Source organism: Zalophus californianus, chromosome 7, assembly GCF_009762305.2.
Source record: "Zalophus californianus isolate mZalCal1 chromosome 7, mZalCal1.pri.v2, whole genome shotgun sequence".
NCBI classification, from domain to species: domain Eukaryota; kingdom Metazoa; phylum Chordata; class Mammalia; order Carnivora; family Otariidae; genus Zalophus; species Zalophus californianus.
In genome coordinates this window covers 127,374,581-127,661,575 of record NC_045601.1, presented here as the reverse complement: position 1 = coordinate 127,661,575, position 286,995 = coordinate 127,374,581, and the positions used below count along the sequence as shown (strand labels likewise).

Genomic DNA, 286,995 nt, shown 5'->3' with positions numbered 1-286,995 from the left:
TTGTCAAGGTCACCATCAACTCCATCAAGCCAAATCCAATGATTGGCCCTGAGTTCATATTATTCTACCTCAGTAGTTGACACAATTGATTACTCCCTCCTTCTAGAAACACTTTCTTCACTTGGCTCTCTGATCGCCATATATTCCCGGTTTGCCTTCCACCTCTCCAGATATTCCTCTTCTTTCCAGCCTCTAATTTTGTATGTGCCTCAGGGTCAGACCTCCAACCTAGTCTCTTCCCAACAGCCATGACTTTAACCAGCCCCAATTTCTATCTCCAGCCCTGACTCTTCCCCTCACACATTCAAAAATCTGCCTGAGAAGCTTATCTACTTAGATAGCTAACAGGTATCCAACTTCAGTGTCTAAACAGAACTCTTGATTCCCCTTCTTCCCACACTGTTCCTCCCCTAGTCTTCCAAATCTCTGTATGAGGCCCCACTGTTTATCCAGTTGCTTGATTCTTGTGTCACACACCCCATCTGTTAGCCAAGTTGGCTTTGCCTTCATAATATATCCCAAATCTAACCACCAGTTTTTACCAACTCACTGCTGCAATTCTACTCTAAGCCACTATTGGGTTTTTCAACTAGACTGCTGCTTCTTAACCAGTCTCCTTGCATTTGCTCTTGCTCCCCACCCGTTCATTTCCCTCACTGCAGTCATGTGTCTTTTAGAAAGCACGGATCAGATCACTGTCATTCACCTGCTTACAACTAATGGCAGTCTCTCCCACTCAACAAAATCCACACCCCTTGGCATGGCCTATGAGGTCCTGTCTATGTCACGTTTATCTCCTGCCCTTGTGCACATTGCTTAATTTCATCTAGTTACACTAGCTTTCTTGCTGTTCTTCAAACATACCGAAGCTCGTTTCCACCTAGGAGCCTCTGCCTGACATGCTTTGTCCCTATATCCAATCAAGACTCCCTCCCTCACTTTCTTTAGTTCTCTGTTCAAACATCACCTCTCAGAGAGGCCTTCCCTGACCACTCAACCTAAAATAGCACCCTCACATTTGTATTTAAAGTCCCCCGACTAAAATATAACCTCCATGAGGGGCAGGACCCTTGTCTGTCTTACCCATTCTGTATTCTCAGTGCCTGACTTATGGGACTTATTGGATGGATGGATGGATGGATGGATGGATGGATGGATGGATGGATAGGTAGATGGGTGGATGGATGGATGGTTGGGTAGATGGGTGGATGGATGGATGAGTGGATGGATGGATGGGTGGATGGATGGATAGATGGGTGGATGGATGGATGGTTGGGTAGATGGGTGGATGGATGGATGAGTGGATGGATGGATGGGTGGATGGATGGATGGGTGGATGGATGGATGGATGGATGGATGGATGGATGGGTAGATGGGTGGATGGATGGATGGTTGGGTAGATGGGTGGATGGATGGATGAGTGGATGGATGGATGGGTGGATGGATGGATGGGTGGATGGATGGATGGATGGATGGATGGTTGGGTAGATGGGTGGATGGATGGATGAGTGGATGGATGGATGGGTGGATGGATGGATGGATGGATGGATGGATGGATGGATGGATGGATGGGTAGATGGGTGGATGGATGGATGGTTGGGTAGATGGGTGGATGGATGGATGAGTGGATGGATGGATGGGTGGATGGATGGATAGATGGGTGGGTAGATGGATGGATGGGAGGCTATGCTGTAGTCTAACACTCCACCTAGATTTCTTCATACCTGATTTTTTAAGGTGTAATATGAAAGAACTGAGGGATTTCTTTATAGCTTACTTCTACATTTGGTAACGGATTATTTAAAAACCTTTAAAGATAATACATCCTTAAATTTTTGAATGATAATGCCAGGCATAGATATTTCATAGAAATGGCTTTCTCTTTACCTACATATCCTAGCTATAGTAATATATTGTTCAAGGGGAAAATGAATTCTCTACAGCAACTATTGGAAACTAATGTTGAATCATAATAGAGACTAACTAGAAAATTTTCAGTACTTCTCATTTCATTAACAAACCATCCAAATAATAACCTCTATTAAGAGGAGATCTGACCATTGTAACATACATAACTGAATCAGACAGAAGTGTTTGAGAACCACGAGAGGTGGGATAGCTGAGGTGGTGAGCGTATTCACTGTGAGTTCGGTTCCACCTCTGCTACTCATTAATTAGGTAACCATGGGCAGGTTACTTAGCTGTTCTGTGCCTCAGTTTCCTCATCTGTAACATAGGGGTGGTAAAAGTACTAAAACTTATAAGTTTGTTCTGAGGAGTATATGAGCTAACTTATGTAATATATTTACAACATTGCCTGACGTATGAGCGCCATATTTAATGTTTGTTTTTTAACAGTTGTATCATCATCATCGATTCTAGATGTCCATTTGGGAATTTATTCTTTGCAACCCATCCATAAAAAGGTTGATAGGTCATGATTGTAAATAGTTTAAGTTTCTTAAAGTGAAGTCCATAGCAGTTCCCCTTGGAGCCCTTAGCTGGATTAGACTGCTTTCTATGATCTTAAAATACATATTAGAGCCAAAGAAATGCTAGTTTTGTAAATCCTTAGATGGCACACCCATACAGCTGGTACCACAAATGATGTCACATTTCAGGAAGATCGGCTAATATATTCCATGGAATCAAAGGTACTTCTCAGGATGAAGTGTTTTACTTCTAGTTCCCAGGCTGGTCTTTGATTCAGACCCAAATTAGAGAAAAACCTAGCCTTTCAAACAGGTCTTTGCTGAACCGATTTTGACAGCACTTAATTGACCAGAGTTATTTATTACCACATTTAGTAATTTTGGTGAAATTTCTCATTTCTCAGAACAAGTTTTGCTTACACCCTTTCAAAAGAATGTTTTTGGTATGTGGGTAGGTTGTCTGGGGCCAGCCTCTTATCTAGAGCCCAGATTCAAAAAGTCTGAGTTCAGCGAAGTGACTTAGTCCGCGTGCTTTTGTTTTGTTTTGTTTAATAAGCATGTATGGATCTTGCTAAAACACAGTGCTGCCCCCATCCAAGAACAATGCCGCACACATCATTTCCTGAAATAATGGAGTTGGAAGGCAATTATCTACTCACAAAACAGGCTGAAACAACAGTTCCTGATATTCTTCTCAAATACTTGAACTTCCCAAGGAATCCGGAAAAAATAATTCCATGAGCCGGTGTTGTGAATGAAGGTATGACATTTCAGTTTCCTCCACTGGAATCCAGTGACCAGCAGTAATGAATTACTACCCACTTGGCATTACTCAGAGGGGCTCTGGCCGGGTAAGTTGTTTGTCTTTGCTTTGGGAACACTGCTCACTGCCTTATAGCCTCTTGTGAGATGGTGGCCTTGGGTCCTTTTTTGTCCACTTCTGGGAACCATCCCAGAGATTACCTGCAGCTTCTGGAACTATACTTACTTATGGCATTGTTTTTCTTTTACTCCCGAAGAGAATTTGGGGCTTCTGTTTCAGGCTTTCCGATAAGAAATGTGCACTTTCTAGAGAGCATGAATATCCATTTCATCAAAACATGTTTTTGAGTAGTGTGAGAGCTTCTTTTGAACCCTGTGGGTCCTTTATGTTCAGTGCAGCTTGGTAGATATTCATAATAAGAGCTGTCTTCTCTGTGATCCTTAACAATCTGGACATCACAGAGGTAGCTGAATCATGTTCATGGCAAACAAGAGAAGTGAAGACTTCTAATATTTAGACATTGCCTTCTGGAATTCTCATCTGAAGGAAAACTGGCACAATAAATGATTTCATTATGGGTTTTCTTCTTTGTGTCCTGAGAAAAAATTGGGGACAGTCATGGACTTTGAGCCTATATAGTTTGGACTATGCCAACTATATATCTTTGGAAACTTCCAGAAGATTGCCCGTTTGAAATTGCATCTGAATATTGGACTTTGTGTTGACATATCCTCCCTACGAAATAAGAGGTATAACATATTGTGTGTAAGTGTTGCAGGGAGTGACAGCAGAATGAAGAGAAACTCGAGACACTGTCACATTACTTAGGGAGGTTGCATAAGCTGTCTCCGGAAGTTTTTCACAGTAGGGTAGACTGTTTTCAGTCTGGCCTGTTTAGGTATTCATAAATCTTCTCCCTGTCTGGAAGCGTGGGTATTGATTTAGTGTCTTTTCATTATGATACATCAGAATCAAATTGTTGGTCATGTTCTGTAGTGAAATATGTAACTTTTAGAAGTGTAGTGTGAAATTTTGCATTTAAAATGATTTCTGATTGTGTTAGAAATTGACCAGTTCTTCGGAAACAGTGGAAATAGCTATATTGAGGTTTTCTTCCTTTAAGGTATCATTCCATCTAGCCTGGCCCTTACTTGGCCAGCCAATGTAGTTGGCAGCTTCATCTAGCTCCTCCTGATGGCCATATGTCCACATTTGAGAATTCCTTACCACTTGACAGTCTTTTGACTCCCACTGACCCTTTACAAATTGAGAAACTGTAGATGGAAATGGTCAATTTTTTAAAAAATTAAAAAGGTAATAGATAAAATTAAGACCATCTAAAGAAGAGTCCATGACAACAGCAAAAAGCAAAAGTAGGGCCTGTGCTATCACACGGGACTGGATGGAAAGCAGCCCATGTGTGATTCTGGGATTGTGGCTAAAGTAGCCTCTCTGGGTGGAAGAGCACCAGGCATGAGGTCTTGGCACTTTGTTCCTTCTGTGGAGTGTGCTGGGGCCAGGTTTTGGTGGTCTTCAGTCTAATTTAAGAACTTAGAATGAACTGTGTCTGGAGCCTTAAATCAGTTGTCTTTGTTGTTTTGGCTGTGGTCTGTATCAGTGGAATCATTTTTGGCTTCTTATCTTGGCTCAGTCCCAGGAATGGCTTAACACAATAGTTAGCCAACTCTACAAATTCCAGTTACTTTAATGGTCTTTATAATTACCTCAGAGGGAAATCACCAGCTATGAATAATTAACACGTCTATAAAGCACTTAAATCCTAATTGCTGCCATACATATTTAAGGATGGGTGCTATTAATGTTTTCTCGTACCGACCTTGTTTCCTCAGTAATATAGCAATTCAGTAAGATATAGTATAGCTTTTCAGATACCAGGAGTTTCTTAGCCTTTAACAACCAGATACATAACAGGCTATAAGCAAAGAAGGAAAGTTAAGTTAGAGTTTGTTCCTCATTTTCAACTCATTGTTACCCAGGCTGGATAAATGATAAATTATGAATCTGTATTTACCATAATACCTTTTTATAAGCATTTGCTAAGATAGAATGCAATTGTTCTAAAGCAAGGTCTGTCCTAGACTGTATCCAGGGGGCTGCATTGCTGATCCAACCAACATTTATCTGGTTCTTATGATATATTTTGCAAAGTACAGGGGATATAAATGAAGTTTAATATGTAGCTACTGTCTATATAATATTTTAGGTAGAGAAGCAAAGACTAACCTAAATGAAATAGTTGGAACACAATTTAAAACTGAATTTTAGAACTCTTGGATTGCACAGGAAGAAGAAGTCACCGTAGGCTGAAATAGTTCATTCTTTCTTCCAAGGAAGCTTCATGGGAGAGGCAGAATGTGAAAGATAAGTGAAATATAATTGGACAGAAAAGAAAAGGGACAGAAACATTTTTGGAGCCCCTTGACTGTCAGACTCTTTGATAGTAGCTTCATAATACATAATCTCATTAATCTAGCAGGGTAGACATTTATATCCCTGTTTACACTGGAGAGTATTAAGGACTGGACAGGTTAAGTAACTTGCTCCAGCTTATATAGCTAGTGAGCTGCTGATCAGTAATGGTTAAGACCAGGGGCTCTGAGTTCCAGGCACTTTGGGATTTAAATCCCAGCTCCTCTGCTAACTGGCTGTGCTTAATTTCTTAGTGCTTCAGTTTTTTCACCTATAAACTGGGGGGAGATAAGAATAGCTGCCCCATAGGTTTAATGTGATGAATAAACTATTTAACGAGACAAAGAATTTAGCCATTTCTGAGGTACTGTAACGAATCAATAAATGTTTATATATATGTAGAGAGAGAGAGAGCAAGCATTTTATCTGCTAAAGAAAAGTGAAGTCCCCTTCATGCCTGAAGTAGGGTTGGGGTGACGAAGGAAGGAAAAAGAGATTGGATAAATCATATGGAAGTGAATTATATAGGACCTTAGGAGCTAGATGCCATAGGGACCAGAAGAGCCAGCTCGTTTAGACGGGAGAATGGCATGGTGAGAGTGTTGCTTTAAACAGTGTATGGGGTAGGGGTGGGGGGTGCTGGAAGTCTACTTGGGAAGCTGCCAAGTAAAGCATGAGGGAATGTGGTCCTGCTTGGGGGGAAGTAACAGAAAGCCAAAAGAAAGGACACCTATGGGAGCTACTGTCCCTGGTGGCACCTCCTCACTCAGGTGACAGCAGGACTGCTGGGCTCTCGGTGCTGTCCTTGCTGCTCTCAGGTGCCGCGCATTACTCATGCCGCCCCACCAGGGCTTCTCGGCTCTAGACCTTGAACTACCAAAGCTTCAGTCAGCTTTAGCCAAAGATGACCCTGTCTTGAGCAAAAGAGAAAACTCAATAATGTTTTATTCTAGATAAATCACAAAGTAAAATGAATGAGAGGCACCCCTGGGTGGCTCAGTCGGTTAAGCGATTGATTCCTGATTTCTGCTCAGGTCATGATCTCAGGGTCCTGGGATCGAGCCCCATGTTGGGCTCTGAGCTCAGCGGGGAGTCTGCTTGGGATTCTCTCTCCCTCTCTCTCTCTCTCTCTCTGCCCTTCCTCTGGCTCATGCTCGCACTAAATAAATAAATAAATAAATAAATAGCTCATGCTCGCACTAAATAAATAAATAAATAAAATCTTTAAAAAATATGAATGAGAAAAAGTTTGTTACAGAGTTTCTTAATAGTTCTTGGCTTCAGCAAGCCCCACATACTATTTTAATGCCTACCTATCATTTACTAAAGATTTAGTAAATCAAATCAACACTTCTCAAGCTGACTTCACGTTTTGAATTTTATATCCTATGTTCCCCGTTTTTTACACTTCTATCCAGTGACATATCTCCAATACAATAATGCCTCAATCTTCTTTCTTAGCAATATAAGACCAGCTCGGTCTTATAGCTAGCTACAAAGGTTAATATCTGAAGATTAAAAAAAAGGAGGGGGGGACATGTATTAGCTGAATGGTCCCTGAGCAAATCCTTTGTTATTAAACTAAAAACTGTCATCCATAGGTCTTGCTGATCTATCAGAGGAGCCTGAGTCTGGTAAATGATTAATAATTATTGTATGTTCAGCCAGAAGCTGGAATTAAAACCTACAAGAATTGTAATAATAACAAGAATATGATTAATTTAAAAAAGTGTGTAGAAATGCTTAAGAATACGGAATTAGAACCAGGCAGCCCGGGGGTCAAGTCCTGACCTTACTCCTCACCAGCTGAATAAATCTCACACATTACTTTATCCTCAGCCTCAGCTTCCCTCATCTGGGGCCTCCCAGGGCTAGATGGGGTAATATTTGTATAAAACAATATCTGGCATGTAAGTGGTGCTTGGGTGGCTCGGTCGGTTGTGTCTGACTCTTGGTTTCTGCTCAGGTCATGATCTCAGGGTCCTGGGATTGAGTCCCGCGTGGGGCTCTGTGCTCAGCGGGGAGTCTGCTTGAGATCCCTTCCCTCTGCCTCTCCTCCCACCAGTAAATAATAAAATAAATCTTAAAAACAAAACAAAACAAAACAATATCTGGCACTTTAACAATGCTCAGTGAATGTTTCTTTGTTTTGTTTTTGCTCAGTAAATGTTAGTCCTTAAAGTGGATCCTGCATTACGGAAAAAACCTTGCTCACCTATTTATTTTATTTGAACTTGTCAGTCCTGTGCAGTAGCAGGAAAGGTGTTACTATTCTCATGTGATGTCGAAAACTGAAGTTCAAAGAGAGGCAAAGTAACTTAACTGAAGTTCATTAACGGCAAACCCAGACTCAAACTCTGGTGCTCTCTCCTCTGGGTTTTTCAGCTGTGCAAGGAGCCCTGGCTTTCACGGATTTAAGAGCCAGTCCCTGATAGCAGCAGTTTCCAAGTGCCAGTCCGGGGACAAGCGAGAATACGTCACAGAGTTTTCCTGTCTGCACCATTCAGATTCTTGGGCCAGATGATTGGCGTGAGAAAATGAGGGTCAGTGTAGGGAGTTTTAAACAGACTTAATCGTATTCAACTTCAAGGACTCTGCCTTTTACTCTAGGGCTACATCTTTCCTGCTTTTTGATGTTCAAATATTCTTACAAAATGATGGCAGAATGTGAGTTATTTTTTGTTAACCTCTCTGCCTGGTGTCACAGAACTTAAACAAAACCACCTTGGGCCACAAATTTTGTTTTCTAATATGTGGAATTTAAGAAACACAACAGATGAACATAGGAGAAGGGAAGGAAAAAATAAAATAAGATAAAAACAGGGAGGGAGGCAAACCATGAGAGATGCTGAACTGAGGGTTGCTGGAGTGGGGGATGGGGTCGCTGGGTGATAGGCATTAAGGAGGGCATGTGATGTAGTGAGCACTGGATGTTACATGCAACTGATGAATCACTAAATTCTACCCCTGAAACTAGTAATACACTATATGTTAACTAAATTGAATTTAAATTAAAAAAAAAACTAATCCAAAATTTGAGAAGCAATTCTAACTCTAGCGTGATTTCATTGTTTTATGTCTTAATAGTTTTAAGTTCATAGTGTTATTTAGTATGTCCACATTAGGCCATAAAACCAGGCCCTTGGATTTGTGTGCAGTTTTACTTCTATGTCTTTCTCTTTTTTTAATATCTAGGTTACTGATTCTTAGCCTTTTTGGCAGAAATTGGACATTTTAGGAATCTAATGAAAATTCTGGATTTTTCTCACTTCCATCCCTAAAAAAGCACATACACAATTATTGGTATAAATTGAGCAGTTCACAAACTTGGTGATATTAAAACCTAGGAACCTCTAGGTGGCTCTGGTTGTTTGTTCATGTAACCCATTTTGTGTGTTTCATCTTACTTCTTTTTCCCTGTCAGGTATTATGGCTTACACAGGTGAGATTGGTTTTACAAGGGTAGAAGGTTCAGTGTCAGGACTCAGTGTTTATTTGGAGGTTCCTACACCGTGTGTGGTTTTTCAGGTAGAACTAGCATTTGATGGAAGATTGTGGGAAACAAGGACTCTTATGTAGAGTTGGTAAGAATAGAAATTAACATAACATCTTTAGAAGGCAATCTGGAAATATCTATCAACATTTAAAATACAGATACTTGGGTGCCTGGGTGGCTCAGTTGGTTAAGCAACTGCCTTCAGCTCAGGTCATGATCCTGGAGTCCCTGGATCGAGTCCCACATCGGGCTCCCTGCTCAGCAGGGAGTCTGCTTCTCCCTCTGACCCTCCCCCCTCTCATGTGCTCTCTCTCTCAAATAAATAAAATCTTAAAAAAAAAAATACAGATACTTGTGTTTGTATGTTAAGGCATGTATACAGAGATCTTTGTTGGGGCTTTTCATATATGAGCAAATGATTAGAAACACATAAATATCCATCAGTTTGGAACTAGTTAAATAAATTATGGTATATTCATATTAGCATACAATGTAGCCATGAAAAAGGATGAAGTAGCACTATGACAAAATGGAATGATCTCCAAGATATGTGAAAATGCATTTTTAAAAAAGGAAAAGCACACATCTGTGAATTTGGATATCTCTGGAGTATACTGTAGCAGCTGTTGATAATACTGCCTTGGAGGTGGGGACTGGGAAGCCAAGGGTCTGCAACAGGAGAGATACTTGCTTTTTTGGTTTATTGCAGTGCCTAAATGACTTTATTTTTTATTTATTTTTTTTCCTAAATGACTTTAATTATATCCTTGTATTACTTACTCAGTTTTTTTTAAAGGTAGCTTAAAAAATTAATTCCTTTTTTTAAGGTACCTTTAAAAAATTGAATTAATTTTTAAAATTACTATGCAGTATGAGAAAAAGAGGTTAGAGTATATTTAGGTTAAATTGCCTAAATGAAAAGGGATGGAGGGGCACCTGGGTGGCTCAGTCGGTTAAGTGTCTGACTCTTGGTTTTGGCTCAGGTCACAATCTCAGGTTGGTGAGATTGAGCATCATTGGGTCAGGCTCCAAGCTCAGCAGGGAGTCTGCTGGAGAGTCTCTCCCTCTGCCCCTCCCCCCACTCATGTGCTCTCCCTCTCAAATACATATGTCAATCTTAAAAAAAAAAGAGATGATGCAAAATAAACAGACTTTTCTTTTGGCCTCATTCTCTAATGTGGGAACGAGAGGGCACCTGATAGTGTTAAGAATTGGTAAATGAATAAATCAAAGGAAATAGCTGTTCACACAGCATGTGGCCAGGCTAAGGAATTTACCACCACAGGCAGTTATGGAGTCAAATATTGTGGCTGGAGCTTTTTTTTTTTTTTTTTTTTGGAAGTCTGGTCACTTCTGTCCAGTCATAACATTTGTAGTTATGCAAGAAAAGATAAGGATAATCAAATCTGATGGTGCAGGATGTAAGCTGATCGTTGGAAAGGAAGGAATTTCTCCCCAGCCTCCCTTCTTTTTTGGCTTCTCCCAATGCCTCAGAATAACATCACACAATTAGCTGGGTTCACTTTGAAGAATTGACAGTACTTCCTCTGAATCATTAGGTATTATCCATGGCCAAGGGAAGGATTCTAGGCCTGACAGGGCAGCAAAGCTCATAATTTCTTTTGCACCCAGAGTGATGGCCCCTTGAGTTCAGAGGTAAGCATTTTGGCAGGGCAGCCCCCCTGCTGCTCAGTTGCTCCTGCCATTCCCGGGGAAAGAACATATTCAAAGGGAAAGAACAGGGTTTCGCTTCTTCTCCTGTGGAGCTGGCAATCTCCTGTAAACAACAAACACGAGGTTGTTGAGGGAGGGACTGAATAGATATTCAGGAAATAATTCATGCTTTTTTCTCTTTCTCTTTCCTTCATCTGCTACAACTTGTAATGAATCCCTCCACCAGGGGGTAGACAGAAGACATAAACTAGGGCTTACCCATCTCCTTTCGCCCCAGTTACAGGTCTGCTGTTGTTACTGCTCATGTTTATCCACATGACTCAAGAAACACTGCACCCTTCTGTGTACCTCTGTCTTATGTTTAAAGATTAACAGTAGAATGGACCCAGTGGACTTGGATTTGAGCAAGTAAATGGAGTGTAGAAAAGCATACCATGTCAATGGGAGCAAGAGGAGTTAGACTTAACAAGATCCATTGCAGAATGACTCCATTCTGTCCCTCCCATGTGATCAGGCCATTTAAGTGTCTAATCACATGAAATAAGAGGACCCTCTTATTAAATGGGATTTTTCTCATATTATGGAATCCAGTAGTAGGCAACAGGGTGTTTGTTAAACGTGCAGGACGAATGTGCCTCCTTATTTCAGTGCTTTGCTTTGATGGGCCTTTTCCATCAACCAGCAGCTGGATGAGCTGGAGACAACAGAGTTAGTGACCCCTGGCCCATCTGGTAGCTGGACACAGGGGGACAATATCTTGCATATCCCACAGACATGCTTTGAACAGTGGGTCATCCAAACATCCAAAGCCAGGAGTAAGTGTATCTCCATCATTATTGTGTGACTTAATAACACGCTAGGAAGTTCTAACTGAACTTAAAAAAAAAACCCTCTCATTACATATAATTATAATTTGTTTTTTTTGCTATCCAGACCCATTGGCACTTGCAACCTTTTCAGGAGACCCATTGCATTTACTTTCCGTGGCGATGGAAAGGTGCTGTATCTCCACTATCCAGTGGAGTGGCTGTTAGCCACATAAGACTCTTTTTTTATTGTTATGTTAATCACCATACATTACATCATTAGTTTTTGATGTAGTGTTCCATGATTCATTGTTTGTGCGTAACACCCAGTGCTCCACGCAGAACGTGCCCTCCTTAATACCCATCACCAGGCTAACCCATCCCCCAGCCCCCTCCCCTCTAGAACCCTCAGTTTGTTTTTCAGAGTCCATCGTCTCTCATGGTTTGTCTCCCCTGCCGACTTACTCCCCTTCATTCTTCCCCTCCTGCTATCTTCTTTTTCTTTTTTCTTAACATATGTTGCATTATTTGTTTCAGAAGTACAGATCTGTAATTCAACAGTCTTGCACAATTCACAGTGCTCACCATAGCACATACCCTCCCCAATGTCTATCACCCAGCCACCCCATCCCTCCCACCCCCCACCACTCCAGTAACACTCAGTTTGTTTCCTGAGATTAAGAATTCCTCATATCAGTGAGGTCATATGATACATGTCTTTCTCTGATTGACTTATTTCACTCAGCATAACACCCTCCAGTTCCATCCACGTCATTGCAAATGGCAAGATCTCATTCCTTTTGATGGCTGCGTAATATTCCATTGTGTATATATACCACATCTTTATCCATTCATCTGTCGATGGACATCTTGGCTCTTTCCAGTTTGGCTATTGTGGACATTGCTACTATAAACATTGGGGTGCACGTACCCCTTCGGGTCCCTACATTTGTATCTTTGTGGTAAATACCCAGTAGTGCAATTTCTGGATCGTAGGGTAGCTCTATTTTCAACTGTTTGAGGAACCTCCATACTGTTTTCCAGAGTGGTTGCACCAACTTGCATTCCCACCAACAGTGTAGGAGGGTTCCCCTTTCTCCACATCCCTGCCAACATCTGTCGTTTCCTGACTTGTTAATTTTAGCCATTCTGACGGGTGTGAGGTGGTATCTCATTGAGGTTTTGATTTGGATTTCCCTGATGCCAAGCAATGTTGAGCACTTTTTCATGTGTCTGTTGGCCATTTGGATGTCTTCTTTGGAAAAATGTCTGTTCATGTCTTCTGCCCATTTCTTGATTGGATTATTTGTTCTTTGGGTGTTGAGTTGGATAAGTTCTTTATAGATTTTGGATACTAGCCCTTTCTCTGATATGTCATTTGCAAATATTTTCTCGCATTCTGTCTGTTGTCTTTTGGTTTTGTGGACTGTTTCTTTTGCTGTGCAAAAGCTTTTTATCTTGATGAAATCCCGATAGTTCATTTTTGCCCTTGCTTCCCTTGCCTTTGGCAATGTTTCTAGGAAGAAGTTGCTGTGGCTGAGGTCAAAGAGGTTGCTGCCTGTGTTCTTCTTTAGGATTTTGATGGACTCCTGTCTCACGCTTAGGTCTTTCAACCATTTGGAGTCTATTATTGTGTGTGGTGTAAGGAAATGGTCCAGTTTCATTCTTCTGCATGTGGCTGTCCAATTTTCCCAACACCATTTGCTGAAGAGACTGTCTTTTTTCCATTGGACATTCTTTCCTGCTTTGTCAAAGATGAGTTGACCATAGAGTTGAGGGTCCATTTCTGGGCTCTGTATTCTGTTCCATTGATCTATGTGTCTGTTTTTCTGCCAGTACCATACTGTCTTGTTGATGACAGCTTTGTAATAGAGCTGGAAGTCTGGAATTGTGATGCCGCCAGCTTTGCTTTTCTTTTTCAATATTCCTCTGGATATTTGGGGTCTCTTCTGGTTCCATACCAATTTTAGGATTATTTGTCCCATTTCTTTGAAAAAAGTGGTTGGTATTTTGATGGGGATTGCATTGAATGTGTAGATTGCTCTAGGTAGCTTTGACATCTTCACAATGTTTGTTCTTCCAATCCATGATGGAAGAACGGAAGAAATGGAACATTTTTCCATTTCTTTGTGTCTTCTTCAATTTCTTTCATGAGTATTTTATAGTTTTCTGAGTACAGATCCTTTGCCTCTTTGGTTAAATTTATTCCTAGGTATCTTATGGTTTTGGGTGCAATTGTAAATGGGAGAACGGAAGAAATGGAACATTTTTCCATTTCTTTGTGTCTTCTTCAATTTCTTTCATGAGTATTTTATAGTTTTCTGAGTACAGATCCTTTGCCTCTTTGGTTAAATTTATTCCTAGGTATATTATGGTTTTGGGTGCAATTGTAAATGGGATCGACTCCTTGATTTGTCTCTCTTCTGTCTTGTTGTTGGTGTATAGGAATGCCACTGATTTCTGTGCATTGATTTTATAGCCTGCTACTTGACTGAATTCCTGTATGAGTTCTAGCAGTTTTGGGGTGGAGTCTTTTGGGTTTTCCACATACAGTATCATATCTGCAAAGAGTGAGAGTTTGACTTCCTCTTTGCTGATTTGGATGCCTTTGATTTCTTTTTGTTGTCTGATTGCTGTGGCTAGGACTTCTAATACTATGTTGAATAGCAGTGGTGATAATGGACATCCCTGCCGTGTTCCTGACCTTAGGGGAAAAGCTCTCAACTTTTTCCCATTGAGAATGATATTCGCTGTAGGTTTTTCATAGATGGCTTTTATGATATTGAGGTATATACCCTCTATCCCTATACTCTGAAGAGTTTTGATCAAGAAAGGATGCTGTCCTTTGTCAAATGCTTTTTCTGCATCTATTGAGAGGATCATATGATTCTTTTTCTTTCTTTTGTTAATGTATTGTATCACGTTGATTGATTTGCAGATGTTGAACCAACCTTGCAGCCCAGGGATAAATCCCACTTGGTCATGGTGAATAATCCTTTTAATGTACTGTTGGATCCTATTGGTTAGTATTTTGGTGAGAATTTTTGCATCCATGTTCATCAAGGATATTGGTCTGTAATTCTCCTTTTTGATGGGGTCTTTGTCTGGTTTTGGGATCAAGGCAATGGTGGCCTCATAAAATGAGTTTGGAAGTTTTCCTTCCATTTCTATTTTTTGGAACAGTTTCAGGAGAATAGGTATTAATTCTTCTTTAAATGTCTGATAGAATTCCCCTGGGAAGCCATCTGGCCCTGGGCTTTTGTTTGTTGGGAGATTTTTGATGACTGCTTCAGTTTCCTTAGTGGTTATAGGTCTGTTCAGGTTTTCTATTTCTTCCTGGTTCAATTTTGGTAGTTGATACATCTCTAGGAATGCACCCATTTCTTCCAGGTTATCTAATTTGCTGGCATAGAGTTGCTCATAATATGTTCTTATAATTGTTTGTATTTCTTTGGTGTTGGTTGTGATCTCTCCTCTTTCATTCATGATTTTGTGGATTTGGGTCATTTCTCTTTTCTTTTTGATCAGTCTGGCCAGGGCTTTATCAATCTTGTTAATTCTTTCAAAGAACCAGCTCCTAGTTTCGTTGATCTGTTCTACTGTTCTTTTGGTTTCTAGTTCATTGATTTCTGCTCTGATCTTTCTTATTTCTCTTCTCCTGCTGGGTTCAGGCTTTATTTGCCCTTCTTTCTCCAGCTCCTTTAGGTGTAGGGTTAGGTGTATTTGAGACCTTTCTTGTTTCTTGAGAAAGGCTTGTATTGCTATATACTTTCCTTTCAGGACTGCCTTTGCTGCATCCCAAAGATTTTGAACAGTTGTGTTTTCATTTTCATTGGTTTCCATGAATTTTTTAAAATTCTTCTTTAATTTCCTGGTTGACCCATTCATTCTTTAGTAGGATGCTCTTTAGCCTCCATGTGTTTGAGTTCTTTCCGACTTTCCTCTTGTGATTGAGTTCTAGTTTCAAAGCATTGTGGTCTGAAAATACGCAGGGAATGATCCCAATGTTTTGGTACCGGTTGAGACCTGATTTATGACCTAGGATGATATCTATTCTGGAGAATGTTCCATGGGCACTAGAGAAGAATGTGTATTCCGTTGCTTTGGGATGGAATGTTCTGAATATGTCTGTGAAGTCCATTTGTTCCAGTGTGTCATTTAAAGTCTTTATTTCCTTTATGATCTTTTGCTTAGATGATCTGTCCATTTCAGTGAGGGGGGTGTTAAAGTCCCCCACTATTATTATATTGTTGTCAAAGTGTTTCTTTGCTTTTGTTATTAATTGCCTTATATAACTGGCTGCTCCCACGTTAGGGGCATAGATATTTACAATTGTTAGATCTTCTTGTTGGATAGACCCTTTAAGTAGGATATAGTGTCCTTCCTCATCTCTTATTACAGTCTTTGGTTTAAAATCTAATTTGTCTGATATAAGAATTGCCACCCCAACTTTCTTTTGGTGTCCATTAGCATGGTAAATGATTTTTCACCACCTTGCTTTCAATCTGGGGTGTCTTTGCGTCTAAAATGAGTCTCTTGCAGACAGCATATTGATGGGTCTTGTTTTTTAATCCAATCTGATAGCCTGTGTCTTTTGATTGGGGCATTTAGCCCATTTACATTCAGGGTAACTATTGAAAGGTATGAATTTAGTGCCATTGTATTGCCTGTAAGGTGACTGTTACTGTGTATTGTCTGTGTTCCTTTCTGATCTATGCTGCTTTTAGGCTCTCTCTTTGCTTAGAGGACCCTTTCAATATTTCTTGTAGGGCTCGTTTCGTGTTTGCAAATTCCTTTAGTTTTTGTTTGTCCTGGAAGCTTTTTATCTCTCCTTCAATTTTCAGTGACAGCCTAGCTGGATATAGTATTCTTGGCTGCATATTTTTCTCGTTTAGTGCTCTGAAGATCTCATGCCAGTCCTTTCTAGACTTGCCAGGTCTCTGTGGATAGGTCTGTTGCCAATCTAATATTTCTACCATTGTAGGTTATATATCTCTTCTCCCGGGCTGCTTTCAGGGTTTTCTCTTTGTCTCTGAGACTCATACGTTTTACTATTAGATGTTGGGGTGTTGACCTATTTTTATTGATTTTGAGAGGGGTTCTCTATGCCTCCTGGATTTTGATGCCTGTTTCCTTCCTCACATTAGGGAAGTTCTCTGCTATTATTTGCTCCAATATACCTTCTGCCCCTCTCTCTCTTTCTTCTTCTTCCAGGATCCCAATTATTCTAATATTGTTTCATCTTATCGTATCGCTTATCTCTCGAATTCTGCCCTTGTGATCCTGTAGTTGTTTCTCTCTCTTTTTCTCAGCCTTTTTATTTTCCGTCATTTGGTCTTCTATATCGCTGATTCTCTCTTCTGCCTCATTTATCCTAGCAGTTAGTGCCCCCATTTTTTATTGTACCTCATTAATAGCCTTTTTGATTTCGACTTGGTTAGATTTTAGTTCTTTTATTTCTCCAGAAAGGGTTTCTCTAATAACTTCCACGCTTTTTTCAAGCCCAGCTACTATCTTTAAAGTCGTGATTCTGAACTCTAGGTCCGACATCGTACTAATGTCCGTATGGAGTAGGTCCCCGGCAGACGGTACTACCTCTTGTTCTTTTTGCTGAGGTGATTTTTTCGTCGTCATTTTGTCCAGAGGAGAAGAGATGAATGAAAGAACAAAATGCTAACAGGTTAACAACGTCCTCAGCAAATATACTCTATACAAATCAGGAAAGACCTGAAACCAGGGGAAAAGAAAGGGAAAGAAAGAGAAAAGAACGAGGAAAAAAAAACAAAAAGAAAAAGATAAAAACAAAAACAGAACAATACAAAAAAACCCGAATATGATCAAATATGATCAGGCTAGTGCATAGATCAGTGCCACACACTAAATTTTGGGCGTATTTTGGTCTGTTAGAAAAAAGTGCCTCCTAAAATTTTAAAGGAAGAAAGACATATATGTACAAAATAAGCGTTGATACAATGAAGGGATGGAAGATGACTGTAAAGATGAAAATTATAAAAGATTTTATAAAAGGAATTGATAAGATAAGAAGTTGTTTGAAAAAAGAAAGAAGAAGATTTAAAAAAAAAAGAAAAAAAAAGGGAGAGAATGTGATCAGGCAGGAGACTAGAACAAAGCCATACACTAGTGATTTAGGGTATATTTTGATCTGTTAGAAGAAACTGTATCTCAAAATTTTAAAGAGAGAACAACTTATATATATATGTCAAAAATAAGGGAAACTACTATGAAGGGATAAAATATGACTCTAAAAATGAAAAATAAAAAATGTTTTTTTTAAAAAAGGGATTGATAAGATGTTGGTTGAAAAAGGGAAAAAGAAAAATTAAAAAAGTTAAAAAATTAACTTTGAAAAACTAATGAATCATGGTAAAAAAGCCATGAATTCTATGTGCAGTATTCCCCTAGTGCTGGAGTTCTCCCGTTCTCCTTGATCGGTAAACTTGGTCTTGGCTTGCTGGCTGTTCGTGCTGATCTTCTGGGGGAGGGGCCTGTTGCCATGGTTCCCAAATGTCTTTGCGGGAGGCGGAATTGCCCCGCCCTTGTCGGTCTGGGCTAAGCAATCTGCTTGGGTTTGCTCTCAGGAGCTTTTGTTCCCTGCAAGCTCTCGGTACAGCTTTGGACGACCAGGGTGAAAATGGTGGCCTCCCAATCTGCTCCCAGAGGAGCTGAGAACTCGGGGCCCCGCTCCTCAGCACGCCCCCAGAGAGAAGCAGTCACTCCCATCTCCCCGGTCTCTGGCCGCACTCCGTGCTCACCCGGCCTGTGACCGAGTGTTTCTATCTCTGGCACCCGACCCCATGTGGAGTCTCCAAACCCAGCAGATCCCTGCGGTGCGTTCCCGCGCCGCTTCTCCCAGGGGAGGAAGGGGAGTCTCTCCGGCTCTGCCGCTTGTTGGGTCCCTGCTGGAGGAGCAGTGGCCCGACTGGGCCACAGATCACAGTTTATGGCCACCCCGAGCTGAGAGCCCGCGCCTCGGCTCCGTCTCTGCAGCTGGCTTCCCTGCTCTGATACCTGGGAGCTCTGCCTCACTCAGGCACCCCCGGTCTTACTGTGACCCCGAGGGTCCTGAGACCACACTGTCCCGCGAGGGTTCCACCCCCCGCTTAGCCACTGGAGCGACGTCCCTCAGCGGAGCCAACTTCTAAAAGTTCCAATTTTGTGCTCCGTGGCTCTATCACTTGCCAGAAGCGGCCGACGGAGGCCCCCTCCCCCATGAATATCGCCTTGGATTCACTTCTCCGCACGTCCTGCCTTCCAGTAAGTGGTCGCTTCTCTGTTCAGAGAGTTGTTGCTACTCTCCTCTTCGATCTCCTTTTGAGTTCGTAGGTGTTCAGAATGGTTTGATCCCTATCCAGCTGAATTCCTGAGACCAGACGATATCCAGGTCTCCTACTCCTCTGCCATCTTGCTCCGCCCCCTGGCACATAAGACTCTTGAGCACGTAGGTTGTGGCTAGTGGGAATGAAGAACTGAATGTTAATACAATTCAACTTTAATTAATTTAATAACGCCATCTGAACTTCAGCACTCCTGACGTCCCCATCCCATGTTAACATTAACATCCCAGGAAGTGACATAGCCATTTTCTTCCTTTCTGGGCAGAGTGTTGGCTCCCTTTTCTGTCATTAGGATTTAAAAGCAATACCAAGATGTCATTTTGCTGTTTTCACACAGTTTTAGCAGAAGCAATACAGTCCCATCACTGTGGAAAGGCTCTGCTTGTTACTCAGAGTCCGTCAAGAGGCCTGCCCTTCAACATAACACCTGAATAGCGATCTCAGTGAAGAACCTTGGTGAGGCCTCTTTTTCTAAGTGGAATAACCATGAGTGAAAAATCTAGGAATCTAATGTTTGCATAACCAAGAGCAACACGGGGTACTAGGAAATTCCATCAGTAAGCCAAGCAACTTCTTGGCAGCAGGGACCATGTCTTTTATCTGTTTCCTTAGTTCCTAGTATAAGTTTTAATAAGTGTTTCTCAAATGAGTGAAATAGTATGTGAAGGGATAAATTAATATGGCTCAGAAACAATGCTGGTAAAGGAACATATCTTTATTAGCAGATATGTTACCGAAACACCCAGGACAACTCATAATAATCTGGACTTACAGGACAACTAATATAAAGACACTGCAAACCCATCTATGACTAGTGTGAGTTCTGTACAGAATAAATGGTATCCCACACTTATGAAATCTGTGAATCCAGAAAAACTTTCCATTTTCCACAACATTTTTACTTTTGTATGGATTTAGTTTTTACGACGGCCTTTCCGGCTTGACTTGCTTTCCACCCTTGCATTGAGAGATGTGGCATAGTCGGCAGCCTCCCCTCCCTCACTCCTGCCCCATTTTACCATCGTCATGGTCTAGTGTGTGAAAACACTTTGTAAACTAAAGCACTGAAGAGAACAGGAGCCTCACTTTTCTACTTTAAGATGCTTTCACAGGATAACCTCAACTTTTCCTTGTCCCCTGTCTGCTTTCTTCATTGTTCTCATGCAGACAATCAATCAGTTTCTTTCTTTGATAACTCATTCCAGCCGTTAAGGCTTTTTTTTTTTAAGTTGTATCTGGTAACTTGTATGTCCTACCATCTCAACTGCTGTAGCCTCATTTCCTTCTTTGTAACAAAGCATACTTGAAACCCCAACTCGTGGGGCGCCTGGGTGGCTCAGTTGGTCTGCCTTCGGCTCAGGTCATGATCTCAGGGTCCTGGAATTGAATCCCATGTCGGGCTCCCTGCTCAGCCGGGAGTCTGCTTCTCCCTCTCCCTCTCTTCCCCCAACTCCTCGCTTGTGCTCTCTCTCTCTCTTTCTCTCTCTCTCAAAAAAATAAAATCTAAAAGAAAAAACCCAATTCATATGCAGAAGTTTTCTCAAGCAGCAAAACTGGTGTGTTATGGAAGAAAGAGCTCTAAGTGTGAATAACTGATGTAAGAATTTACTTGCATCACTAGCTGGTTGTATGATCAACTATACTTCAATTTAAAAAACAGTGTGGGGGCGCCTGGGTGGCTCAGTCGTTGGGTGTCTGCCTTCGGCTCAGGTCATGATCCCGGCTTCCTGGGATCAAGCCCCGCATTGGGCTCCCTGCTCGGTGGGAAGCCTGCTTCTCCCTCCTCCACTCTGCCTGCTTGTGTTCCCTCTCTCGCTTGTGTCTCTCTCTATCAAATAAATAAAATCTTAAAAAAAGTGTAAAAATAAATAAAATAGCAAATGATGTTTAAAAAAATATAGAGGGGCATCTGGCTGGCTCAGTTAAGCATATGACTTTGGCTCAGGTCATGATTTCAGGGTACTATGATGGAACCTCGCGGTGGGCTCCCTGCTCAGCAGGGAGTCTGCTTGTCCCTCTGCCTCTGCCTCTGCTCGTGTTCTCTCTCTCTCTCTCAAATGAATAAATAAAATCTTTGAAAAAAAATTTAAAAACATATAGAAAGAATTTTTAGACTCTCAGCAACAATCAGGAAGGGTATAAATGAAATTATTCCAAGGTCCCTTGCATTTAGAAGTAAAAATGTTAATGAGATTAGCTTTTCTTTTTAAGATTTTATTTATTTATTTATTTATTTATTTATTTATTTATTTATTTATGTAATCTGTACTCCCAGCATGGAGCTCAAACTCACAATCCTGAGATTAAGAGTCTCATGCTCTACCAACTGAGCCAGCCGGGCACCATAATATTAGCTTTTGACATTCAATAATACTTGTTTGGTAATCTTTCCTACTAAGACAATAAAAGATTGAAAACTGCCAAGTTAATGGAAGAAAACTATGTTAAAATACTGAGGCAATTCTAAAGAAGGCAAAAAAGAAGAGGGGGAAGAAGGGGACCTAGGACAGGCAAGATGAGTATAAAGCTGATAGGAAGATGGTAGATTTTGAAACAAATGTATCTTAAGAAATACATTAAATGTATGTAAGTGACAAAATGCTTTTCTTAAAATAGAAACATTGATAGCTGAATTTATTTTAAAAAAACTGTGCTTTTACAAAAGACACATTAAATTATGAGAACACAGAAAAGATTGAAAGCAAATGAATATATAGAGATATGGATAGAAAAAGAGAAGAAAAGGTACATTGTAGAAACACTAACTAAAAGGAAACTAGTAACCAAATTAATATCAGAGAAAGGATACTGAGCAAAATATATTCCAAGAGATAAAGAGAAATACTTCAGAATGATAAAATATTTAATTTACCAACAAAGTATAAAAATTCTAAATTTGCAGCAAATAATGTAACTGCCTTAATAATTGACAAAAATAGCACTGAAAAATCAGTAAAACAATAGAAGATTTGAACAAGACAATTAACAAGCTTGATCGAATTGACATCCATAGACTAGGGTACCTATTGCTGCACGATTTGCAAAATATATATTATTCTTAAGTACACAGGAGTATTTACAAAAAGTGACCCCGTGCTGAGCCCTAAAGCAAGTTTCAACAGATTTCAAAATATGAAGATCATACATACTGTGTTCTGACAACTTAGAATAAAGCTACAAATTAATAACGAAAATATTACTAGAAATAAGTATTATGTCTAAATAAACCCTGGGTCAAAAGGGAAATCACAGTGGAAGTCAGAAAATATTGTAAACTGAAAGAGAATTTATGACATTGAAGCTTTGGGGATTCAACAAAAGCCATGCTTAAAGGAAAATTTATAGTTTAAAAATTTTAAACTGTGATTTAAATTTACAAAAAAATACAAAATATTAAATTTACAAAAGAATTTAAATTTATAGAAAAATCACATATGAGAAGGAAATACTAAAAATCAATTTTCTAAGCACTCATCTCTAGAAGTTTGAGAAAAACAGCAAATTAAACCTAAAGAAAGTAGAAATAACGGGGATGCCTGGGTGGCTCAGTCGGTTAGGTGGCTAACTCTAGATTTTGGCCCAAGTCATGATCTCATGGTCCTGGGATGAATCCTGCATCAGGCTCCCTGCTCAGGGGGAGTCTGCTTGTCTCCCTCTCCCTCTGCCCCTCCTCTGGTTCTTTCTTGCTCTCTAAAAAAAATAAGTCTTAAAAAAAAAAAAGTAAAAATAAGGAATAAATAGATGAGAGGAATTAATAAAATAGAAAATAGGAATAGAGAGGACCTATAGAACTAAAAGTTGTGTATTGGAGAAGACTAAAGAAATGATACAAAACTAATTATAAGAGCATGATTTGTAAGAGTCCCAAATTGGTAAGATCCCAAATATCTATCAGCAGCAGAATGGATAAATTGTGGTATGTTCATACAATGCAATACTCTACAGATGCCCAAAATGAACTAACCCAGCTACAGACCATAATATGGTTGAATCTCACAAATGTAATGTTGAGTGAAATCAGCTAGATGCAAAATTATATATACTATATGATTCCATTTATATGATGTTCAAAATAGTACAACTAGTATCTGGTTATCCTTGGGGAGTAGTGATTGGGAGAGGGCTCAAGGAGGGACTTCTGAGGGGCCAGTAACTTTCTACTTCTCAACCTAGGTGATAGTCACCCAGGAATATTCTCTGGATGATTCGTTGAGTTTTACAGTCTTTTGTAAAGATACAAACCTATGATGAGGTTTATTCAAAATAGGATGTATTTAACTGAACTCGGAGCTAAATGCCAGAATTGGAAAGGTGAATCAGAGGTAGTATCTGGCTTCCAGGAATTCAATATCACTGTGGACAATGACTTATAGACAAATCGCTGTGACATAATAATGTGCTAAGTGCCATCAAAGATCAATATACAGAATAGGAGCAGTCTTGCCTCATGGAATCAGGATTGGTTTCCCAAGGAGTCAGCATGTGAATTGGGTCTTAAAGTATGGTTGGCCTCAGAACAAATGAAGTTGGCTAAGGAAGTCCAGGTAGAAAATTCATGAACACAAACCAAGTTTAAAAGCACAGGCATGTTCACTCAGCCACTAAAAAAAAAAAAAAAAAGATGAGAAAAACCAGTACTTACTAAATTTTGTATTAGTGCTAAAGGCTGATCATAAAAGAGAGAATGGTCTTATGCCAGGAGGCATGAGTAAAAATAGAATGGAAGGAGAAGTCTTCTTTGTTAATCTAAAATTCCATGCATGGATCTTTGCTTCTGTAGAGTGGATTGATTTTTTATATTTGGTGGTAGCCAAGCACTGATAGGAGTAAATATTGAAATTAAAAATTATGCGTGTCTTTAGGGAAAATGTGAGTGCTTCTATGTGCTGTTCACACTCTGCACTCCAGATGCTGGTAATGCTTCCAGAAGCACAGCAAGAAACACATCTACTCCACGGGCTTACAGTTTTCTGTCTGCTCACACTGCTCATTCCGCCACCGCCATCCCCACTTGTAGGCCAGCACATACCCTAGATAATCTAAGTGGGCGGGCAGCTCTTCGCTAAATGGACATTTCGAAGACACGCTGAAGTCCTATCTTGTGTGTGCATCCACTGTGCACTTAATGCCGGGCCCTGTGCTCATCTGCCCATGAGTCTGTCTCTCATATTCATGTTCTTTCTTATTTTTATTTTTTTAAAGATTTCATTTATTTGAGAGAGAGAGAGACAGCAAGAGAGGGAACACAAGCAGGGGGAGTGGGAGAGGGAGAAGCAGGCTTTCCGCTGAGCAGAGAGCCCAATGCGGAGCTGGATCCCACTACCCTGGGATCATGACCTGAGCCAAAGGCAGACACTTAACGACTGAGCCACCCAGGTGCCCTCATATTCATGTTCTTGTCCCCTTTGCCTATCACAGTGGCTGGCACCCCATGGGGTACCTGAGCAAATGTTTGCTGAAACCATGTTAAATAAAAGCCCAGGTGGTGAGTGGTCCTAATAATGCAGCTGTGGCATCGGGAATGCTTATCTTTAGCCCCATGAGGGTGTGGACTGACAAGGGGACCATTTATCATGCCAATGAAGACACTTTTGAGTGTGAAAAAAGTGAGGTGCTGGTAATTTTTTACTTCTTGTAGAAAGCTGGTAACTTCCTACTTCACCTTGAAAAAAGGTGTGATTAATACATATGCTAGGGTAGGGGCGCCTGGGTGGTTCAGTGGGTTAAGCGTCTACCTTCGGCTCCAGTCATGATCCCAGGGTCCTTGGATCAAGCCCTGCATCGGGCTCCCTGCTCAGCGGGGAGCCTGCTTCTCTTTCTCCCTCTGCCCCTCCCCCCTCTGGGCTTGTCCTCTCTCTCAAATAAATAAATAAATCTTAATTAAAAAAAAAAATATGCCAGGGTAAACCCAGGATCTTCTGGAGAAAACCGAGAGATACGGTCACCCTTCGTATAACTCTCTTGCCAGCAGGATTATTGCAAGCTGTGCCCGTGTCACCCCAGGGACTCCCATCCCCAGGTGACCTTAGAGAGTCTGGTATGCAAAGCACCACTCTTATTTCTAGATCTCTGGGAGGAAGGTGGTCCTGGGACTGGAGCAGATGCCCTCTGCCCATGTTTCCTCAACAATCCCCGTGGGAACACACCACACATTCGAGGTTGAGTTCCCACCTCCCGTGGGCCCTCTGGGTCCTGCTCAATCACCGAAGTCTGGTGTTTGGCCCCCATGTGGCACAGGCAGACACGGAGAGGGGTACTTGGGCCCCATGGCCAGCACTGAGGGGCCGGCATCATGCCATGTTGGCTGGCCACTCTCCCTCCCCAGAGCATGGTTGCAGGGCTGCTTCTCTGTCTCCTTGGGGAGAAAGCTCGCCATTCTTCTCTCCCTGCAGTCACCTGCAAGGCCATGGTCAGGACGGTATTCCTGGTGGCTGGCAACTAAGTCCAGGAGACAACACACCTTTCAGGAGCCTGGGGACTTCCTAGAATACGGAGTGTGACAGAAGGGGAGATGAATAACAAAGATAGAAGCTTGCAGTCAAGGAAAACAGAACCCCCCCCCCCCCCGCAACAAAAAATACTTTCCAGGCTATGTAAGGAGTACGTAAACATTACAGCCGATGAACATTTGATAAACTACTAACTTCCCCATTTCTTTGATAGGAAGGCTGTGAAGGGAGATAAAGCAGGGCCTCATTACAGAGGACAAACAGCTCAGCATCCAACAAACCTCAAAACGTTTCTTTTTTTGTTTGTTTTCAAGACTGGTTGCTATTTCCTCCACGACGCTTGTTTATTAACGTGCTGACTCATCTCGAGGCCAGCGCCCGGCTTCCCCGCTGGAGAGATGGGCTTGCACATCTGCCAAGTGGAGTCGGGGCGAGAGATAACCGCCACCCATAACAATAGTCTTCCTCAGTCCACCCGCCAAAAGCACTTTTGGCACCGGGGGCTGAGAATGACTTATCATCAGTGCCCCGAAAGCTCTGAAGTTCTGGAAGCCCAGAGTGGTGGTTTGCCAGACAGAGATAACAGGCAGGATGCGACAGAGAGCCAGAGGCCCTCGGGAAGTCAGGGCTACACCTGGCAGCCCCTGAAAAGGAAAAGGGGATGAAGCAGCCAGTGAGCACATGGTTTCCTGGTTGCCTGGTCCTTGCTGTCAACACCAGCCAACGGTCTCAAGTTAGTCCAAAGGACTGACTTTATTACTGGTAAAAAGAAAAATACTTAATGGGTTATGTTGCAGGGAGGAATTTCCAGAGATGTGATTTAAAAAAAAAAAAAAATAATGCAAGCAACTCATCTTGGAGAAAGAATCTGTTCATTTGTGGTTGCTTTGGTTAAAAAATCCATGATTATGTGACGAGGTGAGGGTTATAAATTGTCCCCTCAATGGGTGACACATCCTTCATTCTTTTTATTTTTTTAAATTCAATTAGCCAACACATAGTACATCATTAGTTTCAAATGTAGTGTTCAATGATTCATCACTTGCGTGTAACACCTAGTGCTCATTACATCATGTGCCCTCCTTAATGCCCATCACCCAGTTACCCCATCCCCCCACCCACCTCCCCTCTAGCAATTCTGTTTGTTTCCCATAGTTAAGAGTCTCTCATGGTTTTTCTCCCTCTCTGATTTCTTCCCATTCAGTTTTCCCTCCTTTCTCCTATGATCCTCTGTACTGTTTCTTATATTCCACATATGAGCGAAACCTTATGATAATTGCCTTTCTCTGATTGAATTATTTCGCTCAGCATAATACTCTCCAGTTCCATCCAGGTAAATGGTAACTATTCATCCTTTCTGATGGCTGAGTAATATTCCATCGTATATATACCACATCTTCTTTATCCATTTATCTGTCAATGTACATCTCAGCTCTTTCCACAGTTTGGCTATTGTGGACATTGCTGCTATATTTATTGGGGTGCGGGTGCCCTTTCATTTCACTACATCTGTATTTTTGGAGTATCTAGTAGTGCAATTGCTGGGTCTTAGGGTAACTATTTTTAATTTCCTAAGGAACCTCCATACTGTTTTCCAGAGTGGCTGCACCAGCTTGCATTCCCACCAACAGACATATCCTTCATTCTTAAGGCATGGTTCTGATAACCTAGAGAGGCAGTTGAAGATACCTCAGAGCTTGGACCTGCTTGTTCTGAGCTGTCCAAAGAGCATCTGAAACTCGTATTAACCGCTCTACTCACCAAATGCACATTTAGATATAGGGATGATGCATATTGCTCTGCAGGCTTCTTCAGCTCAAGTCATTAGGTGCACCAGATAGGCATCACCCTACAGTTTCTGCTGTAGATTTGTGATGAAAATTTCCTTCATTATCTCATAGAACCTTTTAGGGTAATAACTAAAACAGCAATAAAGGAATGATTGTTTTAGTGATAAGTTCAGTGCTCTACTATGAAGCAAGCTACAAAGGGCTACCCAAGTCCTGGGCAGCATGTCAGTGCTAATAACCATTATTAATTTGAGGGCAGTGAAAGCAAGGAATATGAGTTTTGTTTCATCAGTATTCAAAGCCACAGAACTTGTTCTTCAACAGTGACTCAAAGCAAATGTCAGAGCCTGCTGAGTTATTGGAATTTTGATACATAATTGATATTTACATAGTGATTTAAGATTCTGGCATGAGAGCTCCCAGGTCAATGTTAAGTAACTTAATTACATTGTATGTAAATACAGTATATTCTTTCCCCCTCGCTTAGCACAGCCTAGCACTGACTCCTATTCTTACAGTTACTATAAACTAATCAGCACAATCTTCAGGAGTATTTAACAGACATCTAACATGGTATTCACCTAAAAAAAAAATCCCTCCAGATTTTATAGCACTCCTTTCTTTTAATATATAGATAAGTTTGTTTTTATATGTTGGTTATTTAAATCGCCTGAAGAGAGGAAGCTCATCAGAGTGTGAGTCTTACCTCAATAAAAGCCATGTTTTTTATTGGCTATCATACAACATATTTTCAGTAAGATTTTGGCAGGTGAAGGGTAGATTTAGCTATAGATAGCTTAGGGGCGGGTAAGGACCACACACTGTTGGCAACATTTTATCCTTAGTCTGTTGGTCTAATTAAGATTGTGATTAGCCATCTGATCGCCGTAGTAGCTAGTTTGTTACACTGGGTGGTTCATTAATTTAATATAGATAACTCAAATTTCAAGGCCAGGAAGGCATAAAATTGACTTGTTATGAAGGGACTTTAATGCACAGAGCCCTAAAAATAGACTTGGATTTTGTGTATCTGCCTCCCTTAGGCTGGCCATCTGGAGGGCAGGTGGGAAAGGATATAGCGATCCAGAAGCCCTAGGGTTGACTTCTGAATCATCTTCTCCGTATAGAAAAACAGGACCTAGTGGGGAAGAACACCTGCCCGCTCCATGGAAGGCTTGCAGTTGATATGTGTGTATGAGACAAAGCTGGTTTCTGTCAATGTACAGTGTATTGTGTGATTAGTGAAGAATTATTTTCCAAAATGCAGATAATGTGGAAAATTAAGTATTTATTTGATTTTCAGAATGCTTGTTATGGAATGAAATAGACCCCTGTCTTAGCCACATCACCCCCAATCTAGACATTTTATTAAAACAGTTATGCTATGAGACGGTAATATTTTAGAACAGAAAACTGACTAAGGAAAAAGTGATTACATTGAACACATGTAAGGCAGATCCTCTGATAGTTAAAGAGAAGCAAAGACGATCTTAATGATACCATCATATTTTCTCAAATAAAAGATGCGCTTTATTATTTTTACATGTTACCATTTCTGCAGTGAATAGTATATTACAGTGGATATCTATACTTAATGTGGCAGTCTTACTTTCCTTCCTCACCTCCCCCCAAAATCTGTCATCAACTCATCCTCTTAAACATCAGTGGCATCTTAGAATTCTTTAAAAAATAAAGAAGCCAAGAATTAAGCAGAGATGTGTTCCTTACATTTCTGCAGAGCCTGTAATTTTACATAATTAAGTTTAAAGATTAAATATTTTCCTATTTGATTAAGTGGGTGTCCTTAAAGGAGGGTGATCCTTCTATACTGTATTTCTTTGATAAAAATCATCACCCATCATAGCACTTCGAATTCTTTGTCAGTTAGCAACTAAGAATAGTGAGAAATAAGATATAAAATTCATTCAAAATGTTTCCACTTAGAGCTAAGAAATCTAAAAAAAATCCCTCTAAAAAATCCCTGTGTACCTTAGCAACTGTTGTGTGATACACGTGTGCATCCTACAGGCATCGACTCATGTAAATGCTCTGTTTCCACCCCAAGCGGGTGTCCTACAACATAGTTCCCACACCAACTGCCTGGTTAGCAGCACACTGTATAGGTTTAGGGGCTCTGCCCTACAAGACTGCACTCACTTCAGACACCAGTTGACAGTCTCAGGGCCACCCATGCTTCTGACTGACCAACTATAAATGCAAGGGTTCCCATGAGCCCTTCAGGTTCAATAATTCACTGGCATAACACAGAACTCAGGAAAGCACTATACTTCTGATTATGGTTTTATCACCATGGAGCCAAATGGAAGACATGCTCATGCAAGGTCTGGGAGGGTCCCAAGCTCCTCTGCCTCTCCTTGTGGAATCTAGGTGCACCACCCTCCTGGCACATCAGTGGGCTCACCAACCAGAAAGCTCTATTGAACCTGCATCCAGAGTTTTTACTGGAGTTTCATTACGTAGGCACGATTGATTAAATCATTGGCTCCATGATTGAACTTAATCTCCAGTCCCCCTTCCTGGAGGTTGGGCTAGTCCAAATTCCAATTCTCCAGTTACGTGGTTGGTCTTTCTGGGGACCAGCCCCTGACTTGAAGCTACCTGGGGACCCACCTTGAGTCATCACATTACCCTATCAATGACACCCGGCACTCTGGGAATTCCAAGGGTTTCTGAAGCTCTGTGCCAGGAGAAGGGGACAAGGATCAGATATATATTCTCCATTATAGTAGATAGTATAATCCAGATTTTGTATAAGGTTCTCATTTGTGTCACTAACTCTTACCTTTCTGCTGGCTTGCTCACAGGCTACAGCAGTCACATTGCTGCCACCTAGCTCAGCAAACTCACAGTTATACTTAACCCCCAAATCAGCTTGTCCCAAATTCCCTATAATGGTTAATAGAAACCGCTGTCCTCCTAGACATTAAATCTCCAAATTTCAGATTCATCTTTGACTCTCTCCTGTTACTAATATTTCCTACAAATCTTCTCTGATCACATTATTTAGATCACTTTCTAACCTTTTTGAACCTAGGCCTCCTGATAATAAGTGTTAAAAATCCAAAAGCAAACAAAGCATGTTAAATTCCACGCACTTCACTGTGTCCTTTATCCCAGAGATTCTGGCATGTCCCCTCTGGTTGAGAGTTTCCGGGCTGGATGATAGCCGCATCACAAATACGACTTTCATCATTTTCAGCCCTTCCAAATCAAAGATCATCAGTAATGTTTCAAGGGAATGTGGTTCCTTGTGCCCTTGAACACACTGCCCCTAGGAATCAATTGATAGTAGTACAGTAATAGTAGGGGACTTTAACATTGCACTTCATCAGTGGATAGATCATCCAGACAGAAAATCAATAAGGAAACAATGTCTTTGAATGCCTGGTGGACAAGATGGACATAACAGACATATACAGTGCATGCCATCGTACAGAGCACTTTTTTGGATTTAAATAAGAGTAGGGCTGGGTAGCTTGAGGGTGGCTGGGAGAACAACAGACAGGTGGTTGCAGGTTGCAAAGAAACTAATCTCATTTTTCCTTTCCTTTCCTTTTCCTTGTTATTCTAGTTTGTACATCCCACAAATCAAAATTTCCTGACCTACTTTTTTAGTGCATCCATTCACCCATTTGATCCTTCATTTATTCATTCATTTGATATCTCCTGAGCATCGCCAGGCCAGGCACTGTTCTAGTATCAGGATAGAGCATCGTTTAATAGTCCCCAGCCCCTGGCCTCTGGGAGGTCCCAGTCTCCTGGCAGGGGCAACATGTGGGTAAACAGTTATACAAGATAACTTCAGAGTGTAACGAGTACTGTAAGAGCAATATTAAAATAGGCTGCAGTGATAGAGATTGATGGGGGGTGCTGTGTAACTTAGGCTGGGTGTTCAGGGAAGACCTTTTGGAGGGAGCAGCATCTGAGCCAAAACCCAAATGACCTAGACCTTCTCTCTTGGCCCCTGTTTCCCAGAGGCAGCCAGCCCTATGTAAAGGGGAGGAGAAGGAGCATTCTAGGATCCCGCTGCATGGAAGCCGGGGTCTGCGGTAGTTGAGAGTGTGGGTTTTGGAGACAAACAGACCTGCCTTAGGATCACAAAAGGCTTTTTGATCTTAACTCGGAAATTAGAGAAATTGGGCCCAAATTTGTTTAGCATGAGTTTGCTCTTAGTTCACGTCTGGGAAACTCTGTGCTCTGAGAGAGCCCCAGCATTCTTTCCTGGAAGCTCAGTGTGATAAAACCACAGGATCAAGCTGCTGCCGTCCTCCCCCTCAGTGTCCCCAAAAGAGCCTCGAGGGGTGCATATGGGTTTCCTACTGAAGCCAGAACTCAGGAATGCAGAGCTCTGCTTCTGCTCTTTTAGATTCCCTGGCTTTCCCACTCCCCATTCCTCTCTCAATAAATAAACCTTCCTTCTGTTTATTTAGGGTGGTGAGCGAGTCTCTACGTCCACAGCACACAAGGTCACAGTCAGCCTCAGGGCCCTCCTTGAGGTCTGCTGCATTCAGGAATCTTTGGGGGGGGGCACACCTCTGGGGATTAATAGGAACAGGCAGGGCAGTGACAGTGAAATGTGAAGAATGTTTGAGGGGTGGGGAGCGCTCTGCAGGCATATGGAGCTTTTTCATAGGTGGGCAGCCCCGAGGTGACTGAATGCCTTATTATTAAGTCATGCAGGGGGGAAAAAAGTCAGTTTTGGACTGAAGCCAAATATGGGAACTTTCAACACCAAAGGCAACTTTCTCCAAATATTTTATAAGGACCTCTGTTTCACGCTTCGAGTCAATATACGATCGGGCTAAAAGATAACGCTTTTGTCACAGTTCTAAATGGTAACTCATTTGAAATACAGGTACATCGATTTACATCTGCCTGACTGCATCAGGACCACACTACGTTTAATCCAAATGAACGTAACAGATTATAAAATACTTTTTGTACATGCGTGTGCCCCGAAGGTCTGGAAATTCATCCCGGCTTCCTGTTCCTTTCCCTCTACCCAGCTCACACTCACTCTGCTCCCCACATCTTCCTGACTATCACTCTCTCGGGTCTGGTGGGAATCCCTCTCCCTTTCTCCCTATCTTAGTCCGTTCTTGAAGAAACAGAAGTGGAAAGAAACAGAAATTCAAAGAGCTTTCTCACTCGTGTTTCCTAGGGATAAGCTGGGTTTCTTTTCAGGGGTCTTCCCTTCTCTACTTCCTGCTAAACTGATGCTTACACCCAGCATGAATCCACAGAGAAAGAGAAAGTCAACAGAGGAATCAATTCACGCCCTAGCTACATTGCAGCTGATTTTGTAAAGACTGCATTAAATATCAGGCATAGGCTGCTCATGGAAAATTGAATTAAAAGTTGCCCAGAGAGCAGATTACATTTAAGAGAATAAGTCGTATCAGTGCTAGAAGGAGAAGCAAGACTTGTCCATCCACACTGCCTCAAGCCCCCGAGAACCTGGGGGCCTCCGGGGTTCGTTAGCTCCTGATGCCTGTTCCGGTATTGGCCAACTCCAACTATCAGACAGTTCTTTATTGAGCGGAAACTTCTCTCTACCCCCTGGAAATAGCTCTGCGCCTGGTGGGGAGGAGGGGCATACAGAATAGGCCCAGTTTTTCTTTTGGCTGAGAACACCGTCCTGTCTTATCTCTGGGCTAAACACATTTGATTTAAGTGAGTAATTTTCATATGTTGTTTTTTCAATTCCCCTCAACAGCCTGCTTTTTCTTCCGAATTCTTCCTAGTGAGTCCCTCTCCCTCTTAAGACTGTCGTGTCATAAAGTTCGTCTTTCAGTGACCTCTCACTTCACCTTTTTGGCCCCCTTTTCCTGATGAAACACGGGGATGATACCCACGAGCTGCTACCCACCCCCGCCTTTAACATCTGCTTTTATGGCTCTACTCCTTTTATAAAAACAACCACTTAAACACTTAGATGATATGTGCAAATCGGAATACATATTCTTGGTGGGATTGGTAGTTCAGGTGTATTTCTCTGTGTTTGTCATGCCTGGGAGAGGCAGACTATCAGCGAATCTGTCTTTCCAGACAGAACTCATCCAATGGCCTAGGATACTGAAAATAGCACTTTCTTTTGTATTACATGCTATTTGATAACAACCACTGTTCTGAGAGCTTTCCATGGGCATTCTCATATAATTTAGTTCTCACAAATTCATGAGGTAGACGAAGCTAAGGCTTAGAAGGGTTTTCAGGGCTTGTGCGTGGCTCTGCAGCTAACGTGGAACCAGGATTATAACCCACCTTCCCAACCAGTGTGATATCCTGCAGCCCTGTGTGTGGTCTTTGTCATGGCGTCTCACATAAATACTTGCTGATTTATTAATGATCTCGTAGATCAAAACCTAACCTTGTCTTCCACTTTTGCCCATCTGGAGTGTTCATCTGAATAGTTTTAAGAAACACTCGAAGTATTTTTTTTTTTAAGATTTTATTTATTTATTTATTTGTCAGAGAGAAAGACAGAGAGAGAGAGAGCACAAGCAGAGGGAGTAGCAGTGGGAGAGGGAGAAACAGGCTCCCCGCGGAGCAGGAAGCTGGATTTGGGACTTGATCCCAGGACTCTGGGATCGTGACCTGAGCCAAAGGCAGACCCTTAACTGATTGAGCCACCCAGGCGTCCCAAGAAACACTCAAAGTATTTTGAAGTCCATTCCCTGGATAACAGTCAGAGGATTTGGCTCTTTTAGGATATGTGAATATTTCCTCATGCTTGTTCTCTTAACAAGGTTCACAGCATAACTATCCCAAACACATCGAAATTATGTAAATGTCTTTCCTACTAGATCAACTGTAACCAAATGACTGCATTTTTGTGTTTTTTTAAATAAACTTTATTGAGGTTTACATTGTGTACACTTAATAGTTTGATGAGTATTGACAAATATATAAATCCACGTGATACCACCTGAATCAAGGTACAGGACATTTCTGTTAATCCAGAAAGTTACCTTGTGCCCCTTTTTGCAATTGCTCTCCCCTCCGCCCACCCAAAAGCAACCAGTCATCTCGTTTTATAACTAGATCTGATTTCTATCACTGCACCATCACGAAGTAGAATCCTACATACCTATATGAGCTCTTTTATTCCAGGCTTCTTTCAGCCTGAGGTTTTTGAGAACCATTTCTGTTGTTATATGTATAGTAGTTCATTCCTTTGTAACAGTGAGTGGCTTTGTGTATTTGTATGAACATCCCACAGTGTTCATCCATTTGCTCATTTGAGTTGTTTCTGTTTTGTGGCTAATACAAATAAAGCTGCTATAAACAGAGACAAATCTTATGTGGGCATATAATTTCTTTACCTTTTTGTAAAAACCTAGGTTGCAAGTGAAGTGTATGCCTAACTCAAGAGTTATATGGGAGTTTCAGTTGTTCCCCATGTTTGCCAACATTTGGTGTTGGTTTTTTGTATTTTTAGCCTTTCTAGGGGGTGAGTACTGGTATCTCTGTGTGGTTTTAAGTTGCGTTTCTCAGATGACTAAATATGTTGAGCATCTTTTCATGATATTTTTGGCCATCTGGTTATTTTGGGTCATTTTTGGTTATTTTTGTATGCCTTTTTTGGGAAGTACCTGTTCCTTTAGTTTTAGCTCATGTTTTTGGTGGGGTTTATCTCATTAGTGAGTAATAAGAGATCTTTATATATCCCAGATATAAGTCCTTTGTCAGATTCATTTATTACAATGATTTTCTCTTGGTTTGTGGCTTGCCTTTTTTGCTTATTTCAAATTTTTATTTAAATTCTAGTTAATTAACATATAACATAATATTGGTTTCAGGAGTAGAATTTAGTGATTCATCACTTACATATGACACCCTGTGCTCAACATGACAAGTACATGGCTTTCCTTTTTATCTTCTCAACAATGTATTTTATTTTTAATTTAATTTAATTTTTGCATTAACATATTTTTATTTGAATTAAAAAACAAAGTCAGACTTTTAAAAACAAAGGAAGCCTCATTGGCAATCTTTTTTTTTTTTTTTTTTGATAAATAGGACTCGGCTGATTGGATTATATGATGGGCATTTTCCATAAATTCAATGAACTTAAATCAGCAGCTTAAGAGTTTGTTGTTGTTTTTTTTCCAGCTTTAGGATATAATTAACACGTAATATATAAGTTTAAGGTGTACAAAGTGCTGATTTGATACATTTATAAATTGTAAAATGATTATCACTATAGTATTACTTCTGTCACATAGTAACCATTTTTGGGGGGCAATGAGAACATTTAAGATATTTTCTCTTAGCAACATTCAGGTATATGATACAGTGTTATTAGCTATAATTACTATGCTGTACATTAGATCCCCAAACTTGTTAATCTTAAAACTGGAAGTTTATACCCTTTGACCACCATTCTATTGATTTCTTCAAGTTTGTCTTTTTTAGATCCAACATACAAGTGATACCAATACAGTATTTGTCTTTTTCTGTCTGACTTAACTTCACTTAGCATGGTGTCCTCAAGTTCCATCCAAGTTGTTGCAAACTGCAGGATTTCCTTCTTTCTCATGGCTGAATAATATTCCATTGTGTATATGTATACACTGTATCTTCATTATCCAGTCATCTGTTGATAGGCACTTAGGTTGTTTCCATATCTTGGCCATTGTGAGTAATGTTACAATATACATGGGAGTGCAGAGATCTCTATCACGTCCTTTGGATATATACCCAGGAGTGGGACTGCTAGACCATATAGTGGTTTTATTTTTAATTGTTTTTGAGGAATGTCCATACTGTTTTCCACAGTGGCTGCACCGATTTACATTCACCAACAGTGCACAAGGGTTCCCTTTTCTCTACATCTTTGCCATCACTTGTTATCTCTTGTTTTTTTTTGTTTTTTGGGTTTTTTTTTTTTAATAATAGCCATTCTAGCAGGTGTGAGGTAATAATCTCATTGTGGTTTTGATTTGCATGTTCCTGATGATTTGGTGATATTGAACATCTTTTCATGTGCCTGATGGTCTTTTGTATCTTCTTTGTGAGACTCTATTCAGTTCCTCTGCCCCCTTTTAAAAAGAATTGTTAGGGGCACCTGGGTGGCTCGGTTAAGCCTCTGACTCTTGGTTTCAGCTCAGGTCATGATCTCATGCTCATGGGATGGAGCCCCACCGAGTCTGGCTCTTCACTCAGGGAGGGGATTCTGCTTGAGATTCTCTCCCTTTGCCCCTCCCCCTACTCATGCTCACTCACTCGTGCTCTCTCTCTCTAAAATAAATAAATCTTTTTAAAACATTAAAAAAAATTGTTCATTTTTTTGCTACTGAGTTGTATGAATTCTTTTTCTTTTTTGGATATTAATCCCCTACCAGATATATGATTTGCAAATATTATAAAGTTATACAGTTCCAGGTCTTAAACTAAAGTTTTTAATCCATTTTGAGTTCATTTTTCTGAGTGGTATAAGATAGGGGTTGAAGTATAATTGATGTTAAATAAACCACATGTTTAAACTGTACAATTTGACGAGTTTTGACATATATACACCATTGAAACCATCATCAGAATCAAAATAAGGAACATTTCCGTCAGCCCCTAAAAGAAAAGTTTCTTTTGAAGAACAGTAAGTTTTAATTTTGCAGTTCAGTTTATCAAATATTTCTTTTATGGTGATTTATATTTTACTTTTTTTTTTACTTACTTATTTTTTTAATAAAATCTGTGAAAAATTGTACCTAAGAGAGTAAAAGTTCTATCCCATGTTTTCTTCTAGAAATTTGTATTTTTTAGCCCATACACTTAGGTCAAAGAACCATCTTAGGTTAATTTTTGTGAGTAGAGAAGTAGGATTCAAGGTTCATTTTTCCCTGTGTGGATATCTAATTGTTCAAATGCCCATCTGTTGAAAATGCTGTATTTTCCCCCATTGAACTACCTTTGTGACTTTGTCAAAATTGACCATATATGTGTATCTACACATTTCTGGACTCTCTATTTTATTCCATTGATCTACATGTCTACCCTGATAGCAATACCACAGTGTCTTAACTACTGTAGCTTTATAGTACATTTTGAAATCAGATAGTGTAAATTCCTCAACTTCTTCAAAATTATTTTAGCTCTTCATTCTTTCATTTCTACATAAATTTTAGTATTGTTTAAAAATTCAGTTTCTAATTATTTTTTGCTAGTGTATAGAAAGATAATTCATGTTTATATGTTGACTTGTATCTTGTGACCTTGCTAAATTTACTTATTAATTCTAGTATTGTTTTCAGATTTGTTAGGATTTAAAAATTTTTATCATCTGCAAATACGGATAGTTTTACTTCTTCCTGTCTAATCTGTATGCTTCCTATGTATTTATTTATTTAGCCTTCCACTGGCTAGGACCTCCTATCCAATATTGAGAAGTGATATTGGGCATCCTAGCTCAGTAACTGATATTTGGAGAAATGTATTCGATATTTCACCATTAAATATGATGCTTGCTATAGGTTTCTCCCCAATGCCCTTTATAAAAATGAGGAAGTTTTTTCAATTCCTTGTTTGCTTAGAGTTTGTGTGTGTTGTTTTAATCATGAATGGATGTTAACATTTGTAAATGCCTTTTCTGTGTATCTTGAGATCATATGATTTTTTCCCCTTTATTTTATAATGTGTTGAATTTCATTGACTGATTTTTTGGATGTAAAATCTTGCATCCCTGGAAAAGCCCTCACTTCATCGTGATGCATTACCCTTTTTATATATTTCTGGATTTTATTTGTTAATTTTTTGAGAGAGTGTTTGCCTCTGTTTATGAGAGATAGTGTGTATTCTCTTCGTATGTACTACTAAACTTTTCTCCTTTTGTATTTCCTGGAAGAATTTGTTTAAGATTATTATTATTTCTCCTTTAATTGTTTGCTAGAATCCACCAAGGATACATCTAGGCCTCAAGTTGTCTTTATGGGATGGTGATGGTGGCGATGATTAAATTTCTTTGATAGGTATAGGACTATGTAGAGTTTCTATTTTTCTTTGAGTCAGTTTTGGTAAGTTGTGTTGTTCAACCATATAGCAGCTATTCTCTGCTAAGTCCTATGTAGTATAACCCTATACATATGCAGCCCAGCATTTGCCAAAGGACTCGAAGGGAACTTCACACAGATTTTTGCCCACATCCATTTCCCAACTCCTAAGCAGCTCCCTCTTCTCTTGTACTCTTCCCCTTTAGATCCCAGAAACTTTAACAGCTCTAAACTCTGAGCTCTGCCTCCTCAGCTCAAGGGGACTGTCACACACTGTTGGGGCTCCAGCTCGCTGCACCATAATCAGGAAATTGTCCCTGGAAAACAGCCAGATCAATCGAAAGACACACTCCATGAGTTTTCCTTCTTTCAGGGTTCACAATCTTGTATTACCTTGTGTCCAATACCAGAAAACATTTGCTTCATATATTTTGTCCAGTTATACAATTGTTTATAGTGGGGAGGCTAGTCTGATACTAGGCATTCTATTAGGGGCACAAATAGAAATTCTTTTTTGTGTTTATAAAAACAAAAATTATTAGTGAGGATGTCCAAATTTCTATATGTAACTTCTGTGGCCTCTTGTGACCCAGCTTGTCTACGCTGCCTATCCATCTAATCTTTTCTGTTGCCACACTGCGAAGCACTTTATGCTTCAGAAAAACTATGCTACTTACCATTACTCTTTGCCACACATACACACCAATGAGGCTGATGTGATGTGGTTGTTCCTCTGGACTCTTGGGTGTTTGGTATATGCTGCCCTTTTTGCCTTAAATGTTTCCTTCTCCTTCTCCCACCTGACTTATGTTTTTCCTTCAGAACTTATTCTGACCCATATGGCTGGATCACAGGGCCCGCTTTTTCTTCTCTATGTTTGTTCCTATCCTAGCACTCAGGATAGCAAATTAGACTTGTCTGTTCATCTTGTTTCTGCCTCTTCCACTTGTGGACAGCAACTATTGCTTATTTGTCTCTAGATGAATAAACACCCAGAAGGTCCTTAATAAATAAATATTAGTAAATTTGCAGAATGACTAATGCAATACCATTAATAGGTACTTTAAGGCATGTGTTTTAGTGCTTCACTGCTTAAAATAATCAGCTTTATTAACCTATCTTAGGTGCCAAACTAGAAATAAATTACAGTCTTTCAAGCCCAGTTCCTGCCTTCAGCCTTTCTTTAGGAAGTAGGGGTATAGTGGTATCCCATAGGCCAGACTCCATGGCAGTCTAGAATGAGACCTTTTGTGACTTTTCGCTTTTATGTTCTTGGCTCATTTGATATCTTGATTCATGATCTTGGGCCTGGTAGCTCTTTGCTCTGACAAGTCACCTGAGAATCTGGCCACCGTTACTTCTTCAGGACTCCTGGTGCTCCAGGTTCTAAGGCAGCCCCACACTGTGTTTTCCATTGCTTCAAGCATTCTACAATGGCTGGTTTCCTTTGCTAGAGGTTAGATATCTGACATCTGAACATCAGGCTTTCATTTTCCAGGGACTTCTTCTGTTTGCATTCCATTTTAATGTGTCCTAATTTTTCCTTACTCTTTTATCTAAGAGGAGATGATTTCTTTCTTGGGTGTATGACCTTCTTATTTTCATGAGCATTCTACAGAGGATTGGAGTGTCTTCCGTCTTAGAATTGCTCTAAGTATGACATTCTGAATATAGACTCTGATACTGAAACCAAAACTTTCTTAGAAGTGTGACTTCTTCCTCAAAAGAATGACTGGTCAAAACCTCTACTTGCTGAGAGATCATGACTTTCTAGAGCTTCAAAGGTGGGTCCTTACCACTTATAAACAATGCTAGCCAGCTTCTGCCCTTACTCTAAGGACCATGATGCCTTCTTTTATACCTTAAAACCACCGGCATTTATATGGGCAAACACAGCCATCTAGGAAAGAGCCCATGACTTTACTACTACTTAGGACTAAACTTATGGAAATTGAAGTTGATTCCATTAGCAATAGACAGATCAGTCTGTTTCTTTACTATCTATTTTCCCATAATAATAGTAATTTTTTATTTGCTTTATAGACATGAAGAAATAACTTTCTGCCTTCCGCATTTGAGAACAGTTGGATGAAATCCACCACTAGAAATGTCAGAACCTATTGGAAAGATTATTTGATGACTTTCTACATTTTTTTCCTTGGTATTCAGTCTATTCAGAATTTCATCAATTTTGTTCACCACTTTTTCCAGAATTTTTTTCTATCTCTGGGGTACCTGGGTGGCTCAGTTGGTTAAGCGTCCAACTCTTGATTTCAGCTCAGGTCATGATCTTAGGGTCCTGGGATCAAGCCCCACATAGGGCTCCCTGCTCAGAGGGGAGCCTGCTTCTCCCTCTCCTTTTGCCCCTGCCCCTGCTCATGCTCTCTCTCTAAAATAAATAAATAAATCTTTTTTTTAAAAAAAGGATTTTTTCCTATCTCAACAAGTTTGTTGAACCTGTAAGCATGCACTTATATAGACTCCTCTTAAAATTTTAGTGAATTTTCTGGTTATTTTTAGAATTTGAGAAAAGACCAAGGCGTTGGTTTTTCTGATTGTTTTAATATGTTATTTAGCCAGGAAATCCAGAAATCTCCAAATCCGGCCTTGGCTCAGCCCGTCTTCTTTTCTGAAGGGACTCCAAGAAAAATAAAAGAACAGGGAACAATAGCAAAGTGACACAAAGGAATGCAAAATTGAGGTTCAGCTGGGACTCTGCCTTGGCGCTGCAGAGTTGAATGGCAGTAGGCTGTGCTGGGTCCGTGTTGCCCACCCAGTCTTCTGGATAATTGAGAGTGGGTTGAACTGGAGCAAGTATCTCATCATCCCACTCCAGTGATCCAGAAGACACAGGATTTGCCCCCATAGTTAGCATTGCCCAAGGACATTTCAGGTAAGCCAGTAGTTTCCTGCCCAATTGCCACATTGGAGAAAAGATAGAGGAGAATATAAGAAAAGAGATGACCAGCCACAGAAAGGGACCATGTCTTGGGGGTAGGGGAGGGGACTGTGGAAGGAGTGTACAAGTAATCAATTGGGGGAGGTAAGAATACCTGAACTGTCCATTTTATTTTAAGATTTTCATTCAGTACAACTTTATTATGATGTATTTTAGTGTTTTAATGTTGACATTATAGTGGAAACACAATTACTTCTCAGCCTTGTCAGCCAGTTTGCTCCTAAGTCATTGTAATGTGCATTTTGGTTACAAAATGGGCACTCACTTTCAAATGAGGCCAGAGAAGGGCTAGAGAGTTAGGGGTTGCTTCATTTTCGTTTAATACTTCCTTCTTCTTTTCATTTTTTATATTCTTTAATGTCTGGTTAAAATATGATTTATCATGGATGATATTTTACAGGATTTAGGTATCTTCCCTCCTTGTGAAATTTTGAGGTGGCACAGTGGACATTCTGCTTTGAATTCCTCTTCACAAGATGTGAAGAATTGCCAAATAGGGTTTTTCTCTCGACTTATGACCTAAACTGAATGAAATATATATATTCTACTTTCTGTCTCTGTGAGTTTAATATCATAAATACTAATACAACAAACAATTCTGCAAAAAATAGGTTTATGATCTAATCTCCATTATTCTGCCTTATATTGTTACTGAAAATTTTAGAAAATGAGTTAGCTAAACAAGAATTAACACTTTTCCTAAAATTATCTACCTAATACACTGTCTTACACAGTTGTTTCAACTGTCAGTCTTGTTCGCTATTTAACTGTTGAGAGTTCTGTTGTTTTTGTACATAAATTGTTTTTGTAGATGTCATTTTATTCTTGCATTGCAAATATTCATCTATATTTTAACTGACTGATAGAATTTCAAGCTGTAAGGTATATAAAAAGTTTCATCGAAGTTTCCTTAAGTGAGCATTCGGAATGTCTTTGCTGTTAGGAATTTTGGTCACATGGTCATCAATCATTCTTAAGGAAGACTGAAAATGAAATAGAACTCAGCTATTTGACGTTCCATATGACCATGAGCAAAACTGAAGCATGTTTATACCTAGTTGAAAGTTGCAGCAGAAATTTGGTGCATCTTAATATTTACTTACATTTTTTCCTATTTTTTCCAAATAATTATGATTATGATGTTATATTCTGTTTAACCATATTATTTGGGAGACTTATTTTGGAATTTCTCAGTAGTTATTTCTTTTAACCAAACTTTTCTTACTAGTTTTAAATTTTATTATATTATGATCAAATAATATATACTTTTAACATATGATTCATTTTTATATTTTATTCATTTCTTATGTACTTAGTCTGTTTCCCACATTGAGTGGTGAAGGTTACAATGGTCTTACAGTGATTGGTTTTATAAAATGTTCTGTGCATTTTTTAAAACAGATTTTCCTCTGTATGTTTTGATACTGTGTTATTCATGTATCAAAAGTTCACTCTAGGGGGTGCCTGGCTGTCTCAGTCGGTGCAGCGTGTGACTCTTGATCTTGGGGTTGTAAATTTGAGCCCCACGTTGGGTGTAGAGGTTACTTAAAAATAAGAACTTTAAAAAAAAAAAGTTCACTCTGCTGTTTTCTACCTATGTGACCAGGTAAGTTGCTTAAATTTTCTGAGCTTCTGTTCCCTCTTTTGTAACCTAGGGTGGTAAGACTTAATTTTCTGTAATATTTACTGGAGGACTAAGTGAAATAATTTGCACAAAGGAAAGGTGCACATTTAGTAGTAGTTATTGTATGTTCTTTGTGTTTTATGCATTTTATCAATGGCATTTTTTATTCTGTTTGATGCATTTTTCAATTCTGCCTGGTGTCAAATTAATATTGTTGTACTTGTCTTCTTTTGGTTTCAGTATGCCTGAAATATCATTTCCTATTGTTTTATTTTTTTTATTGTGATAGGTATACATAACATAAAACTTACTCTTTTAACCATTTAGAAGTGGGCAGTTCGTTGGCATTAAGTACATTCAGAGCATGATGCAACCTCTACCACTATCCCTTTCTAGAACTTTTTCATCATCCCAAGCAGAAAGTCTGTACCCATTAAATGGCTCCCTATTCTCTCCCTCCAGCCCCTGGTAATCTCTATTCTACTTTCTGTCTCTATGAATTTGCTTTTTCTAGGTATCTCCTGTAAGTGGAATCATACAATATTTATCCTTTTGTGTCTAGTTCACTTAGTGTAATGTTCTGTCTTCAGAGGTCATTCATGATGTGGCCTATATCAAAATTTCATATATTTTTATTGCTGAATAATACGCCCTTGTATGTGTATTTGTGTTTTGTTTATCCATGTATCTGTCAGCGGACCCTTGGATTGTTTCCTCCTTTTGGCTGCTGTGAATAACGCTGCTATGAATATTGGTTTATAAGTATGTGCTTGAGTTCCCTGCTTTCAATTCTTTGAGGATGTACCTAGAAGTGGAATTGCTGTGATAATTCTATGTTTAACTTTTTGAGGAACTGCCAAACTGTTTTCCATAATGCTGTCCTATTTTTTATTTTTTATTTTTAACGGTTCTGTGTTAGGTGTATCTGTTTTAGGTGTATCTCTTGTGAGCCGTAGATAGTTGGTTTCTATTTTTTTCAAAATTTCACATATACTCTCATTTCATCCTCACTTAATACACATGAGATATGTGTGGTTATTTTTAACTTACAAAGAAATAAACTTTCCCTGATAGAATATAATTTCCTCAAGCCACACAAATGATGAATTTCAGAGAGTTTAAGTGATTCCAGACCTCTGATTCTAACTAGAGGGTGCTCTTTTTATATGACGGCTCCCATTTCTCTCTCAACAGATTTTAAGTTACTAAAAAATGGGCCTGTGTCTGATGCATTCTCTGCACTTTGATGAGTACCTTGCAAACAAGAGAAACAAACACATACTTATGGGCTGGCAAATTCATCATGCAGCTCTCCCTCCCAGAATAACCACATTTCTGACCACCTTTAACTAAATCCTGTGCATCCGCCAAAGGAAATATCATATTTCACCTAATGCATTAGACCATGGCTGTATACAACATTTCTCTGAGTCTCTGTTCTCCTAATACACTTGCTTTCTGTTGGGCACCTGATCCTATGACCTTATTACCTGCTTCGTATTTCATATGTCAAATATAAGTTTGTTATTCTATCATTCTTTCCTGTGCCCGGTCTGAGATACTTAATATCTGCAAAGAGGCACAACTCTTCTTCCTTAAGATTTTCTTTTAGTCTTTGATTCTCTGCAGTTTGCGTGTGATCTGCCTAGGTATAGATGTTTTTAGTGTTTATTATGCCTAGCGTTTTCTGAGCTTTCTGCCTCTGTGGCTTAGTAGCTCTGGAAAATTCTCAATCATTATTTCTTCAAATATTTCTTCTGTTCCTTTCTCATTTTTTATTCCTGTGCTTCCCATTATAGTTTTAGGATTTTCTGTTCCATCTGTTTCATTCTTTTTTCTCTTTACATTTCAAGTTTGGAAGTTTCTACTGACATATTATTGAACCAACAATGATTCTTTCACTGGCCATATCCAGTCTACTGATGACCTCATCAACTACATTTTTTCATTTATGTTACAGGGTTTTTTATTTCTAACATTTCCTTTTCTTTATTGGAGTTCCCATTGCTCTATTTCTATTACCTATCTGTTTTTGCGTGTCATCTACTTTTTCCATTAGAGCCCTTAGCATATTAATCATAGTTATTTTAAGTCACTGGTCTTATAATTCTAAACTCTTCCATCTATGAATCTAGTCCTCAGGCTTGATTTGTCTCATCACATTTTGTTTGTTGCCTTTTAGCATGCCTTGTAATTTTTGGTTGAAACCAGGCATGAAGCATCAGTTAAAAGGAATTGATGTTGGTAGAGCTTTAGTGTCAAGTTTTATTTTTATCTGATTAGGAGGCAGGCTGTTTTTACTCTGCTGTAGCCTTGGTCTTAGAGGCTAACCTTCTCTCGCATATCCTTATTTTGGTCTCTTTTGTTGTTTTGGGGTGTCCCTAAAACTTCTCAAGTCAGATATGAAGCTCACAGTTTTGTTTTTGTTTGCTTGTTTGTTTTTAAGCTGTAATCTCCTACTTTTTATAGGAACTCTATCAATGTGGTGGTAAAGTGAGGAGGGAGGGGAAGCATTCTATAGTCCTATGGTTAGGTCTCTGTCTTTTAGTGAACTTGAATTGAGTATCTCCCTTTCCCCACATGGAAGGCTAGACGGGGCTGAAGTTGGGTGTTTTCTACCTGCCAGGGCAGTCTGGCTTTGGTATAACCCTGGTGGGTTAGGCTCTGATAAAATAGTTTCCTTTCAAGGCAGACCTTGTTAAAAAGAACAGAAAGCTCTGGGCATATTTCAAAATGGTTGTATTTCCTCACTTTCTGCTGGAAGCACTAGGGGATTATTCTATTATCTTCACAGTAAGAACTGATAGGGCAAAATGTGGGCGCTCTTCAAAGACTGGGCCGCCTCGGAGATTTTAACTCTCTAGAGAGTCTATAGTGGGCCTCCAGCCATCAGTTAGTTGTAGTTTAAAATGATCCTACAGGGGCGCCTGGGTGGCTCAGTCATTAAGCATCTGCCTTCAGCTCAGGTCATGATACTAGGGTCCTGGGATTGAGCCCCAAATTGGGCTCCCTGCTCCACGGGAAGCCTGCTTCTCCCTCTCCCACTCCCCCTGCTTGTGTTCCCTCTCTCGCTGTGTCTGTCTCTGTCAAATAAATAAATAAAATCTTAAAAAATAAATAAATAAAACGTTCCTACTGATTTTTGTCTCCAGCTGTGGGCTTCTTCCTCTGTTTTGCTCCTGATACGCTGTGATTATCTGTATCCATCTGTCAGATGCGTGTTCAGGGCAGTTTGCCCTGTGACCTCAATCCTGATGGATCTAAGAAAAGTTGTTGATTTCCAGTTTGTTCAGTTTTTTTCCCCCTTGTAATAAATATGGAAGCGTTGACTTCCCAGCTATTTCCATGTCTGCCTGGGAAACCAGAAGTCATATTTATAAATATTTTCCCAGGGGATTGGATCTTCATTGCTTTCCCATTCACCTGCGATGTCTCTAGAGCAACCAAGACCGAAGTGATACAGGAGCCAAATAATCTCAGGAGAGTGGGTGAAAACTTTGTATGTTTTTATGTTGTTAATTAGCATTCTTTTACTCCCACTCAAACAATTCCCTATAGCACTTCTTGTTAGATAGGTTGGTGGTAATGAAATCCCTCCGCTTTTGTTCGTTCAGGAAAGTCTATCCCCCTCCCACCCCACCTGCCCCTTTTTGTTTCCTGAAGGAGGGCTTCACTGAGGATGGAAGTCTTGGTTAACAATCATTTTCTCTTACTCTTTTGAACATGTCATTCCATTCTCTCCTGGCCTGAAAAGTTTCTGTTGAGAAATGAGTCACTAGTTCCCTTGTGTGCAACTTCTCTTTTCTCTTGGTGCCCTTAAAATTCTTTGTCTTTGTCTTTGACTTTCGACAATTTAATTATAGTATGTCTCAGTGTAGCCCTATTCAGGTTCAACGGAATGGGTGCATTTGGGGCGTCATGAACCTGGACATCCATTTCTCTTCCTAGGTTTGGAAAGTTTTCAGCCATTATTATTTTATTTTATTTTATTTTATTTTTTTAAAGATTTTACTTATTTATTTGAGAGAGAGAGAATGAGAAATAGAGAGCACGAGAGGGAAGAGGGTCAGAGGGAGAAGCAGACTCCTTGCTGAGCAGGGAGCCCGATGTGGGACTCGATTCCGGGACTCCAGGATCATGACCTGAGCCGAAGGCAGTCGCTTAACCAACTGAGCCACCCAGGCGCCCCAGCCATTATTATTTTAAACATACTTTCTGTCCCTTTCGCTTTCTCTTCTCCCTCTGGAATTCTCATAATGTGAATATTGTTTCTTTTCATTGTGTCCTATAATTCCTGTAGGCTTTCTTTACTCTTTCATTCTTTTTTTCATTTTGTTCCTCTGACTGAGTGATTTCCAACATCCTGTCCTCCAGATCATGATCGAGTCTACTCTTGAAACTCATGAATTCTTCAGTTCAGTTATTGTATTTTTCAACTCAAGGATTTCTGTTGGGTTTTTCTGGTTTGTTTTTGGTGGTTGCTATTTCTTTGTCAAACTTCTCATTTTGTTCATGTATTATTTTCCTAATTTCATTTAGTTGTCTGTGTTTTCTTGTAGTTCATTAAACTTCCTTATTAGGATGGTTCTGAAATCTTTTTCTGACAGTTCATAGATCTCCATTTCTTTGGAGTCAGTTATTGGAGCTTTATTAGTTTCCTTTAGTGGTCTCCCATTTACCTCATTTTTCATGAGCCTTGATTCCTTATGGTGGTAGTATCCGCACATTTGAGTAACAGGGCTCCTCTGCCAGACTTTACAGGTTTGTTTTGGCAGACGTGGTTCTTTACCAGTCAGCTCAGTTTGGATTTCTGGGTGGCTCTGCTGGTAACGTTCTTGGGCACATGGGACCTACTAATATGGTCTACGGGGGGCAAGACAACTGTCTGAGCTCTGAGGGTAGGGATAGGAGAGTGTGCTACTGGCTGAGAATAGATGGGTAGAACTACTGCCTTTGTTCCCTACCCAAGTGAGGCTATTGGGTGGGCTCAGCAGTTGCTTAGATTTTCTGGTCCTGCTTACTAGAGGGTCAGGACTGGATACTATATTCAGTAGTAGTTGGGGCTCTGAATTAGGTTTCCTGCCCTGGCAGGGCAGCAGGATAGGACCCTGGGCCCATATAGCTTTGGGGATCTGAATCAAGCCAGAGTGTGCACTGAATTCCCTGATTAGGTGAGGCGACCAGTTTCACTCTGCAGATGGGGGGAGCCATGGGCTGTACTCTCTGTTCAAGTGCCACTGGACATAGGGATGTTGAATGGGCTACAGAGCCTCTCATGGGCTCTGGTTAGGTTCCCTGTTTGGACGGGCTGATGGCTATGTTCTACAAGGAGCAGGATGGTGAATAAGATCCCCTATCTGGGCACAATGGGGAAAATAGCTCTAAAACCAGTAAGGCTGTTTGTTTATTGTCTTAACTCAAGCCAACCTGCAGCACAAATTCTGTGACCAAACAGGGCCACTGGCCTTTCTCTGCAAACCATCAGCTCTGCTTACCACCCCTCAGCATGGGTACCACTGGACTGCGCAGCTTCTAGGACTTGTCTCCAGCCCTTCTGGTCAGATGAGGTCTGAAAACACCCTCCACAGTGGGTGGGGCTGTATCTCAGCTCCATGGCTTGGGGTGGGAGGGTAAGGGCCACTCCAGGCTACTCTCAGTTTCCCAAATGGGATCTCGAGTTTGGAGGGGACAAGGGCTACCCTCAGCCTTGTCTATGAATGAATCCTCCATGGGAATGCTGCACATTTGGTATTGGCTTTGCTCTGGGGGCAGTCAGCTCTGCCTGCCCACCTCTTGGTTCAAGCACCATGCCCACACAGCCTCCCGGAGTTGTTGCCAGCCCTTTTGCTCAGATGGGGCTGGAAAACAGTCTCCACAGTGAGTGGGGTAAGATTCAATTCCTTGCCTGGGTGTGGACAAATCAGTCTCTAGGGCCGACAAAACTCCTTGTTTGAGGATCAAAATCAGCAGATCTGGACCCCACTGAGTTCCCTGGTCAGAGTGTACCCCTGACTTGGTTCTACAGATGAGCAAAGCTGCTGGTTGGGATTACTATTTGGTCACTACAGGCATGAACTCAGTCTGCCATGATTCATGTGTTGGTTCTTGCCAGCCCTCCCCCACTTCTCTGTCACCGTCAGATTTCCAATGGTTGAACTCCCCAGATTCCCCTACAGTCCTAGTGCAAGATCAGAATAGCGCCTCCTGCAAAGCAACCCACAATGCTGGGGTTGGGGGTGGCCCTGGTTGACTTTTCCCACTGGAGGAACCAGAGGCTTGGGGGAGACCTCTCCACATGGTGCTGCACTGTCCTGGGGGAGGGGCGATGCGGTCAATGTGTAGCCACCTCTCTTAACCATCTAATGCAGTCTTCTTGGTCTCTGTGGTGCAGGCATGCTTCAGCCTCATACCCATGCTTTAGGATTCTCACAGTACTGTCTTTTTCTTGAGTAGTTGTTGTTCTTATGAAGGGATCTGAATTCAGAAACAGCCCATGTCACCGTCTTGGTGATGTCACTTAGCTTTACTTTTAACCCCAAACTATCTTCGATTTTAACAATACCAGTCTTTTATTAGAGTTTGCTTTTACTGTTTTCAAAAATGTTCTCCAATTTCCATCTTCTGACTCAAAAATTATAAAAATGCTTTCTGACATACCCTCCTACCCACAACTCCCATGGAAGGTCTGAAATTTAAATCATTTCTGCTTCTTTGTTATTACTGTGCACTAATCTCAGTCTTCGTTCATATAATCAGGAATTTGAAACTCAGGTTATTGTTATTATTTTATATTTTGTAAATATATGTATGTTAATTTTCAAATGTTATATTTCACATTTGCCTGGAGTTTGGCAACCCTGTTTGTGATAGTGTTCTTTCCCGTCTTTAACTGCCTCTAGTGATCACAGCTAATGCTTTTAGTCCCAACTTTTCAGCCTCGTGTTTATTTGTTATCTTAGTCAGCTAAGTAGACTATACCTTCAAGTAATTTTTTCAAGAGGGAATCAATATGCAATTCAGATCAGAGATGGCTTTACCATGTGCTCCGGAAGGGTAAGGTCTTCTCCCTTGTAGTGCCCTGGCCCCTGGTGCATCCCCAGGGCTGCATTTGTAATGCTACAGATTTTTTTTTGTAATGCTATATATTTTTAAAGAAGTTCCCCCAATTGTATTAGTTTTAGAATCCTCAAAGGCTGAATCTGCCTTTGATTCTTATTCATCAACCTCTGAATATTTGCACCTGTTACTTTCACATGGGAAAGATTTGTCAAGCTAAAGTTCAAAACCAAACAGATTTTTAGGGGTGCCTTGCTGGCTCAGTGTTAAGCTTCTGCCTTCAGCTCAGGCCATGATCCCAGGATCCTGAGATCGAGCCCTGCACTGGGTTTCCTGCTCAGCAAGGGAATCTGTCCCTCTCCCTCTGCCCACCCCACCCCCACCCCAGCTCATGCTCTCTCTCTCTTTCTCTAAAATAAATAAATAAAATATTTTTTAAGAAAAAATCAGATTTTTAAGTCTTTCTAGGAAATACCCTATCTGAAATTCATGTGGGATCTTTTTTTATTGTTAGAATTCAAAAATGTTGCTAGACTATGTACCCCCCTTTCCTGTCCTGGGTATTTTCTTGCAGTTGTTCTTTTTCTTTTCTTTTTTTTTTTTTTAATGTTATGTTAGTCACCATACAATACATCATTAGTCTTTGATGTAGTGATCCACGATTCATTGTTTTCATTTAACACCCAGTGCTCCATGCAGTACATGCCCTCTTTAATACCCATCACCGGGCTAACCCATCCCCCACCCCCCTCCCCTCTAGAACCCTCAGTTTGTTTCTCAGAGTCCACAGTCTCTCATGGTTCATCTCTCCCTCCGATTCCCCCCCTTCATTTTCCCTTCCTTCTCCTAATGTCCTCCGTGCTATTCCTTATGTTCCACAAATAAGTGAAACCATATGATAATTGACTTTCTCTGCTTGACTTATTTCACTTAGCATCATCTCCTCCAGTCCCATCGATGTTGATGTAAAAGTTGGGTATTCATCCTTTGTGATGGCTGAGTAATATTCCATTGTATATATGGACCACATCTTTATCCACTCATCTGTTGAAGGGCATCTCGGCTCTTTCCACAGTTTGGCTATTGCAGACATTGCTGCTATGAACATTGGGGTGCATATGGCCCTTCTTTTCACTACATCTGTGTCTTTGGGGTAAATATCCAAGAGTGCAATTGCTGGGTCATAGGGTAGCTCTATTTTTAATTTTTTAAGGCACCTCCGCATTGTTTTCCAAAGTGGCTGTACCAACTTGCATTCCCACCAACAGTGTAAGAGGGATTCCCTTTCTCCACAACCTCTCCAACATTTGTTGTTTCTTGCCTTGTCAGTTTTTGCCATTCTAACTGGTGTAAGGTAGTATCTCAATGTGGTTTTGATTTGAATTTCCTTGATGGCTAATGATGATGAACATTTTTTCATGTGTCTGTTAGCCATTTGTATGTCTTCTTTGGAGAAGTGTCTGTTCATATCTTCTGCCCATTTTTTGACTTGATTATTTGTTTTTTGGGTGTTGAGTTTGAGAAGTTCTTTATAGACCTTGGATACCAGCCCTTTATCTGTAGTGTCATTTGCAAATATCTTCTCCCATTCTGTGGGTTGCCTCTTTGTTTTGTTGACTGTCTCCTTTGCTGTGCAGAAGCTTTTTATCTTGATGAAGTCCCAAAAGTTCATTTTTGCTTTTGTTTCACTAGCCTTTGGAGATGTATCTTGAAAGAAGTTGCCGTGACCAATGTCAGAGAGATTACAGCCTATATTGTCCTCTAGGATTTTGTTGGATTCCTGTCTCACATTGAGGTCTTTCAACCATTTTGAGTTTATCTTTGTGTAGGTGTTAGAGAATGGTCGAGTTTCATTCTTCTGTATATAGCTGTCCAATTTTCCCAGGACCATTTATTGAAGAGACTGTCTTTTTTCCATTGCATATTTTTTTCCTGTTTTGTCTAAGATTATTTGACCATAGAGTTTAGGGTCCATATCTGGGCTCTCTATTCTCTTCCATTGGTCTATATGTCTGTTTTTGTGCCAGTACCATGCTGTCTTGGTGATCATTGCTTTGTAATATAGTTTGAAATTGGGCAACATGATGTCCCCAGCTTTGTTTTTCTTTTTCAACATTTCCTTGCGATTCAGGGTCTTTTCTGATTCCATACAAATTTTAGGATTGTTTGTTCCAGCACTTTGAAAAATGTCATTGGAATTTTGATCAGGATGGCATTGAAGGTATAGATTGCTCTGGATAGCATAGACATTTTAACAATGTTTATTCTTCCGATCCATGAGAATGGAATGTTTTTCCAGCTTTTTGTGTCTTCTTCAATTTCTTTCATGAGTGTTCTGTAGTTCCTAGAATATAGATCCTTTACCTCTTTGGTTAGGTTTATTCCAAGGTATCTTATGGTTTTTGGTGGTATTTAAATGGAATTGTTTCTCTAATTTCTCGTTCTACAGTTGCATTGTTAGTGTATAAGAAGGCAACTAATTTCTGCATGTTGATTTTGTATCCTGCCACATTACTGAATTGCTGTATGAGTTCTGGTAATTTGGGGGTGGAGTATTTTGGGTTTTCCACATAAAGTATCATGTCATCTGCGAAGAGAGAGAGTTTGACTTCTTCCAAGAAGAAGTCTTGCAGTTGTTCTTGTCTCTGAATAATGATAGAAAGAGAACTGTGGGCTAGGATGTGGATGGAGGGCTTTATTCTGATTGTCTGAGGTAGAATAATCAAAGCATAGATGGCCAGTTTGAGTCCAGGTTTTGGTGCCAGGTTTCAGACAGTTGGGTAGGGGATATTTTGGCCTATCTCTTTCCAAACACAGTAGAGCTGCCATAATTTGTAAGAAGTATGGGCTGTTTTTCTAGTCCAGTCCCACTAGACTTGTAATTTGTGGCAAGATCAGTCTGACTATTTTTTTAAGTAACAGTTTTATTGACATATAATTCACGTACCCAATGACTCACACTTTTAAAGTGTACAATTTGGTGGCTTGTTGTATATTCACAGATATGTGTGAAGTCCATCACAATCAATTTTAGAACATTTTCATCACCTCAGAAAGAAAGCCCATACCCCTTAGCTACCACATTCATCTCCCCTGTCCCTAAACAACCACTAATCTACTTTCTAAATCTATAGATTTGTCTATTTTGCACATTTTATTTATTTATTTATTTATTTATTTATTTATTTATTTATTTATTTTTAAAGATTTTATTTATTTCCTTATTTGAGACAGAGCAGAGCAAGAGAGAGAGCATGAGCGGGGGTGAGGGGCAGAGGGAAAGGGACAAGCAGGCTCTCCACTGAGCAGGGACCCCAATGCGGGGCTCAATCCCAGGACCCTGAGATCATGACCTGAGCAAAGGCAGACGCTTAAGTGACAGAGCCATCCAGGTACCCCTGTAACTATGTAATTTTTGAAATCAGGAAGTGTTAGTCTACTAACCTTCTTCTTTTTTTAAGATTGTTCTGGCTATTTGTAGTCCCTTCCAGTTTCAAATGAATTTTAGGACCAGCTTGCCTATTTCTGCAGAAAAGTCAACTGCAGTTTTAATGGGGATTGCATTGAGTTTGTAGGTAATTTAAGGTAATTTAAAATTGCCATTTACCAATGTTAATTTTTCCAATCCATGAATGCCTATGTTTTTCCATACATTTAGGTCTTTTTAAATTTCTTTCAGCAATGTGTTGTGGTTTTCAGTGTACAAATCTTGCACTTCTTTTGTAAAATTTATTCCTAAGTATTTTAGTCTTTTTTATGCTTTTGTAAATGTAATCTTTTACTTAATTTTATTTTCAGTTTTTTCATTGCTAGTGTATAGAAATACAGTAGGTTTTTGTATATCAGTTGTGTATCCTGCAACCTTGCTGAACTTGTTTATTCTATTTTTAAAAAATATTATTTAGGATTTTCTGTGTGGGAGATCATACCATCTGCAAGTAGAGCAGTTTTATTCCTTCCTTTCTGTCTAAATGCCTATTATTCCTTTTTCTTACCTAGTTGCCCTGTCTAGAACCTTCAGTTCAATACTGAATACAAGTGGCGAGAGCAGACATCCTTGTTTTGTTCCTGATGTTAGGGGCAAGTTTTCAATCCTTTACCATTAAGTGTGATGTTTGCTGTGTTTTTTTCACAGATGCCCTTTATTAGATTTCAGAAATTTCCATCTGTTCCTAGGTGGTTGAGCGTTATTATTACGAAAAGGTGTTGGAATTTGTCAAGTGCCTTTTCTGGATCTTTTTGTTCTTTATTTTTTCTGGATCTTTTGTTCTTTATTCTGTTAATATGGTGTACTGTATTGATTGATATTTTTATGTTGAAACCATCTTTCATCACTGGGATAAATCCCACCTTATTATGGTATATAATATGATTTATATGTTACTGGATTTGGTGTGCTAGTATTTTGAATATTTATGTGTCCATATTCATAAGAGATATTGGTCTGTAGTTTTCCTTTCTTGTGATATTATTATCGAGGTCATATTCTTAGAATGAATTGAAAAGAACTCTCATCTATATTTCGAAGTGTCTGTGAAGGGTTGGTGTTAATTATTTAAATATTTGGCAGAATTCACCAGTGAAGACATCTCATCCTGAGCTTTTATTTGATGGTAGTTTTGATTACTAATTCAATCTCTTTACTTGTTATCAAACTATTCAGATTTTCTATTTCTTCTTGAGTTGGTTTCAATAGTTTGTATCTTTCTAGGAATTTGTGCATTTCATCTAAGCATACAATTGTTTATAGTATTCCCTTATAATCCTTTTTATTACTGTAAGGTCAATAGTAATGTCTCTTCTTTCATTTCTGATTTAATAATTTGAGTCTACTCATTTTTTTGTTTGTTTTTGGTTAATCTTTCTAAAGACTTCACAATTTAGTTGATCTTTTCAATGAAACAACTTTTGGCTTTAAAAGTTTTCTCTGATGTTTTCTATTTATTTCATTAATTTCTACTCTCATTTTTATTAGCTCCTTTTTTTTCTGTTTTCCTTAGATTTAATTTGCTCTTCTTTTTCTAGTCACTTAAAGTGGAAGTTTAAGTTATTGTTTTGAGATCTTTCTTCTTCTTTAATGGAGACACTTACAACTATAAATTTCCCTCTACACATGGCTTTATCTATATCCCATAAATTTTGGTATGTCTTCATTTTCATTTATATCAAAGTATCCCTTAAATTCCCTTGTAATTTCCTGGGTGATAGACATTGGGGAGGGTATGTGCTATGGTAAGCACTGTGAATTGTGCAAGACTGTTGAATCACAGATCTGTACCTCTGAAAAAAATAATACATTATATGTTAAAAAAGAAGAAGAAGAAGAAGATAGCAGGAGGGGAAGAATGAAGGGGGGGAAATTGGAGGGGGAGATGAACCATGAGAGACGATAGACTCTGAAAAACAAACTGAGGGTTCTAGAGGGGAGGAGGTGGGAGGATGGGTTGGCCTGGTGATGGGTATTGGGTGATGGGCACACTCTGCATGGAACACTAGGTGTTATATGCAAATAATGAATCATGGAACACTACATCAAAAAATAATGATGTGATGTATGGTGATTAACATAACATAATAATTAAAAAAAAAGAAGAAGAAAGAAAAAAAATTCCCTTGTAATTTCTTCTTTGGCTCATTCCTTATTTAGAAGTGTGATGTTTAATTTTCGCATATTTGTGAGTTTCCTAATTTTTTTGTTACGATTTCTAATTTTATTTCACTGTGATCAGAGAACATACTTTGATATCAATTCTTTTAAATTTACTGAGACTTGTTTTATTTATCCTGAATAATGTTCCATGTGTGAGAAGAAAGTGTATTCTGCTATTATTAGGTATAGCTATCTGTTAGGTCTAGTTGGTTTACAGTGTTGTTCAAATCTTCTGTTTCCTAGTTAATATATTTTCTTTTATTCATTATTTAAAGTGTGGTATCAAAGTCTTCAAGTATTAATTGTTGGAATGTCTCTTTCTTTAGTTCTGTCAGTTTTTGCTTCATGTATTTTGGGCCTCTGTTATTAGGTACATACATGTTTATATTATTATATCTTCTTAATACCTTGACCCTTTTATATTTATTATATGTCCTTCTTTGTCTCTGTCCTTAATGTCTATTTTTTGTGATAGTAGGATAGTCATACCAAGTTTTTTTGTGTTTACTATTTGCATAGTATATCTTTCTCCACCCTTTTTCTTACAACTGATTTATATCTTTGAATCTAAAGGATGTCTCTTATAGATAGCACATAGTTGCGTCATTTTTTAAAAATTCTTATCCATCCTGTCAGTCTCTGTATTTTGATTGAAGAATTTAATTCATTTAACGTAATTGTCAATAAGCTAAAATTTAGGTATACCATTTTCTATTTGTCTTATGTCTTTTCTGTTTCTCTGTTCTTCCATTACTGCCTCCTTTTCTGTTAAATAGATGTTTTCTAGTGTACTATTTGTAGTCTTTTTTCTCATCTTTTACTACATAAATTTTAGTCGTTCATTTTAGTGGTTGCTTTGGTAGTTATAATTAACATCTTAACATAACAATTTTATTTCAATTAATACCAATTGAATTTCAGTAGTATACAAAACTTTGCTCCTCCATAACTCCATTTGTTTTATTATTTTCATATAAGTTCATCTTTATACATTTTATGCCCATCCACACAGTAATTAAGAGGAAAAGAAAGGGGGGGGTTGCAAAAAATACATTTATCCTGTCTTTTATGTTCATCCATGTAGTTACTTTTACTGATACTCTATTTCTTCATGTGGATTCAAGTTACAGCCTATAGTCTTTTCATTTCAACCTGAAAGAATTTCTAATTAATTTCTGGTAGAGCAGTCCTGCTAGTGACAATTCTGTTTTCATTTATCTGAGAGTGTCTTAACATTTTCCTTTTGAATGATAGTTTTGCTGGATATAGAATTCTTTGTTGACTATCTTTTTCTTTCAATGCTTTGAATATGGTATCCCACTGCCTTTTTGCTTTCATGGTGTCTGATAAAAAATCTTCTCTTAATCTTATTGAGGATCATTTGTACATGATGAGTTATTTCTTGGAACTTTCAAGTCTCCTTTTGGCTTTAATTTCAATACCTGTGTTATGAAATGTGTAAGTGTTCGTTTTACTTAGTGTTTGTTGAACTTCTTGGATGTGTGTATTAATGTCTTTCATTGAATTTGGGAAGTTTGGGGCCATTATTTCTTCAATTACTCTTTCTGCCGCCCTCTTTCCTTCTCAGATTCCCATTATGCATGTGTTGATGTACTTGATGGTGTCCTAGTAGTCTCTGAGACTCTGTTAATTTTTTTTTTCATTCTTTTCTTCTATTTTTTTTTCTGTTCAGCAGACTGGATGATCTCAATTGAACTCAGTTGACCTTGGAATTCTCAAGTTGGCCTCATGAATTCTTTCTTATGCCTGCTCAAATTTCCTGTTGAACCATCTAGACTTTTAAAAAATTTCATTTAATGTGGGGCGCCTGGGTGGCTCAGTCATTAAGCATCTGCCTTTGGCTCAGATCATGATCCCGGGGTCCTGGGATCGAGCCCCACATCGGGCTCCCGGCTCCTGCTTCTCCCTCTCCCACTCCCCCTGCTTGTGTTCCCTCTCTTGCTGTGTCTCTCTCTGTCAAATAAATAAAAATTTAAAAAATAAATAAAAAATAAAAATTTCATTTAATGTACTTTTAGGTTTTAGAATTTCTATTTGGTTCTTTTAATAATTTCTCTTTATTGATATACTCTATTTGAGGAGACAGTGAAACATCATTCTCATACTTTTGTTTAGTTTCTCTTCTTTGATATATTCAAATAGCTGACTTAAAGTCCTCGTCTGGTAAGTCCAATATCTAGGCTTCTTCAGGTACAGTTTCTATTGATTGCCTTTTCCCTATATAGGCCACTTTCTTCTTCCTCTTTATGTTTTATCATTTTTGCTGAATATCAGACATTTTAAGTAATATAATATTGCAAATCTGGAAAGGAAATTCTCTTCCTCCCCAGGGTTTGTTGTTTTTGATGTTTGTTGTTGTGGTGGTGGTTGTTCTTTTAGTGACTTCTCTGAACTGATTCTGCAAAGTCTATATTCTTGTGTGTGGTCACTGAAGTTTCTTTTCAGTTATTTTAGTGATAAACTAAATGATTGGAGAAATATTTCCTTAAACACCTAAAACACCTGAAAAATAAGTCTCTCAGTCTTTGCTGAGAATCCCTTTGTGCATGTTGGGCATATCTTCAATACTCGGTCAGGCAGTTGACAACTGCCTTAGGCTTCAATTACTGCTTGCACGGAGCTTCAAGGTTAGGAGGTAGAGCCTAGGACCTTCCCAGGTCTTTTCTGAGCATGCACACAGTCTTCTAGAGACCCAGGAATTTGTTAGAGATTTTCAACCACCCCCCCCACCCTGACATGGACATTTCATTCTCAGCTTTTCTTTCTTAAGTGTTTTTGTCAACCTGTTTTTTGGCCCCAAGTGTTATTTCCACCTCAGGCAGCTATAATATTAAACAATAGCCACTGATTTTTTTTTTTCAACAAACACCCTCAGAGGAAAAGCTGTTTGTATTCAGTGATCTCTGAGTCACATCAAATGAAGACAAGTTCTCTGAGTGAGGTTTTCCAAAGAACTTCCAAGTAGGTCACATAATGGCCATTCTTTAGGCATGGGGATTTGGAGGTACTCCAACCTCATGTGCCCCCTTTAGTGGCTGCTGGTCTTCTAATATTTACTGAGACTGTGGGACTGGTTGGTTACAAGGCTACCCCAGAGGCTGGTAGAGAGGGATGGGCACAAAGCAAGTTTAAAAAACACCTGAAAGTTGCTCTTATAACTAGAATTCAGGCTTTTTTTTTTTTTTTTTTTAAGAAATGCTCCCCAGATTGTTGCAAGCCTTTCGTTAATTTCCAGAATTTGAAAAAAGTTGATTTGGACAAATTTTGAGTCTTCTCTTTGCTTTTATGAAGGGAGATGATTTTCAGAGGTTTTTACTTGACCATTCCCACCCATGTCACCCTTTTAAAAATCTTTAATCAGATTGTATCACTGCATCCTTATAATCTTCCAAAGGCTACTCTTTATAGTTCAAATCCCAATCCCTTAGCAGAGCCTGTTAGTTCTTGCATGAGTCTGCTCCTGCTGCCCCTCTGCCTATTGCTCTGTTCCTCTCACTCTACAGCCTCTGTGTCCTTCTTTCCGTTCCTTAAATATACCAGCCTGTTTCCTTCTGGTCACTCATGTCTCAGCTCATTGCCGCATCCTCACAGAGGTCATGCCTCCCCCACCCCACTCTCCCTCTCTTTATCACCTTTCCCTGGTTTGTTTTATTTATAACATCTAGCACTACCTGAAAAGATCATGTCTTTATTTCTTTATTGTATATGAGCTGTCTCCCTCATGAGACTGTAAACCCTATAAGAGCAAAGGCCTTGTCTGTCTTCTTCTCTGCCACATCTTCATTGCTTGGAGTGCTTTTTTGGCATATGATTAGATATTCATTGTTGAGTGAATTAAAAGCTAAGTTCATAGTTTCACAGGCCCCCTTAAGAGACCCACTTCAGTTCATGAAGAGGGTTACAACTTTGTTTTTCTCCCCTAAAATTTCTCAAATTTGTGTTCTAGCTGTTAAAGTGTAATTAATAAACTTTCTCTTTAAAGACAGTTAGTTGTTGCAGTTGTTTTATGAAACTAGTTATAGTCTATATTAGTCATGCCCAGTATACATTCTTAACCTCTTTTCATTCCTGGCTTTGTATCTTAAGACCTATGTTTATTTTAGAATTCAACTTCATATGTTATATAACCCTTCCTTCCCTTAACACTAGAAAAAAAAAATCACAGAAAATTCTGAAGAATTTCAGTCCCTAAAGTGAGAGACCATGAGATCTGAAAGGAAATTGAACTATAATAACCTGTCAAGGGTAAGACCTGTGGAAGTTTTGGTTGTAAGTTAGGCTCTTCAGCAGAAAAATCTATTCTTCATGCTATCACATAATACGCTTAGTGCTACATTATTCCCACAGAGTAAACAAACCAAATCTGTATTTGATATAAGAACATTTTCCATCATTCCCCTGCCACTCATGTCTAAAAACCATTTTTCCTCTTATGGCACTCTTTGCGGAGATGAAATCTATGAAATTATTGTGAGCCCTTTATTAGTGTCCTAGTGTTGAGCACACTGAGGTGTGGCATGATGACTCATTCTGTGTAACTAACTCCACTCTATCCAGGAACTGAGCCGTATCCATAAATATAAGAGATCCAACACCAGATGTCAAAAAGTCAATGTTGACTTAGGAAAGGAAATATGTCATTTTGCGATTAACTCCTAAAAGCGATAGTTAAACTTTTGAATCATCTGAGTTTATTTTAAAGTGGCACTTTTCTTCTTTACTTTGTAGTTGGGATTATTTGCCAAACACTAGGTTTTCAATGAGAAAACAACACGAGCACTTGTCAGCATCAAGTGTTTCCTTTTGATGGTTAGTCCATCAAATTAGCCTGTGAATTTCAGAAGTTAATAATTTCCTGCTTTGAGAGAAGCTTTTGAACCTTATCAAGATTGTACCTGGGTGGATTCCACTGAGATGTATACCCTTAGAGGCAAGGAGTAGCTTGTATGCATGGAAGGAGGCTGGAAACCAGAGCCATGTGGCAGTGAATGGCACAGGCAGGTTATAAGAAAAGGTTCATTCAAGGAACATGTGATCCCCAAAGTCCTTCCATTGTAGACAAGTTGCAGACATCTCATTGATTCGACACGTACCAGGCTGAGAGGCACTAGCAAGCTTGCTCAGTTGGTTAAGTAGGTTACAGCATGGTACTAACAGTGTTCAAGGACTCCCTCTCTGATTCCTCTCAGGTCAGTTTGCTTGGTTCAGGGGAAGAGAGTCTAACCCAAGGCCATAAACATTACCCTTGGTTATTCGCCTAAACCCAAGCCAGTTAAAGTTCTGTTACACAATTATGATCTTTGTTCTGTAGGAGATAATGGTAAATAGCTTGTAGAAGTCATTTTCTAAATGCTATCCTCTTGGTTTGTCCATGTTCCAAGTTTTTTTCTAGAGAGAAATGTTTCTTAATGTGAATGAATAGCTACATATGGGAGAATTATACAGATTGTACAAAACATATCTAGACATTTGTTAGTCTATTCATTCAGTATAGAGTATGTGTTCAGGATGAGGTTCTAAGAATACAAAGCTAGTAAGAAATAATTCCTGTTGTCAAAAAACTTACAATAGGGGCACCTGGGTGGCTCAGTCAGATAAGCGTCTGCCTTCAGCTCAGGTCATGATCCCAAGGCTGGGCTCCCTGCTCAGAGGGGAGTCTGCTTCTCCCTCTGCCCCTTCCCCCGACTTGTGCATTCTCTCTCTCTTTCTCATTCTCAAATAAATAAATAAAATCTAAAAAAAAAGACTTACAATATAATTGATACCCAGTTGTGATTATTTGGAATATACAAACTTTTGGGGAGGAAAACAATCATGAGGTCCCATGAAAGTCAGATATTCTCACACAGTTCTACAAGTAATCTTTTTATTTTTTGCCTCTTATTAAAAATATCAAGTCTGTTTCTCTTGATATTGCAAAATAAATGGTTAATATTTTTTAAAAAACTGTGTTTCTGATAAACATATACATATTATACATTATATATGTATATATATTATATATACATAAACATAATATATACATATATTAACATACATAAATTAATTTCATGTGCTTTAAAAAAAGAATTTAAATTGAGTATTCTATTTAAGAATATAGTTCTGAGATGGATAAAATCAGCAACATAAGAAACAAAAGGTGGGATGCCTGGGTGGCTCAGTCGATTGGGCATCTGCCTTTGGCTCAGGTCATGATCCCAGGGTCCTGGGATCGAGTCCTGTGTCAGGCTCCATATGATTTCACTCATATGTGGGATTTAAGAAACAAAACGTATGAGCAAAGGGGGGGAAAAGAGAGGCAAAACAAGAAACAGACTCTTAACTCTAGAGAACAAACTGATGGTCACTAGAAGGGAGGTGGGGAGGTGATGGGAGAAATACGTGATGGGGATTGAGGAGTGCACTTATGATGAGCACCAGGTGTTGTATGGAAGTGTTGAATCACTATACTGTACACCTGAAACTAATACTATGCTGTATGTTAACTAACTGGAATTTATTTTATTTTATTTTTTAAAAGATTTTATTTATTTATTTGACAGAGAGAGACACAGCGAGAGAGAGAACACAAGCAGGGGGAGTGGGAGAGGGAGAAGCAGGCTTCCCATGGAGCAGGGAGCCCAGTGCAGGGCTCGAACCCAGGACCCTGGGATCATGACCTGAGCCGAAGGCAGATGCCCAACAACTGAGCCACCCAGGTGCCCCTAACTGGAATTTAAATAAAAACTTAAAAAAAAGAATACAGTTCTGGGGAGTAGTAATTTTTATTAGTTTTTTTTTCTTATACAGTTCTTTTAGGAAATTTAGAATGCACAAATCAAAAAGAAGAAAATAAAATCATCCATACTCCTATCACTCGGATACAGCCAGATGTCACTCAGATGTATGTTTCAGAGTATGTTTTCTAGCCTTTTATTATGTATATAATGATAATTATCACTTACTGTATATATATCAATAATTTAAATCTTGGTATACAGCTAATCTTATCACATGCAGTATCTCATGTAATAGCTTCAGGTTCTGCAGTGTTACATTAGTTTCAGGTGTACAACATATTGATTCAACAATTCTATACATTGCTCAATGCTCACCACGGTAAGTATAGTCACCATACAATGTTATTACGATATTATTGACTATATTCCTTATGCTGTAATTTTAATCTCTGTGACTTGCTTACTTCATAACCGGAAGTTCATACCTCTTAATTCCCTTTGTCCATTCCCACCCATCTCCCCTCTGGCAACCACCAGTTTTTCTCTGTATTAGTCTATTTGTTTTATTTTTTGGATTACACACAGAAGAAAAGTCATATGGTATTTGTCTTTCTCTGTCTGATATTTTACTTAGCAAAATGCTCTCTAGCTCCAACCATATTGTCACAAATGGCAAGATAACATTCTTTTTTATGGCCGAGTAATATTCCATTATATATCGATATATACCACATCTTCTTTATTCATCTATTGGTGGACACTTGGGTTGCTTCCACATCCTGGCTATTGTAGATAATGCTGCAGTAAACATAGGGGTGCATGTATCTTTGAATTACTGTTTTTTTTTCCTTTGGGTAAATATCCAGTATGGGAATTACTGGATCATACAGTAGTTCTATTTTGAAATTTTTGAAGAGCCTCCATACTGTGTTTCCCAGTGGTTGCATCAATTTACATTCCCACCAACAGTGCACAAGGGTTTCCTTTTCTTCACATCCTCACCAACACTTGATATTTTTGTCTTTTTGGTATTAGCCATTCTGACTGGTATGAGATGATATCTCCTTGCAGTTTTGGTTTGTATTTCCCTGAGATGATGAGTGATGTTGAGCATCTTTTCATGTGTCTGTTGGCCCTCTGGATGTCTTTTTTTAGAAAAAAATGTCTATTCTGGTCCTGTGCCCATTTTTTAATTGTATTGTTTGGTTTTTTTTAATGTTGAGTTGTATAAGTTCTTTATATTTTTTGGATATTAATCCCTTACCAGATATATCATTTGCAGATATATTCTCCCATTCATTAGATTGCCTTTCTGTTTTCATGTTGGTTTCCTTCACTGTGCCTTTTATTTTGGTATGGTCCCAATAGTTTATTTTTGCTTTTGTTTTCTTTATCTGAAGAGATATAAATATGTGGCTAAGGGCAATATTCAAGAGATTATTGTCAATGTTTCTTTTAGGAATTTTATGGTTTCAAATCTCACATTTAGGTCTTTAATCCATTTTCAATTTATTTTTGTGTATGATGTAATGAAGTAGTCTAGTTTCATTCTTTTGCATGGAGCTGTCTAGTTTTCCAAACATCGTTTATTGAAAAGACTGTCTTTTCCCCATTGTATAATTCTTACCTCCTCTGTCATAGATTAATTGACCATATAGGTGTGGGTTTATTTCTGGGATCTCAAATCAGTTTCATTGTCTATTTTTGTGCCAGTACCAAATTGTTTTGATTACTATAGCTTTGTAGTATATCGTAAAATCTGGAACTGTGATACCTCCAGCTTTGTTCTTCTTTCTCAACATTGCTTTGGCTGTTTTGTGGTTCCATACCAATTTTAAGATTATTTGTTCTAGTTCTGTGAAAAAAATACTACTGGTATTTTGATCGGGATCACAATGAATCTATAGATTACTTTCAGTAGTGTGGACGTTTGAACAATATTAATTCCTCCTGTCTGTGAGCATGATATATCTTTCCCTTTGTTGGTGTCCTCTTCCTCTGCATGTGTTTTATGGCAGTTTTTAATTTAACATATTGGGTGATATTTTCCTTTGCATTAAATATTCTACCAAGGCATCATTTTAAGGGGCTACATGATGTTTTATTTATTTATTTATTTTTTAAAAAGGATTTATCTATTTATTTGAAAGAGAGAGCTTGTGCACATAGGGGGAGTGGCAGTCTTTTTTTTTTTTAAGATTTTATTTATTCATTTGAGACACAGAGATACAGAGAGAGAAAGCATGAGCAGGGGAGAGGCAGAGGGAGAAGCAGGCTCCCTGCCGAGCCAGGAGCCCGATGTGGGGCTTGATCCCATGACCCTGGGATCATGACCTGAGCCGAAGGCAGACGCTTAACCATCTGAGCCACCCAGGCACCCCAAAGTGGCAGAGAGTCTTAAGCAGATTCTGTGCTGCTTACAGAGCCCGAGGCAGGACTTGACCTCATGACCCTGAGAACAGGACCTGAATCAAAACCAAGAGTCAGCTGCTTAACCAACTGTGCCACCTAGGCACCCCCATACACTGTGTTTTAACCATAGATGTATTTAATCAAATTTTTAAATTTTTTGGACTTTTTTCTGTTATTATAGTAAGTGCTAATGATGACCATGTGTTGTTTATAATAGCAAATAAAACAAAACCCAACAAGCAAGAAAATATTTTGTAACCTCCAAGTTTATTTCCTTAGGATGAATTCTTAAAATAGTTCTGAAAACAAGTGCTTGAACAATTTTGCGACTTTTAATAGAAATGCCGAGAGCATATCCTTTTTGCATTCATTGTCTATATTTCCATAACATAATGGACATAATAATGATCTGATATTTTTCCATTTCAGTCCATTCATTTAGTACACAAAGTGAACTATGCTACTCCTCTTGGGTTGTCCCTTTAGCAGCTGCAGCTTTTGAGTTGCCAGGAACTCACCCAACTGGCAAAACCTTGGAACACTTTATTGGGCTCAGGGTACCTACTTATAGCACTGGGGGAGGTGATGCATTTCTTTCAGCTCCAAGAAATGAATACAAATAAGTTTGTATAAGTTTAAATGCCAAATGAAGGCTTTTATAGGTTAAAACCTACCCTGCAACTTTTTTTTTTTCCCTAGCCCCCTCCTATCACCATAACATCCAGGTTCTAAGACATACAACTGAGGAATTATCAAGAAAAATTAGAAGGAGGAATAAGTCTAGTCCTGGAATGTGGGGATATTTAAACTTGGAGATCACATCTGAGGATCTTACAGCCTTCTGGGCTTGGGCATCTTGAGACATATAGCATTTGCCATCAGCCATCGAAAAGTCCCTGGAAAGTTTTGGAAGCTCTCAACATTGTCACCTAGGAGATTTAAGTAATGTCCTTGCCAGTGTCCTGCAACTATTGATAAAATAAATACAAAGATCATATGTAATGTGCTTATCAAATAGTGAGGACATTAAGAAGTCAACTCTTGGTTGCCTGGGTGGCTCGGTCGTTAAGCATCTGCCTTCGGCTCAGGTCATGATCCCAGGGTCCTGGGATCGAGCCCCGCATCAGGCTCCCTGCTCCATGGGAAGTCTGCTTCTCCCTCTCCCACTCCCCCTGCTTGTGTTCCCTCTCTCGCTGTGTCTCTCTCTGTTAAATAAACAAACAAATAAATAAATAAAATCTTTAAAAAAAAAAGAAATCAACTCTAATATACCCATAACACAAAAGGAGATTCTGTTTGTTATTTAAGACCAAAGAAAATGCCGGTCTTGGCTAACTATTGGAGAACTGTAAAGATTCCCTCTAGGGAGACAAAATAATAATAATGATGATGATGATGATGATGATGATGATAGTGGTCAAGGCAAATTTGACCTCAAACCTCTCCCTTACTCATAATCTTTCCAGTTCCCTCCCTCATTGCTTTGGATTTTATTCTAAAATTTTTCTTTCTGGAATCATTTGGTCCTATATTTGTGCATTTGTTTTGCCCCTCAGAGAAAATGGTGTAATGTAACTGGAAACTTAAAAAATATTTTCTCACAAATATACTAAGCACATAGGTTAAAACAAAACAAAACCCTAACTAATTATTTGAGTTTCCTCAACTCCAGCCATACTTGAGTAAGTCTCACGTATGGATTCTACAGAAAAGGAGTTACTGCACATTGGTGGGCTTATCAGTACTTTGAAACATTCATTCATATTTCCTATCTTAGCTTAGAAGGTGGGGAAGCAGTCACATATTTACTTTGGTCTGCTGTGGGTGCTAGTTGCGAGTTCTAGCAGCTCATTGTGTCCCTCATTATATTGCCGACAAGTCATTCATAATGGGTTTTCTGACTTCATACTCTACCTACACATTTCAGAGAAGCACTTAGAGTCAGTCTGGAATAGTTTCTAAGGTAATAGCATTTTTAAGGCTAAAAAAGCTTCTTGTACCATCCATGGTACATACTATAAATATCCTTTGATAAGCTTGTGGTTTAAAAAATGAACTTTTTGCCTTGCAGTGGAAATAAAATCATGGATTTAGTTTAAAGCAGGACACTTTTCTGGCTTCTGTAGGTTTAGCTAGACCCCAGGGAATATAATTCCTGGTATAATATTTTAAGTCTCAATATCATACATTAAGTTATAAATGTTGATGTTGCTTTTTAAACAGGTTTTCCATTAAAAGCATGACTTTTAAAAATTTGGTTACACCTTCATCATGATTTTTGTTGCTTGACTGTATCACATGTTGGAATGTACCTTCAATTTTGTAAGGAAAGTTAATAATGATAGAATAAGCATAAATTTACTTTCACAAAAGATCTCTATTCCATAAAGTGAGGTATGACTTGGCTGGTGTGAAACGTATCAACCTGTAATGTAGATTAAATGGTTATATTTAGTATTTAGCAATATCTTGTACTGTACTCAGTACTCCTAAATTTATTACTACTGTTGTTTATGGCATGTATATTTATGTGTGTGTGTATGTAATTCTTCTTAAAATTGGAAATGATACTTTTTAAAGAAAACATGACTCATACATTCAACAAGAACATTTGTTAATCATGTATCAAACACTGATTATATGCCAAGTCCTTACAAATAATTTCTGATTAGAGATGATAGTAACTGAAAAGTCTTCATCATGCCCTTTTCAAGGGCAATTGAGCATTCGACTTTAACATAGCACTTAAGCTGCTCTAGTTATTTAGGGATGCTTCTATTTTTAAAGACATCTTTACTAACAGTTTTCCAGATACATGGAAATGCTTAATATAGGATTTCCAAATTGCTAATGATGTCCTCTTATGATTATTATTGCGGCTGCCTGCGCATGTGTGAGTGTGTGTGTGTGTGTGTGTGTGTGTGTGTGTGTGTTGTCATTCCTTCAGCTCCTTCATTCTCCCCCAAGTTCCCATAGTGTGGCTGGATTATGAGAAATTATATGCCTTTGATATACCCAGTGGTGTTGCAAGCTACCTCTTTGTGACAGTTCTCCCTTCTTGGATGGATTTTCCTTTTAGGTTCTCTCCTTAAAAGATGCTTGTGCTTCGTGGAGCACTGGGTGTTATACACAGACAATGAATCATGGAACACTACATCAAAAACTAATGATGTAATGTATGGTGATTAACATAACAATAAAAAATTTAAAGAAAAGATGCTTGTGCTTGCCTATATTAAAACCAGGACTTCCAAGAAATATTTGGGTAATTGAAAGAAGATGGAACTTAAAATGGAGCCGGGGTGACTAGCTTCCTGGCCCCCGTCTCTTCCCCGAGTACACCTCTTGCTTATAGCACATTCACATAAAAGCTACTTGTCTCCCATGTGATATTCCACAAGCAGGAGAGATGGGCGGGCATCCTCCCTGCCCCTCCTTGCTGTTCTTCACAAGGAAAAGGAAAAGCAGTAAACTAGAAGCAGGCTTTCCACCCTCAAGCAAAAGCCCTTTTCTCCTTTGGAATGGAAGAAATGCCACCTTTGTCATTAATTCACAGATCTTTATTGAGGGTGCCAGGATGGGGTTAGGCCTTGCGGAAACAAGATTGAAGAAAGCAATCTGACATGGCGGAGCTTCCAGGATAGACAGTCCACAGATAATGATGGGGGGATGCTCCCCAAGAGGGGTGAAGAGGTAGAATTAGAGGACAGAGAAGTGTCTGCTTGACTTGGGGGTCAGAAAGTCAGGGAATGTTCCTGGAGGGAGACTTCCTGAGTCTCATGGAAGGATCTGGCCTTACCGAAGTGGGGATTATAGACACAGCACACAGCCTGGGCAAAGAACCAGACAGGAAAGAGAGAACCCATGTACCCTCAGGGACTGAGAGCCTTCAGTGTCTTGGGAATGAGACTGGGAGGCTAGGAACAGCAAGAAATGAACGAGGCGGAGGCTGGGGACCGGGAATTTGGATCTTATCTTACCTTAGCCATCATCAGTTGGCAGCGAGGCTGGGAGGCACTATAATTTGCACTGGAATTTAAAGAATGGGCCGTGGGCAAGACTGAATGGTGGGACATTGGTGAGGGGAAGCATGCAGCTATAGCAACAGCAGGCCACAGAGGCTGAAGGGTCCAACTGAAGTAATGGGCTAAAGTGCGGGAGAGAAGAGCAAGCACACTGAGAAGCAGCGAGGAGGAGGTCCGATGGGGGAGCTCGGAGCTGACTGGGCCAGACTGGTTCACTGTGCTCTCTGCTTGTGCAAAAGAGTAGTCCCTTCTGATCCGCTGGGGGTATGTGCTAAGACCCCCAGTGGGTGCCTGAAACCACGGATAGTGCCGAGCTCTATACATACTATGTTTTTCCTATACATATGTACCTATGATCAAGCTCCATGTATAAATTAGGTAAGAGAGTAACAACAACAACTATAATAAAATAGAACAATTATAACAATACACGTAATCGAAGTTATGTGAATGTGGTTTCTCTCTCTCTCCAAATATCTTCCTGGACCGCACTCACCTTCTTGTGATGATGTGAGGTGATAAAATGCCTACGGGATGAGAGGAAGTGAGGGGAAGGATGCCGGCTTTGTGACCCAGGATCAGGCTACTACTGACCTCCGACAGATTGTGATGACTTGAGGATCATCTGCTTCTGGATGGAAAGTGGAACTGTGGAGAAGGGCTCACTGCTCTACGGGTGGCTCCCCAGACTAGAGCACCCTCTCTCCCTTCCTCCCTCAGCCCCTCAGCTCAGCCTCACCACTTCCCTTCCCTCTCGCCCTTTCTCCTCCTTCTCCTCATCTCCTAGAGTAAAGCCAAGGTGTTCTGTCAGAGTGGCTTGCAATCTAGAAACTTCAGATTCCCTCTTACCTTCTCCCTCTCGCACAACCCCATCTCCCTCCTAGGCACCAAACTTTATGGATGCTACTGAGAGTTTCCCAGTCGGGCTCCTCTCAAGCCCTGTCTGGTGCTGCTCTGAGGGAGGCTTCCCTCTGCTTCTTCATCCCTCCCTGCTCCCTTCCATCTACGATTGAAACTCTTGTCAGCACCAATGAGCGTAAAGAACAATCAGAGAGGCGAGGAAATACAACTCATTCTACCTAGTCAATTTCAATTTCTGGAAGATATAAGCAAAGGGCTAATGACATTTGGGGAAGTTTTTTGTTTTGTTTTGTTTTTGTAAATCAAAATTTAATCTGCCTTTTCAGTTCTACAAAAGTTGACCGAATAAAAGAATTAGAATTAGGACAACTTTTTTCCTAAAACACAATGAATTATATAAACAGTAGGTCTTTCTTATGTGGCTTGGTCGGTTGAGCGTTTGCCTTCGGCTCAGGTCATGATCCCAGAGGCTTCTCCCTCTCCTCCCCACGGGTGCTCTCTCTCACTATCTCTGTCTCAAATAAATAAATAAATAAAATCGTAAAAAAAAAAAGTGAGATCATTTGGGTTCTAGTACCATTGTTTCCACTCACAGGCTCTTTGTCGCATGCAGCAAATATCTTAAAGTCTTTCACTCTGATTTTTCCCATCTCTAGGCATGGGGACAAGAGAGCATTGCTTACGTATCACCAAAAATGTGGCAAGGAAAGGTCAAGGGAAAAGCTGGAAATGAGGGTATGTTGGGAGCGGATTTTATAAAGATGATGTGTTGCTCTGTGCTTTGGTGTGTGCGTGCAGTGCCTCCCAAAGTCGGGGACTCCTGTGAAAGTAAAACTGAGATGAGAAGGGGAGTTACTTCAGGCTTTTGCTTTATCTCTATCATTGGCATTTTAAGTAGAGAAGATATATTAGTAGATTATTTGTAAAAGTTTAAAAACTGAGCATTATAGAAATAAGACTATGGCATTTTTTAAAAGAAATATTTTATCAGTTATAGAAATTCAATGTAAAAGAAGTAATTCATTTGTTTTTCTCTTTGAATATAAGTCTTTGGTCCTTCATTGTTCTGAAATCCAGAAAGCTTTGGAGACAAAGAGTTTTAACAGATGTTTTCAACAAACTTATTTGATGGTGAAACATAACCTGAACTAAGGTTAGTCTTTATTCCTTTCCTTAAACTTTTTGTAAATGTACACACTGATATCATGCTACATAATACATGAGTCATTTTAACCTGTGACAATCCAAAAAATTCTGATATATCTTGACCCTGAAGTTTTCATATAAGGAGTGGTGTCCCTGAATATGCATATTAAATTCATGAATAGAACAAATACTCTAGTGGCTCTCTTTCTAGAGATTTAGTCAGTAGAAATCCAGGTGCCTCAGATCTGTTAGCTTTCCTGAGGGCATAATTCAGTACAACAAACATTCACCAAGTTGGTACTTTGAGGAGAATATCAAGATTAACAGGAGGTGATTGTTTGGGCACCTGGATGGCTCAGTTGGTTAAGTGACTGACTCTTGATTTTGGCTCAGGTCATGATCTCAGGGTGGTGAGATCCAGGCCTGCATGGCACTCTGGACTGGGGGAGGAGCCTGCTTAAGATTCTCTCTCTCTCTTTCCCTCTGCCCCTCCCCCGCTAAAAAAAGCCCAGAAAACAAGAGGTGATTGTTGTCCCCAAGGAATTTGCATTATAGTGAAGAGTGCGCTCCCACATAAGCTTAATATCAATTACATCGAACTCAGTGCTACAACAGGACTCTAATGAGAAAGCAGAGATGGGTGAGAGCCCAGGACTCCTGCGGGAAGAGGACGGGTCTAGACTGGGGGCCACTGAGAGAGAAGATGGTTTAACATTCTGATAACTTAATTCCTTTTTTCTTTCTAAGTAACACGTCGTGTTGTTGACATCCTTTCTGCAAGATCTAAGAGGCCCTATGGAATCAGTATTCCCAAAAAGTCCCCCAGAGTTTTGAAACCCATTGAAAGCATAAACACTGGGGAATGCTGGCCCAGTCATTCAGAATTCTGGGGAGTAGGAGTCAAGAGTCTTCCGAACCAGAGGTGGCGCTGTTACACAGGGGCCGTCTCACCCAGGTTCAGGAATTCCTGTTGTCCCCAAATGGGTAATGCTACAGCCTCACGTTTTTGGTGGTTGGTATCGAAACACATTGGATGTAAAGCCACCGAAAGAGTAGTAGATAGTAAAGAAAGAAACTGATCATTAAAACATGATTATAGGGGCGCCTGGGTGGCTCAGTCAGTTAAGTGTCTGCCTTCGGCTCAGGTCATGATCCCAGGGTCCTGGGACCGAGCCCTGCATGGGGCTCCCTGCTCCGCTGGAGGCCTGCTTCTCCCTCTGCCTCTGCTTGTGTCCCCTCTCTCACTGTCTCTTTCTCTCTCTCTGTCAAATAAATACAATCTTTAAAAATAAATAAATAAATAAATAAAACATGATTATAACCAGTTTTTCCAACAAAGCCTAGACGGGCTAGGCCAAGCCCTGAGAGTGAGCAAATGAGAGACTTACAGATATTTCCACGCCCAAAAGCCTCATTTGTGTCGAGGGCGCCTTATGACTTTAGTGCCATCTGTTCCTTTGAAAGCTCTTCCTTTTATTTTATTTCCATGTTTATAATTCCCAGCATATATAGTTCCATAATGGGGGTTTACCATACCCAGAATGCCGGTACCAGGGATAATGCCGGTAGAAGCATCGCCAGGTGTTGTAAAGAAGGTGTGTGTCCTTTCACGGCAGAGAACTTGAGCATAGGTGCGAATGTGCCCAGCCGTCCAGCAAACACACGAGAGCAGATGCAAAATGAGCAGGCAGGAAACACTCGCTTTGGGACCGAGGACAACCTCAGTGTACGCGTGGCAAGCCTAGCTGGAAGGTTCGGGTACCAGCGTTAGAGGCGGGGAAACTGCACCACGACTAACAGCACCACAGCACCTACACCCCTGCAAAGTCATGTTGCAAAAGCTCTCTGGGAAAGGGCTCTAGACTCATGTGATTCCACGCAGGGGGAGCTGTTGGTCGTGGCTCTGGGGACGCTCATGGCTATTGTCACGGTCGTCATTTTACTGCGGTGGCAGTTGCCAAACCAAAACAGAAAATGAAGAGAACAACTTCTATGAAAATACTTCCTCCCCAGCACACCAAACTTGTTGACTGAGTTGGGGTTGTATTCTTTCTAGGCCTCTGCCATCCTCTGGGCTGTCAAACGCATAAGATTTGTGGGTGGCAAGATGAGGTCATCTGTATTCGGCAGCTTGTGGTGATTGCCACTCCCGGCCCTGCTCAGAGGTTGAGATTCTTGCAGGAAATGGGATCTGAGCTTACAGATGAAAGCCTCACTTTTCTTTTCCATTGAGATCCCAATACTGTCCCCTTTCGCAGGATGACAATTGTGCTGTCACCAACATTATGTCATACTATCTCCCTTGAAATGGCCTCATTGAAGCGTGTGAGCGCAGCTGCGAAAACAAAACCGATGTTACCGTGAGCTCTGTAAATCCTGGAGGCACATATTAGTGAGTTTGCCTTTTTAAAGTACTGTCAAAAATGTAATGGCAGAGGCGTGGCCACTGCAAGTGAGTCAAGAGTAGCATTCAAGAGGTCGGGAGGCAGTGAGAGATCAGGCCTGGCCGCTGGGCTCCTGTCGTGCGCCTCCCCAGTGTGTCAAAGTGGGCGCTCCACGGCAGCTTCGGGAAACGTGCCCCTGGACAGCCCGGGGAGAAACTGCCCCTCTGCCTTGCTGAGTCACGCTTAGACCACAGGATTGGGGGGGGGGGGGTGCTTGTATAACCAGGTTATCACCAGCGGATGACCAAGGGCAGATCAAGTGATGGTATCATATTCTGGACACAGCATTGACCCTAGCGCTCTCCAGATCTGAAAGGTGGAGTCCCAGCTACAACCTGTGATCCCAAATCTGGAGAAGCATCAACAACCAAATAGAACAAATGTACAAGGATCAGATACTGTCAGCTGGCGGGGCAAAGCAACAGAAGGCTCCTGGTGTTGGAAATAAGCTTCAGCTGACAGGGGGTGGTGTTGAGGGACAGGAGAGGATGAGGCATGACTAAATGCGGATCGAAACATCAGCCAAAGGAAGGTTCGCTTCCTGTATTCCACAGATGGCAAGCACCGGCGAACTCACCGAACTGCGTACTTTGGGGACACCAGCAGTGACGTCATCCATACTTGCTGTGTGAAGTGCCCCTTCTGAGAACCGGGGGCACACACCTGTACAGCCGCAGACGGGGTGGGCTGTGGGCAGTTGGGGCCGCAGGCTGCCCTGCTTCACGGAGAGCTAGCATTGTGCCTGGAGCTCTCCTGGCAGCTTCGCTTGCTCTCTTGCTCTTTGTTTTCGTTGTTTGCGGTGTTAAAATGGGCAGAGAGGAAAATAAGAAAAGGAAGGTCACCATGTTGGGGTGCCTCCTTCAGAGAGCTGCATCTGGCAGCAGCCGACTGGTCAGCGGGCATCTCTTCCCAGGATGCATCTGTCCTTCCAAAATGGAAGGCTATTCTGAGGCACATTCTCACCCAGTGAGGGAACGACGTGCGTGGTGTGACGTGGGACTATGTGACAAGCACCATACACTGGGTAGCTTAAACACCGGAAATTTATATTCTGACAGTTCTGGAATCCGGAAGTCTAAGATCAACGTGTCGGCAGGACTGATTTCTTCTGAGGCTTCTCTCCTTGGCTTGTAGATGGCTGTGTTCTCCCTGGGTCCTCACGTGGTCTTTCCTCTGAGCATATCTGTGTCCTCACCTCCTCTTCTTTTAAGGACACCCATCCTATTAGATTAGGGCCCACCCTCCATGATCTCATTTAACTTAATTACCTCTGCAAAGTTCTCGTTAACTTACACACAGTCACATTTTGAGGTTCTGGGGGTTACAACTTCAACATGTGAATTTGGGGGGCACACAATTCAGCCCATCCATAACACATAGCACCCTCAGAGTCTGTGCCTCCCACCAGCTAAACTCAGGCATGCTTACTGGGCTGACTAGACAGAATTGCAGGGGAGTAACTAGGGGGACCACTCAAGAACCTCGAACCCTGGACCATTTGGACCTGGCTTCAGAGCTCTAGTGTAAAATTCTGTCACTAGTCCTTTTTTTTGCATTTCAAAACAGCTCTTCATGTCTTCTACAAGGGACAAAGTTTCAAGCTGCTATGGAAATTTTTTCCCCCCCGGGGGAAAGAGTGGATTTCTTCCTTTAGTTCTTCCAAAAGAAGTTTCCAGGGTGTAGGGCATTTCTTAACATCCATATGAGGTCCTCATTATTGTGTCTGTTTTGCAGACAAAACACTTTGCCAGGAAGTCTTTGGCAGAGGCAGCCCTGGAGCTCAGAAATTCCAGGCTCCTCAAGCCTCAGTGAGACAGATGTGAGCAGTTACCAGTGCCCACGCGCACTGCCTGACTGCACGTAGCGACGCGATGCACGTAAGAAGGCCCTGGGCTGCTTCCTGTGATCAGAGAGGGAGGGCACCACTGCCCGTGCGGGGCTTTGGCTGGAACAACGGGAAGAGGGCCGCTGTGATTTGAAAAAATGCAGAGAGATTTTTTTTTTCTTAAAGATTTTATTTATTTATTTGAGAGAGAGAGAGAATGAGAGATAGAAAGCACGAAAGGGACGAGGGTCAGAGGGAGAAGCGGACTCCCCGCCAATCAGGGATCCCGACGCGGGACTCGATCCCGGGACGCCAGGATCATGACCCGAGCCGAAGGCAGTCGCTCAACCGACTGAGCCACCCAGGCGCCCTGCAAAGAGATTTTTAATGGAGCAGGGAAGTTACAGCTACATCACTGGGGCTTGCCCATGCATCTGGTTTATTTTATATTATGTCTGACCTACGTGTGTGAGGCTGTAGATTCTTCCATGTTTAGTAAAAACACTGAGCAAGAAGGCACAACTGAATAAATACCCAGATAGTCAAGACCCGATTTTTAATGTTGGTCAAAAGGTACACGCCTTGGCAGTTGTCTCATTATTTCGAAGCATGAAGACTGAAGACCTGATTTTGTTGCCTTCATGCAATCAGTTATCGAAGTGTTTTCAACTTTGGTCTTCTTTATACTCGTGGGATTTTTCTTTTTTTTAAAAAAAAAGAGGGAAAAAATAGAAGGCAATGACATATGCAGAAAAAAACTGATTTGGACTAAAACTCCTTAAGCAGATATTTTTATTTCTATGGAGACATAAGTTTACTAACAATTTAAAAAGAGATGAAAATGTATGGTGTAAGTTTTTTTTTGAAAACGTCTCTCAAAGTTTCCATAAGTGTCTCTGTTTATAAACAACTTTAAAATTAATTTCATTGCCTTAGGTGCCAGGAATTTAGACTCAAACAAGGGACATCTGGATATACTCATTAAATGAAATGGACACTGAATGAGGCATCGTTCTGTGGAAGTTAAGAGGAATACACTGATGTTTTCTTAAATGCTTGAATATACCAGCACTAAGTGTTTTGTTTTTTTTTTCAGAGATAAATGTTAATTCACTCTGAAATAGCGTACATAGAATAAGTGTTACAATATTTCCAAATTAGCTGTTTATAAAATAAAATACCGTAGGGGATGAGGAGTCTTCCGTTGGAGAGTGAGGGCATTCGCGTTCACTAGAACTTCTCAACTCAGAGCAAACAAACTCATACATAGGCTCGCTTTAATCATGAAGGCAGTGTCTAACTTACAGTCTATTTAATCTACAATGCAAAAAGGAAATGCAAGTTCTAATTTCTCAAGTTTAGAATGTGCAATTTTGGAAAGGCCATGTTGTTTCAAAGCAAAGGAAGAGGAAGAAAACCCTGCTGTAATCACTATGCCTGAGCTAATTCTGCTCTCATTTAAAAAAATGTTCTGAGACTGCTATGCACTGAATATTCATATCCCCTCAGATTTCATCTGTTGAAATCCTAACCCCCAATGTGGTGGTGTTGGGAGGCGGGGCCTTTGGGAGGTGATGAGGTCATGAGGGAGGAGCCCTTGTGAATGGGAGGGGTGCCCCCCAGAGAGCGCCCTCGCGCCTTCTGCCGTGTGGGGACACAGCAAGAGGAGGCCATCTACGAACCAGGAAGTGGGGCCTCCCCACCACACCCCAAATGTACTACGCCTCGATCTTGGACTCCCCGGCCTCCAGAACTTCACCAGATAAACGTCTGCTGGTTATAAGCTATCCAGCCTGCGGTGTTCTGTCGGAGCGGCTTGAATGGGCTAAGACAGGCACTTTGGGGTAAAGAGGCTTGGCTTTTGGACACATTTTATTTCTGAACACTTATCACCCACCAAGCCCTAAATAAATAACCTGGAAAAAGTGGGGAAAACACCTATTTACCCTGAAAGCTGAGGAAACAAATCTCAAAATGGCGGAAATAAACTTGTCCCCGGACGCCTAGCACGGCTCCCAGGAAGTAAATGGTCGAGTCCTGGCCCCCGTGGTGGTGTCTCTGGGCTGGGAGGGCTGAGTTCTGGAGGAAAGAGTGGGCCGTGAGACTAGCCTGGAAGGTGCCCTGTGCGGTCTGGCTGGGCAGATCCCCCAGCCACAGTGCCCGCTCAGGACTCGGAGACCCAGGCTGCTGGGATGAATGAGGAGCTGTGGTTCCTAGCCTGGGAGAGGACGTAAGTGTGGAGGTGATTGTAACCGTGGTAAGCAGCCTGGTGAAGCTGAACAAGAGACTGCTGGCAGCGGTGCTGGATGGTGGCCCGTCTTTGGGGACACAACACCAGCTATAGAGATGAGCCTGAAGACGCAAGTATGCAGATGCCAGCTAGGAGGCCTCCTCGTCATCCCGGTGCCAGGCAGAGTGGTTCCACTATAGACGGAGCCCAAACCCCCTAGTCAGCGGAGCCGGTTGCTCTCCTGCTCTCCCTGCTACCCTCAGGCTGCCTCACTGACCAGCAACCATCAGCAAGCAAGAATAAAACTAATACGCCGTCCACAGAAAGATTCTTCCTCATGAAATCCGACCGGTCAGATTCAGAGAAAGTGTATATTTTTGAAAAACATTTGAGGCAAAAAATACGAATTCCAGACAGCATCTACTCTTTACTGTCAACATTAAAAAAATATGGTCTCCATAAAATTAGATGAACTGTAAAATGAGGTGACACTGGAAGATTATGCTGAGATATAGGGAGAACCGTTCGGAGAAGTAAATGAGATTTTGAATAAATGTTTTAGAACCAAGCAGATAATATCAGAGTGTCATAATGCATTCAAAGCAATGAAGAGCAGAATTATGCCAAAAATGCCAGAAATTATTTCAGTGATAGAGAATACAGCCTAGGAAATATATATATATATATATATATATATATATGTATGTATGTATAATGCAAAAAATAAAGCAAAAAAGGAAAAAGAATATGCAGTATTTCGTATATATACAATGGAGATCCAATATGTGGATAACTGTATTTCTGAAGACGATACCAGAACAAATGGACCAAAGCAATATTCAAACACATAGAAAACTTCCTAAAGACCTCAATCTCCCAGTCAAAATAGTTCACTGGGTACAAGGCAAAATGAAGAGATCCGAACTCTTAATAAGCCCTGGTGAAAGTTCCAAAATGTATGTAAAATTAAGAACTCTATGAATGCCCTGAAAGAAGATTGCATACAAAAAAAAAAAAAAAAAGGAAATGCAAACTGGTCTCAGAGTTCCGTTTTATTTTTTAAGATTTTATTTATTTATGAGAGAGAGAGACAGACAGAGTGGGGGGAGGAGCAGACAGAGAGGGACAAGCAGACTCCCCACTGAGCGTGGAGCTGACATGGGGCTCTATCTCAGGACCCATGAGATCATGACCTGAGCGGAAACCAAGTGTCAAGACACTTAACTGACTGAGCCACCCAGGCGCCCCCAGAATTCCTTTTTTTCTTTTATAATATAGATCCTAAAATCAGTGACGCAATCCATGTCTATAGAGTTTTGAGGGAGAAACTTTGTGACCCCAAATTCCTTATGTAGCCAAGTTGTCTGTCACTCTCAACATTTTCAGAGATTCCAGGGCTCAAAATATACAATCCGTGTACTTTTCATGGGGGGAACCACTCAGATGTGGTCCACAGTCTGGTACCATCATGTCACCTGGGACCTTGTTGAGAATGCAGAATCTCAGAACCAGGCTCTACCCCAGATCTACTGAATCAGAATCTGCATTGTAACAAGATCACCATGTAATTTATATGCACATTAAAGTTCAAGAAGTACTGCTTTAATAAACCAAGTAATTGATCAAAATGTAACCCCCCCCAAACAGTAAAGTCACAGCTAAGGACTGCAATGAACATTTAAATTAAATACCATAGACTCAAATCTTAATAAATGTATGTTGAAAGTTTACACATACATTTATATAACATAAATCATAACCTGAAAATTAATGTCTAAAATTTAACATAAATAGGGAAAAGGAGTAGATGACAGGAAATAAAATGAGCCTATCGTGTCTTATGGTTCAAAGGTATTCAATTGAATTCTTAATTTGGGACGTTTTATCTTTGAATTGGTAGACAAGTATGTCTTCAAATGTGTTCTTGAAACTCTTAAAGATAATGATGACCAAATTATAAAGTAGCTATGTAACAAACTATTTGAGAGGGAAAAATTCATAATTCATAATGTAAAAGAAAAAAGAAAAAATTTAAAAATTGAAGAATGAGCCAGAATACATTCTTTGTGAAAATAAAGGTAAATGGGATTAGCTCCCTTATTGAAAGAATTAGTCAGATTTTTGTCAATGAAAATAGTTTTATTGCTTATCTTCAATTCAAAGAAAATGGGAAGTACAAAGCAGACACAAAAACTCACCTGAGGTGCCATTATACAATTATACATTGCTATTGTAAACAATGCTGCAATGAACTTGTGAAGTTTTACCAATTGCTCAGTCAAGGGGTATACTTATTTAGATTTAAACTACCTATTGCCAAATTACAACTAAGAAGCATTTTTTAAAATGAAATTTAAACTGTTTCCAATTACAAAAGTGGTATGAAGACAGGCTCATTGCAAAAAATTCAAATGAAAACTGTTAACTGTGTATGTATGGCGCGCACACACACACACACACACACACACACACACACGCGGCCCACTCTAATCCCACCCCTCTCCTTGTGTCAGCCATGATCACAGTTTAGTATGTATAGCAGATAGGATTTCGAAAGGCAGAGAGAGCATTTCATGCAGAAAGCGTAGCATGAGCAACATCTGGCAGGGGCAAAAGGAGACCAGCCTGTCTGGAGCAGGGTTACACAAGGCAAGACATAAATTTGCAAAAGCAGAGGGATCTGTGAACCCCAGGCAAAGGATGTGTGGTGTCATGTCATAGGAAATATAGAGCTGTTCTTTATTTGGGGGCAAAGCAGTGACATGACAAAGCTGCTTCTTAGATTCTTTTAGACTATCCCTTTATTAATGTTTATTATTTATTAATCATTAATTTATTGGCCATTAGTCATTAATTAGACTGTCGTGGCCAAAATTGTTGTGCATGGAACTGGTAGTGATAGCCAAGATCCTGGGGAGAGACTCCGGGCAGGAAGTGGTGAAGGCCAGAGCTAAAGAGTGGTAGGAAAACTAGAGGAAGACGTGTGGAAGGAGACTTCTCCATAAGCTGACAGGTGACCTACTGGAAATTATCAACACGTCCAGAAGTAATGAGCTTCAGTACTGTATGGATACATGGCTGAGCATGACAGCTTCTTAAGATAATTGTTCTCTTTGTTTACCCAGCTTCCATTCCGTTGTCAAGTGCTCTCATATCCTCCCTACTCTGACGCCGTACCTCTCTCTGCCTTTGCTCCCTCGTGACTAAACCACCAGCCTGGCCAAATCCAACACCTTGTCTACCCTGTGGCTGCACTACCCAGCAGATTCACTGCGGAGCTGCGGCCAGAGAATATTCCGGCATGTCACATTGACTTCAAATGTCCTCAAGGCCATCAGGCAATCATACCACCCTGCCCTGGTCCCTCACTTTCCCATCCTTTTCTAGACCTCTATTTCAGACTTCTCTTCCCTCCCCAAACCTCTAGTACTTCTTCCCCCATCTTGGGTCTCAGCTTCCGACATTGCTTCCCGTTACCATGACAAAGGAGAAGCAATCGGAAGAGAGTAAATGCAGGTTCCCACCACAACCACAGCTCCCCACCTCTCTGGACCATTGCTCACCCCTGTGCTTGGCTCCTCTTATCACAGGCAACTGGCCGTGCTCCTTGGGCCAGCTCACCTCTCCCCTGAGCAGCTCATGACATCCCCCCACACTCCCCAGGAAGAGCGCCCCACAAATCCTCCCCTCTCTCTCCCGCACCATCACTGCTTCCTTCTTTTCTGAACCAGCCTACAAACATGCTGGCTTTTCTTCCATGTTAAAGAAACAACACCCTCTCGGCGACACTCTCCCTTCCTGTTGTGTTCCTTTTTTTTTTTTTTTTTTTACAAGAGAAGTTCTTAAACTTTATATATACTCATTTCTCTGCTTGCTGTCTTCCTACCCCTCTTGAGGCCACTCCAATCTGATTTTTGCTGCCACCTCTCCACCCAGACTTACCACGATCAAGGTCACTGTGACCTAAACATTGCCCCGTTCAGAGCCAAGTGTTCACGCCCATCACACCTGATCTGTCGGTTGGATGACATGTGAATGCGCTGTCCACCCTGGCACATATTTGAGAGGGAAAGGGGTTCTCGTGATGATTACACCTGGTCCCCAGGTGCAAACGGGGATTGTCCAGGGCAAGTGAAGACATATTAGCAGATTTGCAGCGTCTATGCACTCCTTCCTCGTTGAAACATTTCCACTCTTGCCCTTCAGGGCAATGGTTATCAGCTGTCCTCCTACTGTGCTGGCAGCTCCCCGTCAGTCTTTTTTTCAGGATCCTCCTCATCTGCCGGTCTTCTCAACAGTGAGGGGTCCCAGGGCTCAGCCCTTGAACCTCTTCTCTTGTCTAGACTCTCTTGCACAGGGATGCCATCCTGTCTCATGACCTTAAATTTCATCTACGTGCTAATGACCCTCAAATTCCTATCTGGCCCCATCTCTCCCCTGAACTCGAATATCCAACTGCCTACTTCATGTCTCTACAGGCATCTCCAACTTCACATGTTCAGTTTTGAATGACTATTTCCCCCCAAACCTGTTTCCCATCAAAGTGAGTGACATCTTGATCCTCCTGGTTCCTTGAGCTACAAACCTCCACGTCATCCTTAACTCCTGTCTTTGTCACACAACCCTCATCGGCTCAAGCAGCAAATCCTACTGGCATTTACATAAAAAAATGTGACTCACCAGCTGGGATGCCCGTAACCGTGCCCTAAACCGGTCACCTCACTTCCACGCTGCCCTCCTCCTGTTCCTCAACACAGTTCTCCGCACGATGCTGTGGAAACCCTCCAGTGACTTCCCTTCTCATTCATAAAAGCCAGACTTCCTTCTCCCTCTGAACTGCCTGACTCTGGCTGTCACTCTCTGACCGCCTCTGCTGAGACTCTCCCCTTCAGCCCTTCCGCTCCAAGTCCCCTGCTGTGGCCATGCCCTCTGCTGGGATGCTCTTCCTTCAAATAGTCACTTCTGTTACTCCCTCGCTGCCCTGACATCTTTACTCAAACACCACCTCCCCAGTGCGCCCTTCTTAAAACGTCAGTCCTATCTGATCCCTAACACTTCACATCCCCCTTCCCTGCCTTCTGTTTGCTTCTTGCCACTTACCCTGTACTAACAGTCTATATCTCCCTGATCTGGAAGTTCTATGAAGGCAGGGGTTTTTGTCTATTTTAGCCATTGCTGACTCCCCAGCACCTAGAAATGTGCCTGACACAAACTACACACCGATATGTGTTTGAGTGAATTTTCCTGCAGCTGGGTACCCAACATGGAGGAAGACATGCAGCTGTTACAGCAAGTCAAGGAAACCAGACATTTATCTTTGCACGTGAAATACTACCTAACCTTAATAAAGCTGTTCACGAAGACTTCTGCAAAGCATTAATGGCACAAGATATACCACAAGTAAAAAGCAGTCTGTGAGCAAATAAGTTAGGGAAACACTGCATCGGATACTGTTGGGGATTCACAGGATGTGTTTACATATTCAGATTGCTGAGAAATCCTTTGGTGAGCACACTTGTATCTTCTCATTTCTTCCCCATTCTCACTTCATCTGGCCATTCTTCCACTCTTCCCGGCTTCTTGGCACACCTTCTCTGGGTTTGTAGTCACATCCCCAAATTTGAATGAGAGTGCAGGGCGCTTGGCCCTAATGTAGGGAGACCTCTGTTGGAAGCTAGCTTAGTGAAGAAGCCGGTGTCATGCAGAAGCCATTCCTGCAAGGGTGGTGGCAGGATGGCAGCTGCAGAGGTTGAATCCAGTGTCCTGAACCCCGGGTGGGACAAGCAGAGTGTGCACCCAGAGGTGGTAGCAGGGGCGGCTCCATCTGAGCAGTACTGTGGTGTGATCTGGGCATTGTTCCTGGTTGTTTGTTGAAACCCAGTGTTCTGCAAACATGGTGGGCTCAGAAGGTCAGAAGCCTTTTCTTTCTTTCTTTTTTTTTTAAGATTTTATTTATTTGAGAGAGAGTGAGAGAGAGAGAATGCGAGTGGGGGAGGAGTAGAAGAAGAGGGGCGAGCAGACTCCATGCTGAGCTCGGAGCCCGATGATGCAGGACTGGATCCCAGGACCCTGAGATCATGACCTGAGCCGAAATCAGGAGTCGGACGCTTAACCCACTGAGCCACCCAGATGCCCCTAGAACCCTTTTCTCAAGAACCCCCCTATTAACTTCCAGGGAATACCAGAATCCCTTTGGTGGTCTGTTCCCCATCTGTATTCTCAGGTTCCACCAGGACCCCCTCCAGGAGCCCAGGGCCAGAGAGCCCAACTGTGCATCATCTAATCCCAGGGCTTCTCAACACTGGGTGTGGGGCCAGGGTATTGGTACTCTTTTCAAGACCCAGCTGATTACAGTATGCAGCTAGAGTCGAGAACCACTAGTTTAGGTAAACCATTTTCGTGGATTCTGACTTTGGAATCGTGTTCTGGGACTCAGGCGGCCTCGAAGAGCTGGTTTCTAAGCACCATGAGTGTAGTATGTCTCCCTGCTCATATGAAACATCGCAGACCATGGCCAAGGCCCCCGCGGCCAGCTAGGCCACCCAAGGGAAGAGTAGAGCTGCTGAGAAGACCTCGGTGAGAAGTCCGCTCTCCTGCTCCCAAGCCCAGGTGCTGACGTGCGAGTCTCTGCATCAGCCTGTTGGCCTTGTACCCCGGGAGTCCGCGGGAGAACGTGGGAGAATGGATTGCTGCCACAATCACACCCACCGGATGAGGAGCCGGGAACGTGACCGGTCAGAAGGAGCAGCAGGTGCAAGGACTAAAGGGAGCCACGGTGAAGACCCTGAGTCAGATGCCCGTGGACTTGGACAATAGCACAGTTGTTCCCGCTCAGTGGTCACAAGCCGTTCAAGAACGTTTAGTGTCCCCCCTGGCATGGATCCCACATGGATTGTGATCTGAATCTATTATGTTAACAACGTGTTTCTCCGTGCTCATTGACCGTCCAGGAGGAGGTGGGCCATGTGGCCCAAGGAGGTTATGTGGGCAGCGAGTAAATATCACATCTCCGTTAACCACTTTCAAACACTGAAAATAGCTCTTCTTCTCCAGGTGAGTCCAGCCTGGGACACTGCTTCAGTCTTTAGACTGCTTCTGTAGACATTCCCTGATGCAAGCAGTCCTCTAGCTCTGCCCTGCTCCTCAACCATCACATTTGAACAGTCACATAGGCTCATTGAGAAAAATGGTTTCTCCTCTTTAGATGCACCTTCCAGAATGTTCTGACCAACAGAACAACAGGATGTAAATGCTTTGAATACCTGCCTAAAAGTAGCATTTTTAGCCCAATAATAACTCAGGATGCACCTGTTAAAGTGGTTCCAATGGTGGCATTTTCATTTCTGTATTAACAGAATGTTCTGTGGGGTCCTCTTCCCAAAGTAATGACACACTGGGGTTTCATTTTACTCTCAGGAGGTGGAAAATGCAAGCTGTAGTTTCCCTCAGCAGCAGCTCCTCCCATTTCAGCTCTTGATTGCACTCACTCGGATGACGACAGCTTTACAAACAAGAGGCTTTGCACACCCCGTGGGCTGCCCATTGGGATGAGGGCACAGCCTTTGAAGGCTAAAGATTTACAGTAAAAGGGCTGTGTAACACCACCATTTGTTCACAGTGGTAATACTTGATACTAGCCTCCATACCTCCAGCCTTCTCTGCTTGGGACAAGGCTGTGATTGTAAGGGTCCTTCCTGAAAGAAGCCCTCATCTGAGAGCCAACAACTCTGACTTTTCATTTAGTCCTTCATGCATTCATTCAACAAACACGTCTAAGCGGCTGCACCGGACATCATGCTCACAACCCGTACCCCGTGAAGCCTACAGGGGAAGCCGGACACTAAGCAAACAGTCACACAAACCAATAATGACTGTTCTGTTCAGGGGAATGGAGAGAAGGGATAGTTATGATGAGAGCATAGCGGAGGTAAGGGCTGAGCCCTGCTGGGGCTCAGCAAAGTCTTCCCTGAGAAAGTTATATTCACTTCCTGGTGTAAAAACTCCATGTTTCCATCCACTCTTAGGCTTCTTTGAGCTGGAAGTCAGCCTGCTCAGAAGTGAGATTCTAAGCTGGGGCACTTGCAACTGCCTCCCTATGAAGTAGCACTTCCGTTCTTCGTGAGGGCTGGGAGCTCAGAGGAAGGGGCCAGTGATGCTGAGCCACTCAGGGGAAGGGGTGCTGGATGGCTCGTGCAGGAAAGGCAAGGGCTGTGATTAGCCCGGAGAAGGGAGAGTCCTTCCAGGCACAGGGAGTAGCCTGATGTATATTTGGAAAAGAGTAAGTCATTTAGTTTTCCTAGAGCCTGGGAGAGAGACCTGGGTGGAAAGATGGGTTCCTTCACCCAACACTTGCTGAATGTCCACCATGTGCCAGGAGTTTGGGTTCTAGGGAGTGGTGACCGTTACAGATAGGGCTGTCCTTCACAGGGCTTACTGATGGGCAGGAGAGCCAGTGAACTAACTTAACACATGCATCTGCAACAGAAGGACATCAGATTGTGCAAAGGGCTGTGCGGAAACCATGCTGCACAGTGACGGAGACAATGGGGTGAGCAGAGGGAGGCTGTGCCAGAGGGATGCTCGGGGATGGTATCCCTGAGGAGGCGATGTGGGGGCTGAGAGAGTTGAGGGGGCCACGAGGCCAGTCACAGGCAGGGAGAGGAAACAAGCCTGAGGCACTGTAAGTGGAGGGTGTTAAGAATCATCCAGAAGGGCTGGAGTCTAGGGGAGCAGAGTGCACAGGGGCATGGGAGGAGACCACGTCTTTCCTGAAGGCCCTTGGAAGCCAAGGCAAGGAGTTAGGACCGCATCCTAAGAAAAAAGGAAGCCACCCAAAGGAAGTTAAGTGACAGTGTAATGGTTCAATTCTAGCTGCTGTATGAAAACCAGACTGGAGGGACTCACGGGCGGGTTACATCAGGAGGCTCTCATAGCAGGAGAGTGGAAGGGAGTACGTTGTTGGAGATGTGTTTCAGAAATGGAAGGGACAGAGCCCGCTTGGATGAGGTGGGGGCTGGGGTGGGGCCCAAGACACAGCCATAAGGAAAAGGAAAAGGAAGGTGTGCAGCCTGTGAGCAAGCCCCCCGGGAAGCAGCACTTACCAAGTGGAGACACTGAAGGACGAGCAGACAGCTATGGGGAGTCCTGAGTTTGGTTTCGACCATGCTGGTAAGATAAACAAGCGGTGATATCAAATAGATAGCAAGAGCTTGGAGAAAGGCCTCAGCTGGTATATGCACTATGGAGTCATCATCATGGAGGTAATGTCTAAAGCCATGGCTCTGAGTGAGGTCACCTGGGGGTGGGGGGTGAGTGTAGCAAGAGGACAAGTGGGCTGGAGGCTAAGCCCTGAGAAACAAACACCTTGAGGGGTTGAGATGAGGGGCCTGAGGAGTGGCGAGTAAGGTAGGAGGCAAATCAGAGAAGGGGCCACCAGTCTCGATCATGAGTGGATCCAGATGCAGCCGATGTTGCTTGCAGGAAGCCCAGTAAGATGAGGAGAGCCAAGTGTTCCTCTGACTCGCCAATGTGGACACCTTTGGTGACTTTGGTGTCTGGTGGGTGTGGGAGTCATAGTGGCCTCGGCTCAAGAATGAGTGGAACATGAAATGCAGAGAATTCTTTTTTTTAAAGATCTTATTTATTTATTTGAGAGAGAGAGCATGAGCCGGGGGAGGGCTAGAGGGAGAAAGACAAGCAGACTCCCTGCTGAGTGGGGAGCCTGAGATCATGACCTGAGCCAAAGTCAGACGCTTAACCAACTGAGCCACCTGGGCGCCCCAAATGCAGATACTTCTTGAAAGATTTTGCTATGAAAGAAAAGTAAGGAATTGAGATAGTAGCTGGGATATTGTGAGGCTAAGGGAGGTTTTTTTATGTTTAAGTTAGGAGATCTAAAGTATTTTGTACATGCATGGAAATGTCTAGGAGAGACAGAGCAGCTCATAATCCATACCAGAGAGAGAGAGAAGATCCTGGAAGGAGCAAAGCCTTTGGAAAGATGAGCTGGGATAATGTCAGTTTCTTCTGGCTGCTCTGAGAAACCACCGTGAACTTGGGGGCTTAAACAGCACACATTTATTCTCTTGCAGTTCTGGAGGTCAGAAGTTCAAAATTAGTTTCACTGGACCAAAGTTTGTCAGTAGGGCCAAAGATCCCTCTTGGAGCCCTAGGGGAGAAGCCATTTCTTTGCTTTTTTTTTCTAGAGCTGCATTCCTCCACTCATTGTTGCTTCATCCATCTTCAAAGCCAGCCGTGAAGCATCTTCAAATCTCTCTCTGCTCTGCTTGCCTCCTATACTCCTCGTGTAGTCAAATTTCCTTCTGCCTTTCCCTTATAAAAACACTGTGATTACATTTCAGGCCTACGTAGATATTCCAGAATAATCTCCCCACCTGAAGATCCTTAATCTAATTGCATCTGCGAAGTCTCACTAGTCCTATAGTAACAGTCAGAGGTCCCAGGGATTAGGACCTGGGTATCTGGGCAGGGGAGGGTGTGCATTACTCAGCCAGCCGTGAATGTGCCCTAGAGCACTGTACAGGACGGTCCTTTGCTAGGAGAGGGATACTTCCTTCACTTTTTTTTTTTTTAAGATTGTATTTATTTATTTGACAGAGAGAGCATAAGCCGGGAAGCGGCAGGCAGAGGGAGAAGCAGATTCCTGCTGAGCAGAGTGCCTGATGCGGGGCTCAATGCCAGGACCCTGGGATCATGATCTGAGCCGAAGGCAGACGCTTAACCGACTGAGCCACCCAGGCATCCTCCTTCACTCTTTTTTTTTTTGAAAAAATTTTTAAATTTTTTATTGTTATGTTAATCACCATACCTTACATCATTAGTTTTTGATGTAGTGTTCCATGATTCATCGTTTGTGCATAACACCCAGTGCTCGATGCAGAACGTGCCCTCCTTAATACCCACCACCAGGCTAACCCATCCCCCCACCCCCCTCCCCTCTAGAACCCTCAGTTTGTTTTTCAGAGTCCATCGTCTCTCATGGTTCGTCTCCCCCTCTCAAACCCCCCTTCATTCTTCCCCTCCTATCTTTTTTATAATCTTTAAATTTTTTATTGTTATGTTAATCACCATATATTACATCATTAGTTTTTGATGTAGTGTCCCATGATTCATTGTTTGTGCATAACACCCGGCACTCGACGCAGAATGTGCCCTCCTTAATACCCATCACCAGGCTAACCCATCTCCCCACCCCCCTCCCCTCTAGAACCCTCAGTTTGTTTTTCAGAGTCCATCATCTCTCATGGTTCATCTCCCCTCTGACTTACTCCCCTTCATTCTTCCCCTCCTGCTAGCTTCTTCTTTTTTTTTTCTTAACATGTATTGCATTTTTTGTTTCAGAAGTACAGATCTGTGATTCAACAGTCTTGCACAATTCACAGCGCTCACCATAGCACATACCCTCCCCAATGTCTATCACCCAGCCACCCCATCCCACCCACCCCCCCACCACTCCAGCAACCCTCAGTTGGTTTCCTGAGATTAAGAATTCCTCATATCAGTGAGGTCATATGATACAGGTCTTTCTCTGATTGACTTATTTCACTCAGCATAACACTGTCTAGTTCCATCCACATCGTTGCAAATGGCAAGATCTCATTCCATTTGATGGCTGCATAATATTCCATTGTATATATATACCACATCTTCTTTATCCATTTATCTGTCGATGGACATCTTGGCTCTTTCCACAGTTTGGCTATTGTGGACATTGCTGCTATAAACATTGGGGTGCATGTACCCTTTCGGATCCCTACATTTGTATCTTTGGGGTAAATACCCAGTAGTGCAATTGCTGGATCGTATGGTAGCTCTATTTTCAACTGTTTGAGGAACCTCCATACTGTTTTCCAGAGTGGTTGCACCACCTTGCATTCCCACCAACAGTGTAGGAGGGTTCCCCTTTCTCCACATCCCTGCCAACAACTGTCATTTCCTGACTTGTTAATTTTAGCCATTCTGACTGGTGTGAGGTGGTATCTCATTGAGGTTTTGATTTGGATTTCCCTGATGCCGAGCGATGTTGAGCACTTTTTCATGTGTCTGTTGGCCATTTGGATGTCTTCTTTGAAAAAATGTCTGTTCATGTCTTCTGCCTATTTCTTGATCGGATGATTTGTTCTTTGGGTGTTGAGTTTAGTAAGTTCTTTATAGATTTTGGATACTAGCCCTTTCTCTGATATGTCATTTGCAAATATCTTCTCCCATTCTGTCGGTTGTCTTTTGGTTTTGTGGACTGTTTCTTTTGCTGTGCAAAAGCTTTTTATCTTGATGAAGTCCCAAGAGTTCATTTTTGCCCTTGCTTCCCTTGCCTTTGGCAATGTTTCTAGGAAGAAGTTGCTGTGGCTGAGGTCGAAGAGGTTGCTGCCTGTGTTCTCCTTTAGGATTTGATGGACTCCTGTCTCACGCTTAGGTCTTTCAACCATCTGGAGTCTATTTTTGTGTGTGGTGTAAGGAAATGGTCCAGTTTCATTCTTCTGCATGTGGCTGTCCAATTTTCCCAACACCATTTGTTGAAGAGACAGTCTTTCTTCCATTGGACATTCTTTCCTGCTTTGTCAAGGATGAGTTGACCATAGAGTTGAGGGTCCATTTCTGGGCTCTCTATTCTGTTCCATTGATCTATGTGTCTGTATTTTTGCCAGTACCATACTGTCTCGATGATGACAGCTTTGTAATAAAGCTGGAAGTCCGGAATTGTGATGCCACCAGCTTTGCTTTTCTTTTTCAACATTCCTCTGGCTATTCAGGGTCTTTTCTGGTTCCATACAAATTTTAGGATTATTTGGTCCATTTCTTTGAAAAAAGTGGGTGGTATTTTGATGCGGATTTCACTGAATGTGTAGATTGCTCTTGGTAGCATTGACATCTTCACAATGTTTGTTCTTCCAATCCATGAGCATGGAACGTTTTTCCATTTCTTTGTGTCTTCCTCAATTTCTTTCATGAGTATTTTATAGTTTTCTGAGTACAGATCCTTTGCCTCTTTGGTTAGATTTATTCCTAGGTATCTTATGGGTTTGGGTGCAATTGTGAATGGGATCAACTCCTTGATTTATCTCTCTTCTGTCTTGTTGCTGGTGTATAGGAATGCCACTGATTTCTGTGCATTGATTTTATATCCTGCTACTTGACTGAATTCCTGTATGAGTTCTAGCAGTTTTGGGGTGGAATCTTTTGGGTTTTCCACATAAAGTATCATATCATCTGCAAACAGTGAGAGTTTGACTTCCTCTTTGCCGATTTGGATGCCTTTGATTTCTTTTCGTTGTCTGATTGCTGTGGCTAGGACTTCTAATAATATGTTGAATAGCAGTCGTGATAGTGGACATCCCTGCCGTGTTCCTGACCTTAGGGGGGAAAGCTCTCAGGTTTTCCCCATTGAGAATGATATTCGCTGTAGGTTTTTCATAGATGGTTTTTATGATATTGAGGTATATACCCTCTATCCCTATACTCTGAAGAGTTTTGATCAAGAAAGGATGCTGTCCTTTGTCAAATGCTTTTTCTGCATCTATTGAGAGAATCATATGATTCTTGTTCTTTCTTTTGTTAATGTATTATATCACAGTGATTGATTTGCGGATGTTGAACCAACCTTGCAGCCCAGGGATAAATCCCACTTGGTTGTGGTGAATAATCCTTTTAATGTACTGTTGGATCCTATTGGTTAGTATTTTGGTGAGAATTTTTGCATCCATGCTCATCAAGGATATTGGTCTGTAATTCTCCTTTTTGATGGGGTCTTTGTCTGGTTTTGGGATCAAGGTAATGGTGGCCTCAGAAGAGTTTGGAAGTTTTCCTTCCATTTCTATTTTTTGGAACAGTTTCAGAAGACTAGGTATTAATTTTTCTTTAAATGTTTAGTAGAATTCCCCTGGGAAGCCATCTGGCCCTGGGCTTTTGTTTGTTGGGAGATTTTTGATGACTGCTTCAATTTCCTTAGTGGTTATAGGTCTGTTCAGGTTTTCTATTTCTTCCTGGTTCAATTTTGGTAGTTGATACATCTCTAGGAATGCACCCATTTCTTCCAGGTTATCTAATTTGCTGGCATAGAGTTGCTCATAATATGTTCTTATAACTGTTTGTGTTCCTTTGGTGTTGGTTGTGATCTCTCCTCTTTCATTCATGATTTTGTGGATTTGGGTCATTTCTCTTTTCTTTTGGATAAGTCTGGCCAGAGGTTTATCAATCTTGTTAATTCTTTCAAAGAACCAGCTCCTAGTTTCATGGATCTGTTCTACTGTTCTTTTGGTTTCTAGTTCATTGATTTCTGCTCTGATCTTTCTTATTTCTCTTCTCCTGCTGGGTTCAGGCTTTATTTGCCCTTCTTTCTCCAGCTCCTTTAGGTGTAGGGTTAGGTTGTGTATTTGAGACCTTTCTTGTTTCTTGAGAAAGGCTTGTATTGCTATATACTTTCCTTTCAGGACTGCCTTTGCTGCATCCCAAAGATTTTGAACAGTTGTGTTTTCATTTTCATTGGTTTCCATGAATTTTTTTAAGTTCTTCTTTAATTTCCTGGTTGACCCACTCATTCTTTAGTAGGATACTCTTTAGCCTCCATGTGTTTGAGTTCTTTCTGACTTTCCTCTTGTGATTGAGTTCTCGTTTCAAAGCATTGTGGTCTGAAAATATGCAGGGAATAATCCCAAACTTTTGGTACCGGTTGAGACCTGATTTGTGACCTAGGATGATATCTATTCTGGAGAATGTTCCATGGGCACTAGAGAAGAATGTGTATTCCGTTGCTTTGGGATGGAATGTTCTGAATATGTCTGTGAAGTCCATTTGGTCCAGTGTGTCATTTAAAGTCTTTATTTCCTTGTTGATCTTTTGCTTAGATGGTCTATCCATTTCAGTGAGGGGGGGTGTTAAATTCCCCCACTATTATTGTATTGTTGTCAACGTGTTTCTTTGCTTTTGTTATTAATTGCCTTATATAATTGGCTGCTCCCATGTTAGGGGCATAGATACTTACAATTGTTAGATCTTCTTGTTGGATAGACCCTTTAAGTGGGATATAGTGTCCTTCTTCATCTCTTATTACAGTCTTTGGTTTAAAATCTAATTTGTCTGATATAAGGATTTCCATTCCAACTTTCTTTTGGTGTCCATTAGCATGGTAAATGATTTTTCACCCCCTCGCTTTCAATCTGGGGTGTCTTTGGGTCTAAAATGAGTCTCTTGCAGACAGCATATTGATGGGTCTTGTTTTTTTAATCCAATCTGATAGCCTGTGTCTTTTGATTGGGGCATTTAGCCCATTTAAATTCAGGGTAACTATTGAAAGATATGAATTTAGTGCCATTTATTGGCTGTAAGGTGACTGTTACCGTATATTGTCTGTGTTCCTTTCTGGTCTATGTTGCTTTTAGCCTCTCTTTGCTTAGAGGAGCCCTTTCAATATTTCTTGTAGGGCTGGTTTCGTGTTTGCAAATTCCTTTAGTTTTTGTTTGTCCTGGAAGCTTATCTCTCCTTCTATTTTCAATGACAGCCTAGCTGGATATAGTATTCTTGGCTGCATATTTTTCTCATTTAGTGCTCTGAGGATGTCATGCCAGTCCTTTCTGGCCTGCCAGGTCTCTGTGGATAGGTCTGTTGCCAATCTAATATTTCTACCATTGTAGGTTACATATCTCTTCTCCCGAGCTACTTTCAGGATTTTCTCTTTGTCTCTGAGACTCGTAAGTTTTACTATTAGATGTCGAGGTGTTGACCTATTTTTATTGATTTTGAGAGGGATTCTCTGTGCCTCCTGGATTTTGATGCCTGTTTCCTTCCCCAAATTAGGGAAGTTGTCTGCTATAATTTGCTCCAATATACCTTCTGCCCTCTCTCTCTTTCTTCTTCTTCTTCTGGGATCCCAATTATTCTAATGTTATTTCATCTTATCGTATCGCTTATCTCTAGAATTCTGCCCCGTGATCCAGTAGTTGTTTATTTCTCTTTTTCTCAGCCTCTTTATTTTCCATCATGTGGTCTTCTATATCACTGATTCTCTCTTCTGCCTCACTTATCCTAGCAGTTAGCGCCCCCATTTTTTATTGTACCTCATTAATAGCCTTTTTTATTTCGCCTTGGTTAGATTTTAGTTCTTTTCTTTCTCTAGAAAGGGTTTCTCTAATAACTTCCATGCTTTTTTTCAAGCCCAGCTCGTATCTTTAAAATCATGATTCTGAACTCTAGGTCTGACATTGTACTGAGTATTGAGTAGGTCCCTGGCAGTCAGTATGACCTCTTGTTCTTTTTGTTGAGGTGATTTTTTTCCATCTTGTCATTTTGTCCAGACGAGAATAGATGAATTAGAGAACAAAATTCTAACAGGGTAACAATGTCCCCAGAAAATATACTCTAAACAAATCAGAAAAGACCTGAAACCGGGGGGAAAGAAAGGGAAAGAAAGAAAAAGATAAAGAACAAGAGAAAAACAAAAACAGAACAAAACAAAAAAAACAGAATATGCTCAAATATGATCAAATATGATCAGGCTGGTGCATAGATCAGTGCCATACACTAGATTTTGGGTGTATTTTGGTCTGTTAGAAGAAAGTGCCTCCCAAAATTTTAAAGAAAGAAAAATATATGTACAACAATAAGGGTTGATATGATGAAGGGATGGAATATGACTGTAAAGATGAAAATTATAAAAAATTTTATAAAAGGAATTGATAAGATGTTTGAAAAAAGAAAGAAGAAGATTTAAAAAAAAGAAAAAAAAACAGGGAGAGAATATGATCAGGCAGGAGACTAGAACAAAGCCATACACTAGAGATTTAGGGTATAATTTGATCTGTTAAAAGAAACTGTATCTCAAAGTTTTTAAGAGAGAACAACTTACATATATATGCCCAAAATAAGGGTAACTACTATGAAGGGGTAGAATATGACTCTAAAAATGAAAAATAAAAATGTTTTTTAAAAAAGGGATTGATAAAATGTTGGTTGAAAAAGGGAAAAAAATTTAAAAAAAGTTAAAAAAATTAACTTTGAAAGACTAAAGAATCATGGTAAAAAAAGCCATGAATTCTATGTGCAGTATTCCCCTCGCGCTGGAGTTCTCCCGTTCTCCTTGATCGGTAAATTTGGTCTTGGCTGGCTGTTCGTGCTGATCTTCTGGGGAAGGGGCCTGTTGCCATGGTTCCCAAATGTCTTTGCAGGAGGCGGAATTGCCTCGCCCTTGTCGGTCTGGGCTAAGTAATCAGCTCGGGTTTGCTCTCCGGACCTTTTGTTCCCTGCAAGCTTTCGGTACAGCTTTGGAGGAGGAGAGTGAAAATGGTGGCTTCCCAATCTCCACCCCAGAGGAGCCATGAACTCGGGGCCCCGCTCCTCAGTGCGCCCTCAGAGAAAAGCAGTCAGTCACTCCCATGTCCCCGGTCTCCGGCTGCACTCCGTGCTCACCCAGCCTGTGACCAAGCGTTTCTATCTCTGGCACCCGACCCCGTGTGGAGTCTCCAAACCCAGCAGATCCCTGCGGTGCACTCCCGCGCCACTCCTCCTGGGGGAGGAAGGGGAGTCTCCCCGGATCTGCCCTTGTTGGGTCCCTGCTGGAGGAGCAGTGGCCCGACTGGGCCGCGGATCACAGTTTATGGCAACCCTGAGCTGAGAGCCCGCGCCTCGGCTCTGTCCCTGCAGCCGGCTTCCCCGCTCCGATACCTGGGAGCTCTGCCGCACTCAGGCACCCCCGGTCTTTCTGTGACCCCGAGGGTCCTGAGACCACACTGTCCCGCGAGGGTGCCACCCCCACTTAGCCACTGGAGTGACATCCCTCAGCAGAGCTGACTTCTAAAAGTTCCGATTTTGTGCTCCGCGGCTCTAGCACTTGCCACAAGTGGCCGACGGAGGCCCCCTCCCCCGCCGTCTATCCTCCCGAATATCGCCTCGGATTCACTTCTCCGCACGTCCTACCTTCCAGAAAGTGGTCGCCTTTCTGTTCAGAGAGTTGTTGCTATTCTTTTCTCCGATCTCCTGTTGAGTTCGTAGGTGTTCAGAATGGTTTGATCCCTATCCAGCTGAATTCCTGGGACCAGACGAAATCCAGGTCTCCTACTCCTCTGCCATCTTGCTCCCGATCTCTCCCTCCTTCACTCTTTTAACCAGAAGGAAGGAGAAAGGTCTCATGCAGGTTTGTGTAGATTTGGTGGTGCAAATATGAAAGAGTGCTTTTGGCTTCAGTTTCCTGAGAGCAGTATGAGGTCAAATTCAACAGAGAGGGTGAAGAGGGGAGTGGAGGGCATTGTTGGTAGAGCTATGGAAGCATGGCACAGAGTGGGAAACCAAACTGTCTCTCAGGCCTTGCCGGTATCACTGCAAGAGAACATGGCAAGGCATCAAGTAAGAATACATGGGATACAATTTGGTCAGGGGGCAAGGAGCACACAGCAATCTGGATTGTAGTGAGCAGATGGGATCAGGAGCTCAGAGGTCATGATGAGGGGACACTGAACAAGTGGACTCTAAGTACAAGAGGTGTTGGGCAGAGTGGGACGCCTTTAATTCAGATTTTGGAGACAGTGCAGTTTCAGATTATAACAAGTTCAAGGGTTTCCCTTTGGGAAGGAGTCACTGAGGGACAGAGAGGTGGGCCATCCACCTGGATGCTGAAGACACCAGGAATGAAGACACAAAAGGGGTGGCCAGGAATACTGTGAGCCAGGAACCAAATCTTCAGTGAATGGGGGAGAGGGCGGGGGGAGCCACCTGGTAGAAGTTAGATGACAGAAGTGGGTGGGTGATTAGGATCAGAAGAGCAGTGGGTATCATACCCAACTGCATCGCTTGAATGGCAGCTAGGCGTTTTGCAGGAGGAATGGGGAGAGATGGTTTGGAAGGAGCAATGGGGAGCAAGGAAGCCACCTGCCCTATTTCCTGGCTCTGAGGGATTTCCTGGCTCTGAAAGAATAAGAGGCTCCTGTGTTGGGAGGTCTCCTGTGTTTCTGTTTGTATTAATTAAGGTAAGGAAAGACATGTGTGCTAATCTGGTGTTGGACTCTCTTGGTAGCACAGGTGAAGAGCTTGGGGGCGGGGGGTGGGGGTAGGGGCGCCTGGGTGGCTCAGTCATGAAGCATCTGCCTTTGGCTCAGGTCATGATCCCGGGGTCCTGGGATCGAGCCCCGCATCCGGCTCCCTGATCCGCGGGAAGCCTGCTTCTCCCTCTCCCACTCCCGCTGCTTGTGTTCCCTCTCTCTCTGTGTCTCTGTCTGTCAAATAAATAAATGAAATCTTAAAAAAAAAAAAAAAAAGACTTGGGGAGCATGGCGATAAAAGTCTGGCAACAACAGATTATTGGAGAGGATCCCTGGACTTCTAGTGGTGAGCTAGTTTCACAGGACACAAAGCACATGGAAGCTCCTCATGGAGGGCCCTGAGTAGTTTTACCATGCATGTGGGGAGCAGGGAGGATATTGAGCAGCAAATTATCATGGCCAAAGGCAAGCTTTAGGAAAATTAAATGTCCAGGTATGTGAACAAAGGAGGCCCTTAGGAAACTACTGCAGTAGGCCAGGATTAAGGTCTAGTCAGAGTAGGAATACTCGGAATGGTGGAAGGAAATGATCATTGCAAGAAAGGTGGTTGGTTTGAACTACAGATAAAGGAAATGAGGGAGCAAGTGAAAGGTGAGCCCCATTTTTCAAGCTTAAGTGGTTGGGAGAAAGGTTTTGAAGGGAAATTGACGGTTTGGTATTTGGCAAACCGCGGTTAAAGATTTAGTAGTTGCTGACCCCAAGAGTGGAGCGGGGTAATGACAGGTGAGTCAGGGGGAGCTTCCGCTGCTGTCAGGTCAAGTCTAACTGCCTGGAGTTTTCCAGATTGAGGATAATCAAGGACCAAGCGGGATCCCAGGAAGCAAGCCACTGATTTATCTGTGAGCCGGGAACCAAAACTTCAGTGAATGGGGGAGAGGGCAGGGGGAGCCACCTGGTAGAAGCAAGCTCCCTAATTTACCTTCAGATCCCCAGGGCAGAGACTGAAACTCAATCACCATATGCAGTAAGGCACATGTGCAGGTGTGAACGGTGAGGTGCCCAAGCCCAGGGGCTACCTCTCAGTCAGTCATTCCACAAGCCGGGGGAGCGGGGCTCTCAGTCATTCCACAAGCCGGGGGGGCGGGGCTCTCAGTCATTCCACAAGCCGGAGGGGCGGGGCTCTCAGTCATTCCACAAGCCGGGGGGGCGGGGCTCTCAGTCATTCCGCAAGCCGGGGGGGCGGGGCTCTCAGTCATTCCGCAAGCCGGGGGGGCGGGGCTCTCAGTCATTCCGCAAGGCGGGGGGGGGGGGGGGGGGGGGGGCAGCCAGGTGTGAACGGTGAGGTGCCCAAGCCCAGGGGCTACCTCTCAATCATTCCACAAGGCGGGGGCACGGGCAGCCAGAGTAGGGGCGTCCTCACTCGTCTTTATTACCTTAATGCAGGGGGTGCGCAGGAGGACACCAGCCGGTGTCTGGAGCATGAGCCCCACAGGACTTGTTTGGAAAGAGGCCACTTGGACCTTCACTCCTTTTCACCCCCAAGTGAAGGCAGGCCGGGGATAACAGGCCAGGTTTCACTTGGAAAGAGGGTTTCATCACATCTCTGAGCACAGGCCCAGAATCAGAGTTGAGGTCCGGCCAAGCATTTGACTCATTCAGGTGCAAACCCCACCCGCTTTTGCTCAAACGCTTCCATTCCGCTGACGGCAGCTCTTTTTTCCTTTCGCCCGAAATCCCCGAGGTCTTTGTGTGTGTGGCTGAGCTTAACCGACGCCGGCATTCCCGTCCTGGCCTCTCCGGCCCTCCACCGGTCACCCTCCTCCGGGCTAAGCGGGCCCTGGGGTTGTGCTGGCGGCTGGGACCACTCACCCTTCCCCGCGCCCCCTAGGCAGCCGGGCGCAGCGGGCGCGCGCCGACTGGGTCTCCGCCGGGCAGCGGGCGCGCGCCGGGCGCGGGGCGGGGCGAGGAAGGGGCGCGGCCTCCGCGGGGCGGCGCGCGGGGCGGGGCGCGGGGCGGCGCGCGGGGCGGGCGACAGCGGGCGGGCGACAGCGGGCGGGCGCCGCCGAGGGGGACCGGCCGCCGCGGCGAGAGCGCGCCAGCCCCGCCGTGATGCCCGCGCGCCCCGGACGCCTACTCCCGCCTTTGCCCCGGCCGCTGGCCCTGGCCGCGCTGCCGCTGCTCCTGCTGCTGGGCGATGGCGGCGGCGGCGGCCGCGGGGGCGCCTGGGCCCAGGAGCCGGGGGCGGCGGCGGCGGACGGGCCCCCCGCGGCCGACGGCGGGGACGGGCAGGACCCACACGCCAAGCACCTGTACACGGCCGACATGTTCACGCACGGGATCCAGAGCGCCGCGCACTTCGTCATGTTCTTCGCGCCCTGGTAACTGGCCGCGCCGCGCTCCTCGGGGCCCCGCACCCTGCGCGCCGGGGGCGGCCGGACCGGCCCGGACTGGGGGGCGCCGCGGCGGGCCGGGGGACGCAGGGCCGGGGCGCGGGGTGGGCGCGGGCTCGGGCCGGGGGCGTGGGCGCTCGCGGCTGACGTGGCGCAGGGCGGCCGGGGCGGTGCAGGAGGGGGCGGGCCCCGAGGGGACAGCCGGGAAAAGGCCGTCCCGCCCCCAGCTCCCGGTCCCCCCGCCCCCGAATCCCCGGACCGGGGGAGGGGCAGGTGGCGGCGTCGCCCAGTGGGGGCCACCCCGCTGGTCCCCAGCCCCTTCCACCTCCCCAAACTTCGTGCGCCGGCCGGAGGCGGCGGCCTGCTGGTGCGGCCGGGACTTGTGGGCCACGTGCAGTGGCCGCCGGCCACCGGGGTCCGGCCGGGAACGCTCGGAGGTCTGATTCCGTGCACTCGCTGCAGGGCAGATCCCCTGCACGGGGGATTAGTTAAAAAAGTGGGAACTCGCAAAGGTGGGATAACCCACTTTTTGTGTTCACTCGGTGGGAAGGGGTGGCCCAGGCAGAGGGGGGTTCCTGTACTACCCCGGGAACCCGAGAGTAGTGCAAATGCTGGGGACCCCTAGGCAACTCCGTATGGACGGGGAGGTGTGCTCTCGGGCCCCTCCACTCGAGGCTGCCCTCCGGCACCTCCACCCCTCTGGTCTCTTGGGGCCTGGTTTTCTGGTAAGTGTAAGCTGAACAGACGGTCCCTCCCGCCTTGGTTCTCCGGTGGAGGCGTCGGTGTGGGCCTCCGTGCCAGCACCAGAGCCCCCTTCCCTGGGAGTTGTCCAACCGAAAGGACTTCCTGACGTTCACATAAACACAAGCAGTGCTTTCCTTCCACGACCTAGATGCCCCGGTGAAGGGCGGTTCTCGTGGGGCAGAGCAGAAGGCCAGTTCTAGGGCACAAGGCAATTTGCAGGCTTATTGCAGCATTTGGCATTCTTCCCCAGAGCGGGAGAGAGGCTCATGGAGATGTGGGAAAGGGATGTAGGACGGAAGAGAGAGAAGATGCCCAAGAAAAACGGCTTATTCAGAAAATGTGCGGGCGGAAGTTGGAGGAAACTTTTTTCTTTCTCTTTCCATATTGAGGCTGTTACTGTATTTCAGTTCGTTTGGAGTTATCTTTGTGGGGGCAGGTCTGGGTCAGAGTTATTATTAACAGTGTATCTCTGGGGTTCATTGTGTTTCAACTTCCCAAGAACCAGAGGGACTTGAAGTTTTAGAGCTACCAGTGGTCTAGAAATACTTTGTAGCATAAAATAATCGTTCATTATTAATAGTTATTCTGTGAAGGGATATTCTCAAGTAACTATTCCAATTAAATACACTACTTAATTGGAGCCTATTTCAGTGGAATAAGTCCATGGCTTTTTTCTTCTTTATTTTTTGAAGAAAAACTGAGTTGTAGATACCTAAAGTCCATGCAAAGCCAATGGAGTTTTAATTTTGGAGTCTCTGTAGTACCAGCTAGTCCTAGACTGAGTGAGGGACAAGACTGGCAAATCTGGGCACTTGGTATTAAGTAAATTCCTTTTTAGATGGATGTTCCTGGAAAAGTTACTTTTAAAGTTTTTGTTTGCTTCTTAATACTCTACTACAAAATACTGAAATAGAGGTGTGTGGGTTTCTCTGATGGCATTTAAGAACAGATTGGAGCTCAGATAGAATATGCTGTGGGCTCTCTTTCCAGTTTCCGTCTCTGGAATATTGGAAGCCCACATGTGACTTGGGGGCAGGGGTGGCATGTAACAAAAATACTGCCCTGTATATTTTTGCTCTGAACTTGGTAGATGTAAAGTTGTCCTACTGCTGTGGATTTTCTGCTAACATCAGGCCACAGCTTCTGTCTGGCCAGTTGCAGGTCACACTGAATCTGGTGACGATGAGGTCAAGGCTGGGGCCACCTCCTTGGTAGGACCAGAGGCTTTGCTCTATTACATGGCCACCAAATGAATTCAGCTACTGTCTCAGAGGTTCATACTATAACCACAGGGGTCCCAAACCAGAAGCTCTGACTACATGGCACTTGTGGATCAAACCAGCACTAAGAAATTGCCAAACTGAGTCCCTGCCAAGCATGTGCTAGGTACTGGGAATACAGCTCTAAAGAAGAACAGTGCTGGTCTTCATGGCCCTTGCACCTTTTAAATTATATAACTGAATATGTAACAGTATAACTTACATATAGTACTACTTTTCCCTCACAGTTGTCTTCAGGAAAGAGGGAATCATCCTGTATTCGAGTTTCTTATAAAGCAGGCACTCTCCTGGCTGCCCATGAAGTGGTGCACGGGGACCCGCAGAAGCGTGAAGCAAACTTGTCCAGTGCTGCCTTTCAGTGCCGATTACAGACGTCCACTGTCAGAAGAGAAAAGAGGCAAAGAAATTTAACACTGATTTTGTTGAGCAGTTACTCTGAGTCCAGACTGACAATTTTAAGTGTTGGGTGTTCTTTTTTTTTTTTTTAAAGATTTTATTTATCTATTTGAGAGAGAGAGAATGAGAGAGAGCATGAGAGGGAAGAGGGTCAGAGGGAGAAGCAGACTCCCTGCTGAGCAGGGAGCCCGATGTGGGACTCGATCCCAGGACTCCAGGATCATGACCTGAGCCGAAGGCAGTTGCTTAACCAACTGAGCCACCCAGGCGCCCAAGTGTTGGGTGTTCTTAGAAGCAAGCATTTTAAAGACCACTTTGAAAAGCAATATAGCTACTTTGTTACTTTGTAGACATCATAAATACAAACCAGGTGAATGAAAACAAACAAGCAAAAAAAGAAAAAAAGAAAAAGAAAAACCCTCCATGTGCCATAATTCTGTGTGACCGTACTTGAAGCTTGAGACAAAGTCTCCAGTGCTGGCTCATACAGACTTCAAATAGGGCATTGCGGATGGCTGATAATTAAAGATGATCAGTGATAGGACCGAAAAAGTGATTTAGTGATGGGAGAGATGCTGATGCTGTCAAGAAATGGGAAGAGTAGCAAGAAGCAAGAATTCTAAGTTAATGTATTATTTTAAGTAGGTGATTTAAAAATGTACTGTTAAATTCATACAGTCAGTACACTTAGTGACATCAAATTAAGTTTGGGAAGCCATAGACTTTTTTTTTTTTAAGATTTTATTTATTTATTTGACAGACACAGCGAGAGAGGGAACACAAGCAGGGGGAGCAGCAGAAGGAGAGGGAGAAGCAGGCTTCCCGCGGAGCAGGGAGCCCGATGCGGGGCTCCATCCCAGGACCCCGGAATCATGACCTGAGCCGCAGGCAGATGCTTCATGACTGAGCCACCCAGGCGCCCGCCATAGACTTTTCTAAGTAAAGCTTCTCATTAGAGAAAATGTAGAAGTGAATGAAATTTGAGGTCGCCTTGCATTTGCACATACTTAGTTATTTAATAGAGTCCTGACTAAAAAAGAGCGATCATGGTGAGCAGGGTGACATTACTGCAGAAGAGGGGGGAGCCAGGGAGCTTTCCAGAAGAAGTAGAGAAGGGCACCAAACAGCTTGGGGAGTCAGAGCTGACTTCTTGGAGGAAGTGACACCCAGACTAAACCTGAAGGGCAAACAGGAATTTGCCAGGTGGGTCTAGGGAGTGTCTGAGCGGGTACTGATCCCCGGGGGGCAGGGGGGCAAGCCACCCTGTGGCCCTTCCAGAAAACCACAGGTGGTTGCATTTGGCTCCGGACCCGACTGCCAGGGCAGGAGGGTGCAGGTGTATGGAGCGCAGATGGGAGGGCAGCCGGGGCCAGAGCCAGGCGGATGGTGGGCACAGCATCTTGCTGAGTTTCAGTTTCCTGCTGAGAACAATGCAGGGGCTCCCTGGAGCGTCTGAGGCAGGGGAGTGAGGTTGTGACTTGGGTGGGGATGGTGAGCCGTCCTTCCCTGTGGGATCAGAGAGGTTCCCCCGCCGTCCGGGTCTGGAAGGGGCTGAAGAGGTGGGTCGGGCGCGCCCTGACCGGTCCCCACCCCCTGCTCCAGGTGCGGACACTGCCAGCGACTACAGCCTACCTGGAACGACCTGGGAGACAAGTACAACAGCATGGAGGATGCCAAGGTCTACGTGGCCAAAGTGGACTGCACAGCCGACTCCGACGTGTGCTCTGCGCAGGGGGTTCGAGGATACCCCACGTAAGTGGGAAGGGCCCTTGTCTCCCGCCTCTCCCCGAGCTTCCCGCAGCCGTTTGTCAGCTGCGCTCGGCCAGAGGAGGTTCATGCCGAGCTTGTGGTAACTTGTTTGGTAGTTCTGAGGAGTGAGGAGATGATAAATTTAAGCGGGCCGTCCCTGTTAGGGAAAGAGCGCCTTTAACGCTGGGTCTTGTCTCTATCAGATGCTTCCTTGTGCTTTGTTTGGAAATAGCCTTTCATTAGCCAGTGGTGGGTTTTCCTATTTATAAGAGAATGTGTTTGTGTGACAAGAATGGCGGTCTCCGTGGCGTCCTGTCAGGCGTGATGCTCGCAAGAACCTGGACGCGATGAGCATAGCTCATCAGTTTTGAATTTTTGGTCGCTCTGTTATTCTTCAGCATCCTTCCTGGAGCAATTTCCCACGCGGCGAGCACAAGGGCTGTTTCTGTTGGCAAGAAAGGTGACAAACTGGAATCCAGAAATTCTGACAAGCGATGCTTCTTACTCCCTTGACAGTTCAATTTTTTTAGTTTTAAGAGATAGGAATTGAAACTGGCTTAAGTAGCAAAAGAGGGGATTAATTTAGAAGGCCATGGAAGAAGCTCTGAGACTCCGCTCGCAGGGTTTGGGGGCCTGTCTTTACTGCACTTCCCTTAAGGTGACTTACCTCTCCAGCTCTGCATCTCTCTGCTGTCATGCTGGGCTTGGGCTCCCCACTGACTGGCCCTGCTTGGATGGAGGATTCATTCCAGAAACAGCCCTTGTGGCCAGAGAGGCAGGATATCGCAGGAAGGCGGCAGCCCCACTCAGACCACATGGCAAGCGTTCAAATGAAGGGCCTTTCTCCAAAAAAGAGCAGATGCTGTTTCCCAAAGGATTGGCCGGGTGCGGGGGCGGGGGGGGGGGTGAGGGGCAGGGGTTGGCCACTGCCACTCCCAAACTTTTTGTTCAAATTGATGAATGAAGTAAATTCTTATAAAACCTGGGCCTGTCTTCAAACGCAAGAGGCAGCATGGAAAAGGGGAAGGAACTCTGGGCTGGAACCTAGAAGCCACATCTGATTCCCAGCTCTACCATTTACTTATCATGCAGCCCTGGCCACACGGTTTAACCTCCGAGTCTAAGGTAGGATGTTGGATACGTGACTTCATGATATGTGAAATAACATGTTTGCAAACACTGATCTGAGCATACCCAATAAATGTTAAGGTTTCCCTGACATTTGGAAATTTGGCATTGTCTTAAAGGACACTGGAATTCTTGGTCTTTGGTGACTGCCACTAATCTAGTGCCATCATCCAGATCAGATCAGTAGAGAGAAAATTTCCTACCATGTGTACCTGCCCTAGAGGCATCGTCTTTAAAGGAAACTCGGCTTAGACAAAGAGCGTTGCGAAGAAGCCATCCGTGAGTAGTGGGAGCGGGTGAGGGGATAGAGGTTTACCTGTTGAGAGCCTGTTGCTTTCAAGGTGCAAGGGCAACCGAGATGGTTGGCTGTGGTGTCCACTCTTCGACAGGCAGCTGTGTGTGGCCATGTGGCCGTCCACCCCCAGCCACACCCCTGGGAAGTGACACCGGACTCGTGATAGGCTGAGAAGGGCAAGTGTTAGGAGGTGTCAGAGGGGGCACTAGAGGGTCCACCTGGACCTGGTCGTAGGAGCTGTCTGGCTGCAACATCAGTTACCCCATAGATGTTATCCACAGGTGTTAAAGATTTTATTTATTCATTTCTTGGAGAGCTAGCGAGCGAGCGAGCAGAGGGAGGAGCAGAGGAGAGGGACAAGCAGACAGACTCTGTGCTGAGCACCGAGCCGGCCACGGGACTCTATCTCACGACCCTGACATCGTGACTGGAGCCGAAATCAAGGGTGGGATGCTCCGCTGACTGAGCCCCCCAGGCGCCCTGTTAGTCACAGATTTTAAAAGAGCCACATTGGATCATGTGTCCTGATTTAGAAGATACGGTCTCTCCAAGAACACCATGCACTGGTTTTGTGTCCTTAAGAAGATCTGGAAGTGAGCTCATACTACACTGAACATGTTGTTTGGGAAGGAACCTCTGCGTCCCTCACAGCCCTGCCCAAGTGCCCGAGGGCAGGTTTTTCTCCTCGAATGCAGGAGGCAGGGTGTGCCCCAATAGGGCATTTGGGTGTTGACCTGTGGGCGTTGACCTGTGGGTGTCTGCTTCCTCTGACACTGTGCCCCCCCCACCCCCCACCCCCGCCCCCGTGCAGTCACCTTTAGCCCTCCCAACCCTGGCACCTTTAACTGAAAGAAAGGATGGCACGGGGAGGGGGTTTGGGTTCCCATGCTCCCAGGGATGGTTCAGTGTGCTTCGAAAAGTGTTGGGAGGTCATGCTGTTGAGCTGGTAAGGAGTCTGCATCCTCTGGGGAAACTGTGAGCCGGGCAGGGCCGGAGGGGGTTTGCTACGGCTGCCGACAAGCGCCACACCAGGTGGCTGAAGAGAACGGAAATTTATCGTCTCACGGTCCGGGAGGCCAGCAGCCCAGCTTCAAGGCATCCTCAGGGCCACGGCCCCTCTGACACCCAGAGGGAATCCCTTCTTGCCTCTCCCTAGTGTCTGCTGGCGGCTGCACCCAATCCTCCATCCTCACAAGGCCTTCCTCCTCAGTGCGTGTCTCTCTCTCTCTCCAAATTTCCCCCTTTTTATAAGGACCCCAGCCATACTGGCTTAGGGCCCCCCCTAATATGCCTCATTGTCACTTGCTGACATCTGTAAAGATCCTATTTCCAAATAAGACTGCACCCGGAGGGACAGGAGGCTGGGACTTCAACACATCTGCTCTGGGGGACCACAAGTCAGCCCGTAACACCATCTCCTCTGTAGTGCTAGGACCTTGATCACAGGTTTCCAGAGTGACCCACACTGGAGATTTTCTCCTTGAAAGAGAAACAGATCACCGGGAGAAGCAAATGCCCATGTGCAAGTTTGGGGCTGTCCTTTGGGCTTGTACCCTTTGGCCGTCTCCCCATCACCTCCTTCAGCCCACCCACAGTGAGGATTGGGGCCAGATGCCCCAGCCAGGCTGGAAGGCCTGTGAAGGAAGCCCAAATTCTATCCCTAGGCTCTGTGAACTTAAGGAAGCACCTCAGGGTTGGACAGGCTGGAAAGATTTCCAATCCAACAAGAAGAGATTTTTAAAAAATTGTTTATTTGTGTGTTGCTCACTACACACCAGATCAGAAAAAGTCACAGGTTAGGTTTCACTGCATTTAAATGTTAGCAAAGAAATGGGGAATGAGTTTGATAGTGCTGGTCCTTCCTAGTATTTTGAGGATCCACGCCTTTTCCACTCTGAGGAGCCGTGGTGGGGGAGGCGCCCACTGGAAGAGAGACGGCGGGGGGGGCGGGTAGCGGATGAGTGCATGCAGCATCTTCTAGTTCTCTGTGGGCATCACTCGTTTCCAGAGCTTCCTGAGGTCCCAGGGGTGGGTGCGGGCATTCGTAATTGTGAGATCATACTTTGGAGTCAACTCAAAGTGTTAAAGTTCATGAAGTAACGTATATACTAGTCAGACTGGTTAGTTTGGCTTTTTGTTAGGCTTGGAAAGGTAAAAGCTATGAGGAAGCAGGGCCTCTGTTCTTCACCAGAGGCCCATCAGAGATGTCCCCTAAGTCTGTCACAGAATCTCAGGGTGGCTGAGGCCTGTAAGCCTGTGGTGATTTGTTCCAGCCAACATGCTGGTTTTCCCGTACAGCTATGAACCTTCACTTTAAGGCCGTTGGGGACTTCGCTCCTCAAACCCACAGACCTGATCTCTGCATATCTCGACTTTTGACACTCGGCTCCTGCACACCGAGCATCCACTGCCGAAGTCCACGCACGTGCCACAGAAGTGGAGGGGCAATATGGATGCATAGCTGGCCAAAAAATGCTCGTCTGTGTTTTGTTTCTTCTCTCAGTAGCCACATAATCCCCTCCATCCTTGACACCTTCTATTCAGTTTTCTCTAGAGCATGTTTTTCCATTACCAGTGGGGTGATATTGGCCTCTGGCAATGTCTTTTGCTCACCCACTAAAGGAAGTGCTACGCATCCTATCCGCAGATACCTTCAGAGGCTATATATGTAGAAAAAGAAGATTCCTTCTCTGTGGGGAAGTGCATAGACCATACCAACTGATGTCAAGGCTGTTCTCATAGCTGGAAACGTGAATTCTCACAGAACCTGGACATTCATGCTTTACAAGAGTCGAAGAGCCAACAGGGTCGCCTGGGAATACATTAATTGCCCAACAGTGCTATTTCTAGTACAGTTTTGTTTTTGTTTTTAACAAATGCGGAACGTAAGAACTACTAAAGCCTAGGAGGGGTGACAAACATCCAGCAGGGAGAAGCTTGAAAGGCCTGTCACCCAAATGCACTTGGGGTTTCGTTCACAGCCTCGTAGGCTTGATGTGTTCCGCTCAGTCTTATTTTTCTTGAGTAGATGAAGAAACTTTTTAAAAGTGTGGGATTCAGTGGATATGTGTTCTCCTAGGACTTTATTTCCCTTTTTCTCCAAGTTCTAGCAGAGAGTGGCAAGTCTGTGCCAGGCTGAGGCCCACTGACCGCATCCCGATGGGACAGCACCGTCTACGCGGAGCCCTCTGACGGGTTGAAAAATCTGCTCTGTCTTGTCCTTTTTCGCCCTTTCAGCTTGAAGTTTTTCAAGCCTGGCCAAGAAGCTGTGAAGTACCAGGGGCCTCGGGACTTCCAGGCGCTGGAAAACTGGATGCTGCAGACGCTGAATGAGGAGCCTGCGGTGAGTGCTCGGGACGCCTCCCTGCCTTCCACCCTCTCTCCCTTCCGACACTTGGGGGGCGATGAAGAGGCCAGTCCAGGGGAAAAATTAAGGCTCCCATTTCAAAGCAGCTTTATAGCCTTTAGAACTAATTGACACTTGTAAGTAAAAATGAACTTTTTTCCCTTCCCAATTTTTGTTTATTGTGGTAAAATACATATGATACAAAAGTTACCATCTTAGCCATTTTTAAGCCTACAAATTCAGTGGCTTTAAGTGCGTTCACCCTGCTGAGCAGCCATCCCCAGGACTCCCTCCATCTTGTAGAACTGAAACCCTGTCCCCACTGAACACCAGCCCCCCGCAACCACCCCGTCTACTTTTGCTCTCTGTTTCCACTGCTCTGCGTACCTCAGTGGAAAAAGATGAACTTTTACAAGGCTTTTTATTATGGAAATATTCAAAGATGCACAAAAGTAGAAAGAAGGTTGGTGAGTGGCTCTTGAACGAGGAGGACGGTAATGAAGACGGTCGCTTGTGCTGCTCCCCGACTTCAGCGGCTCTCCCCGCCTTGCCGACCTTGCCGACCTTGCCAGTGCTGTCTTGCCGGCCTTCCTGGCCCTTGTGTGGTGGCAGAGTCAGCCCTCGGAGACTGTCGTTTGTGACTACTGCAGTGCGCGTCTCATACGTACGCTGCGTTAACAGCAGCCTCTGTGCCGCTCCCACATGTGTACAGTTGACACGGATTCTTTAGCGTCACAGGTTGACGTGGGGCCAGGAGCAGGCTTAAGCCCGAACCTCCCGTCCAGGCCAGCCTCGGCCCTCTCTGGCCACCACCGGCTGTACCGCAGGGTGACCGCCTCCTTTCCCTCTGGACTCTCAGTCCCTGAGGTGCTCACTGGCTTTGCCGATAATGTCATCGAATAAATACCCTTTGCACTCTCAGAGTCTCCGTGGCCCTCCCTGCACTGAGGGTAACAATGTCAGGAAATTGTGGGGAGTTAGGATTTCTGAAATATTATGTAAAGACGTGGCTGTGTGTAGAAGGTTACCAAGAAAATTTTATTACTCCCCCCCCCCCCCCCCGCCTCCAATTGGTGTTGGGAGTCTTCGTTTTGTTACAAGTCATTATGGTCATAAACCATTCATCCATCCCTCCCTGTGTGGTACGTTCTGCTTCACGCAGAGTATGCAGGCCCATGGAGGCTGGGTTGGATTTGACAGTTCGTGGCCGTGTGTTGGTGAGGGTTTGGAAAGATGGCCAGTGTCCTGTGCTGCATGAGTCTGATGAAATAATAAGAGCATCTGATGACTCTCAGTGTAACTTCAGTGAGACAGTTCAGTAAGACTGCTTTATTGTGCGAGGCAGGGGCTCACTGCCTTGAAGGTGGTCCGTGCCCGTGTGTGGTTCCAGCAGGCTCTGGGGGGCTCTGCTGCTATCGGAGTCACTTCCCAGGGTGACTGTGTGGTCCTTTGCCCCCCCCCCCCCATTTTGTGTAGATGTCACGGTTCATCAGAAACCCAACTGCTACTTGGGTGCTGTTTTCCCTCCTGTTTTACAAAGTCTGTAATTGCATGGTACTGAATGAGTGTGGAGAGAGACTTATCTAATTTTAGGTAACAGGGAAAACCACAAACCTCTCAGAGAGTCAATTTGCATCTTTGTCACGGCAAGAGAGTTACATGAGCAGGTGGGACTTTCATATAGATTTAAACTTCAGATTGTTTCCTCTGTGCAAATGTTCTCTGATTGGAGGAAGCCAGTTTTAAAGAGGGGCTAATAGTCTCAAAGAAACCTTTCAAGGTATTTATTTTTTTGCCAATATTTTTTTTCCACCAAAAAGCCAGTCTTCTGTGATGACTTTATTTGAGAAACTAGTAGCCAGTATCAGGACGGCAGAAGGACTTCATCTGGTGGCCCAAGCTCCCCTTTCGGTCAGTGACAGCCCCAGCACAGGCTGGGAAGAGCTGAGGGGAAGGGTTGTGTCCCCTCCAGGTAGAAGGGGCGTGGCTGCGTGGGACCCATGTGTCAGCAGTAGAGACCTCCCATAATTGCCGGAAACAGTGATTGATCATAGGAAAGTTCAAACACTTAGACCTGATATTGCAAACCGGAAATTCTTTCCAATTTAAACTTGCTTTTATTGTATGTGAAAACTTTTTAAAAAGTTCTTTATCTGTATTTATATCTAAGTAACTTGATGTATACGCTTGCATATTGAAACAGGATAAATTTAGATACCCCTGCCCCCTCACTGTGTTGTGGCAGTATTAAAGAAACTCAAAGAAAAGAAACCCGCTACTTCCAACTTTTATTTTTTTTTAAGATTTTATTTATTCACTTGAGACACAGAAATAGAGAGAGAGAGAGCATGAGCAGGGGGAGAGGCAGTGGGAGAGGGAGAAGCAGACTCCCCACTGAGCCAGGAGCCCGATGCGGGGCTCGATCCCAGGACCCTGGGATCATGACCTGAGCTGGAGGCAGATGCTCAACCATCTGAGCCACCCAGGTGCCCCTACTTCCAACTTTTAGATTTCCTTATTTGCTTCTGTATTATTTTTTCTTAAACAGTTATAATCACATAAACATGGTTCTTTTCATGAGTGATATTTTTATATAGTTACATCTTTATATTGATCGTATTTTATATTGTCATGTGGATTTGCCATAATTCAACTTTTCTCTGTCAATGAACATTTAGGTTATTTATAACCTAGATATCAGAAATGCGTAAGGAACATGTTAATCTTTGTAAAAGACTTTTTTTTTCTACTTTTGAGTGATGTTTTTAGAATCTATTACCGGACATGAAATTACAAGGCAAAAGGCAAAAAAAAAAAAAAAAAAGGTCCGACTACAATTATGGCTGCTGATTAATGTTGTTGCCTGAACACTTTCTTAAGACTGTGCGCTCACGTTGTCAGCAGCAGGGGAGAGAGTGCTGTGTCTGTGCCCACGTGTGCCTGCGTGTGCCCAAGTCTGTATTGTACCGTGTTGTTGCCACGGCGGGGGGCACTGCCCTGGTGCACGCCACGGGACCCAGGAAGTGACAGTGCCGTACATGAGCATGTTAACACTGAAAAGTACTGAAAGCCCTTTGAACATCTTATAAAGGGTGACATAGAGTGTCTCAGCTTCTGGGAGCTCACTGACTGTGCACCTCACCACCATTCTGTCGGGCGTCTTTTCGGGTGGGTGCTCAGTGAGCACTCTGAAAGTCAACAGGCCCGCAGCCGTGCGGACGCCTCTGTGGTGCTGATTACAGCTCTGCACAGCTTTGAGCTGTCGGCGCTTTTAGACTTTTAATGACTTAATTGGGATATTCTTTGTCTTTTTTTTTTTAAGATTTTATTTATTTGAGAGAGAGAGAGAGCACGAGTGGGGAGGAGAGTGAGAAGCGGGCTTCCCACTGAGCAAGGAGCCCGATGTGGGGCTCAATCCCAGGACCCTGAGATCATGACCTGAGCCGAAGGCAGCCACTTAACTCACTGAGCCACCCAGGCGCCCCAGTATTCTTTTTAAAAGAAATATGAGCTGCCAGATAAAAATTGAGTAACGTACATCCATGTGTCTGTAGCAGAATGGTGATTCTGTGATCTTTTTGTCACCTCTGGTCACTTTGGCTGGAGGCCACCACTGTGGAACTGAGAGATCGAGAGTCACGTGTACTGTGGTACCTGTCCAGCTGCACACAACGGTACCCGCTCGGATACTGGCAGAAGCATCCTTTAAAAAGCCACTTCTCGCTCCCACGTTGTGTGTTTCTGTCCCAGACTCCGTGCTGTGAGTTAGCGCAGCCCCGTGCTTCTCTCGCTGCCACCTGTCGGTCCCTGCCTTGTCCTCCCTGCCCCCTCTGTCCCTTTACCAGCCCTTCACGGTCTTTGTCACCAGCTGTGTGCACGGAGCAGGGCCAGGCCTCCGTTCTCTGATGGTCTCTCCTCCGCCCCGTCCATTCTGCTGCCTTTGCACCTGGAGGTGCTGCGTCCTTCAGAGCCAGTCCGCCAGGGATTTCATCCTGAGCCTCACGTGGAGTGAGAGGTCCCACTGCGGACAACAGGGCAGCATGCCCGTGTGGTGTGGGCCTGTCCTTTCGGTTTGCCTGCTCTGTTCTGGGGTTTGGGGGCAGCAGAGGCAGGTTGGGGTGGGGACAGCTGTCACTGGCAGCCTTGAGTGCCAGTCCTAGGGTGAGGCTGACGAGGGGCTTCCCGCCCAAGGGTCCAGAGAGTTGATTCCTGCCTTGTGTTCCCTCAACACAGCAGCATCCCACAAAGGTCTGATGCAGCCAGATGAGGGAGGAGATCTGTAGAAGGTTCTGGACAGACACAGGTCCCCTCCTCAATGGATTTCACTCTGCCTTCACATATAGACCCAATGACTCTTGTTGTGTTTCTCTCCACTAGATACCAGAGCCTGAAGCAGAGCCACCCAGAGCCCCTGAGCGCAAGCAGGGACTGTATGAGCTCTCAGCGACCAACTTTGAGCTGCACGTTGCACAAGGTATGTTGCGTGCATCTCACAGCTGTTCCCAGTGGGATACACACCTCTCAGAACCACCAACCATTCGTCACTCCTCGATTTGCCGGGCTTTCCCTTCTTGGCACTCAAGGGCTCCTGGATGACCTCTGTGGCACTGAGTCATGGTTTCTCTTTTCAAGACCCGTGAACATCCTTGTGCAGTGCTCTTCCTCTTGGAAAGGATTTCTCCTTTCATCTCTGTCCTTCTGGAAATGCCAGTCGTAATGCTAGCCGAAGCCTTAAGTTGTGCAAAGCTCACAGATCATGAACGGGCACACTTAATTTGTACACTGGCTGGACAGTGCATCCTTGGATATGAAAGGGTTTATTTATATTAATGTGAATCATACACTTACTGACCTGAGGCAGAAACAGAAGTTTCTCTTGTTTAAACCAGAATTTAGCATGACCATTATAACTTGCGAGTCAGAGTAGGTGTTCTTTACACTTAAAATGTTTTTCTGTATCACATCTTTTTTGAAAATAGTCTCCTAAATATCAAAATGATCTATATACAGTCTCCAATATAAATGACACATAAGTCCTTTATTCGCACATTTGGCTCAGCATCGAATGACTTGAAAGCAAATTCAGCTTCCTTGCTGATCTCCATTCTCAAATGCTGCCATGGAGAGAAATCGTCGCAAAAGACTAGGTTGGAAGCATCGTGAAAAGGGCTTAAAATTGTGCCTAGCCTTGTAACTTCATGCCCGCTGTGAGTCGAAACCCCACCACACTTAAGGTCTAAGAGAACTTTACTATGATGCCTTCAGCTATTTTCCCTGTGTGCTAAAGGTTGTTATTTGGACCAGGGCGCTGACGGTGGGATTTCAGGGTGTTTTCCCCAACAGGGGATTCACTTTAGTTCCCACGAGCCCAGTTGGGTCCCTCCCTAAGCAAGTCACGCCTGAAAGGCAGAACTGTAGAGGCACCACCTTGGGCTGCTCGCACGAGGATCTGTCCTCAGAAAGCGACAGTGGCCTCCTGCCCTCACAGCTGCCCCTGATGCTCTAGTAGGTTCCTTCCCGGACATCCCTTCCCCACCTCCCAGCACAGGGTTAGTGCCGTACCTGTCTGGAGAAACAGGCTCGCAGGTCAGTTGCTAATTTTTGAATCAAGTTTTTCACCATTTCCCTTAAACGTGTCCTTGCTGTGGTGATAAAGCACTGCCACGAGCATGTGGCGTGGCAGTGTCCTTCTGTGAGCATAGGTCACGTTTTGGTGCCCGTTGGTTTGTTCCCTCCTGAGGCACAGCCTGATTTTGGTCTGGTCTCAGCCTGACATATTTTCGGCCTTTGGCTGGTCAAGGTAAAACAGCCTAGAAAAAAATCTTCAATATCCAAGTAATGATGTTGTGTGGGTTTGTTTTTTTTTTTTTTTCTTCTAGCCAAGGGAGTGTTACTCAGGTTCTAAAACCTTCTGTTTTATTGTCAAATAAAACACAGATACAGAAAATAAACATAGAGCTTAGTGAATTGTGATGGAGTGGTCGCTCTGTAACGTCTGGTTCAGGGAATAGAACAGCCAGTCTCCCCTCCTGTCCAGGTCCCAGCCCGCCTGCCCTCACGGAGGTGGTGTCCTGGCTTTATGGAAACCACTCCTCACTCTGTCATCTACCACCCAGATGTGCATTCCTAACCCTACAGTTCAGTTTGTTCTTTCTTTTACATACGTCTCTCTTGAGTCTCAGTCTGAGTGACACTCCCCAGCGTCTCTTTTTCTTTGCATCCTGGTGGCTGAGCACACGGGTTATTGGGCCTATAGAGTTCTCCGGTCTGGACTTTGCCAGGTGTGTCCCCGTGGTGCAGTTAAACACGTTTCCCACAATCCGTTCATTTATTAGGGTTGCCAAATGCTGATGTTCTAATTAAAACATCCTTTCTTCATTGTTTTAAGGAGAGAAACTTGCTCTCATTTATCAGCTGGTTATCCACTGGCCCAGTTCACATACGACAGGATAATTGCCTGATTCTTCCCCTTTGTTGCCAGTTTTTCAAATAACGAGTTGGTTCTGTACTGTCCTCCAGGGATGACAGATTAGATTTTGTTTTGAGGATCCCTGTGAACTCACAGATACAGACTTATTCGATGGAGTCACTTTTCACCTGTTAAAGGGCTCATACTGAAGCTAGCAAGAGGACAAAGATCGCATACTTGCATTCAGTCTCTAGTAAGGGATGATGCCAATCACCCTCCTTCTCCCTTCTCTGCCCGGCTCTCCACCAAAGGCGACCACTTTATCAAGTTCTTCGCTCCATGGTGCGGTCACTGCAAAGCTCTGGCTCCAACCTGGGAGCAGCTAGCTCTGGGCCTTGAACATTCTGAGGCTGTCAAGATTGGCAAGGTAAGTGAGAGCCCTTATTAAACTGGAAATAGACCGCCTTTGGCTGGATTAATTAGCAGAGTAGCCCATTATTCATTCTGTGTGCAAAGTCGCAAACTTGATTTATTAATTCCATTTAGTGTGCCACTTGATAATTCATTTCACCTTCACAGATGGCAGCCTGGTTTCAAATGTGCTGGCTTTTCCACAGCCTAAAGATAAATTACGGCTTTGGCTCCTTTGTTTATTTTGAAGCGATGGCCAATTCTGAATTGGCAGCCCCAGAGCCCTTTCTGCAAAGATACGGGGCAGAGCCTGTGAATGTTCACTGGCCAGACTTGGAGGCCATCCACACTTGACCTCACCCGAGAGCTGTCAGCTCCGTGCTCACAGAGGCCTGCAGAAGGCCCCCCCCGGTGAGCCCCAACTTTCACGGCTGTCTGGGAGTCTTTCCAGCGTTCCCCACTTTGCGGAGAGAAGCCAGAAGTGGTGTCTAACAACTTCTGTGTAAGTGGATTTTCTGGAAATATCCAGAGCAGCTCCTGGGCCATCAAACACTTTTAATCTCACCCAGCCTTTGGCACCCACCAGACATCCGGGCATGGGTTTCCTTTTATAAAAATCTCATTTTTCACTTTGCCAACGGACTGATTTGTATACAGAAGTAATGCTGCGTGTCCAGGAACTGCTGTTAGTGAGATGCTCTGCCCGGTCAAGAGCGTGAGCTCGGGGACCACGAAGACCTGGCCAGCCAGCCTTCGGCCACTTCGCCACACCCCAGACTCCCCTTTTGCAAAATCAGGATGAGACCTGACTGGTGGTGGGTGGTGTGGATGAACGTCAGGTGCTTAGTAGGATGCTTGGCACGGAGCAAAGCCCTGGTAAATTGTAATAGTTGTTGTGAGTTCAATGGATTTTCACTGTTGCCTGTTAAATGCTTCCAATTATATATTCTAGTTCTACATGTTACACTTTTCTATTTATTGAACATTTCATGGAAGTCATAATTTTCTTGTTCTCTTCTCAATTCCTTGTATCCTTAAATTATTTTATGAATTTTTGTGGGAGCTTATTTCCAGTTTATGTCAGTAGGGGTTTCTAGTAGAACCAGGCATGAGCGGACAGTCCACCCATCCGGGCTGTGGCCCCTCATCCCTGGATATGCATGTGGCCCCGTTAGACTGGACCCTGTAATGCCCCCCACCCAGATGCAAGGCTTCTGTTTAATACTTTAACTGCTGACTTCAGTCTTACGTGTGAAAGTGTTATTTTTATCCTACTTTGTAGACACGGTGAAGAACAACTTAGTGTCCCACATAGCTGACTTTAATGACCGTAGAAAATCAAAAAGAAGTGACTTAGGATAGACAGTTTCATGAAAATGTTGAACAGGCAGAATCTTCATAAGATTTAAATGAAATAAATTTAAAAAGCGGTGATGGTAAATTGAGCTTACAGAATTAAGAACATATTATAATCTTCATTTGACGTCTTTTCAGTTGTCTTTATACCAAATACTCCTATTTGAAATTGACTCCTTGCTCCTCCTTGATCCCAGAACGTCCCAGGTTTGAGCCTGAGAGTCAGTATGCAGGCTGGCATTGGCATGGGCCTTGGTCACTGGCAGCCAGGCCTCCCCTCCCCAGACGTCAGGCCAGGCTCCTCTTCTCCAGCTGCTAACCCGCTCAGGTAGACTGTGGCTTCCTAAACATCAGCGTTTTTAGGTGAGCTGAGTATGTCATTTCTCTAAAGGACATTTCATCACCTGCTCCCTTAGCTCAGGTGTTATTGGGCTGGCTTTTGGGAGGCCTCTCCCCAAGCTGCACCTTGCTGGCAGAGGTGCTGCAGACCAGGTACGTGAGGTATGGAGTGTCCGGTAATCCGTGTGTCAGGAAGGTTCCTGAAGAAACGAACTGTGAGTGTGGTCTTACTTTTTAGGTTGATTGTACACAGCACTATGAACTCTGTTCGGGAAACCAGGTTCGCGGCTATCCTACGCTTCTGTGGTTCCGAGGTGGACAAAAGGTACATCTTCAGGTTGTGGTATGGAGAGCAAGGGTGTCTCTAAACCCCAGTGGACTGTGGCCTGGTGCTTCCACAGATGTGGCGAGGAGCCCGTGTGGACTGTTTGGCACTGGTTTAAAGGCATACATAATGGGACAAAAGTGTCTTTCCCTTGATAAGATTGGGGTGGTTGACAAAAACCATCAGTCGTCCTACTATTTTATGGTTGGCTCAAGTGGGCACTAGAATAACCCAGAACTGCCTTGGAGCGGGGTTAACACTGGCTGCCAGTAAGGGGCTCTCTCACACCCTCGCGTCCGGCCCCAACCCACGGCCAGCTGCTCAGCGCGCCAGAGCGGGCTCCGGACGTCGTGACCAGATCCCCGCAGAAGACAGGCGCTCCGGTTCTGTCACCAAGGCCGAAGTCCTCCCTTGTAAATCTGAGCGTGCAGACATTGCACAATTTGCACCAACACAGCAGAGACACCGATGGAGGTCTCGCGTGGGCCAGCGGGTCCGGGACGAGGTCTGAGCGATTGAGAGCACTAATGTACTAACTTGACGGCATTTTTGTGTGGCCCTTCCCTCGGACAGATTGACCAGTACAAAGGAAAGCGGGATTTGGAGTCGCTGCGAGAATACGTGGATTCACAGCTGCAGAGCACCGAGCCGGAGGCCCCAGACACCGTCCAGCCTTCAGAGGCCCCGGCGCCGGCCACTGAGCCCATGGCCCAGGTGGGTGCATGCTGTGGTCAGGAGGGCCAGCCGTGGCCCCCAGAGGGCACTCTCCTCCCGTGCTTCGGGCCACGTGACATTTGGGGGTCACGTCAGAGAACTTCACATGGTCGGCTGCGGCTGACTTTTCCACGTGAAAGGTTTCCTTCAGCCACTTTCACACACTTGTAGGGCCTCAACCTGGAAGCTCCTCTGAAAGAGATGTGAGACCGAGCCTAAGAGCATTTGGTGGTGAAAGCTCTGGAAAACTCATCCCTTTGATTCGGTCATCCCTATACTTGAGGGCATTTGCTAGGAAAATTGGCTGCTGCCGGGTAGGCCCCCCACTCCCGCTTCTGGTCTTCTCCTTTACCTGCTGCAGTAGTTGGACTTGAACCCCGGGGTAGGGCCCTGGAAGAGCTGCAGCAGCGAAGATGGACGCGCTGGAACTTGGCCTAGTGCGTTTCATTTGCTGAGGCAGGCGGTCTCTGTGGCCTGAGTTCAGAGTGCGGAACATTCCAGATTCACTTGTGCATTTATTGAGCATATTTCAGGCACTGTCCCAGGCCGCCAGGAAACAAAAGCAAATGAGACCACCTTCCTGCCTGTGAAGGGGGCCGAGTCTGGTGGGGCAGACAGAGGAGAACGCATACAAGCAGGCGCCCCAGGTGTGTGCCGGGCCGGTCACGGTGGTTTGAGAGGGCTGGGGACAGACGAGCAGGAAGTGTTGCAAAGAGCTGGAAGGTGAATTGGTATTGGCCAGAGAGACGTGGCGGGCACGGAGAGACCAGGCTTGTCCGATGGAGGAGAGAGTGAGCGGAAGCACGTGCGCAGGAATGGGCCGGGCACGTTTGGGGCAGGGCCAGCAGCCGGCTGGAGGGGAGAGGGCGGAGGAGGGCGAGGGGTGCAGCGCAGGATGCCAGAGGGGAGGAGACGTAGGGGCTGGGTCCCAGAGGGCTTTGTCGGCCAGCCAAGGATGTCGAGCTTCGCCCTGTATTTATTGGGAGCCAGTGGAGGGTTTTGAGCAGATGTGAATTTTAGATGCCTGGTAGAAAGAGCTGGAAAACCAGTGTATTCGGCCAGCAGGGTGAGGAGACCCCTGAACGAAGGCTGTGGCGGGGGGCGGAGGGGCGGAGGCAGGAAGCATAAGGAGCCCCGCTCTGCTGAGCGCAGTGGGGAAGGTGGCATCTGAGGGGACGCCCGGAGCCCTGGCGGACCTGGTGGGCGATGGGACACGTGTGAGAAGCACTGGGGCAGGGACGGAAGACGCGGAGTTCAGGTTTCCAGTTGTTGGTTTTCAGGGCCGTGGTGGCGATCAGGCGGGGGGGGCGGGGGCAGTGGACGGTAAACGGGGCTCTGGAGCTGACACCTGCGGGTTGGTGTGTCTGCAGCGTTAGGGAGGGAGAGGCCAAGGCTGAAGCCATGGGTGAGGAGGACAGTCGCCAGAGAGAGGATGGTGTCTTCTCGGGAAAACCGTGCTTGACGGCCTAGCTAAAAACCATAAGGCCTGTTTGTCAACGTATTTCCAGAACAGAATGTTCAAGTTGCTCCTTCACTTTCTACAACTACACTGCATAGCATGCAGAGTTCTTAGCTGGGGCAGCAGGACTCGGTGGGCAAAGGAAGGGGCAGTGAGGGTGCAGATGTGTGCAAACACCACCCCCCCCCCCCCGGCAATCGTTGAACCCTCGGCATTTACTTGACACATCCTGACTTGCCGGGACCATCGTTCCCTGAGCCCTAGTTATTTGGAATTGGAAGAAACAGAGTCATTACCCCATCCTCCTGGAGTGGGGACAGTAATGGGCCTCCTCGCCCCCACAGCCCGTCCCTTACTGGGATTCTTAGGTTGGGGACTACCTGGCTGTTGGTTCAAAGTTGAAGTTCTGGTTTAAGAAGCAAACAAACGATTTTGTAGTAGCTGCAACCATGTACGTTAGAGGAGTGTGTGTGTCAGGGTGGCTTTAAAGGTCATCCCAGATTGAATATAATTATATACTGTGGAGGTTTTCATCAAACACAGACCCGTTTCTATTTATAATCCAGTTTTCCAGCATGAAGTAGGTCTTTCAGTGAGCATGGCGTCATGTTTCTGGGCATAAAGAAAGATGGTGGGGCTCTGCAGCGGGCCCCTTGGCGGCTTCGCCTCCTGGTCGCTGACACGCGTTACCCGATGCCAGACTCAAGGGGAGCAGCCCTGGTGCATTTAGCCACATGATAAATCATCACAGTCTTGCTCTCATGAGACAATCGCAGATCGTTTTTTGGAGAAACACATGGACATAATTCTGTAAAGAACCGTCAAGACAAATTGCTTTAGAGCAGACCGCCCTGTGGCACCTTCCCCTGACATCCTCCGGCCAGAGCGGAGATGAACAGTTTGCACATTCCCTTTGAATTTAGAGATGGAAAGCAGCCTGTGATAGGTAACACACACATCCTTGCCTGTGGTTTGGCGACTGTCAGCTGTGAGGTCAGCACACAGAGAAGGTAACTTTTACAAATCCATACTCTGGGAGAGCGGGAGGGGGATAGTGCAGAGGAGCACGCGTGCGCGCACAGTGGGTGGGCCGGTCCATGGGGGTGTTGGACCCCTCCTGTCGGTGTGCAAGGCTCCGAGCCTGGGAGCTGCAGGCCGGAGCCTGGGCCGCCCAGAGCCCACGGGTCCCCAGCCCAGGGTCCTGGATGGTAGCAGCTGCACCTGAACCCACTCGGGCTGGCCGAGGGCAGTGCCGGCCCGGGGCCTGCCACCTCCTCGAAGCAGCTCCTGGGCTCAGGACCTCGGGAGCCTGTGATGAATCACGGGCCCTTCTTGTGTGGCTTGTGATATGCGAGTTGTGTATTTTTGTGTCACCTTGCATGATAGCATTTTTATTTTTATTTTTTCATTTTTTATTTTTTTTTAAGATTTTATTTATTTGAGAGAGAGAGAGAGAGAGAATGAGAGAGAGAACACGAGAGGGGGGAAGGTCAGAGGGAGAAGTAGACTCCCTGGTGAGCAGGGAGCCCGATGTGGGGCTCGATCCTGGGACTCCAGGATCATGACCTGAGCCGAAGGCAGTCGCTTAACCAACTGAGCCAACCAGGCGCCCCCATGATAGCATTTTTAAAAAGATGATTGGTTTGTATTTCTGCAACCCCAAAGTATGGCCCTGCTCTGCTCTAAGTGATGCATTTGAACCCCGGCTTTTCCCTTCCCTGCAGGGCACCGTGTTGGCACTCACGGAAAAGAACTTCGAGGACAGCATTGCAGAAGGAATAACCTTCATCAAGTTTTATGCTCCGTGGTAAGCGGCTGTTTAATTAGAAACTACTCGGCCCCAGAGTGCTCCAGCCCCGATCCCGTTTCCCCCTCGTTAGCCAGCGCGCTTGGCGCAGTGCTGGGCAGATGCTACATTCCCGCATAGGTTCTGTTGTAGGAAGTAAGAAAAGGGGGGTGTCTGCGCCTCTGTTCAGCTTGGTTGAAGTTTGGTTTGGTGGTATTCATAAACAGTTATTTATGGAGAATGAGGCCAGTTTATTTTAAAGTTGAATCTGTTTTGGGGAAAACATGAAAATGGAGAGTCAGAATGGCCATATAAAACTCCAGTTTTGTGGTATCTGTCCTTTCCTAAGTAGATTGAGTTTTGGGGTTAACTAAACCACAAACATCATGATGTAGCTTATTAGCTCCTTCGTCTCTTGGACGGTGTCGAGAGATGCAGCAGAGCTCTGCGGGGGAGCCGTTCTGTGTGTTACCCAGTTACTAGAAGCTTCCTGCCGCATGGCCCTCGGGGACTGGGGCACAGCAGGACACCCGGTCCGTGACCAGGGCTGCCTGGAGTGGGCGGATGGCAGGTGCCGAGACTTTCCTGCGCAGCTGTCACTCTGTATGCCCTTCTTGCCTTTGAACTTCAGTTTTCTCACCTGTAAAATGGGAAGAATGCTTTGTCTTCACAAACAATCCACTTAGAAAAGCAGCATCTCAAGGAGAGTGTGAGATTCTATTTCTAAAGAGGCACAATTGTGTAGGCTCTTCTTCAGTTGGTGCCATTCTGGGTGTTCAGGAGAAACCACGGTGGCGGAGAGAAGTCAGTGAGCACATGACTCCCATGCACTGTGCAGCGTTTATCCTTAAAGACTGGAAACACGGGGCGCCTGCGTGGCACAGTCGGTTAAGCATCTGACTCTTGCTTTCTACTCAGGTCATGATCTCAGGGTCGTGAGATCGAGCCCCATGTCAGGCTCACTCTCTCCCTCTGCCCCTCCCCCTGCTCGCTCTCTAAAATAAATCTTAAAAATAAAAAAATAGAAACACTAGTCAATGATGCCTTTAAATCTGTTATTTTCTATTTAAAAAAAAAAAAACAACCTTGAAGCTTTATAGATCAAATAATGGTTAAGAGGGAAGGTGCTCAGGGAAGCTTTAACGTCTTGAAACTTCGAGACCACAGTGATCAAATCTAAAATGAAGCATTTTTAAAAAAACGTGTGGAGTTGGTTTTGCTTCCTGTCCACCAGCTCGTGCTCATGGTGCATCGGATTCATTCATAGGCCAGTTAGCTCCGGTCACCCCATCCTGGAAAGGGTCTTGGAATCTAAACTCGCTTCCAGACCAGCTTGCTTCTCTTAGGCTATCCACAAGTCTACTTGGGATTGACTTTGAATCCCTTGTCTGGGATGGAGGAGGAGAAAAGGTTAGGGCGTCCAGTGGGGAGAATTTGATGTTTTATAAATTTCTAGGCCATACAGAAGACGCTGGGCCGGGCTGGGCAGCGGACTGTGGGTGAGGGAGCGAGACCCAGGACTTCCACAGCGCTGTGGCTGTTCTCTTCCCAGGTGTGGTCATTGTAAGAATCTGGCTCCGACGTGGGAGGAACTCTCTAGAAAGGAATTCCCTGGTCTGGCAGAGGTCAAGATCGCGGAGGTGGACTGCACTGCAGAGCGGAATATTTGCAGCAAGTACTCGGTGGGTACATGTGGCTGAAAACCCTCCCGGGGGCCCCGAGTGCAGGGAGCGCACCCACATGGAGCCGTCCTCTGGCGCGCTGGGCGCCACCCGGCGACCCACACTGCCCTCGTCTTCTCGACTGAGTGTTCCTCGTGTCCCGTTGAGGCTCCTGCTTTGTTCTCATTTTGAAAAGCAAAAGAGATGCTCTGTCAAAGGAATGGCTTTTCTCCCATTAGCGATCCACCTTTCACTGGGGGATTTTAGGGCTTGCTGTCTGCAGAGAAGTCTGGGCAGTAATGAGAGTCCAAGCTTCAGAATGGGGTGCCACCTCCACAGCCTCTTTGGCTGGCTCAACAGTCAGCTGACCTTAGCCTTTGTCTCAAACCCCTAAGTGGCTTATCTTTCAGACATAAGCCTGTGTTCTAAGGTACAATGGTTGAATAAAGGAAGCAGTTGAACTTCCTCCTGAAAGGGCCATCCCAGCAAGCTAGTCTGTGCTTGGGTCTTTTGTTTAACTGTTTCCGCTTTCTGAGCTGTCAGCACAGTCTGAGTGCCTAGAAGATTTGTAATTTACGTTTTTGTTTTTGTGTGTTTTTTTTTAAGATTTTATTTGAGAGAGAGAGAATGAGAGAGAGCATGAGAGGGAAGAGGGTCAGAGAGAGAAGGAGACTCCCTGCTGAGCAGGGAGCCCGATGTGGGACTCGATCCCGGGACTCCAGGATCATGACCTGAGCCGAAGGCAGACGCTTAACCAACTGAGCCACCCAGGCGCCCTGTGTTGTTTTCTTAAAGCACTTTGAGGCTCTGGAGCTTCTTACCTCATTCGTTTGAGTATAAACTTAGGGGCGCCTGGGTGCTTCAGTTGGTTGAGCGTCCAGCTCTTGATTTCAGCTCAGGTTGTGATGTCAGGATCGTGGGATGGAGCCCCACGTCGGGGGGGGTGGTCCACGCTCAGCGGGGAGCCTGCTTGAGATTCTCTCTCCCTCTCCCTGTGCCCCTCCCCTGCTTGCAAGTGCATGTTCTCTCAATAAATAAAATCTTTAGGGGAGAAAAAAAATACAGATGTAGCATAGACATTTACTTCTCACTAGAAGATGCCATTTTCTTGGTTCCTTAACGTCTTAGGAAAGAAGTGCATTGCAGCTGTTGCAGCTGGAAAATGTGTGTTCTCGAGGATGCTGCTGCCATGCAGAGTGGCCTGCAGAGTGGCTGGGTGTCACCAGGGGCTTGTCAGAAATGCAGAGTCTTAGGCCCCAGCTGGACCTGCTGCGTCAGGACGTGCGTGTTCGCCGGGGCCCCAGGTGATGGCCTGCACACAAAAGCTCCAGAAGCTCTCCTTTTGGGCCAAGTCCTTCCTTTGACACTAATCTCGAATGTACTTTTGGATGGGAAAGTGAGGAGCCCGAAGGCTTTGCTTGCTGGTACTTTTTAAATGGTCTGTACCTTTTAAAAATTTAACCACAAACTTTCCTGGTCACAACTTTAGGAGTTTTTCTGGTTTTATTTAAGAAGCAATCTGCGTGTGACCTGGACCACTGGTCTTCATACTTCCCTTTTTTTTTTTTTTTTTAAAAGGTACGAGGCTATCCCACATTGTTGCTCTTCCGCGGAGGGCGGAGAGTCAGCGAGCACAGCGGCGGCAGGGACCTTGACTCGCTGCACCGTTTCGTCCTCCGTCAGGCCAGGGACGAGCTGTAGGGCCCACTGGCCCGTCGCCCGGCCGCCTGAGCCCCGGCTGTTGGAGCTGAATCATGCCGGTGTTGTGGACTCTCACCTGGTGGGTTTTCAGAGAGCTGAATGTACTAAACTTGTGGTATCTTCTTTGTGTGTGTGTTTTTTAAGCCAACACTCTCTACGGATTCTTTACTAAGTTTCTCTAAGTAAACACGTAACTCACGATCCCTTCACAAACTATTTTCCGTGGCGATCTGTCATCCCCTTCACCCTTCTCTTGAGGAATCTTAGTGGTTTCCTTTGAGACTAAAATAGAGCTGAGGAAAATCAAATTGCTGAACTCTTTGGCTCCTGAGTGACTGTGGTGTACGACGCGTCATCTAAAGCGTCACTTGTGAGCTGCTCACGGGCTCCGGACGGCGGCAGTAGTGATACTCCTGATCTGAAGGTCAAAACTGACTTCTTAATAATGTGTTGCTTAGTAGCTTGGAGCAGATCTAAAAACAGAAACCCCACACCTCTGGAAGATACCTCCATATCCACCCCTGGCTTTGCTGTTTCTGTTAATACTCCTCTTATGGCGAGAGGTCAGCCATAATGAAGGCAGTGGTACTTCTGACACGTGCCTGGGTAAGAGAATGCTGGTGCCATAACCTCGTGTGTGCGCGCGCGCGTGTGTGGTGTGTGTGTGTGTGTGTGTGTGTGTGTGTGTCTCTCTCTCTCTCTCTCTCTCGATGCTTCTGTTATCCCATGGCTGGAAGACTTCTTGTTAGGTCATCACGAAGACTTGATGTCTCCCACAGAAAATGTGGGCATGGGAAGTTCCACAAGGCTTGTCCTGACTATTCTGTTAACTCCTAGAACAATTCTGGTTGTTGTCACCTGGGGCGAGAGGGCTTAGGTGAGCCTTCCCAGGCCTGGGTATCGGAACCAGGGAGGCCCCCCCAGCTGGAAGCAGCTTCAGATCCTGCTTCTGGGTAGTTGTTCTAGAGGCTTACTGTACTTTGTCTGCCTCGGAAGAGGTCAACTGTGTGTGTGTGAAGAGTGGGATCCAGTTGGCCTCAAGACCAAAGACTGAGCTAGGCGGGGCTGGGTCAGGGCTGACTCGGGCCCCATTACCGCCCCTGCCAGCACCCTTGTCAGCCACGCCATCCTAGTTGTTAAGCAGTTTTACTGTCACACTTGAAAAGAAGCACCCATCGGACTAGGCTCCCTGCGGATACGTACCTGTATGTTCTTGGCCATCAAGTTACTTCTCATCATAATCCCTCCCTTCCCAACGCTCTTCACCCCACTTCCCATGCTCGGGGTGGGTGCGGTCAGTGGACACACGGTCACTGGGGGTGGGACCCTGAGAAACAAGGTCCCTTCTGCTGCCTGCGGCAGAAGACAACAGAGCAGGGTCTCGGCCAGTCTCTGCCTTAAAGGAAATCTTTATTAATTATGTATGGTTCACAGATGGTCTTTTAAAAACCCCAACTTTCTAGAGAAGCACAATCCTCATGAGTGGCTTCAGCTTTGCATCATGAGTCTTGTATTAAAAGAAAATCCAAGTGGTACAATTTGTTTACACTATGATACTTTCTAAATAAACTTTTTAAAAAAAAAAAAAGTCTGGTCTTTCCTTAAATGTTACAGCAAAACAGATATAAAATAGACAATAAATTATAGTTTATATTTACAAAAAAGCTGTAAGTGCAAACAGTTTTAGATCATAAATGTATTATTTAATCAGTTTAGTATGAAATTGGCTTCCTAGTACATGATCGTGAAAAAGACACTTTAAAAATATTCTACGATTTCATCTGAGTCTTCCTTTCTACAAGAGAAAACTGGGATTTGGGTTCATAAGGGCTTGCCTATCCAGACCCTCTCCTGGCGGTCCTTCCCCATTTTGTTTCCTTTGCTGGACCTAACCCCGCCACTTGGCATGCTGTCGAGGAAAAGGCATGGAACCATTTTACTGAAATAGGTGAAATATTAGAGCCGGCGTTCCTGGAGTGAATGTGCTTTTCGGAGAGCCATCCCAAAAGAGAAGAGGTGCAGCACTGGTTTCCTGCGGCGCCCGGCTAACGTGCCTCCCCAGCCTCCCCGCAACACCCGCTCACTCTACTTTGGGTGCTAGCAAGGAGAACAGCTAATGGGGGGGTAGGGACTGAGGTGTGGAAATGACACGGTTGGTTTGACCGAAATGACTGTATTTTCACACGGACAGAACTCCAGCACAAACGCTAAGGGCAGGGGCGGAAAGAAAAGGCACTTCACGGAGCCCCCGGGTCGGCCCGGGCTGCTGCCCCTGCTTGAACCTGCCCTGCGCCAAGGCCGTCTGTGAAGGGAGGCATTTCCGCCCAGTTCCCGTTGTCTATATAGATCTACCTCTGACGGACACTACAGAACCGGCTGGTACTTTAGCCAAGAGTATTCTTACTCCTTTAAGATTATTTTCCCTATTGACTCACTAACACCACAAATAGCTTGGTCTAAAGCTAAAACTAATTTTGGTGGGCTCTTTTTTGGGGGGTGTTGGGGGGAACCCTTCAAAGTTACGTTTCTGTAGTTCCCAGACTTCATACTACAGACATCCAAACCCCGCTTCCTGCAGACCAGCAACTGCCCACGTTATCTACCGTGTGAGCAAATTCTTAACGAGGCCCTTTAAGTTCTTCCTTGGGCGGTAAGGCACCAACCAGCCCAGGGTGGCTTCAAAGGCTTGCCTCCCCCTTCGCCGTGCTTCTGAATGTTTTTTAAGGCAGATGTCATCTGGGAACCCAAGGCCATATTTGTGTCCCCAGCAACTGGTTTCGAGTTAGTGGCATCCACAAGCTCTGACAACCATATTCCTGTATTTTTTCAAGATGACATTCGAGTTGTCATCAAAGTAAAGAACTGAGATGGCGTTTAGTTTGGTTGGCGCGCAGCATGGTTTGGGGACATACTCAGGATTCATAAGGTGAACCTGTTGCAAAACAGAAGGGGAAAGGCACCGTTAGAAGCCATACCTGGTCTCGGCTTACTCCTACCTCTAAAGCGAAAGGGGTCCCTGGGAGCTCACCAGCGTCTGCACAATTGCGTGGTTCGTTGCGTTCATGTGCGCGTTGAGTGGGAAGGAGCATTCTCCATCACAGTAGTTGGCGGCGTAGCCCTTGGGTGCGATGATCCAGTCCTTAGGTGAAAGCAAAAGGACCCCACATGTGATCAGCATACACTCCTTACATCATCTGCACTCCAGGAATCCTGTGACAATGGACTCCTCACACTGGACAGCTGGGCAGGCAGGCCTAGGGAGGCCACGTTCATGTTCTAGTGGCAAAAGCTAGGGGGTGAGCCTAGTTCATCTGGCTCCAGAGTGCTCTCCCCCTTCACAGGCCCACAAAGCCTTAGCTGCTACCCACTTGAGAGGCCTGGAAGCACAGGGGGCTGGCTTTAGGCACCCGGACCCAAAGGAGCCTCGAGTACGCCCTGTCATCATAACACCATCTGCATATACAAACTCGATTTCCTATCACTTGTCACCTAGAATTCGCTTCTTATAAACTAGTGGTGGCTCTCAGGTGTGGGGCTAACCATTTGTGTTCTTCTAGGTAATTTGGGTGAGTCAATGTATAGCCATTGGATAACTGTTAGATCAGTTTCTCCAATCCTTTCTCAAAACACAAACGCCAAAGTCCATGCCTCATGGATTCTGAAAGAATGGAGGAAGAGCGCTGGGAACGTGGGACTGATTCTGAGGTACACGGAACTTGGGAACCTGGCTCCCTGGGAAGATGTAGGGGTGGGGCGGGCGGTGCTGGTCCACAAGGAGCCTGGTCCTTCCTCCAGAAGCCCAGGCATCCGGAAGAGCTCCCAAGTACCTTCACATGGGAATCACCTCAGCCCTAAAGCTCAAGTTCTTCGAGGACAGCCACTGCCATGAAGATGGGAAAGGACATTTGTTCCCGTTGCTGTCCAGAGAACTCACCTGCCAGCCCAGGTCTTGGAAGCTCACATAAAGCTCATGCTTCCTGCAGGCCGTTTTCAACTCACTGCTGTTGTAATCTGTCGGAGGAGATAAGATGCGCCCATTAATTCATTCATTCTTTCATTTAAATACTGACATGGGAGGCTTTGCCATGGGCCAGGCCCTTTATGAGGCTCACGACAGCAGTGAACAAGGCCCCTGCTCAACATAAATGTGGGCACCAAACAGCTCCATCAGGTTCCGTGGCTCCCAGGTCCTCACTCACGCCATCTTGTTCACTCTGGGGTGCATGCTGGGCAGACTGGCACACAATGTCATCATTGACCTGAATGGACTCGTGAGCAACACATGTGCACTGTGAGCCCCTGCTGTATGCAGGGCCTGTGGGAGAGGGTACACCAAGGGGCCCTAAAACACCCCTTGGGCTCCTGACTTGGAAGACATCGTATTCACGGTACAAGACAACTATACCAGGCAGGATTTGCTATAATGCACACAGGACAGTCTTGAAGCTGCACAGGGGCCGTGAGGGTAGCTGGGTCAGGAAAGCATCCTGAAGGAAGGGTAATGGAGTGGCGCCTACCTAAGAGGGAGTCAGAGACAGAGGGAGACCCTGCAGCAGAGCTGGCTCCCTCTCCAGCATTGGTCCCCGGGCTCACTTCCAGGGTTGAGCCTTTGACCTGCACCAAAGCAACGAGTCCTAGGACAGCGGTGTCCTGTGAGAACCCCCTAAAGCACGTGTAACTCCCCTGTGTGATGCAGGAGCCGTTAGCCTGTCCCAACCTAGAGGAATGGGAGGGCCCAGGTTCATTTAGGCCAACTGGAGCAGCTCTTCTGTGAGGTGTCCTCTGCTAGGCAGCACAGGAAATTGGAAAATAAGTGACACGAGGCTTGCAGGCTCGAGGGACTGAGAGAACCAAAGGGGTGGTATGAGACATGGACACAACTAACGCAAATACACAACAATGCGGATGCTACGGGCCAGTGTTATGGAGAAGTCCTGCTGGGAGTTCGGAGAAGAGTCAGTTAAGGTGGGAGTGAGAGGAAGGGCGAGTGGTCAGGTGGAATGAATTTAAGGATATGTGAAGATGAATCAATCAGGTGAGATAAAGCTGGGGAAATGAATGGCCTAGAATGCCAACCAAAATGATGTGGACTTTCTACTAGAGGCATTAAAGTAAGCCTGTGAAGAAGGGGTTTGAGACAGAGAGGGACATGTTCGGAACGATGATTCCAAAGGATCAACCTGGTAGTGGTGTTACAGAGAGATGAAAAGGAAGACTCCAGAGAAAGGTTCTTAATCTACAATGGACTTTGACGGATACAGGTCACGGGCATGCCACCTCTGCCCTTTTAAATCACATAGCCAATTACCTAATTGTTTAAAGCCTATTTGCACTAGGTTTCTGTTACTTGTACTCCTGGGCCTCTTGGCACTGAAGTAAGACAAGACATGCGGATCTCATGAGTTTGTGAGGCAAAGAGACAAACAGTACTGACTCAGCTCAGTCACCTACCCTGGGAGGAGAGACAGGCTACCTTTTTAAGGTGATTTGCTCATCCTAAATTTGTTCATTCTCCCTTCTTGGCTTCTTCAGCTTGCAGAACAACCCGAGCTATAATTCCAAGTACTCAGAAGAAGTGACTGCAAAGCCACACTGGAGGGAAATTTTCACAATGGAGGGCACTGAAGACTCTCAGTAAAAAATGAAAACAAAAACAACCCATAAACCACCACCACCACAAAGCAAGACAAAAACCTTCTGCTAAAAATAATCCCTCAAGAAAACATCAAGCACACAAAGAAACTATCCCAAAAGGAAAGTTAGAATAAGAAAAAACACAGGGACCACAGGCAAGAGTAGTCTCTGAGTGCAATTACAAAAAAGAATAACATAAAATAATGGAAGAGATAAAATAAGAAACAGAAACCCTAAAGCAAGGACATTATGGAGAAAAAAACATCATAAAAGAACAGGCGGACATGAAAGGGAACGAAATGGAACTTTATAAAGTTCTACTGAAGGTAAAAATGAAATGGATGGGTTAAACATCAGATTAGACCCAAATGAAGAGAGGAATGGAGAACAGAACAACGAATTTGAAGAAATGTCCCCAACTATAGCCCAGAGTGCAGAGGCTCGAAAACAGGACTCTCTCTCTATATAAAGAGATAATGGAAGACAGAATGAAAAGGCCAATGAATTTCTGAAGAGAATATTGGGGGAGTAATCATTGAATATAGGGATGTGTGGGAATTTTCTAGAAGTGAATAAAAGCAATCATCTTTATTTTGGAAGGGCACAGTGAGTCCTAAGCAGAGTAAATAAATTCCTATCGAGCCACACGTGGTGGAACTGTAGTACATTAAACGTAGGGAAATTCTTAAACGCTATCAGAAGATAGAAAGAAAATTCACCACAAAGGAACACAAGGCAGATGGACAGCAAACTTCTTTGCAACAAAAATCTACACCATATGAAGTTTAATACCATAAGAATGATGCCATCAACCCATAATTCCATACCTGGCCGTGGTGGATATTTTCTCGTGTGGGCTACCCGGCTTCCAGGAACACCTCTCACGTGGAGAATTCCTAGACAGGAGGGAATCAAGTCCCCATCTCCCATCAGAGGGCTCCTGCCTTTGTCCCCTGGATGCTGAGTACAGGCTCTTGACTTCAATAAAGCCGTGCAGAAGCCCCCACCTTTGAGGGAGTGACCCCAAGGGGAAACCAAGAATGGGTGGCATGGCAGCAAGTGTCCCGGGTGATGGCATCCAAACCACATCGTCCTTGTGACCAGGTCTGAGCTGGATCACTTGATTCCCTGTGTTTGGTTCTCCAGCCTTCTTGTCAGTTGGATAGGTTCCTGATATGCTTATTTTTCATTTTAATTCGAGTCTGCTTCTCTTCCCATGTAGTCAAGAAGGGCCTTGGTGGGCTAAGTTATCACTCAGTAGTTAGGGGATAGGGAGTGCAGGGTGCGAGGGGAGGGGTCACCATCTATAGGGCTCGGTGGACCCGTCTCTCCGGTAAGGTGTCTTCTAAGCAGAGACCTGCAGGAACGTCAGGAGCAAGGCAGGAGGCTCTCTGGGGGAAGAATAATCCGCATGGTGGGAACAGTAAATGTGAAGGCCCTGGGGTGGCCTGTTGTAGAACAGCCTGGTGAAGGCCACTCTGTGTTTATTAAAAAGCCCTATCTTCTTTCTACCCGCTGGGCACACGGCTGGTGGACGTTTGCCATTGCAGTTTGGTGCGGCTTAGCCCCACCATGCCCGTGGGGACATGGGAGGTGCACGCTCGCGGCCCTTCTGACCTCGCCTGCAGCCCTCTGGCCTTGCACCTCTACCTCTCCCGCCAACAGCAAGTCTGAAGACCCCACGGCCCCGGTTCCTTGCACTCTTGAAGTGGTCCTGGGTTAGATGATAGGTTCTGTGATCCCCCTACTTATAGTATCCGTCTGGAATTTTCCCTGCCCGACCTCAGTTGGCTTGGGTCCCCACAAAGTAAACGTCCCCCCAAATGCCTTCTCTGTGCTGGGGACCATGATCTCCCAAAGGCCAGCTTGGAATCGTTAGCCATGTGAAAGGCAGGGATTTCTGGGATACCTTTCCTTCCCAGGTCGGTGGACACGGGCAGTGTGATATAATAAGATATATTATATCCTGGCAGAGCTAGAAAAACCATGAAATTGCCTGACACTTCCAGCTCTCGTTTCCCTCCAGAGGTTCAGGATGGGGGCTAGCCACCAGGAAGACCAACCAAGATGGCCCAGCGAAGGACTCGGCTTCTACCTTCATGAACAGTTCTAGCTGTCTGTGAGCCTCCTGGGAACTGGACTCTCTTAACGCTCATCAAAAAGAACTTCCTCGGTAAGAACAGCCGTTTCTTTTAGAGCTAGACACTGGCATTTTTGTTGTTAAGGAGAGATTGGGGCCAGAGAGAGGAAAGGGGGGGTGGGGATTCAACTCTCCTGCTTTTCCTCCTACAGACACTTTGAAGCCGCACTTAGGTTTCCTTATGACTCCATGTTCCGTGCTGGCAGAGGGCGTATAAATATTTGTGAAGGTCAGTGCTCCTCAAAATACCTGTGTCTGCCACTCAGGGGTCAGTGCCCTGGGTTCTACGGTGGAATTACCCTGCCACACACTGTTTTGTTTGTTTTTTTTAAGGACTGACAGATTGCAGAAAAACATTCTCCCACCCCGGCCCCTTGATACTTGTTTAGATGAATGGTCTGGATAGGGCCAGTGACAGGAACACATCCCCTTCAGTGGGGATAAAGGAAGGCAACACAGCTTTGTCCAAATGGGTTCACCAGTCAAGGGGAAGGCAGAAAGAAGAAGCCATACTGCTGGACATAGGCAACCAACCAACCAACCAACCAACCAACCAACCAACCAAATAAGCAATAGGCCGGAGGCCGACACAAACATCCCAGAGGGCAACTGTCCTCCGTCTGACTCACAGGTGGCCTGAGTCGGCACCAAGAGACTCACCAGGGAGTGGGAGCCCCATCTCAGACCCTCAGGCCAGAGTCCCCTGGCACCCAGCTGAGTCTGCAGACTCTAGAACTTGAGACACAGAGGAGAAGCGCACATACAGGTGACAACATCGCCCTCTTCACACACGAAGCCTGTCTTGGGCCACCCGGGATACAGACATGGTGAAGGCTTCAGGGAATCTGACTTTTTCAAAGTTGAACACAGAAAGTGCCATCTGGCTTCCACTCATTCAGTGGGATTCTTCGGCCTAGAGCAGAAGGCGGGCAAGTGCCCAGCCACCCGGCAGGGATTCAGGCCCAGCCTGACCAGGCCCCGGGTGGCTGTCCTGAGTACCTGGACAAGCAGGGCCCAGCCATAGGTGGGTTGGGGTACAAAATACTGTTACCACGTGACAAAATCGAACAATCATGAAAACCCCCAGGATTCATTTCTCCCATACCCAGAAAAGGGCCGCTCCCTAGTCTACTTTCAAACAGGAGAGACACATTTTCCCTCGCCATAGATTTTCAGGCTTTGAAAGCTTCAGAGGCCCCACCCTGGGGGAAGGGGAGCACCTTTAAAGCCCCCAGACGGCCCTGCCTGTTTGCCCCTCAGTGAAGATCCTTCGGCAAAATCCTCCAGGCTCTGTGGTGGGAAAGGCCCGGTCCCCGGCAGAGGTGAGGGCGAGTAGGGCCGGGTCGGGGAGGCCAGGCTGCGGTGCGTGGTGTGTTCTCTGTAAGCTGCGGTTCTTCCAACGCTTAGTCAAGGGACGTCTGCCCCTTGCCCAGGCCTCCTGGACCATTAAACCAGTGGCACAGAAACTATCACGTCCATTCCCAGTGGCCCAACTGGCGGCCAGTGCCACCACCCACTTGGCACTGCAGCCGCTGACACGGGGCACCGGCGTGGTGCCATCAATCATCCAGCTGGGAGCGCACCATCGGCTCCGCAGACAGGTGGCTCCGGCGGTGTCGCTCTCCCCGGGCCCGGCGTGTCCCATATCTGACATCCTGGCTAATGTCAGAGCAGGCGCACCTCGCTGGTGTGCGGAGGCGGGTTTACCGGGAGCCCAGCAGACGGGCAGGAGGGGAAGGTGATCACGCGGGGACTTCTTGTAAGGACAAGGTGATCACGCGGGGACTTCTTGTAAGGACAAGAAGTGTCCTTACACTTCTGACACTCATTCCCACACCCGAGTGTCCCGCTGGGAGGGGACGGGGGTGGCTTTCCCAGCGGGGTGGGCCACTGGAGGCCAGTGCTGCGGGGCCCACCGCACACAGCTCTTCGCTGACCCTCTTGCCAGTGCTCGGCCCCTTCTTCCTGCCCCTCGAGGTCCCCGCTTCACCTCCCAGGGCCTGTCTCACCTCCCAGGGCCTCCCTGTCCCCAGGCGGCAGCCCGGTGCACCGCACATCTGTTCTGTCCCGACCACCAGGGGCACATCCCATCCAGCATTCCTTGCAGGCGCCTCTTGAAACTCCCCACCCACAGTGAAGCACAAGGGAGCCATAGGCTGGGAGGGCTCAGGCCCGGCTGCTGGCTTACTTCTGTAGCCAAATGGCTACCAGGAATGAAACACGGACTTCCCGGGCGCCAGGGCCCGGGAGAGTCCCAGGGGAATGAGTCCTGGAGGAGAAGACACCGGCGCAGCAATGATGCTGACTTGCAGGGCAAGCAGCGAGCGGGAAGGCTGCATGGGCCTGCTTGAGGAGTCCGTTGAGGGGAGAAAGGGCGACAAAGGACAAAGTCAAGGCAAGCACAAGAAACCAGGTGCGAGGGAAGGAGGGAAGGGGGCCGGTGGCCACCTTGCGGGCCAGGGTTTCTGCAGAAGGGCTGCACGCTGTGCTCGCCCGACCCCCGCAGGCTGGCGACCCTGCTCAGGAGGCCACACAGGGGGCAGCTGCTGGGGACAGTGAGGCATGCTCCACACTGGGCTCCCAGTTTTTCTGAGCCCAGGCTATGGAGTCTTCCCAGAGGAAACTCGTCTCCCTTCTCTCCTAGAATGACGGAGCCAAGTACAACACCCAGCTGTTGAAAGGGCACCTCCGTCTCCCCTGATCGCTCCACATCTCCCAGCCTTCTCAGCCCGTCTCATCCAAAACGAGTCTCTGGCTCCCCCTTAGCCCATGGAACCAACATGGCCATTGGGCACATGCTGGAGAAAGCCCAGCTCCTTGTGCCCCGGACACTGTGGAACCACACTGAGATTTTGAGGTCTGGTGTCAATAATCTCATCGAATGCTGGGGGGCGGGGAGCTTGATTTTCAGAATTTGGATTTTGTTAACAACCTGGATGGTTAGACTGAGAGGCAACAGGGAGGTCCTGTTCTTTTGTGGGGCCGGGATTTCAAGATCTCCTGCGTCATTTAAGTTGGGTGGACTTTGGCCTTTTCTCAGCCTTTATCTTGATTATCAAAGAATACAGAGATTAAGTATCTTGAAAATAAGACAAAGGCTTCTCTCAAAGACTAAGTGAGACTTAGTGAGAGTTCTCACTAAGACTCCCTGCACTTTAAGTACCTCTGCCCTCCCTGTTCCCTCGTGGACTGAGTCTCCTGGTCCCCAGCACCCTCTTGGGAGTTGGTGGTAGTTGGTGAATTATTCAGGCCTCTTACCAACTCCTGTTTATGCCTCGCTATTACTGCCTTTCAGCATTATTGGCCATTAGTACATTCATAAGGGGTAAACTGAGGGATGGGGTAGAAGGGAACCTATCACTCCTTGATAACGTTTATCCCAAAGGAGCTTAATGGCGAATGAGAGTCAAGTATTATAAATACGGAGTTTGAAATGATTCTAACTTTTGAACCACTAACGCCATGCCTATCTACCACAGCTGTGGAAAATTAAAATTTGATTTCATTTAGAAAGCCCTGAACAAACCTCTACCTCTTGACCAAGACATCTGGAAGCCAAGCAGCAGGCCCTAAAATTTTAATTTAAGATCAAAACGACAAATGACAATTTCTAATTCCTTTGAAGAACCATAAACAGCTAACTCAAAACCCTGACCCAGATCCATTCTTCTCAAGCTTTGGATGTCCACAGAGGGTCAGCTCACGCAGCCTTGGCATGCCAACCCACGGACGCACACGATGACCTAGTGCGGACACCTGTCAGGGACTAAAAGGCCAAATAAACACTGATCTGTCAGGGTGAGGCCCCCAGCCTGCTACTGCCTGGTGTTCCCTGAGGTCTACAGCAAGATTTCATGGTCATCACAAAGTTCCCAAACCACTGTCTGGCCAGTTACCTTTCTTATGCTGGAAGCATACTGACTGGTCCTGGGAAGGTCAAGAGATACAACAGCTAAACTATCAACAAGGTCAATAGCATATCTCAATGTACCAGAGCCACACTGCCCCCTTCCCCAGGATCCTTAAAGACACATGTTTGGGTGGGTTGGAAAGAGGTAGAAGGAGAAAGGACTCTGAAATGTTAACACACAGCATCGGAAGCAACAAAGGACTCATTCCAAAGGACAGAGAGGGTCATAAGGACTCGCTGGTTCGCAGATGGTTGGCAGAGGTGCGTAGTGGCCACAAAAACATCAAGGATGAAAGAGGCCAGAAGGTCGTCTAATTCTACATGAACTGTTAAAAGTGGCAGAAAAGTTCCCAAACTGTCATCTGCCAAAACAAAGAGCAATTCCAAGTCACAGGGCTGGCAGCCAGCAGGTTGACCTGGCAGAGAACCTCAGACTCCCCAAATGACTTGACATGGTATTAATGACTCCCTCCGCAGCGAGGTCTTGGAAAGATCCGAGAAATTAGCTCAATGGGCATCTCAAGCACCCCCCCGCCCGCCACCTCCTGCGATGGAACCATCCCTCAAGGCCATTTGTGCACAGCCCTGGTGATGAGCCGGCCAGGTGGTGTCACAGGCCCCCAGAAGATGAAGCAATGGACCCCGAGAGAAAGCTACTCTAGAAGAGGGTGGACGGAAGCAACCAGAAAGACCAGCACATGAGAGCTAATGGACCCGAGGGCAGGCTGTCCCAGGGCAATAGGCTAGTAGAAACGGAGACCGAGAAAGAACTGCCGGATTCACTGGAATCCCCAACAGGGCTGCACAGCACGGCTTGGACCATGATTCCTAAAACATGTGCAAAAGCGATAAACAATACTGTCCAGATGATATCCGAGCCCACTGGAGAAGGGCGACACAGCCAACATCCATTATTCACTGGGAACAGACAGCTGCAGAGAAGCAAGAGCAAGTGAAAACCATCCAGGGTGCCTTCGATCCAAACCCACACTTCAGTGCATGTGTTTGCAAAGTCCGGCTTGAAGGCCAAGTACAGATGTGAGAGCAGATTCTGGTGGGGAGGAGGTGGGGTGGGGGCTCTTGGCGTCTCCCTCGTGGTGGACTTGCCCTGCCGGCCCAGGCATCTGCAGCTCAGTTCCAAAAATAGCCCCGTATTTCCCTGCCATGTTTCACCCTGATGACAGGCAACTTGATGGATTATGTTCACTTCTTTGCCCAGATGCAGGATGGTCTCTGATGGGCTTCCGGTGGTGGTGGTTTCAACGGAGAAATATTAATTCCCTGGGAGCACTCTGTGGAAGAAGGGGGGCAGCAGAGGCAAAGTAATCTCTTCCTTCAAACTTCCAGATGATTTGCAAAGGGAAAGTCCTGCCTGGAGTCACACCAGAGACCACAACGTTTTTGTCTTGGCCGAATCTACCTGGTCCATGGAGGCCCGGCAACATCCGGTCCCAGACTGGCCTGGAAAGAAAGCACAAACCGGACGACCCATTTCTCTGGGGAGCGGGCCGTCTCTCGGGAATTCCCTTCTCCAGGAGCAACCTCTTCCATTGTCTGTCTTCTCCCATTAATGGCAAGAATAAATAAGGAAGAAAATGCCAAATATATAAAGTAGCACTTCAGTGGGCCTAACCTAACCAATTTCTCGGACCAGCCTGAGAGGGTCTCTGAAGCTAGTAAGAGGGAAGAAGGATCCTTCTTGGTAAATACTTTCTTGGTGGTGGTGGTGGTGGGTGGGGAGGGGGTTCTGGGCCTTTGAACAGGTGCGGCTAGGGGTACCTGTCATGAACTCTTTTGTCCTAGTACCACCGGAAGGAGCAAAGCATCTTTGCAAGTACTGGGTTGGGAGGTAGGGGTGGGAAGACCAAGGAAAAGCAGATACACTTGCCTCTTATTACACATTCGATCAACTTTAATGCTCATGTTTAATTGAAACTTATCAGATTGAAAAAAAAAGTGGAAAGGGACTTGGAAGAGAATAATTGGATGACATGGGTAAAACCAAAATCAGAGACATGTTTTCCTAATTACAAAATCTGGTGTGTGTACTTGGGGGAGGGGGTGTTGAATAAATCAAGTGAAATTTCAACTTTAAAAAGCAATCCACATTTCAAGAGCTGCCTTCATGTCTGGGGCCCCAGCACCAAAGTGACCACAGTTCATTAATGAATTGAAGCGTACCACACCAGCAGCCTCCATCATCATGCCCTGAAGGAAAACACGGAGCAGGCTTCCTCTGAAGTGAATAAAGGAAAGCAATCATTTCTTCTTCTTCTTTTTTCTTTTTAAAGCCCAACTGTTTCCAGCGGTAAACACGGGAACACCCACACTGTGCCATGCTTCCAAGAAACACCAGGATGACAAAAGCAGCAAAATGTCACCTCACACTGGGTGGTAGGTCCTCAAGTTCCACAGCTAAGTTACTCGAAAGAGAAATGGCTTATTAAGTCAGAACCTAAAATGGAGACACTTCTTCCCAAAGAGAAATTGAGTATTCAGGGAAGTTGCATGAAGTCTTTCTGGCCACTGACGACGACACTTTTAAACAGTCACCTGGAAGAACCAATGCATCTTCCAGAAGCACTGTACATCCTTTCCAAGGGTCCTAACATACGCCCTCAGAACCTGCTTCCTTCAACTGGATGCAACTTGTCTTTGAGCATTATTAGGGACCGGATCAAATACTTCTCATTTAATCCCAGCAAATCTACCAAGTGTTAACCATCCCCACCTAACAGATGAGTAAACTGGAAGCTGAAATGGATTTGCCCAAAGTCACGAGTGCACGGCCTCAGCCTGGCTTTCTACTAAAGCTACAACCATGACAGAGAGGTTCTCTTCGGAAGCTGAGGTTACCAAGGGGGATGAGATCCTGGGACGACCGCTGCCTGCCTTACCACTGTGCAGACCTGGTCTTTCTGAGAATGCCACCAACAAGGGAAAATAGAAGAAGAGAAAGCGAGATTCCTAACACCATGTGAGCCCAGGAATCTAGCCAGGCGTACAGCTAGAACCCTCGAATCCCCAGTTCAACGAACCAACGAAATCCATCAGAGACGGTTGTTTGAGCTGACTTCCCATCACTTTCAGCCAAGAACACTGACCAATATGAGTCCATCTTACACAAATACACAAAATTTGTTTGTACAGCACAACCTCCCAGGCATAACACCACTAGAAGAACACCTAAGTGCTCTCAGGATCTTTACGTGAATGAAAGAGGAGTTGGAGAAATCTTATCGAATGGAAGGACGCTCTTCCAGAAAACCAGACACTTGGGATGTCTTCAGCCTGCAGACTCAGTCCCTGGAGAACAAAGGTCCCCTCTGACGGCCCTAAGAACCCTTCTAGATAGTTGGTGACGAGGCATCTGTGAGCCTTTGTATTTCTGGGCAGAAGCCATGCAAAGCTGACACCATCAGCACGTCCTTGTTCTCACTGAGGCCCACACGCCCACCAGGCTTCCTGAAAACAGGGGCTCCACCCACACCTACCAGAAGCGCTGGAGCCCCGCGACACGTCCTGGGACTGGGTGGAGCGGTTGCGGTTCTGCTGTCGGCGCCGCCCGGGGGCCGACCTGGTGGTGCGCACGTGGACCTCGCTGACCTTGAAGAAGGCCACCATGAAGGGCTGCTTGTCGTAAGGGCCGTCTCTGCCCACCAGGCCTGCCGCTCGAGGGTTGACGGTGAGTCCTTGAATGCAAAGCACAGCACAGCTGTCTTTATTGGTTCCAACAGTTCCCTAGCCGCCCAAGCGCCCAGCACAGAGTGAGCATGAGGGAAGAGCATGCTCAGAGCAAAATCAAAACACTCCTTTTGAAGTTTTGTGAATCAAAGCAAGGCGTGGTGTGAACTCCCAGGCCTCTCAGTCCCGATGGACTTTTCCCTACACAACCATTCTTTCCACTTGTATGCCTCCCAACCAGCGAGGGAACGGACTTCACAGGCAGAGTGTACCCCGTCTGAGGACTGGTGTGGGGACCCTGAGCTGTGGAGCTTTGGTGCTGCAGGAGGAGGGGGCACTGGAAGGTTCTCGTGCAAACCTACCCCCCTACCCAACAGTCAGAACGTAGACTGGGCTTCCCCTGCCTCTGTGAGCCGTTTTCCTATGGTTGCCCCTGGAACCCAGACCACCTACTTATCTCCAAGTCCTTCTGGAGGCCTCTGGGAGAGATTTTGCTTTTCAGTAGCAGTTATGAGGGAATGGTAAGTGCGGTCATCCCGGAGCTGTGGTGTCCACTGGAAACCAGGGTTCTATCATAACAATTGCAAACCAAAGGGATGAACGCTGTCCGCCAGTGTTGGCAAACTTACCATCCCGAGTCACCACGCTCAGCTGAAGCCCCATGTTGTGCTGCGGGGTCACGACCCACAGATTGCTAGTGGCTGTGATGTCAAATTCCAACCAGCCTTCTTCTGAGGCCCACACCATGCGGGTATCCAACAAAAATAGGTCAGAGTCTCTGAAAGAAAGAAAACATGGTGTGGTGAGTCGCGCACTGCCCTCTCGGCCCATCCGCTCTGTCCTGCCTTGGTGTTAGAATGAAAACGCCGGCTCAGATCGGGTCTACCCAGGAGGCATCACGCACAGTGCCCTGCCACATGTCTGGCTCGTGGGATACCCGGGACACATGCATGACATGATCTGGAGAGGCATATGTGCTAGGGAACTTTCCAGAAATGAATTTTCTCCCAAGCATAGATGGATCCCTCAACTTTATCAAAGGCCTTGCTATGGCTGTGCATGCCGAGTCTTTCTTGGGTATAAGGAAGGAGGGAAGGGAGGGCAGGAGGAAGAAGGAAAGTCGTATTGTTGCTTACTTTATGGCCAACTCTAAAAAGAGAGCAGTGGGTGAGGCATGAGGAAAAGGTTTAGGAAAATATTAAAATTAGGATTCATATGAACAACAACAAAAAAAGTGGCTTTGTTCATTTTTTTTTCTTTTTGTAAAATGAGGACCCGATAGTCTTCATATGTTAGTTCCTGTGAAATAAGGAGAAACAAGAAGCCACATCCTATTTGTAATCATCAGTTCCTTGCTTTTAATTAAGGCCTTTGAACAGTCCATGCTGAGTGTGGGCTCCTTTCTCCTGTGGACGGGGTAGCTGTGGGTGGATGTTGAGTGATTCTAAAGTTCATCCCAGGGGCGCCTGGGTGGCTCAGTCGGTTGAGCATCTGTCTTCAGCTCAGGTCATGATTCCAGGGTCCTGGGATCCAGCCCCACATCGGGCTCCCTGCTCAGCGGGAAGCCGCTTCGCCCTCTCCTCTCACCCGACGTGTGCTCTCTCTCAAATAAATAAATAAAATCTTTAAGAGAATAAATAAAAATGTGCAGTGTTAGCACACGTGGAACTTTCTAAAAAAAAAAGTTCATCCCAGCACAGCCATGAGCCGTGGCCGGGCTTCTTGTAGGCAAACTTAGAATCCATTCCTTCCATTGGGCTCTACAGGGAGTAGTTTTACATATATACTCACATACACATATTTATTTATTAATATATATTTATATATAATTCATATTTTTTATATTTATATATGTGTAAAAGATATGTATACTTTTTACAGTTCTCAACTAACATAACCCTAGGAGTTGTAAGAAGATGGAGTGAGGGTTTCTTCCCACTCCTGCACACATCGTGATAGAGCAGTGTTAGGGGATGGTCTCCTTCGTGTATTTTTGGGATACTCTGAATCTGAGTTGACATCCCAGGGTCACTGACATGAAAATGGGTAGGAATTCCCGGGACAGGGCAGGGCACCATTTTGGCCATGGAAAGATTCAAATGCCCTTTTATAGGATAGAAAAATTACTAGAACACTGCATTTTTTACAGGATAGAAATATTACTAGAACACTGAATTTAAGATGAGCTTTACATATAGACACCGTACATTGAAACTGGTTATAGGGCGCCTGGGTGGCTCAGTCGGTTAAGCGTCTGCCTTCAGCTCAGGTTGTGATCCCAGGGTCCTGGGATCGAGTCCCGCATTGGGCTCCCTGCTCAGCAGGGAGTTTGCTTCTCTCTCTGCCTCCCCGCTCTGTCTCTCATGAATAAATGAATAAAATCTTAAAAAAGAAATTGGTTATAAGGCGCTTTCATGCATTTTGCTTTCCTTAAAACAACCCTGAGAGCTGGTAGAATATCATGATCCCCATTGTACGGCTGGGGAATCAGACTCAGACTTGAGCTTGCAGCCATGCGACCTCGGTCAAAAGCTAGTGAGAGCACTAGCTAGCGGAGAGAAGCCCGCAGCCTCAGTTTCTCATTCCAGCATGCTGCCGCTTGAGATTAAGAAAGACCACCTGTGGCAAGTGAATGCAATTTCTCTCTACCCCATCAGATACTTGTGAGGCCCGCGTTAAATGTCTCAGATGTCGGAGGGGAAACAATTTTTCCTGTTTACATGGCTTAGAGTTAGAGGCAGCTCTAGTGTCATCTTTTCCAAGCTTAAAACAGTAGGTACAGCGAAAAGGAGTTTACTCAGCTGCTGACCAGAGTGCGCAGGGGGCCACGGCGGAGGCCTGCCATGGGTAAAGTGCTCTCCAACGACGTGCATGTGTCATACCTCCTGTTGACAAACTACCCCCGGCACCGAGGTAACTGTGAGCAGGGAGGCAGGGGGTGTGCATGGAAAACAGCGAGAGGGGACTGCAAGTGCAAAGCTTTGAAGTGAAGATATAAAAAGACATAAATTCTGGAAATTCAGAGAAGACCCTCATCCAGGAATAACACAGACACTGTGGGAAAAGTGGCCCCAGTCCCAAAGGCAGCCCGGGCATGTCTGCGTCGGAACAGCACCCTCCGGAATGAAGACACGGTGAGACTCCCAAGGCGCCAAGCTGCACCTGAGGGAAGGGGGTCACTGCTTATGGAGCTTGGGTGACGCACCTGGCAGATGATACTTGAAGACTTGTCACGAGGATGCAGAAAATTACAGTCCAAGATAGGAGTGTGGCAGAGCTGGTACAAAGAGCTAGAATGAGCTTTTTTTTTTTTTAAAGATTTTGTTTATTTATTTGAGAGAGAGAGAAGAGAGAGAGAGAGAGCATGAGAGAGAGGAGGGTCAGAGGGAGAAGCAGACTCCCCGCTGAGCAGGGAGCCCGATGTGGGACTTGATCCTGGGACTCCAGGATCATGACCTGAGCCAAAGGCAGTCGCTTAACCAACTGAGCCACCCAGGCGCCCTAGAATGAGCTTTTATTTGGAAAAAGTAGTGTTGATGAAAAAGGAAATGGGAGTCTATTACAAGAGAAAGTGCGGGCTGGGACAGAAGTCCATCGTCCCAAAAAGGAGAGAAACAGAGAGAAGGAAAAAAGGGCATGAATTAAAGGGGAAAACATGAATCCATTAAATTTTTTTTTATTTTTAAAGATTTTATTTATTTATTTGACACAGAGAGAGAGACGGCGAGAGAGGGAACACAAACAGGGGGAGTGGGAGAGGGGGAAGCAGGCTCCCCGCTGAGCAGGGAGCCCGATGCGGGGCTCGATCCCAGGATCCTGGGATCATGACCTGAACCGAAGGCAGATGCTTAACAACGGAGCCACCCAGGCGCCCCCCCTTTTTTTCATTTTTTATTTTTATTTTGGAAAACGTAAATCCAAAACTAAACTTGGGGTAAAAATGGAAGGCACTAAGGAGGGTGCAATTGTGAGATGGAAGGAATGAAATCCACAGGGCAAGTGGGGACTCGTGGATGCAGGCAGCCTGGCCTTCTCTCCTGCCTGCTCCTCAGACACGCTGGGTCCCAGGGCAGCTGAGTTGTTTCTCCACCACCTTCCCTGACTGTGCAACGAGAAGAACGCTGGTCCTCACTGCCTAAGAGACCAGGGGCATACACAAACGCAGGCAGACAGCTGAGCCCAGAAAGATGAGAAAAAACTCTGTGGCTCACCAGCAGTGAGGCAGCCTCAAATTTTGATGTGTATGAAATCTAGGATGCTCAGGTCCATGGAAGGAAGAAGAGGTAGAGCATGCACTTAAAATAACTGGACAAAATAGAAGAGGAGCAACAAATATTTACTGTGTGCCTTCAATATGCGGGATGCACCAAGAGCCTCTCCTTTATTCCTTGGGGGCCCCAAAAAGGCAGGTCCTACTACTATCTCTCTTCTACAGCTGAGGGCATGGAGCCTACAGAGGTTAGGTTTAGGAAGGTCGCACAGGTATTAAGTGGGGTGACCAGAACTTATAATCAGAGCCCACACTCTTTGCCACCACCTATCTAAACAGCTGAGTCCAGAAGAGCACAGGGCACAGGTTGAAAATCCTGAACAAGGGCTCAGAATAAGGTAAGGGATCAACTGCACTGTGCACAGATACCAACATCGGCTAAATACAGAACCACGTTAAGATACTCAGAACTGGCACGTGATCGGAAATCATGAGCAGGTTCTCCCATCAAGGCCAGGGTCAGAAGGGGTGAAAGGTATGTGCCGGAAGGGACCAAAGACGGCTGCTGCCTGCTGCTGGAACTCCCGTGACCTTCCCAGTCCTGCTCCACTCTTCCTCCCATGCAGAAGATTCTCTGTCTAGCCTGAGAACACTACCGACACGCATTCACACCGCCTGAGGAACTTAAAGAAACAAAAAAAGAATGACAGAATTACAGCTTTAGGGAACAAACTCATTGGCTCACCCTTGGTGCTTCCTTCCAATACATGAAAGTCAGTGAAATGGGTTGGGTGTGACCCACATCTGTTGACCTTGTCAATGACAGATAGCCTGCGTAGTCTCTTGACTGTGAAAGTGTAGCCGCCAGTAAGAGGCACCTGATTCTGCCATGTAAAAAAATAAAAAATAAAAAAAAAACAGGGGTTCCCTTCTAAATCTCACTTCAGCACCATCAAGATCTGTTGCTCTTATCTAAAACATGTGTCACCAGTGGATAAAGAATCTTAAGGTCTGGCCAAAGTGACCACCACGACAGGATTATTTGGATCTTCCTATTGGGATGACTGACATGCTCAAGTTAACATACCATGAAAGAAAATCCTGAAACCAGAGAGAGGATTTTGAAAGAATTTACTGCTTATTTTGTTCTCTATCGTCTCACAGAACCCCATGTTTCATGATGAATATGCATTCTATCTTCAGGAATACAATAATTTTATGTTCGGTGTTATCCCACTTGAGGGCATGAGTTCCCTCCTACTGTTATCTTCCTGGGAAAATTAAGTTGTTAACAATTAATAAGTCTAACAAGAGATTTCTAGAAAATCTAGAAGTTTCTAGCAAATTTCACGCTGGAGCTAGAGTTGACTGACCACCAAATCACTCATAAGACCTGCAGAACTGGTGTGTGTGGGCAAAGTCACCCCATGTGGTCCCTCCCAACTCAAGCCTCCAAAGCACCTGCCCTTGCAGGTGATACTCCCATCACGCTGAGAGGTAGAAAGCACCTTGGCAAACACAGTGGGTCTTTTTCTTTTTCGCCCTTGGAGAAGAGCAGGAAGTACCCGAGCTCCTAGTGGCCAGCTTTGGTCTTTCCTGACAAATGGCACCCATTAAGGTCATACTGCCCTAGACAAAGTGCAGCTCTGCTTACTACTAACCACTTTCCTCGAAAGAACTGTTCTTGATAAAGTGGAATTTATATGTTGGAAGCAAACAGATTTATGAAATATTTGATATAGTGAGCCTGTGGTCTTGTTCCTTTATTTCTTTAGAACATCACTTCACCACTAATGGTACACTGAGATATAAAACAACATTCATAGAGTGATGAACTGACTTTATGCAATGAGGCAAACTGAAATTTCAAAGAGAATGGAAGTCAAAAGCCAATCTAGAAAATTAGTAAAACAAGTGTTTTTAATTTCTTCTTACATATTGTATCATATATAGAGGATTATGTTTAAACATGTGCCACTAAAAGGATAGGAAAAAAGAAGATATTTGAAAATAGAGCACCACAAATCAGGGTAAGCTGCTACCCACACATGGATTTGAGTAAAAAGGGCAAGTGCACATTATTCTTAAATAATTAGCTAAGCTCTCGTTCATTTTATGCCACTTGATATTAACCAATTTCACCTCAAGGATTAGCAAGGTATACAGAGATGTTTCAAATATCAAAGACAACTTAGCTCTGTATGGAATACTTCATCTTCAACAAACAAATACAAATCACTCTGAGGACAGAATATGAACCTAGCTAGCCCTTACGTGGTGTTTCCTACACAGACGCTTTTAATTATGCTAACTCCTCACAACCACCATAAGAGATAAATACTATTCACGCCATCACAGGCTTACAGATAGGGAAATTGAGGCACAAAAAGGATAAGTAGCTTGCTCATAGTCCTAGAGCCAGTAAGTACAGAGGGAGAAATTGAACCCAGGCATCTCGGCTCCAGTGTTGCACCCACATTCATCGTCATAGCAGTGGTTCTCAAGCTCAGCCTATGTTGGAATCCCCTGGAGGACTTAGCACACAGACCGCTGGGCCCACCCCCAGAGTCCCTGGGGTGGGGGCTGAGAATTTGCAATTCTCAGGTTCCCAGGTGATGCTGCTGCTGGTCTGGGAACCACACCGTGAGAGCCACTGACCTACAGCATAGTCCTGCTCCCTTAAATATGACTAGTATTACCCTCACCTGGTTTTTAGACTTCAGGTTCAAAGCTAATTGCTCTCAAGATTTCTTGCTCCTCTCCCTCAAATAGTACAAAGCAAGTGTAGAATGCTCCACAAGTAAATGTTTGATTGTCTTATGGATGGGCCTTACCCTCAGGGAGTTATCAAGTTAGACCAATAATCAGAATCACAAGTAAGATCAAGTCCAAAGCAGCAGTATTATTAGAAGGCCTGCTTCTCTGTGTCCAAGACAGGGAGGGAGGGAGAGAGCAGGTTACTTTATGCAAATTCACGGCTACCTAACCTGACCTCTTTGGCCACATAAACAAAACAATGTTCTCCCTCACTGGGAAACATGCCCTAGTGATCAAGCACAGATTGAGGAGTTCTGTCACATTTTAAACGTGTGCAAACGTTATGTTTTATTTTCATCGCCAGTCCTACATTTCCATATCCTGTACAATATGGGGAAACAGAACAGGAAAAATGCTGTTCATTTGGGACTTTAAAAAAAAAAAAAGACATCTCCCAAGATAATCTTAGCTACTACCATGGCCGCCTCCCACAAGGCTGGACATCCTGATAAGATGCACGTAACTAAAGCAATGTGTTTCTGGGAATGCATACTACAGAAGGCATAGTTTCCAGGAATAAAGATGGATTTTCTTTTCTCTTCCATGTTTACCAAGTGGGTAAACCGTCCCCAAACAACAGTTTCTCTTGCCCACCACTCCCTGACTCCTCCTCTCCCCCAAATGCAGCATTCTTTTGAGTGTATACACCTCTTTATGATAATCTTAATTCCTCTCTGCAATATTCTCTTCTACACTGTGCCTCTGTAAAGAACAGAACTTAGGCTAAGGAATAAGGTTTGGTAGCTGCTTGCACTTTTTGTTTTAATTTCAGGTAGATCATTCTAGGTATAACAGGACTTGACTAACGAGACAAGACTAACCAGTTACATAACCTGAGCTGTGGGTCAGTTGTAGTACCCCTTTTTTCAGGGGCAAAGGAACAAATACAGAAACACTCAATGCTTACCTGAGGCCCACACTGAGCGTGCCAGAGATTATCAAATCAGAAAGTAAGATTTCAGGAGTCGCTGAGGATCAAACTTGTGAAAGGCAGATATGGAAAGAGAAACAGGTGCAGCTGAGCACAGCGATAAGAGGCTCTGATTTCCTTCTGCCCCAATTACAATAAGGTTCTCCTCTCCTGGCTTTCTCAAATTTGCCCTTCTCTTCAAAAAAGAACACAGTCTCAGGTATCTCACTTATACCTCAGTGAAGATAAAGGTTCATGTTGCTTCACTTCAGCAAGCAGCACTGAAAATCCAACAGCATTTGTAGAACAATCAATCCATAAGAAATGCTATTCTAAGGAAATTACTCTTCTAGATCCTGGAACGGGATCAACTGCCAGGTTCGGGTCTTGTTTCCCAAACTACACCATTTGGTTAATGGATCACATATCAACATTTGTGGAGATTCATTATAAAGATTTCAAAATAAAAATAATAAAAATCCTATGTTTCAAAGACATAGCCTTCTGGTTATGATGTATCACACTAACACTCCTGCTAAGGACAACTGAAAAAATAAACTTGTTTGTTGTCATCTTAGAGCAACCAACACAGTCAACACTTGATGGGTCAAGATCACAGAGAGAAGAAAAATACATGGAGGTGAGCCCTGCATTTGTCTCATCCTTGTATTGCCTTTTCATTTCAGAGGATTTGATCTTTCTTGGCATGATGCATGAGTATCAAACAGAAAGGAGCAGCAGCCTAGAGCCTGGAGTAATATCACTGGCTAGGAACAAAAATTGGAGCTTCAGGAAGCTTGGACCTGAAGGGCTAAGGTCCCAGGGGGAAAGGGGCTGCATAAAAGTGAACTCAGAAGTTTGGGTTCACTTCCTATAAGACCTTGGCTCTTCAAGTCCTGGCTGCCTTGAACTCCAACATTTCCATCTGAGAGATTTGCCAAATATTAGGCTGTGCATGCATGGAGTAGGAAGCTGAGAAAACAAGCAGAAAGAAACTGCTTAGAGGACAAAAAGCTAAGCAGAGTTTTTGGCAGTTTCTCAATGCTGGGGAGTTAAAAATTGGAGTTCAGAGCCCACCAAGGAAGAGAGAGGCTCTGGTAAACATCCTAGACCTTCAGCTGAGACCCCTAAACGGCTAAACTTTAGGAGAAAGGGAGAAACCAGAAACAGATAATCCTTAACAGATCCTTAAATACCCCAACTGGAACAAAAGAATGAGGCCATCGCCCTGCATTTTGTCTGCCTTCCAGAAGAAAATGAAATCCACTCTGGAAAGAGATAACAGTATCTATAAACATTTTGCATAGATAATGACCAGAATTTAATTAAAGAAATTATCAGGCATTCAAAGAAATAAAACCAAATGAGGAAAAATCAAGGGAACAAATAGATAATGGGAACAGACCCATAGGTGATCCAGGCAATGGAGTAATCAGACATGATCCTTGAATCTAGCCTTATATAAAAAGGATAATAAATCACAAGTGGGCTTGTTCCAGGGATGGGAGGTTGGTTTAATCATTGGAATCATTGGAAATTATTTAATGTAGTATATCACATTAATACTTAGGGAAAAATATCAGAAATTTTTTAAATAAAATTCTGCACCAATTTCTAATATTAAAAACTCTTAGCAAGCTAGAAATAGAGAACTTTTTTTTAAAGATTTTATTTATTTATTTGAGAGAGAGAATGAGAGAGAGAGAGAGAGAGAGAGAGCATGAGAGGGGTTTGGGTCAGAGGGAGAAGAAGACTCCCTGCTGAGCAGGGAGCCCGATGCGGGACTCGATCCCGGGACTCCAGGATCATGACCTGAGCCGAAGGCAGTAGCTTAACCAACTGAGCCACCCAGGCACCCAAAATAGAGAACTTCTTTATTCTAGTAAAGAGTATCTACAAAAACATTTTTAGCAAACGTCATCCTTAATGTTAAAATCTTAAATCTTTCTTCTATTAGATTCAAAATCTGATATGGATTTCTAATCTGAGACAAAATTTTGAATCAAATTCAAAATTGTATTGGATGGGGCGCCTGGGTGGCTCAGTCGTTAAGCATCTGCCTTCGGCTCTGGTCATGATCCCAGGGTCCTGGGATTGAGCCCCGCATTGGGCTCTTTGCTCAGCGGGGAGCTTGCTTCTCCCTCTCCCACTCTGCCTGCTTGTGTTCCCTCTCTCACTGTCTCTCTCTGTCAAATAAATAAAATCTTTAAAAAAAACAAAACAAAACAAAACAAAAAAAAACCCAAAATTGTACTGGATGTCCAGTCAGCACAATAAAAGAAAAATAGAGGAAGAAAAAATATAATAATTATAAAAGAAGAAATAAAACTGATATTTATAGATATGATTATATTTATAGAAATTCCAAAATTTTGTACAAAAATTTGTTAGAATGACTATGTGAATTTGCAAGGTTGCTGGATATAAGAGCAATATACAAAAACCAATTGTATTTCTATATGGGAGCAAAAACAAGTAGACACCAAAATTTTTAAAAGCTAATAATACTATTTACAATAGCATAAAAAATCTTCAAAACCTGGAATATTCTAATGATCTATAATAATTCTAATGATCTATAAGTTAAAATATTCAAGACACAAAAAATTATAAAATATTATTCAGAAAAGTGAAAGAAAGCCTAAATAAATGCCACAGTCTTAGATTGGAACATTCTATATTAGCCAGAGTCAATTCTTCCCAAATTGATCTCTAGATTTAATGCAATTCCAATCAGAAACCCAGCAAATTTCTTCGCAGAAATTAAAATGCTGATATTACAATTTATGTGGGAATGCAAGAAAGTCTCAAAATTTACACACCAGTTATCAAGCCTTCTTATAAAACAAAGAGAATGAAGAGTATAAAATTGGTACAAGAAAAAGTCAACCAATGGAACGGAATACAGGTCTTAGAACCAGACCCACACATACATGGTCACCTGATTTATGACAAAGATGCCACTGAAGTGCATGGAAAAAGGATAGTATTTTCAATAAATGATACTAGGTCAATTATGTATTTCTATTCTTACACAACTAGGCTATTTAATCTACTTCACTAGTTCACTTAGGATCTCAAATATCTACTACTCTAGTTAGCTCATTCTGCTGAGCTAAAAACTTTCATATCTCACTGCCTCTTGGGCGTCTACTCCTGTCTCAAACATGTCCAAACCTGAACTCATTCTCATTCCCCTTCCCTCACTTATTCCTGTGTTCTCTATCTCTGTGAATGGTTCAGAGGAACATGATCAAAAGAAAAATTCTGGCAAAATGTGTTTTTGCCCTTTGACAGTTATGTTCTCTCCTGAAACAATTACATTCTATCCGTAAAATAGGTCATAAATGGTGAACTTTGTCAAAAATTTAGCTTAAGCAATAATTCAGTCTGGGATTGTTCCCAGGGACTCTACTAACATGGCTTCTGGGTGACCTAAAGAAATCTCTCAGTTTCAAAATCCATCTCTAATGCAGCATTGCCCTGTTCCCTTGATTCAAAGATGCATTTCTTCACATCCTAAGGATAATGAAGTTAAAACATGTGAACTAAAAAAAGAAAAAGAGAAAGAATGCGAGAAAAAAAAAAACTTTGTTTCTAAACAGAGGAGTAGGTTGTGATATTGCTTACACCAGGAGGAATTGCATTTTAAATTTGGGAATTAATTCTTGCTCTACATGTCTTCCACAGACTGCACCATGATAGAATGCAGAAAAGTTATCATGTACACAGAAGACAGACCATCACCGCCAGCGATGCAAATGCCAAAACATATAGAGTAGAACATGGAATTTCAAAACTAGCAGGAGCAAGTGGGCTAATTCATGTACCAAATAGGGCTATCTTTCAGACACTGAAAACATTTCTGGCTGGCTTTCAAGAGATGCTGTTTGACTTTGACTTCTAATTATATGAAATTCAATTAAGAACACTAAAAGAGTGTCTTTAACCAAATAAGAAATGTAGATGAAAACAGTATTCTTGAAAGGCCTCAGAATTGCACTATTAATCTGAAAGGTGCTATAAAAGTAAAGATCATGAGTACATGTTCTGAAAAGCAACATGCTACCACCATAAATATAGGTCAAAGGTATTCAGAGTAGCCTTTATGCTTCAAGCACAAAGACAGCTTAGTGTGTATGAATTGTGGGAGAACATGGTAAAGTCAATGGACAAATAGATAACACTCAGAATAACTAAAATACTTTCATATAAAATTTATTCTAGTCTTTTTTTTCATCCACACCCTTCCTCTAGAAAAGTTGCTAACAGGTGAGTGATTGCTCAATAGATCAATAACAGAAAAGCCTGGTAAGTCAAAGAACCAGGGCCTGAATTCTAACTGACACATCTGCACCCCCAACAGAGCCATCTCATTGGACATCCACACAGAAACATCCTTGGGGTGTCTGCATCACAGCTAAGAGCCATCTCGTTGGACATCCACAAAGAAGCATCCTTGGGGTGTCTGCATCACAGCTAAGAGCCATCTCGTTGGACATCCACACAGAAGCATCCTTGGGGTGTCTGCATCACAGCTAAGAGCCATCTCGTTGGACATCCACACAGAAGCATCCTTGGGGTGTCTGCATCACAGCTAAGAGCCATCTCGTTGGATATCCACACAGAAGCATCCTTGGGGTGTCTGCATCACAGCTAAGAGCCATCTCGTTGGACATATACACAGAAGCATCCTCGGGGTGTCTGCATCACAGCTAAGCAGACGGAGATGAGCGACATGCCCTCAGGGGATTGCTTACCTCTTTCTGGCACTTCACCTTTATCTTGGGACTGACCCCATGTCATCGGGGTGACTTTTGGGAAACAGCAGACAACAATGCAGGCCTAATCCGGACTTGGCAAAATTCATATGGGCCATGTTCAATTCTCTAAAAGGTAACATGCCTGCCCTGCATATCTGATGGCGTCAGTGGTTAAATCCTAGTGAGGGAAGAGGTGAGAAGACTCTTTCCAAACTCTTAAGTGCTATGCAAATGCCAATTTTTACCAGTGTCATCATAAAAATATAATGATTTATAACACCAGATATTAACACCCCGTGCTACTCTGATTTAACCGTACACGTTGGGTTACTGATCCAACTCTGCTCTATTGGGGTGCTCCAGATCTTTTCAGGACTTAGATTCCATCTCATGGCTTATTCTCAGGTTTTGAATAAAGAATCAAATGTTTCCCTGTTCTTAGTCAAAGCACCATCTATTTAGGTCGTCACTTTTTTAAACTTACCTGGTCCAGTGATTTCTTATCAGTAAGAGGAATATGTTTCTGCAGAATTCATAGCAATGGCCCATCTTCCAAGAATCTTTTCTGACCATGCCCTGGGTTAGGCTTCTTAGCTGCCTTTTATATCAAGAGGCCCAACACATAACTTCTGCCTTCGCTGAGGTATGACTCAGCATTGAAAAACCTGCCTTTTTGTATTTTTCTTTTTCAAGGAGGCCAACTATTTTTGCAAAACAAACATTTGTTAAATTAAGTTAATCCATCAGATACTACAAATTTCACTTACACACAGATTAGACAAATAAGTTTCTTTACAAGCCTGGAGGATCATTGTTAGCCAGGACACCCCAAGACGGTACAGATGGGGAGATCAAACCTTCCCCAGAAGGAGTCCTGCAGTTAAATCTGGAGGCCTCTGGAAGAACATCAGGAGACAGCGGGAGGCCTGGGCTCCTGGCCCACTGATAAGAAAAGAAAATCTCCTGTTGGCCAAACTGGAGCCCTTCAAAAGCATGAAATTCTCCCAATCCTCTCCGTATTTCCCCTTCCCTATGCACAAAAGTTAAACACACCCAATCGCCAAATACTCCTATCCTAGAAGGCAGAGAAATTACAAGTCTGCTTTGACAGAGTCATCAAAGGTTGGGACTGTTTGGGATTTTGTTTTCCAGACTCACTGCTGGCCTCGAGAAAGTATGACACCACCATCTTAAGCACAAGGCAGCTGTTCATCTTTGGCTGGAGTTCAATATAAACCTTACAAATGGTCTGCTAGCTCTATTTTTTAAATAATAATAATTTTGAAAAATCCCATAGTTACAGAAATCCCAATCTGGTGTTTTCACTATAAAGCCTTTCCTGCAGAACAGAGAAAACCATGTACTCCAAACAAATGTCTGAGCCAGAAATGTACTAGTAGGTTATTTCTACCAGATAAACACAGTGGACAGATAATTAGGCAGATTGAAAATCAATGGCTAAAGCAGGCCCAAGGAATCAACAGAGTATCAATTCTCTCTGAAATATCAAAAGACAAAAATCTACCAGCGAATCATTTATTATTCCAAAAGAGGCCCTTAATGGTTAAGTCACTGATGATACTTTTATTTAGGGGTAAAAATCAGACATCAGAAAACCTTCCCTTCCTTCTGAAATGTTGGTCTGTTATAGCTACCACAGTGGCTATATTTTATTTTTAACTATCCCTACTAAGAACTCACATACAACCATCAGTGCATATATTCAACACCATGACGTGTCCTCAAAGCCTGGCATGTGTCTCCTTCTTCTCTGTTTCCCTCATTACACACTGGAATATGCACAAGGGCCAAATGTTGGCAATGCGCTCAAAATAAGCCTTTTATGGGGCAAGTTAATGTTCGTTATTATTTTAGGGTGCATATTTGTGGCAGAGCTTTACACACAAATCCATAAGTCCAGGAGAAACCAAAGTCATTCCTAAACCTTTGGACATCCTTGGGAAGTCAACAGACTTGCAAGACCAAAAGCAAGAATCTTGACTTGGGAGTATGAATCCAAAGCTGACAAATCCCTTGCAGAGTTTGTAGATGTGGGGTTCCCTCCCTCTCTGTACTCTCTTCCTTTAATTGTTATCTGCCTATTTCCCATATAATTGCCAGGCTGTCCCACCACGTGCTGTGTTTATACGTTAAGTGCACTAAGTATGCAGTGGTGCTAATCTCTGCATCAGGCCCACCATTCTCACCTGACTGACCCCCAAATACTAAGCACGAGTCAAGGTCACTGGCTTGCTTTCTGTGTGCTACAGGATTGAACTAGCTGTTGCAATATTTCTTCCCTTGACCCTTCTAATCCTCCAGAAATCCCTCCATGGAAGTTCTTCATCACTGGTGGACAGCCCCAAGAGCATACTCTGTTGAAGTTCTTTTGTAAAAACAGTCTGGCCTCATTTCAAAAAACAGAAATATTAGAGACATGGGTGGGGGGATAGTCTATGATTCCCTTGTATCCAAATGAGAAGAGATACATTCGAGACACACACACACACACACACACACACACACACGGATACACTGTATCACATATTTGTATATATTATATGCAAACACACAGCTTTCCACTAACTTGAATTAGTATCATTTGTAAGCACCCTTACATGACTTCCATGTATGAATTTATTTTCGCCACCCTCACCCATTATTCAAAGCGGGCACTGAGCAATGGTGGGGAATGTTTGATCCCCAATAAGGTATATATTCTCTGATCACAAAGGATGCTTAGTTAATACTGTTCGTTAGCTTGCTCAGGAACAGGAAACTATTTGGAAAATCTTCATTTTAGTAACAAAAAATTGTCTTGCTGGCTGAACACTACCATTCAGAACACATCGCTCATCGTGCTCACGTGCTGGCCCTGAGCTCCAAAGCACCTTGCACAGACACCCTCGGGGTTCATGACGGCAGGGTGAGAAACGGGGGCCAGCCCCACCCACTGGGATTCCCTGAGCTTTCATACCTGTGCGGATGCTCCTGCAAGACTTGATAAATGCTGATAAGAAAAGTTTGGTTTTTAAAACTCCCCACAACACAGTCCTTGTAGATTCGGAACTCTGCAGCCGTCACCGCCTCACCCTCAGGAATCTGGGATAAGTTGAACTTGAACTCTTTGTGGTGCCGCTGGCCAGGGGAGAACTCCTTCTCGTACTCCACTATAAGATTAAACAAGAGAGAGTGACAACTATTGTTACTTGACTAAGTGCCACAGGCTCACCTCAAGAAAGCTGCCCCGATTTCATTCGTAAGTGGATTACCGGTTGCCAATGGCTTAGGAGAGGGATGGGGGTGGGGGATGGCAAGGACCAACAGTGGCTGTGCTGTCAGATGGGCTGAGATCAAAATCGCTCATTTTACCCAAGGATTAAATGAAATTCTCAGACTTTTATTTGGTTTAAATACCTTACGTACTTGGTTGAAGTAAGTTGCATGAAAGCAAGTTACCTAAACTCTTGGCTTCAGTTTTCCTCACCTACAAAGGCAGGAATTAACAGGGCTTCTTCCCAAGGAAGTTGTGAGGATGAAGAAAACGATGAATAAGAACGTCCCTAGCGATCCTGGCCCTGGCCACCCCTTCCCGGCCCCCTTTCCTTCCTGCTGCCTGGCCCCCTCAGGTCTGGTCATCTCCCCCCATCAAGCAGTTGGCATGACCCAGGGTAGCCCTGAGGCGAGCTCTGGGAGGGGGGCCTCAGGGTGGGAGGGGGGTGAGCAGCGCGTTCGGCCTCAGCCTGAAAGATCCAAGGGTCTTCATATTTTGCCTGTTGTTCCGTAGAAAGTTTTGTGGAGGGGTTTGGGGTAAAGCTTCAGAAAAAATGCTGCTCTAACCTAGGTGCATTGCCCTCCCTTCTCCTGGAACAAAGGGAGGGCTGCTGGCCTCCGAGGCCAGGGCCCCTCCACTCAGTCTGCATGCGGAATCCAAGTCTAAAGGATAGACACGTGGAAGCGAATGACCAACAGTATACCTTGCTATTTTTTCTAATGCTTTTCTAAAAATTGGGAAAGAATGGAGTGTGAAATCTTTTTTTTTTTAAATGAAATCTTTCCCCTGCACCAAGACAAACTATGGAAAACTACAACCACTGATGATCATTTCTCAGAATCAGCTTCCAGTTGTCTATGTAAAGTCCTGTGTGAGACAAGTGGTATCAACCTCAGATGCTTAACTCATAAACGTTGCAAAAGAGAAAAAGGACTGCTCTGCTTCCCACCATAAATCCTTGACTCTTTTCTCCAGGGTTTGGAAACGTTTCTACCCTACTGTTCCTGCTAGTTTTTTTCTTAATGGCAACCGCAGTGAAATCTCATGAGCAAATTAATCCTTTATGGCAGAGTCTTCCCAGGGCTGTGGGTAGGGGGGAAAAAATCAAATTATTGGCCACCTCCAACTGCCCATTTTCTCCCACATATGTTGTTCTCCATAATCACCAAAGAAAAGCTTTGGAGATTTAGCTTCTTAAAAAAAAAAAAAAAGCCAATAACTCTTTATAAGAACCTAAGGCCTCAGTGGTATTTGCAGAAGCTAAGGAAAGCTAAGCCATCTATAGGTAGTTTAAAGAGCTTCTGAAACTGCCATGGGACTATGCTAAATCTTTTAGATTCAAGTTATCTCTTTTTGGCAGGAGGGTTGTTGTAAAAACAATAAGCTTTGGCTTGTGTAAGAGCTTGATATAAGTAAAAAAAAGAAATATATATATATATATATATATATATATATAAAAGTTTTTTTAAAATATCTAACCAGAAAGTAAACTATGGTTCAGTCCCAACAAGAGAACAGGTTTTCTAATTAGTGGCTAAGCATGAAAAGCAATCTTGTTGGTGAGTTCACCAAAGGACACCCATACATGAGGGTGTATTGCTTTTCCCTAAAACTGATCTGCCTTTTAAGTGTGATATGTTATCATCAGTGGTTAAAAAGTGAATCAAATCTGATTTCCCAAAGGAACTTTGTAAAAAACAACAACCAAAAAAAACCCCAACAAAACACAACAACAAAAAACAGTCACATAGCTTTTTTTATAGGGCCTTTTGGGTGCTTAAATTTTAAAAGCAATAAATAAAAATATATTGTTAAGATACACTTGAAAGAATGCATAAGAATTCCTCAAAGAAGTCTTTCAATTGCTATTAATATAAACAACAACTAGAAAGAAGAAATCATAAATCATGGATGTGATACAAGATATAAGACAGTAACTTAAGACATTTTGGTCATAAGGAGTAAACAGAAATTTCAATAAGTCAGAAATGTGGTAGCTAGTTTGGAGAAGTGCATCATACCCAATATGTGCAACATCCCCACACCTCCCTGTATTCATACCATTGGGTGGTCCCTCCCTCCCCTGGGGTGGGCTCTGTGACCTTCTCTGCCCCAATAAAATGCAGCAACAGTAGTGCTGAGTGACTTCCAAGCTTTGAACTTCCTTCCACTTAGGTTTCTTGGAATGTTTATCTGGGGGAACGATGGTTACCATGTAAGAAGTCCAACTACTCTGAACCTCCATGCTGTGAGGAAGCCCAAGATAACCAGAAGTGAGGCCATATGGTACATGAAGAGACAGATGGAGGGAGAGAGGGAAGAGTCCAGTCAGCCTCCAACCACTTCAGCTGAGGCACCACACCTGTTATAAAGATGCCATCTTAGATGCCCAACGCAGTGCAGATGCTGGGGGACTCCAACCTCAGCCAGCATCTGACTGCAACTGCAGGAGAGACCTTGCATAAGAATCACCCAGTTGAACGTCATCATTTCCTAAGACTGTGGGAGATGACAGCCCGTTGTTTTAAGCCACTGTGACTTGGAGTGATTTGTTACACAGTAAGAGGCAACTGACACAAGAAGAAAAGCGAGGACAGGAAAGGATGAGAGAAAGAGAAGGGGAAGTCTGACCTTGCTAGGAAGGGGAGAAACCGCAGACAATTCTTAAGGATTTTGAAATGCTGGGAGGCAGTATGTAGGACTGAGGAGGAGTCCTGGCAAATGCTCACAGACAAATGTGAAGAGATAAAGAATCTAAAAATGAGAAAATAGGAGCATAGTTCAAAGCCTTCACTTCACTACAATATGAATTAGAACACATTGCCTTATATGAGCATTTTCCTACTTCCTACAACATTATCTTGAAGCACTCTGAATTTTCTTTTGCCTTTCCTTTATCTCTGAAGAGATTCAGGAATCTGATTGCCCTCCACCTTGTTTTAAGCTCTCTCACTCAAAAACCTCACTCCACTGTCTTCTGAACCTCTCTTTATGCCTCTTGGCTGGAAACTATACCATCTTCTTCCCTTTTCCCATGATACCTCAGCCACCAGGCATTGGAGTTTGCCTGGAACTCCTTTCTCCCCTTGTCTTTTGCCTCCAGCTGAATTTACATAATGTATTTGCTGATGTCTCACAGGGACACAAGAAAGAAATGCAGTTAGGTCACTGCCTACATGGGCACTTGAAGACCTTGGTGGTAAAACTGTAATGTTTCCACTGAACTTTGCATCCCCTGCCTTCAAGCTCTAGGATTCTGGACTATTTAACTATCAGACAATTCAAAATATGAGAGGTACTGAAAGGGACCAGGCTGAGTTCTGAATTCAGCACTCAGGACCTATTTTGCAGCCCTTAGCATTTTAGCTTTTCACGGGTGGTGCCCCACGAGGTATCCAATTAAGTAATAGCTATGAGTGTTGATGAAGTGTCATACTGCCAAACTGGTTCTGAATTCTAGCTCCCCTTTTTCTGACTTATGTGATGCTGAGCAGGACATTAGCCAAAGTTTCAATTATCAGTTAAATGGCAATAATCAAATTTCTGGGGCGCCTGGGTGGCTCAGTTGGTTAAGCGACTGCCTTCGGCTCAGGTCATGATCCTGGAGTCCCGGGATCGAGTCCCACATCGGGCTCCCTGCTCAGCAGGGAGTCTGCTTCTCCCTCTGACCCTCTTCCCTCTTGTGCTCTCTATCTCTCATTCTCTCTCTCTCAAATAAATAAATAAAATCTTTAAAAAAATAATTTAATAATCAAATTTCTGAGGATTAAGTGGGATAATCTCTACAAAATAGTCAATGGTAGAGTATTTACTCAAATGTTAGTTGTGATCATCATCAGGTGATATTTGAGAATCTAGCTCTACAGACTTAGAGTATGTCTCCACTGAGCAATTCAGATTTATTCAGGAGTCTTTAGATAAGGCCAATCAATGGTTCCTCTAAATTATCTGTTTAAGTTGAAGAGATGCATTCTGTGTAAAAGGTAGTAAGTAAAATCACTACATCGAGTGTCACCAGCCTTGGTATTTGGCTAATGAATACAGTTCTGTGTTCTCTGAGGCAATAATTCCTAGAATTTTTCATTTCAAGGACCAGCGAAAATATTTTTCAATGGTAATGACCTTATACAAGGTCATCTACTTTTTCTGTTTGCCATTTGTAAAGACAATAAAACAGACAACAAACTGCATCCTTTTAACTCTATGATCATTTCTGAAGTTTCTCTTAACAACAAAGAGAGAAGATATAATTGAAGAACATATACAATCCTTGAAATTGAATAAATTTAGCTTTATAAAACTCACTCCATTCTCTCTTTCTGTCTTAGACTATACCAGCTTAAATTTCAGACCAGCTCTGGACCTTTGACCAACAAGTAAGAACCACAGCCCTAATGAATAAAAGTTACTAGTTGAGGATTAAAAATGTAAGTTATGTCATACTAAAGATACAAAAGGTTATACATATGCAATTTATGGAGGTAATGAGGCATCATAATAAGGAACTAAGGAAACCAGCACCCAACTTAAAAACCAGAATATTGACCAAGACTATGGTGCCATCCCCCACTCCTGCCCAAGAAGTATCAAGAATCATGAATAATGTCTAGCATTTTCTTGCCTTTTAAAAACTAACAGTTTTACTATATATGCACATATCACCAAATCAGAGTGTTTTCCTTTTTTCCCCTTAAAGTCTTTCAGAGACACAGTGGAAATTTTATAGGCACACATGGCACATACAGGCACGGTCACAGCTAAGAACAAAGGCAGCCCAAGCTGATGGCCATACTGCCTGTCAGCTGGTGGGGACCTGCAGTGCCATGGGTGGGCATGGCTGCTCTGTAGGCAATGAGTGACTAGTAATTCTTCTTCAGCTCTACTTCATATAAATCCATTACAAACACAGACACTTTCTCAATAAGCAGTGGCAAGGATGTGGAGAAAGTAGAACCCTTGTGCATTGATGGTGGGAACATGAAATGGTGCAGCTACTGTAGAAAACAGTTTGGCAATTCCTCAAACAAAGAATCACCACATGATCCAGTAATCCCACTTTTAAGTATACATGGATATCTGAAACAACTGAAAACAGGGACTTGAACAGATACTTGTACACCCATATTCCTAGCAGCATTCCTAGTAGCCAAAAAGTAGAAGCCACCCACGTGTCCATTGATGGATGAATGGATAAACAATGTGGTAGATGTACACAATGGAGTGTTAGCTTTAAAAAGGAAGGAAATTCTGACACAGACTACAACATGGATAAACCTTGAAGACATTACACAAAGTGAAATAAGCCACTCAGAAAAAGGCAAATATTATATGCACTTATACGCAGTACATAGAGGAGTCAAATTCATAGAGACAGAAAGTAGAGCGTGGTTTCCAGGGGCTGGGGTGGGAGGGCTGCGTAGTTTGTGTTCAATGGAGAACAGAGTTTCAGCTTGGAAAGATGAAAACGTTCTGGAGATGGACAGAGGTGATGGTTGCACAACAATGTGAATGCACTTAATGCTGCAGAACTGGTACACTTAAAAATGGCTAAAGTGGGAAATTTTATATTAGGCATATTTTACCACACAAAAACTAAAAACAGACATTTTCTTACATGATCACAATGCATGACCACACCTAAGTTAAAATGATTCATTGTTGTTCTCTAATACCTAATCCATAATCAAATTTCCTCAAATACCTCAAAAAACTGTCTTTCTGCTTTTGGTTTATTGGAATCAGGAGCCAAACAGAATCCACTCACTACACTTGGTTGTTCTGTCTCCTAAGTCTCTTCCAAACGAGCAAACCAGGAACAGAAAGAACTCCACTAATCTGATCAGGAGTCCATCTAACAAACCTACAGCTAACAACATTCTTAATAGTGGCACACTCGAACCATTTCCTTTAAAATCAGGAAGAAGGCAAAGAAGTTCATTTTCAGTCTTGGAGTCCAGTTCAGTGTTGCTAAGATTAAATAATAGTAAAGGAAGAACTCTATTCCAAATTGTTGAAACTAATAAGAAAATTTAGCGGACTGCTTCCTTGCCTGTCTCAGTGCATTCGAGCTGCTATAACAAAAATACTAGAGACTGGGGGCTGAAACAACACTTATTTCTCACAGTTCTGGCGGCTAGAAGTCTGAGATGAGGGTGCCAGCATCGCTGGGTTCTTCCTGAGGGCCCTCTTCCTGGCTAGCTCCTCACTTAGCCTTCCTTGGTACATGCATGCAGAGAGAGATGGTGTGAGCTGCAGCCTCTTCCTCCTCCTGTAAGGACACTAATCCCATCACGGGGGCTCCACCCTCATCACCTCATCTAGACCTAATTACCTCCCAAGACCCTACCTCCTAATACCATCTCATTAGGGATTAGGGTTTTATCCATATGAATTTTAGGGGACACAGAGTCTATAACACTGACCTTAAAGGTCTCACATTATTTGTTCCCTTACCTTTTGAATTTGTGGTTTGGAATTTTTGCATTTGTGTTCATAAGCAACACTGGTGATGATGGACTCACCTCATACAGTGTTGTTCAATTTCAAGTTATACTTGCTCTTGGAATAAGTTGGGGGAAATGATCTCTTCCTTCAAAGTCTGGCAAACTTATCTGTAAAATCATCTAATCCTGGTGTTTTCCTTTGGGGTAAATTTTTAATTATTCATTTTCCTTTCAATGTAGAGAAATATTCAAGTTATCTACTTCTTTTTAAGTCGTTATGCATTTTCTAGAGGTTTGTCAATTGGGGCAGAATTTATCCAAATTATTGCCGTGAAATTTTTCAGAGTATTCTCTTATTATTTAATCTCTGCTCTAACTACAGCTTTTTCATTCTAATATTCTAATATTATTTGTGAATTCCCTTTTTCTTGATTTGTCTTACTGGAGGTCAAATTTTTTTCTCACTATTGCTTAATTTGATTGTAATATTGATATTTTTCTTTTGAAATGTTGAAAGCAAAGAACTTTTTATGACTTGTTACAAATAAGGAGACAGGGTCTGTAATACTGATATTTTAATGTTTTCTGAATAGTGTCCTGCTAAGTCTGAACTATTTCAACTAAAGTTGTCTAGAGAAAAATAAAGATACAACCTGTTATAAGTGAAAATATAAAAAAGAAAAAAGAAAGAAGAGAGAGTGAGGGGGGAAAAGCACAGAACAATCTTCCTATTTAATATGTTTAGTCACATATTCATTACTTTTTCATTAACTGGACTCACTCAATGGTTAATTCAGCATGGCTTAGTTAAGGCAAAATTACATTCATTGACAATAAATTCTACATTTTCCAAATGTTTCATGCCTCCACTTACAGTCATACACCAAACTTGAAAAACTTGAAAGTCTTAAAAAAAAAAAAAGAAAAACAACAAAACAACAATAGCAACAAAAACCCCTGCCATTCCCTTGACTACTGTAAACAATTTTTTATGCTATGGCACAAGTTTATTTAATTTTAGGCAACAAGGACAGTTCTGGCTGGTCTTTCAAGGCTTTTAACAACAGTGGCTTTCTGATTTTTTTTAAAACATATACAAGGATATTTATTCATAGAGAAGCTTTGTTCGTAATAGACAAAAATTAGAAAACACTAATTGTACATCAACAGCAGACTCGACAAATTGTGGTATAGTCATACAATAGAATATTATACAACGACAAAGAACAAACCACTGCTATACGCTGCAAAATATAATCAATCTCGCTTTCTGATTTTTATGTTGCAAGCATTCAACCTGAAATAGTAATAGAGACACTAAGCTGGGCCCTCCAGCTCACTTGTTTAACACAATGAACTAACTCACTTTACCCTCTGCAGTGCACCAATTATTTCCAAATATTCATTTCCTATTAATGTTTTATTAAAATCACAAATATCGAGAAGAATCTATTTTCCTGGATGCCATTTTTTTCCTAAACTTTTTCTAAACTTTCATTTTTATTTTAAATAATGATAGACTCAAAGTAGTTGCAAAAATAGCAGAAAGGAATGAAAAAACAGTAGAGAGATCCCATGCAACATCTTCCATAACTGAGTAACAATAACAAAACCAGGAAATGGATGTTGATATAATACCTTAACTAGACTACAAACCCTACCAATTGTTCACCAATTTTTACATGCACTTTCTGGTGCGTAAGTGTGTGTATAATAATAATTCTGTGACATTTTATCACATGTATAGATTCCTATAACCATCACCACAACCCGGACACAGAGCTATTGTCCCTGCAAAGGAAATCCTTTGAGCTACCCTTTTAATTCAAATGACTTTTTAAGACTAGACCCAGCACATGTATTAGAAAGAGCTGTAGGACCAACATGAAGCACCTACAGATCATTGTTAGTAGTAAGGGTTAATCAAGTCACTTTCTATTTTTAAAAACATTTTAAAACCACTTTCAAACAGAAATACAGATGTTACCATCACTCTAGGTTAGGAAGATGCTCAGTAGCCACAACTATATACATGTCTTACAGTGGAAAAAGTTGCAGACTTCAGCTAACATAGGAGAATACACTCAAGCACTTAAGTCAATAAACACGTGTCATGAGGCAAGACTTAAACTGAATAATTGCAGCCTTGACAGAGTTCCATTAATATCAAATAACCACATTGTTGCCCACTTACAAGGACCACTATAAAGAAGCAATCAGACATTTAGTAAAAATCAATGTATACAACATGTATTTTTTTCACTATCAAGAAAAATTTAACATCTTTAACCATAAATGGGACAGCATAAAAAGAATGGTCTCCCATACCTCTGATTTTTTAAAAAATTCATTTAAAATTTTTAAATAAAAAGAAAAAAGAAAAAAAAAACAGTTCACCCATTTTTCCCACCCTCCACCCCTACCTCTTGCAACCACCAATCTGTTCACGGTATCTATGAGCTTGGGTTTTTTCGTTTTGCTTTAGATTCCATATAGAAGAGAGATCATATGGTATTTGTCTTTCTCCAACTTATTTCACATTGAGCCCTACCCATGTTGTCACAAATGGCAAGATTTCATTCCTTCTTATGGTTTGGTAATATTGCATATATATATAACAATTTCTTTATCCACTGATGGACATTTAGGTTGTTTCCATGCTTTGGTTCTTGTAAATGATGCTGCAATGAACATGGGGGTGTGTATATATTTCTTCCATTTAGTGTTTTCATTTTCTTTGGATACCTAGAAGTGGAATTGCCGGATCATAGGTTCTATTTTTAATTTTCTGAGGAGCCTCCATATGGTACTCCACAGTGGCCACACCAATTTACATTCCCACCAACAGTGCACAAGGGTTACCTTTTCTCCACATACTCACCATCACTTGTTATTTCTTGTCTTTTTGATACCAGTCATTCTAAAAGGTGTGAGGTAGTATCTCATTGTGATTCTGATTTGCATTTCCCTGATGATTAGTAATGTTGAACATCTTTTCATGTGCCCATTGGCGCTCTGTCCTGTTGTTTGGAAAACATGTCTATTCAGATCTTCTGCCCATTTTTTAATCAGATTTTTTTTTTTTTTGCTATTGAATTGTATGAGATCTTTGTATATTTTGGATATTAGCTCCTTACCAGGTATATGATTTGCAAATATGCTCCCATTCAATAGGTTGCCTTTTCATTCTGTTGATGGTTTCCTTTGCTATGCACAAAGTTTGTTTTTTTTTTTTTTTGCAATTATCTTTTGTTTACTTTCTTAGTAACCAACTGTCTTTCCCCAGGATACATCTGTTTTCTGCACAATTGAAACAGGTGAGTTAATTGGGGAAAGTGATAGGAATCCTCTTCTTGACATCTTTCAAATCTTTGATGCTGGTGTTATACTCTGCAACCCCCCTTCCTCCCAAGAATTACTTTTTTATTTATTTTCTTAAATAATTTTTATTGTTATGTTAATCACCATACATTACATCATTAGTTTTTGATGTAGTGTTCCATGATTCATTGTTTGTGCATAACACCCAGTGCTCCACGCAGAATGTGCCCTCTTTAATACCCATCACCAGGCTAACCCATTCCCCCACCCCCCTCCCCTCTAGAACCCACAGTTTGTTCTTCAGAGTCCATCGTCTCTCATGGTTCGTCTCCCCCTCCGACTTACTCCCCTTCATTCTTCCCCTCCTGCTATCTTCTTTTCTTTTTCTTAACATATATTGCATTATTTGTTTCAGAAGTACAGATCCGTGATTCATCAGTCTTGCACAATTCACAGCGCTCACCATAGCACATAACCTCCCCAATGTCTATCACCCAGCCACCCCATCCCTCCCACCCCCCCCACCACTCCAGCAACCCTCAGTTGGTCTCCTGAGATAAAGAATTCTTCATATCAGTGAGGTCATATGATACATGTCTTTCTCTGATTGACTTATTTCACTCAGCATAACACCCTCCAGTTCCATCCACGTCATTGCAAATGGCAAGATCTCATTTCTTTTGATGGCTGCATAATATTCCATTGTGTATATATACCACATCTTTTTTACCCATTCATCTGTCGATGGATATCTTGGCTCTTTCCACAGTTTGGCTATTGTGGACATTGCTGCTATAAACATTGGGGTGCATGTACCCTTTCGGATCCCTACATTTGTATCTTTGGGGTACATACCCAGTAGTGCAATTGCTGGATCGTATGGTAGCTCTATTTTCAACTTTTTGAGGAACCTCCATACTGTTTTCCAGAGTGGTTGCACCAGATTGCATTCCCACAAACAGTGTAGGAGGGTTCCCCTTTCTCCACATCCCTGCCAACATCTGTCGTTTCCTGACTTGTTAATTTTAGCCATTCTGATGGGTGTGAGGTGGTAGGTATCTCATTGAGGTTTTGATTTGGATTTCCCTGATGCCGAGCGATGTTGAGCACTTTTTCATGTGTCTGTTGGCCATTTGGATGTCTTCTTTGGAAAAATGTCTGTTCATGTCTTCTGCCCATTTCTTGATTGGATCCTTTGTTCTTTGGGTGTTGAGTTGGATAAGTTCTTTATAGATTTTGGATACTAGCCCTTTCTCTGATATGTCATTTGCAAATATCTTCTCCCATTCTGTCGGTTGTCTTTTGGTTTTGTGGACTGTTTCTTTTGCTGTGCAAAAGCTTTTTATCTTGATGAAATCCCAAGAGTTCATTTTTGCCCTGGCTTCCCTTGCCTTTGGCAATGTTTCTAGGAGGAAGTTGCTGCGGCTGAGGTCGAAGAGGTTGCTGCCTGTGTTCTCCTTTAGGATTTTGATGGACTCCTGTCTCACGCTTAGGTCTTTCAACCATTTGGAGTCTATTTTTGTGTGTGGTGTAAGGAAATGGTCCAGTTTCATTCTTCTGCATGTGGCTGTCCAATTTTCCCAACACAATTTGTTGAAGAGACTGTCTTTTTTCCATTGGACATTCTTTCCTGCTTTGTCAAAGATGAGTTGACCATAGAGTTGAGGGTCCATTTCTGGGCTCTCTATTCTGTTCCATTGATCTATGTGTCTGTTTTTTTTGCCAGTACCATACTGTCTTGTTGATGACAGCTTTGTAATAGAGATGGAAGTGTGGAATTGTGATGCCGCCAGCTTTGCTTTTCTTTTTCAATATTCCTCTGGCTATTCGGGGTCTCTTCTGGTTCCATACAAATTTTAGGATTATTTGTTCCATTTCTTTGAAAAAAGTGGTTGGTATTTTGATGGGGATTGCATTGAATGTGTAGATTGCTCTAGGTAGCATTGACATCTTCACAATGTTTGTTCTTCCAATCCATGAGCATGGAAAGTTTTTCCATTTCTTTGTGTCTTCTTCAATTTCTTTCATGAGTATTTTATAGTTTTCTGAGTACAGATCCTTTGCCTCTTTGGTTAGATTTATTCCTAGGTATCTTATGGTTTTGGGTGCAATTGTGAATGGGATCGACTCCTTGATTTGTCTCTCTTCTGTCTTGTTGGTGTATTGGAATGCCACTGATTTCTGTGCATTGATTTTATATGCTGCTACTTGACTGAATTCCTGTATGAGTTCTAGCAGTTTTGGGGTGGAGTCTTTTGGGTTTTCCACATACAGTATCATATCATCTGCAGAGTGAGAGTTTGACTTCCTCTTTGCCGATTTGGATGCCTTTGATTTCTTTTTGTTGTCTGATTGCTGTGGCTAGGACTTCTAATACTATGTTGAATAGCAGTGGTGAGAGTGGACATCCCTGCCGCGTTCCTGACCTTAGGGGAAAAGCTCTCAGCTTTTCCCCATTGAGAATGATATTCGCTGTAGGTTTTCCATAGATGGCTTTTATGATATTGAGGTATGTACCCTCTAACCCTATACTCTGAAGAGTTTTGATCAAGAAAGGATGATGTACTTTGTCAAATGCTTTTTCTGCCTCTATTGAGAGGATCATATGATTCTTGTTCTTTCTTTTGTTAATGTATTGTATCACACTGATTGATTTGCGGATGTTGAACCAGCCTTGCAGCCCAGGGATAAATCCCACTTGGTCATGGTGAATAATCCTTTGAATGTACTGTTGGATCCTATTGGCTAGTATTTTGGTGAGAATTTTTGCATCCATGTTCATCAAGGATATTGGTCTGTAATTCTCCTTTTTGATGGGGTCTTTGTCTGGTTTGGGGATCAAGGTAATGGTGGCCTCATAAAATGAGTTTGGAAGTTTCCCTTCCATTTCTATTTTTTGGAACAGTTTCAGCAGAATAGGTATTAATTCTTCTTTAAATGTCTGATAGAATTCCCCTGGGAAGCCATCTGGCCCCGGGCTTTTGTTTCTTGGGAGATTTTTGATGACTGCTTCAATTTCCTTAGTGGTTATAGGTCTGTTCAGGTTTTCTATTTCTTCCTGGTTCAATTTTGGTAGTGATACATCTCTAGGAATGCACCCATTTCTTCCAGGTTATCTAATTTGCTGGCATAGAGTTGCTCATAATATGTTCTTATAATTGTTTGTATTTCTTTGGTGTTGGTTGTGATCTCTCCTCTTTCATTCATGATTTTGTTGATTTGGGTCATTTCTCTTTTCTTTTGGATCAGTCTGGCCAGGGGTTTATCAATCTTGTTAATTCTTTCAAAGAACCAGCTCCTAGTTTCGTTGATCTGTTCTACTGTTCTTTTGGTTTCTAGTTCATTGATTTCTGCTGTGATCTTTCTTATTTCTCTTTTCCTGCTGGGTTTAGGCTTTCGTTGCTATTCTTTCTCCAGCTCCTTTAGATGTAGGGTAAGGTTGTGTATTTGAGACCTTTCTTGTTTCTTGAGAAAGGCTTGTATTGCTATATACTTTCCTCTCAGGACTGCCTTTGCTGCATCCCAAAGATTTTGAACAGTTGTGTTTTCATTTTCATCGTTTTCCATGAATTTTTAAAATTCTTCTTTAATTTCCTGGTTGACCCATTCATTCTTTAGTAGGATGCTCTTTAGCCTCCATGTATTTGAGTTCTTTCTGACTTTCCTCTTGTGATTGAGTTCTAGTTTCAAAGCATTGTGGTCTGAAAATACGCAGGGAATGATCCCAATCTTTTGGTACCAGTTGAGACCTGATTTGTGACCTAGGATGTGATCAATTCTGGAGAATGTTCCATGGGCACTAGAGAAGAATGTGTATTCTGTTGCTTTGGGATGGAATGTTCTGAATATATCTGTGAAGTCCATTTGCTCCAGTGTGTCAGTTAAAGTCTTTATTTCCTTGTTGATCTTTTGCTTAGATGATCTGTCCATTTCAGTCAGAGGGGTGTTAAAGTCCCCCACTATTATTGTATTGCTGTCAATGTGTTTCTTTGCTTTTGTTATTAATTGCCTTATATAATTGGCTGCTCCCACGTTAGGGGCATAGATATTTACAATTGTTAGATCTTCTTGTTGGATAGACCCTTTAAGTAGGATATAGTGTCCTTCTTCATCTCTTATTACAGTCTTTGGTTTAAAATCTAATTTGTCTGATATAAGGATTGCCACCCCAGCTTTCTTTTGGTGTCCATTAGCATGGTAAATGGTTTTCCACCCCCTCACTTTCAATCTGTGGGTGTCTTTGGGTCTAAAATGGGTCTCTTGCAGACAGTATATTGCTGGGTCTTGTTTTTTAATCCAATCTGATAGCCTGTGTTTTTTGATTGGGGTATTTAGCCCATTTACATTCAGGGTAACTATTGAAAGGTATGAATTTAGTGCCATTGTATTGCCTGTAAGGTGACTGTTACTGTATATTGTCTGTGTTCCTTTCTGATCTATGCTGCTCTTAGGCTGTCTTTTTGCTTAGAGGACCTCTTTCAATATTTCTTGTAGGGCTGGTTTCGTGTTTGCAAATTCATTTAGTTTTTGTTTGTCCTGGAAGCTTTTTATCTCTCCTTCTATTTTCAATGACAGCCTAGCTGGATATAGTATTCTTGGCTGCATATTTTTCTCGTTTAGTGCTCTGAAGATATCATGCCAGTCCTTTCTGGCCTGCCAGGTCTCTGTGGATAGGTCTGTTGCCAATCTAATTCTACATTTATATGTTACATATCTCTTCTCCCGAGCTGCTTTCAGGATTTTCTCTTTGTCTCTGAGACTCGTAAGTTTTACTATTAAATGTCGGGGTGTTGACCTATTTTTATTGATTTTGAGAGGGGTTCTCTGTGCCTCCTGGATTTTGATGCCTGTTTCCTTCCCCACATTAGGAAAGTTCTCTGCTATTATTTGCTCCAATATACCTTCTGCCCCCCTCTCTCTTTCTTCTTCTTCCAGGATCCCAATTATTCTAATGTTGTTTCTTCTTATCGTATCGCTTCTCTCTCAAATTCTGCCCTCGTGATCCTGTAGTTGTTTATCTCTCTTTTTCTCAGCCTCTTTATTTTCCATCATTTGGTCTTCTATATCACTGATTCTCTCTTCTGCCTCATTTATCCTCACAGTTAGTGCCCCCATTTTTGATTGCACCTCATTAATAGCCTTTTTGATTTCGACTTGGTTAGATTTTAGCTCTTTTATTTCTCCAGAAAGGGTTTCTCTAATAACTTCCACATTTTTTCAAGCCCAGTAGTATCTTTAAAGTCACGATTCTGAACTCTAGGTCCGACATCGTACCAATGTCAGTATTGAGTAGGTCCCTGGCAGACGGTACTACCTCTTGTTCTTTTTGCTGAGGTGATATTTTTCATCTTGTCATTTTGTCCAGAGGAGAACAGATGATGAGAGAACAGAATGCTAACAGGTTAACAACGTCTCCACAAATATACGCTATACAAATCAGAAAAGACCTGAAACCAGGGGACAAGAAAGGGAAAGAAAGAAGAGAGGAAAAAAAAGGAAAAAGAAAAAGATAAAAACAAACAAAAACAGAACAAAACAAAAAAAAACAGAATATGATCAAATTTGATCAGGCTAGTGCATAGATCAGTGCCACACACTAGCTTTTGGGCATATTTTGGTCTGTTAGAAGAAAGTGCCTTCTAAAATTTTAAAGGAAGAAAGACTTATATATGTACAAAATAAGGGTTGATACAATGAAGGGATGGAAGATGACTGTAAAGATGAAAATTATAAAAGATTTTATAAAAGGAATTGATAAGAAGTTGTTTTTAAAAAGAAAGAAGAAGATTTAAAAAGAAAAAGAAAAAAGAAAAAAAGGGGGGAGAGAATGTGATCAGGCAGGAGAATAGAACAAAGCCATACACTAGTGATTTAGGGTATATTTCGATCTGTTAGAAGAAATTGTATCTCAAAATTTTAAAGAGAGAACTTATATATATATGCCAAAAATAAGGGTAACTACTATGAAGGGATAAAAATATGACTCAAAATGAAAAATAAAAAAAATTTTTTTTAAAAAAGGGATTGATAAGATGGTGTTTGAAAAAGGGAAAAAGAAAAATTAAAAAAAAACAGTTAAAAATAATTAACTTTGAAAAACTAATGAATTATGGTAAAAAAGCCATGAATTCTATGTGCAGTATTCCCCTAGCGCTGGAGTTCTCCCATTCTCCTTGATTGGTAAACTTGGTCTTGGCTTGCTGGCTGTTCATGCTGATCTTCTGGGGGAGGGGCCTGTTGCCGTGGTTCCCAAATGTCTTTGCCGGAGACGGAATTGCCCCGCCCTTGTGAGTCCGGGCTAAGCAAGCTGCTCCAGCCTGCTCCCAGGAGGTTTTGTTCCCTGCAAGCTCTCGGTACAGCTTTGGAGGACCAGGGTGAAAATGGTGGCCTCCCAATCTCTGCCTGGAGGAGCTGAGAACTCGGGGCCCCGCTCCTCAGTGTGCCCCCAGAGAAAAGCAGTCACTCCCGTGTCCCCAGTCTCCAGCCGCACTCCGTGCTCACCCGGCCTGTGACCGAGCGTTTCTAACTCTGGCACCCGACCCCGTGTGGAGTCTCCAAACCCAGCAGATCCCTGTGGTGCACTCCCGCGCCGCTCCTCCCAGGGAAGGGAGGGGAGTCTCCCCACATCTGCCACTTGTTGGGTCCCTGCTGGAGGAGCAGTGGCCCGACTGGGCCGTGGATCACAGTTTATGGCCACCCCATGCTGAGAGCCCGCGCCTCGGCTCCGTCTCTGCAGCCGGCTTCCCCGCTCCGATACCTGGGAGCTCTGCTGCACTCAGCACCCCCGGTCTTTCTGTGACCCCGAGGGTCCTGAGACCACACTGTCCCACGAAGTTTCCACCTCCCGCTTAGCCACTGGAGCGACATCCCTCCGTGGAGCCGACTTATAAAAGTTCCGATTTTGTGCTCCGCGGCTCTATCACTTGCCAGAAGTGGCCGACGGAGGCCCCCTCCCCCGCCGTCTATCCTCCCAAATATCGCCTTGGATTCACTTCTCCGCACGTCCTACCTTCCAGAAAGTGGTCGCTTTCCTTTCAGAGTGTTGTTACTCTTCTTATCTTCGATCTCCTGTTGAGTTCGTAGGTGTTCAGAATGGTTTGATCCCTATTCAGCTGAATTCCTGAGACCATATGAAATCCAGGTTTCCTACTCCTCTGCCATCTTGCTCCGCCCCCGCTATGCACAAAGTTTTTAGATTGATGTAGTCCCACTTGTTTATTTTTGCTTTTCTTGTTTTTGCTTTTGGTGTCAAGATTCTAAAACTCATTGCCAAGTCCTATGTCAAGGAGCTTATTGCCTAGGTTTTCCTCTAGGAGTTTTATGGTTTCAGGTCTCACATTTAAGTCTTTAATCCATTTTGAGTTAATTTTTGTGTACAATGTAAGACAGTGGCCCAGTTTTACCATTTATTGAAGAGACTATCCTTTCCCCATTGCATATTCTTGGCTCTTTTGTCATAAATTGACTTTATCTGTGTGAGTCTATTCCTGGGCTCTCTATTCTGTTCCACTGATACATATATCTGTTTTTATGGCAATACCATACTGTTTTTATTACTATAGCTTTGTAATGTACTTTGAAAATCAGCAAGTGTGATATCACTATGTTCTTATTTCTCAGATTGTTTTGGCTATTTGGGTCTTTTGTAGTTTCATATAAATTTTAGGATTATTTGTTCTATTTCTGTGAAAAGTACCACTGGAATTTTCCTAAGGATTGTACTGAATCTTTATATTGCTTTGAATAGTATGGATATTTAAAAAATTTTTCCAATCCATGAGCATGGAATATCTTTCCATTTGCTTCTTCTTCAATTTCTTTCATTAATATCTGATTATTTTCAGGTCTCTGAACTCCTTGATTAAATTTATTCCTATTTTTTATACTTTATTCTTGTCACCAAATTTTAATTTTTGCCAAAATTAATGTGGTTTTTTTCTTAGTATAGTTGACACACAATGTTTTATTAGTTTCAGGTGTATAACACAGGAAATCATTCATGGCAATAGTGATTTATGTGTTATGCTATTTTATTATTTTTTTTAAAGATTTTATTTGTTTATTTGACAGAGAGAGAGAGATAGCGAGAGCAGGAACACAAGCAGGGGGAGTGGGAGAGGGAGAAGCAGGCCTCCCGCGGAGCAGGGAGCCCGATGCGGGGCTCGATCCCAGGACCCTGGGATCATGACCTGAGCCGAAGGCAGACGCTTAACGACTGAGCCACCCAGGCACCCCTATTTTATTCTTTTTAATGTAATTGTAAATGGGATTGTTTTCTCTGTCTGGTAATTCATTAGTGTTAAGAAATGCAACAGATTTCTGTGTATCGATTTTGTATCCTGCAACTATACTAAATTTGTTTATTCTAACGGTTTTTTATAAAGTCTTTAGGGTTTGTTTGTTTTTTTAAATATATATAACATCATATCTTCTGCCAGTAGTGGATGTGTCTTTTTTCTCACCTAATTGCTCTGGCTAGGATGTCCAATACTATGTAGAATAAAAGTGGCAAAAGTGGACATTCTTGTCTTATTCCTGATCTTAGAGAAAAAGCTTTCAGCTTTTCACCACCGAGTATGGTGTTACCTGTGGGCTTGTCATATATGGCCTTTATTATGTTGAGGTACATTCCCTCTATACCTGCTTTGTTGAAAATTTTTATCATAAATAGTTTTTGGATTTTGCAAATGCTTTTTCTGCATCTATTGAGATGATATGATTTTTTAAAGATTTGAGAGAAGAGAGAGCACAAATATGAGTGGGGGAGGGGCAGAAGGAGAGGGAGAGAGAGAATCTTAAGTAGGCTCCATGCCCAGCACGGAGCCCGACATGGGGCTTGATCTCAAGATCCTGAGATCATGGCCTGAGCTTAAATTAAGAGCCAGCTGCTTACCTGACTGAGCCACCCAGATGCCCTAGATGATCATATGATTTTTATCCTTTGTTAATCACATTGACAGATTTGCAGATATTGAATCATCCTTGCATACCTGGAATGAATCTCATCTGATCATGACGTAGGATTTTTTTTTTTTGCACCTCTTACCCCCTTCACCTCTTTTGCCCAGCCTTCAACCCCCTCCTGTCTACTCTGGCAAATACCACTTTGTTCTCTGTATTTTTTGTTTCTGTTTTTGTTTGTTCATTTGCTTTTTAGATGTGAAATCATATAGTATCTATCTTTCTCTGGCTTGTTTTGCTTAGCATAATACCCTCTGGGTTTATCCACCTTGTCGCAAATGGCAAGATCTCATTCTTTTTTATGGCCAATATTCTGTTGTGTGTATGTATATATGTGTGTGTGTATTTATATGTGTGTATATATGTATATATATCTATATAGTATCAATGTCTGTCAATAGACACATAGGTTGTTTCCCTATCTTTACTATTATAAATAATGCTGCAATAAACATAGAGGTGCATCTCTTTTCAAGTTAGCATTTTTATTTTCTTTGGGTAAATACCTCATAGTGGAATTACTAGATCATAGGGTATTTCTATTTTTAATTTTTGAGGACCCTCCATATTGTTTTCTACAGTGGTCATACCAATTTACATTGGTGTATGATCTTTTTAATGTGTTGTTGAATTCAGTTTGCTAATATTCTGTTGAGGATTTTTATATCTGTGTTCTTCAGGGATATTTCTGGAGATTCATACTTCCAATTTCAACTGCAGAGCACTAATGGGAAGAATGTCTTCACTGTGATTGAGAAAAGAAATTTATGTCTATAATTCATTATATCAGACTAATCTTTTTTTTAGATGACCTGGCTTCTCTGGTTGCTTTTGTAATGTCATTGTCCTTGGTATGCGCAGCTTCACTATAACATGCCCAGATGTATGTTTCTTTTTATTTATTCCACTCAGATTACATTGCACTTCATGTATCTGTGGATTCCTATCTTCCATCAGTTCTGGAAAATTCTTAGCCTTTAGCTCATTGATTAGGGCTCTCCGCCATTCTCTTTAGTGTCTCCTTCAAGAGTGATAATTAGATGTGTACCAGAGTTTCATCCTAATTTCCACTGCTCTTAACTGTTTTTTGTTTTGTTTTGTTTTGTTTTGTTTTGAAGTCATTGACCTCCTTGTCTCTTGGCTGGAAAATTTCTTTAGATTTATCTACAAATTCACCAATTCTCTTCATCCATGTTTACTGTATAGTTTAAGCCATCTATTAGTTTTTCATTTTAAGAGTTTTCAAATTTTCTACTCATTCCATCTGTCATCATTGTTGCTATGTGGTCTTTTTCAATCATCAATTGTTCCGTATCACCATTATGCATTGTGCTATTCTTTATTCTTTATGTATTTCCTAGATAGCGATCTTAAAATTTCTCACTTGGTGTCTGTTTTCTGTGAAATCCTTGGCGAACTTAAATCTGCATTGCTGTCCCATCCCTCTGATGACTTCCATTTTGGTGGTTTATCTCCTTGCGTGTTTGCAGATTTTTAGGTAATTTTTTATTGAAATTCATCCTCAATGTTTCAATTGTTTGCTTTTCTCCAAAAAAAGAAAAACATGTACATTTGCTTTTATGAAGAGCATTATTGACCTGGACCCAGTTATCTCCCCTTTGGGGGTTTAATGTGGGAATCCCCGGGACAGTTCTCCCACCTCGGCCTAGACCCTGAGCTGGTCTCACGATCTGCGGGAGTGTTGGTATTTGCATTCACAGAAACCCAGCTTTTATGTTTGTTTGCTCAAAGTAACACACTCAGGGGAGTCCTCCAAGATGTCCCTGAGTCCCTGACATCCATGCTGTAGACTTATTTGCTTTTGTTTATCCTGGATCTAGTCATATTTTAGCAGGAGGGCCTTACAAATTATCAGTGTGCAATATTTCCAGAATTTGAAGTCTTAATTTTATCTGTTTTGTTTAGAAAACAACATTTGGGACACATTACTCTCAACTCCTAAAGATGTTATAAAACACGCCTAATGTTTGAAGAGTTTACAAGCATTTTCATACATATTAGCTCATCTGTTTCTCAGGATAGTCCCAGAAGGTAGGCAGAGCAAATATTATCACCAACAGAGCAATACGAATCTGAGGCCAAAGGCAGTTAAGGGGCTGCCCTATGGTACTCACTTTTATGATTTCAATTATTCCTTTATGCTAATGCCTCCCACATTTCCATCTCCAGCTCATTGCTCTCCCTTAAAGAATGTGTTTATCTTACTACCTGGTACACTTCATCCAGATGCCCCTTATGCATGTGAAGCCAACATGCACAAAATGAAACATCTTGTCCCCCACCAATGTGCCCCTGTAGCTTTACCGCTGTCCACCGTCACTCCGAACTGGCCAATTAATCACCAACTCTGTTTGAGTTAAGCTTCTGGAACTGTACTGTCCAATATAGTAGCCACGTGCATTAGCCACATGCTGCTATTTCAATGTAAATGAATTAAAATTTAAGATTCAGTTCCACAGTCACACTAGCCACACGTAAAGGGTTCAATGCCCACGTGGCTGGTGGACATTGTATTGGCAAATACATCATAGAATGTTTCCATCATCGCAGAAAGCTCTATTGGATGGCACTGTGCTGGAGGTTTCTCTAACCCACCTGTCCTGCCCCCTCCATGACCACTGTCCTTGTTTGGAGCCGTCCTGCTGCCTCAGACTGTGCCCCTTGCCCACCCTCTCTCCACGCTGCAGCTAGTACTACAGTCCTAGACCCAGACTTGTAAACTACGTGCTTCGATGCTTCAATCTATTCCCCTGACATCTCAGCCTCGCTCTTGACCTTTTCTTGCCTCAAACTTCACTCTTGGGAGATATTAAACTGCTCTATTTTTCTGAACACTTTCCCCGGGACCTCATGCCTCTCCCTTACTTATACAACCTCCTTGTCCCTTCAAAGACCTTCTCCTTCCTCACCTCCAGGATACAGACTTTTATAGGCCCCAAATTTTGAAGATGCTTTGATGCTTCTATGGAATTCTAAATAAAAACACTTCATTAAAGCCATACCTACCATTAAAGTCCTTGATTCTCCCATAATTTTGAGTGCTTTGGTGAAAAACATCAAACTAAAACTCTTTTTAAAGTATGTCTCATGGAACACTACATCAAAAACTAACGAAGTACTGTGGGCGGATGGGTTAGCCTGGTGTTGGGTATTAAAAAGGGCACGTTCTGCGTGGAGCACTGAGTGTTACGCACAAACAATGAATCATGGAACAGTACATCAAAAACTAATGATGTAATGTATGGTGATTAACATAACAATAAAAAAATTTAAAGGGAAAAAACTCACGAAGTACTGTATGGTGACTAATAGAACATAATAAAAAAATAATAAAATATGGCAATATGGAAAAAATAAAAAATAAAATCCTAAAATGTGATTAAAAAAAATAAAGTATATGTCTCCATTCAATGCTAAATGTTCCTCTTTTGTAAAACTCTCACCATTACTTGCCATACTTAATGGGTAATGCAGCAAAATTTTAAATCTTACCTCAAGATTGAATTCCAGGAAGCCTTCCTTAACTGCCTTCCTCTACCCTCTGTATCCCTGGTTGGTTTGGGGACCTCCACTCTAGGTTTCTATAATGTCCCACACAAATTTTCAGCATTTGCCCCACCTTATATTAAATCATTGTTCATGTGTCTACCTCTCCCGCTGGACCGCAAGCCCCTCAAAAATAGGGTCCATGTCATGTTCACTTTAATACCTCCAATAGAGGAGAGAGTTCAAGAATGTTTGTTGAATGAATGCATACATAAGCCAGGACTGAAGTCTGCTCCATGCTCTTTCCTAGGCACCACAGTATCCCCACTGGGCAAAAGGAGCCAGAACAGAACTCAGGCTTTGGACTCCAGCCCCAGCGATCTTTCTTCAAGACCCAAGGGCATTCTCCAGAACACAAACAGCTAAACCAAGGGACCGACTCAACACATCTGTGCGGGTTTGTTTTTTGAAGGAGCAGCACTATAAGCCCGGAATACCAATTAGCATATTGCTTTGCACTCTGAGTTCAGGACGCAGACTCCAAGCATGTGAAATTTTAAAAAGCTAAAGAAAGAAATTAATCTGCTCAAATTACTTCAATTATACTCAAGCCATATCACAAGGTCATCATGCACAAGAAAGACGGAATGAATTTTAAAAATCATATCCTCAATTCAGAGAAATAGACCTCTGATACACACACACATTCCCTTTCATTGTTTTTTTAAAAATTGAAGTGAAATTTACATAACATGAAGCTAATCGTTTTAATGTGAACAATTCGGGGGCATTTAATACATTCACAAGGTTGTGCAATCACCACCTCTGTCTGGTTCTAAAACATTCTAATCATCCCAAAAGCAAGCCCCCTCCCCATTAAGCAGCAACTCCCCATTCTAGCCCCTGGCAACCACCAACCTATGTTCTATCTCTATGGATTTTGCGTGGTATGGATATTTCATATGAATGGAATGATACAATCCTTTGTGACTGGTTTTTCTCACTTAGCATAATGTTTTCAAGGTTCATCAACAGTGTTACCATGTATCAGGACTTCATTCCTTTTTATGGCTATATAATATTCCTTTGTATGCACACATAGTTTGTTTATCCATTTGTACACTGATGGACACTTGGGCTGATTCTACCTTTCGGCAATTGTGAATAGTGCCTCTGTGAACGTGTGTGCACAGGTATTTGAGTGCCTGCTGTCAATTCTATTATGTTTCTCTTTTGCTTTTCCTCTTCAGTTTTCCTTCTCAGCCACTAATTCCCTAGAATGAATGCTGGATGGGTTGATCATTATCCATCAGAGTGAAATCATAGCCTGTCCCAAACACAAGGGTGGTTAGCTAGGCATTCTCCTCCCCAGGGCCAAGCTATGCAGGACATCTGGGAAGAGGCCGAGGAATGAATGGGTGTCTAGTAAACATGCCCAGCACAGGCTGAGGCACACAGTGGGTTCACGGTAAGTGTTTGCTGAGTCTGAATATAAACAAGGTTACTCCAGAAGAGTTACGGAAGAGATGAGAAGGAGGGGACTAGATGTTGGAGACCAACAGTTAAAAAGAAGAAAAGGATAGATCAGAGGTCAACATGGCGGAAGGGGTGACAAGAGAGACTTAGGATTGCGCTGGGGAGAAAGTGTCTTGTCAGAAGGAAACCCTGAGAATGTTGAAAAAGAGCCTAACAAATGGCTCGCTTACTTTCTTGAAAGCTGGAGTCTAGTATCCAGGAAGGAAGGCCTTAGCCTTGAGGTGAGGTCAAGATGCATCAAGTTACCTGTTTCAGCTCTTGAAGTAGCTACACAGTGGCCATAAAATCTGGAAACAAAGGTAATATTGTATCATGTATTAGGATGTAATATTAATACTTCATTTATGACGGATTTGCCTGTGCTTATGGATTTGGTGACCACCCTCTATGTGAGGGGTAGGAACGAATCTAATTCAATCCATGAGGGGGCATGAGAGGCAAATGAGAGGCCTGCGCCAAAATGCTCCGTAACCACCCAATGGGGTTATAAAGTGCTAGATGATGCATTCCTTTTATCAAGATCACTACCATCAGGATTTTTCTTCATCTTCAACCCTTATTCATTCAAGCCCATAAATTGTACGGTTTCCATCAAAATTCTGCAGAGAAAGAGTGTGTGCAAATGAACAAATGAAAAATCCACAAAATGAAAAATCTGTCCTCAAATGATTGAGAATTGAGCTATGTTAGGCAACGGTTTCTCTCATTGGGTGGCAGCTTACATAAACACAAAACCCTGCCTTTCTCCACGGTGGACTTTTGACCATGACAATGGAGCTATCTGGTTTAATGAAACGTTCAAGTTCTAAAAGTTAAAAGTAACTGACAGGCCAATTCCTTGCTTTGGTTCCCAGGGTTACCAGGGTTTCATATTCCTATCAAGTTACACTGCATCAGATGACCTGTTAGTATTCAAGGCACAGCGTCGAGCGTGCCAACACGGGGACGTGGGGAGAGTCCTTTCTCATGATCCCTCCCGACCTCTCCTCCCCGTGATTGGTCCAGGGTGGCCTGACCCAGGGAATTTGGGGCCAGCACGCATCCCTACTTGGAGGCATCTTCACGGACCTCCCTCTTCACCTTAACACCCAAACCTACAGAAGAAGAAAATGCAGGCATGTTACTGCTGATGGCTAGAACTCCCCTCAAACGTGTGGCCCACAGGGCAGGGAATTTGGTTCTGTTCCCTTATGTGTCCTGGGTGCATACAGCAATGCCTTGCCCAAGGCAGGTGGCCAGCACATATGTGATGACTGAGTGAACGACTCCTCTGGAGCCAGTGGAACCACACTTCTCAATCACTGGGCGGGCTGGCCTGGGACAGACCCTTGACTCTTTCCTGGTCAAACGAGGACCAGCGGTTCCAAACTCAGATGTGACCATGGCTGCCAGGCTATGTGGGGGACGTGAGCTCATCACGCCCAGGGGTTCTAAACAAGAGAATGGAAAAATACCACCATGGGGTACCAGACCGCCTCTGTAGTACAGCCGTGTGATGTGAACACACAAACAAGGAAAAGAGCCATTCCTTTCCTTTAATAGACAAAACTTGGATCCCCACATCCTTGCAAAAACACAACAAATGCACATCCAACATCCAACAAAAAACACAACAAACGGTTCTCTCAGAACCGTTCTGAGAGAAAATCTTTCCTTTTCTGGGACAATAAGCCCTCCTGGTTCCTTCTGAGCGACCACTGTGCTGGTCCGTCTAGCCCTGTTTGGTGCTAAGTGTTTGTAGGCGAAGCTTCCTAAGTGAAAAAACAACCACCAAAAGAAGCTCGGCAAGATTCAACGCTTGAATGTATGGTTTGAAAAAAAAAAAAAAAAAAAACAACCAACAAAACAACAAAACAAAACAGCCAACACCTACAAGAGGCTTTAAAAGCATGGGAAAAGCGGTTAGAAATGCCTATGGCTCCCACCTTCCCGTTCCTAAAAATATCATGTAACTTCTCAGTTAGCCAAATAATCCTTATTACCCCCAACAACATCATTTCTGCCTCAGTTTTACTTCTAAGACTAAAATCAAGCCCAGTCCGCGAGGTACTTCCGGGTGCTTTTCCTCCCCAGTGAGGACAACAATGGATGATATGAAATCAGAAAGACAGGACGATGCTGGGAAACACTCAAATGTGACAGATGTGTGATATGCTCTTATTTGTGTTTTTCATTTGGTTCTGATTTACTAATTAACAAATTGAGCAAGAAAAACATATTTGGGTTGGGTTGGAAACGTCTGCTTTCACAGCTCAGCATCTCCACTTCCTGGAGCCTTCAGTGAAATAATCATCTTGGATTTGTTACTCTGTGATAATTCCCATGTCTAACGTGGCCTTGTCATGTCACTGCAGGATTGAGTTTAGGAAAAACCAAGCTGTAGAAGAACATTCTTATCCAAGCATATATCTGAGGGAAGGAAGGGGGCGGGGGGGGGGGCGGGGGAGGCAAAAGGAACAACAAAGTAACCAGCCAAAGGTTTCTCAGTTACTCGCTCTCCCCTTCTAATTCAAAACATTATACTTTATTATTGGTGCAGCACCAGAGAGCACATTCTTTGCTCCGGTGATTCACTTCATTTTCCTGAGAACACAATGGAGAGAGTCTCTCCGTGTAAAGTTACTGATTTGCCTCCAGATTAAGTCCAAGCTAAACTGCTCACTTAACATTTTGTTTCCCCTGAAGCACAGCAGGTCCACATGGCGGGAGAGTCCGCATGGCGGCTGGCTCCTGCCTCCAAGTCACAAGATCTTGATTCTTTCAGGAGCTCAAATCACAGATTGATGAGACCAGCAAACAGGCCTGGCAGACATGGACTGGGGAAAGAGCTGAGGAGTGCTATAAAGATGATAGAAAAATCGCCAAGGACATTTGCTGTTGGTTTTCAGATTGACATGGGGCTGTGATTTATTTGGACCAATATTCTGGGCTCATTAGGGTGGACTGAAGTGATCAAAAGTCATGGTTCATAGGACAAAAAAAAAAAAAGATGAGAGGAAATGAGTGGATGGGGGGCTGACTAGGGGTCCCTAGGAGCACCCCACATAAGTCAGAAAGCACATGTTAACAAAGGAATCAACCATGCAGCCGTGGACAGACAGTGGAGTCCCATTCCATGGGCGACTGTCCTAATTCCCAGTGTACCCTGGTCTCATGCACCTGCGTGGCTCATGAATATGCGGTTCTACCTCGTGCCACGTCTCAGTTCACCCACAGCAGGCTCTCTTGCTAGCCTATTCTCTTCCCACCTGGTAGTGGCAATAACCAGGCAAACCAAATTAAGGGGACAGTAGGAAGAAGAAAAAGTCAGGGTAATTATTCAAACTATCTTTGTTCAGTAGTGCCTTCCCCACGAAAACCTTCCACCAAAGTAATTAGTAATCAGGGCAACTGATGGTCTGAATTCTAATCTTCCTCTTTTCACAGCTTTCGAATGCCCAGAAGTTGGCAGTAAGGAGCCAAGTGCAAAATCAACCACGAATGAAACAAGGAGGCCTCGAGCCATTCAAACTCACAAAGCTCACAAAGGGCATTTCCATAGGCCCTTCCCAGTGTGGGATCAGGCCAGCCTTCTGGACTTCCTGGGAGATACACACACCACATCGGAAGAGAGTAAGAACAAGAGAAAGGAAATGTGAAACCTCCAACAGAAAGGATGTGACTTGGCTGGAAGTGACCTCCCGAGTAACAAAAAGGAAGCTGCTGCCTTACAGCCCTTAGCAATCAAGAAGGAAGTCCACCCAACGGGGCTTGGAAACAGAGACAGAATGACATGTAACACAGCACAGTCCGTATCAACCAGCCCCAAGCCTCCCTGAGTAGTCTGGAAAGATCCACAGCCCCTGTGATGTGGTCTCCGCTCAGAGGACACCCAGAGTCCCCTCCGTCTCTGGGATCCTCCCAGTCCTGCTCCTGGCTGGAATAAGATGACTGGGGAGCTTTCTCCAACAGGCTGCCATTGGTTTGTAGTTTGATGGAGTCCTTTGATAGCCACAGGGTTGAAGAAGCAATGTGCACTTCAAATTAAACCTCGGGAAAACATTTTGTCCCTTAAAACCACTAAAGTTCTAAAAGTTACCAGAAATGAGCAGGATTTTATCGTGACCTGACAATGTCAACAAAGTCCAGGCCAGCAAAAGAAGACCCTACTAGAGGGTGAGCATGGGTTGATGCTTGTACATTTTCAAATGTGTGTGGATCCCCAGAACAGATGCCTGGGATTCAGCTGGAAGATTCTCCTGCACGTTCCCAGCTCCAGGGATGAGGCGCTAATGGCCTCATCCAGACCAGTTCCCCCATTTCTCACCTCCTCCCATCTCGGGTCCTCACTGGCAAAGTGCTGGAAACACTAATCCCACCTGAAAGTGAGGTGTGGCGCTTGCTAACTGCCAATATTGGAAAGAGCGTCGAAATAGACATGTTTCAGGACAAAGCAACACTCCATATTCAACTTCAAGAATCACTAAATTCAACAGACACTTACTGAACATCTATGACCTACAAGACATGTGGAAAATCCTCTGGGATTATTGGATCATCCTCTATATAGTTCACACCTGCACTTGAAGTAATCATTAAGGTCATCAGTGGGCTTGTAAAGATACAACAAATACACTAAATGGTATATCGTGATTTAGTTGGACATTCGGTTAAGGCCACCCTCCCCCAGCCATGACCTTGAAATAAATTAAAAGATTACACAGCAATAGCTTGCTAAATTCCTCCCTCTACTGAGTACCAATCAGCAAGGGTCAATAAATGTCTGTGGTCCAAAGTGGGTTTGACAGAGAGAGAAAGGCCACAGCCGCATCCATTCTGAGAAGGCTCACAATGGCCACAGGGAGGAGGAGCCAAGCCAGAGGAAGACCCCGGCTACTCGCTGACCCTTGCTCAGAGTGTTCTGGAAAAAGCACGGGGACATCCGGGGTAATCAGGAGGGGTCCGGACCTGCCTCCAGCAGAACAACATCATTATTATATCACTTCTTGAATTCTTCCTCTGAGCTTAGAGCCCCACTAGGCTCCTCTCTTTGTCTCACACCTGCCTCCAAGACACCAGAACAACCTGTCCCCGTTGTCTGATAGATCTTCAAAATCTATCAGAATGCAACCTGCTCACCATCTCCACAGCCACCATCTGTCACCTAAATGGTTGTGGCAGCCACCTGACTGCCTGACTCTACTTTGCCCTACAGCCTATTATCTACACAGCAGCCACAGTGATTCCTTTAGAATATAAATCAGATGTGTCCCTACACATAAGTCTCAGGTACCCTCCTTGCTCAGAGCAAAAACCTCTTCAGAATAGAATTCAAAATCCTCGGGGTGGTGCACCAAGCCCTGATTTAGTCCCTGGCTTGCTGTCTGACCTTGTTTCATACCACCAAAGCAGCTTTTCACTAGGCAATTCCATGAACACACCAAGCACACTCCTGCCACAGGACCTTTGCACATGATACAGCCTCAGCAGAAACGCTCTGACTCTGATAGCCATACAGCTCACTCCCTCCCTTCTCATGTCTATCTGCTTACATGCCACCTCCGTGGACAGGCCTTCCCTGACCACCAATAACAGCACATCTAGTTACTCTCTGGCCCCCTCGAAAGGCCTGTTTTATTGACCTCCACGGCATTTGTCACCAGCCTGGCATTATACTGAATTTACTGCCTGTCTCCTTCACTAGAATGCATGTTCTGTGAACACAAAAACTTTGTGTTCTGCACTTTTATATCCTGTGCCCTCAAAACTGTGTGTGGTACATGGATGATGGTTCTTTTGAGTGAATGAGTAACTGTCTTGAATTTAATTTGGCGAAAGGGAGGTAATAATTCATCTGCCTCGTAGAGCTGTTCAGTGCTTACGTGAGATAAGTATGTGGAAGCATCTTGGAAAGTACCAAATGCAGTGCTCTAAGAGAAAGATACTATTCACTTCTTTTTGCCCACTTGCCCTGGAAGTAGGCAGAGTCAGTAACTCCATCTGCATCACTTTCTACAAGTGCGATGCGTCGATACTCAAGGGAACAGGGCCAACACGTCCTGGTAACTGCAATCCCTCAACTTAAAACTTTCTCCACGAAGAAAGGAAATCGGGGTGAACGTAGAAAAGTCAAGAAGGTAGAAAAACCTGGGGTATGGATTGCTACAGAGAACGTCAAGCAGGCCTTGCTGTCATTGGCAAATTCCGGACTCGGGAAGGTTACAGTGAACGGGTGCCAGAGAAACCGGAGGAAGTGCGCTCACTCGAACAAATGCCCCGATCCCCATCCCGCTGTGCTTTCCGTAACTAAATGGCACTGAGTTGCTATGGCTTAAGATCCCAGCACGTCAAAAACCTCCTGACTGCTGGCACGGGTGACTTCTGTAAGTCACTTCTGAAAGCCACACCGCTCTTTTGGTGATCTGTCCCATTTTGCTTCATTTTGTACCGCTGCTCCCAGAGGAGTGGTAACAATGAGGAGGGAGAAAAAGGAGAGCGACAGTGAGAAGGGGGCTGGGGGGCAGACCGGAGACCTCAGAACTGGGGTGAGCCCGAGGGGTGGGAGGAGCGTGTTTCCACACAGCCTCCCAGGAGTAAAACAAAACCCAGAGGAATAGGTCTGGGAAGCAGCACGGCCTCAGGCCATGATGGGGTGGAGGTGAGGCGGCAGGGGCAGGGCTCCAGGCGTTAGGAAGTGATGTGCTGAGCAGGAAAGCTTCTGGAACCTGACGGAACACGCCAAAGAGGACAGAGAAAAGAAGGCACCACCTGTCCCTGCAGCCTGTCTCCCATGCCAAAGGCCACAGTCCCCCTGGGAAGTCCTCTCCGCAGTCCAGGACGACCAGCAGGCAGTCCTCGCTTGCGCAGGGAAGAGGGCGGAGTGGGGGGGTGAAGTTCACGACCCTAGACCCTACATTAGGTTACATCTCGTTCCTGGCAACTTTTGCCCGCAGATTCCAAACAGCAAAGTAGACGATGTTTTGCTTAAATAAGAATACATCAAATTTTGACCGTGTGCCAGCTGATCTGCAAAGCGAGGCACAGGCATCATCCTCCCTACTCTTCCTAATGCCTGCACTCAGTAGTCACCATTACCACACCCACCGCACGTTTGGGGAAGCAGACTCTCAAAGAGGGAAGAAACCTGCTCGAGGTCACGTGACGGGTAAGGGCACCACAGGGACCTGAGCCCAAGCCCAGGCAGTCTCATTACGCCACCGTGTCTCCAGGTAGCTACAGGAGAGATGCTGAGAACACAGATGGCACCAGAGGTGACCCCAAGCTCGGCAGTCTCAATGGGCACAAGGTAAAAATCCTAGCGATACCCTCGAGTTCTCCTACTCAGACCAGGAGAAGCCAGCCCTCAGGTGGGGATGGGAAAGTCAGAGCCCAAGACCCCAAAGCTCTCAAATCTTGGCCCCAAGAGCCAGACCTGGATGGAAGAGTAAGACAGAGAGTGCTAAGAAGCCTGGGCATCCTACTCAGCTCTAGAAGGTTGAGGTTACCCTGGAAGAAAGGAATACATGGGGGAAACAGTCCACAACAGGCAGAATTACATCCAGTGGGTCAAAGGCACCCGGGGAAAAGTAAAACATGAAGGAGTAATTTAATGACCAGCGAATGGGCCTTCCCACTTGGACAAGCTCATCTGCCTCAAGGAATGAGCGGACAGGTTGGGTTCCGGCTGTCTGTCCTCCACCTGACTCCCTTCAGGAACACAGGGACTACACATGTTTACGGCACCCCAGCCACAAAACCACCACAGGACTAGAAAAGCTCCCAGATACAACCTTCTCTGGGTGGGGAAAAAAGGGCCACATGAAGCAAAAAGGGCATCTAATCATCCGCAAGCCTGGGACCCAAAGAGCTTCTGAGCTTTCCAACCCACCGCAAACCCACCTGGGTTTGACGCCATCATCCGCAGGTAAGAGATTTAGACCTGGGTGAGGGAGCACTACAACACACAATCTTCATAACAAAAAAAGGACAAACCTGTATTGTATATTTGGAAGTTGCTAAGAAAGTAGATCTTGAAAGTTCTCATCACAAGAAAAAAACATATGTGCTGATGGATGTTAACTAGACTTCTTGTGATCATTTTGCAATATAGACAGATATGAATCCTTATGTTGTACACCTGAAACTAACATAATTATATCTCAAATTTTTTTAAAAAGAACCTTAAAAAGTATCTATTTATAAAACTGTATACATATGATACCATTTGTATGCACACACATATATTAAAATGTACACATACATATACTTTTTAAAAGACTAAAAAGGGTATATAACAAACTAGTTAGCTGGGATGATAGTATTATGGATAATTTCTATTTCCTTATTTTTCATTTTCTCTCTTTTATAAATAATTCACAATAAATACATTCTATTTATAATAAAAATCCATTATTCAAAACAAAAGCATTAAGCAGACCACAAATGTCCCCAATTTCACCAACTTTTCACTTTATTTCTCAGTTAAATACTCTCAGATGACTAGAAACATAGTTCAAATGCCTCTTTCCATCTGATAAAAAGATTACTTACTGTAGTCCAATTTATGTTAACTCTGCTACCAAAAAAAAAAAAAAAAAAGAAATTAGCTTCTGTTTCTTGGTGAAAGTCACAGTATTACCTCAACTCCAGCTGGACGATGGAAAAACAACATTTAGGATTGAAAGACCATCTTCGTTTACATGCTGAGTTTTGGAAGAATATTGTAATTGGAAAAAAAAATTAAATACAACTAAAAATGATTTCCAGAACAGACTCTTTGGTTCCCATGGTTGGCCCTCCTTTGGTCTGGTAACACTGCTGGGACCTTCTCCACATGGTCCAGGGGCCTACGCCCTCCCCCAGTCTTTCTCTTGCTTCCTTGCTCCCTTCCTACTTTCCCTTTGTCACTCTTCTGCCTATTTAAGTTTGCCAAAGTCAAGTCTAAACAACTGCTAGATCTCCAGGTCTGACAGTAAGAAGACTGTTGTCAGGCATACCATCCCTAAAACTTTAGCACAGAAACAGACCTGGATGAACTCCAGCCGGCAAACTGTGAGCAGGACAGACAATGAGACAGGGATGCAATTCTACCAGGTTTGCATTTCCTCTGGACCATTTTCACCAGCTGGATCCTAAGGATGAATCGATAAATAAGAGGGACAGAGATCATCCATGCTGGTTTGCCGGAGACGGAGGGATTTCCCAGGACACAGGCATTTGAGGGCTAAAACCAGGATGGTCCCAGGCAAACTAGGCCTTCGGATATCCACTTCAATAAAACCTCAGACTCTAGAAGATGCCCAGATTGGAGATCACACGTGTACACAAGCACAAGCATGTGCGCAACAGACTCACATGTAGTCACATGTACTCACACGCAGGGTCTCTCTCACACACACACGTGCACGTGTGCCTGGTCACAGCTGGTCCCTTTCTTTCCCTCATTCTCTTTTCTGGCCAATTCTTACGATTCACCTTGTCATCATGAATGAATTTTCTCCCTCTGAGCGCTCATGTTCTCACAACTTTCCCTGGTGGGACAGGGGCTATCCCTCTCTGAAATCTGAAAAAGAGCATCTTGCCAATTTCATGTATTTATGTTTTTAGATAATGCAATCATCAGCTCATTAAAAGGCTCTTCTTTCCCCCAGAGAGGGATGGCCTTTTCCTGTTTTGATATTATCAGCATGTCTACAAATGACCTCTGACCCAGGCTGTAGGACCTCTGACCCTGGCAGTAGTGTGTGAGAGGGTCCTGAAGATCATGAGGCGCTGCAACCCCCGTTCACTCAGAAAACAAAGGATGAGGAGCAGGGATCCAAAAGCCCAAGCCCAGAATGGGGCATCCTCATTTGAGAAGAGAGTTGGCTAGCCAGCCAGCTAGAAGCATTGCCCTTTGGTGGCTGTTTTGTGATTAGTGTTCAATTGCAGACAGCACTTGTCTACATAAAAACACTCTGGAAGCACCAGGCCACAACAAAGAACTTGCTCCTGTTGTGTACGTTGACAAAGCGCAAGTTGTATAAAGATGTTTGTTATTGCCTACAGCTGCTAGCAAGTTTGGGGGGAAAATGCCCCAAATCAGAAGAAGTGCTGAAATACTCCACAAGTGGTGGTAGTAAGTTAAATAATATGATTCTACAGGGAGTATTAAAGATTCCAAAATCTCTATTTTTTTCCCAAAATTCCCTTCAGCAGAATATAAAATGTCCCCAAAGTACAAAACAAATACAATGTTACCACTCTTGTCTTACATAAAAAAGACATGGTTAGGACTTCTTTTTTTTTTACTTCCATGGCAGTGAGATTAGGAAATCTGGAAAGCTGTCCCGGCTCTAATTTGTTCTTATTTGCTTATTCTTCCTCTACTGTGATTCTTTGTATTTTGTAAATTCTGAGAAAAATCAGCAGAACAAAAGAGTCTAAGCCATGGACTTAGTCTATTTTATGCTTTTTAAAAAATTTTCGAGGAAACAGTCCAGTTGCAAATGTGCTAAGAAAACAATGTGTTGGCATGGAGACATGATCTAAATTTATTCACCTGTCGGATCCATAACGCGATTGTCAGTAACTGTTGGGGGTCGGCTGGCTGAGCAATGTTGGGCAGACGGCTGGACATTCAGGACCTCTGTCCCCTGACTTTGCTATGTGAGGTGGCTGTCCAAGATGATTCCCCAAACCCATTCATTCCAACACACAACATTGCCATTGTTACAGGAGGTGTTTGGGATCATCTAATATTCCACATGAGATGCCGCTAATACTCAGCTGAAGGGAACTTGATAAATAAAAATTTTAAATCAAACTTCTGAAGACACTTTTAATTCAGGCTTGAAGGCTTAATTCAGAAGGCTTAATTCAGAAAACTGCCTCGATAAACATAGGATGCATCATTCTTTAATGGCTGAGTCTCCTACAGAACGTCCACATTAGCATCTACTAAGAAAGAAAGATGGAAACAAGGTCGTTTGGTTGAAAGAACCCCGAAGATCAGAAGACCAGAGCATATGCTCGGCTCCCTCACCAAAATAAAATGCAAGAATCAAATGAGCTCACTGACATGTGTAAATCCACTTTGTATGTGATGAAGATCAAAGGCAAGGTATTCTTTTTAAATTTGACAGAATACTTGGTTGGCCAAGGACTTGCCTAAAAGTCGGTTTCATCAAGTGAAAATGGTGGTGGGCGTGGGAGGGGCCTAAATCTTGGCTTGCCTTTTGTTTTCGAGTGTGTCTGTCTTCTCTAAGTACAGTTCCAGAATATAGACAGGTCTGGTGAACTGAAGGGTCTGATGGTTGAAACTGAAGTATCACCATAATAAAAAGACCAATCAGCTAATAACTGGTATCAGACACAGGGCAGCAATAATTTCTTGCTCCTATAGCATTCTGTAGTATTTCCCCCTAATGTCATGGTGTGTTTTCTTTTTCTAACCTAATATACAACCCCTCTAGGGAAACCTGATATTAACAGAAAAAAGTAAAACCCAAACCCACCACGACCAAAACAAGCTATATACTCTGATGCGCTAATGCACTTTAATCAGGCTGAACTGGTCCTCACAGTTTAATTAGTCCATCTAAAATAAGGGTAGGCAAGGACAGGAAATGTAATTATGGATAAGACTCTGAGAGACATTCTACTGGGAGGGACTCTCTCAAATACCGTTTCAACCTCATCTCCCCCTCCAGAGTTACCATGGTGAAATATATTGATGTTTTCCTAATTATGAATTTTACCTTGGGTCAGTATCCGTGGAAAATGTGTAGGTTTTGTGGTCAGATCTATGTTTAAATTCAGCTCTCTCACTCATCAATTCATGTGACCTTTAAGAGCTATTTAACCTTTGAGCTGCTTGCTTACCTTTAAAATGGGGAGAGCATAATTCTGTGGCTTGTTGAGAGGATCAAAAGTAAAAGGACCCAGGCATTAGGCAAATGTGAAGGCCATGGTCTGTCCCTACCTCCTCTACTTTCTCTTCTCCCACTCTTCCGGCTTCCTTTTCTAAGAGATTTGTCAGGAAAACATACACACAAGTCTCTCTAGCAGTTTTCCATCTCACTAATGGATGGCTCTGCAACCCCAGGGGGCAGGACTTCCTTAGGGCCTGTCGGAAAGGTCCTAACATAAAAGCAGAACCCCACCCTGAAACATCACAAAGTCAAACTGTAACCATTTTGCCAGCAAGCACAGCTTAAACCATCCCAATACACAAAAGATTAGTAACATCCCCCTGCCAACCATTTGGTTTCCAGCCAGAACTACTATTTCTATGCTATGTTCTATTTCCTCTTGTCCTATTTTTGGATAAACAGGCTGTTATTAGGAAGTCCAGGAACTGGAGACAAAGGAAAATATTAATACTAAGCACATCTTTGCTGTTAAATGCTTATTATAATTGGAATGAACGAAGCCATTTTCCTCCATTCTGAAAGCCCTTATTATAGTGTGCATTCTCCATTTTTAAAAATTTAGTATTAACTCATGATTCAATGATATGGTCTCTGATCATTTTAACCTTTAAAATGTTTTATTAATAATGTAATTTCAACCAAGACTATGGCATTATTACTGCTACCATTAATTCTTAGCAAAATAATAATAGCCACTATTTACTGAACCCTTATTACGTACCAGGCAGTGATAGGCTCTCTACAAACATCTAATCTTTTTGCAACTCCTGATATTCATCAACTGATGAGAAATTTGCCCTCATTCCTAAAGCTTATCACCATCAGAACAAGGATTCCAAGACAGATATTTTTATTGTGAAGTGTGTGCTCTTTTGCATGCATCGAGGTAGTTGCCACACATCCAAAATCATTTCCACACTCGTCAGTTCATCAATGTTTTGTTTCCACGGCACTTGGTGGAGGTCTGAAATGCGTGGCTTCCAGGAAGCACTTTGAGTAACTGCTTTAATTGTTCCAGGAGGCTGATCCCTTGATTATATCCTAGGAGGTCTCGCCCTTACCATGAGACAAGGGACCCCAGAAAGGGGAGAACGTCTCACAATAGGTCACTTGGGAGCCTGGCATCACATAATTTGAATGTGTTAAGGGGAAAAAAATTATTTACTTTTTACTTTTACAATTTTTTAATTGTTATGTTAATCACCATACATTACATCACTAGTTTTTGATGTAGTGTTCCATGATTCATTGTTGCATATAACACCCAGTGCTCCATGCAGTACGTGCCCTCTTTAATACCCATCACCAGGCTAACCCATCCCCCCACCCCCCTCAGTTTGTTTCTCAGAGTCCATAGTCTCTCGTGGTTCATCTCCCCCTCCAATTTACCCCCTTCATTCTTCCCTTCCTGCTTTCTTTTTTTTTTTTAACATATAATGTATTATTTGTTTCAGAGGTGCAGGTCTGTGATTCAATAGTCTTACACAATTCAGAGTACTCACCCTAGGACATACCCTCTCCAATGTCTATCACCCAGCCACCTCATCCCTCTCACCCCCCACCACTCCAGCAAACCTCAGTTTGTTTCCTGAGATTAAGAATTCCTCATATTAGTGAGGTCACATGATACATGTCTTTCTCTGATTGACTTATTTCACTCAGCATAATACCCTCCAGTTCCATCCACGTCATTGTAAATGGCAAGATTTCATTCCTTTTGATGGCTGCATAATACTCCATTGTGTGTGTGTGTGTGTGTGTGTGTGTGTGTGTGTGTGTGTGTGTGTGTGTGTATATATATATATATATACCACATCTTCTTTATCCATTTATCTGTCAATGGACACCTTGGCTCTTTCCATAGTTTGGCTATTGTGGACATTGCTGCTATAAACATCGGGGTTCCCGTACCCCTTTGTGTCCCTACATTTGTATCTTTGGGGTAAATACCCAGTAGTGCAATTCCTGGATCGTATGGTAGCTCTATTTTCAACTTTTTGAGGAACCTCCATACTGTTTTCCAGAGTGGTTGCACCAGCTTGCATTCCCACCAACAGTGTAGGAGGGTTCCCCTTTCTCCACATCCCCGCCAACATCTGTCATTTCCTGACTTGCTAATTTTAGCCATTCTGACTGGTGTGATGTGGTATCTCCTTGAGGTTTTGATTTGGATTTCCCTGATGCCGAGCGATGTTGAGCACTTTTTCATGTGTCTGTTGGCCATTTGGATGTCTTCTTTGGAAATATGTCTGTTCATGTCTTCTGCCCATTTGTTGATTGGATCATTTGTTCTTTGGATGTTGAGTTTAGTAAGTTCTTTATAGATTTTGGATACTAGCCCTTTATCTGATATGTCATTTGCAAATATCTTCTCCCATTCTGTTGGTTGTCTTTTGGTTTTGTTGACTGTTTCTTTTGCTGTGCAAAAGCTTTTTATCTTGATGAAATCCCAAGAGTTCATTTTTGCCCTGGCTTCCCTTGCCTTTGGCGATGTTCCTAGGAAGAAGTTGCTACGGCTGAGGTTGAAGAGGTTGCTGCCTGTGTTCTCCTTTAGGATTTTGATGGACTCCTGTCTCACGTTTAGGTCTTTCAACCATTTGGAGTCTATTTTTGTGTGTGGTGTAAGGAAATGGTCCAGTTTCATTCTTCTGCATGTGGCTGTCCAATTTTCCCAACACCATTTGTTGAAGAGACTGTTTTATCCATCGGACATTCTTTCCTGCTTTGTCAAAGATGAGTTGACCATAGAGTTGAGGGTCCATTTCTGGGCTCTCGATTCTGTTCCATTGATCTATGTGTCTGTTTTTTTCCAGTACCATACTGTCTTGATGATTACAGCTTTGTAATAGACCTTAAAGTCTGGAATTATGATGCCACCAGCTTTGCTTTTCTTTTTCAACATTCCTCTGGCTATTCGGGGTCTTTTCTGGTTCCACACAAATTTTAGAATTATTTGTTCTATTTCTTTGAAAAAAAGTTGATGGTATTTTGATAGGGATTGCATTGAATGTGTAGATTGCTCTAGGTAGCATTGACATCTTCACAATATTTGTTCTTCCAATCCATGAGCATGGAATGTTTTTCCATTTCTTTGTGTCTTCCTCAATTTCTCTCAATAGATGCAGAAAAAGCATTTGACAAAGGACAGCATCCTTTCTTGATCAAAACTCTTCAGAGTATAGACAGAGGGGGTACATACATCAATATCATAAAAGCCATCTATGAAAAACCCACAGCAAGTATCATTCTCAATGGGGAAAAACTGAGAGCCTTTCCTCCTAAGGTCAGGAACACAGCAGGGATGTCCACTATCACCACTGCTATTCAACATAGTACTACAAGTATTAGCTTTAGCAATCAGACAACAAAAAGAAATAAAAGGCATCCAAATCGGCAAAGAAGAAGTCAAACTCTCACTCTTTGCAGATGATATGATACTGTATGTGGAAAACCCAAAATATTCCACCCCAAAACTGCTAGAACTCATACAGGAATTCAGTAAAGTGGCAGGATATAAAATCAATACACAGAAATCAGTGGCATTCCTATACACCAACAAGACAGAAGAAAGAGAAATTAAGGAGTCGATCCCATTTACAATTGCACCCAAAACCATAAAATACCTAGGAATAAATCTAACCAAAGAGGCAAATAATCTGTACTCAGAAAACTATAAAATACTCATGAAAAAAAAAATTTAAACAATCTCATTTTACTCCTCAAATAGGTTAAGAGAGGCACATTAGTTATTGCCAGCCGAAAAAACTAAGGCCCAAAGAGATTAAAGCACATACTTGCCCGAGGGACAAGGGACTCTCAGATCACTACATTTCTCCTCCCTATGGCCCCCAAAGGACAGATACAAAGAGAGAAAGACAAAGGTGGAGAGAGACTCCCTGCAGTTGCTAGTGAACAATTCAGGGATGGCATGAAAGGACTATGAGTGCAGTTCATGCGGAGGAATTAAAAATCCTGCAATAAAACCAAAGAACAGCAGAAGCTAGGGCCTGACAGAAAGACAGAAATGGAGAATACAGTAAATACCGTCTTAAGGATCAAGAAAAGTAAAGAGTTTTTGGCTTTTGGCTGTGGTAGGTAAATTCCCAAAATGCATCCCTGGGCACTTCCTGCCCTAATCCCCCGGGACTGTCAAATGATGAGAGATCATGTCCTGATAACATTAGGTTACATGGCAAAAGGGATTTTTGCAGATATAATGAAGGATTACTAATCAGTTAACTTGGAATTACTCAAGGGGGAGATTATCGGTGAGGGCCTAAGGTAATCCCAGGAGCCCTATAAAGGCAGAGTTTTCTCCAGCTGGTGGTAGTAGTAGAAACCAGAGAGAGTCCAGGCATGATGTGCCGCCATTGGCTCTAAAGATGGAGGGGACCGCCTGTTGAGGAAAGGGGATAGTTTTAGAATCTAAGGGCAGCCCTGTCTGGCAGCCAGCAAGAAAATTGGGACCTCAGTCCTACGACCACAAGGAACTGAATTCTTCCCAAAAACCCTGTATAAACTTCGAGGTAGATTCCTCTCTGGAGCTTTCAGATCAGAGGCCAGCTTGGCCAGTATCTTGACTTCAGCCCTGGGAGACCCTAAGCAGAGTACCCAGCCACAACCCCAGATTTCTGATCTACACAACCATGAGCTAACAAATGGATGCAGTCTTGAGCCCCTAAGTTTGTGATAATTTGTTATGTGGCAGAAGAAAACTAATACACTGCCTGGCTTTGATTCAAATCTTAGCTCTACCTTTTCATCAATTTGTTCAGGCAAGTTACTTAATCTCTGTGTTTCCCCATCTGTAAATGGAGAGAATTATACGCAGCTCAGAAAGCTGGTGGGAGGACTTAATTAGCTGTGCTGGTCCTGGCACCTAGAAGCTAACACCTGTTATCTGTGAAGAAGAATCTAGATAGCGGGATTCCACCCCCCCCCCCCCCCGTAAAACTGGCCCCTAGGTGGTGCCACTAAACAAGAACAGCTGGGTTTTCACTCCAAACCCCTGGGAGGACTGGGGTGGGGCAGTGGGGGCAGCAACAGGAGTGGGGGGTCATCATACAGCTAACTACTTACACACACGACTTTTTACAACTCAGGTGTACAGAACAAGGGAATTCCAAAGATAGATTGTAGAGAGATGCCATAGAATACATGTGTTAAAAGACATTCTGTGTAATGATTTACCTATATCATTTTAAAAAGTATTTGAGGTGGTTTACAAAATAAAACCCTACATCCAGTTAAAAATTAATAAATGAGAAAACAGGGGAAGAGAAAATCCAATGTGTACAAACCGCATGACATGAAGATCTTTTACCCACACTAAGGAGGGCGTTTGACCTTCCTGGCAAACACTGAAGACAAGGAGGCATGGCCAGGGACCCAATTCACAGTGAAGAGCTGCTCAGAAAAAAGCCTAGTCCTGAGGTGGGAGGGGGTCCCTGTGTGGGTCCTTAGAGGAAGGACAGCACACCATATTGTGAGAGATGTCTGAAAGTACACCAGGGATATTCATAGTTCTTTCTCAATCTCTTTTCGTGCCTTTTGCATATTTTAAAATCAACTTTAGTATTTTTCTTCATGATTTGTATGGGTTCATTACACAAGAATAGCTTTTTGTCATATTTGTTGTCTACCATATGTGCAAATATACCAAAGAGTTAATATCACGAATGTATTTACTTTTTTTATAGTTTGACATAAGTGAGATTTTAAAAGCTTATATGGTCTAATATGTAGGTATGTATTTGCTGACATATGTGTAAGGAATATGTCTATATGTACAAATACATTATACAAGCTCATATTACTTTATAGCTAGAAAGCATTTCTCCATCTAGAGACAAGTTAAATAGTCACCTTGGGGCACCTGGGTGGCTCAGTCAGTTACATGTCTGACTGGATTTCGGCTCAGGTCGTGATCTCAGGGTCGTGAGATCGAGCCCTGCATCAGGCTCCGCGCTGAGCGTGGAGCCTGCCTAAGATTCTCTCTCCATTTCCCTCTGCCTCCCACCCCTAAAAATAAAAGAGTCCCCTTCACTTCCTTCCAGGTTGTAATGGTTTAATCTTGGAGATCTCTCTGTCGCCTAAAGCATACTGAATTTCAAAACATACCTGAGGCTCGGGCCAGTGTTCATCAGAACTGGAATGGGTAGCATTCTTCAAGCAAACAAAAAGGAGATTTTTTTTTTTTTCCCCCTAAGACTGAAAGTTTAAAATAGATATTTGTTATCTGGAGTGAATTCACTATCAGTCCTGAGAACAAGCGGACCTTATTTCCTTTCCCTAAAATCCTTCCATTTCCTCAATCCAATTATAACACAGCTCTATCAAAGTATATAAAATGTACCAAGCCCTGATCTAACTCAACCTTAACCCAAAACAACTAAATCCATGTTGAATTTGGAATCTCAGTCCTGGCTTGCAACCCGCACCCTGTTTTCTCCACTTGAACACCTGCCTATGTTGACACAAAGCTCTTAGCGGAGAGGCACTACCCTGTTCTCTTAGGACCACGTGCACAGCGGTCATTTCATATATACGCTTTTTTCATTGAGTTAAGAAGCCCAATTCGAAAAACAAAAACATTAAGGATTTTCATCGCCGGAGGATTTTACTGCCCAAAGAGAAAATTAGGTGCTTCCACCTACAGAAGCTCCCTATAGAGGGTTCTCACCTCTGCCAGAATTTAACGGGAAGAGTTTAACAAGAGCAAAGGGAACCCATGTGCAGGAAGGTGGGGACAGATGTTAGGGAGACAATGATGAGGCCTGGAATCAATTAGGTCAAATCATACCCTGTATTACATGTGCAAAACTCCTCCTGTTACAGTCAGATGTAAGAGCAGGAAAGATGACTACCCTGAACTTAGACCCTATTTCTGAACGCGGAGTGCTTTATAAGCAAAGTGTCCTTAATCAAGGAGTTAGAGTGGGTCAGAAACTGCCAGCTGAAAGGGCTTTTCTTGAGGGGCTATACATTGGTCCGAACAGGGGACCCATTCCCACGGCACCTAGTTACCAGGCCAACCCTTATCCCTACAAAACAGAACCTTCTTCCTACATGTTTTCGCATTTCCTCTTCCACCACTGATTTCTTCCTCCCTTCATTTTATCCCTCAAGCAAGCGTTTCCCACTCCATAACCCGCCAGATACCACAAATTTTCGCCCCCCTGCCGACCTCCACGCCCATCTAACCCTTGCTCCCAGAACCCGGCCCTCAGGACCGTCCCATGCAGGTGTCCAGGAGAACCAGGAATGCTGAGCATCTAGCAGGGGATGTCCGGGGGCTCAGGGGGCAGGACCCAGTGGGGCGAGGGTGTAGACCTGTTTGCTCAGGAATCCTTGCTACAGCCACTGAGACCTGAGAAGGTGTCAGGACCTGTGATGCAGGGACAGGTGGGTGCCTTCTCAAGAAGTAGCAGTCATGTTTCACATACTGACTTTTGACACCATCTAGCATGAGCTTCGTGATTTACTAAATAGGGCTCTGGTCCCAAAAGTGTGAGCGGTACGGGGGTAAGAGCATACCGTTCGGGCCCTCGACGGGCCATTTTCCAATTGAGGGAAAGGCAGCATCAGGGGGCCTCCATCAGACCCTGGGTTTGGGCTGTGGCCGGGTTAGAATTCCGGTGCGGGCAGTTGGGCTCCAGACTGTGCTGTCCCCGTGGGAACACACTGGAAGCACGTTTCATCTCAAACTCCCACCCCCGAGATTCAGAGTTGGTTTAGGGAGCAGAGAAACATCTCCCACATACTTTGAGAATTCCCTTCTCTCAAGAACAAATAGATCTTAATGCCTTATAAACCTGGTAAAATGCAAGTGCAACTATTAAGTATAATCCTTCAGAAAATAATATTTTTTTTAAAAAAGATTTTATTTATTTGAGAGAGAGAGAGTGAGAGTGCACGAGAGAGCATAAGCAGGAGAAGCTGCAGGCAGAGGGAGAGGGAGAAGCAGATTCCCTGCAGAGCAGGGAGCCCGACGTGGGGCTCGCTCGATCCCAGGACCCTGGGATCATGACCTGAGCCGAAGGCAGACGCTTAACCACTGAGGCACCCAGGCGCCCCAAAATCTTTTTTAAATTTAAAATCTTTTTTAATGCATCGAAAAAATATTTTATGTAAGACATGCACCTTGATTTCTCATAATAATGATTCTTTTGGCATATATTCTTTAAACTTGATTTAAATATTAAATACAGTTAAATGGAAATAATCTTAATAGATCCTCTGGTTAATTTTCACACTTCATAAGCTTCTGCTTTGTAACCTTTGAGGAAGAAAGGACTATGACAAATACAATGCTGTGTGTGAGCTCAAGGACAAAGACTTTTGATTTCTTTTATTAGTCACCGGATCCAGCTCAGGGGCTGGAGCCAAGGCAGAGCCTCCATAAGAGTTTGGTGAGTGTGGAGCATCCACCCTGAGGGAAGCAACATGGCCCCTGTGCTTGGCTATTCCACCAGCTGCCTCTGTAGTCTTGGGACAGCCACTTGAGCTAAGCTCAGTGTGCTCATCTGTAAATTTAGGATACTGAACTAGATGTTCTCAGATGTCCCTCGGAGCTTTAAGATTCCATGATGCTGGGCGCCTGGGTGGCTCAGTTGGTTAAGCGACTGCCTTCGGCTCAGGTCATGATCCTGGAGTCCCAGGATCGAGTCCCACATCGGGCTCCCTGCTCAGCAGGGAGTCTGCTTCTCCCTCTGATCTTCCTCTCTCTCATGCTCTCTACCATTCTCTCTCTCTCTCTCAATAAATAAATAAAAATCTTTAAAAAAAAAAAAAAAAGATTCCATGATGCTATGTAGCTGTTTCCTTAAATTTTGAGGGTCACACAACTTGAATGGAACCATTTTGCTATTTATGGGTAAGAAGAACAACTCGGCATAGAGCAAATGTTTATTTTGTATTCTTCAGTGAACCAAATAAATGTGTATTTTTGTTTTTGTTTTTGTTTTTCCTATCAATACATATAATTAACCAAAAAAGTTAGACCCAACTTTGGGAATTTGTAGAGCAAGACCTGTAAACGTATTTATGTACATATACTTTTAAATGGCTTTAAAACCTTCGGCTAACAATATCTAGCTTTGTACATAAGTAGCCAACCAATGTATAAATAAGTGATCTCGTAGTGTAGGAGATTTTGGAGAATGCAAAATATTTTCACATTCAGATTCAGTTTCCTTTAATTTTGCTGTCCTTGATGAAGTTTTATTCCCTAGAAACTTCCTGAGCATTCAACCCAATTAGGCAAGTTTGCACAGTCTTCTTCTCAAGCTGAGTGTAGTATAAATTCAAACACAATCACACACTGTTCACCCATTGGGCTATAAGCCCTAAAAAACAACAAATAGCATTTGCAGTAATAACCATGGCAGCCTATCTTACAGAGTCTGAAGATTTCCACTGAATGGTGGTGGGTGGAATGTGGTCAATGGTCAGGAGTATCTCCTGGATTAAATGTTTTCTGGCATTTCTCAGAGGAGAGCAGTTAGTCTGCATTTAATTTTTAAACCGCATTTCATCCCCTTTCCGCCTCTACACAGCCACACACAAGAAAAAAAAAAAAAAAAACCTGTTGCTCATGCTACGCATTCTTTTTCCAATTCTTCTGGGCTGTTCTTCCATTTCTGTTTAGAACAGCTAATCTTCCACAAACCTGGATTGAGTGCAAGAGGCACATCTTGCACATCCCTCATCACACAAACATAAATACGGTTTGGACACCACTGACCCCTTCAACAACAGCTTTTTCCTGGCCACTGACCCAGGAAAGATTCAGGAAACATATGATATCTATTTCCCACTCATTCCGATGAGTTTATTACAGGTTGCAAAAAGCTACCAGAGAGCTCCATTTAAATAAATTCAAGCCAAAAGTTTACAGGATTTAAGGATGAATGTTCAAGCCACAGCTTCTTAAATCTTTATCAACACAGACATTTTAAAGAGTATATTTCTGTACTGTACACCCATTAGAAGAAACAGGGCCCCTGCCAAAACCTTTTATTTTAAAAAACTAGCTCTATGGGGTAATTAGGTGAAGGGCATTAAGGAGGGCACTTGATGTGATGAGCGCTGGGTGTTACAAGCAACCGAACCACTAAACTCTTCCTCTGAAGCTAATGATACATTATATGTTAACTAACTTGAATTGAAATTTAAAAAAAATTTTTTTAAAAACTAGCTCTAGATTTTCTTTACGGTCACAAGTTCTCAGGAGTCTCAAGACCCAGGAGTGCTAATGGGAAGCGGATGCTTCTGATCACAGGCGTTGAACATTTGCCTGGCTTGCTCTTTCAAGATAAATAAAATCTGACACGTCTGGTGTCTTTTGGAAAGGAGGAGGGAAGCTGTTTCAGGGATGATCCAAATCTTCTTTAGACCTCCCATGTCCTAAGAATAAATGCAAAATTTAAAACTGATAATTCAGAACTTGTAGTCTTGAAAAGTGAACCGCAGCACAGAAATTCCAGGCAAGTGGTTTTGGTAAGATTGCAATGCGCTCCCCCTAACTCCAAGGGGCACTGAGCAGTTTCTGGTCAATGAAATGCACATGGTTAATAGGTCTATTTGAGAAAAGCTTCTCCATCCATCAGTCAATGTTCAGCTTTAAAGAAGTTTGGCTTCTACCAACCAAAAGTATGAGCTGACTTTAATTATAAGGGCAATTCTTTATATGAATATTTTTTCTACTTTAACACTTCAAGACTTTAGGTTAGTAACACATGAAAGAACTGGGATCGTCCACAGGGAGGAGGTCGAGTATTGCTGCATCCCATGGTTGTCTTCTGATGAGCTTGAAGTGTGATGGAGGATGTAGAGGGTCTGCTCTTCCCACGGTGGTTTGAGGTGTCCTCTCTCCTTTAGTATGGCTTTTCCCCAACTTTCTATATAGCCAGGGTTCTCAAACCTTGCATGCATCAGAATTATCTGGAGGGTCAATTAAAACATCAATTGCTGGGCCCACCCCTGGAATTTCTGATTTAATAGATCCGGGGGGTGGGAGTGGGGTCCCCAAAATCTGCTTGTCTAACAAGGTCCCAGGAGATGCTGATACAGCTGACCTGTGGCCCACACTTAGAAAGCCACAGCTGTGTGTGTGTCAAAAAGGCAGAGATGGGACTGGAGATGCAAGATTCCTGCAGAACACTGTTCCCTCCCCCAACTCTAATCATAAGGAGAGCATTACCGACAGTGACCCACTCTTCCCTACTTATAAGAGTAAATGGCGAATTGACAAACTGAAGCAAAGTATGTTGGGATTGGTTGTTTAGAGAGTTAACCATCGCCATGGATGACAGAGAGATTGTGGAATTCTCTTGTCAGGAAGTTATCAAGACTAGGAGTGACCCTTAATTCAATGGTTGGATTTAAACTGAAGATGGGGGCTGTTAACCCATCCATTCCCTCCTGTGATAGGTGAAGTTTTTCCTTTCCTACCCACCTAACTACCCGAGATTAATCAGTCTCTTGATAAAGCATGAAACTTTCATTCTAAGCTACACTTTTCTTCTAAAAATTTAGTAATCCAAACACAGTTTAAGAAGATGGACTCTTAAATGGAAAATATTAATTTCATCAGGATGTAAAGTCTTTAGAGTTGCTCAACCCAGAGAAAGAACAAGGTAACTAAGTAAAGACCATACTAAAAATTCTCTAGACTACTTTGATACGCTTCCCTTATTCAAATCTCTTTCTTCCTTATTTGTCAGGACCAGAAGTATGTTTTCCTTAGAATCAGAGAAAATACCAAGAGCCGAGAAATTCATTTACACAACCACAAAAGCCATACAATTGATTTTGCGAATCAAAGTCAGGGGAAAGGAAAGAAGTTACGATTTACACGTGAGAAAAGCTGCATGAATTTTCACAATGAGAATGTGAAGGATCATAAAGATGTTTGTATAAAAGGAGATTAACTGGTTAGCAGTCCTAGAAATGGGTCATAGGGACTGTAACTTACAGGCTGTTTATGCTAAGAAGTGACCACTGTAATAGAAATCGATTTCATCAAGCTGGGTTGGATAACAACGTATGTATCATTCTCATTTGAAGATCCTTCCCCCCTCCACACACCCCCCCACCACCACCACCAAGTGAGAAGCAGAGGGGAAATTCATTAGGGTCCTGAAAATCCAGAGGGCAGCACTTGTCTCATGTTCCCTGGGCCTCTGAAGGCTGGCACCAAGTGATTTAACTTGATGTGTTGAGCAGGCTTTGTAGAAAATGTGTTCGATGTTAATCTCCTAAAAAAGCATCCAACCACATTGCTGACCCCACATCTCAGAACGCAGCAACCCTTATGTGTGGAAGACTGCACGCATTCTTTCCAAGTGGACACTTCCACTTCAGCAGTAATGAGACTAAATGTGACTGTAGTCGTGTCATTCCAACTGGAGATAAACAGACTCAAATGTGCCTTCCATGGTGACCTCGCTTAGTGTGGGAAGCCTCACTGGGACATTTTTCACATTGTGGAGCAGTTAAGACTTTAATGGCCTTTTGACTTCTGTGCTGGAATATTTTATGGTCTCTACTGACCCTCAAAATGCTCTTGGTGGGGTTTTATTTTGCCTTACATGGTCCTACAAGTGCTCTTCCAAAAGTGATAAGCTCTCGATCTAAATATCGACACCGTTTTCCCCAGTCACAATGAAATATGTGCCCAATTGATTCACATTCATTCCTGTTACTTGAAACCTCTACAAAACTCTAATGGGGATAGATCTGGTTTCCTTCCAGAGTATCTGATGCATCTATAAAATTAAAATTCCATCTACCCTAAACCATTAAAAGAGGACAGCAGGATAGACTCGGCTCTTTAAATGAACCTAACAGAGAACCACAAAGAATAGTAGCATGGTGGTGTTTCACATCAAAAAGACACAAATCTCATTCTACTTGCTAAGATGACTGCAGCCAAGATAACTATCTTGTATGTGTTGAATAGATACAGACCACTTCACATACCTGTATGTCAGTGTGTAGCTCTGTAATCCAAAAGATAATATTTACGTATTGACAATGAGCTCAGGATTATTCTGGCTTTGCTGGAAGGGTGACAGATGGCATGGCCAAGAAAGCTCTTTTACGGGGAAGACTTAGGTGGACTCCTTTGCATGGCTCTTTGTCTACTGGATCGAACTGAATCTCTAGGGGAGGGATGAAAAACCAAATCCTGCAAAGAACGCTTATAGCAGATCAGCATTGGTACTATGTAAATAAGGTTACATTTTGAATAATAACTTGCCTTCTGTGAAACACTGGATCACTCCAGTGTGACCCGAGAGTTTGCAAGCATTTGGTGAAGAAGAGGGGGACAGTATTTCTGGGCAATGGCTGTTTTTTATACACTAAAACTTGGTCACAGAAAAAGAAGATATTTTTTTTAAAGATTTTATTTATTTATTTGACAGAGAGAGACACAGCGAGAGAGGGAACACAAGCAGGGGGAGTGGGAGAGGGAGAAGCAGGCTTCCCGCGGAGCAGGAAGCCCAACATGGGGCTCAATCCCAGGACCCTAGGATCACGACCCAAGCCGAAGGCAGACGCTTAACAACTGAGCCACCCAGGCGCCCCAAGACAGAAGATATTTTTAAATCACCCAGTCGGTGATGGAAATTTAAACCCTCCCAGAACAGAAGGTCGTCCATGCGTGATTACTAACAATTCTGAGCATACTCTTTCCCTGCCTGACACTGAATTACTGACCTACTAACCGACTCTCTTTGTGTTTACAATAGAAGCTGCTTGAAGGAAGGAAGCGCATCTTCATTTGTGTCTTTCTGAACTCAGCATAGTAACTGGAATGCAGAAAACACCAGATGTTTTCTGAATGAGTGAATGAATTTTCCAATGATAGGGGAAAGAAGACTTCCAGCATTACCCATGTGTCTCTGGGTTCTAAAATCCTTACCCCTACTGAAGTTCAGGTTGAATGTGAAATTAATAATTTAAATAAAGGACTTAGGTAATTGGTCCTGACAGTCATAGAGCTGCCTGAAAACTCTGCCTTGACATTCACTATGTATAAGACCCTACTGAATAATAAAGAAAAAAGCAAAGGAAAAAAAGAAAAGGAAATGTTGAAAAACCAGTTGACATGGCAAGATGGCTGGTGGCAAAAGAAGGTAGGTTTTTAAAAAATCTACAATGTTTTAAGTGGGGAGAATCATGAAAAGAATGATCAGAAGTGAGGGTTAAAACCAGAAGAAAGGGGATTAATTATAACCCCCTTGAGCTTTTTACTTCTTACTTAAACCTATGCTTTACTGTCCTATCTCAGGGGCTGTCTTAGTTCAGATTGCTCTAGCAAAAAATAGCACAGCCTAGGGGGTTTATGGACAACAGAGATTTATTCCTCCCAGTTCTGGAGGCTGGGAAGTCCAAGGTCAAGATGCCAGCAGATGTGGTGTCTGGTGAGGGCCGACTTCCTGGGTCACAGGTGGAAGGAGGCAGTAAGAGCTCTTGGGACTTCTGTAAGGGCACTAATCCCATTCATGAGGGCTCCACCCAGATGACCTCATCTAATCCTAGTTACCTCCCAAAGACGCTGCCCTTAATATCATCACATTAGAGTTTCAACATAAGAATTTCGTGGGGACACAAGCACTTGGGTGACAACAGTGACTTTGCATTGAACTTGCCTGAGATTCCACAAAAGGAGATCAGAATTCTCTAGCTTGGCATTTGGGCTCGCTACTAAATGGGTCACCCACCCCATTCTAGACATTTCCATCTCTTATAATGCTCCAGTTCAGTCCTTCAGATCGAGCTGGAGTAAATACCTTATTGTTTCCTATACATTTTTGTCTCATCATTTTCAATTTGTTGTAGAGCAACTCTGCATGTCAGAAAGTGTGCTTACCTTGGGATATGAAAGGGGTAGGTACCATATGGTCCCTGAGCTCAGAGCCCTTCTTTCAGGAGGGGAAAATGCAATTACATTGATTACAATAGTATATAGTAGACTGGTTACCATGTTTCATCTGCTCTAAGATGCCACTGATTGTAAAACAGACTTCATTTACACAACCGGATGGAGTTAAAAGCACTTTCAACTAAACTACATGGGCATCAATTGTTTGGCACAACGTAACTTCAGGAGTTGAATGTGGGGAAAAAAACACACACCTTGAAATTACTGAAATACAGTGGTACTCGTGAATTACAAAAGGCTCGTGGAGAAGGGAGAGCACATCTGGGCTGAGGAAACTATGAAAGAGGGCATTGTGATGGGGATGCCACGTGAGCTGGGCCTTGAAGGTGATGAGTTTTCTGGACACAGAGATAACGGTTCGGCCAAAGACTTGAAGTGGGAGAGCAGAGGGAGTGGAGGTGGGTGTTAGGCTGGAAGTCAGTTTGCATTCAGGCGAGAAATGAAAGACAAGACAGGCTGAAGGACACTGAATGTCACTTGGAAGTCGATGGGGCGTCCCTGGGGATTTTTGTGTAGTGTAGTAACCCACAGAGACTGTTAATCTGGTAGCCGTATCTAGGATGACATCACAACCGCATTCAAACACTTCAGTGGATCTTAGAACACATCCAAACTCTTTTTCAAGAAATCCAAAGCCCTGAATGATCTGGCCACTGTGTCTCTCTGCAGCTTAATCCCTCCCTCCCCCTCCACCACAGATCCAACCACACTTCAGCCACCAGGGTCACCTGCTTTCGGGCATTTGTACCTGCTTCTCCCTTTGTCTGGGGGGGCTCTTCCCTGGGTCTGCACAAAGCAGGTCCTTCCCATCCTTCAGTTCCCTACTCACCTTCTCTAATGGGGAGGGGACCTGCCCTGGCCAACTCCAACCAAAATCCGTTATTTCCCTATTCAGCTTTTATAATGCTTCTTTCCTAGCACTCATCACACCTTGAGGTGGTTTTCTTTATACTGTTTACTTGTTCAGTTTGCTTTCCTCCCTAGAATGGAAAATGTTATCATTATGGGGACCAGATCTCCCTTAGCTTTGGCTATCCCTTAGAAGAAGACACTAGAAGTGTCTAGTGTGGAGCAGGTGCTCAGTGAGTCTCTGTGGAGCAGCTACCTGAATACCTATCACACGCCTCCCCTAGAGCATACGCACTCTAAGCCAGAGTGCCAGATGGGCCCAGGTCCACTTGGTCTCACCATTGGAAAGAGGGCACTGCCTAAGACTACCTCTCTGGAATTAAAAAACAAAAAACCATGAAGATGCTACAATGTCAGATGACAATCCAAAGGAGGGATCTCAGGGCACTCAAGGACATTGCCACCTCCCCCTCCTTTTAGCAACCTGTTCCGGAGAAGCACACATTGTCTATGGCTACACCTTCTCTGCTAGTCAAGAGACTGCCCGTCCTTCCCTCTCCCTGATGGGAGGCCTAACGCAAGCTTATCAAATAGTGCTCTTCCAACTCAGCCATGCCACAAACCCAGGGTCTGCTGAAGACTCTGCCTATTCCATTAATTCTGACTACGATTGAAAAAAACCCTTACTTGTAAATATTACAACCCCTGGAAATAAGGGTTCAAGAAAGATTAACTGTGAGAGCTATCCTTAGTCTCTGAATGATGCTCCATCATACGAATCAACAAACTGCACAGAGGACAGGAATGTATCTGTTTAATTCACCACATAGAGCTAGTACCAAGAGCACGAGGCACTCAACTAGTATTTACTGATTAAGTGAATGAAAACTTCCAATAAGACATTCTTCCCATTGGGCTTAATCACAATTTTCTTTTAAATCTAAAATATCTATAAGCAATACAACTTTTTCCCTTAATAATGGATGTTAATAAGAGATGAGCTGAATGAGGTAGTAAATTCACTGGCTCACATAAGGCTCTTCTTCAAGCTGAAGATCTCTGGAGCATTCCTCCCTGTGTCTTCTAAATGGCCTGTTGGCATGTTCTCTGTGTTCAGGAAGCTGATTAGGAATTGACCCCCTGGACCTCTACCTAGTTAAAGGTATTCCCTATGTCCCTGATAGAAAGGGCTTTCAACAGATTTCTGGGCAGCACATATGTCTCCCTGACCTAGATCAAGCTGACCTCATTCGTGAATTCTACTGTAGAACCATCTGCACCCCAACTTGCTAGATGTCTGGGAGGTTGCTGCTTCTGCCAGCCAGAACCACATCACTACGTCTGCCGTGGCTCTGGGGCCCACTAAATCATGAGAGGCAACCTCACGTCTAAGTTCTCCATAAACCTTGCGGAGATACAGAAGGCATCTGTATTCACGTGGCATTCTGTAAGCCACCTGAGCTTCCCACCCACCCCAGTTTGGCACATATCTCCCAAACTGAGAGGGAAATGTGGAGGGAAAATATTTCCTCTGACACTACTCTATTATCTGGACAGACCTTTCCAGGCCCTGAACTATTTCAAGAAACCACCTGAGATCATGGGGGATGCCAAGCCTGCGGGCGAAGCATGACTTGGCAGCATCCAATTGTCCTGGGCCCCAGTATTTGATCACTGTGGATCTCAGAGCTCACTGTTGACCAGAAGTAAATGATTTCCTGTTCACCTGGGTTTGCTCTTAAGCATGTATTCAGATCTAGCCTGGCAGAGTCTGGCCCGAGCGTCAGTCCCTGCAGGTGCTTCTCTCTCGAGTTTCTCAGTGCGTCACTACCCCATGATGAAGAGCTGGCTTTAAGTCCAGCCGTATCGGGCAATGCCAAAAATAAGAGGACTGGTCTTCAAGAAAACAATAAACAAAGCAGTTTGAAAATTCTGCAGGAAAGTTTTTCAGAGGACAAGGTTTGCGTTAATAAGTGCGCCGTCAAAAGGTTAATGCCAAGCTACCAGAATGAAGGAATGCTATTCATTTGCATGGGAGGGGTCATCGATTTAGAAATATCTTGCTGCATCATCTTAACCTTCATTGCTACATCGCAAAACAGAGGCACATTTCTTCTTCCAAATTAAGTGGCCAAAGGAGAACAATCTCAGTTTCTTTTTTTGTTGTTCTTTAAATTTATTTATTTATTTTCATTTTTTAATTTAAATTCAATTAACATATAATGTATTATCGGTTTCAGAAGTAGAGGTCAACGATTCATCGGTCTTATGTGATACCCAATGCGCATTATATCACATGCCCTCCTTAATGTCCATCACCCAGTCACCCCAACCTCCCACCTCCCTCCCCTCGAAAAGCTTATTATGTACAGCTTCCTCCAACCTGAGGCAAGCTGTCCCTTTTCCCTGAAACTGAAACAGACATGGCTGGCAATGCCCAGCTCAAGTGATTAGAATCAAGATCAAGGCTTTGTGGCCCACCTTTGATTTGCTTCATTTTATGGCCACAACCCTGTCCAGTTTAGGTAAAGAAAAATCAGTTCGGGTAAAGAATCATGGGCTCTAGAAAATATGGGTTGAATTTTTTAAACTAATGACGTCTTACTGAACCAATTTAGTCAGTTGGTTTGTAAAATAAAGCCACTCCAATAAATATTGCCACTATGCTCCTGAACGTGGAAATAAATGCAACAATAGAAGGAACCCCAAAATAACTAAAGTAGCTACAGAAACTCACCCTCAAGCCCCAAAGGAAAGAAAAACTTCTTTGGTCAGTAGGGAGAGCTACTCAGAATCCCTAAGCTTAATAAGAACAGATGCAAGAGATCCTGCCATCCAGATATGGTTTAAGACCTGGCTTCCCAGAACTGTAGGGCAAAAGAGAGGGGCAGAGGAAGAGCTTCTTCAGGATATAAATATTAACAGATTCTGTGAGACGGGCTATGGAAACAAAGGCCAGTATGTGGGGAAAGAGGAGATTGAATGCACTACTTTTTTTTAAAGATTTTATTTATTCGAGGGAGAGAGTATGTGAGCAAGAAAGGGAGAGAAGGAGCAGGGAGAGTGGCAGAGGGAGAAGTAGACTCCCTGCTGAGCAGGGAGCCCGATGTGGGACCCGATCCCGGGACTCCAGGATCATGACCTGAGCCGAAGGCAGACGCTCAACTGACTGAGCCACCCAGGCGCTCCTGAATGCACTACTGTATGGATACCGATTATCTACAAAGTTTTCTGCTGGGATTACTTGATTTTATGAGGTAATTTTTAAGTCTGTATTTAAAATCTTTCTCAAGAGTTCAAAGAATGTTCATGTTTATGATCTCATTTGTCTCTATGTCTTACTACGAAGGAGGAAAGAGAAAGATTATATCTCAATTTATAGTCTTTATCGGAGATAGAGAACAGCAATCAGTGTGATATTTGCAGGTCGTCCTGTGTGGGGGAGGAGATCATGTGGCAAGGTGGCTATTCTTAGATAACACACACCTTCCTTTATTGTTTAGTAATATACATAAAATAACAAACAACAGAAAAACTCAAAAAGCGTCATGCACTAGAATATCAATTCAAGACTTCATTGATTTGGAATGTCTGCTTTTATGTTTTTAAGATTTCATTTATTTATGAGAGAAAGAGAGCAGAAGCAGGTGGGAGGGACTGAGAGAGAGAGGCTGAGTGGGGATTCTGACTCGGGGCTCGATCCCGATCATGACCTGAGCCGAAGGCAGACGCTTAACGACTGAGCCACCCAGGCGCCCCTGGAATGTCTGCTTTCTAGATGGCACCTGACCCTTCATCATTTGGACTTACCAATAAACAATGGGTCCCTTAAGCAAATGGAAATGACACATATGAAGGGAAGAAACAACTCTTAATGAGGGTGTGGACTAAAATCAAGCTCCTTTCAAGTTTTAAAGATCCTAAGATTATATGCTTTTAAGCCCTGTAGACATTTTTTTTTTTTTTCACAAACACTATAATTCAGGGACCGTAGGTTTGGCTGATGCTATTGTCAACTATAAATGACTATTAAAGTAAGCTAACTGGTTGGGATGCTGGACTAACTCAGTACCAGTTACTGCAGGTATTTTAAAGTAATGGTCCTATGCTTATAAAGTGTTGGCTCTGGAAGAGACCTGAATATTCATTTTGGTAAATGAATGAGTGGATGGTCAAAGGATTTGTTCGTTCGTTCATTCATTCCTTCTCCTTATTTACAGGGAAAATCTGAGGCCCAGAAGAGTCAAGTAACTTGCGTAATGACAATTCAACTAGAATTAAATAGCCTTTCTTTGCGGAGGGGGGAATCATAACTTTAATTTCTTCAATAATTTCATCAGGCCTTTTCTGAATTAATCCAAGTTACTGGCAGTTTTCTGAATTCTACTTTACACACAATAACTGATTCGGCGTCTGACCCTGACTCCCTGCTTTGATTGGCTGAGACCCGGTGACCATTGAAAATCCACAATGTAAATAATCCTTGAAATGGATAATTGAGAAGTGAGTACAGTAATTTTAACAAATTAGCTTGGCACTCCAGCCTCAAAGTGAGGTTATTCTGTTGAATAAGCTGTTCTCTCCTCTCTGCCTCCTTTGGAGCCCTTGCCAGATTTTACCATCCAAAACCCTGGAATTCGCAGTAGCCGAAGTTTTCATGCTCTATGTTGGAAAGTTCGCGTAAGCTTGTTACTCTTAGGCTACTGACCAATTAAAATCAGTACATGATGTGGTGAGAGAAAGTGAGTGAGTGAGGTCAAGAGGTAATAATTAAAAATGATGTAATGGGATGATCCAATCTCCCTAAGCCTGCCAGAAGGCCCATTGGTGACCACGGTCTCGGTTTCCCTGTATCACTCTGGCATCTAGCCAGAGAATCTGTGAAATAGAGCCACCTCTAATCCTAGCAGGGGCTTCTTTGGTTTCTGAGCCAAGGCCAGTTGTTGTAAAGTCTGAATCTAAGGAAATTACTTTGGAGATCATCTTTCTCAGGCTACGTGTGGTGTGGGGATCAAGGACCATTTAGAAATACTTCATATTGACAGGTGTCTGATTTGTCCTTGAACTCCCACCCTTGGCCCAGCGTGTGGTACACAGCAGTCTTCAGCGCAGGACTGTGGAAGGGATATCAGAGTCCTTACCCTCACGATGAATGGGAACGACAAAATGTCACTGTCTTTGGGAGTAGGAAAATAGATTGTTGAGAACATGGGAACACATGGAACAGGTGTGTTTTTGCTTGCTTCCAACGATGATATGGGATATTTGCTGAGATATCTGTGTGCCCTATACCAGAGAACTGGATGGAAGGTGGTCCCCCAGTACCAGCTCTGAGAGCTGGTGTGACTGTGAACATGGACTGGACGTCCTTGGGTCTCAGATCTCCATCTGTAAGGTGAAGTAAATGACCCAGATCACCTCTGCTACAGACAGAAGGTGTCTCCCAAATGTCTCCGTACATTGAAATCCTGAATCTCAACCCAAACTGATGGCATTAGGAGGTGGGCCTTTGGGAGGTGCTTAGGGTCACCAGGGTGGAACCCTCCTGAATGGAGCCCCTAGACTTGTAAAGAACCTGGAGAGCTCTCTCACCCCTTTTCCAGGTGAGGACATAGCAAGAGGATGGCTGGCTAAGCCTGGTCAGGAAGTGAACTCTCACCAGACACCAAATCTGCTGGTGCCTTGACCTTAGACTTCCCAGCCTCCAGAACTGTGAGGAATAAATGTCTGTTGTTTATAAGCCCTCCAGTCTACGGCATTCTCTTATAGCTCCCCAAACAGACTAAGACAATCTCTGTGGTTCCTGCTGAGCCCAGAGTCCTCAGCTCTCTGGTGTTGCATCCAGTTCTACCTCATGACTCATGGCAAGGAACTGGCTGATTTGGCCTAAAAATGTAGCTAATGGCCTTAAAATATAAGGTTAATGGACCCTACGGAGATGAATGCACTTGGTACATTTCCATGCATATGTGAAACTGGAGTTGTATATTTAATCTAAGACGGTCTCCTTAGTACTTCATGCAACCAAACAAGTCAACTAATTAAGAAGGCAAGATTAAACTAAGACGGTTTCTAGAGGCAAATTTCGCTTAAGGGAAATAATGTTAGAAGAAGCACAAGGCCCACAACATAATGGCAAGCAGAAGTCACTCTATCCCAGGAGGACAGACCAATCAACACGTCTGACCTTTTCAATTGCTAGTTTATACATTTCTCAAAGCATCATGATGGAACAAATGATCATAGAGGAGTTCACTTAGTAAAAAATACACATAAATAAAAAAAGAAGAGTCTAAAATATTTTTTTTTCACTTTGGGGTTCTCTCAAGCTTGCGTCAATCCACTTTTTTGTTGCTGTTATTAATAAAGTTGAAGTCTAAGAGATGAACCAAGCAATCTCCTGGCACATGGAACTTACTACTCATGCAATTTGTACTCCAAGAAAGAGATTTACAAACCCAGTGAGAAAAATAAATCAAAGGTATGCTTGTGAATGATGTCCAGTAAAACAGTGGTGTGATGACATGCTGCCATTTGAAGTTTGATGGTTTATTACTCCCTCTCAACACCCACTCTTGTTTCTCATCTAAAACACAATTTCACACTGAAATAATTTATAAGCATCAATTGCCCAAGGTCTATTGCTAACCTTAACTTTTCACTCAAGGAATTCTTAGGTACTTATTAGGATTAAAATACATCACCTCTTAGAAGATTAGTTCCGTAGCTTTATATGCCAAGAGAAAGTTGAAGCAACTATACACTTCACTGCTTGGGATTGGTGACAGCCCATGTTTTGTGTAGTGGATGACAGAGGGGGTGCTGCCTGTGCTGGATTTATTTTGGAGTCTGTGAACTTAGGGACACATTAAATAGAGCATACATTTAAAAATAAGCACCACCTGAAATTTCCAGTGTGTCATCTCCACAAAGAGTATGATGATGTATATTTGTTGTACTTACTGCAAAGTTTCCTATTGCTTTACCAAATCCTCATTATTGGATTTGTGAGTCTGCAATGAAGCTTATTATGAATAGGCAGTACTTCATAAAGTATTCTTTAAAGAAGATACTTTACAGGTCCAGAGTTTTAGGATTTAAATTTATGAATAATAAAAATAAGCCTCAACCCACCCAACAATGAAACAACTTGGACTTCTGTTTGGGAGCCTAAGACCGACCATGCTGATATCTGGAAAGCAGAATCAATCATCCAGAAAGATTTGGATAGCTGTGAATTGAGAAGAAAATTATAATTTCAGGGAATTATTGCACTAATTTACAAAATCTAAAGATGTGATTTAATTGTGAACCCAACAGCCTTCTCTTGTTAAAAAGAACTCTGCCGCTAATTTGCTTACAGAGTAAATATTAAATGACATGAACCTAAAATTCCATTATGTATCAATTATACTAAGAGTTAAGTCATAAAAGAGAAAACATTATTGTGTAAGTATTACCTTTTCTGGCAAAATAGAAACTACTTCACCATGAATTCTAGGCCCCATGGAAGTTAAAACATTCAATACAATTTTTCTTCTCTAAACAGAATGTCCATAATACAACTGACAAGAATTTAGGAAAAATTAGCTAAGATATTCTGGCATCAAGACAAAGTCCAGAGTGAATACTCCTACACATGAGGGAGAAATACTATTAAAATGCCTTAATGCAACAATGTGGAGAACCGGGTGAAAACAACATTTTTCCACCAAACACTGAAAGGACTTTCCTACAACTAAACCAAGACCTCCATGGCCACAATGGCTAAGTTGGTCTTCATCCGCCGTGTGTCTGCCAAAGCATTCATCCCTCCAGTCACAAATGAGCTCTCCCATGGCAACAAAGATGGCACTCTTCTTTTTCTTTCAAGATCTCTCTGCAGGATGTGACATTATCCTTTTTGAATGTTTGCCTTCTTTGCTTTTTGGATCCCATGAGTTTCTGATTCTGTTCAGCCTCTTTCCCAGGATCCTCTTCTTCCACTTCTATCTTAATCTACCCCAGGAGCTATTTTACCTTAACCTTGGGGACTCTCCCTGGGCAATCACATCCATTTTACCGTAACAACTATCACTCCATGCTGTAGACTGCAAATTCCAAACCTCTACTTTTGACCTTTCTTACAAATTAGACTTGATTCCAACTGCCTACTTGATATTTCCCAAGAGTATCTCAAACTCAACATATTTCAAACTGAACTCAATCTTTCCCCCAAACCTACTGTTCTTCCTCCTCATGATGGTTAATTTTATGGGTCAAGTTGGCCACTGGTGCCCAAACCGAACACTGGGTCTGGGAGGGGGTTTCTGGATTAGACCTACATTTGAATGGGCAGATGCAGGAAAGCAGACTGCCCTCTGCAATGTGGCCGGGCCTCGTCCAGTCTGTGAGGGCCTGAATAGAACAAAAGGTGGAAGGAGGAGGAATTCTCTTCTTTTTTCCTTTGTCCAGCTTAAGCTCATTGCTTGAACTGGACATCTCATCTTCTGACCTCAGACTGGGATTTACATCATTGGCTCTCAGGCCTTTAGACTCTGACTGAATTACTCCACCAGCTTTGTTGGGTCTCCAACTTGGGACTTGTCAGCCTCCATAATTGCATGAGCCAATTCCCCATAATAAATCTCCTTTTCCATCTATTTAATTTAAATTTATAATACATATTTTATATAGTTATAATCATTGTAATATATAAATATATAATATATAAATGTATATAAATATATAAACCCAGGATATATCTTATATATAAAAAATTATACATTTATACACATGTATAGTATATATAAATATATTATAAATTTATAGTAAATATATTAAAGTACATAAGAATATACTATAAATTGATGTTATATATATACACATGTATGTATATGTATTTTATATATAAATGTGTATGTTTGTAAGTACCTATTTTATATACAAATGTGTATATCTCCTAATGATCTGTTTCTCTGGAGAACCCTAACACGCCCCTCATTCTCTAACTCATTTAGAGGTATCCCCCTCCAGCTTTGCACCCAAGACAGGTGTCTGGGAGTCCTCTCCAACACCTCACTCCCTACCATCCCTTCCCCTTTCCAATCCCTGCTAAGTCGCACCAGTTGGATGTCCCCACTACCCTTTGGCTTTGCTCTCCATCCACACTGTCACTACCTCAGCCCAGGCCTGCATCTCTCTGCTGGAAAATAGGAGAGCATCCCATCTTCTAGCCCATCTACCCTCCTCACAGCCCCCCAGCAGTGCACCTAAAAACACAAATATGCGCATATCACTCCTGATTAATTTCCTTCAATGGCTTGTCATCATCTACAGGGTTGAATCTAATTAGCTTCATGACAAACTGGCCCCTTGTGACCAGGACCTTGCTTCCTTGTCCAACCATAATGCTCTGTGTTGGAAATCCCTGAACTAACAAGGCTGTTTTACAACTCCATAACCTGTTCTCCTCTTCTCAGCCTGGGACCACCACCCACCCTCTGCCCTAGTCACACCCTCCAGATCATCTTCCTGGGCCAACTCTTCTTTCCTTGGGACTTGACTCCACCCTTGGGGGACCTGCACCAACCACTTCAGACTGAGCCAGGGTTCTTCCCTGGGGCTTCTGTGCTCCTGGTGTGAGTTTCTTTCCAAAATCCCAGACTGTGTGTAAATGAAAATGTCCGGCCTCTCTGTGTTTCCCCAGGAAAGGTTCTAGACACAGAGACTATGCGCCTCATTCCCACTGTGTCCACAAGAGCAAGCACACAGAAGGTGCTTTACCTCTACTATCTAGCAAAGTATGTTTATTTTTTTTTTTGACTGGGCAGCAGTTATGCTATTTTGTAGTTTAATAAACACTGAGAGAGCATAATTGTTTAAATAACTCTGTTTCCTGCACAGTACTGGGATTCTGAGATCTAGAAACTTTTCCCTAGGAGTATAAGGACAGCCGGCTCTCACAGTTCTTTTCACACTGTGTCAGGTGTCCCTGGGAAAATGATTCCTCCATGGTCTCTCCTTACAAACAGTATGGCATAGTGAAGTAAGACCAACCTGTGTCCAAACCCTTTCCCTACCACTTAAGAACCTGGGCAAGTCACAGCTCCTCAAACTCTCTGCATTTCCTCATCTTTAATTTGGGGGTGAGAGTGCTATCTCCTGGGGTTGTAGTAAATGTGGCAGAATCTATTGTAAGGTTTCAACTAATGTATTGGTTGTATTATTTTCCTATCTCCCTTCCTATTCTTCAACACTTTTCCACCTGGGAGACTAGACATGGGTTGACATATATCAACCCATTTCACAGAGAAATCAACAAGAGAACAAAACAACCCAACTTTGGCCTTTTCTGTTTCAAAAGTCAAGATCCTTCCATAAACAGGTCTGCGCAGAACCGGGTGGATCTCCCTACACTCTTTCCCAGACACTGGAAAGGAAATTTCTAGGTCATGAGACAGTAAGGAGCAAGAGGGAATACCAAAAGGACAGACACCAATGTGGGTTTCTGGGAAAGGCCTTATCCATAGGCAGGGCTCAGGAATGAGAATAACAGAACTTTCAGATGGGTCTGGGGATACAGATGGAAACAAAGGTCTGAAGCCCTAAGGGATACAGAGTCCCCCAGAGCACCAGGGGACAGAGAGAGCAGACTACTAAAGTGGTTGCATAGGTGAAAGGGAGAGTCACGGAGAATTTCCTACAGATCCCAGAGGGAATGGGAGAAGGATACTTTCCCCATGTGCTTGAGAATGGAATTAGTGGAGATGTAGCTGGCAGCTCTGAAAAGGCTTTGCTGTGTGAGAGCAGCAGATCCTGGCCTGGGCCAGATGGCTGGAGTTCAGGTACAATCACAGACCCATCAGCAGGCATCATGTTAGAGGCAGGACAGTACCTGGGGATGAGATGAGAACACCTACATCCCAGTGGATATTCCTGGAAAGATGGCAACTGATGACAGATGTCTTCCCTCACCTCTTTGAAGTTATATGAATGCCCCACAAATGAGATGCAACCCCACAGAGAAGGATTACTAACATTCAACTGAGAAAACTTTGAATTGACTAAGGTTTCCTGGCACTTAAGGACTCTATTAGGTTTCTGCCATCAGGCATACATGGGGATGAGAGGCAAATTCATTTATAGAAAGCTAAAGAAATTATAATTCTTGAACCCCAAAATGAATGACCTAAAAATGCATAATTGATACATAATGAAAAATCATGTGACCATTTTCGAGTACTTGATATGGTACAGATAATTAGTAATTATCATTACTAGTCTCTTAAGTATGAAATATTTAGCTGCAAAGTGACCCATCTTTTCTTTCTCTCTTGCAGTTTATCTGTTACCATTGGATCCTAGGCTATGGTAAACCCTGAAATGTTGTTACCGACCTGGCAACTGTCCGCTGCCATCAAATGTCATTTGTCACGGTGCCTGGGTGGCTCAGTCCATTAAGCATCCAACCCTTGATTTCAGCTCAGGTCATGACCTCAGGATTGTGAGATTGAGCCCTGTGTTGGGCTCTGCGCAGGGCATGGAGCCTGCTTAAGATTCTCAGTCTCCCCCTCCCTCTGCCCCTCCCCCCACTTGCATGTGTGCAGTCTCTTTCTTAAAAAAAAAAAAAAAGTCATTTGTCACTGGTTCTACATTTGGGACCACTGTCTGCTTCCTACAGATAATCCATGAAAACACAGACTAAGAAAATACTCATACATTCATTTTACTCCTACATATGTATGTGTGCATGTGTGTATGAGTATATGTCTGTCTGTGCATTCCTATTTTATGCAGGCATTGCGTAGACAACATACAATCCCTGCCCACAGTCCAGTGGAGACACAGATGAGTACTCAGCCCATTTCCATAGAGTAAAACATAGGTTCAGAGATGTGTCCTCTGGGAACATCCACCCAGAAGGAGAACTATGCTGGTTAGTTTTATGTGTCAACTCAGCTAGTTAATAGTATCCAGTTATTAATCAAACACGAGTCTAGGTGTTGCTGTAAAGGTGTTTTATAGATGCGACTGACATCTACAATCAGTAAAGTTTAAGTAAAGGAGATTTCCCTTGATACTGTGGGTGGGGCTTGGTCAGTTGAAGGCCTTAAGAGCAAAAACAGACATTTCCCCAAGTAAGAAGAAATTCTACTTCAAGACTGCAACATCAACTCCTGCCCAGGTTTGTAGCCTGCTGGCCTACTCAACAGTTTGGGATTGTTGGCACTCACATATGCATGACACAATTCCTTAAAATAAATTCCTATGCACCTATCCATCCATCCATCCATCCTACTGGTTCTGCTTCTCTGACCGATGCAAAAACCCGACATGTTTTTGTGAGGACAAGGAAGCCTTCCAGGAAATTGACTTTTAAGTAAAAGATGAAGCATGGGGAAGGATAAAAACAAGAAGACAGATGTGAAACGTTAAGGAGGTAGAATTGATACGATTTGGCAGCTGAAATGGGTACGTGGCACATGGCAAGAGGAAGGAAAGAAGAATCTAAGAGAATGCCTTTTTTGCCAGCTTAGGAAGCTGAGCGTATAGCGATGCCGTTCTCTGGACAGGGGACAAAGAAAGGGTGGTAGGCTTGGAGACAAGAGGAAATACGTTTCCTACATGCTGCATTTGGAGGGCCCCTGGGACTTTCAAGCACCAGTGTTCAGAGGGCAGTTTTGAAGGGTCTGGAGGCAGAAAGAGGGAGGGAGGAACTTCTGGGTTAGATATACAGACTTCACAGACAACAGCTCAATGACAAATTGAAGCCTTGGGAGAAGATGGGTTGCCACTGAGAGCCCAGAGAAGGCAGGAGGGCCAAGGGCAGGGCCCAGAAACTCTGACAATTAAGTGTTTTATAAAGAGGACAGAGCGAAGCAGGAGCCAGAAAGAGCAGAGAGAAAACCAAGAGTGGGGCAGCATAGAATCCAGAAGATGACAGTGCTCCCCAAAGGAGAAGAGACAGAGCAGAAAGATCATGGCGCAGTCTCCCCAAAGTGCCAGGAGTGAACGCAAACACACGAGGGGATGGCTAATGTGTCTGCTGGAAATACTTCAGAAGAGTGCCTGGGTATTGTACAAATCTCAGAACTTCAACAAAGAGAAAATAAAGCTTTGCCACCCTCCCCTGTAAATATCCACTCCCTGTCTACCCTCTGATGGGGGAAGCCAGCTGGGGGAGGGAAGGCAGGAAGAGGGCAGACAACCACTTTCAGGAATTGTGTCCATACAGGGGAGGAGCAAGACGGCGTGTGCGTGAGGAGGGGAGGGTCAGGGAGGGCTCCTGTGGGAGACTGGAAGACGGAAGCATGTTTAAATGCTCGTGGACAGGAGCGACAGGATGGGTGAACATGAACCTGTGCAGGAGAAGGAAGGTAAGTGGACTTGGAGCAGCAGGAGCCCTTCCACATGACGAGAGGAAAAGGAGAGAAAGACGTGCCTCGGAGAAGCTGGGAAGCGTCGTGGTGGGAAAACGTTCAGGAGGCAGTATTTGGACATCTGGACATCTGGCAGTGCCCAACGCAGGGACATCTGACATGCCTTGAGAGAGGAACCTGGTGGTTTGGGTTTTATTCTGTGTTGTTTTTACTACAAAGGCCTCAGGACCGTGATGGGCAATGACAAACTCCACCAGCACGGTTGCCTTACCCTCTCTGCCAGATGCTAGAAAAATCCCAAAGTGGAGGGGGCAGGAGGAAGGGGACCATGTGAAGAAAATACTTGAAAACAAACTTGAACACACACACACACACACACACACACACACACACACACACCAGCAAGAACAGCTGTGTGAGTTGAGCCAGCATCAAAACAAGTGGCATGGGTTCAGAAACCTGGCTGTGGCAATTGTTAAAACACAAGAAGCTTCTGGAACACAGGGTATTGCTCAGAACTGACAGAAGGAATGGTCCTAAGTGAAAACCTGACAAACACTGAGCGATGCCGACCAGCACTGGCAACCCTGAGCGAGGAAGGGACGCAGGTCAGCCCAGCAGCCCCCACTCCTGGGGCCATTGGAGGGTGTGAAAAGCAGCAGCCTCTAGGTCCGGCGAGGCATGCTGCAGCCTGGCCACGGTCATCAGAGACCGCTTAAAGCCTCTTCTGAATCTTAAATAGAAGGGTCATTTTTAAAAGGCCAGCTGAGGAGAGTCTCCGAAGAAATCCTACAAGCTGGGAAAGAAAGGATTACCAGTCCAGAGTACTTCCAGAAAGGAAGCTCAAGACATTTTGGAACTGGCCATTTAGGAGCACGTTACCCATTCTCCATGAGACTCATGGAGCCTTTGCCAGCCTGTCTGCCTGTCTGTCTCCCCCTCTAACTTTATCTACACATTTTCAGTTTGAGGATCCATGTGAACTAGTCTCGTGGGTCTCATTTTTCTTTGCATTCTTCTACCTATTTTTAAACTTCTGTCTACTCTTTGGTTAATTTTTCAGTGTCTTTGGAGACGCTTTCCCTTGACCTTTCCCTCTATGTATATGCCGGCGAAAGAGTCATGTGCTCTAAATTAGTAATCTCCCAAACGGGATCCGCAAACCCCTGGGGAAGGACAAAGATTTTTCTGGAGGGGGTATCAGCATGGAGGATTTCTAAAAGTAGATTACATTTCCAGAACCTTTTTCGATACGAATTCTTTCCTAAAGCTGATGAGCATGAGACTGTGCTGGTTCTCCTTTCTTCTCTCCCCTCCTGAATCTTAAAGCACACTAATAGAAGTGTAAAAGCCTTTGGGGTGCCAAATAAAAGGATTAATTTGAGAATGCATTCCCAAGGGAGAGCCCTGAGGAGCAAAGCACAGAAAATTTTCTTTTTAATAAATATATCATATAATAACAGTATGTGTGTCTTATTTATTAAGTTAATGTGTAACAAATATATCATGTAAATAAGGGTGTGTGTCTTATTTTATATTAAATTCACTGCAAGGCCCTTTCTTTTCTGACCTATATCCTTTAGATTTAAATCCAGAAGTTAGATGGTTGTTTGAAGACACATGTCAATGCGTTTTTTTTTTAATTGAAAACCAAAGTGACCACTTCTGATTTGCTTGATTAGTTTTATTATGAGGGCTGGTTCTGCCACCGTTTGTTTTATAATGGTGGATGTTTTCCAAATATGAAAATCCATACCTCCACATTTTTTAAAGTAGGCTCCATGCCCAGCGTGAAGCCCAAAGCAGGGCTTGAACTCACAACCTTGAGATCAAGATCTGAGCTGAGATCAAGAGTTGGACACTCAACGGACTGAGCCACCTGGGTGTCCCCATAAGTTCAACATTTTGATGAAAATATATTTAAAGCATATACACAATGTTACAAGGCATAGAAGACTGGAACTTTAAAACTATTCAAGTTCACAAAAAAATCTTTAATTGTTGGCACAAAAATGTGTGAAGTGGTCTGTAGTTCTTTAGCATATACGTGGCAGACGGTATTTAGAGCCCGTGACTGATGACTTGTGTTTCTTCTTACTCAGAGTTTATACACAGGCTAGCTGGAAAGACTAATGTATGAACTGGGGAGTTCTTTCCATACTGGATGCAAACGAAGACTCTTCTCTGTCTAGTGCCTTCAACTAATGGTTACTGAGCCTCTGCCCAGGCACACTTGGAGGTCTAAATTCAATTGACTGAGCTCTGGCAAAACACTTCCAAGGACTCCATCTTATTCCGCTGATTCAAGAAACATACTCCAGACTTGTGCAAGGACCACCCATACATGAGGGGCTGAGCCACTCTTATAACTAAACATTGATCATCACTCTCTATTATTTCTAATAGGTCACAATTATTGCATGTGGTGTGAAGCTATACTTGCAACAGGCACCCTAGCCTGATACAATGGCATCAAAATGACTTTTGATTAAAAAAAAAAATCAGTCTACCATAGTCAGCAATCCAGAAGGTGGGTAAACCATGCCAAACATAAATGTGAACCCACCAATCAGTAAAAAGGAAGGAGAGCCCTAGAAGGGAAATGCCAAGATCAAATGATTTATGGAATTCTGGGTAAGAAATCTTGTTATTACCATAATGAAAGTAATAAACATTCCATACGAGTTAGGAAATAGGAATTCCAGAGAAGTTCCACCAGTGTCTAATATTTACTAAATCGAGAGTCTTCATTCCAACCTAACACACAAATATGCTAGAGTCAAATGTGGCCTTGACCCTTTTAGACAGAGCAGCCTCAGCTGAGAAAAAAGTAGCAAAGTGGCACACCACACAAAGCAAATGACCCCTTGGTTTGCTAACAGGGATGCAAGCAAATAGATCCTTGCTCTGAGTGAGGAGTCTAACAGATTCCTCTTAGAGCTTTTTCACAGCCTGCAACAATTCATCTGTCAAGAAAGTGCATGAATGGGAAAAATCCAACATCTGAGCCAAGGACTGTGTTGCAAGTGTCTAAGATTTTTGAGAGCTGGCCAAACACGCCTTTATGGATTGTTTTCACTCTCTTGGCTTTGTAGCACCTCATCCCTAAATACTTGATAACCGTCTTAGAGGTGTAACTCCATTTCAGACACTGACTCACTTAGCCTCTTCAGAGAAATCCATGCACATTTCTCAACACAGATGGTGTATTTGCATATGTAAAACTGGCAAGAGGACAAATAAACACATTTTCCTTTCACTAAGAGCACTTAGCTATTCAAAGACTGATTTCCCGAACTCCTTACTCCAGTTTCTTTCCTAATGCTGCCCCTCATTAGATTTTTGCTTCTCCCCAATATCTTTATCAGAAGAGTAGTAATAGTATAAAGGACACTGAACTCAAGCTCATCAATTTATTTCCATATGGTAGCTCCAGGGGGAAAGGCTCATGAGAGAAGAATGTGAAAACCATTATCAAGTTTTGCAGATTATTTGTGGATCTTAATTATTCCTGTTCTTCCTATTTTGGAAGGTCAGGGATGATTAAGAGCTGGCTGCTGGTAAAGTTCGACGTGGGACAGACTGTCAAATTGGTGGACACTCAAGGAAATCCTTCCCATTGACCCCTGACCTGGGTCACCTGCATGGGGTTTTCTACCTGATGCTCTGAGTGAGCATTACAAACTATAAATCACTGCTTTCCTTTCTACTTTCTGGGTTGTCTCAGGAAATGTTAGGTAGGGCAGGCCTGTCACAGGGGACTGCCCGGTCGAGGCTGATTGAATCTACAGTTTTGATACACATACACAAAATTACTTCTAACTCAGAGAACAGCAACCTGCTAAATCGATGACCTGCCTATAGTAACAGGTGCTGGTCAGGAGAATGTCATGGCATGGAATGTGAGGGCCTTCACTAAGGAAGCATTGCCAAGGATGTGAGCTGAAAGGTTTCCGGAGGGATTTTATTTAAAAAAAAATAATAATAATAAAAGGCCGGGGGGGGGCTCGGAAAAACAGACTAAAGGAGGGAGAAGCAGCTGTTTGGAAATAAACTGTAAAACATCTGTAGCACACGACCAGAATTCTCTAAGTATGAGCATGAACTTTTAAAGGGACCTCAACTTTCAGAAACAACACCCCAACTGCACAGCAACCAACTGCACACCAAAGGCAACGAATCCTTTGAAGTGCTCCTAGCAAGAAGGAAGAAAGGTGCACTGAGATGTGCTATCATGCAGTGAAGTCCATTTTCCTGGCAGCCACTGAGCATAAATGCCCTTTGCTGCATCAGGCCACACAGAAGGGACAACTCAGAGAAAATGTAGCTCTAGGGTAGTACCGTCTTATCGTGGATGGAGTTTAAAGAACAAAACACACAGAGACCTGCTCTCCCTCTACTGGGAAGCCTGCACTTCTGCTTCATGCATCTTCAGGACTCTGGGGGTATATGAGTCAACAAAAGAGCAAACAAACTTTCTGCACCGTTTCTCTGGCTTCACTTGCATCACTGCAATAGAATTCAGAGATTTAAAAAAAAAAATCAAGGTTCAAGGGTCTAAGTAGCTCGATTTATTTTTCAGTAACTAAGTTACCAGAAACTTGTAGCATGGCTGTATTTATTTTCTGAAGAAGGCTCCAAGTTGGCAAAAGGGTCCTTGGAAGGACATATTTCTTCACGTTCTCTTGATCTCAGTGTGTGGAGATTCGCTTAACAGCTGTTTTATGTACGAGTGTTTTTTCAGCCACGTCCTCCCCCTCCATAAACAGACTTTTTTCAGGCAAAAGAAGCCTGCGAGACACAACAAAATACTAGGCTGCTCTTCATGCTTCTTCCAGCAGCAGACACAATAAGAGTTTAAGATGATCGTCATGTTGCATGCCTCCATTTATTCCTTTAATCGTTTAAGATGAAATGTGTTGAAAACAAAAGATGCTTCTCTCTCCTGTGTCAGCTAGGGAGGCCTTTCCAGGCTCATCATCACTCAAAAGACAATCTTGACATACAATCATAAGAAACACCAATTTTACTAAGTGTTCGGCAATTCTGAATTTCAAACAGGAAACAACCCTTTTCTCATTTACCAGGGAGACTAGTAACCAGGAGTCAAAGTTGTGACACATAAAAAGAAATGAAGAGAAACAATTAATCATATATATATATATATATTTAAATTACAGCAATAAATTAATCCTCCTTTTACATATATATATATATATATACATATATATATGTATATATTCCTTGCATTTTTTAAAGGTCATTTATTTGAAGAGTACCAAACTCAGTAAATCCAGGCTTCTCTCCCTCAGCGGCATTGGTGGTGGAAGACAAGCACTGTTTTTGTAAATACTGAAAGTGGACCATCACAGAAAGCTATCTGGTATACCAACACACTCTTAAACCTCCAGTCTTCCTCTAGCTGCCTAGAACAGGTGTCTAGGGAGGAAATCTGTTCTCTCTGGAATTCATCTCAACTTTCTCATCTCTGTGACTACTCTTCTTGGTTCGCCAGTGAAGTATTAGCTATCCCTTGCTAAGTAGGTGGCAGATGGTTCTAGGGACTTCCCCTTCCAGGACTGAAAAGTTCACCTCAGACCGTGAGAAACACAAATGCTCCTTCACTTCCTCACTACACTCTGGAGCCCTGGGAAGGAGGAAGGGGCTGTGGGACTGGCAGTCCAAGATAGGAAGCAGCCCATCTCTGTGGAGACAACTGGTCCCTCCTTCCCTCAACTACCTCTATAAGCTCAGGGTTAGCATCCTACTGAGAAGTAAGAGGATTTCTTACACTTCTTCCAAGATCAACTTCCTACCCTTCCTTCTCTTTTGTGTTTGATCTTCCCCCATGCTTGTGTCAAATACTATCATCTCAAGTTCAAAGGATTTTGTAAGAAAAAGTGAATTTTGCCAAATGTGTTAATTAAAAAAAAACAACAACCAGAAACTATGGAGAAAATATTTGCGTTAAGGCATGATGAATGTAAAAAGAAAAAAATTATCCTGACACAGAATAGCTTTATTTTGTAACACTTGTGATAACACCCTGACCACCTTATTATCACATGATTTGAACATACCTTCAGACAGATCTGTATCTGTCGAGTTATACTTGAAAATGGTCAATTAATTTGTTTTAAAATAAACTGTCACTAAAGATTACTGACTTTCACATTCTTAAAAAAAATAAGATAAATTTAGATAATAAGCAGGGGGAGGTGCAAGAGGATGAGTCACACATTTAATGATGAAATGCAGAAGTGTCCATAATCACAAAAGGAACCTGAAGAAGGAAAGAACTCTTCAGTTTTCTGTGTGTGATACAGAAGGTGAAGGTTAGAAATAACGGCACCTTCAATTTTTAAATATACAAAATGATTGGCCCAAATCACTAACGGATGTTCATGTCCACTTACCAGATAATAAAAAATACTGAATTAACAAAAAGATTAGAAAGAATGAAAATCAAAAGGAACCGTTTTTCCATGTAAAAGAAATAAATGGCAAAGAGAAATAAAATGAAAATTGGAAGTTTTCAGACCAGAAAGATGTAGCCTTAAAAAGAATCCAATAAAAATATACAACAGCACAGAGGATGGGAACATCAACTGTTTTGAGAACTTCACGTGTTATCTAATTTTCACAATAATCTTATGAGAAAGATATTTTCATTTCAGATGCTCAATCATCTGTTCTCTTTCTTGGAGCATCAACCACTCCCTCTCAACTAGATCCTTCCCAGGGACAATTTAAACATATCAAATCTCTGCCCAGCATAGCCACACACACACACACACACACACTCTCATCCTCTCTAGTGCACACCTATACTCTCTCTTCCCCTTCACAAGCCAGATTACATGAAAGTTGTCTCAACTCTAGGTGAGCCTTTCCTAACCTCTTATTCTTACACTTGCCCATCCCAAATTGACTTTTGCCTTGATCTCTCCATCAAGTGAAGCTCAGTAGTCACTGACCTCCATGTTGCAAAGTTCAGTGGACAATTTTAAGTTCTCATACTGATCTCTCAGCAGTATTTGAAACTATTAGTCACTCCCTCCTCTTCGATACACCCTCTTCTCAATGCTCCTGGTTTTCTCTCCTACCTCCCTGGCTACTCCTACACAGCTGCTTTTGTAGGTTCCATCCTGGGCCCTCTTCTTTCTCACTCTTCACGCCTTCCCTGGGTGAGTGCATCGATGCCCACTGCTTCAGTTACCTTCCATCATTCATGGACCAAGTTCTATCCCCACCCCACATCTCTCCTTTAGACTTGAGATCTCTAGAAACCAATAAGTTCTCAACAATTCTCCTGGGTAACTCAAAGACCCCTCAAAACTCAACATGATCATGACCCAAACTATAATCTACCCCCCACCGACCCAGTGTTCCAGATTTCCCTATCTCCGTGAATGACATTCCCTCTGTTCAGGTCTGCAAGCTAGAAACCTGTGCATTACCCTCCATTCCTCCCTCCCGCTCACTCCTTCATGTCTTATCACCAGATCCTATAGGTTTACCTCCTAAATCTCTCAAATTCACCCTCTCCTCTCCATCTCCTCTACCATTCAAGCCACCACTTCTCAACCCAGCTACTAAAATTGCTTCCTCAGTGGGCTCCCCATCCATTCCACCCCTCCATTCTGCCTGTTCTCTGCACCAAACTACAGTGATCTTTTCCCAAATGCACATTTGACCAAGTCAGCCCCCCACTATCAGTCACTCAAAACCTTCCCCATTGCTCTTGGGATAAAGGTTAAAGTCCCAGATACAGCCTGTAAGACCTTGCACTTACCGCCCCACCTTTCTGTTCTTCCAAAGATCCACACCCCCTGTTGACAGAGCCTTTGGCCAAGCACCATTTATTCCAGGATAGTGTCCCAGAACTCCCAGTCTTACTTAATGGCTTTTACTCCTTCGGAGCACTTAACCTCAGTTTATCATTATACTTGGTAGTAAAATTACTTGGTTGACCCTTATGCAGGTTCTTTATTTAATTGCATCTCCATGCGCAGTTCCTAGCACTCAATACACAATTGTTAAATGGACAGATGAATGAATGAGAGACTCATTTAAATAATGTGCTAATTCAGCAGGTGACAGAAGTTTGATTCAGAGGCAGGACTATCAAATGCTAAAGGTCATGCTCTATAAAGTTCATCCGCTATACACCACACTGCCTCCCACAGCAAATGCTCACTGTGTGCTTGTTGAGCCTGAATCCATACAAATACAGTAAAAATGGGCTAACTCACAGAGTCTTGGTCCACATCACTAAGGGGCATGCTTTGAAGTTGGTGGAGAGAACAATGTGACAGGTATGAAGGCACGTGGGTGTGGGCACTTACTGGCTATGGTGTGAACTTCAGCACCTGAACCTTTCTGTGCCCTGGTTTCCTCATCTGTATAGTAGTAATAAGAATAACTAATACAGGACTTTGGTGAGGATTAAATAGAATGCAAACAGTCTCTTGACTACTGAATACTAGGTATTCAATGAGAAGGGGCCAGAAGCAGCAGTGGAAGGAGCTTTAATGATAATGTTCAGGCAAATAAAGACAGTCACATAGTGCATTATACTGTTTGGATTAGAAAGTTGCTAAGAGGTATGGGTTAACAAACATAGTCTCACATTTAACAAATATCCATTGATCACTAAATAGAAGCTGCTTGGGATATAAAAGAAGGATTTAGATTAATTCAAGGATTAAGGAAAACTAAGAGTTTGAAGGGTCTTACTTTTTAAAAGGAATTAAAAATGCTATTGCGGTAGGTGAGCAGTCTGGTCCCAGCAACACACACCAGGAGATGTGAAGTTAAATCGGTCACAGAAACTCAAGGGTGAGAACATCTCAATTCCCCAGAATAAGTCATGACAAATTAGTACTACAGTTAAGTAGAAGAAGCACAGAAATAAATTACTGGGTGTGTGCACTATCTAGGTTCTACTTAATTCAAACACACACTTAGCCACATACAGCCTATGAAGTAAGGTAGAATGAGGTGAACCAGAGCAGCAAATTGGTTTCCCAAAGGCAGCCTGTGGTTTCAGGGCGGAAAGCCCATACGCACCCAAACACTCTCACCAGACACCACAAAAAGACACAGGAGCACCAAGGAGCTACCAGAAAAGGCTGTTTTCTCATCAATCCCTTCATGACCTCAGATGGCATCTCTTTGCTATTTAAGTGTCCTTCCCCACTTTGGTGTCCCCATCTCTGAAATGGGGGACGATGGCCTCCTGAGAACACACTGCAGATGAAGTGAAATACTGCAGCTGGGAACCCCGTGGAGAATAGGGAGCTCTATGGAAGAGCATTAACATTTTTGTTATCATTGTTAGTAAGTACACTATCTGCAAATTGAAGCTCGTTAGAGATGTAATCCACCCAGGTGAGGTGTGGAGGCAGTAACCTGAGCATCCCCCAGAGGGCACTGCGGGAACCTGGCACCGGCCACCACCCTGGAGCGCAGTGTCAGGTTACTGGGGCACCCACTATAAACACCTCCAGGGCTATAACCTGGGTCTTAGGGCAAGCACTTGGGTCCTCCCGCTCAGCTCCACAGGGAGAACCCCAGGGATCCAGAAATTGCCAAGATAATCCGCCCACCAGCCTCTGGGTCAGGAATTACTGCTCCCCAAGAAGCAGAGCTGTATGGCACGGCTTACAGGTACATGAAAATCAGAAATATTTGAATGACTACATGTTTGATGCACGGTCTATGAGCTTGGGAGAAAACTAAACAGTTGGACAGTACCTGCCCTCAGAACATTTATCATCTTGTTGGAGAAGCAAGACATGAATAGAGAAGACAGTCCATGAGGCGAGATGACTGCATACCAAACGAGCACTGGAACTACCAAAAATAACAGAGTGTGCCCTCCTGGAGAGGACAGGATTGAGGCTGAACGGCATAAGGGGGTAGAGTCCAGCATCCCAGACTCAAAAACAAGCTCTGCTCCTGACTCTGTGAATCTGGGAAGTTGCTTCAGAGAACCGGACTCCAGTGAACAGTGGGGGGTTAATTGAAACCATCTCAAACTCTCTCCTAGCTCTAAAAACCTAAGACTATAAACATCAGTTCCAATTTCTGTACTTCTTTCAAGTTTTCCCTGTTACTCAATTTCAGAAACTTACCAGTGTACAGCCACAGAAACAATGTCTAGGAAGCAGTTCCATTCTGTTCATTTTGAGGGAGGCAGAAACTTCTAGTGGTCAAGGGATGGGTTTTGGAGTCAGACACACCTGATTGCTTACTGAACTCCGTTGTTGCTGGCTATGTAACCCTGAGCCAGGTGCCAAGCTTCTTGAAAGTCTCAGTCTCCTTATCTCTAAAATGTGGATGACATCAACTATGTCAAGGGTTGTCACGGAAATCAAATCAGAACATTTAAATAACAGAGTACAATGTTTGGTGCATTATACTCAATACATGCTGGCTGTTAATAATGTTTGTGTTTTACTGTTACATTTCCCTATAATGTGCATTTGTCCCATGCACTGCCATGCTTTGAGATGAGGGTACTTAAAAGATGAGTTTCGTTTCCTGTAATACACCTCTCCCGACAAAGTTTTATACTGTGCTCTGAAGGTTGGCTGACAGTCAGTAAACAGTTATTGGAAATAATTTCCAAATGGCACAGATGCTGACTCCAAGGAGATGCACCTCCGAATAGGAGCATGTAACCAGACTTCTGAACTAACAGGTAATGTTCCTTATATAGAAGTTATTAGCGCTCATTTTGGGAAGGAGGAAAAAACAGAAGGCAATGCTATCACTAACATTCGGTAAGCCAAAGAAAACGCTAATGTATACAGACGTGTCTTGGGGTGGGGCGCCCTGAAGAGGGTTGGTAGGCTGGAAGTCACTGCTGTGCAGTCAAGCAAGCAAGCTCCAAGAAAGGTCACTCCCCGAGTGGTTCCAGCTCTAAATATAAAGGTATGTTTGCACAGAGTACTAATTTGGTAGTTCTCATGTGTTTACTAGGGTTTTATGTTTTACTTTCAGCTTTTTCTCCCCTGTTTATTAAAAAAAAATAATGATTCCAGAAAGATACAGTCTTCATTAGGTTTATGTGTTTGTTTTGTTTTAATATTGGCCTACGTTCTTCCCACTCTTCCCGGCTTCTCTCTCCCGCCTAACCCTTCCCAAACCTGCAAATGCCAGAAGTCTTCTAAGAAACAAGGCACTTCCTATTTATGCAATCGGCCTCAGGGGAGCTTGACTGACTCTGTATCTTCTATGTTCCAGTACATGCACCGGAGCAAGAGAGGGGGCATTACATCTGACACAGAGTCACTCTGGGGGAGCTTTAACATGTGTTAAAGAGCACACTCTTATAAAGCAAGTATTCATGTATTACTTGTATAATTTTTAAAACCACAATGTGTAAGACTGTGTCCCGTCCACTCTCTGCTAACTTGATGGTTGCCTAGTTGAAGTACTCATGCATAGGTGTGTGTGTCCCTGTGCAACACACGTGCAGTCTGTGTCAATGGTCTGAAGCTGCAGTGCACTAAGGGGCCACCTGCCAGCACCCACGGCTGATCTGGCCAACCTGGCCAACACCTCTGTCCTTCCTTCACATTGCCATGCCCCCTGACCCAGAAGATGCCTGCCCATTTTGATGACAAACTTCTTGGGTGTAAGATACCCTTCCTTGATCAGCAGCATAGGAAATGCTCCCCTTCCCTGCTAGAACCCTCGGGGAGTCTGTTATTTAGAAAGCAAAGGAGCCATTCCTAGCTCCACAGCATAAACAGTTTCTGGTTATGACCACCCCCTATTGTGGTAACATGGGCATCTGACCTTTTAAGAAAACTCTGAGTCTAGGTATTCAAGTTGCGACCAGATTAAAACCCCAAGGACTTGATTATCACCTTACTATGTATCTTTATATATATATATATATATTCTCCTTTCTCTTCACTCCTACCATCATCAAGTAACTAGGATAGAGAACTGAGGGGCTTCCCATATCAATAAAAATGATAAGGTAAACTACATTAACTATATTGTACTTACACTCTTTTAGTTTGACAACAACCAATAGTAAGGTTGGGGAATGAAAAATAACAAATTTGGGAGAACAGACCATCCGGAGGAAACAGCCCTACTGACTAAATGTTTGACTGACCCTGAGGTTGTTCCTCCTGAAAGCATGGGAATGGACAGGAGACTCATGGGTTGACTAAAAAAGAAGAGGCTCTTCAGGAACCATCATTTTTCCTGGACGCAAGAAAGCGGGTTATACAAAGTAGAAAACCAAGCTTTATGTTACTTTCTCTGTGAATTTCTCTTTTATTACTATAAAAGTCTCTTTTAAATGTTCTGTCCAGTTCCAGATAGTTAAGGCTCTTGGGCCAAAGTGGCGGGCGGGGGGCGGGGAGCAGTGTGAGAAGTTCTGTCAATGTCTTCATATATAACTTAGGCAACTACCTCAATGACTAAATTTCTTATTTCAGCTCTGAATTTTGTTTAATCAAGTTGGGAACCACTCCTCAAAATTATTTATTCCTGCCCTTGGTTATATAACAAATTAGGGGCATTGATTAATGTTTTAATATTTTTAAAACTAAAGGAAAATATAGGAAGTTTCATATCTGAAGTGCTATTTCATCCTAATGTGAAGAGAAAGAGTGGAAAGTAAGTTACTAAAAATATATATATAACTTCTTAAGAGTTAATGGAGAATGATGCCTTTTTTGCTACTCTAAATGTTTAGTTTTTAGAATTGTGGAAGAGAGATTTATCAATACTGAACTAAATCACTGGAATTGATGAAGAATATTAGCAAATTTATCTCCAATAATAATAATAATAAAGCTAATCTAACCTGGAATGCCAAGCAGAGAAAGTCATCTTGATTGGGAAGCAAAGAAGTGGGAAGGTGACAAAATCAGAGAGCTGACCTTGCCTCATTCTTCCAAATTGGGGACATAAGCCCCAGGTCCCTTGACTCTCCGCCAACAAGTGAGCAGTTTCATAGGCTAAATTGCTCATCTTCCTGGGGAGTCAATTTCACTATCAGGATATAATTTAAAATATCATTTTACATTAAAATTAAGCCAGATGTATTATGGGCAGAAAGCAAAATTTGCACAATTTTTTGAGAGAATGCAAGAAATTTGAAAAATATCACAGGCTCTTGGTGCTGGCTGTGGGTGCTCCAGATCTTTCTAGAATACAAATTGGGTTTGCACAGTCATTAAAGCTGCTGCAGCAGCTCCATGATTCTCAAAATGTTCCACTAATTTCATGCTTGGAGCAGAGGAGAGATGAGTTTTATGACACAGATATCTCCAGCTTCTTAGCTAAGTCCACCGTTTAACATTTCATGCCTTATCTTAAACACTCATGTGAATTTCCAGTAGGCTCCACAATATATCCATGTTTATTCTGATAAAGAAATAATGTTTTAAGGTCTTTATCACTGAGGGTCTTGGAAAATATGCTGTGTTGATTCCCTTATACCTTAGGAAACTTCCAAGGATATGTTCTCCTGCTGTAGAAGGAGTAGGCAGAAAGAACCCTGGACTGGAAGATGTGGGCTCTATTCCAGTTCCTGACCCAAGCCAGCTGTGGGACCTTATATCAGTTGCTACCTCTTTGGTCTACCTGTGTTCCATAATGGTTTATTTGATGTGTCTACTTAATCGGGCCATGGGGTGCCCAGATATTTGGTCAACCTTATTCCGGGTGTTTTGGCAAGAGAATTTTGGAACGAGGTAAACATTTAAATTGGTAGACTGAGCAAAGCAGATTACCCTCCCTAACATCGGTAGGCCTCATACAACCAGTTGAAGGCCCAAATAGAAAAAAAGGCTGACCCTCCCTGGACGAAGGGAGAATTCTGCCTGATGCCTTCAAAATGGAACATCAGGGGCACCTGGGTGGCTCAGTCGGTTAAGTATCTGCCTTTGGCTCAGGTCATGATCCCAGGGTCCTGGGATGGAGCCATGTGCCCAGCTCCCTGCTCAGTGGGGAATCTGCTTCTTCCCCCAGCCCCCGGTTCCTCCCCTCCCCTGCTCGCTCTCTCACACACTCTCTCTCACAAATAAATAAATAAAGTCTTTAAAAAAAATTGGAACATCAGCTCTTTCTGCCTGATCAACATTGGCTCTTCCTAGTTCTATAGCAGCTTCCAGCCTTTGGACTTAAATTGGGACATTGGTTCCATAGATGTTGGACTTGCCAGCCTCCATAATTGTATGAGCCAACTCCTTATAATAAATCCCTTTCTACACACACACACACACACACACACACACACACACACACACACACACACCCTATTGGCTCTGCTTCTCTGGACAACCCTGACTAATACAAACTCTAAATCACCATTCCAAAATATTATAATTGGAATTACACATTCAATGTTTCTCACTGCCTCTCTCCCCCACCCAAATTCTAAGAGTAATTAGACACACTTGGCTCCTTCCTTCTTCTAGTTTTTATAGTCCTAGAGCTAGTGTCACAGGGGAGGCCAGGGAGGCAGGGGTGGAGGGGGGCTCAATTTTTTTTAAAAAGAAAAATACTACATGTTTTAGAATTTCATAATGCAGTTTAATGTGAAAAGACTAAGTCTTGCAGTAAAAGAGTCTTTTAAATTGTTTGGAATCCCTTTTTAAAAAAGAAAATATAGGGGCGCCTGGGTGGCGTAGTCGGTTGAACATCTAACTCTTGGTTTTGGCTCAGGTTGTGATCTCAGGGTCATAAGATCAAGCCCTGTATTGGGCTCTTGCTGGGCGTGGAGCCTGCTTGAGATTTTCTCTCTCCCTCTGCCTCTGCCCCTCCCTGCCACACACTCACTCTCTAAAATAAATAAATAAATCTTAAAAAAGAAAAGAAAAGAAAATATGTCTGTTAACACCACCACAATACCTCTTCAGCACAACATTTTTAAAAACAGCAAATTGGAGTAACAGTTCAGGCCCCATACGTTGGCCTCTCTCTCTCCACCTGCCATCCTGGTAATGCCGACACCAGGTGACTCAGTCGTGATTCACCCAGGTGGCCGTAAGGAGGAAGTACATGGCTCAATTCTTACTGAGAACATTGGTATGAACTTAGCATCCCATAATTATCCCTGGTACCTCTCTTTGGTACTAAAGCTGCAACAATGCTCAACTTACTCCTCCTGACTTCAAATCCCTCTAGCCGCCCTTGGTTTTCAATTGAATTTAAACTCACCTATAAGATCCAGGATAATTTATCCTTGACCCCCATTAGGATATGCCTGCTGGTCAGAGCTGGTATTTATCCTCTACCTCGATGGGGCTTTGTCCATCCCTTATCCCCTAGCATAGTGCCTAAGTACATAAAAAGCACATATGATTTCACTCATATGTGGAATTTAAGCTACAAAATGAACAAAGGAAAAGACACACACACACACACACACACACACACACACAAAACAAAACAACACAACACAGACTTTTAACTCTAGAGAACAAACTGGTGGTTACCAGAAGGGAGGTGGGGGGGATGGGTGAAACAGGTAAAGGGGATTAAGAATACATTTATCTTGATGAGCAGTGAGTAATGTATAGAATTGTTAAATCACTACATTGTACCCCTGAAACTAAGAGAACACTGTAAACTATAGTAAAACCTTAAAATAACGGCCAAGTAGCAAATGGGAGGAAACATAAGCAACAGGTATTTTTTTTCAGGGATTTCACAGCTTTTTATTTTTAATTTTTTAAACTTTTTATTGTTATGTTAACCACCATACATTATATCATAAGTTTTTGATGCAGTGTTCCATGATTCATTGTTTGCGTATAACACCCAGTGCTCCACGCAGAATGTGCCCTCTTTAATACCCATCACCAGGCTAACCCATCCCCTCACCCCCTTCCCCTCTAGAACCCTCAGTTTGTTTTTCAGAGTCCATCGTCTCTCATGGTTTGTCTCCCCCTCCGACTTACTCCCCTTCATTCTTCCCCTCCTGCTATCTTTTTTTTTCTTGACATATATTGCAGTTTCAGAAGTACAGATCTGTGATTCAACAGTCTTGCACAATTCACAGCGCTCACCATAGCACATACCCTGCCCAATGTCTATCACCCAGCCACCCCATCCACCCCATCCCTCCCACCCCCCACCACTCCAGCAACCCTCAGTTGAGATTAAGAATTCCTCATATCAGTGAGGTCATATGATACATGTCTTTCTTTGACTTATTTCACTCAGCATAACACCCTCCAGTTCCATCCATGTCGTTGCAAATGGCAAGATCTCATTCCTTTTGATGGCTGCATAATATTCCACTGTGTATATATATCACATCTTCTTTATCCATTCAACTGTCGATGGACATCTTGGCTCTTTCCACAGTTTGGCTATTGTGGACATGGCTGCTATAAGCATTGGGGTGCATGTACCCCTTCGGATCCCTACATTTGTATCTTTGTGGTAAATGCCCAGTAGTGCAATTGCTGGGTCGTAGGGTAGCTCTATTTTCAACAGTTTGAGGAACCTCCATACTGTTTTCCAGAGTGGTTGCACCAGCTTGCATTCCCACCAACAGTGTAGGAGGGTTCCCCTTTCTCCACATCCCCGTCAACATCTGTCGTTTCCTGACTTGTTAATTTTAGCCATTCTGACGGGTGTGACGTGGTATCTCATTGAGGTTTTGATTTGGATTTCCCTGATGCCGAGCGATGTTGAGCACTTTTTCATGTGTCTGTTGGCCATTTGGATGTCTTCTTTGGAAAAATGTCTGTTCATGTCTTCTGCCCATTTCTTGATTGGATTATTTGTTCTTTGGGTGTTGAGTTGGATAAGTTCTTTATAGATTTTGGATACTAGCCCTTTCTCTGATATGTCATTTGCAAATATTTTCTCCCATTCTGTCGGTTGTCTTTTGGTTTTGTGGACTGTTTCTTTTGCTGTGCAAAAGCTTTTTATCTTGATGAAATCCCAAGAGTTCATTTTTGCCCTGGCTTCCCTTGCCTTTGGCAATGTTTCTAGGAAGAAGTTGCTGCGGCTGAGGTCGAAGAGGTTGCTACCTGTATTCTCCTTTAGGATTTTGATGGACTCCTGTCTCACGTTTAGGTCTTTCAACCATTTGGAGTCTATTTTTGTGTGTGGTGTAAGGAAGTGGTCCAGTTTCATTCTTCTGCATGTGGCTGTCCAATTTTCCCAACGCCATTTGTTGAAGAGACTGTCTTTTTTCCACTGGGCATTCTTTCCTGCTTTGTCAAAGATGAGTTGACCATAGAGTTGAGGGTCCATTTCTGGGCTCTCTATTCTGTTCCATTGATCTATGTGTCTGTTTTTGTGCCAGTACCATACTGTCTTGATGATGACAGCTTTGTAACAGAGCTGGAAGTCTGGAATTGTGATGCTGCCAGCTTTCCTTTTCACAACAGGTATTTTTTTTTAAAAGAACCTAATAAGTATCTGTAGAATATGTTAATGAATGAATAAAAGTGCAAAGCTGCACCTGAACTCCTGGAAATTCCCTCCAGAGTATGAACTTAACTCTGACTCAGCCTCGGTTCATGACAAGAAGGAATAACAGCCTCCTAGGATCCGTGGAGCACACAAAAGCGCACCGCGCAGTATAATGGGAGGGCGACGCGGTGGATTTAGGCCAATTTAAGCACCTCTAAGGGAGGCCTCTTCTTGTCACCAGAGTCGGGAATGGGGGCATCAGAACAATCTGAACTTGGTGGGCACAGGGGCCTGTCCCACCGACTGTGTGTAGCGGATCTGCCCTCAGCTGTCCCAGAATCAATCAGACAACCAATGCCATTAGGGCGATAGCCACGAGGACCAGTAATCAATTACAGATTGAAACACTGGAAGCCAGGACTCCAGAATTATCCATCTAATCCCTAGCGTTGTACAAATGAGAAAACCAAGGCCAGGAGTTGTTAAATAACTCACTGAAAGTTTAAGATTTCTGAGCCAGGACTTAAATCCAACTCTTCTGGTTCCCAGTCCAGTATGTTTCCTACACCACCACCCTGCTTGGGCCCTTGCTTAAGCCTTAAACCTGTCGCTAAAGCTTTTAACACCAATGTTTTGAAATTGTTTTAAGAAATTCTTGGAAACATCTGCTTACATTCTTTCAAGTTGTCAGAGTATCCGGAACAGAACAGTGGAAGAACCCATGCACGATGCCCCCACTGCAAGGCACAAGGTGACAGATTCTTCCTGAGCTGTTGCAGTCAGCCACCTCCATGAGGACATCAGAACCACTGCAGCTAAATGGTAACAGCAGCACCTCACTCATCCATGGCTGCGCATCAAATTATCACAAAAGCATGTTGCTACTAAGGGCAATGCCACTAATGGGGTCTTGGGGAGGCCAGGTAGCAGGAACGACACCCGACGGGGGAGGCCTGGCCTTGTTACTTCTACATGCTCATCACACAGCATATGCACAAACTGAGCCAGATGCCAAACCCAGGTTCCTTAGACGGATTTTATTTCTTTTCCCAGTACTTCGGAAATGTTTTTCTTTTGATTGGAGAGATGGAAAAGGAAGATCTAGGCTACAGGTTTTGCTGTGGCAAAACATGCATATAATGCTATGAATTCTTTCATCCAATTAGTTCGAAACATGGAACATGGAACAGAAAGCACTTCAAGATTTTGTGAAAGTCTAAGCTTATTTCAAAGTTAAAAATTTAAAAATAATATAAAAAAAGAATGAAAGAAGACAGGAAGAAAGGACGGGAGGAAGGAAGGTGGGAAGGTGGAAATTGGCATGTGAGAAGCACATGAGGCCTTGTGTGCTTTGCGATCCAAGCAGGGAGAGTGTTGGGGTCCTGCCATGCAGGGACTCATCCATACAGTCAGGGTGCAGTTATAGGTAACACAAACCAACGGAGCGACTTGAAACAGAAAGGATATTAACTCAGGCAAGTAGGTGCTTATAAAATTGTGGAAGACCTGGAGGTGCAGGCCCTGGCCTGGGCCTCTAAGAATGAGGCCTAGAATAACACCCCAGAACTGGCCTGCCAGGGAGCTGTCAGCGGGATAGTCAGAAATCCATGGCTCCAAGACCATACAGCATCTCACCCCCCCCAACCCCCCCAGGGAAGAGGAAGCTGCTGCAGGGGCGCACTAGGCTTGCTGGATCTGCACCCCCCAAGCAGATGAGTGCCTTAGGCACCTGCCTTTCCCCCTCTCAGGTTGGTTCCAACTTCGGTTCCTCCACAGGACATCTGACTGGGGAATGAAATCACATGTAGAGCTGGACCTGGCTGCACTGGGTCCCCCAGGCTCTGCAGCACGGCAAAGTACACCAGGAGGAGGGTGGAGCAGTACATCCCACATCCACCCACTGGAGAAAGCCCTCCTTGCATGGAGCAAATATCTCAGCAGGTTGGGGGCGCAGGGCAAGTTCACCTTCACTCTGAGTCCCCTCTTTCTAGAGGACCCCGAGCTCAAGCCTGAGCCCTCTTCCGAGTTAGCCAAACTTCCACAAAAACAATATGCCCCCAAAGAACAAGTTCCAAAGAAGATAGAGATGGCCAACAGACACATGGAAAGGTGCTCAGCATCACTAATCTTCAGGGGAATGCAAATCAAAACCACCATAGCACCTCACACCTGTTAGAATGGCTATGATTCAGAAAGACAAGAAACAGCAAGTGTTGGTGAGGATGTGGAGAAAGGGAACCCTCGTGCACTATTGGTGGGGATGCAAACTGGTGCAGCCACTGGGCAAAACAGTATGGAAGTGCTTCAAAAAAGTTAAAAGCAGAACTACCCTAGGATCCAGTGATCCCACTTCTGGGTATTTATCTGAAGGAAACAAAAACACTCAAAAAGATAATTGTACCCCCATATTCATTGCACATTACTTTACGGTAGTCAAGACATGGAAACAACCTAAGTACCTATCAATGAATGAATGGATAAAGAAGATTACACACACACACACACACACACACACACACACACACACACACACACACACACACACAGTGGAATATTACTCAGCCACAAAAAGAATGCAATCTTGCCATTTGCAACAACATGGATGGACCTGGAGGGCATTATGCTAAGTGAAATAAGTCAGAAAAAGACAAATATTATATGATCTCACGTGAGGAATCTAAAAACAAACAAGACTGAATTCATGGACAGAGAGAACAAATTGGTGGTTGCCAGAGGCAGGAAGGGTTGGAGGGTAGGGAGAGGGCGAAGGGCGCCGACAGGTATACACTTCCAGTTATAAGACAAATAAATCCTGGGCATGTAATGCACAGCAAGGTGACTAAGCTAACAAAACAGCAACAGGCCCAGAGCGGCCTTGCAGGAGTCAGCTGCGGACCAAATCCTGGAACATCCGCCCGCCTCCACCACCTGCTGCCCAGGAGAAGCCTGATGAGCAGGGCCAGCAGTTTCCCTCAGTCAGGCTCCCTCCCGGATACCGAGACCTCCTGGGTGTGGCTTTTGAGACAGGGATCCCGCTCTCCTCTCCCCTTCCAGAAATCCTGAGAACTGCTGTTCTTCCCGGACCCCATGCACCTGAGCGGGATTCTGACCTCTGCCACCGAGTAAGCAGACAGCTATAATATGGTGGCAACGAAAGAAATGGGTTTAAATCCCGGCTCTGTCATGGACTGCCGAGTGAACCTGAGAGACACAGCGAGAGAGGGAACACAAGCAGGGGGAGTGGGAGAGGGAGAAGCAGGCTTCCCGCGGAGCAGGGAGCCCGATGCGGGGCTCGATCCCAGGACCCCGGGATCACGACCTGAGCCGAAGGTAGACGCTTAATGACTGAGCCACTCAGGTGCCCTGAGCTTTGGTTTTCTAACACACAGAACGACGAGTCTAGAACCACCCAGGGGGTGTTCAAAGGGGAACTGTGACAAGATGTCTGAAGGTGCCGGGTGAACCAGGTCTCCGGAAGCATTCACCTCAGCCCTCGTTTTCCGACTGGGCTGTGCTCATGCCCATGGCTGTCTCCTCACCTCTCCCGCCAGCACGTGCCTGGGGAGGACCAGTGCCCACCTGACATCCACTGCCCACCTCTCTGGACTTCCTCTGCTTGCCTGCAGCTGCCAGGCAGGATCCCAGCCTACAGCCCCTCCTTCCAGGGCCCCCTTTGAGCCCAGTGGTTTCTCAACCACAGTGAGTCATAACCAGATGTAATAAAACACTGGAGTCTGCAAAAGATTCACATTTCTCATAAGTTAGATGAATCGAGGCTATCCCCAGTCTCACTCACCTACTTGAAGGGGAGCTGGCCTGCGGAGACTCCTCTCTGCCATGGGCCTGAGGGAGCCACCCAAATCCTGGAGTGGACTGGGTGTCGTGTATGAGACCCTTTGGGCGAAATCCAGGTTCCACCACAAATGGATGTCCACACACCAGCTTGGCTCAAAACTAGCCCTCCCTTGGGCCAGCAAGGCTGGAATGATGTAGGCCCCTCTGGAAATAACAGGGGTGATAAAGACATTCATGGCTTCTGGCCCTTTCATAGAGTCCCCAGAAATCATTACCAACTGGTTAATAGGTCATTACCCCAGAATTCCAAATAGGCTCACGAAAAGGGTCTCTCCCAGGAGAATGAACCAGGCGGGGCAGGGGGGCGAGAATCTGTCTCATGAACCCTCGGCCAAATATGAAGACCAAAGTAGGATGGCAAACACATGGCCATTCCACATGATCTCCTCTGCTGCTTCAGCAGAAGTCACCTGCATATGCTTAGTTTAACCCTTTGTTCACGTTTCTCTTCATCCCTCTTCCTTTTTAAAGCTTTGGCTTTAGGATACTCTTTTGAACATCTACAAATGCACATACATATTCAAGGAATGGATTCACGGTACACATCCTAAATACACGTGGATAATCTGCATATTCATTGTGAGCCTATGTTTATGCACCACACAGGCCTGGGGCAAAGTGTGGCTTACCCATCCTTTCCCTGTTCCTGAGCTGGTCTGTAGGATACTCACCCCAGTGATCTTTGCTTTCCTGTTCCTCCCTAGAACCCTGCCCAACCACACTCACTAGGAAAATGCTTTGTGATGAATGAACACGATTAATAGCAGATGTTCTCTGTTCTCTTGTTCCTTCCCTAATTCTCTGTGGAATACAGGAAGTAACGTGGCTTTGCCAAAAATGCCATAAGCAACAGTAAAATTGGGCCTATTGGGCTGTATTCATGTGTGTAAATGTAGATGAAGGGCAGAGGAAGGTTTATACTGGGGTTTTATGTGCACCCCTTGAGAGCATGCGCAAGTGGATACCACTGGAACGGTATCAGGCATTAGTTGGGGAAAATTCTATAAAAACAGAATCTAGGTTCTTCTAAGTAGCTTTCTTCTATCATTTTCCTAACTGTGAACAGCAGATAGGGGCGAGAGTAGGAATCCCCTCCAAGCATCTGAGAAGAGAGAGAGAGAGAGAAAACTGTCCTTGGAAAATGAAATTTTAAAAATGAACCCACAATGAATCCAGTTAAGCCACCAGAAAGAGAAAGATTGGTTCCCAGGCTCGCAAGGCATGAGAGTAATCAGATCAAATGTTCTATAAAATACCTAAAGAAAGAATGTAAGAATGTGCTAATCAGGAATGGGCAGAAGGGGTGCCTGTCACCTGTTGGTCACTGGATCTTAGAAAACGAGGGCGTCCAGAGATTATGACACACAGGTTCTACCCAAGCTCTGTCCAGAGTTAGGGAAGTGCTGCCCCTGGGAATTCGGGGAAGAATCCCAATTTTAGAAGTCTACTTAACTCTTGCATTCAAGTTCCCGTCGTGCTGAACCACGTCCCAGTTCTAATTTGACTCTCGTGGCATCAGCCCTCCAGGAGAGAACATACTGGCAGGAGGACACAAGTGCTTAGTCCCCCTGGCAATTATCCTCACTGTAAATCAATAAACTGGCATCACGTGTGAAATTTGCCTGGCTCCAGCCCCCACCTACAGGGAGAAAATGCTCCACTATCTGACTACATTCGTCTGGCCCTCCCAGGAGTTCTAATCTGCTCATAAGTTCATTACTGGCAGAATGGGCTGTGAGCCCTTACAACGATGGGACAGGCTCTATCTCGACCAAAGAAAAGAGTCCCTCATAGGTGGGATTCTGCCCATGAGACAGCAAGAAAAAGGACACATGGGAACACACCTTTGCTAGGAATAAGGACAACCAAATGGAGGGTGTCTCTGTTGACGTGGGACCTGGATGCATTTGGTGATGCAAGGGGAGGGTGGAAGTGCTCTAGCAAATAAAGGAAGACAACTATGGAGTTCCCAGGGGAGATCCCGAGGCGGGAAGATGGGGAGGGGGTTACTAAGGCTGGCAATGCCAGAGGTACAGACCAAGTCACAAGCCCCTTTGAGCGACAGCTAAACGGACCGCTCAGAAAGCACTGACTGATGAGCCGTTTCCGGCTTCCACCATGCCACCTGCTATGACATCATTCCCTGTGACACCCCCCTCGCTGAAACCCCTGACCAAAGGCTTCCATAAAATCTACTGAGAGGCAAGGTGGCAGGAACTTAAAAAGCATCAAAACACAGACAGACTCCGGGGCTGGGATGCCCGGGCTCCATGTCTGGCTCCACCACCTACTGACTGCAGAATCTGATGGAATAAGTTATGTAAGCTCTCTGCTTCAGCGTCCTCATCTGAAAAGTGGGGATAATGACAGCAACCACCTTACATAACAATGCCACACTTCTATCTTACTTACTTACGAGGGAGGGACGATTTCATAGATGGGTCAACTCAGCTCAGAAAAGCTCTAGGCACAGAAGCAGCCCCCCTAGGGGCTGCCGCCAACAGAACCACACACACACTGAGGCAGCAGGAGGTTTGAAAAGGGCCGAGCGGAGACTCGGTGCAGTCAGGTCCAGAGCGTGAGGCACTGGAGGAGCCCAGCCCACATCTGGATTTTACCAACAGTAATGAACATTTATCAAACATTTATCAAACATGTGTGTCAGGTACACATTTGTTTTTCCGCAGAGCTTTAACTTGGTTGACCAGGATCAAGTTGGGAAGTTTCTCTCACGTTGAAGAGAAAGAAAAGTGAAAAAATCAAAAAAAGCAAGAATTGGGGTAGAATCCTTCCTGTTATGCAACAACACAGAATCTACTCAGTGATACCTAGTCTTGATTTTCAAATGAGACAAGGAATCAACAATGATCTCCCAGAAGTCCACTCAGTTCTCAAGAATGCTGAAGGTCAAGGACTCCTGGCGCTAGCACTGAACACTGAAGAAATACTGCTGCCCGGGGCCTCATTTCCAGAGATGCAGTCACTTGGTGTGGGAGGCCTGGGCATCAGGACCTTTAAAGCGCCCCCCCCCCCTTGATTCATATGTGCAGTCAAGCCTGACAACCACTGGTCTGATGAATTTTAATCTACTTACATATAGGTTGTTTCTCAAACTTTCCTAACAATAGAGATGACCTGGTATAACTGGTGAACATACAGATTCCCTGGGTCTCCCCTCCCTGGGATTTCTGAAACAGTAAGTCTGGGATGCGACCCAGGAATCTGCATGCTTACCAGCCCCCTGGGTGATGTACATAATCAGGGAGGTTCAGAACACAAGGTGCAACTTTCCGGAAGGGTGTGGACAATACTGGAAAATCAACAGAGGCGTGAAGAACGACTCTAAGTATACCTATTTATATCCATAAATCCAGTCTCTCCCTCTGTGGTTTCATGCCAGTCCCAGTCTATGTCCAGGACACAGATGACAAAACGTGAAAAAAAACATTTCCCAGTTCTGCAGATACTCGATCCTTAGCGGGCCACAGGCCCAGAGAGAAGAGAACCAATTGTTACATGTGGTTTCTGTCTTCCCTTAAGGGATCATTTCTTTTCACTATTATTTGAACCAAATCACCAGGACCTAGCATTTAACAATGATGTAAGCTATACACACATCACTGAACACACGCATTTAGATATCAATTCACTTGAAAGTATGTTCAATCACTTAAAAACAGGATGTGGCTTCTTTTTTTATTTTAAATGTTTTATACTGTATTATTAAAACTGTTCCATGCATTTAAAAAAAAAAATAAGGCAGAAGGCTTCCAAGCTCATTAAGTTGACACTATAAGTGGTTATATAACCCTGATATCAAAATTGGATGATAGAAAAGAAATGGAAATGTATAGCAATCTCATTTGACTATATCAAGAGATCCTAAAATAGTTTATTAGAATAATTATATTATAAAGGTTTATTCCAAGATGCAAGAATGATTCAACAGCAGAAAATTTGTTTGCATAAATTGCTACTTTGAAGGAGCCCATTGTTGCTATTATGTATTTTGTAATAAAATATTTTTAGGGTCTCTTAGGAAGTCCTAGACAATGAAAAGGAAAATACAGTTATTAATATTGGAAAGAAAAATACAAATTTATCTTTTCTGCAAATGCTATGGTGGTGTACCTCAAAAATCCAAGAAAAATCAACCACGGTGTATTCTTTTTCTCATTTGATTTAAATAATTGTAATTATATATTCCAGTTCAAAAATTATCCTTTCTAAATATGTTTTCCTGACATTCCATAACTCTTGTGGAAACTACCTTAAGTATTTTCACATGCTTGATCTCTCTGTGACCCTACCAGATAAGTCTCTGGGTTTTAAATTCAAAGGCCAGAAAATGCAGAAAAACAAAAACCCTTCAGAGGTCATGGCAATAGGGATGTAAAGATCATACACCTGTGCTGAACTTTACCCCAACTCAACACATCCATGGTTCTCCCGCTCTGCTGCACACTGGAATCTGCTAGGGTATCTATAACAGAGCCTGATGCCCCAGACACCAAGACTGATTTAGGATGTATAGTCTGGGCATCAGGCTTTTTTAAGCTCTCCAAGTGGTTCTAATGCAGGACATAGTTTGGGAACCACTGGCTCGAGCAGTTCTCAGGGTGCTCATTTTTTTGGCAAAAGTAGGCTATGAAGAGCTGGTAAGCCCTTTCCAACAGTGAGCTCGGTTCCCTTTACTTATAACCACTCTCTCTTCTAATTCGGAAGGGACCCAGGACATCTGAGTACTCTGTTTGCTTTTGGTTTTGTTTTTCCTCTCTGCATTACCGTATTACTCTACTAACTCATTCGTACTTACACAGTCTGTTTGGTTTGGGGAGGACATGTGTATCCCTTTAGAACTGTTTTATCTAGTCAGTACAATAAAGCTTCTATCAGATTTATTGATAGCCTGCCATGCAGGTGCTGGGGAGGGCTGGGTAACAGCAATGAATGAGACCCACTCTCAGGCCCCCCTATGTGCACAGTTTACAATGTGGAGAAAAGGAAACAAATGACCATAACATGTGATAGAGCATCATGAACTGTGATGAGTTCAACAAGAAAGGAACAAAGTGTAGCAGGAGTTCAAGGGAGAAATATTCCTTTGCACTGCAAAATGTTGAGACAGAAAAAAGTAGCCAAGCCTGGAGGGGCTGTAGAAATATGAAAGAGGAAACGGCCAGACCCCCGAGCAGGACGAAGAGGTGTGACAAGGTGATGTGAGGGGCTGGGGTGACGCTTTTCCAGAGGAGCAATGTCTATCAGCAAGGACAGGAGGGAAAATGGGAATGGTGAGAGCAGGTGACAAGGATCCCAAGGTAAGGCCTCTTTGAGACTGAAGACCTGGGTTCAGTGCAGGCGACCAGATCAGAAGACAGCCTCGGGAAGCAGATGTGAAGAACCCAACTATGCTGAAGGCAGGGCACCAAGTGCAAGTGACATGACTAATTTTCACTTCTGGTTCCCAGTTTTGCACTGGGATCTTGGAAGTCACCAGTTCATCCTGCCAAGTATCGTAACAAGTAAAAAGCTGAACTGAAAATCGACAGCTCTTCTCAGGGGGCATCAAAGAAGTGAGGTCACAGGACAAGCCCTGCCCCAGAAACTGGAGACACAGACAGGCAGATACAGACGCTCAAAATTTACCGGAGCAGAAACCTCCAGGGGAGCCAGGACCCGGGAACCTGAACCGTAACCGACCGATTGCTGGAGGCTCCATGTGGACAAGTCTGAGAATTTACAACTCCAGGGGAATCCCATACTTTTGTGAATGTTACCTGCTTTAGGAATTTGACTGGGTTCTCACAGTGAAGATCAGAGAAAAGTCCCCTTATGCTTCCAAGAGGAGCAGGGGAAAGTACTATTTTGAAATGAGTATTCTCTTTCAAACTCTAGAGCACTCTTTTTTTTTTTTTTTAAAGATTTATTTGAGGGCGCCTGGGTGGCTCAGTTGGTTAAGCGACTGCCTTCGGCTCAGGTCATGATCCCGGAGTCCCGGGATCGAGTCCCACATCGGGCTCCCTGCTCAGTAAGGGAGCCTGCTTCTCCCTCTGACCCTCCCCCCTCTCATGTACTCTCTCTCTCTCTCATTCTCTCTCTCTCAAATAAATAAATAAATCTTTAAAAAAAAAAAAGATTTATTTGAGAGTGAGAGCACAAGTAGGGGCAGAGGAAGAGGAAAGGGAGAAGGAATCTCAAGCAGACTCTCGACTGAGCATGGAACCTGACATGGGGCTCAATCTCATGACCCAGAGAACATGACCTGAGCTGAAACCAAGAGTCCCACGCTTAACCAACTGCACCACCCAGGCGTCCCTAGAGCACTCTCTTCTTAAGGCCTGCGCTCATGAGAAATTATTTCATGAGAGCCCAACCAACCTGGGACAAAGGAAATACCAACTCCAGCCCCTCTAGCCATCATAACCCACCTAAGCAGAGAAAAAACTGAGAAGCACTGGTGACGTTCAGAGCCCAGGGGCACAAGCTCACTAAAAGACTGAAACCTAGTCGTAGGGCCATAGAATGAGGTGTCCCTGCCCCAACACCTCACCACCACATTACTGAGGATCTGTTTACTGAAGTTCCTTTTATCCAGTACATCATGTCTGTCTTTCAACAAAAAGTTACAAGGCATACTAAAAGGTCAAAACAAAAAAACACAGTTTGAAGAGACAGAGCAAGTAGCAGGATGAGACTCAGATAAGGCTGGGATGTCAGAATTAGGAGATCGGGAAATGAAAGTAATTATGACTATCAGGTAGAAAATATGTGCCATACACCAACTGTTAAATTTTCATCTAACAAATAAAATAAATTTTGTAATTAGCTTTGTATCTGGGAGAAAAACAGCTGAGAACTGAGTTTTATGAGTACCCCCTGCCCTAAACCTGTGGAATCTGAATCTCCAGGGTGGGACTCAGAACTCTACACTTTAGAAAGCTCCCTGGGTACCCTGATGATCAGGCAGTTCACAAATAACTGCTCTGTTTCAAAAGAGGCTCAAAGTTTACTGTTATCTTCTCTAATAAGCACAATAAGCATAAAAACATCTTCCAAATACAGCTGACCCTTGAACAACACAGGTTTGAATTGTATGGATCCACTTAAACATGGATTTTTTTTTTTAATAAATACAGTACTGTAAATGTATTTTCTCTTCCTTATGATTTTCTGAACATTCTCTTTTCTCCGGTTTACTTTATTATAAGAATACAGTATATAATACCTACAACATACAAAGTATGTGTTAATCAACTGTTTATGTTATTGGTAAAGCTTCCAATCAGCTAAGTTGATTGGAAGTTAAGTAGTTAAGTTTTGGGGGAGTCAAAAAGTTCTACATGGATTTTTGACGGCACAGAGGGATTGGTACCCCTAGCCCCCACATTGTTCAATAGTCCACCACACTATGCTAGTTTCATGCCCTTTTGGTTTGTTCTTTATTGGGAGATTTCTAATTGTCTGAAGGTATCTTTTTTGCTCTTGTTTGGACTTTAAAAAGTCTTCAAAATGGGACAGCAACCTCACCAATAGGGTAGGGATAGTATCTAAAATATCTTTATACATGTCACCCTGAAAAGTCTCCTGCAAAGAGGATATGCCATCAAAATATATACTCGTTTTATTTGTATATATTATTCTAAACACAGCAAGCCTACATTTAGGCACAAGGAAATAATCTGTCATTACGTACCTTCTAATTAATGATTTCCGATAAAGTACTTTATTTGGATCATTAAAGTAGATTGTAAAATCACCCCAAACCTGCAAATAAGATATAATCATCAAAACTCTCCATGGGATCTTCTTTCCTTCTGTTTAAAAAAAAAAAAAAAATTCCATGCTCATGGATCAGAAGAATAAACATTGTTAAATGTCTATGCTATCCAGAGCAATCTATACTTTCAATGCCATCCCAATCAAAATACCAATGGTATTTTTCAAAGTGCTGGAACAAACAATCCTAAAATGTGTATGGAACCAGAAAAGACCCCGAATTGCCAAGGAAATGTTGAAAAAGAAAAACAAAGCTGGAGGCATCATGTTGCCCAATTTCAAGCTATATTACAAAGCAGTGATCACCAAGACAGCATGTTACTGGCACAAAAACACACATATAGACCAATGGAACAGAATATAGAGCCCAGATATGGACCCTCAACTCTACGGTCAACTAATCTTCGACAAAGCAGGAAAAAACATGCAATGGATAAAAGACAGTCTCTTCAATAAATAGTGCTGGGAAATTGGACAGCTATATACAGAAGAATGAAACTCGACCATTCTCTTACACCATACACGAAGATAAACTCTAAATGGATGAAAGACCTCCCTTTGAGACAGGAATCCATCAAAATCCTAGAGGAGAACATAGGCAGTAACCTTTTCGACATTGGCCACAGCAAATTCTTTCAGAACATGTCTCCAAAGGCAAGGGAAACAAAAGCGAAAATGAACTTCTGGGACTTTACCAAGATAAAAAGCTTCTGCACAGCAAAGGAAACAGTCAACAAAACAAAGAGACAACCCACGGAATGGGAGAAGATATTTGCAAATGACACTACAGATAAAGCGTTCTATAAAGTTCTAAAAGTTCTATAAGGAACTTCTCAAACTCAACACCCAAAAAACAATCAAGTCAAAAAATGGTTAGAAGATATGAAGAGACACTTCTCCAAACATTACATACAAATGGCTAACAGACACATGAAAAAATGTTCATCATCATTAGCCATCAAGGGAAATTCAAATCAAAACCACATTGAGACACCACCTTACACCAGTTAGAATGGCAAAAATTGACAAGGCAAGAAACAACAAATGTTGGAGAGGTTGTGGAGAAAGGGGAACCCTCTTACACTGTTGGTGGGAATGCAAGTTGGTACAGCCACTTTGGAAAACAGTGTGGAGGTGCCTCAAAAAATTAAAAATGGAGCTACCCTATGACCCAGCAATTGCACTATCCAGCAATTTACCCCAAAGACACAGATGTAGTGAAAAGAAGGGCCATATGCACCCCAATGTTCATAGCAGCAATGTCCTCAATAGCCAAGCTGTGAAAAGAGCCAAGATGCCCTTCAACAGACAAATGGATAAAGATGTGGTCCATATGTACAATGGAATATTACTCAGCCATCAGAAAGGATGAATACCCAACATTTGCATCAACATGGATGGAACTGGAGGAGATTATGCTAAGTGAAATAAGTCAAACAGAGAAAGACAATTATCATATGGTTTCACTTATTTGTGGAACATAAGGAATAGCATGGAGGACATTAGGAGAAAGAAGGGGAAAATGAAGGGTGGGGGGAATCAGAGGAGGAGACGAACCATGAGAGACTATGGACTCCGGGGAATAAACTGAGGGTTCTAGAGGGGAGGGGGTGGGGGGATGGGTGAGGCTGGTGATGGGGATTAAGGAGGGCACATATTGCGTGGAGCACTGGGTGTTATACGCAAACAATGAATCATGGATCACTACATCAAAAACTAATGATGTACTGTATGGTGACTAACATAATAAAAAAAAAATACTTAAAAAAAAAACCAGAAGCGTATACTACCTGCAGAAGGAATCTCCCACTTAAAGAAAAATGTAAATCATAAAGGCATCAAACTTACTACAGCAGTCAGAATAGTGGCCCCCCAAAAATGCTCAGGTCCTAACCCCTGGAACCAGGGAATGTTTTACTTTATATGGCCAAAGGGATTTTGGGGGTGTGATTAAGTTAAGGGTTTGGAGCCAGGGAGATAATCTCTGATTATCCAGCTAGGCCCCAAGTAAGGGGCCTAGGGGGCCTTGTACGGGAAAGAGGGAGATGTGACAAAGACCCTACACTGCTGGGTGTAGTGTAACATGGAGGAAGGGGCCATAAACCAAGGAATGAAGGAGGCCTCTAGAAGCTAGAAAAGGCAAGGAAATGTATTTTCCCTGGACAGCCTCCTGAAGAAACACCGCCTGGCTAACAGCTTGAAATTAACCCAGGGAGACCCACATCCAACCTCTGATCTACTGCAGAACCATGAGAATAAGCTTGCAGTGACTTGTTACAGTAGCAACCCGAAGCATCCTAGCCACCTGCCAGTGTGTCCTGAATAAGGGTCAGTGACTTACTGAGACATCAGGAATCGGGATCTGTCACCTTGGGAGGTGCTAATGCTCACGAGGTGAGGAATGTACTTCGGTCAACGTGTGCTTCTGACAGGCTTATAACATACAGAGTTGTTACTATTAGGTGGGATCAGGGACAGAAGTAACCCAACCGAACCGAGCTAGTATCGACCAGGCAAATTGCTTGTTTTCTTGAGAAAGGAGAGGGATTTTTTTTTTCCCCTCTTACCTGGAATGGTGAGAGTTGATACAATCGTGTGCCCTGTCCTACAATCCTGAGAAGAGGCAAAACAAGAGACACAGTTGAATATAATGGGGTTTCCCCATGGGGGTAAACTAATGTGGCCTTTTGAGAAATAAAGCCCGAGCCCCCAGACATCCCTGTGCCAACCAACTAACTTAACCAGTCAGGAGGGAGGTGCAGGAAACAATCGTGGGGAAATTTGAGGCTTTCAAGTCTCAAGACCGGTCCATTCCAGGAATATTTTATCAGCCACCATTGGTTAGGACAGATTTATAATGAAAGGGAATGAGCTACACACCAGTGAGAGTGAAACAAGGCATTTATTGTGTGTGTCTGACCAAACCATCATGAAGGTGGAGCCCAGGGTAAGAGTCGCCACAGCCCCAGAGTGCAGTGGTCTCGCTCACCACAGCAGTATGTGCTCCAAGCTGGTCTCCACAAAACCAGTCACGAAACACGAAGGGATCCTTCTTAACCATTCCAGGGAACCATTAAGGAAGAAGACTGGATATGCACGCTGGAGGGGACTCAGCTTATTCAAGTCAAACATTTTCAAAGTTCAACCTACGCTCCCTGTTTAAAACCAAGAGATCAGGACAGGGACTCATTGAAAACCACAGTGCAGGTTGGAGGAAGAGGGAAGACTGGTGGGGAAGGAGACAAAATTCAAACTTCTCATGAGCCTCCCACTGCTGAGAGAGGACTTGGTCTTGAAGTCAACTCATTACCTGCACACAGTATTTCATTCATTAGTGTCTATTAAATAAGTGAAGGCCTGAATAGAACCCCTCGAGCTGTCCATGGCCAAGGTGGCAAGGTCTCCATGCACAAAATGATGCCCCCCCATCCCCCGGCTGCCACTCCAGCTCCAGCAGTAGGGACGTGCTGGGTGACAAGACCCCGACTTCACCCGGATGCAGAAATCTGACCTCTCTGCAACAGGTCATCAGGGAGCACACAACCGACATGCCAAGGGTGGGCCCGTCACAGGGGCATGCTCCTTGCACGAGAGAGACCATACCGTAAGCCTCCATTTGGGCAGCAAGGAACAAAGAAACAGGAGTGTGGACCAAGACTTATTCTTAGCGGGAATAACTTATAGATATAGGCTGCCAGGCCCATGAACTTCTGACGTCCTCTTCCCGAAGCTGCAGAGGATCTTAAAAACGAGAATAAGTGGAGAAAGATAAAACTTGCCTTCCATCGCCTCCAGAAGAGGAAAGCCGGGGGCTTGTGTATTAAACAGAGGTTAAATCTGAGGAAAGCAGATGAAATTTCAGAACTCCCTTTCCCCCCAAAGCCTTCCCACACTAATCATTCTAAATACTTTAACTGCCTCAGCTGAAAACACAGAACTGTCTCTCCTCACACCCAGCTTATCCTGGAAGACACAGCAGTTCTATCCCCCTACCCTCCCCCCCAACCCGTCGCAGCCCTGCTGAGGACCGCCTGCCCCCCACACCCCCCACCCCCGCAGCGCCCTGACACAGAACTCCTCTCCCCTGCCACGGGCTCTCTGGCAGGGCAGCGTGGTTTCTCTTTTTTTTTTCTTCGTTTTTCTTTTTTTCACCATTTCTGAGGACAGATCCTTCACTCAACAGCTGTGTTTGTTTACAGGACTAGGAGTGAACACGGGACACACACGCTTGACCCAGAGTTTTACCTCTGGCTTCTCCCCGTCCAGATCCACAAGATACCCAGCCTTGTCATCCAGTTATAATCGGCCATCAGGGAGAGCCAAGAGGGTGGGCACAGAGAAGGTCGCCGTGCAGGGGGCCTTGTAGTATTTGCTCTACATTCTCTAGAACAGATTTTTCCTTTAAGCAGGGCCAAGAGGCCACACCTGCACATCCATCGGAACCTGCCATTTCCTTACAATGGAGGGACAGGGTCTCCACTTTTCAGACACAAGGGCCTAGTGAATAGCTCTCCGAGTCCATTAGAGTTTGTGCAGACACATGAGTAAGGCAACTTGCTTGTCAAAGATTCTTTCTTATCTGGCAAAGTGTCCCCTGCAGCAAATGGGGACTTTTTGCATGAAACCCACTAGCCTTCACTTTGCATGGTGTTTTAAAAGGATGAGGGTAAAAGTCTGGAACACAAAAGAAAATGTGGATGTTTTCCTGTACAGAAAAAATACTTTTTGGTTTTGGTGGGGGTTTTTTTGTGGGTTTTTTTTTTTTTTATTCCCATAAGAGTGCCCTCCCTCCTTTGCAACTCTTTAAAAATAAAATCATCTAGAAGAGAACCATTATTGTCTGTAAAAACACGGAACTTTTATCATTACTTTTCAAAAGGAAGGGTTATGGTCCTCTTGTTTCAAAGTAAAGGGGTGTCTTGTGCTTTCATTTCTTTGAGATTCTTTTATATTATTCCTCCCCTGGGGTTGGCTGCAGAGAGTGGAAGCTGAAAATATCGGCGAACTTTTTCCAAGTTCTAAATTTGCTTTTGAGATGCAGGCTTTGTACCTCACAGCACGGGTTTCTAAAAGCCAACCTATTTATCTGGCACTTTCGGAATATCTGCAAAGCAGAGCGTGGGGTGCAAACACACGTGGGACTTTAGGGGTCAGATGGGAGGCAGGGCCTGTCGCACTAGGGTCACATTTTACGGGCTGTGGCTGACTCTCACAGTTGTTCAAAGGCTTCTCTTCCAGGCTCCCAGGATGCCGTGACTGCACAACAGACTTCAGCTGGCTGCACAACCGTGCAACCAGGCAGCTTCCCCATCCAGCCAACTACCAAGAGTCCCCTGTCACCTCACAGTGTACCCCCAAGGGGGAACTGTGAGAATATGGGTGCACCGTCAATGTTTTGCTAGGACTTCATGGCCACTGGAGAAACACTGAAAACAGATGGACACACACTCAGGCACACAGAGCTAGATATTTTGATTCAATCAGAATTGTTGTAGACACGATAATGTTTAGAACTGGAAAGGATATTGGTATGCCATCGATTACATGGACATTTCGACAGTCTCTATTGACTGTTTCTTTCAGCTAGCATTTAGAACATATTTATGTCCTGCCTTTTATTGTGTATTTATCTTATCTGCCCTGACATGTTGTAAACTCTGAGGGGCAAGAACTATTGCGTAAGGGTTTGAATCCCACACACAGCACCTTAACAAGAGATGCTCAGAAACGCTGGGAGAGACAACTCATTACTAAAACAAACCAGGAGCTTTGAATAAAACTGTCGACCCAGGAGGTCACTGGCCAGGCCTGGACATGTCCTTTGAAAAATAACACAGAGCATTTCATTAAGACCTGGCTGCTCACATCCTAATGAAGGACATCCTCTTTCCTGTAACGAATACAAGGAGAGGGAGACACTGTTCTTACCACCAAGAAGGTTACAGACAAGTCGGGGCAGCAAAGAACAAATGACAACTGAGCAATCAGAAAATGCTATGAAGACTTCAAGGAGGGGTGGATGGGTGGCTCAGTCAGTTAAGCATCTGCCTTCGGTTCAGGTCATGATCCCAGGGTCCTGGGATCAAGCCCGGCATCGGGCTCCCTGCTTAGTGTGGAGTCTGCTTCTCCCTCTCCCTCGGCCGCTCCCCCTGCTTGTGCTCTCCGTCAAATAAGTGAATAAAATCTTAAAAAAAAAAAAAAAAAGACTTCAAGGAAAGGGAGTTTGAGTGTACTCGGAAGAGCCCAATAAAGACTTAACAAAAGGGGTACAATTTGACATGGGCCCTGAGGGTTGGCCAAGAGCAAACAAAGGAGAACCAGTGTCTGTGGGTGCCTAAGACGGAGAGAGACAGCGCCTGTGGCCCAGCACTTCCCTGGCTGGTTCTGTGCCCTGGCCCAATCCATTCTTCCACCCATTGCCTCCACTAAACATCAACCATGGCTGGGCGTGGTGATCCCTCAGTGGTACTGGAATTTTCTGTACTATTAACTGATCACACTGAGTCTATTACAGAATATAGTGTCCTTCTCAATCTTACAAAGAGAGAAATGCACTTGAAATTCTACGTTAAAATATAATGTGCTCCTTCTGTCTACTGCCCAATTATATTAGGTTGGAACACTCTACTGGAAAACTTACTATAATGACCAGCCAAGTGCTGAAGGGCATAATGTTTTGATTGTCAGACAGGTTGTACATGATGCAAATATATGACTTAAGAAGTGATTTCACAAACATTTTGGTAACAGTAATCTGAGTCATAAGCTCCAACGTAGTCTCATAAAACAGCTGTGTGTATAAGTAATCCAAAGATGGTCCTTAAGAAATGTTACAGAGAAAATCCTTAAATAAGAGGAGAAAGTTTGAATCTTGAAGAGGATATCGTTTTACACTATAACTTTAGTGTTCAATGGCAGAGGTCAAATTGACCACACAAACAAAACGTACCATTGCCGTTCAGATCTGCTGGCACTACTGATCCAGGGAGAAAGAATATACATGTAAATACAAATTTTACAAAATTTACTGGAGATTTTCCACCCACTATTTACAGCACTAGGCAAGGAAAACACATTTTGAGAGGCCCTGTTAAGATAATGCTCATTTCACAGAAAAGTTTTTGATCCAGTCCAAACTTTTACTTTGACTTGTAAATTTTATTCAGTGGGCATCCTATTTTTACGTGTGAAAACACTATGGCTCAGGAGAGTTAAGTGACCTGCCCAAGGTCACCTGGCCGCAAAGTCAGGGTAGGAAAATGGTGTTTCTCGCTCTACTTGGATTCCTTTAATCCATATGCAGGCTGACAAAGATACTCAGGAAAGGGGCCAAATCAATTAAAATTCTGCATTTTTTAAAAAGATTTTATTTATTTACTTGACAGAGAGAGAGAGAGAGCGCACAAGCAGGGGGAGCAGCAGAGGGAGAGGGAGAAGCAGGCTCCCCACTGAGCAGGGAGCCCGACGTGGGGCTCGATCCCAGGACTCTGGGATCATGACCTGAGCCGAAGGCAGCCGTTTAACCAACTGGGCCACTCAGGCGCCCCAATAATTCTGCATTTTTCTGTGTCAATTCCACTAGACTCAGTTTAATCATGTCAGCATAAAAAATTTTGAAATTCTGGTTTTTTAAAAACAAGAATGGAGGTTATCTAAAATGGACTTCTTTGTTCTTTTACTTCACGCTTTTAAAATCTGATTTGTTTCCTCCCATATAATGTGTCCTTTATTTAAATTTCAAAGCAAATTCGAGCCAAGAGTTCAGAGTTAGAAGAACCTTAAGGAGCATGTGTTTTACTGAGGAGGCAACTGGGACCCAGAAAGGTTAAGTCCAAGGTCACCAGCTAGTTAGCGGCAGAACCCAAACTAGAAACAAAGTGCTCTGGATTTCAGCATGCTGCGCAGTGGCTGAATTTGAACTGTCTACAGCATAGAGCTTGCATGTTTTTCATTCATGCTCGGACAGGTCCCCTGTACTTCCAGTTGCTCAAGGAACCATCTGGCAAAACTCATCTGGGGGAATTATTCTGTGGCAATGTATAACCTTCCTAGGGACACAGGCTCCTGGCAAGTTGAAGGTACTGCTAGTGTTGAGGATACTTCCATGGTCATGAAGGACTTAAAAAACATGTCATTCAGGGGGTACCTCCCGATTCACTGAATGAGTCCCAAGGCCAGCAGGGAGCAGGATATTCTGAAAAAGGGAAGCCTTCTTTGTACCATTTAACCACTCGGAAGAGAGTTCAATAGCTATCATGTGCCAGGCTATGTGCTTAAAGATACACAGGAATTACAGTTTCTGCTCTTAAAAGCTCTCGGTCTAGTGGGAGGCACTGATAAGTAAAGAGATGACTTGTGTTGGTCTGACCTGAGACCCCTCTACTCCACTGCTGCCACGCGGCCTCAGAGTGCTGATGCACCTGTGGACTAGGTGAGCAAACAGAAAGGAACGTTGGCTCCACCTCCTGCTGCACACGTAAGCACGTGGGAGGTGGGTGCAGAGAGGGAGAGGGGCTTTGTGGTTCACCCGAAGACAAGACTAGAGAACACAATTGCTGGGCACAGCCTGACCCCGCAGCCTGTGGTTTCCTAACGTGTCAGGCTTGGCAACTGGCCTCCGATGACCAACCCTTCTAAAGTATCCCAAAGTGTCACCTTCTAGCCACTACTACCACATACTACCACAGCTATTCAAAAGAAGTCAAAATTAACACACAAGGACCACAAGGTAGAGGAGGGAAGACAGGGGTCTTGTTGATCTTGTTTTAAATAGGCTTGGTTGCAAACTCTAGCTGTCAGTAGGGCCCTTTTCCAAAATGCAAATCTAGTAAGGTCCTGCAAGGACCTCATAGAAATGCAGATGGATTTCTTGGTCTTTACAAAAACGCCTGGTGGGGAGTGTTCAGCCCAAATTCACTCAATCTGTTCCTGCTTCTGCCAGTCATTTCTAGCCTTCGGTGAGAAACACTGTGCTGTTGTTCAGCTCCCGGCATGGCAGTGGGAACAGCACTTAGGTAAGTGTGGTGGCCACTCTACTGGCATTCATGTTCTCAAGATGAATTCCCAGAGATGCAGGAACCCGCACAGATGATTGGCTTTCGGAAAAAGCAGCTGAGCTACAGAACTCTGTAAGGCAATATGTGAACGGGTTGTGAAAAAATGTTAGATATTTGGTTGGTGTCTTCCCCATGCACGAGCATTCTTCTCTAACCAGAAAGAGGAACTGGCCAGGATTCTGTTTCTTGTCTGTCTGTGGAACTCTGATCTGGAAAAGGAGCCACTTCTAAGGAAATATGTCACAAAGGGAACTTGCAAAGGTAATTGCCAGTGGGATTCTAAACTAGGTAAACCTTCAGAGAATGGCCCTTGCAGCCAAGTAGAGAGTAGTGACCAGCAGTTATGACCAAGGTTGTGAAAAGAATGGGGAGAAATGCTAGATGAGAAATGCTAGAGGAGACTTCCTCCCTGTTCTGTAGTGCAGTGAGCCTTCAAAGGGAATGAGTGCAGAAATAGTTATGAATATGAACTTTGGAGTGCACTGTGTATAAAAGAACACCAAGAGATGGCTGGGTAGGTGGCTCCCAAGTAAAGGAGAAGTCTGGAAATGAAGCAGGTGGTATCTTCATTAAGATACATTAAGTCGGCATTAAGAATTTCCTTACCAAGAGTAATACCTGATGCGACGTCCTTTCCCTCTGAGCTATTTCACAGCCTCGAAGGATCAGAGGAACTCTGGGGACTCACAGTTGCCAAATGTATTGGACAGTATCCCCCCCAAATTCATGTCCTTCCCAGAACTGCTGAAAGTGATCTTATCTGGAAATAGGGTCCTTGCAGTTATAACTAGTTAAGACAAGGTCATACCGGAGTTGGGTGGGCCCTTAATCCAATATGACTAATGTCCTTATAAGAAGATGTGAAGAGACGCAAAACAAACAGAAGGCCACATGATGACAGAGGAAGAGACTGGGGTGATAATTCTACAAGCCACAGGATGCCAAGAACTGCCAGAAGCTAAGAAAAAGGCACAGAACAGAGTCTCTACTAGTATCTTCAGAGAGACAGAGAGAGAGCTCAGCCTCCCTGACACCTTGATTTCAGACTTTTAGCCTCTATAACTTTAAGAACAGAGATAAAAATGACAGACTTCTCATCAAGCCAGTGAGGGTAGAGGTCAATAGAATATCTCTAAAGTGCAAAAAAAAAAAAATGCTGCCAAATAGAATTAGATTTTGAAAGTGAAATTTTTTCAAAAAATGGAGATACTTTTTCTGACAATAGAAGCCAAAAGAATATATCATCAGTACACCTATATTATATGAAATGTTAAAAAAAAGTTCAAATAGAAGGAAAATAGTTCTAATGGAAATTTATCTACACAAAGAATACAAGAAAGAATATGCAGATAAATACAAAACTTTTTAAGAAATTTCTTTAAAACATACTTAACTGCTTAAAATTTAAAAAATAGGATATTAAAGGATTTGTAACATATGTAGATGTAATATGAATGACAACAATAGTACAAAGGACAGAAGGGGGAAACGGAGGTAAACATTGTAAAATTCTTACACTACACATGAAGTGGTAAAACATTATTTAAATGTATAATGTGATAACTGCAAATCCTACAGGAATTACTAAAAAAATAAAGGTATAAGCCAGCAATAGAGATAAAATCATAAAAAATACACAATCCAAAAGAAGGCAAAGAAGGGGGGGGTGGGAGAACAAAGAACAGATGGGACAAATAGAAAATAAATAGCAAGATGGTAGATGTAAAGTCAAGCAAGACCATAAATCATATTAAATGCAAATGGTCTAAACACTCCAGTTAAAAGGCAGAGATCGCAGATTGTTTAAAAAAAAACAAGATCTAACTCTATGCTATTTATGAGAAATCCAATTTATATATAAATACTAAAGACAGAACTGCTAAAAGTAAAAGGTTGGAAAATTATGCCATGCACACATTAATCAAAAGCAAGCTGGACTGGCTATATTAATTTCAGGTACAAGATGGCTTCACAACAAAGAATATGACCAGGGATCAAAAAAAAAAAAAAAAAAAGGACATTTCATAAATGTTAAGAGTCCAGTTCATTAAGACACATAACAATCCCAAATGTGTATTCTCAAACAATACAAGAAAAAAATGATAGAACTGAAAAGAGAAGTGGACAAAGCCATAATTATTGCTGGAGAGTTCAACATCCAGTAATCATCAGAACGAGCAAACAGAAAGCTGTAAAGATACGGAGGCCTGAACAACACCATCAACCAACTTGACCTAATTGCCATTTACTGAATGCTCCACCCAATAAGAGCAGACTGTATATTCTCTTTAAATGCACAGGAAACATTCACCAAGATAGACCATACAATATTCAAATTCAAAATTACTGAAGTCATACAGAGTGTTCTTTGATTACAGTGGAATTAAACTGGAAATCAGTAAATCCCCAAATATTTCAAAATTAAACAGCATACTTGTAAGTAATCAACAGGTCAAAGAAGAACTCACAAGGGAAATTGTAAAAAATATTTTGAAATGCATGCAAATGAAAACACAACAAAAACTGGTGGTTAGAGGGAAATGTATATCATTCAATGCTTATTTAGAAAATGAGAAAGGTCCACATACCAGAGTGATGAGAGGACTTGTAACTTGGGCACTCAGAATAATCGTATTTTGTAGATTTGTAGGCAAAGTCTCAATGCCATGGGAAGTATGACTTCTTTCTTCCACCTCATCTCCCTAAAAACAACTCAGGCTCATTGCAAATATGGGCATTATGAAACAAAGATAACCTTGCTGTGTCACCTCCACAAAGAGGGCTGTAAATGAAATCAGTGGCTCTCAAACTTTAAGGGGCCTGCAAATCACATAGGGGTCTTATGAAAAGTGAGATTCTGAATCAAAAGATACGGGGTTGGGACTGAGAAGATGCATTTCTAACAAACTCCTTAGTGAGGCAAACCACACTTTCAGTAACAGGAAACAAGAACCATCTTCCCCAAATACATAAGCTCATTTTAATCAGGAACTATTTCTCCCAGCAAATCTGAGTTTTTACCTTCTCTTCTGTACTCTTCCTCTTTGGAGGAAAATGCCAAGAAAAGGCCAGTGGGTGATTAGGGCAAAATCACTTGAAATATGGATGAGACAGAGCTTGCCAGTGAGCGTTTGATCAATTAAGTAGCAGGTGCATGACTGAGGTCAAGACTGGCTTAATAACCATTACTTAAAATGTTCTGAAACCTTTCATTTAATTACTTTGGACTCAGACCAGTATTTTTTTTTTTAAACAACAGCAGTGCTCTTACCATATATAAAGCAAAATCTTAAAAATGAAGCAAGTTCTGTGCTTAATATTACCTGTGTCTGCAGTGTGATAGACTGACTCCTGGCTGAACCTGTTTCTTGATCCTCTGAGCTGTAGGTGTAGGTGTTTATTATGCCCAGCGGACAATACTCTGGCACTACCATGGCCCTACAGAGGATGTTAATCAGTAAAGAAGAAAACCCAAAGGGCAAGAGGAAAGGGGAAAAACCATGTGAGTAAGGCTTCATGTAGCTATCCTGTGAATCCATCTAAACTATAACCCATAGCTCTCAAAGGATGATTGTATTCAGAACCATAAACATGTTCTGCACTTTGGGGAGGCAGAGACTTTTGCCCAGCTGCATCTTCCTCATCTCCACATTGCCAACTGTCAACTGGAAAAGCTCAATGATCAAACACTAAAAGCACCTTCTTGAAGTTACCGCTTCCTGACGTTAAAAATTACATAGTATTAACATCACCCCCTCTGGAAAAAGAGAAAACTATCTTACAGTCCATAAGAACACCATGCACATTTAGAACAGGAGATAGTTCTACTTAGACATTCATTTCTAGGACATAAAGACTTTACATGGACATTCCAATAATTCATCAAGCAGAACAGGTGGAAAACAGCCTGGAATTTAAAGTTTAAGTAACTCACATTGAAAGTAATTCACCTAGGTTCTATACAGCTCTAACAGAAGCCAGAAAATGATGGCCCATGAGCCAGCCATCTCGTTTGGTAAATATAGTTGAACTGAATACAGCCACTCTCATGTGTTGAACTACTGCAGCAGAGCGGGGCAGGGGTGACAAAGACCATGTCCTCAGAGCCAAAAATATTTACTATCTGGTTCTTTCAGAAAAAGTTTTCCAACCCCCGCTCTACAAGAATCAGCAAGGATCAAGAATTTTTAAGGAGGTGGAAAAACTATTATACAGAGGAGACATCTTTGACTAGGACAATACAAAGTTTACACGAAGTGTCTTTGTGAAGTAGTGAGTTTCCCGTTACTGGAAAGGTTTAAGTCACTCTTAGAGGATGCTCGCCATCTCAGAACTGTGGTAAAGGGCTGCATGCACCATTCAAATGGTTTCTTAGATCACTTCTGAGATTTTGCATCGTTTTATGCTATCATTGCACAGAAGTCCACGTCCACATTAACTTCTTGAAAAATAGTCTCACTTGACTCACAAAGAAAAACATCTTACATTATACCTAAGAGAATCTAAAGAAAACATGCATCCTGCAAAGGAGAGCCCTGGGTATCTTCTGGTGGCCAGTTTGTCTGTAATAGGCCCACAGAAGTGACTCTGCTGGGCAGAAGCCATGTCTAATTCTGTGGCCATTATAGCTCTTAACATGCTGTGATTGCCCCACAGAGATTTGTAAATATAATTTAATGATGTCTCTGTGTAATCCAGATTGCCAAATCTTTCCGCAATCTTACTCTTGGGCAGAGAATGTATGTGTCAACACAATTACATACTTTGAAATATCTGCTGCACTGTCAGGATCTCTTAGAACAACAGTGAGTACTGTTTCCTAGAAATCCAGGTGGGTGGGCTAATGGAGAAATAAGGTAAGGCTTAAAAAGTCAAAGATTCATCATTGTTTTTCATTTCTTAACCAAATTGCTTTCATAATATAGCAAATTAAGAGGGTTCTTTAAGTTTCCAAATTAACGAGTTTGACATGTCTACTACATTTTAGTTAGGGAGCCCCAGGAGATTGATCTGGGCTCCATTCCTCTGCCAGAGGAACACACTTTGCAATTCCCAAGCCAATTCTTTGACCAATTTGGCAGCATGATTAGCTGGGCTTGCAGGTAGTAGAGCGAGCCCTCTCAGCAAAACATTCATTTTTATGGTGTTGGCTTTCACCTAAATATCAGCGGGAGGCAATACCACTTGGTTAAGTCCGCCTTTAAGCTACATCAAAGGCACGGAGCTTAATGTGGCTGAGAGTGCAGAGGAATCTAACAACATTCAAGGCTTTAGGTTGTAGGCAAGGACAAGCAGGTTGAACATTTTAGCTCTGGCTCTAAGTTAAGAGTAAATTACGCAGCATCCTGAGATGGATCCATCCACCATCCTACTTGATGCAGTTAGAGAAGACATGCAAGGTAGAGAGAATTAGAGCTTAGACATGGCAGAACTGGGGGCAGGAGTTGAGTAAGGAGGTTACCTGACGTTTAACCTCAACTTGTTTGATGACCACAGAAACCAGATTTACAAGAAAGTAAATAGCAGCCAGGTTATTGAAAAGCTTACCATTTGTTAAGTTTCTCTTTGCAATAAAGAATGTTCATTTTGTTTTTAATAAATAGAGAATAGGGGCCCCTGGGTGGCTCAGTTGGTTAAGCGCCAGAGTCTTGGTTTCAGCTCAGGTCATGGTCTCCTGGTATTGGGACCAAGCCCTGCGTTGGGCTCCATGTTCAGTGTGGAGTCTGCTGGAGATTCTCTCTCCCTCTCCCTGCCCCTCCCCCATTGCGTTTTCTCTTTCTTCAAAAAGAAGAGTTTGTTTTTTTTTTTTTTAATTTCAAGTTCCAGAACCACCTGGGAAAATCTCAAGACACACCTAGGCCCCTATATTTATACAGTTCACTTAGTTAAGCAGCAAATAGGCAGATAGAACACAAGTAAACCACCCAATAAAAATTAAATGTTATTGCAAAAGTCATTGTGGGGAATCTCAAGCTAAATCACCATCTTGTACGATGTCAAAAACTTCCAAGAAAAATATCTGCACAACTTTGTTTCAGAATCCCTCTGCTTCCTCATCCTGTCTTTAACATTTCCTAATTGATATACCCCAAATATGTTTCTGTCAGAATACCAGAAGTCCTGTGTGTCTACGCATCAGCCTCTCCCTTCTCAGCAACGTGCTACTGCTGGAAGAACGTGGCCTATTTTAGAATCCTTGGCACGTGGCAAGGCAGCCACCACACAATTGAGACTCCGGTGTTTAAGTGGATGGATATACAGGTGGCACGGACAGTAGGAAAAATGCCCTCAACATACATGGTATCGACACATTCGCCTCCCCGTCTATCACGCATCCTGGCCCATTACCATGATTTGTGCTTTTCCTTCTGCTAGTGCACCACCCCTTGTCTCTTTAAATCCACCCCACCCTGTGAGGCACTGCTGCTCAAAGTCTGGTCCATGAACCCCTTGACTAAAAATAATTTAGGATGCTTCTTAACACGCAGATTCCTTGGTCCCACAGCAGACACAGTAAATCGAAACCTCTAGGAGGGAAGCCCAGGATTGTGCATTTTAAGTAAGTTCCTCAAATGATCCTGATGCCCATTATCCACCTGCCACACTTAAAGTTTAGTATCAAGTCAAACCTGCCTTCAGAGTTAATCAACCAGGAGGCAATGTCCCATTGTCCCATCTGCCCTGAGGACAGTGTGTGACACATAACCACTTGGCAGAAGACTCCAGCCTTACACTCATAGTGACATAACAGGGTGTCGGCCATTTCTTTAGAGAGGAGTCCCAAAGGCATGGCCACAGAATAGGTGTGGGACCTACGGTCTCCCATGACGAGAGGCAATGGTTTCCTGGACAATTTATTATTGATCTTGAGCAGTAATTTGTTTCTCCCTAGTTCTTAAAAAGAGACCTGAGACAGTTTACAGAAAAACGATTTTACAGAATAAACATTAAGCAGCTATGGAAATAGGAATAAAAGGGCAAAATGGCAAGACAATGAGATTCATATAGGAAAATAAATACCATAAAATAAATAGAAGCAGTTCTGAGTTTCCTAGTGACCAAAGAATATGAAAACATGATCATTTATAATACTTCTATATTCATAAAACACAAGTCAGGGGGGAAAAAAACCCTGAATTTCCCTGGTATTGGCAATCTGACCTAAGCACAGCTTCAGGCTCTGAAAAGCACATCAATAACATGAGACCCCTATGCCCACTGCTCCCCAGTGGAGGTACAGTGCCTCATCTGTGGTTGCCTCTGGTACGTGAAACACACAGTAGGCAATGAGTATCTACAGGAAAGTTATAAGCTCTTGTTACACAGAAGGACAGAAAACCAGTGGCATCTATGTGGGAATTCAACGTGGTGATACTAGAGACCTCTCCTATTTTTAATAGGATTCCTGATTTGGCTCAATGAAAAAAAAAGTGGGAAATCCCTACCTCAACAGGCTCATCCTCTGGATACCAGCCTTAGGGCATCATGATAACACAGTAGCATACTTGCAATCTTAGGGACCAGGACCATCACTGGGTGCAAGAAAATGATAAGACTATGGAAATTATGAGACTGCGGAATTTCAAAATTACAGGCCTATGGAACTGGAACATTCCTCAGTACGTGCTGATTATTTGGACATCAACAGGGATCTTAATCATTCGGCTTGGGTAGGCTTAATAATGGCAAACATCTCCACCCACTCAGAAAGTGGCTGTAGGCACTGAGCTAATTCACAGGGTATTTGTGGTCCCCATAATTGGTATAAACCCCCAAATGTCCTGCTTTATTTTAAATGCACTGGCATAGTGCTTTAGCTTTATAAATTTCTCTCAAACATTATTTCAAGTTCCAGAGAGTACATCATGTATATGCTCATTCCAGAAGAATATTTACTGCCTGAAGTTTCCCAGGGTTGTTTTATTTTTTTTTTTTTTATGGTTTCCTACCCTTAACATAAGAGGATGTGTTAAGTTGTATGACAGGCAAAGAACATAAAGATTTTTTTTATAATGGTCCCTTATTGCAAACTAATCCAATATCTTATAACTGAGCACTTAAAACGTACCAAGCACTGTGCTAAGCTTGTTACACGTAGCATCTCAATGAATCCTCACAACCACCCTAAGAACTAAATGCAGTTATTATGCCCTGTTTTTACAGGTGACTACTGGAGCACAGAGAAGGCACTGACCTAATGCTGCCCCACTAAGGGATAAAGCCCGCATCACAAATGCAGGCAGTGTACCTCTGGCAACCCTTGGTACAACCCCCTCCAGAAGACCACCAGCCAGTCACCAACGGAAGGGATTTCCAAGGGAACAAGAATGGTATCAAAGCCCTCTATACAAATAACGCCATATTCATTTTTTATTGTTGCCTTAACAAATTACCACAAACTTAGCAGCTTAAAACCACCACAGTTCCACATGTCACAAGTCCGACATGGGTCTCACTGGGCTCAAACCAAAGTGTCCGCAAAAGTGCTTTCCTTGCTGGAAGCTCTAGGGGAGAATCTGTTTCTTTGCTCATTCGAGTTGGCAGACTTCAGTTCCTTGCAGTCGGAGAACTGGTGTCCCCATTTCCTTGCTGGCTGTCGGCTGAGGGCCCAGGCCACTGCAGCCCTTGGCCTGAGTCTCCTTCCCCCATTTTCAGAGCCACCAACAGTGGGATGAGTCCCTCCCACGCTCTGAATCTGCTTCTTCCACTACATCTCTCTGCTTCTGCTGCCTTCCTCTTTGGTTTTTAAGGGTCCCTGTGACTAATCATCCAGGACAATCTCCCTAGTTGCAGGTCAGCTATTCAGGAATCTTCATTCCTTTCTGCCGTGTAAGGTAACAACACATCCATAGGCTAACACCAAGGGGCAAATGCTATGGGGGCCAGAGTCCCACCTACCACAAATACCAACACTGGCTGTGGTCACATCTCTTACCATCTCTCCTACACATGGTTGTCCTGGGTTTTGTGTATGGAGGTAATGACGTTTTGTGAATTGGGCACTGTGAATAAAAATTCTTAGGAGTAGGTCCTCATGTGATGAATTAGGGAAGTAGAAAGAAGAAGAGCATGTCACCTACTTGAATTGACACTGGCTAATTCCCAGCCCCAGAAGAGGACACCTCTCTTTCACGCTGTTACAGGTTGGGGTGGCGGGGGTGGGGGGGGGGGGGGTTGGCCAACAGAATGGAGACAAACCAGGTGGGAAATCAAGCTGAATTTCAATCTGGTCAGTCCAGTTGGGCTGAGCAGCCATGAACAAGGCTTAGTTCATTACTCCCCAGTCTCCTCTTGAGCCAATTAGTTTCAAAAATGGAAACATTCTCTGCAGCTTGACCACAATTCTAAGCTCACAAACTGCTGTTTTTAATTGTAAGAAGAAATGAGGGAAAGAGTTCCAGGAAGACCAGGTTAAGTCTATTTAAATGTCTATTTAAATCACCACATTTCAGATTTTAGTTACTGGAAGTAGCACTTTTTCCACAAGTTATAAACTCTTAGGTGCTATTCATGAATTTGTCACCTAATTTCCCCTCTTTATTAAACATTCTAAACTTAACTGAAGGAAGGAAAAATGCAAAATACTTTTAAAATTTCAAAAAGCCCCTCAGATGCTGCAGATACAGATTAAATGGGAGGGTCCACCCAGACAACTGCAAAAATGTCCTAGCTGGTCTCCCCATTTCCAGCCTCTTCCACACTGCTACCAGAAATATCTTCCTAAGCACACAGCCTTACTGAAAATTTGTAAATAGCTCCTTACTGCTTACAGAATGAAGTCCAAACTCCTCAGAATTGCTTCAATATTCCTCAGGGTCTGGTCTAAGCCTACTTTTTCAACCTCCTCCCCCCACTGAGTCCCATACCACTTCCAGGCCCACTTGCCCTAGGATCCAGCACCTCAGACCTCACTACACCTAATGACCTACCACCATTCCCCTCAGAGCTTCCTCAGGCAGGAAACCGCGTGCCTTCCACATCCACCAGCAGAAAGCCAACTCTTCTTTCTACACTTAGCCTGAATGTCATGTCCCCTCATAAATTAATCACATCCTCCTTGGTACACCCATACTATTCTGCTTATTAGCTCTCTCCTAGACACCACCATATTCTGTTTGGAGTAGAGTCGGTGCTTAGACTGGTACCTTGAAAGAGCTCCATAAACATACCGGACAACCAAACTAAATCTGTCACTTCTACACTGAAGACACTCCCTGGGTTTAAGGAACTCTTTCATCAGAGTAGGTTACCCAGTGCCTCAGCTTCCATTTGTTCAGAGGCACACTGTCACTGTATCTTCCAGAATTTAAAAGGATATGACAATAGAACCTATATACTTTTGCCTTCATGTGCTATATGGGATCATTTTATAAGTAGATCTGTTTTGCATTCTGTGGGGGGGTATATAGTCACTGTAAAATCTTTCAATTTTTCTGTTCAAACTTTTTCGCAAAATGTTGGCAAAAATTAAAAGATGAACGGCAACTTGGAATCTGCTTCCTCAAAAAAGGTGTAGAATCACATCAAAATATTTGCTGAAATCAACATGGAGGAGGCCAAGAATTCATTGTGGAACTGTAAATGAAAAGCACTTAGGTAAGAGTTTGGTAAAACATGCTTGCTGCCTGGTAGGAAAAAGCACATATTGTAGTTGACCTTAGAGAATCGTGGAAATAAATCCCTCATGCCGGCAAAATGTTCTGGTGACATCTTTTATTTTTGTAGTGTTAACAGGGCTATCCCAGTTGTCTCTGTGGTTTTAGTGATGCAAGGTGGCACTTCAGGAGAAGTTTCACTTCTGAGTTCGGCTTCCTATGAGCCAGGCCCCAGGCACCAGAAGAGTCATGAAAATATAACACCCAATGAGACAGATCAAGTGCATGAGAATGAGCTAGCATTTCTACTGTCCTGAAAACACAGGTGGGAAAAAAAGTCAAAGGGATGACCATTTGCTTCAGAGAAGAGTGTCTCATGTCATCCCACACTGAGAGGGCACAAGTTAGATGATGTACTGCAAACGCAAGATGAATTGTGACTCCCACAAGAGCTGGTCAAATGGGAAAAAAAGTGAGACAGAGGACAGATATTACAAGAGCCAAGATACCTTAACCTTGTAAGTCCTGAATAATGCAGCATTACACACTATTACTTATTCCTAAACAGAGCCAAAAAAAAAAAAAAAAAAAAAAAAAACCCAGTCAAGATATGGCAACAATCTAAGTATCTGCGGACAGATGAATGGTAAAAGGAATGTGGAGTAGGCAGTAGGGTATTATTCAGCCTTAAAAAAGGAAACCCTGGCACACCATAGATGAACCTGGAGGACATTATGCTAAGTGAAAGAAGTCAGACACAGAAAGACAAATACTATACAATACTACTCATATATAGAATCTAAAATAGTCAGACTCAGGTGGGGGGGATAGGGTCATTGGGTGATAAGCACTGGGTGTTATAAGCAACTGATAATTTATTGAACACTACACCTGAGACTAATGATGCACTTACTCTAAGTTGGCTAATTGAGTTTAAATTAAAAAAATAAATTAAATAGTCAAACTCAAGCCAAGAGTAGAGTGGTGGTTGCAGGGGCTGGGGGTGGGGGTGGGGGAGTGGGCAGGGAAACGGGACAATGGTCAAAGGGTACAGTTTGTTATGCATGGTGAGTTCTAGAGATTAGTGGACAGCATGGTGACTGTAGTTAATACTGTGCTGTATACTTAAAATGTGCTAGAAGGGCAGATCTCAAGTGTTCTCACCCCCATCCCCCCCCCAAACACACAGAAAATGGTCACTCTAGAACATGATGGATATGTTGATTAGCTTGATTTCACGTTTTCTTATTTCACAATTACTTATGTCAAGTCACCATGATGCACGCCTTTAAATATATACAATCTCTATTTGTCAATACTACTCAATAAAGCTGAAAAAAAAAAATAAAAACTGCCTAATTGGGTGGGAGTCAGGTAAAGGGAGTCTACTGTATAATACCTTCCTCTACATTGATACATATCTTAAAATGATAAAATACACAAGCTCATCACTTACAAATAGGAACCTGAAGTTATTTCATATTCCTCTTGGCTACACACTTGCAGTTCATCAGATAAAACCTGGAGAACTGGATCTGCTACTTTTATGACCTGTATCAACTCTGTCTCTCTCCCTCGGGCTAATATATCTCTTCTCATCCTAAGGCTAATATATATCCTGGAAATGAAAGTGTTTATGTCTTGCATACTCCGGTAGGGAGAGCAAAATTTAAGTGGGATGAGGGGGGGAAAATATTTTCTGTTCCAGGACCCACCTGTCTCATTACACATAATTTAAGTACTGAAGAGCTGTTTAATTTTAAACAACTTTTATAACAGTCTATAAGAAAGAGAAACATCACATCTTGTATGTGCTGACTCTAATTTGACATTTTTTCCAACCTTATTTGGACATACTTGTGCCCACTTAGGCAGTCTCTCTGGATCGGCTGCTCAGAGTTGAATTCTGCCTGATTCATTTCACCAATGTTCTGGAAATACAGTGAGGCAATAATGCACGTCTGTTCGGGCAACGAACCAAGAGACCACCTTCCCCCGGCCAGACCTCTCTGGTCCTGGGCAGGGGTATCTCAACCCTGCCCATGGCTTTGATCTGTCTTTGGGTTTTAAATGCTCCCTGTTGCCTCCTGGGGAGCTAAGTGAGTTTGCTTCAATAGACATTATGTCACCCCCTCAGCCCTTACGTAAACAGAGTGTCTAACACCTTCGCGATGTAAGCCGAGCCATCGAGCCTAAAGTACAGGCTGACAAGATAAGTATTTTGCATTGGCACCTGCGGGAATCGTGCCTCCTTGCATGCAAGCATTTCTGCATGGCACAACCAGAAAATTTAATTTAGACTTAGCAGCAATTCTTTCTGACTCCTATTAATACTTATTAAAGTCATAAGGACACCAGATAGAGGAAAAAGAATATTTCTTCTTCCTGAAGGCTTTTTTTTTCTTCTGAACCCCCCAGAAAGTCACAGAACATAAACCCTGAAAGGAGAAGGCAAGGTAAGGTCCCTTTTTAGAACCACTTTTGTGAATAGAAAAGTTAAAGAGTGTTTCTCATATCTGCACAGCGTTTCACAGTTTATAATTCTCTCACTCAAAGGTTTGATGTTATTAGTGATGAGAGAAAGAAAGAAGACATGCATACACCAATTTTATTTTGGACAAACTGACCTTCATTCCCCCAGTGAGCACTTACTCAGGATCAACGAAGGTTAAGGCACCACCTTAGGTACTTAGGGGTGGGAGGTGTCAAGACGAATAAAATATTACCCGACAAAGAATCAGAGAAGTTGGTGCTGAAGGTGATTTGCCCAAATCTGAGCCAACACTGGAATCCAAGGTTCCCAAATCCTTCCTATGAGCCACACGGAGTTCATCTGCAAACACACATCTGACGTTAGCAAGCTGCTCTGTGGCACTCGGCATTAAGGCAAAGCTCCGAACATTCTTCCAAAGAGTCATGCATAGCATGTGGGTCAGCCGATGTCAGAAAGGCTACCATGAGATGGCATTCGAACCGGGGTTTGGAGGACAGAACTGAGAATGGGGAAATGGGCAGCTGTACAATATAAACGTTAAAAATCCGGAGAAAAAGGCCAGGAGGGGTAGGAGGAAATTGCTCAGCAGTTGGTTAGCTGAAGGATAGCACACAGAGATGAGCGCAGGAGGTAAAGCTGGACGACCGGGTGGGAATCAGAGTGGCATTGGGGCTTCATTCAGTCCGCCGTGAGGATCCAGGGACTGGGAGGGAAGAGGGAGAACAGAAAGACAAGCTACCGAAGGACGAGCCGGCAGAGATGCAAGGGTGGGTTAGCCACAGGAGACAGCACAGAGGTCTAGGCCAACCTCACAGTGACCTGGCGCAGGGAACTTGGGGAAGGAGTGGAGAAACCCCGTGGGACTGAGAGATCCCCGAAGCAGAAACAGCGAGCTTGGCGATTGGCTGGATGTGGGAAGAGGGCGGAGATTAGGGCGGCACTGGGGTGCCTAGCTCCCTGGTTCGCAGACCCTTGTAGATTCCCTCACCAAATGCCCCGAGTCAGCGGGTTGGTCCAAGAAGCTGCTCCCTAGAAACAGGCTAGGTCTGGGCGCCTGGGTGGCTCAGTCGGTTAAGCGTCTGCCTTTAGCTCAGGTCATGATCCCAGAGTCCTGGGATCAAGCCCCACATGGGGCTTCCTGCTCAGCAGGGACCCTGCTGCTCCCCTGTTTGGGCAATCGTGCTCTCTCAAATAAATAAAATCTTTTTTAAAAGGAAGGAAGGAAGGAAGGAAAAGAAACTCGCTAGGTCTGTGCTGACCCACCGTCAACCTGCGCGCAACAATTACAGAAGTGGAGGCTATTCAGTTTGACAACAACTTATTTCATACCAGTGGAATCTAATAACTAAAGATTGAGGCTTGGTTTTCTATGGATTGGGGCTGTTTTGTTTCATTTTGCTTTTCTAATAACTCATCTTTGGTGGATTTCACAAAAGTATAGGTCCACAAAAATTAAAAACAAAACAAAACCAAAACTGGTTCTTGCGCAAAGACAGCTTGAGAAGCGCGACCCCACACAGTTCTGGAGCCACATCGCGCCTGGACAGCACTCCGAATACACGCACAGGTGCTCAGCACGGACAGACCTCCCCACGGCTGACTTCTGGCCTTCTGACTACACCAGCTGCTGGGCTCCCCATCACCATGGCCTGCCAACCACCAGGCCGCCACGTCTCTGTGGCGGGGCACCTTTAAGCCTGGCACCTGCCTGTCATCGTGCCCTGTGGCCCTTTGTCATCTCCTGAGTCCCAGGCCTGGGCGTGGCTATCTCAGCCCCGTGTGTAGCTCTCGTGTCACATGCCAACCCTTCTCAATCTTTTGCTGCTTTTCACGAAATGTCCCCAAATAAAGCAGCAGTCTACAGGATAGAAAAAGAACCAAGAAGGGAGCAAGCAGCATTACAGAAAGGAGAGAATTTTTTCACCTTTTGGCTGTACAGTCCTTTCAGGGGAAGAAAAAAAAAAAGGTCTCAAAGTGACAAAGTCTTGTGGAGAGCAAGATGAAGACCTGGGACAGCAGAGTGATGCGGACAGAAGTCAAAGGGAAAGGAGAAAGTGGGTGGAAAGACAAGAGAAGCTTCCCCTGGTCTGGAGTTAGGACATGGTCAGGTAACTTCATGAAGCTGTTCCATCATGTGACCAGCGCTATTAGGAACATCAATACAACTCCCAATAATTTTCTCCAAATTCACCCCTATCTTACTATCTGAGTTTGCAGCTATAAAAGTCTCAGTTTTTGCCTTGAGATAATAGGATAATAAGTGACATCGATCATTCTTCCAGGCAAAGGCCATAAAGAAATACAATACTTAGGTTTTCTTGCAAAAAAAAAAAAAATGCAGTTTCTACTTAAGCTTACAGAACATTTGGAGAAGGATGAGCATAGGGGGAAAAGTTGGGGGTAAATTGGAGTCTACTTTCATAAATTTCTTGGACTTGTGCCCTACCTAAATTGCCAGAATTTAAAACAGAAACACAGGAAAGCATCTTTGTGATGTTTTTCAGAAGGATCAGATCTTTTAAACTTGAGTATTTAGAAACAAGATGTCAATAGGATCACTAACAACCCAAAAGTACCCCTACATGCTCGATCTCAAAATTAGGAAAGAGAACTTACCTATTTTTACTATTATCTCCTAAAATAAATATGGGAGGTGAGATATAGGATAAAAGCCAATCACCAGCTGCAGAGAGCAAGCTTGACCCCGGGAAGGCTTGACCCCACACTCCTTGGTTCCAAGATAACCATTCACAAACATCTTCAGCAAATTCCTTTCTTAAGGATGTTCAAGGCTTGTAAGACCAATGCATGCAAAGCAACATCATCCATGAAAAATGGGAGTTTTCACTGAAGATCCTGTGCGTTAGGATTATTGCATTCCCTGGCAGAGGTAATTGCCCAAAAGAATAGCACAGGATATATGTTCACTATCTCGACCGTGGGGATGGTTTCGTAGGTACAGGTCTATGTTGACGCTCATGAAATTGTACACTTGAAATAAGCAGCTTGTTCTGTCAATTCTCTCTCAAGAAAGCTGTTTCAGAAAATAAAGAGTCAGAGAAACACAACAGGGAACACTCCCAGCATTGGGTTCTGATACTCTAGTTCAGAGTTTCTCTTCGTGCCACTGAATTAAGAGGTTATAGCAATGTATGGTGATTAACATAACATAATAATAATAAAAAAAAGAATGAATAATAGTAACAACAACAACAACAACAGCAACAAAGAGATGATAGCAATCAAGAGTCCTAGCAGGGAAAGCGGAATCCCTGCCAGTGTTTACAATGGAGGGAATTTATTTATTTATTTGAAGATTTATTTATTCATAAGAGACAGAGAGAGAGAGACAGAGGGAGAAGCAGGCTCCCCGCTGAGCAGGGAGCCTGATGCGGGACTCGATCCCAGGACCCTGGGATCACGACCTGAGCCAAAGGCAGACGCTTAACCATCTGAGCCACCCAGGCACCCACAACGGAGGGAATTTAATGCAGGGAACTGGTGGTGTAGACAGCTGAGACAAAGCCAAGCAGCCAAACAGGTTATGTTGAGACAGCCCATGGACCGTCAGCAGCAGCAAGAGGCCACTTCTACCCTCAGGAGGGAGAGCCCCCGGGGCCACCAGTGGCAGGTGGAATCCGGCAGCTCATCCAGAGCGAGCTAGAGTCACAGAAGAGCAAGTAGCCGCTAGAGATGCAGCTGCCTGGGGTCCCAACCCCGCTCCACAAAGATGACCGGGGGAAGGATCAGGAGTGGATCTGGGGGCAGAGGCGCCTGAGGTGGACATAAAAAGCAGTTACAGAGCAAAAGTAAATAGAAAAAGAAAACTCTCCTAAAGCAAATCAGCAGACTTCTTCACTGTTGGGCTTGTCAGAGCTTTAATATGCTGATTGATTTGTAAGTCTCAGAGGGAGGAGGATATAAATGATATTCTCCACGATCATCTTCTGCACAATATTTCGGAAAAGTAGTGTTCCGTGAAACGCTATTTGGAAAATGCTGATCTGGCCAATGTGCTCACATTTTACAAAAAAGGAAAGATATTTTACAAGGAAAGAGACCAAGAAATTCACTTAAGTGGCTTGACCAAGATATCATAAAAAGGGATAGCACTAAGACTAGAGCATAAATTCAAGCTTCCTAAATCTCGATCATGCACTCTTTCCTCGATTCTATATTGAATTGGCCATAAGCACTTGCCAGCACCATCAAGAAAACCAGCAACTCATCCATTCTAGGGGCCAGTGAGTCATTTGGGTGGTATAAAACCACCAGACACCATGGAGATGGCATACAATCTGCTGTGTTAGGTCAATGACTAACCAAAGGCACCAACACTGTGAGAAAAGAACAGATAAGAAAGAGGAAATAAATGCAATGGAGTTGCTAAATTTACTAATGGGAAGAAAAGGGAAAAACAAAAGAGAAAGAGGGAAACCAACCTCCACTGGGGACGACCTACATCCCTGAAGCTATGCTGGAGTCCACATCTTATAATGAGGACACAAATGTGCACGCGTAACAAGAGGTGTCAAACACCCTCAGTTAAGCAAATGAAATAACCAAGGTGCTGGATTTGTGGGAGCAGTTCCCAAAGCTGGTGTTAGGGGATTCCACCCTACACAGACCCCATAATGATGCAACGGCCTGTTCCATGCCCCGCCTGGGAAAAATGCAACTCTCCAAAGGTCTTTAAAGCACCTACGTCCTCTTCACCATTACCTACCCTGAGTCTTAGTCCTACCCTGTGGTATCATTTCACTTAGGGCTTGAGCAAGCTTCTGTCCTATCAGTGGGGTACTTAAACCATAGCACATCCTAAGTCAGAGGTTACTAAAGCTAAATTTCCCAAGCCCATTGATACCACCAAGGTCCCAAGATCTCCCCTCTTTTTGAGAGGTTTCATTACGGGGAGCAGGGGGATTTAGCTAGTATTCAGTGAGAAAATACCCCACTAAAATGGAGAGTTGCAGGAGGAGAGTTGAAGAGAATTTATGAAGCGTCTCACCTGTACAATGCTTATAAAAAAAAATGCCCACAAGTTCCAAAAACACCTCAAATGAATTGTTCGTTCAATAACAATCTTTCAGAGTTATGTTTTCTTATTTACCATTAATCTGTGTAGCCCGATCTCATAGAAAACAGTTCAAAGCAAATAAGCCTAATCTATATATCACTTTACAAGGCCCTCTGGATTTATAGAGTCTCTATTAATTTAGTGTTAATCTGGTCTAAACAGTTTCTCCTGAGGAAATCTTTTAAGGTCCCCTGACCTGCCTCTAGGGCCAGTAAAACACTTTTGTGAGTTTCTCAATCCAAAAGCACACTAAGTTCTAATATGTTTTCAGAAAGGAAGGAAAAATATTTCATCCTTCCCCTAACCACCCCCCAAATTTCAATAATTAACAAGCACAGAATTCGTATAATTCTTGTTCATTCTTCAGGCTTATTTGACTCCCCCAAATCCTGCAGAGCATGGATCAAACAGGGCACAAGCCAGGGAGAAATTTAATCGCTCATATCTCTGCCTAAGGGATTGTCTAGGTACTATGGTGACAGACACCTCAATGAAAGTATGTGGAGGGAAAAAGATTTTTAAACTCCCAGACTTAAAAAAAAAAAAAAAGGTGGGGGAGGGATTTCTAATGGATTTGGGGTCAACACAGAAGCACAAAATCAGGTCCACAGAGTCCATCGAAATTACTTATTTATATACCAGTGTGGTAAGACCACAGAAACAAAACATTATTCAACAAAGGCATTTTATTTTTCTCCCCACAAACTCTGCCTATTTTGGGAATTTTCATATTCCCATTGATTTGTTTTTCTGGTTACATGTACAGCTTCTCCACAGAAGAGTTTTAGGGCAGTGAAAGGACTCTGTATGACACTATAATGATGGATTTACGCCCTTATACATCAGTCCAAACCCAGGGAACACAGGACATCAAGAGTGAACCCTACGGTGAACAATGAACTCAGGTGATCAAGGTAGGCTTATCAAGTATAACAAATGTACCACTCAGGTGTGGGATGTTGACAGCAACCGAGGCTATTTCTATGGGGGCAGGGAATATATGGGAAATCTCTGGACCTTCCATTCAATTATGCTATACACTGCTAAAACTGCTCTAAAAAAATGTATTTTTTTGTTTTAATGCACAGCTTCTCTGTTAACTTACTCTGACATGGGAGTGTTCAAATAAAATCTGGAAAAAAACAAAGTCAAGTAAAACTCTTAGTCCCTAATTCTGTAGTTGACAAAGCTCTATCTTTAGAATATTTAAATGTAACTCATAGATTTGAAAGAGGGGGGAGAAAATAACTGGTCTCGGGGATTTAAGCAAGCCCACTTACAAAAATCTCCCAACCTAATCAGCACATAAAATAGCTCACACCGATGATGTGGTTAGTTCACACTCTGCTGATACACGAATCAGAATTTTTTTTGCCAGCCCATGTTCATGTACAGGAAACCAACAAGACTGTAAACACAGGAACAACAATCAACACACACAGATGGCTAAGGCTGGAAGTCACATTCTGGACAAGGTGAAAAGGGTAAGTGGCAGGAGAGTCATCATAAGGATCGAGGAAGATATCAAAGTTCAGTGTGTAGAAGGCTCAGGGCTTGGCTCTGCCCTGGAGACACTGTTTTCTGCCTGCAGTCAAGCCACTGCACTCACCCACCCCACCCCCACGAAGCTCTCTGATGATGAGAAAACAATCTGAACATCAAATCAGCAATATGAAGCAAGGACATTTCAGGCCTAGGACAATCCCAACCTATCCAGCAGGATCAGTAATCAAGGGCGTATGCCCAGGAACCTGAAAGTCAGGAAGGCTCTCCCACTCGGAACCAGAACCTCATTCTGCAAAAATGTTTGAAGGGGAGTCTTCTACCCAGTCATCTGGGACTGGGTTAGAGATAACAAGACCATGGGGACCCATCAAGGAATTACCTGATGTCATTTAGATATCATTTCTATTATGGACCCAATCATTTTAATAATGGACATGGGAAGGGCAGGAAGAGACTCAGTGCCTGCAGACATCAGTGGAACAATGCCACTCACAGCAACCTGGTTTTCAACTCACTTTCAGAGCAGAGAACAATTCTTTGGGGTCTGCAGTGCTTTGGCATGCCAAACAAGGGGATATTTATAGATATGCATGGCTTTTTCTTTTCCACAAGCAGAGTTCTAGGAGAGAATGCTACCCACGAAGAGAAAAACCCACAAAATTCCAGATCTGGGCTTCCCCACCTCTCGCCCAGGGCAGTGCTCTTGCATGCTTTTGTAATTTCTCCTTAATTATCCACTCCTGCCTGACCGATGGCCCTACGGCCCTATTCCTCTGGTGCATGAGGATCTCTTGGTGGTCGTCCCTCAGCCTTAAGATAAAACAGCAGTGAAGAGGAAATGGTCCTGAATAAATCAAACAAATTTAACTACAAACATAAGTGACTAGATGATATTCAAAAACCTTTAAAGCTCTAAATTCTATGATCTATAGATAACAAATTTGCCAATAATCCAAACTTCTATTAATGATAGTGAAAGCCCTGCTTTAAAATGGGGTGTCGGTTGCTTGGGCATGTTTCCCCAGATAAAACAATGATATGGAAGGGAGCCATGTCCCCAGCCAGCTCCAGAGTCTAACTTTACACATAGGGGACCGAAATACGATATATTTACAGTGGGGGGGGGGGGCGGGGGGAAGAGAACAATTTTTTTTGCTAAAGATTTTATTTACTTGAGAGAGAGATCACAAACGGGCGAGGGGCAGAGGGAGAAGCAGATTCCCCAAGGAGTAGGGAGCCCAATGCGGGGCTCGATTCCAGAACCCTGGGATCATGACCTGAGCCGAAGGCAGACGCTTAACCGACTGAGCCACCCAGGCACCTAAGAACAGTATTACCAAAACACTGGTAACTGAACAAAAAATCCAGTCAACTTCAGTGAACTACAGTTTCTTATTTCTAATGCTTCCAGTGGAAGATGAGCAGGTACAACTGAGTTCTGAGAATTTCTGGCACTCTCAAAAACTTCAGAATGGTGATGGCCCTGGTTCTTTAGTGAGTCTAGTTTTCATGACAGTGAGAATGGTTTTCCTTCTCTTTGATACAACTGTCACCACTTTCCTATCTTCCAGGTAAGACTGGAGCCATTTTCTGGCTTACCAGCTTCCAGAGGGCAAGAGTTGGAAGGGAGCACGGCCAACCATGGTGTTGGAAAGTAAGCACATTATAAGAGGAGAGAATGCGCTTGAATAAGAGCAGCTGGGCTGTCATGATGAAAACAGAGAGAGGAGGCGGCATCAGGTTTTTTGTGAGGAACACAAGTCGTCAGCTGTGCCCCACACCGGGCCCTGGGTGACACCCTGTGGCCAAGGCAGCCATGTTGCCTGGCACCTGGCTGGGTTGGGCCATGGCCACAAGGAGGGTGGGGACAGAAAGGTTAATGTGTAACAGCTGTCTGCATACATGAGGATTCTCAATTGTTCATCTCTCAGAGAGTCTCTATATTGATTTCTACTCCCCTTACTTGGGTATTTACGGAAGCTTCTTGTCGGGAACACAATTGTCTGATTAAATTCCCTATTGCCTGCTTTCCTTCCCACTGCTGGACGCGCCAAATATGATGTGACTAAAATTCGAACAGGAGGAGAGAGGGAAAAGGCAAGACAAGGCTCACAATCGAAAAATTAAGAGAAAAGCTGTACTGGTTTCATATTAAGGAAAAAGCGTTCTATGGACTAATTCATTTTCAAATGCAGGACGGGAGGCCGAGAGCGAAAGAGTTACGAAAAATTAGAGAACGCCGGTGAATCATCCAAGAAGTTTTACCCTCTCCGTGCTCCTTTTCTAACCCCGTTCCTTCAAAAGAGAGTGAGGCGGGATGACCGGGCAGTCATCTTCGAGAGTCCGCTGACCACCTCTGACGCCCAGCATGCAGCCACCCACCCCCATATTCAAGGAAAACATGACTTTGAAATCCAACATTTAAAGTCACTCAACTCTGAAAACCGTGAGGACATGCTGAATATTCAAGTGCTGAACGTTGTTGACCTGCTCGCCTCCCCCCAGACACAGATTTTTTTTTTTTTCTATCAGTAGGAATCCTTCCTCCATGCTAATCAGAGGTAAGCTTTTAAGTAGAGGAACTAAGCATGATTCAGCACATTTAAAAAGGATTTATACCCATTCTTAGAAGGACAACCAGAGGAAACACCATCTGAAGTCTAAACAATGATATCTACTTGCCCTTTGATCTGAGTTTAAGAACACTTTGTACAACTTTTTGTTGTTGAAATACCACTGAATTTCACATTTACTATTTGAAATTTCTTTAGAACATCCACTGCTCCTCTGAACCACACTCTTGCAACCAAATTCTCCAAATTATATTTGCTGTGAGTAGCTTGCCGGCAGGGATTTATTTTCTGCTAACAAAAATCTTCATAAGTACAGGCAGCCTCCATGAAAAATAGTACCACTGATCCTATGTTTATGAGAAAAAGACAGTACAGTGTATCTGGTTACAAATACAAGTAGGGAGTATTCCATTTTTCTTCTAATTTATGTTTCCCAAGGGTAATTTTGTTCAGAAGATTGCCAGGATTTTTAGTACAATAAGTTTCTTGTTACTTGTACTAATACATACTGATTTCCTTCTCTGAGCATATTTTGAGTTTTATTCCCTTTTTACCCTACCATCTAGAGATCAATACCTCATTAATTCAAAATAAATGAAGTCTGAAATGCAGAGATTTAAAGAAAAATTTTGCACTACTCTCAAATGTGATGCACATTAGAAATATACATATGGGTAACTAATAAAAAAACAGGTATATTAATAAAGCATTATGATATACATTGGATACCATTAACCTCCATGTCCTAAATGTCTTTACTTTAAATGTCTGACTTAACAGAAATCAGGTATGCCATTTCTAAGTGATCAAATCTTCCAGATCAGTGAAATATGAATTTTAAATGAAGGATAGGTCTTTCTCATTAATTCAGTCTTTATTAAGCACCTTCCATGTGCTCAGCATGATATTAAGACTTAGGTTTCAATGGAGGATAAAGGCCTGGTTGCCTTTTGAGGCTGCCACCCAGAGGGGTGACATGTGAATAAGCAAATTTTAAAGAAAAAAAATTATACACACACACACACTCTTTGTGATAAGTGCAACCAAGGGAATAAGCAGCATTCCGTGACGGTAAAGAAGTGGGGAGAGGGGAGACAGCACTCTTTGCTACACAGGGGTTAGAGAGGCTTTTCTAAGAAGGTGAATTTTAAGATCTAAAGGATATTTCAGGATACTTCTCCAAGGTCACCAAATTGGCAGTACTGCTTATTAGAATGCCAAGACATTTTTAGCATTAGAAAACAAGAATAAAATGGCATCTGGGGCCCTGATTGAATGCACCCGCTTTGCCAGGCACCCTACGCACCAGCCCGTCAGTGCTAAGGAGGTTAACATCTCCAACCTATTCACCCAGAGAGAGTTTCAAACAGTCAACATCAATGATAGTGAGCTGGTTGAATAACCAGCATTTGGGATATGTGGGAGAAACTTAATTCTGTTGATTCATACTTCCTAATAGCCACTCCAGCTGAGAAGGCTCAGCGTGTTTCAGATGTATTTCATGAGTAAATTATTCTCCGTTCCCAGGGGAGGAAAAAAAAAAAGGTTTACAACTATGTATCACTTTCTCTTATACTTTCAGTTTATTTATCTAACTTACTAGGTGTAAAAGTACTTGAAAACATGTATCTCTCTGCAGGTTCTTTAATGAGTCAGGTAATACAGCCGCTAACCTGCCATGGATGTGGAAATCGGCAGAATTCTCCAACATTCTTATTTAGAGAATCCACATTGCTAAGCAATTACTTTCTTCAAATGAACTGTCCTTAAGCTCAGAGCTATGATAATCAGATTTTATCACATTTTAGCCTCTCGTTCTGAAATCCTCTTTCCTACTGCTAAATGGATTAAGATTAGAGTTGCTGGACTAGCAGGTGGCATGGCTTGTGACTTGGATTCTACTTACCTGAAGGTTTCCCCCCAACTGACCCCGTGGAGTCCAGGGCTGGACCTACAGACAGTGACAACTCATAGTCAGAAAGCCCCGTGCTATGACAGGAGGGGCCTGGGGCAGAGTTTCCTACCCAGGAATCTCTTCCAGTTCCACATCAGCCTGTCCCAGACCCGAGAGGACACTCCTGTTGAATTCTCTTGGAAATTTTTCGGTGTTGTTTTTTGGACCTTGAAGTTTCCCTTATGAGAAATGTAAGTTAAATCATCCCCTTAGCAGGATTAGCTGACAACCAGCTTCAAGCAGTGTGACTCAGAACCACTGTGTACCTGTAGACCAAGAAAGGTCACACAAGCAAGGAACGAGGAGAATTTAGAGGTCATTAAACACAGTAAATGTCACCATCCTTTACAAACTTAGCCTGAAGCCAACCCTAACAATTTCAAATATCACTTCAGGCAGTGGTTCCCAAACACTGGATTCACATGAAGAATCTTAATTTAAAACTATGGACACCTGGCTTCCAGCCCACACATTCTGATTTCATTGATACAAGGTACCACCTCAGCATCTGGGTTTTTAAAAGCCCCCGGGTGATTCTAATGTGCAGCAACATTCCAGAGCCACTAACATAAAGCATTGCTCTTGATCTCTCACTGGAATGATCTGATTTCCTTCAGACATCAGGATCACGTCAGTGTTTCTTGACCATGGTGGCATATTAGAAAAACCAAAGACACTTTAAAAAAAAAAAAAAAAAGATGCCAGAGCCCACCCTCAAAGACTCTGACTTAACTGCTCTGGGGAGCAGCCCCAGCATCCCTTAGTTCTTCAAGTGTCCGCAGGTGATGCTAATGGACAGCCAAGGTTAGAACTGTGGTCTAAGCCCAGGCACGGTTCTCTGGAGACTGTGAATGATTCTCCATGAAAGAGCCAGAAGTACCATTCATCCTCCACTTTGTCCAGGTTGGGACCACCCCAAGAGGCAAGGTAACATCTCCCCAAGGCTGTCGGGAAACGGGGGGGGGGGGGGGGTGGCAAGAGGTGAAATTCTAAGCAAGAAGCAGCACCGAACTTAGAATAAGAGCGCTGGCCCTCCCCTGCAAACTTTATTGACGGCAATGAGAGTCCTTAGAATATTTCCTGGAGGTGCCTCAACCTTGGATTTGGTTCCAATAAATGGTGAAAATTCTTATCCAATCAGAACTCCTGGCCCTGCAAGCAGCAAGATTGGCAGGCCTTGAGCCTCCCACTCCCTGTAAGATTCTGTTTCATGAATTTCCCAGGAGGATTTCTGCACCAGTTGGATGCCAATCTGACCTCCCTCTTGGGTCCCCACTCCTTCCTTCCCCCAAAACCCAGCAGAGAATCATCTCATAGATACAGTTGTAAAGAACTCGCTGAACTATTTTACATGGTAATCATTCAAGTAAATAATGTCCAATGCAGACACTTTTGACGTGGCTTTGACAAGTGTCTGGTAACCCGCTTTGGGGCCTGGGCAGGGCCACGCGTCTCACACGGGAAAGGAAGTCCGCGGAGACCCACCCCTGGCGTGGCTACCGCGCCCCCATTTCTCCCCGCGGAGAACGTGTCCCCTACAGCCCTTTGTCTACGCTAAGCTGAGTCAGTTTATGAATGAAGAGTAGCACAAATCAGAGGCACTGATCCTGAAAAAAAGTCTTCCTTACACCGTTCTCATTTACAGATGAGAAAACTCCGGGGTGGGGGGGGGGGGGCCGGGAGGGAAGGCTATGTGACTCCGTCCGGGTTTGCCACAGAACATTTGTGGCGGAGCCCGATTTAGCCGCCCTTGAATTTCCATTCTGTTGCCTGGCAACCAGTTCAGACCAGCTCAGCGCCCAACCCCGGCCCCTAACCCGCACCCTTTCTCTGCCCGTACGGCTCGGGGCAGCAGTGATCAGAAGTTCAGCCTTTGGGGGCACCCGCCAAAGGCATGTGAACTAGGATCCCGGGTGGGTTACCCCAACTGGGCTGGGGATCCGGTCCCAAACCCGCGCGAACCCCGTCTGGCATGCCTTCCGAGGTCCTTTTGGCACCTTCCTCTGCAACCCTCCTCCCCCAACTCCGTGGATACCACTTAACACAATCACGTCAAGTTTCCAAAGTTCTCCGTTGCTATCAGATTCCCTGAAAGTCCCAGTGGAGAAACTGGCACTCAGAGCTTTAAGGATGCAAAAGAAGTGAGGAGGGGAAAGAGTGTTGAAGAGCCTTCTCCTTCCCTGCTGGCTACACTCGGGCGGGACTTTTCTGCTAAAGCCGAGTTAACCTGGCCCCGGCATTACTGGAAAAAGCGCGGAGTACGCTCGGATGCCGCAGTCCGAGAGTCCCACGCCCCGGCGCGCCCCAGCCCGCCCGCCGCCTCCCGCAGCCCCAGCGCGCCGCCCGGCCCGGCCCGCCGCGCGGGGAAGCGCACGAGCAGCCCACCGCGGCGCAGGTGGCGGGAGCGGAGCCCGCGGGCCCTCGCGTCCCCACCGCCCCAGCCGGGCCCCGCGTGCCAGGGGCCCCTCCACCCTCTCGCCTCCCTCCCCGGGCTCGGGAGACCGTTAGGGGGAGAGTGTATTCGTGGTTAGGCTACCCCAGATCCTTACCCAGGTTCACAAAGCTCATGACCATGTCCGCGTCGTTGAGGAAGGCGCTGTCCTGCGCGCTGGTCAGTGGGGACGCGCCACCGCCGGGTCCCGCGGCCAGGAGGCTCTTGCTGTTGACCCGGGGCGCCGCGCCGGGGGGCGGCTGCCGGGGCTGGGACGAGCCGACCCCTCCGCGGGGCCCGTGCTGCCGCCTCTCCTCATCCGACGCCCAGTCCTCGTCGTCGTCGGCGGCCAGGGCGTTGTACAGATCCAGCATGAAGAGGGGCGCAGATTTTAGCCGCCCGGGAGGGGGCTCCCCGCGAGGCTGCTGCTGCGGGAGCGCAGCGGGCTGCGGCTGCTGGAGGCCGTGCAGGGGCCGGGGCCGGTGCGGGAGCCCCAGCACCGAGAGGATCTCCTTCTGCATCTCGCGCTTCTCGTGCGTCTTGAGCCGCCGGTAGAGGAAGCCGGAGGAGGAGGACGGCGGCGGCGGCGGCTGCTCCGCGTGGCCCGGGCTCCCGCCGTCCCCCAGCAGCGCCCCCCCGCCCGCGGCAGCGGCGGCGGCGGGCAGGGGCGGCCGCAGCGGCGGGGGCCCGCAGCAGCTGCACAGCAGCCCCCACCACCAGCACAGCCACTGCGCCCTCCGCCCCAGCATCCCCGCCCGGCCGGGCTGGCCCCGCGGGCCCCGCGAGGCGTGGAGCGGCGGAGCGAGGCCGGAGCGCGGCCGCTGTGGCCCTTGGCGTGAGCAGCCCCCGCCACCTCTCGGCGGGCTCGCTTCCCCTTCCTGGCCCTCAGTCCTTATCTCTCATCGTCCTCTGGGGCGCCCCCAGTTGCCCAGGCTGGAGCGGAGGCGAAGGGGGAGATCACCCGGAGAACCACTCGGAGGGGAGCCCCAGACTCCCGCGCAGGGCTCTAGAGGCGCAAGGTCCAGGCCAGGTGCGTCCGAGTCCGGGCTGCGCTGCAGCCGGCGCCCTCGCCCCTGGGCGGGTCACGGCGCGGTCACTCTCGGGCCTCGCTGCCCGCGCACGTGCGCTGTCCCGCGCCCCCCCCCCCCCCCGGGCGGCTGAGTGGGAGCTGGGGCGGCGGGCGGCTCACCAGCTGGGGGAGATGCCCGGCATCATCCCAGCGCACGCCTCTCCTTGGCTAGCACGGCCGCCGCGAAGTTTACTCCGCGGTGGGGCCCAGGCTGTGGCGACACGGCGTCCCGAGATGCCAATCTTCTCCGCGAGGCTTAACTTCCTTCCCGCTCACAAACTCCGCGCCCCTCCGCCCTCGGGCACTGTCGCTCCCCCTCAGAATCTCGGCGCGCCACTCGACCCCCCCAAGCGGAGGCGGCAAGGATCTTGCTTTCCGTTTAGAGCTCTCCCGGCTGCCCCGCAAACGCCGCTCGCAGAGGGGACCGGAGGGAACGGGACCCGCGTGCGGAGCAGTGACCGCGGCGACGGCGCGGGAATTCACAGTCTCCCGCCTCTCCGCGCTGCGCTCCCCGCAGCGGCCAACGTGGGCTTTCTGGTGCGCGTCTCGCTCAGGTACCGCACTCCAGCCCCCGAGAGTCCCTGCCCTCCTGGGTAACAGACAGGCTGGCAGCCAATGAAGAGGCGCGTCTCGCCTGTATTTAAATAGGCCCGCCCCCTTCTTTCACCCTCCTTCTCCAGGGAGGCGTTGCCTCGGCCGCGCGTAGGTTTCAAGTACGGAGAATTCTTGGAGGCACCCAAAGTAGGCGCGAGGTAGCAAAGGCGAAGAGGTCATCGCTAGTAAGGACGATCAACACCCTAATGTAAACCTGTCTCTTTTACAATCACGTAAAAGGCCTGAGTTGACGATTTAACTAAATAAAAGCAAAATCAGCTGTTAAATCAATGCCACCTGTATTCACAGAGAAAGGACAGGAATAGTTTTTATTACTTAGTGTCTCTTATGGATGTAACATAGGCGTTCAGCGGACACATGACTTTCAAAGGCAGCTGCTCGAAGTTGGGACACACCCTCCGAGAAGCTGTTCACAAATGGGCCACAGAGAGGGCCAAATGTAAACCAGAGCCAGAGTCCTGGGGGTTTGGGACCAGTTCAGCCTTGCCTTGGCTTCTTAAGCTAGCACCTTAAAGAAAAGGGGTAATTAGGTAATATCAGAGAAAAGCAACCCTCTACTTTTCTTGGAAATATTTCAGTGCTTCTCCAGTTTTTCTGTTAACTTTTCATTTTAATGTATTGAAATACAATAGAGCTTTCATGATGCTACATAGATAAAACTTGAGGAGAGGTGGTATAGAAAATTCCAGCCCAGGTAGGGGCTTGGCATGTTCCCATTCAGGGTAATAGACACAGGTGCTAAAAAGCCAGGTTGCCAGGAGCATTAGACA

At 43.6% G+C, this 286,995-nt stretch overlaps 2 protein-coding genes across 3 annotated transcripts; one reads left to right on the top strand and one right to left on the bottom strand.

Moving 5' to 3' along the window:
• Positions 1 to 98,243: 98,243 nt before the first annotated feature.
• On the top strand, positions 98,244 to 123,771 carry TXNDC5 (thioredoxin domain containing 5). 2 transcript variants are annotated; one of them, XM_027601686.1, is made up of 10 exons: positions 98,246 to 98,537; positions 102,572 to 102,721; positions 107,379 to 107,484; positions 111,865 to 111,961; positions 114,208 to 114,323; positions 116,241 to 116,327; positions 116,901 to 117,041; positions 120,225 to 120,307; positions 121,839 to 121,968; positions 123,526 to 123,771. In XM_027601686.1, the coding sequence occupies exons 1-10, from the start codon at positions 98,269 to 98,271 to the stop codon at positions 123,646 to 123,648; spliced, it is 1,302 nt and encodes a 433-aa protein (XP_027457487.1). In that variant the 5' UTR covers positions 98,246 to 98,268; the 3' UTR covers positions 123,649 to 123,771. The 2 variants fall into 2 exon arrangements, with proteins under 2 accessions (XP_027457488.1, XP_027457487.1); XM_027601687.1 differs by lacking the exon at positions 116,241 to 116,327 and having other exon boundaries at positions 98,244 to 98,537.
• Positions 123,772 to 125,329: 1,558 nt separating this feature from the next.
• BMP6 (bone morphogenetic protein 6) lies at positions 125,330 to 285,305 on the bottom strand. Its single transcript, XM_027601685.1, has 7 exons — positions 284,660 to 285,305; positions 154,694 to 154,886; positions 139,646 to 139,794; positions 138,827 to 139,024; positions 127,583 to 127,659; positions 126,677 to 126,787; positions 125,330 to 126,580 (listed from the first exon to the last, which is right to left on the bottom strand). The coding sequence occupies exons 1-7, from the start codon at positions 285,288 to 285,290 to the stop codon at positions 126,431 to 126,433; spliced, it is 1,509 nt and encodes a 502-aa protein (XP_027457486.1). The 5' UTR covers positions 285,291 to 285,305; the 3' UTR covers positions 125,330 to 126,430.
• Positions 285,306 to 286,995: the final 1,690 nt, after the last annotated feature.

Excerpts from the sequence above, each read along its gene's own strand:
- BMP6 (XM_027601685.1), bottom strand. The coding sequence starts at position 285,290 with ATGCTGGGGCGGAGGGCGCAGTGGCTGTGCTGGTGGTGGGGGCTGCTG. Across the intron at positions 154,887-284,659 it reads CATGAGCTTTGTGAACCTGG|TGGAGTACGAGAAGGAGTTC; the intron begins GTAAGGATCTGG and ends TTAATCTTATAG. Across the intron at positions 126,788-127,582 it reads TCCAAGACCTGGGCTGGCAG|GACTGGATCATCGCACCCAA; the intron begins GTGAGTTCTCTG and ends CTTTCACCTAAG.
- TXNDC5 (XM_027601686.1), top strand. The coding sequence starts at position 98,269 with ATGCCCGCGCGCCCCGGACGCCTACTCCCGCCTTTGCCCCGGCCGCTG. Across the intron at positions 114,324-116,240 it reads AGGCTGTCAAGATTGGCAAG|GTTGATTGTACACAGCACTA; the intron begins GTAAGTGAGAGC and ends CTTACTTTTTAG. Across the intron at positions 120,308-121,838 it reads ATCAAGTTTTATGCTCCGTG|GTGTGGTCATTGTAAGAATC; the intron begins GTAAGCGGCTGT and ends TTCTCTTCCCAG.